The sequence below is a fragment of the Notolepis coatsorum genome (genome assembly GCF_963971535.1).
Source record: "Notolepis coatsorum genome assembly, chromosome: 5".
NCBI classification, from domain to species: Eukaryota; Metazoa; Chordata; class Actinopteri; order Aulopiformes; family Paralepididae; genus Notolepis; species Notolepis coatsorum.
Window position 1 is genome coordinate 42,057,886 of NC_140169.1, and position 288,358 is coordinate 42,346,243.

Here is a 288,358-nt window from a genome sequence, read left to right on the forward strand (position 1 = left end):
GACCAGCTAGCCTAGCTGTTGGCTAAAAAGAGGCAGAAGAGGCATTCATACACATTATGATGAGTATTACCATGGAAAAGAAACCCAACAGTAACCAGGAGGAGGTGATGGAACAGCCCAGTATCTGGCCCAGTATGGCCGTGATATCCCAGTGGTAATATTTGGCCATTGAAAGCGGAATGTGCCGCTTTACATGCCAGAGACTTCTAGATGGAATACTCAAATAACATGGGTGGAAAACAAGGTAGTATTCCCCGACATAAACAAAAACACACATTCTGTCTGATGAGAGCCTCGAGAAAATGTCTACAGCTCTATGTCGGACCAAGTGAACCACCATCACAAGACACGACACATATTTCCAGAGGCGGCAAGACAATTGGGCCGTAGAGGGTGGACATTATTAATATATACAGACCCACCAGATAATGCCCAAATTCCAATCAAGCTCAAGCAAAAAAAAAAAAAAGCCCCAATAGTGTATTACAGACATTAGCATTTTTTGTCACAGTAAAATGTAGTTAAAGCATGAGCGCAAACACTTGCTGGTAGAATTTTCTCCCTCCATATATGGACAATCTGTTAATAATTCAATTATTCAAAAGAAAATGCATTCCCCATGCCATGGACATGCGGTGAAAAGGTAACTCAAGGACAGTGTGAGCGATCCCTGTGACACTGGTGAACATTCTCCACCCACAGGAAATTGGCAAATTCTCATCAACCGTCCAACCGTCCAGCCGTCCGACTGTTGAGAATTGGTGAATGTATAAGTTTACCGGGACATGTGTTTTACGTTCAATCGGCTTCTCACATTTAACACAATGTTACCGTAATGTTTACACCATGGCAGCAGTGCGGCACGTCTGTCAAGGGGCTAAGGAGTTTGACTGGATTGGAGCACAAAGTTTAATCACAGAAAAATAAAGATTATAATAAAAAATATATACTTTTCAGTGCAAATGAACCACAACAGCAGCAAAGTAACACAAAAAAATGTGCATAGAAGAGTGTTCCTGCATGTGAATATTATCCAACTGTTGACATGTATTCCAATCACATGGCTGAGTCAATAGTGGCCTCAATGCAACACAAATAGAAATAATAGAATAAAGACAAATGTCAAGGATATTAAAACGGCACTAGGAAACTTCGGAGAAATTAGCAGGAGTGAGTTTACCTGCTCTGCAGAAAGAGCCAGCTCTGAATCACGTTTCGCATAACAAGGGTTTTCCACCGTCTCCCAGAGGCCCAGCTGGCCCAAAACAACAGCTCCCTGAATCAATAACCAATCAGATGTTTTCGGCCTGCTAAGTGGTGTTCCTGTGGACACATTGGAATACTAAGACCACCATTGTGTTCCTCATCAAAAAGTACACAATGTGCAACCGATCACAGGCTGGGATTTTTTTTTTTAAATAATGAGTCTGGAAAACCTTTGTTCCACGTGCTGCTGGGCAGGTAAACTCACTTCTCTCTGAAGTTGCCTACTGCAGCATTAAGGCAGGTATGCAGAAGAGACACGTATGCTCAATTATATTTATACATAATTACTTCCAGAAGGAGCTTTGCAGAATGAGGAACGTCATCATACTGGAAATAATGTTTCATTTGGTTATAACACAGATATTAGTTTAAACGTGTTAAACTCTAAACGCTGAGACAGACATCTCCTCCGTGTGTGTGTTCAACTTAGAGACTGTACGAGACAGACGGGGCCTGTGGGAGAGATAAGAAGCTGGAGAGTCGAGATCACTCATAGCTATGAGGAACGTAAACATCTATTAGGAGATAGGGCGGTGGGGGCGGCTAAGTGGTGCAGTGGGCAAGGCGCTCGCCACTAGTGCAGGAGATGCTGGGTTCGAGCCCAGCTCTCTGCATTGCTACCAGCTTGGCTGGTCCTTCATACTAACACAATTGGCAGCGTTAGGGGTGGGAAAGCTGGTGGGGTGGGTCCTGGTCGTTGTAAACAGCGACTCCTACAGTTCGGTCGGGGCGCCTGCTCAGCGAGGAAAGGATCTAAGGGGGGTAGTGTGATCCTTCCACACGTTACACCCTCTCAGTGAGAGTCCACGCTGCCAGGTGAAAAGAAGCGGTTGATTGGCTAGACGTGTGTCGGAGGAAGCACGTGATAGCCTCCACTCTCCCAGACCGACTGTGGGGGGTAAGTGCGCAGCGACCAGGAAGGGGATTGGGAATTGGCATAACGACTAACATTGGGATGGGAGAAAAAAACGGAGGAAAAAGGAGGGAGGAAAAAATAAAATAAAATAATAATAAAGGGAAATAATTGCTAGGGAAAGACTTTCTTTTTGATTTTTTTGTATCCACTTTTTATCCCCATTTTCTATTTTTCTCCCATCCCAATTTCGTGTTTCCAATTCTCCCCTCCCCTGTCTTGCACGTTGCTAGACTATGCCTCCCACTGGTCGGCTGTAGTCACAAGGTACACAAGGAGGCAGCCTGTCGCATCTTTTCACCGCAGCAGCTTGAACTCTGTGGCGAGGAGTAACGCGTGGGAGGCTCACGCTGCCAATTGTGTTAGTATGACATCGCGATAGATAAGACTTTAAGCTGGTATTCTTCCAGTAACAGAAACAGAAGTGTGTTGGAGAGCAAGCGAGACAGGAGAGAGCTCCAGCCTCCTGCGGGCCTGGAGGGGAAGCAGCCATGAGGCGAGACAGGAGAGAGCTCCAGCCTCCTTCGGGCCTGGAGGGGAAGCAGCCATGAGGCGAGACAGGAGAGAGCTCCAGCCTCCTTCAGGCCTGGAGGGGAAGCAGCCATGAGACAGGAGACAGGAGAGAGCTGCAGCCTCCTTCGGGCCTGGAGGGGAAGCAGCCATGAGGCGAGACAGGAGAGAGCTCCAGCCTCCTTCGGGCCTGGAGGGGAAGCAGCCATGAGGCGAGACAGGAGAGAGCTGCAGCCTCCTTCAGGCCTGGAGGGGAAGCAGCCATGAGGCGAGACAGGAGAGAGCTCCAGCCTCCTTCGGGCCTGGAGGGGAAGCAGCCATGAGGCGAGACAGGAGAGAGCTGCAGCCTCCTTCGGGCCTGGAGGGGAAGCAGCCATGAGGCGAGACAGGAGAGAGCTCCAGCCTCCTTCGGGGCCTGGAGGGGAAGCAGCCATGAGGCGAGACAGGAGAGAGCTCCAGCCTCCTTCAGGCCTGGAGGGGAAGCAGCCATGAGGCGAGACAGGAGAGAGCTGCAGCCTCCTTCAGGCCTGGAGGGGAAGCAGCCATGAGACAGGAGAGAGCTGCAGCCTCCTTCGGGCCTGGAGGGGAAGCAGCCATGAGGCGAGACAGGAGAGAGCTGCAGCCTCCTTCGGGCCTGGAGGGGAAGCAGCCATGAGGCGAGACAGGAGAGAGCTGCAGCCTCCTTCGGGCCTGGAGGGGAAGCAGCCATGAGGCGAGACAGGAGAGAGCTGCAGCCTCCTTCAGGCCTGGAGGGGAAGCAGCCATGAGGCGAGACAGGAGAGAGCTCCAGCCTCCTTCGGGCCTGGAGGGGAAGCAGCCATGAGGCGAGACAGGAGAGAGCTGCAGCCTCCTTCAGGCCTGGAGGGGAAGCAGCCATGAGGCGAGACAGGAGAGAGCTGCAGCCTCCTTCGGGCCTGGAGGGGAAGCAGCCATGAGACAGGAGAGAGCTGCAGCCTCCTTCAGGCCTGGAGGGGAAGCAGCCATGAGGCGAGACAGGAGAGAGCTGCAGCCTCCTTCGGGCCTGGAGGGGAAGCAGCCATGAGGCGAGACAGGAGAGAGCTGCAGCCTCCTTCAGGCCTGGAGGGGAAGCAGCCATGAGGCCAGACAGGAGAGAGCTGCAGCCTCCTTCGGGCCTGGAGGGGAAGCAGCCATGAGGCGAGACAGGAGAGAGCTGCAGCCTCCTTCGGGCCTGGAGGGGAAGCAGCCATGAGGCGAGACAGGAGAGAGCTGCAGCCTCCTTCAGGCCTGGAGGGGAAGCAGCCATGAGACAGGAGAGAGCTGCAGCCTCCTTCAGGCCTGGAGGGGAAGCAGCCATGAGGCGAGACAGGAGAGAGCTGCAGCCTCCTTCGGGCCTGGAGGGGAAGCAGCCATGAGGCGATGGCTAGAGATAGAATTTATTAATCTAGTTTCTTAACCTTTTAAAGACTTTCAATTTTCAAACCATCATCAACAACTAAAGACAAAACACAGGGGTTTCACGGACGGTGATAACAATCAACGAGGAAGCTGTCAACGCTGTAATCTTTCACAGTATGGTACAATTGTACAAAAAAATAATTACATTAAACAGTACCCAAAAAAAGATATATCTTATTTACAGCAAAATAAACACTGAAATTACTGCAAGAAAACATTACATTCCACCTTTTCAAGAAAAGTGCCTCATGAAAGCAGACAAAAAACAACAAGAACAAAACACATACGAGGTTACACTCTGACAAGCACAAAAAGACAGCCAATAAGAAAACGGTAAACATTTGCGCTGTGATTGGCTGCTGGCGTGGTTGCTCATTGAGGTCAGAGGTCACAGGTGAAGCAGTCCCTGGCTGCGTCTGGTGTGCTTAGGGACCTAAGACGGGAGGGTCAGGTTAAGGCAGGGGTCAGCAACCTTTACTATCAAAAGAGCCATTTTCTCCCCCTCCCACAAAATACCTCTGGAGCCGCAAAACCAATTTACCCTTAAAATTAAGATAACAGTGTATAACATTTTATATATAGTTATCCCCAAGCATACCCTACATTTAGCATAAAACGCCTGACAATTGCATACCCAAAGTAATTTGGGATTTATTATACTTTATACTTATAGCACAGTTTGTTGCATTAACACTTTGAATGCCCAAAACGACATAACACGTGTTATCAGCCCGCCACCTGAATGCCCACCACGACAATTAGCGTGTTATTTTTTTATTAGCGATCTGAATTCATATTTCATCAACGGAGTCTCCCGTTGGTAAACCAGCCCCATCAGGAGCTCAGATGTGAAAAAACCGCCCCCTATCGTCTCCCAGATGGTAATGCACCCTTTTGGAATGGACTCAATGAAAATGGATGAGAAAAGAAATATCCGGAATCCACATTTTACTTCTCAGGCATGTAACCCGAGCCGATCGGATTCATTGATTGTGGACCATCAGAACAGTGTGGAATATGAGTTTACAGTATGTAGCGTTGGATCAATAAAAGCGATCGATTTTTGGAATGGCGATGAGGAATTGGAATGATCTTTTTGGAGAACATCTGATCTGAGGTAAGGAATCTATTTTACAAGTCTTGGGATAATCAGAGTTGTATTCGCTGAGCTCTCAGCGTTCACCCTGTGTGTGTGGGCGATGGCTTTGAGGAAATCAGATAATCGATTTTTCAGATCGCCTATATAGCGTGCATACGTACACATATACTATCGATAATCTAGCGTTTATTTGAAAACGATTCATAAATAGGCCGAAAAATTACAACGTTTGTGTATTCTAGAATATTCCAGAAAAGGGCTTTTATTATGGAATCTTTTTATTTTCCTTGAAAACGAGGGCTTTTCAAAATGCTATAAAACGAAAATGAACCGATAAAAAAACAATCCGCTTCGACAATGTTGACTGGAAAACGAGTCATTGATAAGCGACGGCCAGATTAGACACATAGCCATAATTTAAAACATAGATTAGGCGTGATTAGCGCTAACATTGAAGTGGATGGTGGGCATTCAAGCACTAAATCGTGCGCCGGCGCTGAAAGCACTGAATTATAAAGCAACAAAAAGAAAATAAAAGAAATAAAACACAGAAGATGAGAAAAAACACTGGCATCTGTAGACCGACTTTGAAATAAAACCCTGAACTATGCAGCTCTATTTGAGTCCTTCCCTTATTTGTGGAATATAAATAAATAATGATGGTAAGGAGTAGACACTCCCATATGAGCACCAGGGGGTAATCGACCCATCTCTTTTCTTGAGGGCACGGTTTGAGATGGGTCAATTCACAAAAGCAGGATTATCACATTAGAAAAACTTTGGATTTGGATCTGTAAACTAAACTTGAATATTAGCTTTAGAAATGTGATTCAGTCATACACTTTGATAATTGTTAATTATATATAGCTTAAGTATTTGTAAAGATGCATACCTTTGCATGAAATCATGAAGGTATATCTTAAATTACCTAAAATATTATAATAATAGTAGTGCCGTCAATAGATAATAATAAAAAATTAACTAATTAATCTCACAATTTTCTGTAATTAATCTAGATTAAAAATCGCATTTTTCTAGTTTAGACCAAAGCTTGTAACAGATATTTACTTGAGAAATTATGGAATGAATGTAGAATCAACACAAAGAAAGTATATTTAGATTCAAAGACTATTTTAATAGCTTTCTTTGATCTTTGAATACAGTTTCTCTCCTGTGAAATACAAATGTTCAACAAAACCATCAACATTGACTCAGCTTTAACACTTTCAGTGCCACGAGGTGGCGCCAGAGTTAGCGCTTCAATGCCACCATCGGCACCAATGTTACGCTTAATATCGCCTAATCTATGTTTTAAATTATGGCTATGTGTCTAATCTGCCCGTCACTTATCAAAGAATCCTTTTCCAGTCAGTGCTGTCAAGGCAGATTGGTTTTTTATCGCTTCATTTCCGTTTGAGAGCATTTTGAAAAGCACCCGTTTTGAGGTAAAAAACAGTCCATTCTGGACCATTCTATGATAATCGTCTTTTACTGGAATATTCCAGAACATTGATATTTGTCGGCCTATTTATGAATCGTTTTCAAATAAACGCTAGATGATCAATATTATACGTGCACGCACGCACATTCGAGCCACGCACGGATAATCGCGTGTTCATTTCCTCTTGGACTTTTACAGTGAAACCGAAAGAGCCCATTACACAAAACAGCTTATATCTTCATCAAAATGAGTCTGATTATCCTAACACTGATAACATAGATTCCTTACCTGACATCAGATGGTATCCAACTGGTATATTCCAATTCCTGATCACCATTCGAAAAAATCGATACGTGTATGGATCCAACGTGTGTACAGTGCAGTACATGATTCCGCGGGTCTCAGAGGCTCCAGAATGAACTGTGATAACCCCGGCTGCATCAGTGGACTGGAAAATGTGGAGTACAGGATTTTTTCCCCCATCCATTTTCATTGAGTCCATTCCAAAATCCCTTATGTCATCTGGGAGACGATAGGGGGCGCTTTTTTCCACATCTGATCGCCGGCGGCGCTCGGGTATACTAGGGTAGGCTCGCGTGATGCAATATGATTTCAGATCGCTAAAAAAAATAAAATCTGAGAAATCTCATGAGTGGCTTTCAACGAGATATTAATAATTCTGAGAAATCTCGTGAGTGGTATAGAAAGTGTTAAAGACCTCTTTCTTATATCCGCGGCAGTAGAAATAAAAACAACCCAGGCTTATGTTAACCATTCACGGCCAGGGGTCGCCGTTTACCTTCTGGGTAGAACGCCAGCGCTTTGTTCAATGGGCGCGCGCCTTGTTCACTTGCGAGTGCTTAAAATATATGAAATATTATAGCTATGGATCTAATACACCAGTCGATTGTCAGTGAGTTGCTTCCAGTCAACATGCACATAGTTTTTTCATCCGTACATTTCCGTTTTATACCGTTTTGAATAAGAGTATAGTTTCGGTGCTTCTGAGTAATCCCAGGAAATGACGCGATAATAGCGTTTTAGTGAAATCCACTTATCACGTTGTAATTTTTCGCCTGATTTCTAATCATCCTTAAATCAACGCTAGATTATAGTTATCCTTCCTCATGCAAGAATGAAATGTGGTTTAGATGTAATGTACAAAAAAATATATATATATTATATAAATTATTTAAAAATTATTTTCTTTTTTACAGCTACCGTTTTATATATATACTGTTTTTTAGTAATAACTAGAAAGTAATGGTATTTATTCAACAACAGGTGATTGTATATATATATATATATATATTTTTTTTTAACTGAATCAAACCTCACTTTTTTACTCCATCTATTCTATTTTTATTACTGAAACACTGATTTACCTTACCTTGCTAGTTGCTACCTCTATCTTTTTTATGCTCGCTTATGCCTGTATCTTTTACTGCTGTGAAGCACTTTGAACTGCAATTTCTGTATGAAAAGTGCTATACAAATAAAGTGTATTATTATTATATATACCGTATATAATATATATATATACTATATATAAAAACTGACCTGAGGTGATTCTGGGCTGCCGAACGGTGAGAGTTCAGCAGAATTCTCTTTGTCACTGGAGACGTCGTGGTGCCGGTGGGCAAACTTCCTCCTCAGCGCCTCTGCGATCAGAGCTGCCGGGTCGTTGAGCGACGGTGGGCCTCTGCTGCGTCTCTTCCTGACCGGCGTCCCTCCTGGGGATCTGAAGTGAGGAGAGGAAGTGTTCCGTTAGTTGTTGTTTTTGGAAACCATCATCGTTAACACATTGTGTGCCATAAACGTGTTTTTACGTTACTGGGCGGCAATCGTTGAGTGCCATAAACGTATAAATTAGGGATGCCCCGATCAAGTTTTTTGCCACCGATAACCGATCATCTATGAGTCATATCGGCCGATACACTGCCAATACCGATCGTTTTTGGTTTTCTTATAGCAGCTGGCAGTATTATACTGTAGGTCTAACATAGGCATTCTCAAAGTCCGGTCTAAATTATCTAATCTAAATCTTAGAAATTAAGTAAAGTGAATAGTACTGGGTGTTAAGCATAACAGTATCCAAGTTAATTTACTTCTGACTAGGGCTGCAACTAACGATTATTTTGGTAATCGACTAATCTGTAGATTATTTTTTTCGATTAGTCGACTAATCTAACGATTATTTTTGTCACACCCTCAATCTCTGCTTCCTGTGGGCATGGCTCCTTCTCCAATGCATGTTTTACCTCACATGCTCAAGTCTGCACACCTGTGAATGTCACCCTGTTGTCCAGTCCCTCTGCCTTAACAGTTACTTAACATAACATGATGATCCCATAGCAAATTAAAATAATGACTCATGAAACATTTGAATTTGGATCTTAAGCAACTTTCAATCAAAATGTATTTGAACAATACAACAATCACTCATAACAAGATAAATAAATTAAATAATACAAATTAAACCGGAAGTGTTTAAATAACTAAAAAAAATATATAGCAGACTTCTTAGCTTAAAGGATAACTCCACTTTTTTTTTAAATTAGCTTATTTAACATCTTCCCTGGAGTTAGACAAGAAGATGCATACCTTTTTTGTCTCTGTGCGTGCATTTTAGCTTTGGGAATAGACGCTCCGTTAGCATAGCTTAGCTTCATCACTGGAAGTGGGGGAGGACAGTAGCCTTACAGTGCCTTACAGTGTATTGCAAGGTCTGACATTGACCAAACTTGATATGCATGACCTTGGTGGGCTCTAGGTCAACTCCTGAAAAGGGGGTCAATGTCAGACTTTGCGATCAAAAGTTAGGGGGCTAATAACCCTTGCCATAATTTCAGTGCGCCCCTAACTTTTGATTGCAAGGTCTGACATTGACCCCCTTTTCAGGAGTTGACCTAGAGCCCACCAAGGTCATGCATATCAAGTTTGGTCAATGTCAGACCTTGCAATACACTGTAAGGCACTGTAAGGCTACTGTCCTCCCCCACTTCCAGTGATGAAGCTAAGCTATGCTAACGGAGCGTCTATTCCCAAAGCTAAAATGCACGCACAGAGACAAAAAAGGTATGCATCTTCTTGTCTAACTCCAGGGAAGATGTTAAATAAGCTAATTTAAAAAAAAAGTGGAGTTATCCTTTAACATCCCAGGGAACTAATGGGATAACTGGGGATGTTGTTTGCTCCTGACAAGAGTCTCAAAGTCTGGGGTGATGGTAGACAAAGCATCTCTGAGGTCATGCTCAATGTCCAATCAGTTCCTCTGCTTTGTCTTCAGCTGGACCAGAGCTGAGAAGCCACTTTCACAAAGATAGGTAGTGCAAAAAAAGGAATTATATATAAATTAAAAAAAACGACTAATCGACGCAAACATTCTGCGTCGACAAGTTTTTATGATCGACGTCGTCGATTATGTCGACTAATCGTTGCAGCCCTACTTCTGACCATTATAGTCAAAGTATTTTCCTATGAACTGAAACTTATAAGATCACATAAGGCTAGCATCATTGGCGTTCAGTTACAGTTATGAAGCACAGCTGCAAAAACGAATGTCAATGATGTTATAAGACATTGATATCAGGAGCTATCTGTAGCTACTGCTAGCCAGCTAGATAACGTTAGACAACGCCTCATGTATTAAACTAAAGTGAATAGTTTACTGGGTCATTTTGTTTAAACAGTAACATTAGCCAATGGAACGATAGCTAGTTAGCCAATGCTAGCCAACAGCTGCGAAAACGAATGGCAATGATGATATCAGACATTGATATCAGGAGCTATCAGTAGCTAGCCAGCTAGATAACGTTAGACAACGCCTCATGTATTAACTCATTCTGCGCCATCGCTTAAAGCGTTAGAGGGCGCTATTACGCCAGCGCTGTAAGTCAATGGGGCGCTTTGTTCACATGCGAGTGCTTAAAATATATCTTATATTAAAGCTATGGGTCTAATACACCCGTCGATTGTCAGTGAGTTGCTTCCAGTCAACATCCACGAAACAGTTGTTTTTTCATCCGTACATTTCCGTTTTATACCGTTTTGAATATGAATATAGTTTGGGTGCTTCAGAGTAATTCCAGGAAAAGACGCGATAATAGCCCTTTAGTGGAATACACTAAACACGGTCATTTTTCGCCTGATTATCGAATCTTCCTGAAATCAACGCTAGATCATCATTATTATCCTTCCTCATGCAAGAATGAAAAGAGCCCTGGACCGCGGGGCTCCCCCGCCACCTCCTCCCACTCAACGGCACACAGCCACACACACACACAGAGACAGCTTCGATCGGGGTAGAAAGAAATATTAGATCAACGCAAGATTTTATATATAGTGTTCTTACCTGGTATCTGATAAATAAGAAATAATCCAATTATCTGATCACCATTCCAAATACTGCTTGTGGAGGTCTGTCCCAGCGTTACACAGGAACGGGCGGGTGGGGTTACTGTTCCATGCCATCGTTGTAAAGCCCTGCCTCGTCTGAGTATTTAAACCCCGCCCGCACGGCTCAGATCGGCCCTGAAAAGAAACTACACCATTTCTAATAGAGTGCAATACCTGCTGGAAGGCGTAGACAGCGGTATTGCCCTTTTGCGAGCTCAGACCCATTCCCAATGATAACATCAGGCTGGATGGATGAAAATGAATGAATATAGCTAATAAAAGAAATAACGATTAGAACCCGACTATACTCGTGATTGGCGGTGAACGGTTGGCTAGTTAACCCGACTATACTCGTGACTGGCGTTGAATGAGTTAAACTAAAGTGAATAGTTTACTGGGCCATTTTGTTTAAACAGTAACGTTAGCTAGGTAGCTAACGTTAGCCCACGGAACAACGATAGCTAGTTAGCCAACGCTAGCCAACAACTGCAAAACCGAATGCCAAAATTATGATATCAGACGTTGATATCAGGAGCTATCAGTAGTAGGGATGCCCCGATCACGTTTTTTGCCACCGATCCAGATCACCGATCGTCTTGAGCCATATCGGCCGATACCGATATCGATCGTTTTTTTATTACAAAAAAAATATATATATATATATTATATTATTTTTTTATACAAAATAGATATATTATATAATCATACTTGTAGTTGTATTATCTGCGAGACATCGACACCACGCAACAAGTCAAAATGCTCGCTATCTGCAAACAGCTCCACTGTCTGTGTGTACTCGAGTAGCCTCCAGCTACGGCCAGGATTCTCCGGAGCTGCAGCTGGACCCTATTGATCACATTCAACATGCCCTCAGCTCGAATACGCATCGAATCAGTGTTATAAGACATTGATATCAGGAGCTATCTGTAGCTACTGCTAGCCAGCTAGATAACGTTAAGACCTCAGTGAACTACGGTATTTAGTTTAATGGGACGTTTCGTTTTGAACAGTGAGCTAACGTGAGCTAACGTGAGCTATCATGCACTACTAGACTTGCTGGAGCATTTGTTGATATCAGGAGCTATCAGTAGCTAGCCGGCTAGATACCGTTAACAATGCCTCATGTATTAAACTAAAAGTGAATAGTTGACTGGGTCATTCTGTTTAAACAGTAACGGTAGCTAACGTTAGCTCACGGAGGTCGCATGCACTAGGTTAGAGCAGACTATTGCCCGAGCTTTGTTTACACGGGCACGGCAGGAGGAGACGGAGACGGAGCGGCAGTTTGCAGCTCCGTGTGTCGAGACAGAACTCAGCGAGTGAGATCTCCGCTAAGAATTGGATCATGTTTTTTGATCGGTTTTGACGATCTGCGAAAATAAAGCATAATCACCGATCACCGATCGCATACTTACAGGGAACAAAATAAGTACCAGCCAACCGCCAATGGCTGGTAAAAAATCTGCCTGGCTGGTAGTTTTTTTAAATCGACCAGCCAAATGGCTGGTAAGTCAAAAAGTTAAGTTTGTTCCCTGAGAGCAGAGCTACACAGCAGTGAGCCTATTTTGCGAGCCGAAATAAGTCTGTGGTTTTTTCTTCTTCTCACAACGGGTCAAATGCATCTAACATGCATTGCATCGTCGCCATTCCTTTATGCCCACATCGCCCGAAATGAACGTTATGTTAGCGTAAGCTAACAAGCTAATCCTGATCAGCGGCAGAGCCATAGAGAACAGCAGACAGTGTGGACTGGGGAAAGGGAAATGGGGGGGGGGGGGGGGGGCACTCTCCCTTTCTCTGTGTGTGTGCGTTTGGAAAGACGATGAAGTCACTAGTCAGGACTCAGGAGAGGAGTATATTGTAGTAAACTGAGGATTACTGAGGATGCACAGATAATGTTGATATTCAAATTAGGGCTGTCAGTTTATCGCGTTAATTAGATTAATTAATTACACAGCAAATTATCGCGTTATGAAAATTAACTCAAAATTAATTACAAAAAAAAAGTTTTTTTTTCTTTTCTTTTTTTTTATAATATTTTTTTTGTATCTCATTCATTCCATAAGAATGTAGAATACACATTTACAGACTTTTTTATTTTTTAATATGGTCCATTTGCATGTTCTTGGTATCTGATTCTAGGGACATCTATGAATCTCAGGGAATGTATTCCCAGTGTCAGAAATACTGTGGGCTAGATCCACAAAGAATGGATTGCACAGTGCAAGTTGCACCCTGGTCTGCATCCCCTTAACAATTGTGTGCCGTACTGTATTGTACCCATTCTGCAATCTGTTAATAACATTTTCATTCAATCAATCAATCTGAGCGGTGATTGATTGAATGAAACATTTATTTTGAGTAAATTGTAATGAACCAAATGAGAATATCAATAAATTTTTTTGTATCTTTGACTGAATAACACCATGCTCAAATTGACCAGACCTGAAAAATCTAAGCAAATTAATAGATGGAAGATGATTAAACAGAAGGTTTTGTAGATACAGTACTGAATTCTGCCATCCGGACACATGCAATTTGAAATATGATTATATAATATAGAATATCAGGCATAAAATTGTTATGTGATTAAAATGCGATTAATTAGATTAATTCATTACAAATCCTGTAATTAATTAGATACATTTTTTTAATCGCCTGACAGCACTAATTCAAATATAAAAAGGTTTCGAGAGGAGTGGAAGTTTGAAGACAGACTAGACTACAATATGATGCGGGGGTGGTGAGTTGAAACAGTGTGTGTGTCCCCGACCCCACTTCTATGTTTCAATAAATTATTTGCATTTAAAACTATTAACGCTGACTCATTCCTTCAGTCCACTCAAAATTATGCTAATATTCCTTATGTTGTTTATGATATTAATTGAAAATAGCATATGAGAGTATTATATAGTAATAATAACACATGGCGATATACTAAAAAGCTATTTTAAATTTTTGGCTGGTAAAAAATCTGCCTGGCTGGTAGTTTTTAAAATCTACCAGCCAAATGGCTGGTAAGTCAAAAAGTGAATTTTGTTCCCTGCATACTTATACTGATTATCGGCCGACAACGATCGGTGGCCGATCGATCGGGGCATCCCTAATCAGTAGCTAGCCAGCTAGATAACATTAGACAACGCCTAATGTATTAAACTAAAGTGAATAGTTTACTGGGCCATTTTGTAATGCTTTAGTTATGTTGAAAGAGGAGCTCATGCAGTCGACTGTTTGCCGGAGTGTTTGTTGACATGACGGGGCTGTGAGGGGAGGGGGAGGGGCAAGGCGTGCACTGCAGCAGCTGGGTGCAAGAGAAGACAGCGAGTGAGAACTCCGCTGAGAATTGGATCATGTTTTTCACGTGTGTCATCGATCGGTTTTCGCGATCGGCGAAAATAAAGCATTATCGGAATTCACCAATCTCATATTTATACTGAATATCGGCCGATACTGATCGCTGGCCGATCGATCGGGGCATCCCTAGTATAAATACGTTTTTGGATAGTTTTATCTTTTTACTTTGATCCCCGCTCTACACAGTTGCCCAGAGCGATCTGCATCATTTAGGCACGTCCCGACAATTTGGAACTGCATTCTGATCGACCATCACCAGGTGGCAGTATCATCCCGTGTCTGAACTGCATGGGGCTCTGGGCTGATCCTCGCGAGTGGCCACTCCTTCTCCCAGGACAGAAATTCACAGTCCTCGCCTCGGGATTCCGTTGCATGAGCGTATTTGACCATCGAAACGTGTATAGACATATATACACTGGTAATCGCGATGGCGATGCGATCACTTGGAATTATTCTTTTGGAATACCTTCTGGCTAAGATAAGGTACATTCTATGTCTAAACAAGGTGACTCAGTCCTATATTTTAACTAGAGATGTTCCGATACCATTTTTTCCTTTCCGATCCGATTCCGATACCTAAGCTTTGGGTATCGGCCGATACCGATACTTATCCGATACCAGTGCATACATAAAAAAAAAAAAACGATTATATAATTTTTTTATAAATATAATATATATATATTTTTTTTAACAAATACTGTTTTATATATACTGTTTTTTAGTCATAACTAGAAAGTAATGGTATTTATTCAACAACAGGTGATTGTATAGATTTGTATTAGTATCATTAATCAATGAGTATGGGGCTTCAGCACTGCAGATATACCCTACTCCAATGATCCACACGGACATTATACGTTGCTGCACTCGCTACCCACTGGCTCTGCAGATATACCCTACTCAGTCTGTCTACAAGGCTCCGTTCAGTAGCAGTCGGATCTGTTGTGATTTTTGCACAATAAATATTCAACATTCTCTTTTGAGACTCCGCCTCAGACTCTTATCATTTGGCACTAAAAGCTAAACATTGTCGCCGATATGGCTGTCCGCAACATGTCATTAATTGTGTACGCGACGTGCAATTGTGCAATGACGACGTTACCGTTAGCTAGCATGAGCTACCGGTATGGGAAGACCATAGAAGACTAACGTTACTGGTGACATTGTGATTTAACTTGGAATACTCCTTTGCCAACTTGCTGTACTTTGCTTGCAGGTCTGCAGCCATTATTGCTGGATTATATGAATAGCCCCAACTTTAGCCAAGGTAATGTTAAAGCTAGCTTTCGGTTAGCTGTTCAATGCTAATAACACCAGCCACCAAGCGAACCCATGAGCTCCCCGTCAACACCGCTCTGTCGGGACGATGACATTTAAGAAAGTATCTGCTGTTAAAATGACAAATGGCATTGACACTTTAATCGATTAAGCACACGTTTGTTTTATAATGCTTACTCAACAGACCACAGTGTTGTTGATAAATTACGTCATATGGTATCGGAGCGCAGCATTAGAGGGTACTCGCCGATACCGATACCAGCATTTTAGCCAGTATCGGCGGCTTTTCCGATACTGGTATCGGTATCGGAACAACTCTAATTTTAACGTGTGACTATGCGACCACAGGGCCCGACTAATCCCCGGCGCTGAATGAGTTAAGCATTACCCCCAAAAAGGGGCCATTTTTGTTTTTGTTTTTGAGGACTGCATACTTTTTTTTACCAAAGCGTAGCTTTATACTTGTAGCACATGCATGAGCCTGGTCTCTTTTGAAAGGTAACATTCTGCAGTTGCTAACGCAAAAAGGAAAAATCACTTTGAGTACTAATAGAGTAACATAGGCTTGAAGTTCTTGAACACGCTGAAGTAAAAGTTGTGTGTACTCGCATTTCTGTTTAGTGGTTGCCAGATTCCCGTTTTTAAAGTTCCAGCAGGGGTAGTAGCTGGAAAACACTGCGGTTTCATAGCCTGAAGTCCAGTGTTAATTTTGGCAGCTATTTTCATTTTAGTTTTAGTCTTAGTCATGTGTCAAGTGCTCCTTTTTCGTTTATCATATTTATTTTTCGTTTAGTCAGTTTTAGTCAACTAAATGTCTGAGCATTTTAGTCTTAGTCAGTTTTTGTCTCAATTGTCTTTTTGTTTTAGTCTAGATTTTGTCGACGAAAAACGGACGAAATTTTTTGTTAACACTTTGATTGCCTAAGGTTAAATTCATGATATACCATCCCTTGCCAGCTCTATTTGTCTATGGAGAAGTTCCCCTTCTTTGCAGGGCTATAACTTTTTAAAATCTATTGCTAGATTGCCATTATTAGGGCCCATTCAAGATCCTATATGTATTGTTCATGGTGTAGCAACGTTAAACTTTTTCATTCACATATTCATACTAAAATATGGTCTAAAGTATAAGTATGTTTTCATCTCTTTCTGCAGCTTTCTCCAGAACGTGATTTATAGCCCCAAATGCATTATATTGATGATGAAATACAGTTTGATAGCAATCAGCGCGATATAAAAAATTCCAACTGGAAGTACTTCTGGAAGTTACTACACGTCATCTGATGTTGACCGGATGGGCGAGGGGGCGTTTATAATTCCGTGGGCAGCGTTATACCATTCATCTAATGTGGGTCATATGTTCATCAGATCAGTTAGTATCGAACACGGAAATATTACACGCTAAAACTCACCCCAGTCTCCGCGGGCCGTTGGGCGATCAGCGTGGGGTAGACAGTTTTCCATTATGGGATGTAAAAATACCGGTTCATTTCCAGGTTGTATAATGGTATATACGTCCAAATCATGTTGTTTATCGAGTTATTGGCAACGGATCGCTATGTATTGTGTCAAGATGGAGTCGCGGGAGCTATAGAGAGTGGCCGGAAGTAATATGGGTGATCAGCACTTCATCCACATCACTTCCTGTTTGGCGCTTCTGCCGATCGGCCACCAGATGGCGCTCTTGAACCGCTAGAGGATTGAGATGAGCTCAGAACTGTGTGTGAAGGCTGCGGATGGAAAATATGATTCCGATCAGATTTTTGAAATATTGATATCAAAGACGAGTTACGGCGTCCTCGGCAACTTGAGCATGGCTAGGAAAGACGCCTAAACACGTTTTCGGCACTTAAAGTGTTAATGTACAAAAAAATATATATATATTATATAAATTATTTAAAAATTATTTTCTTTTTTACAGCTACCGTTTTATATATATATATACTGTTTTTTAGTAATAACTAGAAAGTAATGGTATTTATTCAACAACAGGTGATTGTATAGATTAGTATTAGGATCATTAAATGACAACTATGCTCAACTATGCTTCACCCACGGAAAGGTTGTTGGCACATTGGTTCCACACGGACATTATACGTTGTTGCACTTGCTTCCAGAAGGCTCCATTTAGGTCAGCTAGTAGCAGAGGCTCTGTTGTGATTTTTGCACAATAAATATTCAACATTCTCTTTTGAGACTCCGCCTCAGACTCTTATCATTTGGCACTAAAAGCTAAACATTGTCACCGGTATGGCTGTCATTAATTGTGTGCGAGAGGTCGATCAGCTAGCCACATTAGCGTGAGCTAGGTTAGCCACAACAATGTAACGTTACTGGTGAAAAAGTGATTTACCTTGGAATACTCCTTTGCCAACTTGCTGTACTTTGCTTGCAGGTCTGCAGCTGGATTATGAATAGTCCCAACTTTAGCCAAGGTAACGTTAAGCTAAAACTAGCTTTTCAAATAGCTTAAGATTTAAGATTTGTTTATTAACCCATTCTTCGCCAATCACGTGTTAAGGCGGGTTTCTCCGCCATGCGTTGTCTGCCAATCACGCCGTAAGGCGTGTTTGAGATAAATATTTCATATTTTCGTCATGGTATTCATATTTCACCCACGGAGTCTTGGCTGATGCTGTCTGAGCCATCACAACTCTGCAACGCTTCAATACCGCCACCTGGTGGCCGATCAGCGAGTTGCCAAACCGGAAGTGCCCGTTGGAGCCCTAATTTCGTCCGGCCACTCGTCGTCCCGGGGCTCAATACAGACACTGTGAATATGGATCTTTGCCATAACTCAATAATCAACATGATTTGGACGTGTATTAGTAATATACAAACCGGAAATGGATTGCATTGATCAACATCACATAATTGGGATCTGTTTGCTCCACTCTCATCGCCCAACGCTACGAGGAGACTGACGTGAGTTTCAGCGTTTTTCTTTATCATTTTCGATACAAACTGCTCTGATCAATATATCACCCATACTACATAAATCATTTAACGTCGGTCATTGAATTATAAATGACCCCCCCCCCCCCCTCCGTTCACCCGCAGATGATCAGTCATGACGTTTAGGACCATGTACAGTTGACATTTTTAATATAGCATGGATCGGTATCAAACTGCATTTGATAATCTAATATATGCATTTACGCCTATATCTCACGTTCTATGAAATACTGCAGAAAACGATAAAAACATATTTATACTCTAGACCAGTGGTTCTCAAACTGTGGTACGCGTACCACTAGTGGTACTTGGTGGTACTGCTGGTGATACTTGAAAACATTTCGAAAAAAGCAAAAAACAATTTTTTTTTTTTTTTTTTTGCAGTCAGGCCACTGAATTTAGAAGCAGGCCAGGCCAGTGTTTCTGGTTGCGGCAGCGCAATAGTTAGATAATCTAAGTGGGGAACAACCAGGAGATCACTGTGACAGAGAGTAATGCAATCTAAACAGTCATAAATCTTTAATTCAACGTCAGCCCTGATCATAACCATTTATTTTTAGATTTCTTGTAATGTCAGATAAAAAATTAAATACTCCCATTTTTCTGAAAAGAGTTGGTTGAATCATTGACACATGCCTAGCCTGTAATAATCCCCCCCAGAAAAATGTACTTTGCATTTGATATATTGTAAATATTTTACTTTGTGTGTTTCTTTTAACAATAATTTGTGATGCCATCACACAAACTGGCATTTAAAGGGTAAACATTCAAAAATTCCTGCACCAGAATGCAGGAAATTAAGTTTTTGTAACAAAATAATTGTGTGTGTGTGTGTGTGAGTGTGAGAGAGAATGACGGACAATTGCTTGCTGTGTGAGAGAAAGAGAGAGAGAGAGTGAGAGAGAGAAAGATAGAGAGAATTAAGTACATTTGCTGAAATACAGTTGTTCTTAATTTTCTCACTTGCTATGTGAGAATGTTAGTTATTATGTTCTCAATGCCCCTTTCATTGTATGAGTTGTGTGGAAGCGTTTGCTAGTTCTAGTGCTATCCCTTTGTACATTGTGGCTGTGTCTGACAAAAGTTAACAATAAATAATGGTATTAGGAATACATTGCATGCATAGCTAATAGACTATTTTAACGCCGGTCATATGGTGGTACTTGGGAGAGCCAGCTACGTTCTCAGGTGGTACTTGGTGTAAAAAGTTTGAGAACCACTGCTCTAGACGGTATTTTAGTATGAATGTGTGAATGAAAAAGTAAAACGTTCCTACATCCTGAACGATAGATAATTGATGTTGAATGGGCCATAGTAATGTCAATTTAGCAATACAATTTAAAAAGTTATAGCCCTGCAAAGAAGGTGAACATCTCCATAGACAAATAGCGCTGGCAGAGGATGGTTTAGGATGATCAAAGTGGTGGCAGAGAATGGGTTAAGGACAATGCAAATTAATGAACATAATTTACATGAGTGTATGCATAACATCACAGCATGATAAGGACGTAAATATGCCGGGAATAGCACAGGGCTAATTTCCACCCGTAGTCCTAACATAAAACAAACAAAAAGGTGGACAGGGTGGTACATTCCCTTAAGGGGACCGGAAAGCTGTTCCATGTTCCACTTCCCTTTATCGATAGAAATTTTTTGCTGAAGGCAGTCTTTCTAAAATGGACCTCACAATCTCCTCTGGTGTTTGACCTAGTGGCTAATCCAGTGTTCCTTTTCTTGTGGATAAACTCCTTGAGAGGGGAAGGGGCTAATCTGAGCAGGCATTTATATACAAAACAGGAACTTTTATAACGTCTGAGGTTTTCAAAATAAAATTTTTTATGCTCATCCAGGATTTTACAGTGGTGGTATGAGTACCGTTTCCTGTCATATTACACCTTCAATGCTCTGTTGTAAAGTTGTTCTATGGGTTTCATGGCTGTGGCCCCAGTAAATGACCAGTTTAGGAGGCAATATTCAATGTGGGAGAAGACCATACAGTGTAGGTATGTCTTTGCGGCTTCAAGTGTTAGGGAGGGCCGTATTTGTTTGAAGTTGGAAATGTTGAAGTTGATGGTGTTCCTCACTTTCTTTATGTGTTTCTTAAAGGTCAGGTTTGAGTCCAAGATGACCCCAAGGAATTTGAAGTGGGAAACAAGTTCTAGTTCTTCCTTCCTTCCTCAGGAACACATTGGACCGCTTGATGGTTTCTGGACGCTTGCTAAAGAACATGCAGTCTTTTTCGCATTAAGTAGGAGTAGGAGGTGCTGTTTAGCCAGCATTGTACCTTGTCTAGTGCGCATGTGAGCCTAGATGTAATCAACTCTATGTCCTTGCCCTGTGTGTAGATGACTGCGTCATCGGCATACATCTGTACATTGAGTTCGGGACACACATTTGGCAGGTCATTGATATACAGGGAGAATAGTAGGGGCCCAAGGATTGATCCCTGAGGGACACCTACAGGGTTGTCTAGATATGGAGACTTGGCGCCATTGACCATGACACATTGTTTTCGGTTTGATAAGTAGGATCTAAACCACTCTATTGTAGCAGTTGAGAAATTGAAGTGAGTTAGTTTGGTTAGGAGGTAGGCTTGGGCGGTATCATTTTTTTCACACGTCATATTTTGATGACATAATACCCCGGTATACGGTATATGCAGGGCCGGACTGGGGAAATAATTCATACCGGGAGATATAGCGCGAAATATAGCCCCAGTCAGGCCACTTTTTAAGCGGGGGGTCTGGGGGTCCCCCACCAGGAAATTTTTTGTTACAAAGACTTAATTTCCTGCATTCTGGTGAATTTTAGTGCATGTGAATCACAAACTAATGAGCCAACAATTGCTTAGTACAATGTACTGTTATGGACCTCAAATAAAACTGTTGTGGCACTAGCAATGCTACTCTCTCCACCTTCAAAAAGAAAAAAGCAAGAGCACAACATATTTTTCTATTTACTATTATAATACAGTTAACCACTCTCTCCTGTAAGGGCCTTTCTTTTTCTTTGTTTTATCCCTCTCTCCTCCACCCTTTCTCTTTCTTCCACTGTCCATCTTGACATCAACGTTAATTGACTTTCGCTCTACTGTATCTCTCCCGAGTCCCTCACTACCTGGCTCATTGCCTGGCTGTTATTCTGCATCCGAGTGCCGTCTGCCATTCCATTCGCCGCCTCCGCTGTCAATCAGTTGCATCGCCTGGTCCCGCCTCCACCAATCACAAGCGGCAGCACGGCTCCATTGTGTGTGTGTGATCCGCCGGCCCGTGAGAGAGAGTCAGATAGTTCTCCAACTCTGTGGCAGACAGTGAAATCCTGGTTGTTCCCCACCCATCTAGGTTATCTAACTATCGCGCCGCGCCGCCGCCACAACTAGAAACAATCGCCTGGCAAAAAAAATAAAAAAATAATAATAATAATTTTTTTTCTTTTTTTTTATATAATTTTTTAAATCTGTGCAGGCCAGGCCACCGGGAAAACTCCCGGTGCTCCCGATGGCCAGTCCGGGCCTGGGTATATGACGGTATGACTTTCATTTTCATCAGCGCGGGGGGGGGGGGGGGGGCAACCCGTGTTACCAAGTAAACAAATCATCGTTAGCTCTCAGTCTCAGAATGGTAGTCAGAAGCCTGCACCGTTAGCGTTAGCATGTAGCCTAGCCATGGCAGACTATTTGATTCCTTAAGGGCTGGGTTTTGGTCATATGCTCCCGAAATGCTCGCGCTGTTTGGCTACTTTTATGTGCAGTGAAAACTACTCGAATGCTTTATAACCTAGTCATTGATTTAGTTCAGGGTAATCTAAGATTAGCCGCAGAGCTAACGCTAGTTAACGTGAGCTAACGCTAGTTAATCAAACTCACAGAGAGAGATAAACAGCTGACAGCGGATAGTACAGGACGGTACAAATACAATAAAAAAGCAGGTGGGGGCTGTTGTGTAAACCTTGTACTCTTTAGTTCACATATAATAAGAGACAGATTATTTGCTTGCTCGTGCACCACAACAACACACACCAACTCTCGTCACAACGCTTTACGGTATTTTCACAGCACTGTCGCAACATTACTAGAGTTGTTCCGATACGAAATGCCGCCGATACTGCCTAAAATGCTGGTATCGGTATCGGCGAGTACCCTCTAATGTTACGCTCCGATACCATGACGTAATTTATCAACAACACTGCGGACGTTGGGCTCTGTAGATACTTTATATACTCATACTTCGCTGGGTGAGCATTATAAAACAAACGTGTGCTTAATCGACCGTGAATTAAAGTGTCAATTGCCATTAACAGCAGAGCAGATACTTTCTTAAAATGCCATTGTCCCGACAGCGCTGTTGACGGGGAGCTCTGATGAGTTCGCTTGGTGGCTGGTGTTATTAGCATTGAACAGCTAACGTTAACCGAAAGCTAGCTTTGACGTTACCTTGGCTAAAGTTGGGGCTATTCACATAATCCAGCAATAATGGCTGCAGATCTGCAAGCAAAGTACAGCAAGTTGGCAAAGGAGTATTCCAAGTTAAATCACAATGTCACCGGCAGTAACGTTACAGTCTTTCCATATAGCGGTAGCTCATGCTAGCTAACATAGCTCACGGTAACGTTGTCATTGCACAATTGCACGTCGCGTACACAATTAATGACATGTTGCGGACAGCCATATCGGCGACAATGTTTAGCTTTTAGTGCCAAATGATAAGAGTCTGAGGCGGAGTCTCAAAAGAGAATGTTGAATATTTATTGTGCAAAAATCACAACAACAGAGCCTCTACTACTAACTGAACCGGAGCCTTCTGGTAGCAAGTGCAGCAACTAATAATGTCTGTGTGGAACTAATGTGCCAACAACCTTTCCGTGGGTGAACTCATTGAGATAGTTTTCAATTACTAATACTAATCTATACAATCACCTGTTGTTGAATAAATACCATTACTTTATAGTTATTACTAAAAAACAGTATATATAAAACAGTAGCTGTATAAAAAAAAAAAAAACGTTTTATAATTTATATAATATTTTTTTATTTTTTTAATGTATGCACTGGTATCGGATAAGTATCGGTATCGGCCGATACCCAAAGCTTAGGTATCGGAATCGGATCGGAAAGGAAAAAATGGTATCGGAACATCTCTAAACATTACCGTAAAACGTGAACACCGTTGTGACCCACTCGCTCCACTGTCGCGTGTGTGCACTACACTCAAAACTCAGTTTCACTGTAATAGAAACTGAAGCGCATCTGTGATTTTGACGGTGACGGACGGTATTGATTTTCAATACCGTCGGGATTTCTAAATACCCTGGTATACCGTAATACCGCCAAAGCCTATTAGGAGGATATTATGGTTGACACAGTCGAAAGCCTTGCTAAGGTCTAAGGTCGCTTTCACAGTTTTGGTGGACTCGGTGCGGTTCTGGGGGTGAAGTTGCAACATTGTTGCATTCTTCATTTGGTTCGCCTGCGTTGATCCCGTGTGTGCGCGCGCGCGCGTGCGTGTCTGTGTGTGGACTGCGGAGCCCTCCAGATCAGCGGAGCCGAGTTTTGACATGGCATTGATCCATTGTTCTATTGAAGCACATTACCACCATCCTCTCGCTAAACAACTTGTAGACCACTGTGTTTTTATGAGTGCCCACAAGTAGCTGTTTTATTAATAATATAATAAGCCGCGCGCCTCGGTAATAATAATAAACCGCGTTTTTTCTTCCTTCTTCCCAAGATGCACAGATAGATAGATAGATAGATAGATGGATAGATGGATAGATGGATAGATGGATAGATGGATAGATAGATTAGATGCAGTGTGCTTGTTTTGCAGTGAGTGCTGCGAGCAGTGGTAATAATAATCACTTCCTATATTTGGTTCGCGTTTGGTTCGATGAAGCCGAACCGAGACCTACGTTTTCAGGCGGACTAGAGTTCGCCTGCTTGGTCCGCGGACCGAGTTCGACGCGCATTCACACAGACCCGAAAATCCGGACTATCGAATTCTGGTCCGAAAGTCCGGACCAAACAGCCCCTGTGTGAAAGCGACCTAAGAAGACAGCACCAACATACTTGTTGCTATCTAGTGCACTCTTGACCTTTTCAACAAACAGACAGTTGGCTGACTCTGTTGAGTGAAGGGCACGGAATCCAAACGGCATTGGGTTAGCTCTTCAGCTAATGCTAATAACAGATCTCCCCCGTCACACTGCTCCGTCGGGACGATGGCATTAAGAAAAGTTATAATTATTTTGTCTCGTCTTGTTTTAGTCAACAATATCAACATACATGAAGAGAAATTTCGTCCTGGTTTTTGTAAATTACATTTTTGTGTCCTCAGTTGTGGTCAACGATATTTAATAAACTATTTAGTCTCGTTAGCGTCACATGGTCTTCAATAACGTGACGTCGCGTCTCGTTGTCGTCATGAAAAAAAACCTTTGTTGACGAACATCTTTCATCATCATTTTAGTTGACCAAATTAACACTGCTGAAGTCTTATGTAGTACAGGTCCAATAAATATTGAATAAATAAAATTATAAATATCCATTCAAAAATGAGTGCTTGAGAACGTTTTTTGTGTGTACCGGTAAAAATACAGTGTGATTATCCAAAATGGCCGTCGACTTCCATTCATTCTGACGCTTGAGTCACAACAATGGACTTCTTCGTCAATAAAATTTTACATTCAAACCAATTTGGCATGTGCAAAGAAATCAGTAAACACTGTCCATGGGAACATTGGATAAAACAAAGCATAAAATATCCAGACCCCAAATGAGCTATTTGGGTCTGGCATTGCAAGACTAGGGCCAGGCTAGTAGCACACTAGAATGATCGGAGGAGATTGGGACGTTCTCATAGAAGACAACACTACTTCTTACAACACACTTTGTCTCCCAGTGGTAACGGGGGAAGCCATTTTGGAATGTTTCTATGACAACGGTGACTCACCCTTAGTTAACAATAGTGCCTACCTCTCCACTGAGCGCAGCTTGACTTTATTTAGGTCCCTCAGAACATCGAGCATGGAAGGGAACCCTTTGACCTCTGAACCCTGTATCTGCCCAGAGTCCTGGGGCTCTAGTCGACCGCCCTGCCCTAGCGTCTGGCTCTTCCCCTGGGCGTGGGGTTTCCTGGCCTTCTTGCGAATCAGGTCCAACGCAGACGAAGTCTTGGCAGAGGAGTCGGGGCACGGGGGAGGCAGAGGAGGTGGTGGCGGTGGAGGAGGAGGAGCACAGCGAGGGGTGGAGCTGAGAACTGGACGTGGGGGAGGTGACATGAGAGGAGCACCTGGAGCATTGTGGGGATGATCGGCCGAACCTGCAAGAAACAGAAACAAAGGAATGATTGAACTGGGAAGTAAGACTGTCAACGAATATTCTATCTCTTTAATATGCAGCATGAAGGACAGGAGTAGGGATGGGTACCGAATCCGGTACTTTTAAGGGTATCGACCGAACTACCGAGTACCGATTCACATTTCGGTAATGCAAAGAAAATATAAAATAAAAATAAATAACTTTATTATATATCTTTTTTGAAGTCCGATGACGTCAACGTTTCGTTTACCGCTAAATGAAACCTATGAAGTTTGTTCAGCATCTTCAGGCATATTTATTTAAATATATAGATGTGTACCTTTTAGTTCCGGAGAATAGTTCATTGCTACTAGAGTGGTTTGTTTAATCGTTTTATATAGTGATGCACGATATATCAGCCGCCGATATAATATCGGCCGATATGGCCGTTTTTTTACGTATCGGTCCGATATCAACCGCTGCGGGTCGTGATAGCAGAGAGTTCAGAACCCAACTCTGTCACAAAGAGAGTGATTTGCACTCCGAGCTCAATCTAAGGCCATGTTTAGACGGAGAGAGTCTGAACAGAAACCGCAAAAGTCGTCTTGCTTTTAACTTTTAATGTTGCGTTTAGATTAGCGTTTTGGGATGGAATTCTGCGTGCAGACGAGGCTGTGTCGACTCGAGACGACAGAGCCCCACTGTCACACGATTGGTGCAGATGTCACATGACCAGAAACGTCAGTGGCCAATCAGATCGCGCAAACCGAACGCGGAAGTGCAACTCCGTTAGGGATAATATTCACGCAACCCATACGCTACACTGCCTCAGGTCGTTGAGACAACCAGGCATGCTGTGAAGACCCGCCCTACTCTGCCTCTGATTCGCAGACTGTGGGTGGGGGAATGTGATTGGACCAAAGGCATCCAAAGCAGATTCACACAGACAGTGGCTCCAGTCACTAATAGTTGCGATAGCCACTGGACTGATTCTTGTGTATTTAAAAGTACTGCCAATGTAGCCTTCAGGTGATCTCCGTGGATAGAATCAGACATGCTTGTTCGCTTTGTTTACGCTTCTAGGCTACTGGCGCATGCCTGTGATGTAAACAGTACGCGACGAGAGCCTTGACAACCCTTTCGTCATAGTTTTATGCGGTTTGACTGTTCAGATGATAGCGCGAAGGTGTATCGTTTCTAGGATTTCCACCCAGGAAGGTGGTCTCACTTTTTTGCGGATTCTCCCCGCAAAAACGCTGTTGCCGTATAATCAAAAGGCACATCCGAAAAAATATTTGGCCCCGTTTGGAAATACTACAACGATCAACTTGTGGAACCTCAAGACAAAGTTGATCGCAAGCTACAACTGGCATACCTTCTTTTTTTATGCCAACACTATTCTGAGAGTTCTCTTCAAGAATGAAAAGTCGTGGGCGGCTGGGTGGCACAGCGGACTAAGCGCTCGTCACCAACACGAGAGACACTGGTATCGAATCCGGCTGTCAGCGTTGCCTCCGACTTGGCCGGCCGTCATACTGGCTCAATTGACAGAGTCAGCGGGAGGGAAGCCGGTGGGGTGGTATTCTGGTCGTTGTAAACAGCGACTCCTACAGGTCGGTCAGGGCGCCTGCACAGCGAGAGAGGGAGATGGTGAGGGTAGTGTGAGCCTCCCACACGTTACACCTCACCAATGAGAGTCTGCGCTGGCAGGTGAAAAGATGCTGCTGGCTGTCTCCTATGTCTCAGAGGAGGCATCTGATAGACTTCAGGGCTCCCTAGACAGACCAGTGGGGGGCACATGCGAGCAACGACCAGGAAGGGGGGGGGGGGGGGGGGGGATTGACATAACGACTAAATTGGGATGGGAGAAAAACACAGAAAAAGTGGATAAAAAAATATGAAAAGTCGCCTACGTTTCATTTTTTTTTTTTAGAACTTCATTGTAAATCATCCCTCAGGGTAGAAGTTCTAGATATTGAATAATGATGAGACAGAAGTGTCATGTAGTTCCCCAATGGATTGATTACCATTTCCCATCTAAAAGGGGAAAACTAATTAAATAAAAGGCTGAAATAATACATTAAAGTATGGTCAAGATTATTAGGGCATGGCTTTTATGCAGAGTGAAATCGCTGATCTTCTGTTTGTGCCAGAGATATGCATATCATTTTTGTAGAGAAAATACTAATATAAAAAAGGATAAAAAGGAAAGGATAAAAGATAAATAAATAAAGGTTGTAAGAGACCCTAATGACAACTAGGGCCCAGCTACATGGATCCATTGTGGGCGGCACGGTGGCACAGTGGTCAGCACTGCTGCCTCACAGCAAGAGGTCCTGGGTTCGAACCCCAGCAGGGGGCCTTTCTGTGTGGAGTTTGCATGTTCTCCCTGTGTTTGCGTGGGTTTCCTCTGGGTACTCCGGTTTCCTCCCACACCATAAAGACATGCAGGCAGGGACTACAGATGGAAACTAGCTAATTAGCTAACTCTGGCACATTTACATTGATGTGGAAACTGAAGATGTTGATTAATGTGCTCCGTCCCTGGTGTCTGTCCATCTACTGTACGTCTCTGTCCATCTACTGTACGTCTCTGTCCATCTACTGTATGTCTCTGTCCATCTACTGTATGTCTCTGTCCATCTACTGTACGTATCTGTCCATCTACTGTACGTCTCTGTCCATCTACTGTACGTCTCTGTCCATCTACTGTACGTCTCTGTCCATCTACTGTACGTCTCTGTCCATCTACTGTACGTCTCTGTCCATCTACTGTATGTCTCTGTCCATCTACTGTACGTCTCTGTCCATCTACTGTATGTCTCTGTCCATCTACTGTACGTCTCTGTCCATCTACTGTACGTCTGTTGAAATAACCTTTTTCAATGAGCAGTGTCTGTTTGTTGAAAAGGACTTTTCAAATTCACAGATATTACCATCCGTTAGCAGAGCTGTCGTTTTTGCAAATGCACAATTACATTAGGTTCTAATTTGAACCCTTTCACTACCACACAACAGAAGGTTAACCCTTTCACTACCACACTACAGACAGTTAACCGTACTGTAGTGTGGTAGTGAAAGGGTTAACCTTTTGTCGTGTGCCAGTGGAAGGGTTAACCTTCTGTATTGTCGCAGTGAAAGGGTTAACCATTTGGTAGTGTGGTAGTGAAAGGGTTAACCTTTTGTCGTGTGGCAGTGGAAGGGTTAACCTTCTGTATTGTCACAGTGAAAGGGTTAACCATTTGGTAGTGGAAGGGTTAACCTTCTGTATTGTCACAGTGAAAGGGTTAACCATTTGGTAGTGTGGTAGTGGAAGGGTTAACCTTCTGTATTGTCGCAGTGAAAGGGTTAACCATTTGGTAGTGTGGTAGTGGAAGGGTTAACCTTCTGTATTGTCGCAGTGAAAGGGTTAACCATTTGGTAGTGTGGTAGTGGAAGGGTTAACCTTCTGTATTGTCACAGTGAAAGGGTTAACCATTTGGTAGTGTGGTAGTGGAAGGGTTAACCTTCTGTATTGTCGCAGTGAAAGGGTTAACCATTTGGTAGTGTGGTAGTGGAAGGGTTAACCTTCTGTATTGTCGCAGTGAAAGGGTTAACCATTTGGTAGTGTGGTAGTGGAAGGGTTAACCTTCTGTATTGTCACAGTGAAAGGGTTAACCATTTGGTAGTGTGGTAGTGGAAGGGTTAACCTTCTGTATTGTCACAGTGAACGGGTTAACCTTTTTGTAGTGTGGTAGTGAACGGGTTAACCTTTTGGTAGTGTGGTAGTGAACGGGTTAACCTTTTGGTAGTGTGGTAGTGAACGGGTTAACCATTTGGTAGTGTGGTAGTGGAAGGGTTAACCTTCTGTATTGTCACAGTGAAAGGGTTAACCATTTGGTAGTGTGGTAGTGGAAGGGTTAACCTTCTGTATTGTCGCAGTAAAAGGGTTAACCATTTGGTAGTGTGGTAGTGGAAGGGTTAACCTTCTGTATTGTCGCAGTGAACGGGTTAACCTTTTGGTAGTGTGGTAGTGAACGGGTTAACCTTTTGGTAGTGTGGTAGTGAACGGTTTAACCTTTTGGTAGTGTGGTAGTGAACGGGATAACCTTTTGGTAGTGTGGAAGTGAACGGGTTAACCATTTGGTAGTGTGGTAGTGAACGGGTTAACCTTTTGGTAGTGTGGTAGTGAACGGGTTAACCTTTTGGTAGTGTGGTAGTGAACGGGTTAACCATTTGGTAGTGTGGTAGTGAACGGGTTAACCTTTTGGTAGTGTGGTAGTGAACGGGTTAACCTTTTGGTAGTGTGGTAGTGAACGGGTTAACCTTTTGGTAGTGTGGTAGTGAACGGGTTAACCATTTGGTAGTGTGGTAGTGAACAGGGGTTAACCTTTTGGTAGTGTGGTAGTGAACGGGTTAACCATTTGGTAGTGTGGTAGTGAACGGGTTAACCATTTGGTAGTGTGGTAGTGAACGGGTTAACCTTTTGGTAGTGTGGTAGTGAACGGGTTAACCATTTGGTAGTGTGGTAGTGAACGGGTTAACCATTTGGTAGTGTGGTAGGGTTAAAACAAACCAACGGACAGTAGTACCCTCCATGTAGCCAGGCCCCCACGCCGGGGCCACGCTGGACGCTGAAGCACTGTGAGCAGGAGCCTGGCTGTTCACACCAGGAGCCATTTCTCTGCGTCGGTCAACGAGAGATTCTGTTCCTCCACTCCAATCGCACGTAGAGCCGCCCGCGAGCCGAAGATCGTGAGCCGCGGCCCGATATGAACGGTCCAACTGGTTAACATGGTCGCCGAAAAGAAACCTGCTGAGCTTCCCGGTGCTTCACCGTCCAGTGTCCCCCCCCCCCCCCCTTGTTACCATTGATGGAAGCGAGGGCAGCTCTAGTACAGATGGTTTGTGTTTGTTAGTATGTTTGTGTGGGCGTCTCCGACAAAAACCCGCAGCTGGTGCAGCTGTAACTATCAGATGGTCTGCGTTTGTTATTAGGGATGTCCGATATTATTGGCCTACCGATATTATCGACCGATATTGGCGTTAAAATGTAATAGAGATTATCGGTATTCAAATAAAAAAAGTTTACATTTATTTAACCTTTATTTGCCCAATGCAAGCAAGTAAGAACAAATTCTTATTTAATTTATTGTCAAAAGTATGCATAATGTTGTGTTAATTCCATGACAAGAGATATGTAATGTTAATTACCTGAAATGATTCCATTTTTTTAGGGGGAAACCCTGCATATATCGGTATCGGTTGATATCGGTATCGGAAAGAGTTGGACAATATCGGTATATCGGATATCGGTAAAAAAGCCAATATGGAACACCCCTAGTTTGTCAGTATGTTTGTGCGGGCGTCTCCCACTGACCTGCAGCAGCTGTAACTATCATGGCTATCTGGGCTCGCAGTTTGAGCAGCTCGTCCTCCAGGACTGCGATCTTCCTCATGGCCTCCGGCTCCGTCCTCTGGCCCAGCGACGCGCCTCCTCTGTGGTGGAATCGACCGAGTGGCGGCCCTGGGCGTCTCGCCGCATCCCGACTCTCTGTGACTCGCTTCACTGGAGGCAACCGGTTCCTAAAACAAATCAAAAACAGCAGACGGGGCTCAATACATTTGGGATTTGTGTTCCTGTGGCAGACATTCACAACCGTTTTCATTCATATACCAGTAATAAGAAATCAGATGGTCCCTTTTACCTTATTAACTGAGCTGCTAATAATGAGGAATTTGATGTTGACAAATAAGAGACTTAGGGTGCTTTCACACTAGGGACCCGGGGCCGTTTCCGAACACGATTTTACCCGAAAAGTCGTGTAGTGTGTGAACGCTGCGTTCCGTCCGTGGGAACGGATAACCGTTCCGTGGCCGGGACCACTTGAAAAGGTGGTCTGGGGAACGATTCAGGTGTCCCCGGGCACGGAACGGTTCATGTGTGAGCACAACTGCACCAAAACACGGAAGAGGCTTGCTGTAACAATGCGACGACGACACAACGTCATAACTATTCGACTGTCCATTGTGGAATTCAAAAGAGAATAGGTCTGTTTCTCACCTTAACGCGAGTAGCATCTTAGCATAACAAAGACATTTTTTCTTTTTTTTAAACTTACATTTTTATTAACATTTATAGACAAACACTTACACAAAAATGAAACTAACAACACAATAAGAAAGAATGCAGTGCACAGTAATGGTTACATGGTTAGCATGGTTAGTTATCTGGTTCCACTTCAGTTGTTTTTCCAGGTACTTAATACAAAGACTGATTGTGTACCGCCCTTAAACAGGTATACAAATATATTACCTACTCAAAAAAATTAAATACTGACTAAGGCATACATGTGTGATATGGGTCCAGAGACCCTCCTTGAACTTCTTTCTTCCCTTATCCTTCGCCTTTTTTTTTCTATTAAATTTCTCTTTGCCTTTTGATTCACCCATATACAAACCACATCATCCCTGAATATTAATACAACACTGTTAAACAGACATAAATAATAAAGTACAAAAAACATAAAACAATTGTAAAACCCAAAAAAAATTAAATTAGAAAATACTAACTAAAGCAAAAGTGTGTGACATGGGTTCAGAGACCCTCCTTGAACTTCTTTCCTCCTTTACCCTTCGCCCTCTTGTGTTGCATTTGGTTCTTCCTCTGTGATGTCGTTTTCGTTCCCTTTATAATCCTCCCACTTTCCCCATCTTTCCCCAAATTTCTCTTCCTGTAGCCTCAGCATGTGCGTTATCCTCTCCATATCCTGTATCTCCTCTACTATTCCTACCCATTGTGCTATTGTCGGTGGGTCTTCCTTGTACCACAGTCTCGTTATTGCTTTTCTGGCCGATATCAACATTATCTTTATTAAATACTTGTCCCCCCCTTGTATTCCCTCTTGTGTCAGGTCCCCTAAGTAAAGTACCAGTCCCGTTTGTGGTAACCCGTATCCTAATATTCTGATCATTGCTTCCCCTATCTCCTCCCAATACCCCTTCAGCTTCTGACATCCCCAGAATATGTGCGTGTGATTTGCCCCCTCCTTCCCACACATCCTCCAGCATGCTCTTTGTGTTGGTGCATATTTTCCCTTCAACTCTGGGGTTATAAAGAATCTGATTATGTTTTTCCATCCAAACTCTTTCCATATCCTCGATCCTGTTGTTGAATGTTGCACCTCGCATATGTTACCCCATTCCTTCCCTGTTATTTCTATGTCTAGTTCTCTCTCCCATTTCTCCCTTATGTAGTCTGTCGTGTGTCCCTTGCTGGTCATTATAGCCCGGTACAGTGCTGATATTACCCTTCCTTTCCCTCCTTCGTATGCCCTTACTATCATCCTAATTATTCCATTCTGTTCTTCGTCCTTGTCCACTCTTATTTCTTTATTATAGTAATCTCTAATCTGTAGATATCTGAAGTGGTCCCTGTTTTCTAGTCCAAATTTCTCCTTTAATTTTTGTAATGTTTGCATTTCCCCCTTCTCTATCATTTTGCATATCGCTGTTGCCCCCCCCCCCCCCCCCCCCCCTCTCCCACCTCCTGAATCCGTGGTCCAACCTCCCTGGCTTGAATCTCTTGTCATGTGCTACCCATCTCAGAACCCCTGTCTGTTTCTCCAATTTGTGTGTTTTTACTACTCTGTTCCATATGGTCAAGGTGCATTTGGTGATTGGATCTAACAGTCCCTCCTTTTCTTTGAATAGTTCCCTATCTCCCACCAGAGCTTGTATCTTGTATCCCTCCCCTTCTTTTTCAATGTCTTTCCATCTTGCCTCATATCTGTCGTTACACCAGCACGTCACTGCTCTCAGTTGTGCTGCATAATAATAATCTTGTAGGCTGGTTACTGCCATCCCTCCCTCTTCCTTTGGTAGTTGTAGTGTTTTATATCCGACCAGTGATCTTCTCCCCGCCCATATGAACCTCGATATCAGTCTGTCCCACTCCCTGAATTGATTCTGTGGTATTTGTATCGGTAGCGACTGGAACAGGTACAGTAATCTTGATAGTATGTTCATTTTAATGACCTCTATTCTTGAATTGAAGTCCAAGGGCATTACTGTCCATCTCTCTAAGTCTCTCTTGATGTTCTGATTTATCTGTGTATAGTTCGCCTCAAACAGTTTCCCCACCCCTCTCGTGATGTTCACCCCTAAGTATTTAATCTTGTCCATGTCCCATCTTATCCCGTACTGTTCCCTAATTTCCGTCGTTGGGGTATAGTTCCATGCTAAGGTCTGTGTCTTTGTCACGTTTAGTTTGTATCCTGAGTAGTGGCCATATTCCTTCAGTAGATCCATCAGTGCCGGGAAGCTCTTGTCTGGTTGTCTCATGTATACTATCACGTCGTCCGCAAATAGGCCTAGTTTATATTCCGTTCCCTTTATCCTTACTCCCTTGATGTCCTTGTTCTGTCTGATCAGTTGTGCCAGTGGTTCTATGAAAACTGCGAAGAGCGTTGGTGATAGACAACATCCCTGTCTGGTAGCCCTCTCTAATCTGATTCTATCCGTCAGGCTGCCATTCACCTTAACCCTCGCTGTCGGTTCTTGATATAGCGCCTTGATCATCTTCATTGCCCTCCCGTTCAGTCCGAATCTCATCAATGTTTTATATAAAAATGTCCAACTCACACTGTCGAATGCTTTTTCTGCATCTAGGCTAATCAATACCGCACTACCTCCTTGTTTTTGTATCTCCTCCACTATGTGTAATGTCTTTCTCACGTTGTCCTGTGTCTGTCTCCCTTTAATAAATCCAGTTTGATCTTCATCTATAATGTCTGGCATAAACGTCTCGAATCTTTTTGATATTATTGATGTATACATCTTGTAATCCACGTTGAGTATGGACACAGGTCTGAAACTACTACATAATTCTCTATCCTTCCCTTCCTTCGGTATCGTGGTGATTATGGCTTCCTTCCACGAGGGGGGGCATTTTGCCCTCTTCCATCGTGTGTCTGAATGCCGCCCCTAACATGGGTGCTAATTCTGTTCTAAATGTCTTGTAGAATTCCGATGGGAATCCGTCGCTCCCCGGGAGATTTGTTGTTTTTAGCTCTACTAATTGCCTCTTCCATTTCTCGTTCCGTAATTATTTTATTTAATTCTTCATTCTGTTCTTTCCCTATCGATGGTAACTCTAGCTTCTATTTCCTCTTCTCCCGCTGCCTTTGGCTGTGAGTATAGCTTCTCATAGTATTCTCTAAATGTCCTCTCTATTTCAGCTGGGTCCCTCAATACTTCATTAGTCTTTGTATCCCTTATTGTGTGTATCGTGTTTAGCTTCTGTTGCGTCCTAATTCTCCTAGCCAACAGTCTGGTCGCTTTTGGTCCCCCTTCATAGTACGTTTGTTTCATGAACCTCGCTTTCTTTTCTATTTCCGTCAATAATTCCCTATTTATCCTGGCCTTTACTTCATTGATTTCTCCGAGCGTTTCTTGTTCTTTTGATATCTGGTGTCTCCTCTCTAGATCCTTCAGCTTCCCTATCAGATTGTGATATGTCTCCGTTCTGGCCTTCTTCAGCATTGCTGTCTTCTCCATCAATTTCCCCCTTATCACCACCTTCAGTGTGTCCCATAGAATGTTCGGGTCTACCTCCCCGTTGTCATTTTCCTCCTTATACCTGGCTATCTCCTCCTTGATCTGACTCACCACCCCCTTGTTATTTAGTATTCCTACATTTAGCCTCCAGATCGTGTTCCTCCGTCTCCCTTCTAGATCTACTGTCAGATATACGGCACTGTGATCCGATATGTCCGCTACTCCTATTCTACTCTCCCGTACCCTATAACTGTCCCCCGTCGTCATCAAAAAATAGTCTATTCTCGCATATGTCACGTGTGGGTGTGAGTAATGTGTGTATTCCCTGTCCATGGCGTGCATCCCCCTCCAAACGTCCGTAATTCCCATTTCCGTCATTTGAATATTCATATATCTGCTGATTTGTGTCCGTCTCTTCTTAGTACTCGTGGTGTCTATGTCGTGATTCAGTACCACATTAAAATCTCCCGCGCATATCAATATCCCTTCTAGTTCCATCACTATCATATCAAAAATGTTCTCATATAGCTCCCTCTCACTCTCCGGTGGTGCATACACATTCACTAACGTTACCATTTGACCCTCCATTTTCCCCTTCACCAGAACAAATCTTCCCTCCTTGTCTCTTACTTCCTTGATCAATTCAAATTTGACTGTGTTTTTGATTAACGTAATTACTCCTCTCCTCAGGGTCCGTTTAAAGGAACTATAGTATGCATTTTCATATCCAAATCTTTTCAGTTTCTCATGATCCTGTGCTATCAAATGTGTCTCCTGCAAAAAAATCACTTCCATCCAACTTTTTTTACACTTCAACATCACTTTGCCCCTCTTTATCGTATTATTCATTCCATTAACGTTTAACAACATCATTTTTATCCCTTTAACCTTTGTCATCTTTCTTCTTCTTTCGTCTGTTAGTCCCCCCCATGTCACAGTTATTCCCCCCTCTGGTTGTAGCCTCCGCTCTCTTCACCGAATACATATAATGATTAACATAAATAAAAAACATAAACTTTACATAAAGTGCTCCCAAGGCGTTCGGGGGGTCCCTTTGTCCCCCCCTGTCCCCTGCTGGTGGGTGAGGAGTAACTGCTCTCCTAGTGAGAGGCCTCCTCCTGACAGCTTGGGGGTCTGAAACCCTTGCCCCCATCCGCTCGTCATATTTGTCCAGCCTTCTTACTGTTTTTAGTGCTGTCGAGCTCCTGGTCAAAAGCGCTCCGTCTTTCATTCTGTTCAAAGATCCCCATTTCCTAGGTCCCTCTCAATGTGGCTCATATGTTCCAATGTCTCTCCTTCCTCCTAAACACGTGTGTGGTGTCCTCTGTGTACCCCTCTTACTTTCTTTTCCTCCCCTCTATTTTCTATGTGATGTTTATTTATCCCCTTAATTCCTTCCAACTGTGTCACTCGCAGCGTGTGTCTATGTATTTGTTTCAATATGTTCTGCGTTCCGTCTATTATACCTAATTATATTTCCATTTATTTCCTTCATCAGTATGTGTATTATGTGTCCATGTTTATGTTATGTTTGTTCCTATATCCTGCCTCTACCTGGGAGTGTGTGTTCATGTATATGTTATTTCAGTTTCTATATTTTGTCTCTATTTGGATAGTTTTTTCAATCTCTTGTGCGTGTACTCATCCGTTCATCTCCTACCGCCTCCTCTCCCCTCCTTCTCAGTCTCTGGCCTCCTCGTCTGTCTCCGCCTTCGGTCTGTCACGTCTCACCTCGGCCTTCTCCTCTCTCCTCCCTCCTCTCCCGGGTTTCGGTCTCCTACTCTGGACCACCTGCATGCTTTCTCCAATCTCTGCTGCAGGCTCAGCATCTGGTCCTCATGTCTCCTTCCTTCTCCGTCCTCCGCCATCTGCATCCCCGTCGCCTCATCTCCCCCGCCGCCTCCCGCGCCGTCGCGTATGTCACCGTCCCTTCCTTCCAGTGAATCCTTAGCGAGGTCATGGGTGATTGGAATTTCATTCCATTTTCTTTCAGAATTCTCTTCAGTCCCGCGTAAGACCTGCGTGTTATTGCCACCGCTGTTGAGTAATCGTGATCAAACGACAGTCTTTTCCCCTCGATTTCTATCTTCTTGGTCCACGCGGTTCTGAGTACCAATTCCTTAACCTCGAATCTCAGAAAGTTAATAATCACCGCCCTCGGTGGTCTGTCCGGTTGTGGTCTCGGAGCCAGCGCCCTGTGGGCCCTCTGTATCTCCATTTTTTCCAGTCCCGTCTCCTTCAGTTGTTCTTTGATAAGCTTTTCCACATATTGGGTCACCGATTCCCCTTCGACTCTCTTTCAATCCCCATATTCTGATGTTATTTCTCCGTGACCTCCCCTCCATGTCCGACATCTTTGTCTCCATCTTTTCTTGTTGTTGAATCGCACTTGTTAATACCTCGTGTATCTCCGTGTTCCATTCTTCTGCTTGCGCCATTCTTGTTTGTAACTCGGTTACGTTTCTGTCCTGCTCCGCCATCTTCCCCTCCACCTTTTTGAGTTCTGTATTTATTTCACCTCTGAAGTCCTCCTGTTCCGCCTTAGGTCTGCAGATGCCAACCTCCTAACACCTCCCACGACCAAGCTCCGGACCTGGGGCGACAGGGCCTTTGCTGCTGCTGCCCCCTCCCTCTGGAATGCCCTCCCCAGCCATATCCGTGATGCAAACACCCTGACATCTTTTAAATCAGCCCTCAAAACCCACCCTTTCAATCTTGCTTTTGACCTCTAATTCTGTCGGTTTTATTTTATTTTGTCATGTATTATTTTTGTTCGGTTTTGTTCTGTTTTTTTGTTTTGCCATAGTTTGTCTCTCCTGCCCATGTGAAGCGTCTTTGAGCACCTGGAAAAGCGCTATATAAAATAGATGTATTATTATTATTATTATTCCTTCCTCAATTCCTCCCGTAACTTCCCAATATCGTTCCTTATCGTGTCCGTGTTCAGTTTTATGGTCGCTGTTATGGTCGCCAATATCCCGGCCTGCATGACCACGGCCCATCCTGGCATTCCCGTGTTTGTCCCAGCCGACCCTCCTCCTTCCTCCACCTGACCCTTCTCGGTCTCGCTTCGGGGGCTCTGCTCCATCAAACTCTCCTCTTCCCGTGAGTCTTCCATTTCTCTCTCCTTCACAATTGTTTTTTCCTCCTTCCTTCTCGTTTGCATCTTCATTTTTATTCACTTTTCGGGTCCTTTTTTATCCGTTTTTCACTCTTTTGACCAGGAGCTCCACCGCATGCGTGTTACCCGTCTGCTCTCATACCAGAAGTCGACAAAGGCATTTCTTGATGTGAAGGACGACTCCATTGTACAGGCTTTGACTAGTTCTCGAATGACTTGTCGCATACTAGATGACGCAAGTGTACTCTTGTGTTCATTGGCGGATCGCAAACCAACTAGGTGCATACCGCCCCCTGCTGTATCGGGGTGTTGCTCCCTCAAGTGTGCTCGGGAACTAAACGAGATTGGTTGTGTGAAAGCTAGCCGGAGGGGGAGGGGGGGACTATCGTTCTCGGGAACGGAGGCAACCATTCCTAATGTGAAATGTATTTCGCCATTGAGAGGTCCCGTCTCCCGGGTTGAGAACCACTGGAATAGAGGAAGTATGAAACTTGTATAATATGTAGTTAGTTTACATTGTTACTCGTGTGTATTCTTACCTGATCTTAGCAAAGCTGTCCCCCTCATCTTCCTCCACCCACAACACATCGGCCAATGAGGGGATGGCTGGTGTATCCATGGTAACATCTAAATAGCCATGAGGCCTGTATGTGTGTAGAGGGACCTGCAGACAAATCATGGCCCCCAGGGGAAACAACATTAGGAACAGCAAAGTGATCTTATTATATTTCTTATAATATTAATATATTATATGTTTTATGTATATAGGATCGATGTGTGTGGAGTAGGTCTGCACGATTTTGGGAAATAATCGAATTGCGATTTTTCTGACAGATATTGCGATTGCGATTACATTTGCGATTATAATAAATTTTTTAAGCAGCCCCACAGAGGACGGTTTATTGTAAAATGCGGCTTGCATCTGGCCTACGCGGTGGGTCTGTTCGGGACACCGAGCCTGAAAATGTTTCTTAATCGATACCGGTACCCAACGGTACCTTTTTTTCTGTACTTTACTCTCCCTCTCTGAAGTCTAAACTTCACAACACACAATCTAAAACCCCTTACCTCCCTCTCCCAAACTGTTCCTACAACAATTTTCTTTATGTTGCATGATCATGTATATTTATTTTGTATAATATTTTTTGTGTTTAATTATCAACATTATCTGGCAATCCTTTTGATCACTTGGCCCACCTGTGTTATATTATGTTGTTGCCATACATTATTTTTAAGGAGTTTACCTCCTGCAGAGAGCAAAGGGTTTTTCCATAATGGACATGATGGTAAGGAATATCCACTAAAGGTCAGGCGTTTATGTAAGATTTTCACTATCTCACATGAAAATTCTAAAAGCGGATTGTCCAGTCTGGGAGTGATTTTTGGGTTATACCACAACATTGAAAGAGATAGATCTTTGTTATGTTCTTCTATAATTTGTTCTTCAAGCCATTCCCAGCTGCCAATCTGTCTCACACTATTGTAAGCCCACTGCAAGGGGTATCTTGAGTTATATGCTATATAATATTGGTGGATATCTGGTAGTCCTATTCCTCCACTATTTCTTGGTTTTATAAGTTTTTTATGGCTGATTCTAGGTTTTCTGTTGTTCCATAGGAAGCCAGAGAATAATTTGTTTATTTCTTTGAACCAACTAGGAGGGAACTTTAAAAGGTATAGAGGACATCAAAAAAGCTAGCCTTGGTAACAAATTCATTTTTATAATATCAGATCTGCCCCAAAGGGATAAAGGCAAGACTGTCCATCTTTTGATGTCCTCCTTTATATTCTTTAAAAGGTCAGATGTATTTAACTCAACCATTTTTTCAATGGGAGATCGGATTTTAATTCCCAGGTATTTAATTCCTTTTGGCTTCCAATTGAAAGGAGCAGAACCCAGATGTGATTGAAAAGTTAGGTTGTTAAGTGGAATAGCTTCACTTTTACTATAATTCACTTTATAGCCCGAACATTTACCAAATGTATCTATAAGCTTTAGCACTTGAGAGATGGAATGGCTAGGATTTGTTAGTGTTAATAATATGTCATCAGCAAACAGGCTGGCCTTATATTCACAACTACCAATACGAATACCACTGATTTCTTTATGAGCACGTATAGCACAGGCAAGTGGTTCGAGGGAAAGAATAAAAATGTGCGGTGAAACCGGACATCCTTGGCGGGTAGATCGATAGAGATGGAATGGATCAGACCTTATACCATTTGTTCTGACTGATGTAACCGGTTCATGGTAAAGTGCCTTTATCCAGTTCATGAGAACCGGACCAAATCCGTATTTAGGTAGTACATAAAACAGATATTTCCACTCCACTCGATCAAAGGCTTTCTCAGCATCCAGCGATATTGCCATCGCTGGATGATGGGAGGCCCCCGCCCTTGACATGACATGCATTAGCCTCCTCATGTTATTTGAAGCTAGACGACCCTGTACAAAGCCAGCCTGATCAATATGAATCAATGAGGCTATAACATTTTCCAATCGCCCTGCAAGGACCTTCGCAAACAACTTATAATCATTATTTAAAATACTCAAAGGTCTGAAATTACACATTTGCAAGTGATCCTTGCCAGGTTTTGGAATCAATGAAATAGTAGCTTGCCGCATGGTTAGCGGCATGGATTGATTGGCCACTATATCATTAAACAGCAATATTAGAAGTGGTGTAAGAGTGACTTGGAAACACTTAAGAAATTCACTTGTATAACCATCATCACCCGGTGTTTTACCGGTTGAGAGGGATTTGATAGCTGATTTAATTTCATTTTCCGTGATAGGTGTATCTAGTGATTCCCTTTCTTCTTCAGAGAGGGTTGGGAGATTTATATCTCTGAAAATGTTTTCCATTTCCTCTTCACTCGTACAACATTCTGATTTATACAGTGTGCTATAAAATTTAGTGAATGCTTTATTGATTTGAAGTTGTTCACAAATCAGAGAGCCATCTTCATCATATATGCTAGAGATTGATTGACGATTTTCTTGCTGCTTCAGTCTGAGAGCAAGCATTTTACCAGCCTTATCGCCAGATTCATAATATTTTCGACGCAACTGAAAGAGGGCAAATGCATTTTCCTCATGTAGAATTGCTTGTAATTCTGTTTTTATAACCAACACTGCTTTTTTCAGTTCTAAATTGTCAGGGTCCAACATATGACTAGTTTCCAAGGACTTAAGTTCAGTAATCAGACCATGTTTCCTTGCCATTTTTTTCTTTTTCTTAGCTGTTGAGTAGCTTATAATCCAGCCCCTACAGGTTGCCTTATAAGCCTCCCATACAGTCTGCACTGACTGGACTGATGTAAGATTAATACTAATGTACTCCTGTGTTTTCTCCTCAATCATAGACACAAAAACTTGATCTTTCAATAAGGAGTTATTAAATCTCCATTGTTTGGTTTTATTGTTAATTACAGCAGGAGTAAAAAGGACTGACAGGGGCGCATGGTCTGATAAAAGTATGTTATGAATTTTGCAATCAATTACATTACCCACCAAGGATTGTGAGAAGAGAAAATAGTCAATCCTGGAATATGAATTATGAGCGTGGGAGTAAAAGGTATATTCACGTGTGTCAGGGTTGACAACACGCCAAATATCGGTTAATGCAAGTGAGTTTTGCATTTCCTTAAGTGCACTTGACAATGCTCCGTCTAGTGGGAGGGGACGCCCAGACCTATCAATCGAGGCATTGCTAACCAAATTTAGGTCCCCACCCATCAGAATGGGATAATCTGCAAATTCTGCCAGCACCAGATTCAGCTTTGACAAAAAAGTATTCTGTCCCGTATTAGGAGCATATACATTTACCAAGGTACATTTTTCATTTAGTAAAATACCTGACAAAATTATATATCTACCATCTTTATCAACTATTTGTTTTGAAAGTTTAAATGATATTTTCTTTGAAATCAGGATGCTTACCCCTCTAGAGGCTCCACTGCCTGGGGCTGAGAACACTTGACCTACCCATCTTTGTTTCAATTTAACTGATTCTATTTCATTAAGATGAGTCTCCTGGAGCATTGCCAAATCACATGATAGGGATTTCAAATATGTAATAATTTTATATCTTTTCGTTTTGTTTGAAATACCTTTCACATTCCAGCTAATCAGATTTACATGATTAGGTCCCATTATTTTTATCAAGCAACTTTACAGCTTCCTCCTTGTAAACTATGCAACAACATGTATGGATAGACAAAAAAATAAAAAGTACAAGACATACACATACATAAAGTAAGCCATTAGGCAAAGGAAAAACAGTAAACAAAACAGAGATAGACTTAATGTCCATCCCTTGTCCGCGAGCAGAGCAGGCGCGGCCGTGCTGCATCCTACACAGCTCCGTTCTCTCAAAGTTCAATCAACTTGCGCAAATAAAAAATAAAAATACGCGATGCGGGCACCAGCGTTATGTTTATGAGGGAGAGAGTGTGATTAGTTCATTTTCCACTTGTTCATTGTGTAACATAAATAATATCTCAATAATTCCATCAGTCCCACTCCCAGCCGTAAAGCATAATGAATGAAGGTATAGAAGAAAAAAAATAATAATAAAGCAGGGGGGCTTACAGTGACGCTGGTGCAGTTATGCCTCTGGTCATCTCACTCTCATGTCAACCAAAGATCTTGGGTAATCGTTTCTTCAAATCTTCAACAGCCTCCGATGCGTTGTTGTAGATATATTTCACCTCATCAATGGTGATGATGAGCCTCGCTGGGTAAAGTATTCCATAGCGCAGGGACGTTTCTTTGCGGAGTTTCGCTCTGATGTCATCATATTCTGCGCGCTTTTTTTTAATCTCCGTTGGTAGATCCTGGAAGACTCTCAGTGGTTGTCCTTGCCAGGATAGTTGCCTTTTCATCGCCACGGCCTGGAGGATCCTCTGTCTGTCGCTCCATCTCCGTATGCGCACCAGATACGGCCGCGGTGGCTCACCTGGAGCCGGGCGGGGACGTGGGCTACGGTGCTGACTTTCAATTTCTGGTGTTGGCTCGTCGTCTTTACCATCCAGAATATATTTTAATATGTCGGCCATCATCTTGTCTGGGTTGCCTGTCTCCAGTCCTTCTGCCAGGCCAACAAAGATCAGATTATTTCTCCGATTTTGTGCTTCCAAGTTACTAAACTTTGTTTGTAGCGTGTTCAGTTCTTTGGCTTGGACCTGCAGGGTTTTTCTATTGGCCGCACACTGGTCTTCTAGATCTCCGATTCTTCCTTCTGCATTAGAGACTCTGTTCAGAATAGCCCGTGTCTCTTTTTTTAGGTCTTTCATTGAATTGCCAAGTTCATCCAGTCTTCTTTCAACCGATAATTTAAGGTCGCTCACCTCCGTTAGGAGTAGCTGCGCCCAGGCAGGTGTGTCCTCGCTTGACATGATTTGTTTGATTGCTGCACGCCGTTCACCTTTCTTTTTCTGGGTTCGGGTTTCTCGGCAAGAGCCAGAAATAGACATGCAGACAGGCAACTATGTTTGAACAAAATAATCCAGTTCTTCAGTTTAAATAGATGATCATTTAGAAGCAAAATACTATATTCTAAGGACAGAGCTGTGCAGAGCACTCAGCACGCCATTCCTCTCAGTCACGTGACGTCATCACACACCTAGGGACACAATTCTAATTGCAAGACCAACATGACTTTTAATGAACTTAAAACACAGTTTGGGCTGAAAGACACCGAATTTTTATCTTATTTACAAATACAATCGGTTATTAAATCATTGTTGTCTAAAGGCATAGCTATAGGAACAAACGGAGTCATGGAAGAGACATTAAGGGGAATTACAGGCAGGAAAGGCATTGTTTCTGCAATGTATAAACTATCATGTTCAACCACCCCTGATACCAATACCCAAACTAAAGTCCAATGGGAGCGAGACATGGGTATATCCATATCTGAAACACAATGGGAAGCAGCACTTAGGAATAGTACAAAAATATCAAAATGTGTTAGATATAAAATTATACAATTAAAGATACTACACAGGGCCTATATAACACCCTGTACATTGAATAAAATGAATCACACCCTACCCAAATTGTGCTGGCATGGGTGTGGAGTAGAGGGTACGCTCATGCACTTGCTGTGGCACTGCCCACTTGTTAGGAAATTTTGGTTGGACATTGCTGAGGACCTGTCAGTTACTCTCCAAATTGACATTAATCCTTGCCCTATAATGTGTATATTGGGTGTAAAAATGGACACTGCTCAAGCAAAGATTGTAAATAATACTGTAGCACTGGCTTTTCTAGCATGCAAACGGATTATTTTAATGAACTGGAAAGAACGCAAACCGAACTGCTTCAGTATGGAGAACTGGCGCAAGGACTTCATGGACTTGCTATCGATGGAACAGGCTGCTCTGTCTCTTCAAGAGAGTGATCGGCCCGATGGCCTTCAAGGTCCCCTGAACTTTATTAGATCACTATCTGGAATAAGTTTGTCTACTGAACCTTTGTAACGCTCTGCAACCCCCCCCCCCCCCCCCTCGCCCCTTGTTGTTATTGTTATTATTATCATTTCTTGTCTTGTTTTGTCGTGTATGTATTGTCTTGTTTGAGAAAAATAAAAAAAAACTTTAAATATTATAAAAAAAAAAAAAAAAAAAAAAAAAACATTATCTGGCAATCCTCAGTAAATACTATCAAACTCCTCTGATGTCAGACCAGATATGAGACACGTGCACACACACACACACACACACACAGAAAAGGAGAATGGCTTAAATGATTTTAGAATACTTCAGCTAATGAAGTTAAATGTTTATTATCATCAACTATCCAGTTCGTTTTTATTAGGGATGCACCGAATGGGAAATTCTTGGCCGAAACAGATACCGAAAATAGGAAACAGTTGGCCAAAAACCGAATGCCGAAAATGATTAATATAAATATAATGTATTTCTTTTTTTTTCAGCTACCTGATTATGGCAAAACTTTACTTAAATAATATTAATAATCACTATTATGGGCCCATAAAACATTTATTCAGCACTTTTGAATGCATACATTAATTCCAGACTGACTGCTGAAAGATTGTACAATTTAAACATTTTCTCTTTGCATACAACAAAATGTGCATTAAAGTCAAGTGCATTTTCTTTTCTCTGTAGGATAACTACAACAAAGTGCATTCAGAACAAAGCCAAGGTGCTTTAAAACTGCATAACGATCTGCATAAAGACACACACACAGGACTGTTGTATTTACTACATCACCCATGACTCTTAGCGGGGGATGACGTGGCTTACGAGAGACTGGTCAAAGAGGAATGGAAGCGTTAGCTAGCTTAACTCTAACGTTAGTTCAAAATGTTTTAACTGCCACGGGCATATAGTAATGGCGAGGATATTGATTGATTGAATACTTTATTTTGACACAATCGTAGGACAAAACATTTAAAAGACAAAACAATAACAGTGTCAACACGCTGGTCAAAAATTGATAAAACACAATAAAGCCAAGGCTTGTTTCCATTGTGGTCCATACATGGTACAAAGTTATGATAAAAGAGATAAAAAACATATTAAGACCAATTTGAGTTGCTGCTGAGCCATGTTTTTAGGGCGGATTTAAATCCGAGAGGAGAGTTCAGGAGTTTTATGAATGTTGGCAGGGCATTCCACATTACCGTAGCAGAGTAAAAAAAAATGCATCTTTCCCCATGCATGTCCTGACTCTCGGCAGGCATGTTAAAGCATGTTAAAGACGCATTTATTGGATGCGTTGCTCGCGGAGTTTACATAGAAACAGCGTGACTCCCAAGAGGAGTTAGTTATCACAGGCTGCAGAACACAGGAAGAGCTGCCAAGCTGCTCACGTTACACGTTGCGCGTTTTGATTACGTCATCACAACAACACTTTCGGTTACGATCGTTACGTATCCCTGTTCTTTGACATTCTGTGATATATTTTCGGTGCTTAAACCCTTTTTAACCATTTTCGGGCGATAATTTTCGGTGGCCGAATATTCTGTGCATCCCTAGTTTTTATAGTGCAAAGTTTTTCTACTTTTCTACATTAATTGAACCAGTAGAGAGAGAGAGATAAATCCCCCCCCCCACCTTTGATGGTGAATAACACCATGCTAACATTGACCAGATGTGAAGAATTGCCACTGAGCTCCTTCAGCACAGCAGATGATTTACAGGGGTTTTATATAGAACTGAATTTTGCCACCCGGACACATGCAATTTGAAATATGAATATAGAATATCAGGCCTATAAATTACCTTATTATGGCCAAGTCAGTTAAAGAGTTAAATCTGGATTTAGTACCACCAGGCGCCCATTACAGGGCAGCAAAGACCATGAAGTTACTTTTGTATAATGTCCATAGCTCCGCCATTTTTCACCAGATTGCGATGGCGAGTCAAATCAGAATGGCTTGGTTCAGTGGGGGAGGATTTTGTCTCATCTGAACTGGAGGAATGCACCAAAAATAGAATTTGAGACCTAGACAGTGTTGGTACAACCCCACATTGGTATAAAACAATGCAAACCGCTGGAAAAGGCCATTTATAAGATAGTTCCCCTTTAAAAAATAATTTCACCAAGTTTGACACGGGCTGGCGTGAGCTGGGTAGTGTAGTTTTATGAAATTAGAAAGCCCATCGAAAGCCCTGGGTCTCCTCTTTCATAGGACTAGACACATATGACAGCTTCCTTTATTTTCGTCTAATTCATCCGGTTTCCGCCAGGATTTTACTCATCCATTTATTTATTGCCAATAAGCCGTCGGTAATGGAGTTAATGGCTGTATCATTTGGTTCAGCAGATAATGTACAATTGTGTATCATCTGCATAGCTGTGGAAACCTACATTATGTTCTCTGATGATATCACCCATCAGATGGTAACATGTAAAGGGAAAAGAGTAAGGGACCTAGGCAACTCCCTTGTGCAACCCCATAGTTGTTGTCATATATCTCAGATATATAAGATAAGATATTCCTTTGTTGATCCCCTTGGGAAAATTCAGGAATGGCCTCCTAGTTTAACATAAAACGTCCTCTCTCTGATGCATGTTTTGAACTAGTTTAGCACAGTCTGATGAAAAACTGACAAGGTTTTCAAGAAAATTGATTAGAATATCATGATCAATTGTATCGAATGCTGCACCGAGATCTAGCAGGATAAGGATGGAGACCTTATTCTCGTCAAGAGTTTAGTCTGAGGTCATTGATTATTTTGGTGAGGGCAGTTTCAGTGCTATATTTTCTGAAACCCGACTGAAATTCTTCTAAGATGTTGTTTTCTTCAAGAAAGGAATTTATTTGAACTGAAACTATCTTTTCAACTGTACTCTATTAGTGAAGTATTGAATTATGATATAATTAGCTGTGAATGACAAGCCTAGGGTCTATAATATAGGGGAGACAGTGGCTCGGGAGGTAGAGCAGTCGTCTGGCAATCCGGAGGTTCCCGGTTCGATTCGCCCTCCTCCCGGGCAGCGTGTCGATGTGTCCTTGAGCAAGACACTTAACCCCTAATTGCTCCCGATGAGCAGGTTGGCACCTTGCATGGTCGCCTCCGCCGTCGGTGTGTGAATGGGTAAAATGTGAGGAACAAATTGTAAAGCGCTTTGGATAAAAGCGCTATATAAAAATGCAGCCATAATATGAATAATTGTTTTTACCTGAAAGTGGACACGTGGCAGAGGTGTCAGTGGGAGGTTGGTTCCGATCATTCTCACAATGCTCCGATACTGTCCACACAGCTGACTGTCCCAAACTGGAACCAGCTAGAAACAACACGCGCACAAAATATATATATTTTTTTTATCTACTTTTTCTCCCATTTTCTATTTTTCTCCCATCCCAATTTCGTATCGTCCAATTCTACCCTCCCCTGTCTCGAACGCTGTTTGGCCATGCCTCCCACAAGCCGGCTGTAATGTGGACGAAGCCTTACATAGCATGAGTCCCCTCCGGTACTCGAGGTAGCAGCCGTTGCATCTTTTCACCTGCACAGCACGATCTTGGGAGGAATATACATATGGTGGGGAGAGAAATATACATATGGTGGGGAGAGAATATATACATACGGTGGGGAGGAGACTGTACATTAGGAGGGGGTGGGAGAGAAATATACATATAATAGACAGTCTCCTCCCCACCGTATGTATATATTCTTTCCCCAGTCCCCACCATATGTATATTTCTCTCCCACCCACCCACCCCCTCCTAATGTACAGTCTCCTCCCCACCGTATGTATATATTCTCTCCCCACCATATGTATATTTCTCTCCCACCCCCTCCTAATGTACAGTCTCCTCCCCACCGTATGTATATATTCTCTCCCCACCATATGTATATTTCTCTCCCACCCCCTCCTAATGTACAGTCTCCTCCCCACCGTATGTATATATTCTCTCCCCACCATATGTATATTTCTCTCCCACCCCCTCCTAATGTACAGTCTCCTCCCCCCACCGTATGTATATATACTGCCATCTTTCTTCCGGGTTGGTGTGATCACATGACTGACAAAGCCGTGCAGTGATAGGCCAGAAGTTAGTTCGATTACATCCAGGCTCGATTGCTTATCCTGTCTGGGTAGCCCGGATGATGGTTTTTTACATCGAATTCTATACACCGCAATTATGCATTCGAATTTTTTACATTGAATTTTAAACACTGAATTTTTATGTCACATAGGTAAATTCGGATCAAAAAAATTCAGATACATGATTTTCAAAGTAATTATTTTCAATGCTATAAATTCGGTGTCTGAAAAAATTCAGATACATGTTTTCAAAGTAATTATTTTCAATGCTATAAATTCGGTGTCTGATAAAATTCAAATACTTCTGTCACTCATTTGCTTCCATAAGGGGGGGGGGGGTAACATCAACACAAGAGACACTAACAAACTTGACAAGCTGATGAGGAAAGCTAGCTCCGGGGTGGGTGGGTTACAGGGCATTGATTGAGAGGGAAGGTCTATGTTTTTTTACCCATTACCCATTCTACCTGTACCCCCCACCCATGCGATGCTGCTATGAGACACTTGAATTCCCCCAAGGGGATTAATAAAGGAACACTTGATTTGACTTGATAACGCAGGCACGGCATGATTTGTAGTACAACATATTTTATGATCAGAGAAGATGACTAACAAAGCATGGCAGTAAAACGTACCATGTCTGGAGGCACTCCAAAGTAGTCCAGGACGGAGCGCAGCAGGTCCAGAGCGTCCTCCAGGAGAGACATCGTCGGGCCGCTCCGTGTCTTACTGTGTGATGAATTGAAAATGGGGGACCCTGATGATTGTAAACAAGACGAAAGTCTTTCTCTGGTCTGCAACCCCTTGACAATTGTGTGTATTGAGCCGTACTGTATTGTACCCATTCTGCAATCTGTTACATAAAATGTTCAATCAATCAATCAATCACTGCTGGCGGTAGCAATGAGGTCCTCTTTCTGCTGACTGTGGGGAGGAGGACTGGAGCCCAGCTGCACTGACTCTGCACCAAGATAGGATGCACCACCTAACCTAGTTACCTCGTTTTTTTTGCACCTGCAAACCAGTAAACATGTCATTCATTCATTCATTTCAAATTATAGTATCGAATAACGTGGGGGTATCAAAAATGAAATATCGGTAGACTATTCTAGATTAAGTCAGAAAAGCAGCCCCCAGGCAGGACTGAATTATGATGAGTTGAAAATGGGGGACCCTGATGTAAACAAGACGAAAGTCTTTCTCTGGTCTGCATCCCCTTAACAATTGTGTGTATTGAGCCGTACTGTATTGTACCCATTTTGCAATCTGTTAATACAATTTTCATTCAATCAATCAATCAAGACTCCTAAAGCAGTTGGCAGCAGCAGCGGTGCAGTATTTCTACTGATGGTATAACAGGACGCATATTTAAGTCCTGTGCCAACTAGGGATGGGTACCGAATTCGGTACTTTTTTTTTTTTTTTTTTTTTCATGTCAACGTTCACAGGCACAATATATGCTTACCTAGGATTTGACTTGATTCAACAACAAAGCAGTCGGAGCAATGGCAAGCCGAAAACTGTCGAAAAATTGTAGTTATTTGAAGTTTGGATTTTTTTTTTACAACTGCTGTAAATTACATTTCTTGAGATTAAAGTACCGAAAAAAGGTACCGTTGGGTACCGGTATCGATTCACAGGTACCGGTATCGGTTCAAATGTGAAAAGTACCCATCCCTAGTGCCAACCAGCTAGCCCCTGTGTTCACCGCCATATTTAATCAATCCCTGGCGGAGTCAGTGGTCCCTGCCGCCTGTACGTTAATGCCAAGCAAGCAGTGCAAAAATGCTTCCGCATTCGTCACCGCACGCTAGTGCGGTAAAGCGCCCTTCTTTTCAGACAAATGCTACCGTGCGTGCACCGGCGGCGGCGTGCTCGCTCAGGTGCGTGCGTGCGCCGGCGTGCTCGCGCGAGGTGCCCGCGCATGCGCATGAGATCCCGCCTTGGTTGGAGCTCAATATATATAAGTCACCGCCTCTTATTCACTATCTGGCACTAGCTCAATTGGCAAGGACACATGGCTGTGGATCCTATGGCTTGTTTGCTGGCGAGTTCGAATCCCATCGAAAATATTTTTTAACGTGATTTTTTTTTAACGTGTATTCTTTCGCCGGTTAAGGTTAGGCATTGTTTCGGAGTTGGTTAAGGTTAGAACGGTTAAGTTTAGGCGCTGTTAAGGAGCTGGTTAAGGTTAGAGTTTGTCAAAGAGAATGGCAATATAATTTCTATGGTTAAGGTTAGGCATTGTTTCGGAGTTGGTTAAGGTTAGAACGGTTAAGTTTAGGCGTTGTTAAGGAGCTGGTTAAGGTTAGAGTTTGTCAAAGAGAATGGCAATAGACAGCCTATTTCCGCGCGACCTGGGCGCTGGGCGGCGGAAAATGAAAGGCGCATTACTGCATGCCACTACGGTAAGTTTTTGCACTGCTTGCTTGGCATAAAGCTACACGCGTCCCTGCCTGCTTCAAGATGTCTACCATCATCCCTGTACCGAAGAAACCCTCCCCAACATGTCTCAATGATATGGACCCTATGCAATTTGCATACAGGACAAACAGGTCCACTGACGACGCTCTCTCACCTTGACCGCCAGAAGGGGGGCTATGTGAGACTGTTGTTCATTGACTACAGCTCAGCGTTCAACACCATAGTCCCCACCAGACTGGTGGACAAGCTGATCGAGCTGGGTCTGAGCTCCGCCCCGAGCGCCTGGGTACTGGACTTTGAGTGAAAGACCCCAGGCGGTCAGGGTGGGGGGTCAGACCTCCAACACCATCACCCTGAGCATCGGGTCCCCCCAGGGCTGTGTTCTGAGCCCCCTGCTGTACTCACTCTACACACACGATTGTGTGGCCAAGTTCAGCTCCAACTCCATAGTGAAGTTTGCAGACGACACAGAGGTGGTGGGGCTGATCTCGGACAACGACGAGAAGGCCTACCGGGAGGAGGTTGAGGTACTGGAACGCTGGTGCCAGGACAACAGCCTGCTCCTGAACATTGGTAAAACCAAGGAGCTGATCGTGGATTATAGGAGAGGACAGCAGGAGACACACACACCACTGATGATAAACGGGGCTACCGTGGACAGGGTGAGCAGCTTTAAGTACCTGGGGGTCCACATCTCAGAGGATCTGACATGGTCAACACAGACACAGTCGTAAAAAAGGCGAAGCAGCGCCTCTACCACCTGAGACAGTTAAGGAAGTTCAGAGTCCTTCTACTCCGGAGCTGTAGAGAGCATCTTGACTGGAAACATCACTGCCTGGTATGGAAACAGCACGGCACAGGACAAGAAGGCCCTACAGAGAGTGGTGCGCTCAGCCGAGCATACCACGGGTATTGCACTACCTCCCCTGCAGGTTCTATACAACAAGAGGTGCAAATCCAGAGCCTGCAGAATAATGAAAGACCCTCACCACCCCAATAACAGCCTGTTCCAGCTGCTGAGGTCAGGCAGCCTGCGAACCCCAGCTACTAGGACAGAGAGGCTTCGGCTCAGCTTCTTCCCCCAGGCCATCAGAGCCTTGAACACTGAGTGCCACAGAACACTGAACTCTCCACACACAAGCACACATGAGCACACACACGACACGCACGCTGTGCACGCTCACACACTAGCAGCCACTTTAACATGAGCAGGCACACACTCATGCTGCACACGCCCACACTTATGGCCACAAAGGAAAGGTCACTTTAAAAATAGTATAGCAACAGTAACAGTGTATTGCACTACCAAAGGACCTAGCATGTCCTACATGCTCTGTAAATAAATCTCGAAGACACTCTGATGTCACGAGACCGCCGCCATCTTGGTATAGGGGGACCATACGGATTTCTACCATCAAATCCATGCATTGAGCTCCGTTTTTATTACATGTTTTATGACATTCTTGTTCATTTCATAACATTTTCATACGATTTGTTTTGAAAATATTGAGGCCAACATGGCATTTCACTATTTCGAAAGCCTTTCTGGTGATTCTAAGGCGAGATATGAGTCAAAGAAACTCCCCCTGATTACCACGACCACAACATCAGAGCGAGTTAGCCGAACGTTAGCCACCAGCCACTTTTTCCTCTGTGATGGTATAAAACTTCCGATTTGGATTTCTGTTTTTGTCATTAGTATAACGCGTAACACAGCAGCTCTTTGGCATTGTGAAGGACTGAAGAAAAGTCTGCTTGATTGTCTTTAATTTGCCGCGTTAACTATCCGTTTCTCCACTAAATAGTGTACACAATGTACCAGGCGGGGCAGTTTCCCCCCACGCTGCAGTTGCGTAGCAATAACAGACAGGAAGTTGACTTCGAGAAAGTACAGATACCGAGATGTTCCACTATGTTACCTGTTTATTGCACAATGTTGTTTTATTGGATTCTATTATATGTTGTACTACTGTATTGCACATCGTTGCGGGCAAGACCACCCGCATTTCATTGTATACTTGTATGCCGTGACAATTAAAACTCTTGACTTGACTTGGGTTATTATTATCAAAACAGTAGAACGAAGAGCTCGCCTGGAAACTTGCAGAGAAGGAACAAACATGCAATGAAACTTACTGTGGTGTGTCACTCTGTTTGCGAAAACATATTTCTTCGTGAAAATATACGCGATAAAAACAGTGAGTGATTATTAACGATAAAAGGAGCACTGTCCGCGTAAACTACAAGCTGCCCTGCTTCCCGTTCCTCTCTCAGAGGAGTCAGAGCCAGGTGCAGTCAAATAAAGCTGAACGAGCAACGCGTGTCCTGATTGGACGCAACAACAGCAACAGCGTTTTAAGCCAATAGCAGCGAGCGCCGTTGCGATGTGATTCTAGAAGTCAACTTCCTGTCTGTTTAACTTTCTGTGATCAGCGCAATAAGGTCCAGCTGCAGCCTCGGAGAATCCTCTCACTGGGCAAGCCGGTGGCAGCCACGAAGTCGCCCTCTTTCGAAGTCGGTTATTATGCTTGAATGAATGAATGAATGAAAACCTTTTATTTTTTTGCAGAATGGGTACAATACAGTACGGCTCAATACACACAATTGTTAATGCAGACCAGAGAAAGACGTTTGTCTTGTTTACATCAGGGTCCCCCATTTTCAATTCATAGTGACATTTATGACATACACAACATACATGACATTTATGCAGTGGTGGTCCCACGGGGTACCACGCCGTCCTAGCAGTTTTCTGAGCAGAAGTACCCCGTCTTATAACAATAGCGCAGGTCGTCAGGTGTCTTCAACTACACTAATCTATCACCTAGACTTTGCATAATAATAGGATACCAAATACCAATACATAACAAAGAACGAGAAGAGCCAAACCAAAATACAAGCCCTGTGGTGGTTTGCTTGATCTGTGGAGCTCCCACTATGTGACAAATGGTCCCGACTGGAAGGCATTAAGTTGTGCTTCAGAAGGAAACTGTCCTTCTATAAACTGTAAGTTACATTGTTAATTTAGTTTGTATTTACTTTTCTAGTTTAAGTTAATTCAATTAAAGAAATTGTAACTACAATATTGTATCTACAATTCCATTTAAAACATTGTTTGTTTTTCAACCATATCTGTTGACAATATAATTTCTTTATATATTGAAGGCTACATCCTGCTACCTTTTTCAGCTTCTCTATTTCAAGGCAATATTTACAAAAACTAAACTAAAACTAGTAATTTCCTATACAAACATGTTTCCTACTATTTATGCATAATAATCATCTGAACATTGAGTGCCACAGAACACTGAACTATCCACACACAAGCACACATGAACACACACGACACGCACGCTGTGCACGCTCACACACTAACAGCCACTTAACACTTTAACATGAGCGGGCACACACTCATGCCGCACACTTATGGCCAAAAGGAAAGGCCACTTTAAATTAGAATAACAGGAACAGTGTATTGCACTACCAAAGCTACCTAGCATGTCCTATATGCTCTGTAAATAACTATGTACAGATACCGAGATGTCACACCAGTCTGTTACCTGTTTATTGCACAATGTTTTTTTTTTATTGGATTCTATTATATGTTGTACCACTGTATTGCACATCGTTGCGGGCAAGACCACCCGCATTTCATTGTATACTTGTATGCCGTGACAATTAAAACTCTTGACTTGACTTGACTTGACTCTTGTTCTGTGCGACCGCAAGGGAACATGTGTGCGCATGCGCACACGCCGCGTCCAGGCAGTTCTGATCATTACGACCATAGATATATATATCTATTGTGGGCGGCTACGTGGCGTAGTGGGCAAGGCACTCGCCACGAATGCGGAGCCCTGTTCGAGCCCAGCGCTCCACATTGCTTTCAGTTTAGCTGGTCGTTCATACTAATACACATTGGCCGTATTAGGGGGTGGGAAACTGATGGGTGGGGATCGGGCGTTGTGGACAGCGACTCCTACAGGTCGGTTGGTGCGCCTGCGCAGTAGAATCAGGAAGTGTCGGGGGCAGCGTGAGCCTCCCACGCGTTACTCCTCGCCACTGAGAGATCGAGCTGCGCAGGTGAAAAGATGCGACTGCTGTTACCTCAAGTACCGGAGGGGACTTGTGCTATGTATGACTTCGTCCACATTGCAGCTGGCTTGTGGGAGGCAAGAAACAGCGTTCGTGACAGGGGAGGGTTGAATTGGATGATACGAAATTGGGATGGGAGAAAATATAGAAAATGGGAGAAAAAGTGGATAAAAAAAAATATATATATATCTATGATTACGACTGCATCCCTGCATTTATGCCTGGCTTAGAGTTTGGAATCAGGGCTGGTGGTCTATCGCCCTGCTCTAAAAATAAACTCTAAGCATAACCGACTTCGAAAGAGGGCCTAATTAACCAGTTCGAAACAAGGCGGACATTAATAAAATGTTCAATCAATCAATCAATCAATCCAATAACCAACGCTCACTTAAAACAGGCTTGCCCATTGAGAGGATTCTCCGGCGCTGCAGCTGGACCATACTCTCCTGTTGACCAATAGGAGAATAGTGCACCCAGTTTGTATTCCTGCTCCGCGGCGCGAGGCACCACATTGGTGATTGGTCACGTTAGGTTTTTACAAAACAGTTTTATAACAGAGCGTAAGTTAGTCTAACCGTATCGACCGTTACTTTGCTTTGAAGTAATAGGTTATCGTATATAAAACAATAAGTGTATGTTCATTGGATATATTTGAACTCTGTTTTGAGGTGGGAGACATTCGATTTTTTGTGTGTGCTAACGTGTTAGCTAACGGGCTTACTGATGAATGAATGAATGAAAACTTTATTTAACAGATTGCAGAATGGGTACAATACAATACAGTACAGCTCAATACACACAATTGTTAAGGGGATGCAGACCAGAGAAAGACTTTCGACTTGTTTACATCAGGGTCCCCCATTTTCAATTCAACATGACATTTATGGCATAGGGATTGATTGATTGAAAACTTTATTAACAGATTGCAGAATGGGTACAATACAGTACAGCTCAATACACACAATTGTTAAGGGGATGCAGACCAGAGAAAGACTTTCGTCTTGTTTACACCAGGGTCCCCCATTTTCAATTCATCAGGACATATATGACATACATGACATACAGATAGTCAGTACTGCTACATCTATACATTTATGACATACCAGATTTGCAAATACAGTACTGTTTGTGATACAGAAGGAGTCAAGAAAAGGGAGTATATACATTTGACGTAGAAACTGTACATTGGAGGAGGTTGGGTGGGGGGGGTTGGGTACACTGGGATATTGACAACCATACTGGGTAATTTACATTGGAGGTGGTTGGGGGGGGGGGCACACTGTATAAACAAGCAAAACTGTACATTGAGGGGGGCGGGGAGACTCTGTACAAACAAACAAAATTGTACATTGGACTATTGACAAAACCATACTAGGTAAATGACTGTACATTGGAGGGGGTTGGGTTAGGATATTTACAGGGGCCAGTGTTGAATTGCAGTCTCCCGTAGGTGTCTCTTGAGAGAGGTTTTGAAAGTGGGTAGTGATCCACATTCCTTTACAGCTTTGGGTAGGGCGTTCCACATTGATGTGGCATAATTGCGAAACGTGTTTAGTCCCTTATTTGAGCCGAATCTGGGTTTAACATGATTTGTGGAGCTCCCTCTGGTGTTGTGATCGTGGTATTCACTGACCTTTGGGAAGTATTTTGCCATGTACATGGGTACCTTGGTCGTGTAGTGTATCTTGTAGACCAGGCCCATTGCAAGTTGCTGTACTCTGTCATCTACTCTAAGCCATCCTAGGTTGTCAAAGTGGGCAGGGGTGAGGTGGGTTCTAGGAGTAAGGTCAAGCAGTAGTCTGACCAGTTTGTTTTGAGATGTTTGTAATTTTGTTTTTAGCGCCTTTGAGGTGCTTTGGTACCATGAGGTGCAAGCATAGTCGTAGTACCCCTGAATGAGTGCTCCTGCCAGAGTCTTCAGGGTATTCTTGTTTACCAGAGAGGAGATCCGGTACAAGAATCGAGTTCGTTGGTTGACTTTTTTTATTACATTGGATGCCATTTTGTCACAGGAGAGATTAGCCTCTAGGATGGAACCCAGGTAGGTAATTTCATCTTTCCTTGTGACAATATTGTCACCCACTGTAACTGAGAAGCCGTCGGTCTTGCTGAGTTTGTTATTTGAACCGAAGAGAATGGACTCTGTTTTGCCCATGTGTAATGATAGTTTGTTATCAGCGAGCCATATGCAGATTCTGCCTAGTTCCGAGCTGAGGGTTTTTTCAACCTGTAACTTGTTCTTGTCAGAGACCAGCAGGGCTGAGTCGTCCGCAAACAGGAACAAGTTGCAGTCACAAGCTGACGACATGTCATTTGCATAAATTAGGAACAGTAGCGGTCCTAGTATGCTTCCTTGTGGAACACCACAGCTCACTGTGAGAGGGGGGGATAGGGTACCGTTTACCTCCACCATCTGTTCCCTCCCCTCAAGGTAGGATTGCATCCAGCTCACTGATAGACTATCAAAACCAATTGCTTTTAGCTTGTCAATCAGAATGGAGTGATTGACCGTGTCAAAGGCCTTTTGTAGGTCCAGCATGACCATGCCGCAGTATTTGCCTGCGTCCACCTCTTGTTTGATGTGGTCATTCAAATAGAGAAGGCATGTGTCAGTGGAGTGGGATGTTCTGAAGCCAGATTGGAATTCGTAGATTAGATTTTTTTCCGCTAGGTACTTTTCGACCTGTTCGTAGACTATTTTTTCCATGACTTTCGAGATGGAGGTGAGAATAGAAACAGGGCGGTAGTTGCCTGGGTCTAATTTGCTGCCCTTTTTGTGTAGAGGGGTCACTCTCGCAATTTTGAAGTCCTTGGGGACGTGCCCCTGTCTTATAGAGAGGTTTATTATGTGTGTGATGACTGGGGTGATGGCGGCTGCTGCGTCTCTGAGGAATTTGGAGGGGATGTTGTCATGGCCAGTGGCCTTGTTAGGTTGGAGGGCGCTCAATTTTTTGAGTACCTCATCGGTTGTTACCATTTCCAGCTTGAAGTCGTCCTTGCGGACCCCTAGGTTTTTGTAGTAAGCTACTATGTGTTCTACCCCATAAAGCCCTGAGTGGGAGGGTAGTTTGTTTACCAGTGTTGTGGCTATGTTTGTGAAGAAAATGTTTAAGTAATTGGCTACATCCAGCTTGTCTGTGATGAGCGTGTTGTCCGTTTTTATGTTTATGTTTGAGAATCTGGTTTTAAGTTTTTTACTGCATCCTAGTTGATTATTGAGTAATTTCCAAAGTTCACGTGGTTTGTTTTTGTTTTCCTCAGTTTTGTCATTGATGAAATTCTTTTTTGCAGTTTTGATCATGGAGTTTACGTCGTTTCTTAGTCTGTTTCTTTCTAGTTTGAGTTCCGTCACGTGGGCTTGGAGTTCACTGCTCGTGCTTTTAGTAAGCTTTGACTGACTTTTACGAAACTCAGAGCATTTTTTGTCTCTGGTTTTCATAGCGGCCAGTATTTCGGAGTGCATCCACGGCTCAGCGCGATTTTTTACCCTGGTGGTTCTTAGGGGGGCCATGTCGTTTAGTATTGTTGAGAATTTGGTTTTGAAACCAAGCCATGTTTCTTCAACCAGTGTACCATTGAGTTCATCTGACCAGTCCAGGCTCTCCAGTTCAAGGTTAAAGGCCTCGCTAGAGTAGGTTTTGAGGTCTCTAGATGTGACTGTTTTGTGGCAGCCAGCCTTTTGTTTTAGTTTTTTGCGGGTACAGAATATCATATAATGATCACTTAACCCGCATGCTATAACCCCTTTCTTGGAGATCTTGGACTTGTCGGAGGTCAGAATGAGGTCAATGGTAGTCTGAGTTGATTCACATACACGTGTGGGTTGGGTGATTAGCTGGCTGAGGCCGTGCAGATCACAAAACCTACTGAATGACTGAATGACATATAGTACTGTTACATTTGTGACATATACGATATGCAAATATACAGTACTGTTACCCAGAGATCCTAACAGATTATATACATATGATGGGGAGGAGACTGTACATTAGGAGGAGGGGTGGTGGTGGTGGTGGGTGGGATGGACATGCATACACACACGCATGCGTACTATACCTACCTACCTACTATTGTAATGGTAATGTTTTTTTCCTTAGTTTACTGTTCAGGCAGTTGGTAAAATGATGGATGCGCTGTCAGTGGTGACCCAGCTGCGGGACCTGGCATCTGAGCCACAGAACCGGGGGGCCATAGTCCAGGACCAGGGCTGTCTGCCCGGACTGGTTCTCTTCCTGGACCACCAGAACCCACAAGTACTGATGACCACTCTGCAGGTGGGTGATGATGGTTTAGGTTTGGAGCCTGGAAACGTAAACAAAAAGGAGATGGCTCCACTCCCTCTGAAATATGTATAATATTGGAGGAATTGTTTATTCTGACATTAATTGACTGAGCTCTTGTCGCAAGGACTGATGGTATTTGATTGGCAGCCAAATCTGAAATTATACAGCACTTCATAGCTGTGAAATCTTTATTTACATGTGAAATTATTGTAAACAAATAAACAAACCTGTCTGGGGGGGGGATTCCACCGACTAGTCAAACTCTTCCGATACGGTCCTTGATTAAAGAAATTATTGCTTGACTAATAGTCAGGTAGAATTGTGTTACCCATTGTTAGAATGAGCTATATTCATTTAGTGCTCATGACGTGCTTATCATTTTTCAGGTATTATCTCATTCAGCGGGCGGGGGGGAAGCATAAAATACGACTAACCAAGTAACAAAATCTTAGTTGACTAAGACCTAGGTAACCAACTGATTAATTGCTAAGAGGGGCAGCTAGGGATGGGAATCGAAAACCGGTTCCCGCTGACTATCGATTCCTCTTATCGCTGCCAGGTTTTTCCGACAGTTGCGCATTTCAAAACAATACGTTAGCGTTAGCATGCAGCCGAAACGCTCCCGCTGTTTGACTGTTTCTAAGTGCAGTGATTGAAAACTACTCGAATGCTTTAGAACCGAGTCATTCATTTAATTCAGGGCAACCTAACAGCCGCGAAGCTAACGCTAGCTAACCAAGCTCAATGCAGACACACAGAGAGAGATAACAGCTGACAGCAGGTAGTACAGGTACAAAAAAAAAAAAAAAAAAGTGGATGGGGGCTGTTGTGTAAACCTTGTACTCTTTAGTTTACATATAATAAGAGACGGAGAGCGTGTGATCACGTTGACTGTTGTTTACTAGTAGGTAAGTCAGGAAGTACCGTACAACATACAAACATGTCCGTGTAGCAACACGAGCCAATACCTTACAGGACAGGGGCGAGCGGGGACCAGGGAGGGATGTGTGTGTGTGTGTGTGTGTGTAAGACCAAGGACGGAGAAGTCAGAGGAATAACGACCTGTTGAATGCAACTACGGTTCAATAGATTCAATTAGTTTAATTAAGATATTGAACTGTAGTTACATTCAACAGGTCGTTATTCAATAGATTCAATTAGTTTAAGAATAAAAAAAATTCTAATTTTTTTTGAAGAGAATCTCAAATACATTATTTTTATTTAAGTGTATGCTATAGTGATTTTTTTTTACAGTTTTTGTATATTTCTGACATGGGGCTCAACAATAAATGACAATCAGAAATGTCAAGTTGTATGTTGTTATTCTAACCAGCTTAGTTCTGTTGCATTTCCAATTTATTTATGTAAATTATAAATCGATCAGGGATCGATAAAGAATCGGATCGATAAGCAGAATCGATAATGGAATCGTATCGATAAAATCTTATCAATTCCCATCCCTAGGGGCAGCCCTTGTACAGATACCAACAAGTTCAAGTTTCTTTATTAGTTATAAAAAAGTTGAGATCCAAGGCAGCTCTACAAGTTTTAAAATGCCTTTATTTTATGGCTCACATTATTTAGAGAATTTAAAATAAACCGACATGTTTCGGCCTACACAGGGCCTTCATCAGGGTGTTGGGTGTTTCTTTATTAGTTGTCATACATAAATACAGAATACTTTTGCATGAAATGCTTCTTTCTGTTTTGCTCCTGAGAGTGTGCTAGATAAAAATAACAAGATAGTGTAAAATAGTATAATATAAGTATAAAATAGAAAGTCAAGTACGTAAACAAGTGTAAACAAAACAAAAGATTTCAATATACATATATACAGTATATGTACAGTCTATACTTCTGTACAGTCTATACAGTCAGCTACTATACAGTACAGTGTAGAATGGTGAGGTATACCAATACCAACAATTAAAGATGCTGTAAAATAAAATAAAAAAACCTCTGGATTAGCTTTAATGACATTGACAGTTGTCAGATTAACTCATTCCGGGCCAACAGCGCCCTCTGCTGATGGCCCTTTCCGTGCCAGCGCTTTAGTCAATGGGAGCACGGGGATATTTGCGAACGCTTAAACTATATCTTAAATTATGGCTATGGGTCTAATACACCAGTCGCTTATCAATGACTTGCTTGCAGTCAACATGTACGAAACGGATTGTTTTTTCATCTGTACATTTCCGTTTTATACCGTTTTGAATAAGAGTATAGTTTGACATTTCTAATAATTCCAGAGAAATCCGCGATAATAGCTCTTTAGTGGAATACACAAAACACGTAATTTTTCGGCTGATTTATGAATAGTTTTCAAATAAACGCTAGATTATCGATAGTATATGTGTCGTCATGTATGAAGAGAAGCGGGGTCTGAAAAATAGCTTCTAAGTACTTTGGTCGGCACTAACGGCACACACACACACGCTCCGATGGCGGTGATAGGAACATCTGATTACCCCAAGATTCGTAACATAAAGGCTAGAGCCATATGAAATCCGCGTTCACGGAATCGCGGACGGAATCGCGGAATTAACCAATAAAAATGGAATCGACTGCAAAACGTGGAATATTGCAGAATTTGGCCTAATCTGGACTGAAATTTCGTTTTTGGGTGGAACGTTTGGTGCACACGCGACCGGGGAGGCGGGGACTCTACAGCGTGTTACACACAACACAGCCGCGGTGCTCAAGCGTCTGGCTGCTTCAGTGTTAACATCGTCAAGAAGCTAAACAATTCCACAATAAGCCTTCAATTCAGAGCAGAACAGTATCCTAATGACTTTTATGCCTCCGGTGATAAGGTGTTTTGCTAATTCTGTCAATGTTCCGTGGACTGGACCCGCAAAAACACTTGCGACACTATTGTGATTAAATAGCTATAACGTTAGGACGTTTAGCTTCTAGCAGTGCACCCATCCATTTGTTTAATGCAAACGATTGTCATTATACACTGCCCTTTATAAACTAAATACACTTAAATAGCTATGTAACGTTATAGGACTATCTATGGAAATGATAGCTTCTAGAAGTTCTAGCTAAATCTGGTGCACCCATCCATTTGTTTAATGCAAACGATTGTCATTATACACTGCCCTTTATAATCTAAATAAACTTAAATAGCTATGAAACGTTACAGTACATAGGACTATAGATGGAAATGATAGCTTCTTGCTAAATCTAGTGCACCCATCCATTTGTTTAATGCAAACGATTGCCATTATACACTGTCCTTTATAAACGAAATAAACTAAACTAAAGGTGCCTAAATTATGCATTACTATATTTCATCACAATATAATAGATATAGCTAGGTTACTGACATTGTCATTGTGATAATGTCAGTACTGTAGTAGCTAGCTGTATCTATTGTTTACACTTGAAATATGTATTTTTATTTTGTCACAATATTAATTGAAAAATATTGTGTAAAATTGAACTGTATTTCTGAGTTGCAGCACTTAAAAACATTAAATGGACTGTTATATCTTATTAAATTGTGGACATTTATTCATTCCCACTTATTAGACACTATTTCTGATGGTAAAATGAGCATAAAAGGCAAAATACAGAATTCTGAAATATTAAAACGGAAAAAATGGAATTTGGGAAAAGATAAAATGGAATTTGGAAAATAATAAAACGGATTTCATATGGCTCTAATAAAGGCCTTACCTCACATCTGATGTCATGCAAAAAGATTAATCCAATTCCTGATCGCCATTCCAAATATCGATCGCATCCATTGATTCAACGTTATAGTCCAAAACACAATGATCCACGATGCTCCCAGTGGGGGGACTCAATGCAATGGTATCCAGCTGCATGCCTGAGAAGTAAAACCTGGACGGACTTATTTTTTAGATGCACAGTCCCAGCCAATCCAATCCAATGATGTGCAATACCATACGGGAGACGATAGGCGGCGGTATTTGCCCTTTGCGAGCTCAGACCCATTCCCAATGATAACGTCAGGCTGGATAGATGAAAAATGAATGGATATCGCTAATAAAAGAAATAACGATTAAAACCCGACTATACTCGTGATTGGCACGGAACGCATGGCGAGTTAACCCGACTATACTCGTGGTTGGCACGGAATTAGTTAATGGCATGATGATGGTAAATTGGGTGACAAGAACATTAGTACAGAGTGGACGATGATTTTGCATATTCACCCCCCCTCTCTCTTTCATTCTCTCTTCTGACCTCAGACCCTACGCTACTTAGCTGAGTTGTCGCCCAACCTTTCCATCATGACGAATGAACTGGGCATGATGGTGAGCCTGGAGAACCTGATGGAGAGGTAATAATAATATTATTAATAATGAATCTTGTGTGTTTTGGCTTAACTTTTAGTTTTGTCCTGTGATAAAAAATCAGAAACTCTTTATTTGCCAAATAGTAAATACAGTGAATTAATAGGAATTTGTTGTTGTGTGACAAAGGTGAAAATGTATATAATCATCTTCTAATGCCCCCCCTCCCCCCACCTAGGTCAGAGTTGTCTATTGACGTCGTGGCACTGGCCAAGGAGGTGTACAGTGTTTTGAGCCAACCCCCCAACTCTGCTCCCCGCACCCCGGAGAGGAGGAAGAAGCCCCAATTCTTCCTCAACTCCTCTAACAAGAAGGCCAAGTGTGTCACGCTCCACATCCACGGGCTGAACAGCATTGTGAGTAAGGTGGCGAGGACACACACACACTGTCTCTCACTCTCCCGCCACACACACGCAAGCTTGATGCAGTATCTTGAGGACACACACCGTCTCTCTCTCTCCCGCCACACACACAAGCTTGACGCAGTATCTTGAGGACACACACCGTCTCTCTCTCCCGCCACACACACACAGCTTGACGCAGTATCAGAATATTCATGACCGACGTATCTTATCGTTACTTATGTGCCGTCTTTGCCGTGGAAGTGGCAGACGTTCAAAGTCATAACATGCGCAACATGTCATCTAACTAGTGCGCATGAATCACGTTTGAAATATAAATAACACCACTGTCCGTGATTCTGCCTAAAGCCAGGACTATGTGCATTTCACCCACATTTGATGAGTTTAGTTTTTGACCTCAACTCCAGCTGCAACAGTGAGTGACTAAGCCCCATAGCGCACTCTCTCTTCTCTCTATAGGCTACTCTTTTTGACATGGATTAGGCTAATTCTTCAAAAGACAGATATTGATTTACATATGTATATATATCATTTTTTTTTATAATCTTATCTCAGAGTGGAAGAATAATACATAATACAGTCATATAATAACACATGGGGATATACTAACAAGCTATTTATCATTTTTGGCCGGTAAAAGATCTCACTGGCTGGTAGTCTTTTAAATCTAAAGCCAAAAAGTACATTTTGTTCTGTTTTTCAGAATTTGATAAATTGTATGTAATGATAAACAATGTCATAGTAACTGGTGGTGGGTGTTATATTATTTCAAGATAATAAAGTAGCTATGAGTCAATAAATAAAAAGCAGTAATGGCATGTATGTTGCTCACCCTACTCATGTACATTAGGCAGGCATCCACACTACACAGCATTTACAGACATAAATCAACTTCATGGCTCATCTCCTACTCTGGGTATTCAGTAGATTATCGTACATCTAGCAGTGGTGCATGAGCCTCTACCATGGATCAAACTGCCAGACTAGACATTTCAGATAAAATATAACTCAAGATCCAGCAATAGCATATCAAACTTACCATAGCAAATGTTGTCAGAAACATATTTTAGGTTCAACTTTAGGTAGAAAAGAGAAGATTTACAAGGAAACCACCATTTTGTACACACACATGTTCCCGAGATCTCTTCACGTTGTTAGATTTGGATCAATCAGCCAGTATCACCTCTTTATCGGTTAGCTCGGGTAGTTTCTGCGTTGTGTTTTATTTCTCCGACGTCTTCTCATCGTGGTCATTCCCCTTTATGCAATCCGTAAACATAAGAATTCGACACTGGACGGCGTAGTACCTTTCTTGGAATCGTTGTTTATTACATAAACAAAAACCTCAGATGTTACCCATTTCGTGTTGTCCTTGAAAAGTCTTTGATGGAACACTAAATTCATTATTCTAATGATCTCCTGTTACCCCGCTTGGTGGTCGTTGCGGCCTTGTCGTAGCCAACAACCATATCTGCTAGCCGAAGCTAGTGATGAGGTGTCACTCCCCTCCCCCATCCAGCGAGGGTGGAGAGGGATGAAACAGGGCTCGAGAATAACAATGTCCCGTCGTCCCGGGGACGATCAAATATTGATTTGGGACGAACAGAAATCTTTTTTGGGACGCAAACGGGGACGGAGAGGATTTAATTTTTTTCACAGGAAATGTCAATTAGCCGACTGTCAGTGCGCGCATATATATATATGAATTATTCTACGTTAATAAAACATACCTGGTGATCAACTACAGTTTGCTGTAAACATTATGATATGTGTGTAGTGTTCTGATAAAGACGGCTGCAGCGGGAGCTGGCTCATGCTGGATTTGCGAATAGCATGCAGCTGCAGAGCCGCAGAGCCAGGGGCTCTTTCAGGTCCGGTCACAGGCCCGCTCAACAGCGCCCCCCACCCAACGGCTGAATTGCCAATGGCTGAATTGGAGTATTGCACAGTGCAATACTTCAACTTCTGAATGGCTAGTTTCAAGAGGGAGGGTTCTGAACTGCATAAAAGGCACAATGCACATATTTCACATTTTCCCAGTGTTGGGACAACCCCTCATTCTGTAAAAACAATGCAAAACACAGGAAATGGCCATTTTCACAATAGCATTGTGAAGAAAGAAATCTTAAAGAAAATCCACTCCCTGAATTGAAAGTGAATTGATCCCAAGTCCAACCCTGATAGGTACCTAAATTAACCAATGCTGATGATACCGTGTGTGTGTGTGTGTGTGTGTGGCACAGGACCAGCGTGGTATGTGTGAGGAGGCTCTTCTGAGGGTCAAAGGAGTGATCAGCTTCACCTTCCAGATGGCTTCCAAGAGATGCACTGTCCGCGTCCGCTCTGACCTGCCCACAGAGGTAACTAGCCCCCAGACACACAGACAGCCCTATACTAGAGGGACATTCTAGTATGTCACCACTAGGTGACATTCACGCTGGCAAGGACTACTGTTGAAGTGAGGCTTCTATCTGCTCTCAGGGACTAGAGCTTCCTCCTGGAGTGAGGTTTCTATCTCGTCTCAGGGACTAGAGCTTCCTCTTGGAGTGAGGTTTCTATCTCGTCTCAGGGACTAGAGCTTCCTCTTGGAGTGAGGTTTCTATCTCGTCTCAGGGACTAGAGCTTCCTCTTGGAGTGAGGTTTCTATCTCGTCTCAGGGACTAGAGCTTCCTCTTGGAGTGAGGTTTCTATCTCGTCTCAGGGACTAGAGCTTCCTCTTGGAGTGAGGTTTCTATCTCGTCTCAGGGACTAGAGCTTCCTCTTGGAGTGAGGTTTCTATCTCGTCTCAGGGACTAGAGCTTCCTCTTGGAGTGAGGTTTCTATCTCGTCTCAGGGACTAGAGCTTCCTCTTGGAGTGAGGTTTCTATCTCGTCTCAGGGACTAGAGCTTCCTCCTGGAGTGAGGCTTCTATCTCGTCTCAAACTGCAGGTCCTCTGCTTGCCAGCATGGAAGGCACTTTTGTGATAAATTATTTATGTATTTATTGTTTGTATAAGAAAGGGGGAACACCATTAGTCACACAATTGGGTAAATTATAATGCAACAGTTTATTTTGCACCCCTCCCCTAGAGTAGTTGTTATTGTACAAGTTAACCCATTCTCAATAACTTACCTATATAAATAAAGGTACAACATTTAGGTTTAGCCTCAAAATGGAGTGAATGTGAGAATTGAGTTTTGGGTGCCTTCGAACAGGATTTATTTAGCAAGTTCCAAGTCTGTGATGCAGATGAATGGGCTTTGACACTTTTGTCATTACCGGTAGACTTGACTCTGGAATCTTGTGTCCTTGAGCGCGACACTTAACCAACTGCCCCCGATGAGCCCAATGGCGCCCTCCATGGTTGCCTTCACCGCTTTGAGTGGTCAGAAGATTAGAAAACGCAATAATATAAATCCAGTCCAATTAGCATTAACCCAAGTGGGCCTGATCTCTGCAAACGACGAGAGGGCCTACCTGGAGGAGGTCAAGGTTCTAGCGGGATGGTGTCAAGAGAACAGCCTCTCCCTGAACATCAGCAAAACAAAGGAGATGATTGTGGACTTTAGGAGGTCGGGGGTCAGGGACTACAGCCCCCTCAGCATCGACGGGGCACCGGTTGAGAGAGTGAACAGTTTTAAGTACCTCGGAGTCCACATATCCGAGGACTTGACATGGACCACACACATTGACAGTGTTGTGAAGAAGGCACGGCAACGCCTCTACTTCCTCAGGCGCCTAAGGAAGTTCCAAGTCAGTCAGAAGATCCTTAAGAACTTCTACTCATGCACAATAGAGAGCATCCTGACTGGCAATATCACATCCTGGTTTGGGAATAGCACCGCACAAGACCGTAGCAGACTACAGAGAGTGGCCCGTTCAGCCGAACGCACAATTGGAGGGGGGCTTCCCACTCTCCAGGACATTTACAACAAGCGGTGCAGGGGTAAGGCTAAGAGAATGATCAAAGACTCGAGCCACCCAAACAACTGCCTCTTTGAACTGCTGCGGTCAGGCAAGCGATACCGGAGTCTCATGGCAAGCACAGAGAGACTCAGAAGAAGCTTCTATCCCCAGGCCATCAGGATGCTCAACGAACAATAACACTATGTAACAACCATCAAATGCACTCACATCCACACGCACGCACACTCACTTTAAACATACAACTCACTGCAGCACCCACTTTAACCACTTTAGAACACCTAAGCACACTTTATATTTATTGGTAAAGAATTTGCACTACAACCCATACCTCATTACACCTTACTGTAAATTGTACCTCATCCCACCTCTGCTTTGCACTGTATAGTATATTGTATGGTAACTCAGCTACTTCTACTCTACATTGAGCATTGTATATTATGTAAATACTGAACATTTTTGTCTACGTACTTGACTTCTATTTTATACTTGCTATACTTATTTTATACTTATCTATTTTTGCCTAGCACAGTCTCTGGAGCGAAACAGAAAGAAGCATTTTGTATAAAAGTATTCTGTACTTCTGTATGACAACTAATAAAGAAACTTGAAACTTGAACTTGAACTAATCTCTCCTTCCCTCTAGAGTCTGGCATCGGCCATCGCCTCCACCAAGGTGTTATCAGCCCAGCAGGTGGTGAAGAATGAGGCAGGAGAGGAGGTGAGTTCCGGGGCTAGAATGGAAACACACTGGGCCCCATTCATCAAGCAAAATACACTTAAGATTTGCACACTCTTTTTAATTATACACTTAATGAGCCATTGGAAAAGCATGTTGTGCATTTGAGTAAATTGTGGCTCAGTAATTTATGAACTTTCAACCATTTACACATGTGGAAATATTGGCCCACTGTCTCCCCCTCTCAAAGGCAGACCTGTACAACATGGGGCTGGGCCATTAATTAATTAGTAGAAAGCTATCTGGCTGCAAGCTAGCCTAGCACAGCACAAATTAATGGAAGCCGATACGGACCACTAGCCTAGTTTAAAACTTCGGGAGAAGTGTTTTTGGCCAACAGCTAGGCTAGTGGTCCGTATCCGCTTCCATTAATTTGTGCTAAGCTAGGCTAGATTGCAGCCAGATAGCTTTCTACTGAACATAACAGAGAAAACAAGTATATATATTTCTTGTGACTCTGGAGAAGACTGTAAATTGCATGTCCCATAATGTTGGCATGATGTTCCTAATGAAGATCCTCTGAATAAAGGGGTCTCCATGCCAACGAGGGCTGGGCGATTAATCGATATTTAGATTAATTCGAATTAATGATTTAGGACGATTTTGAAAAATTTAAATAGATTTTTACGAGTCACCTTTTATTTGACAAAAAGTGATGTTTGGTGAAAGTTAGTTGATCAAGAGTAACCTTTTATATTATATACCGGTATATATTATTATAAAAAAAAAATTAAGTGAAGATTGGTGAAAGTTAGGTTTGCACTTCAATCCCAATAGGGGCATTAATCTTAGTTTGATAATTTTTTTGTTTTTGCTCAAGAGAAAAAAAAATCAATTAAAATCGTATATCGGATTTAAAAAAAAAGAAAAATCTGGGATTTTATTTTTAGGCCATATGCCAACCCTATGCCAACCACACCCTTAATAACCGCAAGCCTAATGATCTCCTCAGGTTCTCCTACCTCTGACCTGGTCTGCGGTGGTGGAGGTCCAGCAGAACACGGCGGTGCCAGACTACCTCTCGGAAGACGACGAGGACAGCCCAGAGAAGGACGACGGCCGCGCCATCTCCCGCGCCACGGCCAAGGGCGACCCCAGCGGCAGCTGGCTCAACGCTGCCGCTGGTTTCCTCAGCAAGACCTTCTATTGGTGAACGCTGGAGCCAACATGGCGTAACCAAGACCTTCTATTGGTGAAGTGCTGGAGCCAACATGGCGTAACCAGTCCCTGCGATCCAATACAGTAAAGATGTGTGAGGACTCCATCAGGGTTGCGTATGATGTTACCGGGGTGGGCATGAGTAGATGTAGTTCACACTTCATATAGTGATGCATTCAGGCTTTGTGGAAGCCATCATTTCCTGTGGATTTCTGTTGATTCTGTGCAGGTATTGCACAATGCTCTTATGTTCAGTGTCATTTTCCAGATGTGTACATATTGTTCGGTCACAAATCTTCTCTATGTATATATTTCCCCATGCTTACAATTCTTTCTTTGTGTACATTCTCTGTTTGTATGTATATTTATACAACGGCATGCAAATTTCTCGATTCTGATTGGCTGAAACAGTCATTTTACACGTCTTTATTGGCAACAATCCACGCTGCTGGCCCAGGACCCACCCACAACCGACCCACATCACATCACTCCGCCGGATCACAAGAAGGTGGCCAATAATATTTACAAATGGATATGTTAATGGCGACTAAACGACTAAATATGAAGCGATTCTGTCAAGGGGAATGTGTTAGCCCTTTAAACAATGTTGGATGATGTAATTGATGGGTCTTGAGGCAATCTAGAACAAAAGAAAAATCGCGGTTTGATTGATAGATTAATTGATTGATTTAAATTTCTACTTCCTTCTTGCTACTGACTGCAGCGTTCTCTCTCACTGTCCGACGCTGGCGTACCCACAAACACACACACACACACACACACACACACACACACACGCACACACACACTGTGACACACACACACACACACACACACGCACACACACTCCTGTCTGCAACAGCGGGGGAGTCAGACTGAGAGAGAAGCAGCGCTGTTTTAAGTGAGCATGGTCTATTGAATTGATTGATTGGTTGATTGCTAATTTTATTACTGTACCCCTGGTTTCCAACTGGTTAAGTTTAGGCTAAAAGAAATAAATAAAAAAATAGGGCGAAGAAAACGTTTTTTTCCTATGCATTCCCTTAACAATTGTGTGTATTGAGCCGTACTGTATTGTACCCATTCTGCATCTGGTAATAAAATTTTCAATCAATCATTCCAATAATACACAGTTGGATGTGTTAGTTGGTTGGATGCACTTCAAGCTGCTTCCACATGAGGCAACTTCTCTCAATCATTCCAATAATACACAGTTGGATGTGTTAGTTTGGTTGGATGCACTTCAAGCTGCTTCCACATGGAGTTGTGGGAACTACTTTTTCTGGCGGATGGTTTTTTCAATAAATCTTCGATTAATGTGTGTTTATTGTATAGAAATAAGGTTGGATGAATCTGGCAGTTGTATAAAAGCTTTACACCACGTGCAGTCGTGATTTGTGACCAATAAACCATGCCTAGGGGGGTCTAACGACCCTCGGCTGCGCCTCGGGCCTAACAACCACCCCTAGGCATGGTTTATTGGTCACAAACCACTCCTGCGTGTGATGTAATGCTTAAATATCCACTTTTCTCACTAGATGCAACTGTTTGTGTACATGTCTTACTCTGTAGTATCTTCTTTATTCTGAAACACATTTACAAAACATTGGTGTACCTTTTGATGTATGTTGTACATTTGGGTAATTTCTCTGGAGTAAAAGAAAGCTCACTGGGGCTAGATCCACAAATAATGGATTGCATGGTGCTAATTGCACTCTTACTTATAATTCATTATGAATTGAAAATGGGGGACCCTGATGTAAACAAGATGAAAGTATTTCTCTGGTCTGCATCCCCTTGAATGAATGAAAACTTTATTTAACAGATTGCAGAATGGGTACAATACAGTACGGCTCAATACACACAATTGTTAAGGGGATGCAGACCAGAGAAAGACGTTCGTCTTGTTTACATCAGGGTCCCCCATTTTCAACCGTTTCTGCGCTCGTTATTTCGTTTATTCGCTATTTCTATTCATAATTCATAGCTGCAGCCTCTGGTATACCCCTCGAAGCCTGTCTGAGCTGGCAGACGTTCAACACTGCCCTCTACTGCCAGGCGGAGCTATTGCATCTCATTGAAAATGGGCAGATCTGAGCCGGGCGGGCGGGGTTTAAATACTCAGGCGAGCCAGTTCTATACAACGATGGCATCGAACAGTGACTCCGCCCGCCCGTCATTGTGAAACGGTTGGTAGTGTGGTACAGACCTCCACGAGCATTATTTGGAATTGCAATCAGATATTTGGATTATCTCTTTTGCATTACATCAGATAACAAGGTAAGAACATATATAAATTTGATCGTTGATCTGACATTTATTTCTACCCTGATCACAGCTATCTGTGGACCGTGTATGGCTGTTTACCGTTGGGGGGGGGGGGGGGGGGGGGTGAGTGAATATATATTCACGGTAAAAAAAAAATATATATATATTTACAAATATTTCTTTATTAACGTTTAAAAAAAAATTACAAAAATAATGAACACAGCTGGCGTGCCTCAACAAGATAGACAGCAACACTAGCGAACCGAACAGATAAAAAAAAAGAAAAAAACGGTTTGATATATATATTATAGTCATCACTGTCCTGCACAGTACAGGACACAAAATGATTTAACTGCCTCTCAGCACATGGTCTCATTTCACAATAAAGTATGACGCTTGAATACAAAAAAAATAAAAATAATTAATTAACACACACAGCTCCACAGGCGACTCCAATTCTTTCCCTGGCTGGTCCCGAAAAACAACCGATCAGTCAGTCTGTGGCGGATACGGGCTGTCGAGAGGACGGCTGGATCAGCGGCTCTCTGATCTCAAACACTTCAATTATTTCCTACAAGAAACAACAGTGCAATGTATTAGTGTAAAACAAAGAATAGTAGTAGGCAGGAGTGTATTAGTGTAAAACAGAGTAGTAGTAGGCAGGAGTGTATTAATGTAAAACAAAGAATAGTAGTAGGCATGAGTGTATTAGTGTAAAACAGAATAGTAGTAGGCAGGAGTGTATTAGTGTAAAACAAAGAATAGTAGTAGGCAGGAGTGTATTAGTGTGAAACAAAGAATAGTAGTAGGCAGGAGTATTAGTGTTGTAGAAGCCAAAACTGACATTATTAGAGGTTGTATTGCCATATGTTATATTTTATGTATTTGTTTGGATTCATGTTGAGTTCTGCCTGTATAAATTGAGCCTGCCAGCCTGCCAAATTGAGTTTGTGGCATCAGTTCCCGTTGCTCACCAGTAGGCGACATACTTAGCTACTTAATGGGTAACGGGACTGATGACTGATGACAGCAGGTGTGTTTGGTTACCGGCAGAGTCACGTCGACACGGCACGTTATCATTGTTTGGTGAATCGTTTTGTTTGTAGTATAGGAATGTTATGTTGTGCAAGGTAGTACCGTTGGCGTTACTTCATATCACATGCAAATTGTGCATCGATTATTGTTTAGTGTAAATAAACCCAGTTGGGGGCATTATTGCAACGGACCTTGTGGACATTTTATTTTTGGATCAGACGAGTAGCCTTCACGAGCCACAGATGCGTCAACGTATGTTCTAGCCGGTTTCAGCCTCCTCAGGGCTTTATAGATTTATTGTTTTGTTTAATAAAGTTAGGCCCTTATAAGTGTACAACAAAGAATAGTAGTAGGCAGGAGTATTAGTGTAAAACAGAATAGTAGTAGGCAGGAGTATTTTTTTATTTTTTATTATGTTTTTGGTAGATTTGTATTTGTTTGTACTACCGGGCAGTCCGGTAGAGAGAGAGAGAGAGAGAGAGAGAGGAAGTACGGGAGACAGAGCAGGGGGGGGGGGGGGAAGACATTCGGCCAAGGACGCCAGGTCCGGGAATCTAACCCGGGTCGGCCGCTTCGCGACGCAGCGCGTTACATGGGTCGCCACTTGGGTGCCCGGTAGGCAGGAATATTAGTGTAAAACAATGAATAGTAGTAGGCAGGCGTAGGGATGGGTATCGTTAGGATTTTATCGATACTACTACTCTTATCGATACTGCTTAACGTTTCGGTACTTTATCGATACTCTTATCGGTTCTTTTTGATTATTTTTTTATGATTTTTATATTTGCAGTTGAGAGCATTGGTCATCTGTCTCCCTACAGTAAAGATTAGAAATGATTGAATTATTGTAAATGTGTGGAGTGGTGGGATTAGCTTCTTCAATAATAACTTATAACAACAACAGACAAGTTAGACAACTATGTATGCAAAAAAAAACGATACACACTGAATGATTAGTTGTTACCTAAAGTCCTTGGACTCCACTGTAGAGAACGGGTGCAGGCCTTTGACAACAAACTTTGTCACAGCCCTGTGACACTCGTTCACCCTATCCTGTCATCCTTCCTCTAGCTGCTAGGGAGAAAGGACTTTGGGTGGTGGAGGTAGAGGGAGGATGTGTGGTGGCCCTGGGCTCACTGGCCTGGGACACATTGGTGGCTGACGCCTCAGCTTGACGATCTATAAAAAGTTTTTAGATTGTAGTATTTGTAGCTAAACAATTATTTTGTTTATTAGCCTATTTGTAATAATTCGTTATTAGCCTAGGAAACTCTGTATCTTGGCTTACCGGCTGCAGTGGACGTGGATGCAGATGGAACACTGCGCGCAAGGCAGTCGAATACGGCGCATTTCTGCACACTAATATCGTGTTTTGCCAACAAATGTTTTGATAGATTGCTCGTATTGCCACCCTTACTGGCAAATGTTTTGTTGCACTTGTGGCAACGTGCGTTGTCGGCATTGACCCTTGTAAAGTATATCCATACTTTAGAACGCTTCGCTCTATCCGCCATCACGACTCAGTGCATGCAGACTCAGAGCTGTCTGTGTCTGTGTGCAGCGCGCTTCAGCACGGAGACAGCGCTTTCATTAAGGAGTACCCGTATGTATAAGAAGTACCCGTATGTATAAGAAGTACCCGTATGTGTAGCGCGACTCGCGAGGAGTGTGTAATAATGACTCGCTGCGGCTCGCTTCTCGTGCAGAGACAGAGAGAGGAGAGATCGTTCGCAACTTTTAAATAATAATAATAATTTCTCTAGAGTATCGATAGCAGTACCGAGGACGTCGGAGCTTATAAATACTCCGGTATTTTCTAATATAGTACCGGTTCCCGTTTAAAACCGGGGTCCGGGGGGCATCCCTAGGCAGGCGTGTATTAGTGTAAAACAAAGAATAGTAGTAGGCAGGAGTGTATTAGTGTAAAACAAAGAATAGTAGTAGGCAGGAGTGTATTAGTTTAAAACAAAGAATAGTAGTAGGCAGGAGTGTATTAGTGTGAAACAAAGAATAGTAGTAGGCATGAGTCTATTAGTGTGAAACAAAGAATAGTAGTAGGCAGGAGTATTAGTGTAAAACAAAGAATAGTATGAGCGAAAATAGAGCCCAGTGTCATAAATGCAAAGTGCATTTCCTGTGAGCCGCCACTAGGGGAAGATCAGCTAACCATGAGTGAGTGAGTGGGTTACTGCATGAGTGAGTTAGTGACATTGCTGGTTATATAGATGTGCTTTGCATTTAAAAAACCTAAAATAATAAAAACTTTGGGAAATACAATTAAAAAAGTCTAAATCAATTATACTCCAAACATTCAAAATTTAAACAAGTTCACAGAAGAATCCCAAACTTTTAAGCTTTTTGGTGCCTCTTGATACGCCGTAAATGTCTTACCCTTAAAAAGCTATAATTTTGTATACGCTGTCTTAGTAGGTGTTAAAAGCTGTCTTAGTAAGTGTTAATAGCTGTCTTAGTAGGTGTTAGGAGCTGTCTTAACCCTTTAATCGCCAAGGACGACTTTCGACGTCATTCCTCGCCATGCGTAATCTGCCAATGACGTCGTACAGCGTCTTTGAGATCAATATTTCAAAAATCTGTCATGGCAATCATATTTCACCCACGGAGACTTGAGATCTCCTGTAGATCTCCTCTCAACTCTCCAACGGTTCAAGACCGCCATCTGGTGGCCGATCGGCGAATCGCCAAAACCGGAAGTGAGCGGCAGAAAGTGGTGCTGACCCATATTTCGTCCGGCCACTCGCTATCGCTAGCGGGACTCCAGCTTGATACACTGGATAGCGATCCGTTGCCAATAACTCGATAAACAACATGATTTGGACGTATATAGTATTATACAACCTGGAACTGGACCAACTAGATCGACATCCCATAATAGCGAACTTTCTGCTCCACGCTGATCGCCCAACTCTACGAGGAAGCCGCGGTGAGTTTCAGCGTGTTTGATTATTATTATACATGCAAACTGCTATGATCAACATATCACCCATACTACATGAATCATTTAACGTCGGCCACGGACTTATGAACCCCCTCCAGTCACCAGCAGATGATGAGGCATGACGATTAGGACCTTGTACAATTGAATTTTTTTATCTGACGTCAATCGGTATCAAACTACATTTGATGATCGAATATATGTATTTGTGGCTATAACTCACGTTCTATGGAATGCTGCAGAAAACGATAAAAACATATTTATACTTTAGACCATATTTTAGTATGAATGTGTGAATGAAAAAGTAGAACGTTGCTACATCCTAAACGAGATACTTGATGTTGAATGGGCCATAGTAATGCCAATTTAGCAATACAATTTAAAAAGTTATAGCCCTGCAAAGAAGGGGAACATCTCCATAGACAAATAGAGCTGGCAGAGGACGGTATAAGGATGGATATAAGCGTGGCAGAGAAAGGGTTAACTCATTGGGCGCCAGCCATTAGCCTTATCCTTGTAAGGTTTCCATAGCCTATTTTCACTGTGCGTCACTATGTTTGGAGAGCTATATCTATATTCTATATTATAGCTATGGAGACAATACTATAGTCATTTGACAATGACTTTCTTCCGTCGAACATGCAAAAAAGAGATAATTTCTTCATGCATACGTTCGCGAGCTATCTCTTGGTGAATATAAGTATAGTTTAGGAGTGATCCGGGATAATTCCTGAAAAGCTGGTTTATAGGGCGCTACGTGTATTCTACTATAAGCGTTGGCGTTTCTTGCCTGGACACGCTACTATTTACAAATCAAATGTATATAATAGGCATTATGTTTCATCATGAATGCATGAAAGGGGGGGGGGGGGTCGTTTTTTTTATGCTTTGATGGCCAGTAACGGCATTCGTGTTGAACACTACAGAAGCTGATCAGCTGGATCGATATCAAAACATTGTTGGATCAAGCTGAAATTGATGTCAGATAGTCCTTACCTTTGGTCGGGGGTATTCCAAAAATAATATTCCAATTGTCTGATCGCGATTTCCAGTATTGGTGTCCATCTGGTCCCGGACATGTCACTTATGGATCGAGTGTGCCAGATGCGCTTCGAAGTGGTCGGATGAAGCGATTTACTCGGCTCAGTCTACTCTAAATATAGCGCCCGGAGACATTTGAGTGTAACACAGGGTTAGACGGCAGGTGTTAGGAGCCGTCTTAGCGGGTGTTAAGAACTGCTCACCTTCCAGCTCTTGGGACTGATGGAGATGATACACTGCTGACGCTCGCCTCCTGCTTTTTTTGCTTGATCAACCTCTCCCTCCTCCACAGGAGCTACACACACACAAACACACATACACACACACATTAACAATGTGAAAGAATTCTTTCTACGTGATTACTAATGTGTTCAATATCAATACATCTATCAGTCACTAATGTGTTCAATATCAATACATCTCTATCAGTCACCAATGTGTTCAATATCAATACATCTCCATCAATCACTAATGTGATCAATACATATCTATCAGTCACTAATGTGATCAATATCAATACATCTATCAGTCACTAATGTGTTCAATATCAATACATCTCTATCAGTCACCAATGTGTTCAATATCAATACATCTCCATCAGTCACTAATGTGATCAATACATATCTATCAGTCACTAATGTGTTCAATACATCTCTATCAGTCACTAATGTGTTCAATATCAATACATCTCCATCAGTCACTAATGTGTTCAATACATCTCTATCAGTCACCAATGTGATCAATATCAATACATCTCTATCAGTCACTAATGTGTTCAATATCAATACATCTCTTATCAGTCACCAATGTGTTCAATATCAATACATCTCTATAAGTCACTAATGTGTTCAATACATCTCTATCAGTCACTAATGTGTTCAATACATCTCTACCAGTCACTAATGTGTTCAATACATCTCTATCAGTCACTAATGTGATCAATACATCTCTATCAGTCACTAATGTGTTCAATACCAATACACCTCTACCACCATGTATACAGAACATAGTTTGTCTATGTTTCTCCAATCAGAACTATCTTTGTTGGTTTTAATAATCAAGCTAATAATCAAGCTTGCTAAAGATATTCCACCTATTGATAATATTACATTACAGCCTATTTACCTACCCTATGTAGTTTTGAACCACCCACATCTATTGAAGTGCTTGAAATCATTAATAAATTAAATAATTCAGCAGCCGGACATGATGAAATCAAGGTCAAGCTTCTCAAGGAAGTAGCTACCACAATCATCATGCCATTAACACATGTACTTGATGTCTCTTTGAAAACAGGTGTAGTCCCCAATGACTTGAAAGTAGCTAAGGTAGTACCACTCTTCAAAGGTGACCCTTGTCTCTTCAATAATTACCGTCCTATATCGATCTTACCCTGCTTCTCCAAGGTTTTGGAGAAGTTGGTCTATGCAAGAGTGTTAAAACACCTCAATGACAACAACATCCTGTATAAGCATCAATATGGATTTAGAAAAAAATCACTCAACCTATATGGCTCTCCTCCAAGGAGACATTTTGCAAAAAAGTTATGAAATCATATGGCATTATTAGAAGGATTTCTTCTCTTGTGAATCGCTCCTGTCTTTTGACACTTTATTAGTTTGATATACCCATATTTATCGTATTGTAATATTATTTGGGCCAGTACTTTTCCTACTTCTCTTCTAAAACTTTTTATATTTCAAAAGAAATTCATAAGGCTTGCCACTACTTCTAATCACCTTGAACCATCTGCTCCTCTTTTTTTTAATTGGTCTTTTTCCCCCTCCATTTTCCTCCGATTTTTCTCCCATCCCAATGTTAGTCGTATGCCAATTCCCAGTCCCTTCCTGGTCGCTGCGCTTTACCCCCCACAGTCAGATCATTTGGGAGAGTGGAGGCTACCACGTGCTTCCTCCGACACACGTCCAGCCAATCACCGCTTCTTTTCACCTGGCAGCGCGGATTCTCATTGAGAGGGCGTAGCGTGTGGGAGGACCACACTATCCCCCTCACGTCCAATCCGCGCTTAGCAGGCGCCCCGACCGAACTGTAGGAGTCGCTGTTTTACAACGACCCGGACCCACCCCGCCAGCTTCTCCCACCCTCTGATACAGCCAATTGTATCAGTGCAGACGGCCAGCCAAGCTGGTGACAACCCCGGAGCTGTGAGCTGGATTCGAACAGGCGAACCAAGCTCACAGCTCCGGGGCTGGTGACGAACGCAATCTCCGCTCGACCACCTAACCGCTCATCTGCTCCTCTTTTTAAACAACTTGAAATACTATCAATCTTTAATATTAATGTATACCAGATATGTATTTTTATGTTTAACTGCACTTTTAATTTAGATTTATTTCCTATTGTTTTCCATATCAAACTCCAGTATTCATTCATATCAAACAATATTCATCGTAATTTCTTCCGCACAACATTAGGTCAGTTCAGTATAAGATTTAGAGGTCCTACTATTTGGAATTCAAAACCCTCCATAATAAAAATTTTTAAATCCATTTCCTCACTCAAATCCAAGCTTATATACATTGTTAAATGAATAGCTTCAATCTCGTAAAACCATTAATGTCACTTTGTTTTACAGTTTCATGTTAATTTGTTTAGACTAATTATTAATGTTGTTTTTGTTATTATTATTACTTTTATTATTATTGTTATTATTATCTTATTATTATCTTAATATTATGAAAATTGTTTTATGAACTTATTTCACTTTACTTTTGTTTGTGTTTTTTTAATCCAATGATTTAATGAGTTGAGGCCCCATATCGGCCCATCTGGGTCTCTTGCCTCTACTCAGCACCTTTATACACTTTCTGTCATGATCAATGTTTTTACTGTTTTGCTGAAATGGTGCGAAATAAAGAAATACAAAATAAAAATTAAATAAGCCAGTTACAAGCGTCTAGCCAAGGAAAATTACACCAAAATTCACAAGATCAAAATATGTCTTTAATGTGAGGCCTTCTCACCAATACATGGCAACTTCTCTTCATCCAAATACATCCTGGCCAACCCATCCTGAGAGAGAGAGAGAGAGAGAGAGAGCGAGAGCGAGAGAACACAGCCTTAAGCATCCAACTGACCTATTTCAAACCATGCCTTCTTTTCTCGATCCTCCAATCACAACTGTTCAAAATAAATATATATATCCCTTGTCTAACCTCGTTCCCAGTTTTATCTCCTCCGTGAGATAAAGACTGGTAAAGCACTACGGCCGAAAGTGTGTATGGGGTAGAATTTCCGGTGTATGTACTTCCCCTGGAAGCTGCCTCCGAACGGACCAAACCTTTCCCGAATCCTGTCGCAAACAAGCTAGAACGTCCCGGTCGCGTGAATACTTTACCCAACGCAGTTGTGTTTCCGCGTCTCTGATTGGCCCACGCATTTCTGGTCATGTGCACCAATCTTGGGACCGCAAGTTTCTACACTGGTTAAGCTTAGGGGCTCTTTCGAAGTTGGTTAAGGTTAGAGTTTGTCTTAGAGCAGGGCGATAGAACGCCAGGTAGTTTGCAGGCTGTTAGACCCAGAAATAGGCGCAGAACTTGCTGTCCCACGATTGGCGCACATGTCACATGACCTGGCCAATCAGAGTGCAAAACGGGAACGCGGAAACACAACCGTGTTGGGCAAAGCATACACGCGTCCCGGTCATGTAGTAAATTCTTCAGGCAAAGCCGTTGCAGTGGCTTAAACGAGGAAATATTGTGCACTTCACACGTTTCTATAATTGTTTTGTCGAAACCGGAAAGCCTGTAGCCGGTACTTCCGTTTTCACACTTTAGGAGGCATATCTTTACCAGCCTATCCATTGTCTGAGAGAAGCAACAGTTGTGATTGGACGCTCAAGGAAAGAGGGCAGGCCTTGAGCTAGGTCAATTGTACAATGTTCTTTTATGATCTACTGTAGGTTGTAGGCATCTACTTTAAACACCATCAAATATCTCAATATTTCTATGTGAGCAGAATATTGAATGGAGAACATGCCATATCCAAAGCACCTTCCAATACCACGAATGCATGTGTTTTTAGCATGGGTGGTCACAATGGGAATCAAACCCCTAACCACAGCGTTGTATTGTGCTCTACACAGAACCATAGGACATTTGAACAAAAATACTAGTCTATCAAAGTATTTCTACTTTAATGAGGATAATATACAAATACAAGTACCCTCACTACTCACCCGGATTAGAAACGACACATGAAACATATTCTCTACAGTTCGTGAGAATGAGCCGGGGTCAATGACAAACTCGTAGTAGGAGAGGGGTGATGTTGCTGCAACAGAAAAAGGAAGCAATTAGTGACTGATAATTGTTGTATTGTAAGATGTATTGTGTTAGTATTGAAGACATTAGTGGATGATAATTAGATATATTCCCGGCTATAACAGGATACCAGACTATAACAGGATACTGTAATGATACCAGACTATAACAGGATACTGTAATGATACTAGACTATAACAGGATACTGTAATGATACCAGACTATAACAGGATACTGTAATGATACCAGACTATAACAGGATACTGTAATGATACCAGACTATAACAGGATACTGTAATGATACCAGACTATAACAGGATACTGTAATGATACCAGACTATAACAGGATACTGTAATGATACCAGACTATAACAGGATACTGTAATGATACCAGACTATAACAGGATACTGTAATGATACCAGACTATAACAGGATACTGTAATGATACCAGACTATAACAGGATACTGTAATGATACCAGACTATAACAGGATACTGTAATGACACCAGACTATAACAGGATACTGTAATGATACCAGACTATAACAGGATACTGTAATGATACCAGACTATAACAGGATACTGTAATGATACCAGACTATAACAGGATACTGTAATGATACCAGACTATAACAGGATACTGTAATGATACCAGACTATAACAGGATACTGTAATGATACCAGACTATAACAGGATACTGTAATGATACCAGACTATAACAGGATACTGTAATGATACCAGACTATAACAGGATACTGTAATGATACCAGACTATAACAGGATACTGTAATGATACCAGACTATAACAGGATACTGTAATGATACCAGACTATAACAGGATACTGTAATGATACCAGACTATAACAGGATACTGTAATGATACCAGACTATAACAGGATACTGTAATGATACCAGACTATAACAGGATACTGTAATGATACTAGACTATAACAGGATACTGTAATGATACTAGACTATAACAGGATACTGTAATGATACCAGACTATAACAGGATACTGTAATGATACCAGACTATAACAGGATACTGTAATGATACTAGACTATAACAGGATACTGTAATGATACCAGACTATAACAGGATACTGTAATGATACCAGACTATAACAGGATACTGTAATGATACCAGACTATAACAGGATACTGTAATGATACCAGACTATAACAGGATACTGTAATGATACCAGACTATAACAGGATACTGTAATGATACCAGACTATAACAGGATACTGTAATGATACCAGACTATAACAGGATACTGTAATGATACTAGACTATAACAGGATACTGTAATGATACTAGACTATAACAGGATACTGTAATGATACTAGACTATAACAGGATACTGTAATGATACCAGACTATAACAGGATACTGTAATGATACCAGACTATAACAGGATACTGTAATGATACCAGACTATAACAGGATACTGTAATGATACTAGACTATAACAGGATACTGTAATGATACTAGACTATAACAGGATACTGTAATGATACCAGACTATAACAGGATACTGTAATGATACCAGACTATAACAGGATACTGTAATGATACCAGACTATAACAGGATACTGTAATGATACTAGACTATAACAGGATACTGTAATGATACCAGACTATAACAGGATACTGTAATGATACCAGACTATAACAGGATACTGTAATGATACCAGACTATAACAGGATACTGTAATGATACCAGACTATAACAGGATACTGTAATGATACTAGACTATAACAGGATACTGTAATGATACCAGACTATAACAGGATACTGTAATGATACCAGACTATAACAGGATACTGTAATGATACCAGACTATAACAGGATACTGTAATGATACTAGACTATAACAGGATACTGTAATGATACCAGACTATAACAGGATACTGTAATGATACCAGACTATAACAGGATACTACTTTAATGATACCAGACTATAACAGGATACTGTAATGATACCAGACTATAACAGGATACTGTAATGATACCAGACTATAACAGGACTACTACAGTTGTCTAGCATGCTACATGAAAAGCGCATATACCTGCTAGGGTAAAAGCTTTATAGTTTGCACGCCAGCCACAGACGATAAAGTTGTTTGTGTAAAAAACTGGCTTTTATACAAGGCTTAGGCTCATGTGCGAAAAAACTTGCCACCCGCATTTTTACACCTTTACCAAGTAAAGAAAAAACAACAGACGTTAAAGAGAGGGTCCAAAGACCTCGGTACAATAGCTACATATGTGACCACTTCTGTAGGCTAACACTCAACCTAGTTGTGGACTCGATGCCATGTTTCCTAAACGTAACATGAATACACACAACCCCCTCAGATAATAAAAAAGGTAAAGTTCCCTCTTACTACTGCAAGAACACCGTCTTTTATGATGAGAAGACAAAGTCTTTCGACCGAGTGCTAGCCACAGGCCTTGCTAAGGCCTAAGCACACATATAATAGCGACCAAAAAACTATTTTCAGAGAAAACTGCCCCACTCCCTAAGCAAGAACACAACCCCAACAGTAGTTGAGGGTTTTACATCGTATCCCCAATATATAATGAATAAACACTTTTGTAACAAAAAATAGTCCCTCACCAGGAGGGACCTTTTATTTAATAACAAAATTATATGTTGGGGGGGGGGGGGGGACACAGGGGCAAACAGGGGAGTCACTAGCGCCGCCTGCCGCGTGCAGAGTGTCGTTTGCCCCCACGGGGAGCCGGCCCAGAGGGACGGTGCTGGGCAGTCTCCTGGTCACGTCGATCCCTACCGTTCCCTCCGGGCGTGGGGCGACTGGCTGCAGCGGTCGCGGCACTCCCTCCACTCCTGGCCTTCTTGGCGGAAGGCCCAGCAGCGGCGGCGGTGATGGTGGCAACGGCCGCAGGCCTTTGCCGGCGTTGCTTCCTCCGGACATCACCGGTGGCATCGGGTCGGGGGAAATGGGGCTGGAGCACGGAACGCTCCTCCTCCATCTCCCTGCAGGCTGCTGTCATCTGCTGCATGGCCGACCCGAAGAGTCCAGCATCGAAGAGGGGGGCCGTGAGCAGCGGAATCCTCCTCTGGTCCGGCACCCGCACCTGCTCCAGCCAAAGGTGGCGCTGGATGAGAGTGGCCAGGGCGTGCTCCTTCCCGGCGGCTATCGCCTGCAGCTGGGTTAGGTGCAGGATGGCTCCAGCCGCCTGGGCGTGAAGGTACCATTGATGGTCATCTAGTACCGTCCCGCCCGCCATCAGCCCCGACATGTAGCGCGCCAGCTGCGCGATGTTGGAGGTCGCAGCCAGGCTCTGTGTCGAGGCGATGTACACCACGACGCCAACTCCCTAGCCGACTTCCCCTGGGGAACCGGCTTTCTTAACGGCTCCCACACCATTTCGGGGCAAAGTATGGCTGCCATCGGGCTATCAAGCAGAGGCACCCCGTCCTTTAGCCCCTGGACCAAACCCACCACCCGCGTGACTGGCACGTAGGCGGGGGTAAGGCCAACGATGCGGGATATTACCTGTCCCTGTGCCACGTAAGCCTCCATTGCTGGGAAGAATGGGCAGACAACGCCCGTCTCTCTCACAGGACGACGTTGCCAGAGATTACCTATCATGTCATTGGGAACAGGTGCCGGCAGTGGCTGCGGCGGCCGCCATGAGCTCGGGGAACAAGACAAGCAACTCCCCTTGCATACCTTCTTCCACGTCACTTGCGTCCCTCGCATACGGGAGGCTGCACCGGGCGCCATCGTCCGACGCGGCAGATAGCTGGGCATCTCGTCTCGGGGGTGGAGGTTTTAACCCAGTCCCAGAGTACAAGGAACCCCAGGGAGACGTAGCACTCCCTGCCACTCCCCGAGGGGGAGAGTGACACGTCTCCGCTGGGCCTTCGAACAAGAGAGCTCCCGCCCCCTCCGCAAATCCTCGGCCACCAGAGGAACTGTCGGCCTTTCGGCTGACTGTTCCCTGGCGGGGGAACCAGGGCCGGAATCCGGCTACCTCACAGGAGATGGGGGCTCAACGGCCCCTCGGCGAAGCACACTCTTCCACGACCGTGGAACCAGAGACGCCCACGCACAGAGGACGCCGCGATAGTGAAGCGCTGGTGGAGGGTAGCGTTGTAACCATCTGACCCTCCGACGGTGAAGACATTCTCTTTGCTTTTTCGGAAATTTGCGAGAGAGAAAAAAGAAAGATACAATGTCAACGTAGCTCCTTTCCAACAACTATCTTGGCACTAAACTTTCTAAAGTGTTACACACTTTCGGTGGTGATGATGGTGCGGCCACGACCCCGCTTATGTAGAGGAGCGGATGTGGGTGTGTGCATGTGGAGAAAATGATTGATTATTAGCAGTGATGCCGGTAACGCGTTACTAAGTAACGCGTTATTGTAATCTGATTACTTTTCCCCGAAAATAGTAATCTAACGCGTTAATCTTTAAAAGCCAGTAATCTGATTGCAGTTACTTGTCCAAGTGGCTGTGCGTTACTATTTCGTTACTATCTCATCATAAATTCATAATGCAGGCGGAATGCAGTATTTTATTTCGTTTGACAGTCAAAAATACATTTTTGAGCCGTTTTTCTTATTTGGGAGTGACGTGGTGTGGCAGTGAAAGGGTTACACAAGAATGTGTCCCGCGGCGTGACTGGACTCTCTGTCTGTGAGTGACTCTGCTTTGGCCCAATCACATTCCCCATCCACAGTCTGCGAATCAGAGGCAGAGTAGGGGCGGGTCTTCACAGCACGTCATGTGACATATGCGCCAATCGTGTGACAGCAGGGCTCCGTTGCATTCGTCTGAGAATTCCACCCCAAAACGCTTACAGGAAGAAAAAACGCGGCTTATTATTATTACCGAGGCGCGCGGCTTATTATATTATTAAAACAGCTACTTGTGGGCACTCATAAAAACACCGTGGTTTACAAGTTGTTTAGCGAGAGGATGGTGGTAATGTGCTTCAATAGAACAATGGATCAATGCCATGTCAAAACTCGGCTCCGCTGATCTGAAGGGCTCCGCAGTACACACACAGACGCGCGCGCACACACGGGATCGCAGCAGCCACACACACATTTCCACTGTCCAATAGACAAGCGTCCTTTTCGACCGCGTGACATTGTTCAGAAGGTCTCGGTCCGCCTCTGTGTGAAAGCAGGCGAACCAAATGAAGAATGCAACAATGTTGCAACTTCACCCCCAGAACCGCACCGAGTCCACCAAAACTATATGTGAAAGCGACCTAAACGTAAATACTGTCTACCGCTAAAAACAGCACATCCAATTGCATTGAAAGCATCTGGAATCACAACACTACGACGCTTCGACTAGGTACAGGAGGACTCGGAGGCCAGCCAAACAGCAAAAGAGAGAGATTGTTTCTTTCCCTATTGATTAATGTATATTTGATGGTGGCAGAGCAAAAGCTCTTATTTGCCAGATTTACAGTTAATTTACATGTTAAAGAGAGACTGATTGTATGTTTATAGAGAGACATTTATAAAAACAATTTAATAGTTACAGTTGATATAATTGAATAGTTCAGCCTGCATTTGTTAGATGTGAATGGATACACTGGTTTTGTAAAACCACTGGCTGGCTGCTCTAATGCTGTGAGCATCATAGACTGTTGCTTTACCATACTTGATGGTACAGAAGCTGAAGCACTAGTTTAACAATTTACGTTATGTGCAGAGAAACAAGTTAAAAACAATTTATGCACTTTCAATAAAGCGTTTTAAAAAAAACTGTTGGGGGAACGACGACGACTTCGTAACCTAGTTACTTTCAAAGTAACTAAGTTACTCTGATAATCAAGTAATCAGTAAAGTAACTTTGATTACTTTTTAAAGGAGTAATCAGTAATCGGATTACTTTTACAAGTAATCTGTGGCATCACTGATTATTAGATTGGATAAAGGGATAGTTCCACTAAGAGCAGAGCGTAAGCTATACAATCTATAACTGGGGATGTTGTTTGCTCCTGACAAGAGTCTCAAAGTCTGGGGTGATGGTAGACAAAGCAACTCCGAGGTCATGCTCAATGTCCAATCTGTTCCTCTGCTTTGTCTTCAGCTGGACCAGAGCTGAGAAGCCACTTTCACAAAGATAGGTAGTGCAAAGAAAAAGTATAATTCTTTTTTCTTACATTTTTCCCCACACATCCGCGACCCACTCAAAATGGCCCTGCGACCCACCAGTTGAGAAACACTTCTCTAAAGGATTGATTAATGAGTTATTTCTAGGGATGACGGCCGATATTGGCATTAAAATGTAATATCGGAAATTATCTGTGTCCGTTTTCAAAAAAAGAAAAAGAAAACTTGTTCTTTTTTTTTTACATTTATTTACCCAGGCAAGCAAGTAAGAACACATTTTTATTTTATTTCTTGTCAAAAGTATGCATAATGTTGTGTTAATTCCACGACAAGAGATATGTAATGTTAATTACCTGAAAAAAAGCCAACATCGAACATCCCTAGTTATTTACGCTAAATAGTATTTATCTTTATTTTTATCAGGAAGTCCCATAGAGATATGGGAGAGAGACCTGGCCAAGATAACAGCAATAAAATGTGTGATACATCACACAAGAACACAATAAAAGTGCATGTATACAATATACAATACATCACATAAAACAGAATAGCCTACATGATAGTAAAAGTGTATGACTGAGGGTAATACAGTCATTTTGCAGTGGGGACCCGAGTAGAGTAGCATGATATAGTTCTGTGCATTAGGAGCACCAACACCCAACTCTGATCCACACTTTAGACTCTGATCCACTGTAGACTTTAGACTCTGATCCACACTTTAGACTCTGATCCGCTCTGTAGACTAAAGTCTACAGTAGAGTTGTTCCGATACCGATACTGGTATCGGAAAAGCCGCCGATATTGGCTAAAATGCTGGTATCGGTATCGGCGAGTACCCTCTAATGCTGCGCTCCGATACCATATGACGTAATTTATCAACAACACTGTGGTCTGTTGAGTAAGCATTATAAAACAAACGTGTGCTTAATCGATTAAAGTGTCAATGCCATTTGTCATTTTAACAGCAGATACTTTCTTAAATGTCATCGTCCCGACAGAGCGGTGTTGACGGCGAGCTCATGGGTTCGCTTGGTGGCTGGTGTTATTAGCATTGAACGGCTAACCGAAAGCTAGCTTTAACATTACCTTGGCTAAAGTTGGGGCTATTCATATAATCCAGCAATAATGGCTGCAGACCTGCAAGCAAAGTACAGCAAGTTGGCAAAGGAGTATTCCAAGTTAAATCACAATGTCACCAGTAACGTTACAGTCTTCTATGGTCTTCCCATATACCGGTAGCTCATGCTAGCTAACGGTAACGTTGTCATTGCACAATTGCACGTCGCGTACACAATTAATGACATGTTGCGGACAGCCATATCGGCGACAATGTTTAGCTTTTAGTGCCAAATGATAAGAGTCTGAGGCGGAGTCTCAAAAGAGAATGTTGAATATTTATTGTGCAAAAATCAAAACAGATCCGACTGCTACTGAACGGAGCCTTGTAGACAGACTGAGTAGGGTATATCTGCAGAGCCAGTGGGTAGCGAGTGCAGCAACGTATAATGTCCGTGTGGATCATTGGAGTAGGGTATATCTGCAGTGCTGAAGCCCCATACTCATTGATTAATGATACTAATACAAATCTATACAATCACCTGTTGTTGAATAAATACCATTACTTTCTAGTTATGACTAAAAAACAGTATATATAAAACAGTATTTGTTAAAAAAAAAAAAATTATATTTATAAAAAATTTATATAATATCGTTTTTTTTTTTTTATGTATGCACTGGTATCGGATAAGTATCGGTATCGGCCGATACCCAAAGCTTAGGTATCGGAATCGGATCGGAAATGAAAAAATGGTATCGGAACATCTCTAGTCTACAGTAGACTCTGAGCCACTCTGTAGACTTTAGACTCTGATCCACACTTTAGACTTTAGACTCTGATCCACACTTTAGACTTTAGACTCTGATCCACACTTTAGACTCTGATCCACACTTTAGATTTTAGACTCTGATCCACACTTTAGACCATAGGTGTCAAACTCACGGCCTGCGGGCCAAATCCGGCCCGCCACGTCATTTGATGTGGCCCCCCAAGAGCTCAGGTATAAAAAAAATAAAAAATAAAAATAATAATTTTACATTAATATTGGGTTAAAAAATAGCAGTGTTAAAATAATTGTGGGTTAATGCGTTAATAAAGCTTTAACTTTGACAGCCTTAGTTATTACACATTCTTACACATACATGTATGTTGAACATCTGAGGTAACAAAGGAAAAAAGCCAAAAGCACTTACTCCTCAGACATTCTTTGACAATTTTACAGCCCAAAATACAAAAAATATCCAGGCGGAATAGGTAACAAAGGGTTGAAGAAATATTGCCTGAACTGTCGGATGCAAACTGGCTGTGTGACATAACCGAGCATCTCGCTCAATTGAATAAGAAGCTGTAGGGACGCAAACAAGTCCCACCCAAAACTTGACCAATATAGTTGTGAACTGAGACAACCCTTATTTTGTTATTTTTGAGTACAGTTACAGTTGTGTGTTCATGCAGACACATAATAGCAATTTCATTACGAATTGAAAATGGGGGACACTCTGTAGACTTTAGACTCTGATCCACCCTGTAGACTTTAGACTCTGATCCACTCTGTAGACTTTAGACTCTGATCCACTCTGTAGACTTTAGACTCTGATCCACTCTGTAGACTTTAGACTCTGATCCACTCTGTATACTTTAGACTCTGATCCACACTGTAGACCAGGGGTCTCAAACTCACGGCCCGCGGGCCAATTGCGGCCCACTGGATGATATTTTGCGGCCCCCCAGATGATTTCCACAAAAAAAATTTAAAATCAGTAATGTCATCACAAACACTGGCATTTAAAGGGTACAAATAAAACAATTCCTGCACCATAATGCAGGAAATGAAGTCTTTGTAACACAATCTCCTGGTGGGGGACCCCCCGCTTAAAAAGTGGCCTGACTGGGGCTATATTTCTAACTATATTTCCTGGCCTGAATGATTTCCCCAGTCTGGCCCTGGTTAAAAGCCTCCAATGTTTATTAGTGTGTGTGCGTTTGAACGTTTGCATGTTTCAACCATACATTTCCCAAAAAAAAAATGTAAATACTTGAAACCCCTCTTTCGTGTGGAATATTTGATGCGGCCCAGCCTCACCCAGACTCTACCTCCGGCGGCCCCCAGGTAAATTGAGTTTGAGACCCCTGCTGTAGACTTTAGACTCTGATCCACACTGTAGAGTTTAGACTCTGATCCACACTTTAAACTCTGATCCACACTTTAGACTTTAGACTTTGATCCACTCTGTAGACTTTAGACTCTGATTTACACTGTAGAGTTTAGACTCTCCAGTGGGTCTTGGACTTCCTGACGGGCAGACCCCAGGTGGTGAGAGCAGGCAACTGCACCTCCTCATCCATCACCCTCAACATAGGAGCCCCCCAGGGCTGTGTTCTGAGTCCCCTCCTCTACTCCATGTACACACATGACTGTGTGGCTCAGCGGAATAACAACACAATCATCAAATTTGCTGACAACACAGTAGTGGTGGGCCTGATCTCTGAAAACGACGAGAGGGCCTACCTGGAAGAGGTCAAGGTCCTGGCGGGATGGTGCCAGGAGAACAGCCTCTCCCTGAACGTCAGCAAAACAAAGGAGATGATTGTGGACTTTAGGAGGTCGGGGGTCAGGGACTACAGCCCCCTCAGCATCGACGGGGCACCGGTTGAGAGAGTGAACAGTTTTAAGTACCTCGGAGCCCACATATCCAAGGACTTGACATGGACCACACACATTGACAGTGTTGTGAAGAAGGCACGACAACACCTCTACTTCCTCAGGCGCCTAAGGAAGTTCCAAGTCAGTCAGAAGATCCTTAAGAACTTCTACTCATGTACAATAGAGAGCATCCTGACTGGCAATATCACCTCCTGGTTTTGGAATAGCACCGCACAAGACCGAAGCAGACTACAAAGAGTGACACGTTCAGCCGAACGCACAATTGGAGGGGGGCTTCCCACCCTCCAGAACATTTACAACAAGCGGTGCAGGGGTAAGGCTAAGAGAATCATCAAGGACTCCAGCCACCCGAACAACTGCCTCTTTGAACTGCTGCGGTCAGGCAAGCGATACCGGAGTCTCATGGCAAGCACAGAAAGACTCAGAAGAAGCTTCTATCCCCAGGCCATCAGGCTGCTCAATGAATAAACACTATGCAACAACCATCAAATGCACACACACATCCACACGCACACACTCACTTTAAACAAACAACACACTGCAGCACCCACTCTCCACACTTTAGAACACCTAAACACACTTTATATTTATTGGTAAAGGATTTGCACTACAACCCGTACACCTTACTGTAAATTGTACCTAAATTGTACCTCATCCCATTTCTGCTTTGCACTATATAGTATTGTATATTAGTACATTGCATAGTATATTGTATATTGTATGGTAACTCAGTTACTTCTATTCTGCATCGAACATTGTACATATGTATATACTGAACACTGACTTCTATTTTTACTTCTATTTTTACATGCTATACTATTTTATTTCATACTTATCTTGTCTAGCACAGTCTCTGGAGCGTAACAGTAAGAAGCATTTTGTATAAAAGTATTCTGTACTTCTGTATGACAACTATTAAAGAAACTTGAGAAACTTGATCCACTGTAGAGTTTAGACTCTGATCCACACTTTAGACTTTAGACTCTGATCCACTCTGTAGACTTTAAACTCTGAGCCACACTTTAGACTTTAGACTCTGATCCACTCTGTAGACTTTAGACTCTGATCCACTCTGTAGACTTTAAACTCTGAGCCACTCTGTAGACTTTAGACTCTGATCCACACTTTAGACTCTGATCCACTCTGTAGACTTTAGACTCTGATCCACTCTGTAGACTTTAGACTCTGATCCACTCTTTAGACTTTAGACTCTGATCCACTCTGTAGACTTTAGACTCCGATCCACTCTGTAGACTTTAGACTCTGATCCACTCTGTAGACTCTGATCCACTCTGTAGACTTTAGACTCTGATCCACTCTGTAGACTTTAGACTCTGATCCACTCTGTAGACTTTAGACTCTGATCCACTCTGTAGACTTTAGACTCTGATCCACTCTGTAGACTTTAGACTCTGATCCACTCTGTAGACTTTAGACTGATCCACACTTTAGACGTTAGACTCTGATCCACACTTTAGACTCTGATCCACACTGTAGACTTTAGACTCTGATCCACTCTGTAGACTTTAGACTCTGATCCACTCTGTAGACTTTAGACTCTGATCCACTCTGTAGACTTTAGACTCTGATCCACTCTGTAGACTTTAGACTCCGATCCACTCTGTAGACTTTAAACTCTGATCCACACTGTAGACTTTAGACTCTGATCCACTCTGTAGACTTTAGACTCTGATCCACACTGTAGACTTTAGACTCTGAGCCACTCTGTAGACTTTAGACTCTGATCCACTCTGTAGACTTTAGACTCTGATCCACTCTGTAGACTTTAGACTCTGATCCACTCTGTAGACTTTAGACTCTGATCCACTCTGTAGACTTTAGACTCTGATCCTCTCTGTAGACTGTAGACTTTAGACTCTGATCCACTCTGTAGACTTTAGACTCTGATCCACTCTGTAGACTTTAGACTCTGATCCACTCTGTAGACTTTAGACTCTGAGCCACTCTGTAGACTTTAGATTCTGATCCACTCTGTAGACTTGACTCTGATCCACTCTGTAGACGTTAGACTCTGATCCACTCTGTAGACTTTAGACTCTGATCCACACTTTAGACTTTAGACTCTAATCCACTCTGTAGACTTTAGACTCTGATCCACTCTGTAGACTTTAGACTCTGATCCACTCTGTAGACTTTAGACTCTAATCCACTCTGTAGAGGTCAGACTCACGATCCTCTGCATGGTACCCCCTCAGGTATGCCAGGATCCGCTCCACCTCCTTCTCCGTGGCCTCCTGGTGGGACTCCTCCATCTTCTTCAACTGAAAACACAAAACATTCAGAAGACTGCAGCACTCTGTGTACTACGGCTGCAGCACGATTCTTGCTAAAAATGTGAATCACGATTTCTCTCTAAGAATTGAGATCACGATTCTCATTTTTCGTCATCATTTAAAAAAGGATTTTTTTTTATAAAGTAAAAAAAAATCTATTAAAAAATCGTCATCATTTAGAAATTAGATCGCATAGGTCTATGAATCGAGATCGTGATTTTTTTTCTAATTAATTAATTAGAAATCCACAGTATAATAAGTTAGTTTATACAACAGGTTAGGGCTGACTACTATTAGTCGAATGCAAAAAAAAAAGAAATTAAAAAAAATATATACTTTTTTTTATCATTCTTTCCAAAAGCAAAGAGGCCTAGAAGCGTGGCTAACGCTAATGGCACGCATACCAGAGGCTAACTTCCTAAGAAAACAGGCACAGAGGCACTGAAAGAGGATTTCACCCGTCTAATGAACACACTAGACTAGACAAATATCAACATGTATCCATCAGTGGACCAATTGCATGCTTCCACAGAGGACAAGAAGCCTTCAGTAGACTCCTTCAGACAAAAAAATATATATAACTTTTTTTATTTTTTATTTAATTTTTTTATAGTCGACTATTGGCTAATTTTGGCGACTACAAATCGACTATACAAATCCTTAGTCTGGGACACCCCTACAACAGGTAGGTCCGATCACGCATTGTGATTGGTCGAGAGTGTTCTAAACCGTGAGTATATTCATGATACACTCACGGTTAAATCACCATGAATATACCACTGCGCTGGCTTTAGAATGTTGTAGAAAAAGGAAACTGTCGACCTGACGGTCCTACTGCGAGGACAACGTTACATTTGATTTAACGTACCTGTAGGAGCTATTTGAATCTCAAACAAGCTTCTTGTTAAATGAGACGGTCTGGTCCCAGGAGGAGACCCGCGTCACGGCATGCATTATGCCCATATATGGACCAAGAGCGGTTAAACATGTCTGTTAGTCATCTGAATCAGACGGATAAAAGCGATGGTTTTGTCCAGATTATTTGATTATTGACACTTCCACTAAATATATTAATCTAGCTACTAACTGGGGAGACTGATCAATTACGGATAAAGGAATATAGCGGGACGATCGATTACGATAGTTAACTTTAGTAATTAATTCTTGATGAGTTGAAAATGGAGGACACTTATGTAAACAAACCTCACATTATTAAACTGGGCATGCGCCAACCAAAGTCCTGTCGCAGCCGCCCAATCTCCGAAAACGTTGGGAGCAAATTTCCAAACAAGCGTTATTTGAACGAACTGACTAGATATTTGGAATCTAAATGGGTACATTCTGGGCGGCTAAGTGGCGCAGTGGGCAAGGCGCTCGCCACTAATGCAGGAGATGCTGAGTTCGAGCCCAGCTCTCGGCATTGCTACCAGCTTGGCTGGTCGTTCATACTAACGCAATTGGCAAGTGTTAGGGGTGGGAAGCTGGTGGGTGGGGATCGGACGTTGTGGACAGCGACTCCTACAGGTCGGTTGGTGCGCCTGCGCAGCAGAATCAGGAAGCAGCGGGGGCGGCGTGTCCCTCCCACGCAGGAGAGAGATTGCGCTGTTCAGGTGAAAAGAACACGTGATGCAAGGGGACACGTGATGCAAGGCTTCGTCCACATTGCAGCCGGCTTGTGGGAGGCATGGCCTAACAGCGTTCGAGACAGGGGAGGGTAGAATTGGACGATACGAAATTGGGATGGGAGAAAAAATTGAAAATGGGAGAAAAAGTAGACGAAAAAAATAAATGGATACATTCTCGCTTGATTTGTATAATAATAATAAAAATAATGGTCCTAGGTCATACATTAAAACAGGTCATACATGTTCCACCTTGGTAAATAGGTGGTCGGACCTACCTGTTGTATAAATTAGAATAATACGTCATTCGTTTGCGTTGCCAAGCTGGTCGATAGCCTACTCCATTTGAAATTCCATAGGAACGATACATCTTTAGGAACTATTTTTCTACGCCAAGTTCACTGAAATCAATATAAAAGACCCTACGAAACTTGAACAGGTCTGTTCTAACTACTTTCCTCTGGGAGATGTGACTGGGACTACTAGACTCCTACCTGGGTGGGCATGACCCGCTTGGCCTCCTTGGTCGGTGCCCTTCTTTCCTTTCGCTCCGCACGCTGCTTTGGAGGGGGGGGCTCGGCCAGGAAGGAGCCCATCCTGATCAACAACAAAACCAACCAGATACAGGATTACATTACATTTAGCCGACGGCCGACGCCGTTTACCAAAGCCACTTACAGATTACATTGAAGGAATTACAAAGGAAATGCAAAGCTTTTCCAACTTTGAGCCCAGCCGTCTCTAAGAAGAAGCAATCAAAGCATTCGCAGTGGACCACGGGGAAGTGGTTATTTAATGAACAGGGAGCGCTTCCTAGCGAGGAAATACAGACCCGTATTTGACAGGGGTTCAGCGCACACCGGTTCCTTCCGTCAAGCCAATCCTCTGGTGCAGCGTCTTGCTCAGATGGGTCTCACACCTCTGGGCTGCGGAGATGGACTTGTGTGGGGCGTTCACTCGCATGGCCGCCAGGCTCCAACACATCGCCCGCTGAATGTGTACTTTTATTTGAGTGCATTCAACAACTATACTGAAGTCATTTGAATTAAAGCCATGTGGTATTTATTTGACCATCTAATTATAGGTATATTCACATAGTATGTTCGAATCTTGATTAGTTTGACTTATAGTTTGTAAAATACGCTCTTCAGAACCTTCATAGGCCACGCTGGCTCAGAATACAGGTCACTCCAGTGCTTACCAACAGTGCAAATGTAAACAGACATTGTTGCGTCATGTCAGACCTTGTATCAAAGACAATACATTTCACAGTGAATACATTCCTAATGCAACACAACCAGCAGGGAGCCGTGCTAGAATCACGGATCCCTATTTTAAAATCCCTTTTTCTTTCCAGGGCAGTGTTCCACTAAGTGCTTCTACCTTTCCTTAAAGGAGGAGTCTGTGTTCTCCCTCCTCCTCTCCTCTCCCTCCTCCTCTCCTCTCCCTCCTCCTCCTCCTCCTCTCCTCTCCCTCCTCCTCCTCCTCCTCCTCCTCTCCTCTCCTCTCCCTCCTCCTCTGAGCAGTTGTCAGTGTGGGTCTTTTCCAAAGAAGCGTCTGCAACTCCCATCAACACAAGCAGCTATCTTTTCCCTGCTGCAGGAGTTTATTCACCAGCAAGAGTTTTCACACCTCTGGTTGACTGGAGCAGGAACGAACAAACGAACGCGTTGCAAAAATATATTATAATATATGTATATATTCATGTAACTGAGGGGTACAATTCCCTGACTGTATTACTAGATATGATACTTACTACCACTACCTTTGTACTTAATATTCGGCCACCCAGTACACGGCATAAATATATTATGATGAACACTGTCACGTAGATGAAACGGATCCAACACAAATGTACGAATTAGAAATAGGTCTTTATTTCTACACAGCGATGGTGTGTAGAGCAAGCACTTAATCAAATCAATCACATTTATGAATGGAAATTAGTATGCACTTTTATGGCAAGAGTATTCGTCGGTATATCAATAGAGAATGTCCAATCTCTGAAGGCGCAGGTGGTACATATACGACCTGGAATAGTTTAAGGAATAACAGCAATGATACTTTAATGATTATATACTGGATACACTAGGGGGGGTTAATCCGGTCGCTTGTAAGCCGACAGGAGTAGGAGGGGGGGGGGGGTAGAATCCGGCTGCCTCATCCGGCCAAGGGTATCCCAGGTGAACCCACTGTAGTGCCGTTCAATGCGCCGGCGATCCTTGGACCACAGATGAAAGCAGGTGGACTCTTTGTGGGCCGGCGTCATCCGGTCCACGGAGGAGAGACGTGAAGCGACCTCGTCTTGCAGAGCGTCTCCTCACCTTGCGTCCTCTCCAGGGGGGGGGTTCCAACACACGGCAGTGTCGGGGGTCTTTATCCATGGAATAATCAATGTATACAAAGCATAATCCGTGCCTGGGAAGGCGGGCTGTCGTCGGTAGAATAATCCGGTATACAGGTCCACTCGCTCGTCGGCTCTGGGGCTCCTCGGGTGCAGCTTCACGTGGGGTCAACCACCCTGGATAAGCAGCCAGTTCTCTGCCCGAAACGATGGGGTACTGACTACGGTAGTATTCTCACCGCACGAAGCACTATATATTAACAGACTATTATTAGCTTAATAGACTACGTCCAACTCGACGATATAGTGCCAAATATGACTATTCAAATATTAATATACACGATGTCTCAATACCGATGGTAGGCGAACTTGGCCTTACTCCCACACGTGGCGTCGCGGGGAGGCTTTACGTCTGTGACTCTATTGGAGGGTAAGAAACTGGACTGAAAAGGAAGTCCTACTTTAGTAGCGCAGTATATATACGCACTATGAACAAATAGTCCCATTAGTGGTGCGGTAGTCAGATTCCTACGCGGAACTAGGACTTGTTCGTACATGTGGAGCGGTACGTTTGAACTGGGTCTGAGGGGTATGGCAGCCTGGCACCAAGGTCTCGACCAATAGTAGAATGGAGACTATTATGGGATGTTCAGTAGGCTAGAATGGATATTCAATGCATATTGTACAAGGAATATACAAGGGATATCAGGGAATATTAGAGAATATACAAATACAATTAAATATATATATATAAATAAATATATATATTCGGTTTAATCTGGCCCTTCACAACAGCCACCCCCTGATTGGTCCCAGACCTAATCAGTTAAACAGAGACAGATTAATCGCGTTGTCTATTTACACATAAGGGTTTGCTGTAGGGGTCAGTCAACTTCACAAAGTCATAGGGTTATAGGGTCATGGTCATCATCGATTGTGTCTGGGAGTCGAGGCAGTTCTATGAGCCTCGCCACGGGACGGGTGTAAGTGCGACCCTGGACGAGCACTTCAGCTGCTCGGACCTTGCCGTCGGCACCGGTGATCACTTTGCTTACGCGGCCGGCCGGCCACATAGCTCTGGGCAGTGATTGATCAATAATCATGACGACTGTTCCTTCTGTCAAATTGTCTCTCTCCTTTACCCACTTCTGGCGGGTCTGTAGAGACGGTAGGTAGTGCAGTAGGAAACTGCTCCAAAACTTGTCGGCTAATACTTGGCTGTACCTCCACATTCGTCGGCCGTTCGCTTCTTCAGGCCGGTACATTGTCTGGGGTAATGCAGGATCTAGCCGCCCCATCAGGAGTGTGTTGGGGGTAACTGGGTCGATATCCGCCACATCACTGGAGATATATCCGAGGGGCTTCGAGTTAAGTACTCCCTCAATCTCCGTGAGGACTCTTTCTGCTCCTGCGTGATGTACATCCTCATCGTATTTCTTTATAATCAGCTCTGTGACCTTGTGTCGGCTGTTCAATACGATCGGGTATTTAATGTCATCCGGTAGATTGGGGGCTCTGCGTAGGCGACCACCCACTCTGATGAGGGTATGAGCGTCGCTCTCGGGGGCCAGATGAATTAATCTGCTGTCGGATGGGACGGGCTTTCCTCCCTGTAGACAGGCCAATTCATCGGGGAACGAGTCTCTCTGGGCTCGCTGCAGTAGAAGCAATTCTGCTTCCTCGTAGTTAGCTGCTGACATATCAGCGGGGGACTTGCACTCCGGGTGGTACCGCAGGAATGTTCTTTGTTGTGCACTCTCTATGGACGTGCAATCGTCTATGTTAGGGTCGGTGGAGGCTACGGTGCTCAATCCACAGAACACAGACTTCTTATTTTCCACCTCCTCTGGACTTGCTTCCCTCGGGATAGGCATGGGCCACTGTCCTTCCGGGAGTCTTAGGAATGCGGGGCCGTCACTGTAGACATTGCGACGGGTGAGGTCATCCAGGGGCATCCCCCGGGTGATGACGTCAGCTGGGTTCTGTTTTGTATCAACGTAGCGCCACTCTGTTTCTCCGGTTAACTCTTCGGTTAAGTCTTGAATCTCGGTGACTCTGACTCCCACGAAGACTTTGTACTTGCATGAGTCCGATTTGATCCAGGCGAGTACCGTCGTGGAATCTGACCACAGGATTGTTCTAGACACCGGTATGGTGAGCTCACGTTGGATGAGCGTGGCTAGGTGCGCTCCGGCTAGGGCTGTGCAGAGCTCTAGACGTGGGATAGATTGTTGCTTGCGTGGGGCTATTCTCGAGCGGGCGAGGACAAATGCTGTGTAGATCTCTCCCCCCTTCTCTTGGGCCCGCAAGTAGGCTACTGATCCGTATGCGACCTCTGAGGCGTCACTGAAGACGTGTAAGTCCATTTTACATGTCCCTGGCCTCACCGTGGGTGGGAAGTAGCTTCGGCGCATATTAACGCCTGGGAGTGAGTGGAGCTCCATCTCCCACTCTCTCCAGGTGGATGCAAGGTGTGCGGGAATGGGGTCGTCCCAGCCCTGGTCCTTGTCCCACAATGCTCGTACAATCATTTTTGCCCTGGTGGTGTACGGTAGAATACATCCTAGCGGGTCATATTGTCGGGCGAGTGTTGTGTACACACTCCGTCTGGTGGTCGGCGCCGCCGCCGGCCTTCCCTGCTCCGTAGTCAGGGGCTTGTGTCTGTAGTGAAGCGAATCTGTTTTGAATCGCCACACCAATCCCAGGGTCATCTCCTGGGCTTCTCCCGGGATTGTAGCCATCCAGGTCTCGCTGCTGGCTGCCTTGTCCTCTGAGGAGAGGCTGCGCAGTACTTGCGGATCGCTGCTGGCCCACTGCCTGAGATCAAAGCCGCCTTTGATCAATGAGGCGCGGAGTTTAATCAGGAGAGCCTCGGCTTCTTCCTGGGTTGAAAGGCTTTGTAGACAGTTGTCTACGTAGAAGCTGTTCTTTACGCTGTGTCGGACCTCTTCGTCCGCTGCTGGGTCCTCTGCTACATGTTTCTGTAGTGCAAATGTAGCACAGCAGGGGCTGCACGTCGTTCCGAAGGGGAGGACTTCCCATTGGTAGATGGCTGGGTGCTCATCTCCTGGCTTCTCTCTCCATAGGAACCGTAACAGGGGCTTGTCCGCCTCTACTAATCTCACCTGCAGGAACATTCCTTTAACCCTTAGAAGTCAACGGGGCCTATTGCTCCCGTGGGCGGAGAACAAAAGAATTAGAATCTCTCACAAATGCTCAGGAAGTCCCGTTTTTCAAAAATCTGTAAAAATAGCACAAAGACAATTTCGAGTGCATAATAGTGTAATCTATATGTATCCTTACTTGCTAAACATAATACGACTTGTAAATATGTTTAATTCTTGCTCAATTGTATAGTTCTAAATATCCCTGTATTCCCCCGAAACTACAACGCGTCACGTACATGCACGCGCGCACACACACACAGCGCATAGGTGTTAATCACTGAGTGATCTAATATGCATATTCTTCAGCGCGAGAGGGGGGGGGGTTGTGTTTCTCACTGTCTGTCGTTGATAATATAATCTGAAGAGGTCCTGCATTATTATTATTATCATTCTCGAGAATACACGCGGACCCGACGGAACGTTAACTTATGAATAAAAAGTAGTCTAACATGCTTTTCATCCTCGCCCGTGTATATACCCACGTCGCGCTAAAACATCAACTACTGTATGAGTAGAGACAGAGTGCTTGTGTGTACGAGTTATGATGAGTTATCTCGCAGTTTTCTAGAGTAGAAAGGTGCGCCCAGTAGAGCACACACACACACACACACAGAAGGAATTTCTTGTACAGCGAGTTGGGCGTTTTATTTATTTTATCACTTGTAGGCTACCATAGCGAAGGCTCATGGCAGCAACGTTAGTGGTTGAAACGTGATTCGAGAGTGATACCAAGTGGAAGGGAATATATCCTGTCATCAGTGCGTATAGCAGGTATCCTCGAAATTCTCCGCTATCTCCTCTGCAGTGCAAGCTCCTGTCTGTCCGCCTGCACTGCTCCAACTGCCTGTGTCTGTCTACTGCTTTGGTCCAATCATATTCAGAGTCCCGTCAGAATCCCGCCCCCCCACCCACAGTCTGCGAATCAGAGGCAGAGTAGGGCGGGTCTTCACGAAATGCGCGTTGTCTCTTTCAACGGGTTGGAGTCAGAGCGAGAGTTGACAGCGCATATACAGGTAGTCTAATCTGCAGGTACTGTAGCGAGTAGCATAGTTTTGCCAGCAGGCAGTTAGTAGAAAAATATGGCATGTTCAAAGATGGCCAGTAAAATAAAAGTCAACAGTGAAAATCGCTGCAATAATAATTCTTTCTTTCTTTCTTTCTTTCTTTCTTTCTTTCTTTCTTTCTTTCTTTCTTTCTTTCTTTCTTTCTTTCTTTCTTTCTTTCTTTCTTTCTTTCTTTCTTTCTTTCTTTCTTTCTTTCTTTCTTTCTTTCTTTCTTTCTTTCTTTCTCTCTCTCTCTCTCTCTCTCATTCTAGAGAAATACAACCACAAATTGTTATTGGTTTGCTTCTTTTTCTTACAGTACTATATATACTGTACTTTACTGTATATACTGTACCATCCACTGTACTGAAACATCTCAATATAAGTAATCATGGTATGCTGCAAAAGGTGATATGGTATGTGATATGGTACAGTACTGTAAATACCATTGATTGATTGATTGATTGATTGAAAAGTTTATTAACAGATTGCAGAATGGGTACAGTACAGTACAGCTCAATACATACAATTGTTAAGGGGATGCAGACCAGAGAAAGACTTTCGACTTGTTTACATCAGGGTCCCCCATTTTCAATTCATCATAACATATATGACATACATGACATACAGATAGACAGTACTGCTACATCTATACATTTATGACATATCAGATTTGCAAATACAGTACTGTTTGTGATACAAAAGTGTCCAGAAAAGGAGTGTATATACATTTGGCATAGAAACTGTACATTGGAGGAGGTTGGTTGGGTGGGGTGGGGTTGGGTGGGTTGGGTGAGGGCTGTACATTGGAGGTGGGGGGGGGGGGGGGGTTGGGAAGGGGACACACACACATTTTACACTGTACATTTGAATATTGACAAAGCCTTACTTGGTCATTTACTGTACAACTAGGTTAGGACATTTGTAGGGGCCAGTTTCGAATTGCAGTCTCACGTAGGTGTTTTTTGAGAGTGTTTTTGAAGGTGGGTAGTGATTCACATTCCTTTACAGCTTTAGGCAGGGCGTTCCACATTGATGTGGCATAATTGCGAAACGTGTTTAGTCCCTTGTTTGATCCGAATCTGGGTTTTACATGATACATCTCTCTCTCTCTATCTCTCTCTCTCTCTCTCTCTCTCTCTCTCTGGCTTTATTGAGGAAGGGCACACCTCTATCAGCTGAGTAACAATGTTCATCAAAGTGTTGAGTGCTACAGTGTAGGTTAGTATATTAGGACAAGTGCATACCTACATGTATGACCTATATCTATCTACTACTTTTGGATATGAGCATTTTTTCAATACCCAACTATGTAGTGGCCGCTTGTCGCTAGGCTAGGCCTCCTGCTGGGTCCATTCACTGGAATAACAAAGGAATGACTGGGCCTTTGCTCCAGGTGTGAAATGGTTCTAGTGACAATGATCACATTGAATTCTGGGAGTGTAGTTCTCTCATCAGATAGCTGAATGAACTTGGATCTAGTTCAAAGTCCTATACTGAAAAGGTGTTAGGATTTTACCAGAATGTTTGATAGGACATTGATTGAAAACTATCGTCTCAAATTTGACAATTGATGGCTTATTTTGAAGGTATGAATCTGTAATTTTATATTATGTAACAAAAAAAAAGGGGGAAATTCTCAGGAGGAGGAGCTATTTAGGTTAGACTTCTAAGGGTTAATGTCCCCGCTGATGGCCACCTTTTCCTGGCGGAAGCGGAGTAGAACGCCGAGTAGGGAGGGGCCGAGTGTGGGATCGGGCAGTAACTCTTTATTCAGATTTTGGGATCCGATCTGGTAGCTGCAGTTAAATACTATGCGGTCTTTACCGTTGTGATGGACCTTGTGGTGAGGCACGTACCACGATTCAGTGGTCTGGTCAGCCTCTTTAATGTCCATCTTTGTGACGTGTCCCGCTGTGATGAGCTTCTCAATCTCAGCGCGGTATACACTCTCTTGGGCGGGGTTCTTGGCTAAGCGCCGCTCCGTGTTCAGCAGGTACCGTTCTGTGGCGTCTGTCTTGGCGTGGAAAGTAGGCATTCCTTCTCGCCGCAGGAGTGGCGTGGCGTATCTCAACACGCCGTTGACCGGGACTCTCTTGGTCCCTGTCTCGAGGAGGTGAATGGCGTAAATGTCATCTTTAGAGCGAATGTCTTTCTTTCCGTTCTTAAAGGGCATTTGTTCCAAGGTCCATAGCCGCTCTACGTGTTGCAGGAGTGCGGTTTCTCCCTCTGTGACTCGGGAGTGGGGACATCTAGTGGCTGTACTTCGGTTGAGAGATTTGGCGAGCGGGCCTTGGAGAGTCCATCCCAAACGGGTCTCGACTGCTGCAGGACAGCCTCGGGGTCCGGTATGAACCCGGTCTATCGGGACAATGAGGTCTGCATGGTCGGAGCCTATCAACAGGGTCGGCATAGCATTGTCTATGAGCGGGATCGGTAACTTGCGCAGATGTGCATATTTCTCCATCAGCTTGGCGACGGGGTATGTGTACCGCGACAGCCCTATTTCTTGGCTGGTGAAAGCGTCTGTAATCTGGTACCGTCGCTCAGGCTGGCCGCTTGCTGCGATAGAGAATGAGACATTCTCGCCCTTTATCGTCTTCAAATCTCGTCTTATTGTCCGAATTGTCATTTGGGTTTCGCTTCCCCGCAGCCCTAGCTGGGCCGCAGCGGAGGCGAGCAGAAGGGTCTTCTCTGACCCGTCATCGAGGACGCCGTAAGTGTCCAGGACTTTATTCTGGTAGCTTAGTGTCACACGCACTACTTTTAGGAGTACTCGGGCTCCACTGCTGCTGGCGGGATCGATGTACATGACGCTTGCTTTGCTGCTGGATGGTGCGGGTGAAGGGCGCCGTCTGTTACTGTCGTGAAGTATGTCCAGATGGGCTCCATCGCACTTGGTGCACCTTTTCTTTAAGCGGCATTCGGCTGCCATGTGTGAGCGCGCACAGCGAAAACAGCGCTTGTTGGACTTTATCCATTGACTTGCTTCCTCCGCGTTCAGCTTGGGGAAGGAGTCACATTGCGCTAGCCAGTGTTCTTTCTCACAGTAGGGGCACACTATCTTCCACTTCTCCGTTCTGGAGGGGGTACTGTGGCTCCTGCTGCTCGGTACTGACTCCGATTGGTGCATCACAGTCACCGATCTTCTTCCATCATTTAGTCGTCTGGTTCCTTCTCTGGAGCCAGGGGTGCTCCATCCGAATGTATCTAGCCGTAGGCTGCTGACTTCTCTCGCTAGGAAGTCTGCTAGATCGAGGAGGTTCGGTTCGGGGCCATTCGGGTCTCGGTGGTCCCTCTGTCGCCTAAAACGCTCCTGTCGAGCGGGCGGCAGCTTCTCCAAGATCCTTTCCACATTTGAGTTGGCGTAAAGTTCATGCCTCCCCTTCTCTCTCTGCGCTCCCAACATCCCTACCAGGGACTGCACTCTGATGGACAGGTCGTCCAGTGCTCGATTGTCTATTGCTGGGGGTAAGCGGTCGATGTGTCGGATCTCCTGGATCACGTAATCCCATATGCGCCCATACCTCTGGTCCAATGCTACCAGCGCTGCTGTGTATGGGGTGGTGGAAGTCGCGTAGGCGAGCGCTATATTATGTGCGCGGGGTACCTTTAAGTGCTTCAGTAGGATGGCGTATTTGTGGCGTTCATCCAATACATCCACCAACATGGTCTCCAGACACATGCGGAGTTCTGTATACTGGGCCCGGTTCTCTTGGGTGAAGTCGGGTACCATAGGCGTGCCAATGTATGACGCTGACTGTGGATACATCGGCGAGCGTTGGGGGAGAGGCCTCCTAGGCGAGTCTCCTCCCGCTCCTTGGTATGGGCTGGTACCGGCAGTGTACCATGGCCCGCTTGTCCAGGTGCTGTTCCTCGGTGCGGGTCGTGCGTCGTGCTCACCCGTGTATAGAGTCGGGGGTCTGTAGCGCAGCTCCGCGGGAGTATAGCCTGGGCTGTACCGGACCTCCTGGTCCGGTAGAGTACTGTGCTGTCGTCGGGCGTGGTTCTCCTCCTCTTCCTCTTCGTCTTCAGTTAGGTCATCCAGTGCTTGTAGTCTCTGGTTTAGCCTCTCCACAGGATATGCTGCTCCTTCCCGGTTGCTAGGTCTCGCTTGGACCGGTGGGGGGAGGTGGTCTGTGGGGGGTATAGACCTCGTCTGTTGGTCAAGTTCAGGGTTGTTTACTCGGCTAGGGGATGCCGCCCTGGAGGTGTGTCTAGACGAGTTCCTGGAGCCTCTGGCGGAGGGAGAGGGTGTTGTCCGTCTGATCAGCTGTTCTATTAGTTGCGCTTGCTGTCTGTCGCGCTCTGCATCCCGTAGAGCACCAGCAGCTGCTCGCTGGCTGTCTGCTCGGTCTCGGGCCACATTCTCTTCTCTCTGAATGCGTCTTAGTTCTAGACGTATATGCTCTTCTTCGCTCCGCTGCTGGATCTGCAGTCGGTCGCGTTCAGCAGCGGCGTTCAGGCTGATGAGGAAGGCCTGCTGTAGGGTCCTCTCTGCCTCGCTGGGAGAAGGCGGTTGTATAGGGGAGCCTTCCCTCGGGGTACTCCTTGCAGAGCCTTGGAGCTCTATCTCCACGGTGCTCTCCCCGTCTTCTTCCGTGCCGAGTTCTCTCTCGGTAGCGTTGTATTCCTCCCGGGACTCATCGGGGACTACTTCTTCAGTACTGGCGGGGTGTGAAGTCATGTCTGGTTCCCACTGGTCCCCACCGTGAACTTGGTCAGTTACATTAGAGCCCGTAGGGGCCTCTATGGTCGGGGTAGTCTGGGCGTTGGGGTTAGACATACTTTTACTTTCTAGTTTTACCGCGTTTACTGTTAGTAGAAGACTAGGTTGTTGACTGACAGCGTAAGCCTCTAAGTATTGAGGGAGCCGTCGTTCGCGCTGCGGGCGTTGGTTAGGAGGATCGTTTCGTGGAGTGTTCATCATAGGCCATTTCAATATTAATAACACTATATTAATATTACACTAATTACCCTCCGGCTCGAAGGACCAATTGTAACTGAGGGGTACAATTCCCTGACTGTATTACTAGATATGATACTTACTACCACTACCTTTGTACTTAATATTCGGCCACCCAGTACACGGCATAAATATATTATGATGAACACTGTCACGTAGATGAAACGGATCCAACACAAATGTACGAATTAGAAATAGGTCTTTATTTCTACACAGCGATGGTGTGTAGAGCAAGCACTTAATCAAATCAATCACATTTATGAATGGAAATTAGTATGCACTTTTATGGCAAGAGTATTCGTCGGTATATCAATAGAGAATGTCCAATCTCTGAAGGCGCAGGTGGTACATATACGACCTGGAATAGTTTAAGGAATAACAGCAATGATACTTTAATGATTATATACTGGATACACTAGGGGGGGTTAATCCGGTCGCTTGTAAGCCGACAGGAGTAGGAGGGGGGGGGGGGGTAGAATCCGGCTGCCTCATCCGGCCAAGGGTATCCCAGGTGAACCCACTGTAGTGCCGTTCAATGCGCCGGCGATCCTTGGACCACAGATGAAAGCAGGTGGACTCTTTGTGGGCCGGCGTCATCCGGTCCACGGAGGAGAGACGTGAAGCGACCTCGTCTTGCAGAGCGTCTCCTCACCTTGCGTCCTCTCCAGGGGGGGGGTTCCAACACACGGCAGTGTCGGGGGTCTTTATCCATGGAATAATCAATGTATACAAAGCATAATCCGTGCCTGGGAAGGCGGGCTGTCGTCGGTAGAATAATCCGGTATACAGGTCCACTCGCTCGTCGGCTCTGGGGCTCCTCGGGTGCAGCTTCACGTGGGGTCAACCACCCTGGATAAGCAGCCAGTTCTCTGCCCGAAACGATGGGGTACTGACTACGGTAGTATTCTCACCGCACGAAGCACTATATATTAACAGACTATTATTAGCTTAATAGACTACGTCCAACTCGACGATATAGTGCCAAATATGACTATTCAAATATTAATATACACGATGTCTCAATACCGATGGTAGGCGAACTTGGCCTTACTCCCACACGTGGCGTCGCGGGGAGGCTTTACGTCTGTGACTCTATTGGAGGGTAAGAAACTGGACTGAAAAGGAAGTCCTACTTTAGTAGCGCAGTATATATACGCACTATGAACAAATAGTCCCATTAGTGGTGCGGTAGTCAGATTCCTACGCGGAACTAGGACTTGTTCGTACATGTGGAGCGGTACGTTTGAACTGGGTCTGAGGGGTATGGCAGCCTGGCACCAAGGTCTCGACCAATAGTAGAATGGAGACTATTATGGGATGTTCAGTAGGCTAGAATGGATATTCAATGCATATTGTACAAGGAATATACAAGGGATATCAGGGAATATTAGAGAATATACAAATACAATTAAATATATATATATAAATAAATATATATATTCGGTTTAATCTGGCCCTTCACAACAATTCATATATATAAATGTAAGGTTTGTTTAAGATTATTTTCTTTATATATACAAACTATATATTTTTTTTATTTTATTTTTTTTTACTTACGTTTATATAGTGACCTCTGTCTTTGCACTTACCTATTATCTATTTATTCATTTGTTTATTTGTCAGACAGGGACAATGCGAAAGAAAACATTGTAGCAGGTTACAATAACAAGATACAGATGCATTGCATGTAGGATTTCCAAATGAGTATTTCCCCCCAAACACCCACCTTTTGTTTAGCAAGGGCCTGCATGAAGTTACCCCATGTATGAATCACTAATCATTCATTAATTAACACCAACACACCAGCCCTCGGTCTATATTATTTACTCATCAGAGTCTTTGGAATACACAAACAGGCGATTAACATGGGAAGTAATTAATCCCACACCCAGTCATATTTACCCAGAAGCCGGGGGGCGTTAGTGGGGGGAGTGTGGATTAGCTTGGAGGAGACGACTCATTAGCAATTTCTCATTAGCCCATGATATATAGATTATCCTGACGACACCTTCAATCCACGTCATCAGCACAACAGAACAAGGACTGAAGCTGGAGGACAATCCAAGGTGTCTTCATAGGCGTCAGCTGATGTAAGGCGCCTTTAATAAACACTGCATCTCAGGAAAAGCCGCAGACCTATTTTTGTCCTTGAGAAGCAGGATTTCTCACTTTCAGAAATACTTGAGTGAAGAAATTAGCAACTCCTCTGCAAGCTTTAAGAGCAAGCGATATCTCAAACGAGGCTTGAGACTTAGCCGCAGCACGCAATACGCTACCACACTCCAAATAGCAAAGTCATTAGACCACATTAGCATTCATGCTTTGCATCGGATATTATGCAACCCCTCTGGAATTCAAATGACACCATTCTTTTTCATGTGCCAGTGTTGCATAATGCATTGAGTAGCAAGTCAAGTGGTCCTGAGGACTGAAGTCCTCTTTTACCTCAGTGTTTTACATAATATGGCTTAACCATTACCTTAGCTTTTGTCCTTAAATGTCCCCCGAGTTTGCTCTGAACAGGGTAAATCCACATTTTGCTATGATGCTCCCCTCTAGCTCATGGAATGAACTCCAACGGTCCTTAAAGCTTGAGATTATCTCCTCTGTTGCAGAGTATAAAACCTTGATTCAACCTTTGTCAATCAAGTTGTACGTGTTTTAATTGATTTGTTATCCTTACTTTTGTCTCACCTTGTTGTCTTATTGTTTTTTTGTAAACATTTTGATTTTATACACTGTGCGATTTTATATGCCTTTTTTATCTCTGTATGTACACTCGACCTGCATGTAAACGAGGGAAACCTCAGTTGGCTTTCTAGTTTAAATAAAGGTTTGAAATTAAATGAAATGAAATTACAGGGCAAAAGAAGATGTATTTAGAAAAGCACAACATTGTATTTATCATGTTATGATTTATCATGTTATACTACATGACAGTCTCTTAGGTTAGTAAGTAAAAACAAGGGGTCAATCACCTCACCATATACTTAGCTTTTTTCATTTACAACCTTTAGCAAATATGCTTTCACAATAATTCCCGACAGCATGGCCCCTATTCTCCTCCCTCCTGAAAAGTCCTCAGATTTTTTTTAGATTTTTATTTTTAAGTTCATTGAACCTGTGGACAGATGTTATTGCATGAGGGAAAAGTCAGTCCAGCACTCCACTCTGCAGGCTTCACCTGGTCTTCGATGCTCCACGTGGTGCTTCAGACACTCCACCTCGTCTTCGATGCTCCACGTGGTGCTTCAGACACTCCACTCTGCAGGCTTCACCTGGTCTTCGATGCTCTACGTGGTGCTTCAGACACTCCACCTCGTCTTCGATGCTCCACGTGGTGCTTCAGACACTCCACTCTGCAGGCTTCACCTAGTCTTCGATGCTCCACGTGGTGCTTCAGGCACTCCACTCTACAGGCTTCACCTGGTCTTCGATGCTCCACGTGGTGCTTCAGACACTCCACTCTGCAGGCTTCACCTGGTCTTCGATGCTCCACGTGGTGCTTCAGACACTCCACTCTACAGGCTTCACCTGGTCTTCGATGCTCCACGTGGTGCTTCAGACACTCCACCTCGTCTTCGATGCTCCACGTGGTGCTTCAGACACTCCACCTCGTCTTCGATGCTCCACGTGGTGCTTCAGACACTCCACCTCGTCTTCGATGCTCCACGTGGTGCTTCAGACACTCCACTCTACAGGCTTCACCTGGTCTTCGATGCTCCACGTGGTGCTTCAGACACTCCACTCTACAGGCTTCACCTGGTCTTCGATGCTCCACGTGGTGCTTCAGACACTCCACTCTCCAGGCTTCACCTGGTCTTCGATGCTCCACGTGGTGCTTCAGACACTCCACTCTCCAGGCTTCACCTCGTCTTCGATGCTCCACGTGGTACTTCAGACACTCCACTCTACAGGCTTCACCTGGTCTTCGATGCTCCACGTGGTGCTTCAGACACTCCACTCTACAGGCTTCACCTGGTCTTCGATGCTCCACGTGGTGCTTCAGACACTCCACTCTACAGGCTTCACCTGGTCTTCGATGCTCCACGTGGTGCTTCAGACACTCCACTCTGCAGGCTTCACCTGGTCTTCGATGCTCCACGTGGTGCTTCAGACACTCCACCTCGTCTTCGATGCTCCACGTGGTGCTTCAGACACTCCACTCTGCAGGCTTCACCTAGTCTTCGATGCTCCACGTGGTGCTTCAGACACTCCACTCTACAGGCTTCACCTGGTCTTCGATGCTCCACGTGGGGCTTCAGACACTCCACTCTACAGGCTTCACCTGGTCTCCGATGCTCCACGTGGTGCTTCAGACACTCCACTCTGCAGGCTTCACCTCGTCTTCGATGCTCCACGTGGTGCTTCAGACACTCCTCTCCAGGCTTCACCTCGTGCTCCACGTGGTGCTTCAGACACTCCACTCTACAGGCTTCACCTCGTCTTCGATGCTCCACGTGGTGCTTCAGACACACGGCTCTACAGGCTTCACCTGGTCTTCGATGCTCCACGTGGTGCTTCAGACACTCCACTCTGCAGGCTTCACCTGGTCTTCGATGCTCCACGTGGTGCTTCAGACACTCCACTCTACAGGCTTCACCTCGTCTTCGATGCTCCACGTGGTGCTTCAGACACTCTACTCTACAGGCTTCACCTGGTCTTCGATGCTCCACGTGGTGCTTCAGACACTCCACTCTACAGGCTTCACCTGGTCTTCGATGCTCCACGTGGTGCTTCAGACACTCCACTCTACAGGCTTCACCTGGTCTTCGATGCTCCACGTGGTGCTTCAGACACTCCACTCTGCAGGCTTCACCTGGTCTTCGATGCTCCACGTGGTGCTTCAGACACTCCACTCTACAGGCTTCACCTGGTCTTCGATGCTCCACGTGGTGCTTCAGACACTCCACTCTACAGGCTTCACCTGGTCTTCGATGCTCCACGTGGTGCTTCAGACACTCCACTCTGCAGACTTCACCTCGTCTTCGATGCTCCACGTGGTGCTTCAGACACTCCACTCTGCAGGCTTCACCTCGTCTTCGATGCTCCACGTGGGGCTTCAGACACTCCACCTCGTCTTCGATGCTCCACATGGTGCTTCAGACACTCCACCTCGTCTTCGATGCTCCACGTGGGGCTTCAGACACTCCACCTCGTCTTCGATGCTCCACGTGGTGCTTCAGACACTCCACTCTACAGGCTTCACCTGGTCTTCGATGCTCCACGTGGTGCTTCAGACACTCCACTCTGCAGACTTCACCTCGTCTTCGATGCTCCACGTGGTGCTTCAGACACTCCACTCTACAGGCTTCACCTGGTCTTCGATGCTCCACGTGGGGCTTCAGACACTCCACCTCGTCTTCGATGCTCCACGTGGTGCTTCAGACACTCCACTCTGCAGGCTTCACCTGGTCTGCGATGCTCCACGTGGTGCTTCAGACACTCCACTCTACAGGCTTCACCTGGTCTTCGATGCTCCACGTGGTGCTTCAGACACTCCACTCTGCAGGCTTCACCTGGTCTTCGATGCTCCACGTGGTGCTTCAGACACTCCACTCTACAGGCTTCACCTGGTCTTCGATGCTCCACGTGGTGCTTCAGACACACGGCTCTACAGGCTTCACCTGGTCTGCGATGCTCCACGTGGTGCTTCAGACACACGGCTCTACAGGCTTCACCTCGTCTTCGACACTCCACTCTACAGGCTTCACCTGGTCTTCGATGCTCCACGTGGTGCTTCAGACACACGGCTCTACAGGCTTCACCTCGTCTTCGACACTCCACTCTGCAGGCTTCACCTGGTCTTCGATGCTCCACGTGGTGCTTCAGACACACGGCTCTACAGGCTTCACCTGGTCTTCGATGCTCCACGTGGTGCTTCAGACACTCCACTCTACAGGCTTCACCTGGTCTGCGATGCTCCACGTGGTGCTTCAGACACTCCACTCTACAGGCTTCACCTGGTCTTCGATGCTCCACGTGGTGCTTCAGACACTCCACTCTCCAGGCTTCACCTGGTCTGCGATGCTCCACGTGGTGCTTCAGACACACGGCTCTACAGGCTTCACCTGGTCTGCGATGCTCCACGTGGTGCTTCAGACACTCCACTCTACAGGCTTCACCTTGTCTTCGATGCTCCACGTGGTGCTTCAGACACTCCACTCTACAGGCTTCACCTGGTCTCCGATGCTCCACGTGGTGCTTCAGACACTCCACTCTGCAGGCTTCACCTCGTCTTCGATGCTCCACGTGGTGCTTCAGACACACGGCTCCGTGTTCAAACCATGAGCGGGAGTATCGTGATCCTGGAGTTCTTCCTCCTGCACATGATGTACATGTGTGCTTATCTGTGCTCAGAATAGGGCTGAGCCCAAACATACGAACGATCATTTGTTACGTTGGCATTCGATAAATGTAAATTCTAAATCAACATTCGAAAAAAAAAAATTTATACAAAAAAATACATATTTCTTTTCTTTTCTATTCATTCTGTTTAAACCAATGGGGTTTTTCTTCACAGTTGCAGATAAAGATTAGGCTACACTAATATTATAGTATTAAAATAAACTGATGAGTTATATTCATTAGAAAGTTGATTTAGTTGGGCTGGGGCTTCTCCCTGGGCTGGGGCTTCTCCCTGGGCTGGGTCTGGGGCTAGAAAGTTGATTTAGTTGGGCTGGGGCTTCTCCCTGGGCTGGGTCTGGGGCTAGAAAGTTGATTTAGTTGGGCTGGGGCTTCTCCCTGGGCTGGGTCTGGGGCTAGAAAGTTGATTTAGTTGGGCTGGGGCTTCTCCCTGGGCTGGGTCTGGGGCTAGAAAGTTGATTTAGTTGGGCTGGGGCTTCTCCCTGGGCTGGGTCTGGGGCTAGAAAGTTGATTTAGTTGGGCTGGGGCTTCTCCCTGGGCTGGGTCTGGGGCTAGAAAGTTGATTTAGTTGGGCTGGGGCTTCTCCCTGGGCTGGGGCTTCTCCCTGGGCTGGGTCTGGGGCTAGAAAGTTGATTTAGTTGGGCTCCCTGGGCTGGTCTGGGGCTAGAAAGTTGATTTAACACTTTGAATGCAGACGACGAGAATTGTCGTCTTAGTGCCGACGACGCGATTTGTGGTTTGATTTTTTTATTAGCGATCTGAATTCATATTTCATCAACCGAGTCTGCCGTTGGTACAGCAGACCCTCTAGGAGCTCAGATGGGAAAAAAACCGCCCCCTATCGTCTATCCCTGTGTAACTGCAGGTCAGTCGATTATACTGGGAGATCCCTGTGGGATCTGTAGAGGTGGAGCCAACTGGCTCCATTATGCTGGCGATGGATCTGATGATGAGGGATCTGATCGTGAGACGGAAAGCAGCCTGGAATATATATTTACAGCAGCCAATAATCAATCAATAAACACGATCGATATTTGGAATGGCGATCAGGAATTGGAATAATCTTTTTGGAGAACATCTGATCTAAGGTAAGGAGTCTATGTTACCAGTCTTGGGGTAATCAGAGCTGTATTCACTGAGATATCAGCAGGTGCCGTGTGTGTGTGTGTGTGTGTGTGTGTGTGTGTGTGTGTGTGTGTGTGTGTGTGTGTGTGATCTTGAGGAAACGAGAGAATAGATTTCTCAGCCCGCCTATAGCGTGCATAAACATATACTGTCGATAATCGAGCGTTTATTTGAAAACGATTCATAAATAGGCAGACAAAGACAACGTGTCTAGTGTATTCGAGAATATTCCAATAAATGCCGTTTATGGGGGAATATTGAAATTTTCAGAAAAATTTCTAGAGAACGATGGCTTTTCGAAATGCTATAAAAAGGATATGAACTGATTAAAAAACAATCCGTTTCGACAATGTTGACTGCAAACAAGTCATTGATAAGCGACGGGCAGATTAGACACATAGCCATAATTTAAAACATATATTATGCGTTTTTAACGCTAACATTGAAGTGGATGATGGCATTCAACGGGGTAAAAAGGTAAACAAGGTCGGCACTGATAGTGTTAATACATTTTAAAGACTAATTTAATCAGATTAATCACTGTATTCAAATTGAGGATTTAGTTTGATATTTATATATTAAAAAAATAATTATTAATCTTTTATTTTTTTTTCTTATTTAAATAAAAAATGAAGGTTCGAACGTTCGTTCGAAAAACCCTGACGAAGTTCAAATCCCAAAAACAGGCTTCGGGGGAAACAGCCTCAGCTCAGAAGGGTGTGTGTGTGGAGCAGGTGCTGCTTGGCTAACTGCGTGACAGAGGAAGCCATCGACTGGACTTCTGATCAACTTCTTTTATCATGTATCATTATGTAGTTTTGGATGATGGTACCAGCCAGGCAATATGCACCATTTTGGTCTCTAGTGCAGTCAACACTAATGCATTTTAATCTTCCATTAAACCACAATGAACTCCATTGTGTCTGCAGGCTTCACACAGAGATAAGCATTTAAAACTAATATTTAATATAGGGCTGGGAGAGGTATACGCAATATGAAGGTATACAAAAATATATATATATATTAGGGCTAGGCAATTAATCAAGTTTCAATTACAATTACGGTGTGTAAATGTACTTGTGTTGTAAATGGTGTGTAAATGTACTTGTGTTGTAAATGGTGTGTAAATGTACTTGTGTTGTAAATGGTGTGTAAATGTACTTGTGTTGTAAATGGTGTGTAAATGTACTTGTGTTGTAAATGGTGTGTAAATGTACTTGTGTTGTAAATGGTGTGTAAATGTACTCGTGTTGTAAATGGTGTGTGTAGTGGAAGCAGGGGGCGGCTCTACTCATAGATATATATAACTGGATGGTGCGAGGCGGAGTCTCCAGCGTGGTTCACCGGCGGCCATCTTGTCACAGGCAACACGCCCACTCATAACATGAATGTCTATGGTGCATGTACCATTGAAATAACCATAGCTTGCTCAATCGTCAACCGATTTACAAACGGTTTGGTTTATTACAAACGTTATTAACGTGGCTAATATGATTCAGGATGCTTGGATATGTTGAAATTATTCTCATATAAAAAGTCAATTATAAGTATGCAGTATGATAACTACATCTGACGTTTATAACAAACCAAACCGTTTGAAAATCGGTTGAAAATGTAGCAAGCTATGGTTATAGTACTACATGCACCACCATAGACATTCATGTTATGTGGGGGCATGCTGCCTGTGGCAAGATGGCCACCGTGTGGCCACATCGGTCTCGATTGGCCAGCAGCGCAGGCGAGTCCTCAGAGTCTAGCCTTTATATTATGTCTATGGCTCTACTCACATGTAGTGGAAGGTGGGGGCGGTTCTGAAACACATGGCAGCTCTCTCGCCTAATCGCTGCCAGCCCTCCAGGACCCGGTTGTCACCAAACTCCTCCTCGCTCTCCAGGTCGTTGAGCCCCATGAACGTCAGCTGTCAACCATCAAACACCAGAGAATTATATGCTATTGTTTTTATTTTATTTTTATTTGTACTTTATTTAACCAGGTTAGTCTCATTGAAGTTAGAAACCTCTTTTACAAGAGAGACCAAGACGTAATTACCGGTAAGACAATTACAAATCACAATTTCATAAAATTCACAGTGTAACATTTAAAGAAAAAAATAAAGAAAAAGGGGGACCACCACATCGGAGTTGTACATTGAAGGCAGGCAAGATTAATTTAGTGTGACCGGTTACATAACATAGCATTTAGGGGTGGCCAACGCACGGCTCTTTGCCCACCAATGTGCGTCTCCTCCCTCCATTAAAAAAAATTAAATAAAAAGGAAGTAGAATATTTCTTTGTCATTCATTGCATAAGACATAGAATAAACATTTACAGGTTCATTTAAATGGTTCATTGCATTTAGCATGTTCTTGGTATCTGATTCTAGGGACATCTATGGATCTCAGGGAACGTATTCCCAATGTCAGAAATATTGTGTCTGTTACTAGGCTTGAGTAAATTGTAATGAACCAAAGGAGAATATCAATTCAATTATATATATATATTTTTTTTATCTTTGACTGTGAATAACACCATGCTAAAATTGACCAGACCTGAAAAATCTAAGCAAATTAAGGAAGATGATTAAACAGAAGGTTTTGTAGATACAGTGCTGAATTCTGCCATCCGGACACATGCAATTTGAAATATGATTATAGAATATCAGGCCTATAAATTACCTTATTATGACCAAGTCGCACATCTATGGATCGGGCCAAATCTCCCCTTTCCAATGGAAGAATTCAATCTGGAATTAGTATCACCAGGCATGATTCACAAGTACAGTTACTTTTTTATAATGTAAATTTCTCGAAAATGTTTCATAAGATTGCAACGCCGTTTTTTGCTAGACGTTCACAGAAAGGTAGAGAAACAAACTGTGTTTTGTATTATGGCAATAACGTTCAGGTTTGTGGGAGATAATCCCGAAAAATAAAAAAGCGTATCCAGAAGTCAGATGATTGACAGGGGCTGGGGTGAGCTGGGTAGGGTAGTTTTTAGAAATTCGAAAGTCCATCAAAAGCCCTGGGTCTCTTTCTTCAAAAGACTACACTCACTTTTGGCTGCGCCACTTCCTCCCGTCAATATGCGCCGGTTTCCGACTCAATGACCTGAGATTTCTATAATCATATATTTCACTAATAACAGTTACAATCATTGGTAAACAAACGTAATGCTGAAAATATACACTTTGACTGCTGTTTTGACAGGGTTAGGATCTTTACTCTTGGCTACATTTGAAAAGAAAATGCAACATTAATTCATACATTCTGTAGAGATGGATTTATGGCCCAATGTCATTTGCGGTCCAGTACCGGACCTCTCTGCCTTAACACTTTGAGTGCCAGGGACGCGATTTGTCGTTAGTTCATGCCGCCAGTTGAGTGCCGCCAACGACATATAGCGTTTGTTTGTCGTATCTTTTTTAATTAGCGATTTTAATTCATATTTCATCAATCGAGCCTCACGCTAGTGTTGCAGACTCTCTCTGAGCTTAATTGGGAAAATACAGCCAACTGAAGAGACCCAAGTTGATCGCCGGCCCGGAAAACGTGTGGAATATATATTTACAGTACCCAACGCTGAATCAATAAACACGATCGATATTTGGAATGGCGATCAGGAATTGGAATAATCTTTTTGGATAACATCTGATCTGAGGTAAGGAATCTATTTTACCAGTCTTAGGGTAATCAGAGCTTTTTTCACAGATATATCAACGTGTGCCCTATGTGTGTGTGTGTGTCATCACCCGCCTCGACTACTGCAACGCACTGCTCGCTGGCCTCCCGGCCACTGCCACTAAGCCTCTTCAACTCATTCAGAATGCAGTGGCCCGCCTGATCTCAAATCTACCGAAGTCGGCCCATGTCACCCCACTTCTTAGGGACCTGCACTGGCTCCCCATTGCTGCACGAATCCGCTTCAAGGCCCTCGACCTAGCATACCGTGCGGCAAAGGGAACCGCTCCCGCGTACCTCCGGTCAATGGTCTCCAACTACACACCCTCAAGACCCCTACGCTCTGCATCTTCTGGCCGCCTCAGACCTACTCCTATCCAAGCTCCGGGAGGGTCATCAAAGAGAAGTCGCCTATTCTCAGTCCTTGCCCCACAATGGTGGAATGAACTACCCACCCCAGTTAGGACAGCCGAAACACGTCCAATCTTTTGCCGTCGACTAAAGACGCACTTCTTCAACCATTATCTGAATTAAAAAAATAAAATAAAAATCTAACCCTAACTAACCGTACTGTCATGCACTTGTCCTAATAAACTAACCTACACTGTAGCACTCAACACTTTGATGAACATTGTTGCTCAGCTGATAGAGTTGTGCCCTTCCTGATGGCTTGTCGTACAGAACAGTCGCTTTGGATAAAAGCGTCAGCTAAATGACTAAATGTAAATGTAATGTGTGTGTGTGCTCGCTGATCAGGAAATAAGATAATCGATTTTTCAGCCCGCTTCCCTAGCGTGCATAAGTACACATATACTATCGATAATCTAGCGTTTATTTGAAAACGATTCATAAATAGGCCGAAAAATGACAGTTTTTGTGTATGCCAGAATATTTCAGTAAAGGGTGATTATCACAGAATCTATATATTTTCCTGAAAAACGAGGGCTTTTCAAAATGCTATAAAACAGAAATGAACCGATTAAAAAAACAATCCGTCTCGACAATGTTGACTGCAAACAAGTCATTGATAAACGACGGGCAGATTATTATGACACATTATGCATTCACAACGCTATCATTGAAGTGGGTGGACGGCATTCAACCATGTTTTGACCATCTTATGGCCGGTAATCAAAGTGTTAAGAGGTTAACCCTGTGAGGCCCAAATAAAAAAGACATTAGCAACATCAGAGGCCAGAGGGTGGGACCTATAAACGCATGAAGGGTGCAGTGACTGAAAAAAAGGTTGAGAAACGCTGGTATATATGGTGTGGCTCTTTGTGGTACCACAGTAATTTTTGTGGCTCTTAGTCTCTGACTAAGTTGGCCACCCCTGGACTAGTGCATCTTCCTCCATGAGTTTTATCCTAGCTTTAAAACATGGTAGTGATAAGCTCCTCCAGATCCATGTTTTTTTTAAAGGGGAACTCCAACATTTTGGGAAATTAGCTTATTTAACATCTTCCCTGGAGTTAGACAAGAAGATACATACCTTTTTTGTCTCTGTGCGTGCATTTTAGCTTTGGGAATAGACGCTCCGTTAGCATAGCTTAGCTTCATCACTGGAAGTGAGGCAGGACAGTAGCCTTACAGTGCCTTACAGTGTATTGCAAGGTCTGACATTGACCAAACTTGATATGCAGCATGACCTTGGTGGGCTCTAGGTCAACTCCTGAAAAGGGGGTCAATGTCAGACTTTGCAATCAAAAGTTAGGGGGCTGGGGAGCTCCAGTAGCTCACCACGTACCGCGAGTGCTATTTCAGCGCCGTGGACAACCGTGCTCGTCGCGGATCTGGGGCGGAGCGAGTTCGAATCCCGGACTGCAGCCGTGCCTTTCCCAGAGTGTCTTCCCCCCCATCTGAACCCTTTCAGCCTGCTTCTGTCGGTCGAACTTGACCAAGTATAAATGCGATAAACGTATAAAAGAGCCAGGGAAATGGCCAAAATTAAAAAAAAAAAAAAAAAAGTTAGGGGGCTAATAACCCTTGCCATAATTTCAGTGCGCCCCCTAACTTTTGATTGCAAGGTCTGACATTGACCCCCTTTTCAGGAGTTGACCTAGAGCCCACCAAGGTCATGCATATCAAATTTGGTCAATGTCAGACCTTGCAATACACTGTAAGGTACTGTAAGGCTACTGTCCTGCCTCACTTCCAGTGATGAAGCTAAGCTATGCTAACGGAGCGTCTATTCCCAAAGCTAAAATGCACGCACAGAGACAAAAAAGGTATGTATCTTCTTGTCTAACTCCAGGGAAGATGTTAAATAAGCTAATTTCCCAAAATTTTGGAGTTCCCCTTTAAGCTCATTCCAGGCCTTAGGAGCAGAAAACTGGAGAATTTCTTCTCCGTGCAGAATCGTGATTCACTGGTTGATTGATTTCACTGAAGTGTAATGTAGTGAAGGTGTCCGGCCCACATAAGCTTATGAGACATTACACATTTGCATTTGAGTGCAACACAAAACATATTTATATATAATATATTAACTCTTTGGTGGCCATACCCGAGATAAGTCGGCTTATCTCGCTATGTGTCGAGCGCCATACCTGAGATTTATCGGGTTTTGATCCTTTGATCTTTTTCCTTTGATCCCCGTTCTGTACGGTCAGCCGGAGCCCTCTAGGTGTCCCTGGCTCATCTGCCTACGTTGGAATTGCAATGACGATCGAATCTCACCAGGTGGCAGTATCGCCTACCTTTTGAACTCTGATAGTCTATTCCCTTTCTGTCCTGACCCACTCTGAGGGGGAGGAGCTCTTGCAGAGCAATCGCTAGGAGATCTTCTCGTCTCAAAACCTATAGTTTCCTGTATACGCGAGTAATTACATATAAACGAGTAATCGCGATCGCCGATGGGATCATTGGAATTATTCTTTTTAGAGTACCTTCTGGCTAAGGTAAGGTATATTCTATGTCTATTCTACCTAACCTGAAACATGTTTCTGTAACGATCACAGAGTCGTATTTTACCGGACCTAAACCAAGCTTTTTGTAACGATCGCATTTTCGGGGTAAGACTACCCCCCCCCTTGATGATTTTGTGAAGGCACATATGTGCCTTCACAACAACGACAAGCTCTGTCCCCTCGTTGAGAAACCTGCCCGCCGTTCCCCACCCAGTCCATGGCTGACGGATGCAGTGAGAGAACAAAGACAGGTCCTGAGAGCGGCTGAGAGGAAGTATAGAAAGTCACGCCTCACTGCTGACATCGACACATATCACAACCTCTTGTTAACATTCTCCAAAACCATTACTAATGCCAAAGCTTCTTTCTTTCACCATAGGATCGAGGCCTCTGCCAAGAATCTTCGCAAACTGCATGCTACCATGTCCTCCCTCCTCACTCCCCCCCCACCTCCTCCTCCCTCATCTTTTTCTGCCGAAGACTTTGCGATCTTCTTTGAGGAAAAAGTGGAGAACATCCGCAGCTCCTTCTCCCAACCCCCACCCATTCCAAACGCTGAATCGAGAACCTCATCCTTCACTCTGTCATCTTTCTCTCCCATTACAGAAGCCGAGACCCTGACACTGGTAACGTCGAACCGTCCGACTACATGCCAGCTGGACCAGCTACCCTCCCCACTCCTCCAGACCATAGCACCGGACATCCTCCCATTCCTAACTGCAACCATCAACTCCTCACTCAACTCGGGGGTGGTCCCCACCTCCCTAAAACAAGCCAGAGTCACGCCCCTCATAAAAAAACCAACCCTGAACCCCACCGTCATAGCCAACTATCGCCCTGTCTCTCTTCTCTCCTTCCTTTCTAAAACACTTGAACGTGCTGTATCCAACCAACTTACTGCTTATCTCTTACAGAATGACCTCCTAGACCCCAATCAGTCTGGCTTCCGGACTGGCCACTCCACAGAAACGGCCCTCATTGCGGTCACAGAGGCACTTCACTTAGCAAAAGCGAAAGGCCTCTCCTCTGTCCTGATTCTCCTAGATCTATCTGCAGCCTTCGACACAGTCAACCATCAGATCCTCCTCGCGGCCCTCGCAGGAATGGGAGTGGCTGGATCTGCGCTGACATGGCTGACATCATACCTCAATGACCGCTCCTACCAAGTGTCATGGAGAGGGACTCTGTCGGCCACCCGCCCCCTCCGGACGGGTGTCCCCCAGGGCTCGGTCCTAGGACCCCTTCTCTTCTCCCTCTACACTAAATCACTGGGTAACATTATCACATCTCATGGCTTCTCATATCATTGTTATGCCGATGATACTCAACTCTTCCTCTCCTTCCCTCCCTCAGATATCCACGTCTCTGAGCGGATCTCGGCCTGTCTGTCCGACATCTCCGCCTGGATGACGACCAACCACCTCAAACTGAACCTAAGCAAAACAGAATTGCTCCACCTGCCGGCCAAATCCTCCCCCCTGACCGACCTCTCCATCACAGTCGAGAATGCAGCTGTGACCGCGTCGCCGACCGCCAAGAACCTTGGTGTTGTCCTCGACGACCAGTTGAACTTCTCTGCTCACATCGCAGCGACAACCAGAACCTGCAGATTCCTCCTGAGCAACGTCAGAAGGATACGCCCCTTCCTGACAAAAGAAGCCACCCAACTCCTCGTCCAATCAACAGTCATATCCCGCCTCGACTACTGCAACGCACTGCTAGCTGGCCTCCCGGCCACTGCCACCAAGCCTCTTCAACTCATTCAAAATGCAGCGGCCCGCCTGATCTCAAACCTACCGAAGTCAGCCCATGTCACCCCACTTCTTAGGGACCTGCACTGGCTCCCCATTGCTGCACGTATCCGCTTCAAGGCCCTCGACCTAGCATACCGTGCGGCAAAGGGAACCGCTCCCGCCTACCTCCGGTCAATGGTCTCTAACTACACACCCTCAAGACCCCTACGCTCTGCGTCTTCTGGCCGCCTCAGATCTACTCCTATCCAAGCTCCCGGAGGGTCATCAAAGAGAAGCCGCCTATTCTCAGTCCTTGCCCCACAATGGTGGAATGAACTACCCATCCCAGTTAGGACAGCCGAATCCCGTCCAATCTTTCGCCGTCGACTAAAGACTCACTTCTTCAACCATTATCTGAAATGATAAAAAAAAAAAAAAAAAAAATCTAACCCCGACTAACCTTAATGTCATGCACTTGTCCTAATAAACTAACCTACACTGTAACACGCAACACTTTGATGAACATTGTTACTCAGCTGATAGAGTTATACCCTTCTTGCTGTCTTGTCGCACAGAACTTGTAAGTCGCTTTGGATAAAAGCGTCAGCTAAATGACTAAATGTAAATGTAAATGTACATGGTATATACCTTTGATTTGGGAGTATTTCAGGCGATTAACCAGAACGATTTGGGCTTATTGCATATAACGCGTCATATCTCGCGATCTATGGAAAAAGACTGGATTATTTTGGAAATGGGCGATGTTTAGCATGTAATAAACTACAAACTACACTGTGTAGAAATGAACTGATTAGTCAGTAATGGACTATGAATAATGCCTGTCAAATGAGCCATACTATTGTCTCCATAGCTATAATACAGAACACACGATGGCTCTGCAAACATCGCTAAAATGGTCAATAACGCTGGCGCCAGGCGGTACAGAGGGAAAATTTACTAACGCTATATCTAAAATTATGGCTATGGGTCTAAAACACCCCTCGCTTATCAATGACTTGCTTGCAGTCAACATGTACGAAACAGATTGTTTTTTCATTGGTACATTTCCGTTTTATACCGCTTTGAATAAGAGTATAGTTTTGGAGATGTCTAGTAATTCCAGAGAAATTCCGCGATAATCGCCCTTTACTGGAATACACAAAACACTAGGGCTGCAACAATTAGTCGACATAATCGACGACGTCAATCATAAAAATTCGTAGACGCAGAATTTTTGTGTCGATGCCTCATATAAAAAGTAAACAGAGAGCCGGATAACGTTCATTCAAAACTGCGCAAATGCACCACAGGAAGTGCTGGGGCAGTATAATTTCCCTTGTCTGCCATGAGTGCATTCTGTGTACTAACGACAAAGAAGAAAGCAGCAGCGAGCATTCTGGAACTGTGATGACAGCTACTCGGATCATGGGTAAGTTTTAGCTTACATGTTGGAAAACAGAATGTCTCATGGATAATGCTTGCTAAGCGAACGCTATTTCAGTTAATATGTTGAGGCTGCGTGTCCACCAACTACCATGTAACGTTAGCTAACATTAAACGGCGCCAAGCTTACAGGCTACTAGTTTCAAGTTTCTTTAATAGTTGTCATACAGAAGTACAGAATACTTTTATACAAAATGCTTCTTACTGTTACGCTCCAGAGACTGTGCTAGACAAGATAAGTATGAAATAAAATAGTATAGCATGTAAAATAGAAGTAAAAATAGAGGTCACAGTGTTCAGTATAGACATATGTACAATGTTCGATGCAGAATAGAAGTAACTGAGTTACCATACAATATACAATATACAATGCAATGTACTAATATACAATACTATATAGTGCAAAGCAGAAATGGGATGAGGTACAATTTAGGTACAATTTACAGTAAGGTGTACGAGTTGTAGTGCAAATCCTTTACCAATAAATATAAAGTGTGTTTAGGTGATCTAAAGTGTGGAGAGTGGGTGCTGCAGTGTGTTGTTTGTTTAAAGTGAGTGTGTGCGTGTGGATGTGTGTGCTGTGTGCATTTGATGGTTGTTGAGAGCTTGGCTAGGCTACCGGTGTTTACAGCTCCGTGAATTAGCACCAAGTGTCGTATTTTTGCAGACTGGAGTATTAATTAGGTAAGTTAAGATAGCTAGTGCCAACGTCCATTGTCTATATAGCGCCATGGTCTAGACTAGGCTGCTTTTTTTTCTCAGTTGAAAAAAGTTGAACTTTTTGGGCTAAGACTGCAGAGACAGGGAACGTTAGTGCTAGCCATCTTATATCTGATGATTTATAAGTTTGCTATAGCAATGCAATCACAGGTTCCTTTATGGACGCTGTCATTTGTAAATGGCGTGTTCCTCTGCAGGAGATCAGAGTAAGACACACACACACACACAACACACACACAGCTCCTCTCACTCACACAGCAAACAAAATACCTAGAAGTCCATCTGATCTGACTCATCCACCTCCTCTCCTCTCACATAGTAGCTTACTACAAAAACCTAGGGGTCCGCAAGGACGACTTCAAGCTGGAAATGGTAACAACAGATGAGGTACTCAATAAACTGAGCGCCCTCCAACCTAACAAGGCCACTGGCCATGACAACATCCCCTCCAAATTCCTCAGAGACTCAGCAGCCGCCATCACCCCAATCATCACACACATAATAAACCTCTCCATAAAACAGGGACACGTCCCCAAGGACTTCAAAATTGCGAGGGTGACCCCTCTGCACAAAAAGGGCAGCAAATTAGACCCAGGCAACTACCGCCCTGTTTCTATTCTCACCTCCATCTCGAAAGTCATGGAAAAAATAGTCTACGAACAGGTCGAAAAGTACCTAGCGGAAAAAAATCTAATCTACGAATTCCAATCTGGCTTCAGAACATCCCACTCCACTGACACATGCCTTCTCTATTTGAATGACCACATCAAACAAGAGGTGGACGCAGGCAAATACTGCGGCATGGTCATGCTGGACCTACAAAAGGCCTTTGACACGGTCAATCACTCCATTCTGATTGACAAGCTAAAAGCAATTGGTTTTGATAGTCTATCAGTGAGCTGGATGCAATCCTACCTTGAGGGGAGGGAACAGATGGTGGAGGTAAACGGTACCCTATCCCCCCCCCTCACAGTGAGCTGTGGTGTTCCACAAGGAAGCATACTAGGACCGCTACTGTTCCTAATTTATGCAAATGACATGTCGTCAGCTTGTGACTGCAACTTGTTCCTGTTTGCGGACGACTCAGCCCTGCTGGTCTCTGACAAGAACAAGTTACAGGTTGAAAAAACCCTCAGCTCGGAACTAGGCAGAATCTGCATATGGCTCGCTGATAACAAACTATCATTACACATGGGCAAAACAGAGTCCATTCTCTTCGGTTCAAATAACAAACTCAGCAAGACCGACGGCTTCTCAGTTACAGTGGGTGACAATATTGTCACAAGGAAAGATGAAATTACCTACCTGGGTTCCATCCTAGAGGCTAATCTCTCCTGTGACAAAATGGCATCCAATGTAATAAAAAAAGTCAACCAACGAACTCGATTCTTGTACCGGATCTCCTCTCTGGTAAACAAGAATACCCTGAAGACTCTGGCAGGAGCACTGATTCAGGGGTACTACGACTATGCTTGCACCTCATGGTACCAAAGCACCTCAAAGGCGCTAAAAACAAAATTACAAACATCTCAAAACAAACTGGTCAGACTACTGCTTGACCTTGCTCCTAGAACCCACCTCACCCCTGCCCACTTTGACAACCTAGGATGGCTTAGAGTAGAGGACAGAGTACAGCAACTAGCAATGGGCCTGGTCTACAAGATACACTACACGACCAAGGTACCCATGTACATGTCAAAATACTTCCCAAAGGTCAGTGAATACCACGATCACAACACCAGAGGGAGCTCCACAAATCATGTTAAACCCAGATTCGGCTCAAATAAGGGACTAAACACGTTTCGCAATTATGCCACATCAATGTGGAACGCCCTACCCAAAGCTGTAAAGGAATGTGGATCACTACCCACTTTCAAAACCTCTCTCAAGGGACACCTACGGGAGACTGCAATTCAACACTGGCCCCTGTAAATATCCTAACCCAACCCCCTCCAATGTACAGTCATTTACCTAGTATGGTTGTCAATAGTCCAATGTACAATTTTGTTTGTTTGTACAGTGTCCCCCCCCCCCCCCCTCAATGTACAGTTTTACTTGTTTATACAGTGTGCCCCCCCCCCCCCCCCAATGTAAATTACCCAGTATGGTTGTCAATATCCCAATGTACCCAACCCCCCCCCACCCAACCTCCTCCAATGTACAGTTTCTACGTCAAATGTATATACTCCCTTTTCTTGACTCCTTCTGTATCACAAACAGTACTGTATCTGCAAATCTGGTATGTCATAAATGTATAGATGTAGCAGTACTGTCTATCTGTATGTTGTGTATGTCATAAATGTCCTGATGAATTGAAAATGGGGGACCCTGATGTAAACAAGACGAAAGTCTTTCTCTGGTCTGCATCCCCTTAACAATTGTGTGTATTGCGCTGTACTGTATTGTACCCATTCTACAATCTGTTAATAAAGTTTTCAATCAATCAATCAATCTCCCCTACAGCTGTTGGAGATGGTGGAGCCTAGTGAGTGGATCCACGTCACCCTCCTGGACCAGGTTTACAGCTCCATCAGAACCAGTGCTGGGGCAGAGGCTGCTACTTTTAAAACATTATCTTTACATTTAAACTTGCACTTTAATTTGTATTATTTAATTTGTTTATTATGATTAATTATTGTATTTGTTATTAAAATACATTTGATTAAGCAAGTAGCTTAATTAAGATCCAAATTCAAATGTTTCATGAGTCCTTATTTAAATTTGCTATGGGATCATGTTAAGGCAGAGGGAGGGTGACATTCACAGGTGTGCAAACTTGAGCATGTGAGGTAAAACATGCACTGGAGCCCAGAAAAGGAGCCGCGCCCACAGGAAGCAGAGATGGAGGGTGTGACAGAAATAATCGTTAGATTAGTCGATTTATCGAAAAAGAAAAAATCGACAGATTAGTCGACTACCAAAATAATCGTTAGTTGCAGCCCTACAAAACACGTTGTCATTCTTTGGCTGATTTATGAATAGTTTTCAAATAAAGCTAGATTATCGATAGTATATGTGTACTTATGCACACTAGAGAAGCGGGCTGAAAAATCGATTATCCATACCGTGGTCAGCGCTAACGTTACGCTAGGCCTGCCACGATAACACATTTTGCTGGCCGATTAATTGCCCCCGAAAATATCGCGATAAGCGATATTATTGCGACCGGTTAGAGATTTTCTTTTTTGAGAAATGTATTTCCCAAAAGTTTTCAATTAACCTTTTTATTTTTTTTACCAATATAATAATAGCATAATAATGCAAGGAAACCGTTTCAAAGTGCAATAAACCTTTATTTAACATTGGAAGACATTTTAAATATCCTAAATAAAAAAAATGCTCAGTTTGATTGTTTATTATAAAACAAACTGAAACTGGAAACAAGCCCTCTGTCTGGCTTTTTGTGTCATTCTTTTAACATGTACATGTATTATTAATGTACCATGTACAAAATGTTAATAAAGTGTGAGGAAAAAACTGGAAACGTAATAAATAAAAAGGCAGTGAAACAATAATCAAATAAACACCAAAATATATACCATCTCTATTGGAATGGAGACTTCAGCACAGGATAAACTAGGGATGGGCAAAAATAATCCAGATCGATTGATCACATGATGTACTCGAGTACTCGTGGAGGAAAACGCTGTACAAAATAAACGTCTTTTCCGGTGTTTTAGACTTTTATTTTGAAACCCACCCACCGGTCCGGCCGGAAGTATTGTTGTTATTATCCTAGCTGCCTAGCAGAACGTATTGAGCGGACAACTTGTCTCGTCCGGTTCTGTGTTTTTGAGCTAATGATAAAACAAATGTTGAGATTGTTGGTGAACAACTAACTTTAGGTTCGTTTTAACGTTAGCTACTAACGTTAGATGCAGCTACTACAGGCAATCAACGATGAGGAGGAAGCGTAAAAGCCGTATATAATAGAATAGCTGTGGTGCGTAGGCACTGCAGCACGACTCGAAACTACCTGTTATAATAAATTAATTCATGTTTAACTTGTCCCCGTGTCCAGTCCTTTGACCAGCCCCACCCGTTCATTGTAAACAATGATGCATGTAATTGTATTAACGTTATTCTGTGTTGTAGCTATGCTATACGTTGTATTTCGTTTGTTAGCTATTTAGCTAATGTTGTTAGCATTGGATAGCGGCAACGCTAGATCTTTAATCTTTATTTAGCAGTCCAGTTTCTCCGGGCAGTAGCGAGTAACTACTTGGGTCTAAAAATAGCTAACGTTACACTACAAAGAACGCTACTTGGTTAAAAGGAGCAACACTATTGAGAAATGTAGTTAAGCTATGTGGCGTTGCCCCACGGAGCTCCCGTGCTGTACTCTAGTAACGTCAGCGGCCCGCCTCCCAACACGGACAGTGACTGACAAGGGGCACTGGTTCCGCCTCATTAAAACAAACACGCAAATAGCAATTAATCGCGCCCGTCAAAATCATTGCATTCATTTTAATTATCGCGCCGATTAATCGATTTATTGCTTATCGCGGCAGGCCTACGTTACGCACACACACACACACAACACAGTGCGATAGCGGAGAAAAAAACATCTGATTAACCCAATACTGGTAAAATAAGAGTCCTTACCTCACATCAGATGTTCTGCAAAAAGATTAATCCAATTCCTGATCGCCATTCCAAATATTGATCGTGTTTATTGATCCAACGTTATAGCACCAAAACACATAATCGACGCTGCTCCCAGCCTCCCCAGTGAATGTGGTAACACGATACTGCTTGCCCGAGAAGGGAAACCCCGGGACCGGAATCTTTTTCTGATGCGCAGTCCCACCCAATCCAATCCAATGATGTGCAATACCATCATCCGGGAGACGATAGGCGGCGGTATTTGCCCTTTTCGAGCTCAGACCTATTCCCAATGAAAACGTCAGGCTGGATTGATGAAAAATTAATGGATATTGCTAATAAAAGAAATAACGATTAAAACCCAAGTTTTCTCGGGTCTTGGCACTCGCATGGCGAGTTAACCCGACTAATCTCGTGGTTGGCACTGAATGGGTTAAAGAGTTAATAACACCGGGGCGGCTACGTGGCGTAGTGGGCAAGGCGCTCGCCACAAATGCGGAGACGCTGGGATCGCCTGTTCGAGCCCAGCGCTCCACATTGCTTTCAGTTTAGCTGGTCGTCCGTACTAATACACATTGGCCGTATTAGGGGGTGGGAAACTGATGGGTCGGGATCGGGCGTTGTGGACAGCGACTCCTACAGGTCGGTTGGTGCGCCTGCGCAGTAGAATCAGGAAGTGTCGGGGGCAGCGTGAGCCTCCCATGCGTTACTCCTCGCCACTGAGAGATCGAGCTGCGCAGGTGAAAAGATGCGACTGCTGTTACCTCGAGTACCGGAGGGGACTTGTGCTATGTATGACTTAGTCCACATTGCAGCCGGCTTGTGGGAGGCAAGAAACAGCGTTCGTGACAGGGGAGGGTTGAATTGGATGATACGAAATTGGGATGGGAGAAAATATAGAAAATGGGAGAAAAAGTGGATAAAAAAAAAATAGTTAACACTAAAAGTCTTACTATAACCTAGGGCTGACCCCTATTAGTCGAATAGTCGACTAATCGGTCGAAAGGAGCCGTAGTCGACTGCCAACCTCTTAGAAGAGATTATATATATATATTTTTTTATCATTCTTTCCAAAAGAAAATAGGCCTAGAAGCGTGGCTAGCGCTAATGGCACGCATACCAGAGGCTAACGGCCTAAGAAAACAGGCACAGAGGCACTGAAAGAGGATTTCACCCATCTAATGAACACACTAGACTAGACAAATATCAAGATGCATCCATCAGTGGACCAATTGCATGCTTTTGCAGAGGACAAGAAGCCTTCCGTTGACTCCTTCAGACATTAACACATTGTGCGCCATAAACGGCGTAAGTCGTTATTGCCCACCATGCGTTGAACGCCAACAACCGCGTAAACCATTTTTGGGATAAATATAAAAAAATTTCGCCATGGCATTCATAATTCATCCAGCCTCCCTCCAGACTGCAGCGGCACCCTGTCTGAGATTGCAACGCCTCAATACCGCCGCCTGGTGGATGGTCGGGCGAGTTTCACTCACGCCAAAACCGGAAGTGGCGATCGGTGCGTCGAGGAAATCCCTCCGGCAGTCATATCTTGTTACGTGGATCCAGACAAACACTCTAGTGCATTTGGATCGCTTTCGAAACGCAATAATCGATATGATTTCGGCGTTTATTGCGCCATACAAACCGGAAATGGATGTAGGAGATCGACGTCAAATTATTGGGATCTTTTTCCTCCAGTCTCATCGGCGAACGGTAAGAGGAATATAACGTTATTTTCAGACCGATTGTTTATTCATTTCACTGCAAACCATCTGCTCAACATATAAACCCATACTAAATAAAGCCGTTACTGACGATCAAGGAATTATAAACGCCCCCCCCCCCCCCTTTCCTTCACGCATGATGAAGCATAATGTATACCGATCATATACATTTGAATTTTTAATATAGCGTGTATAGGAAAGAAATGCCAATCGATAATCTATCATATGCGTCAGGGCCTATAACTAGCATTTTTGGAATTACAGCAGAAAAGCTTAAAAACATACTTATATTCTAGACGGTATTAACACAACAATGTATTATGAAAAAATATAACGTTCCCACATCCGGAACGATAGATAATCGATGTTGAATGGGCCATAGTAATGCAAATATAGCTATAATATTTAAAAAGTTATAGCCCTGCAAAGAAGGTAAACATCTCCATAGGGTTACAGTGCTGGCAGACTGGGTATAATGATGGGCACAATGCCCGGCGCCCAATGTGTTAACACATTGACGGCCACGGGTATTAGACGGCCCCACTCTATAACTCCTTATCATAACAAGTATTCATTGTGCATGAGGCTGTTTGTAGAGCTAAATCTATACTTTATATTATTGTTATCTGTCCATTCTCATTGTCAATTGACACCATAAACCGTGCCTTCAAAATGGCTTAAATAAATAATTTTCTCATCAATACGTTCCCATTTTATAGCATCTTGAATATATAAGCATTATATGGGATTGGTCTGGTATATTTCCTGGAACGCTAGTTATAAGGCTAATAACGTTAAATCGAATGGCGTTTCGGCCCTACAGAAGCTAGAGCTAAAAATCTAAATGCATATTGTCGGTATTCATGGTCCACCATGAATGCATGAAAGGCGGGGGGGGGGGGGGGGGGGGCGGGGGACGTCGTTTCTGATTATTGATTACCAATAACGGCGTTAGCCTCAGTAGCCACATTCGCTGATGGCCTGGTTGAGTATGAGAGCAAGGCCCGATTGGCCTGTAATTTACGTGAAAAAGCTCTTACCATGGGCCGGTTGGACTGCAAAAAGGATTTCCCAGTTATCGATCGCCATCTGGTAGATCGATATGTCCATTGGCTGATGATATAGTCCTTTACTGCATAGCGAATTCCGCGTCCCAAAACATATTACATGCTACAGGCATAGATTTAGGCTAACAGGAAACTCCAAAGATTAAAGAAAAAAGACAACGTTCTGCCACAAGGAACACTGCATTATCGAGACAGCGCCCCTACGAGGATCTGGCCGGTAATGCACTTTTCCGAATTCCAAGAGTAGGGTAATTCTGCAGTGCCGCTCGGTGACATTGAGTAGGTTATTAAAATGGAATAAAAGCCCAAACAACCTAGCCACAGATATGTCCGTGGTTGGCCCTTTAAGCATGGCGCCGAAACACGGACATGTCCATGGTTGGCCCCGAAACGGTTAAGCACCCCCCACAGCCCAAATGGGATAAAAAAATATATATATTATACTTTTTTTTTTGTCGACTAATAGTAGACTATCTGCAAATTTCGGCCAATCATAGTCGACTATCCAAATCCTTAGTTGGGGACAGCCCTACTATAACCTAACCTGGGTCATGATAATGAAATGTAAAAAAATATATATACTTTTTTTTTAAATGTTTGCTTGACAATCCCATTTTACTGCAATACAAATTACTGGAATGAGGTGAATGGACTGTCTTAAAGGAACACGCCAACTTTTTGGGAAATTAGCTTATTTGCCATCTACCCTGGAGTTAGACAAGCAGATACATACCCTTTTCTTCTCTGTGCATGCATTAGGCTTAGGGAACAGCCGCACCGTTAGCCTAGCTTAGCGTCATTCACTGGAAGTAGGTGTGCCAGTGTAGCCTAGTTCCCAACAGTCACGAAATACACTCAAACTTTCCTGTAAACATGTTGTGACCTGTGTATTTACCACGTGGAGAAATAAAAAATAAAATAATTTGACATTTTCATTTTCTAAGCAGATATATACTCCGAAATTGTTTTGCCGAACCACTGCTGGCCCGTTTTTCAAAAAGCAACAGGCACGTCGGCTTTTGACGTGATGAAATCACAAATAAGCTCATTTCCCAAAAAGTTGCTGTGTTCCTTGACAGATGATTACCCCATTCCCTGCCACCACTTTGATCATCTTATACCATTCTCTGCCAGTACTGTAAGTATATGGAGATGTTCACCTTCTTTGCAGGGCTATAACTTTTTAAATTGTATTGCTAAATTGACATTACTATGGCCCATTCAACATCGATTATATATCGTTCAGGATGTAGGAACGTTTTACTTTTTCATTCACACATTCATACGAAAATACGTCTAGAGTATAAATATGTTTTTATCGTTTTCTGCAGTATTTCCTAGAACGTGAGATATAGACATAAATGCATACCGATCAACGTTATATTAAAAATTTCAACTGTACATGGTCCTAAGGGTTATGACTGATCATCCGCGGGTGAACGGAGGGGGGAGGGGTCGTTTATAATTCCGTGACCGACGTTAAATGATTTATGTAGTATGGGTGATATATAGATCAAAGCAGTTTGTATCGAAAATGATAAAGAAAAACGCTGAAACTCACGGCAGCTTCCTCGTAGCATTGGGCGATGAGAGTGGAGCAAACAGATCCCAGTTATGTGATGTGGATCGATGCGATCCAGTTCCGGTTTGTATAATACTAATATACGCCCAAATCATGTGGATTATTGAGTTATGGCAAAGATCCATATCCACGGTGTGTGTCTTGAGTCCAGGGACAATAAACGAGTGGCCGGACGGAATAGGGAGACTCACCGGTATCACAAGAGATCCACTTCCGGTTGCAACTCGCCGATCAGCCACCAGGTGGCAGTATTGAAGCGTTGCAGAGTTGTGCTGAGTCCCGCAGCATATGACAAGGCTCCGTGAGTGAAATATTAACACCATGGCGAAAATATGAAATTATGATCAGAATCACGTCGTACGCCGTTATTGGCAGAATTCGCATGAACTTGAAACGCGTCGTACGACGTTATTGGCGGGAAAAGGGTTAAAGATGATATTTTTTCTTTATAGCAGATGGTAACGTTTTCGGTTGGGGACATAATTAATAGTTAATAATAATAATAAAGTAGCGGTCAAATTGTGAGACACTGTGCAATTTGTTGAACATTGTTTCATGTACAATTGGCCAGTTTGTGATGCACACTAAAGATAAGCTGATAAGCTTTCATGAGAAGCCTGTGAATAAATACATAATTCCTGCTTTTTGCATTTTTATGGGTATTATTTCTTCTTCAGTTACAGATATCGTGATTAGTGCCGTCAGGCGATACAAAAAATGTATCTAATTAATTACAGGATTTGTAATTAATTAATCTAATTAATCGCATTTTAATCACGTAACCATTTTAGGCCTGATATTCTATATTCTATAATCATAGTTCAAATGGCAGAATTCAGTACTGTATCTACAAAACCTTCTGTTTAATAATCTTCCATTTATTCATTTGCTTAGATTTTTCAGGTCTGGTCAATTTTAGCATGGTGTTATTCAAAGATAAAAATAAATGTGTGGATATTCTCATTTGGTTCATTACAATTTACTCAAGCCTAGTAACAGACACAGTATTTCTGACACTGGGAATACATTCCCTGAGATCCATAGATGTCCCTAGAATCAGATACCAAGAACATGCAAATGGCCATATTAAAAAAAAGTCTGTAAAAGTGTATTCTACGTTCTTATGGAATGAATGAGATTTAAAAAATAATAATAAAAATTAACACGATAAACTGACAGCCCTAATCGTGATGTATCGTAGATACAAAAAATCTTGCAATATATTGATGATTCCAGATATTGTGTATCGTTATCGAGGGCCAAATCTGTTAACAGTATGGAATCATGAGTTACTGCACTGTTGCATAATTTTACTATCTACTCTATTCTACTATTTTACTGCACTGTACTCTGTCTATTACTTTTTATTACAGGTTCAAAACTGTTAGGTATTAAACTGTGTGCGTATCAAACAAGAAAGACTGTCTGGCTTTAAAACTGTGTAGGACCTAGGGGTGGGACGATACATCGATCCAGATAGATATATCAATCTATTATCAATGATCCAATATGATCGATGCAACGTAAAAATATCGGTTCATATTGCGATACTTACAGTATTTTGAAAATCCCCTGGCGAGCATATCCACCCATCAACAACAGTAGCTCTGCGTGTGTAGACGACACGTTACAGCATAGCTCCAGAGTCCGCCTGCTGTTTTTTTCCACAACGGGTCAAATGCATCTAACATGCTTTGCATCCTCACCATTCCTTTATGCCCACGTCGCGTTAAAGACCGAAATTAACGTTACGTTAGCGTAAGCTAACTAAGCTAAGCTAAGCCTGATCAGAACCATAGAGAGAACAGCAGAGGTCCATTAGTGGGGACTGGGGAAGGGGCATTCTCCCTTTCTGTGTGTGTGTGCGTTTGGAAAGACCAGATGAAGTCAGGAGTATATTATATTTATAGTACATTTACTGAGGATGGACAGATAATGTTGATATTTAAACATAAAAAATACAATACATAATGAATGTATTCATGATCATCACGCTACATAAAACAATTGTAGGAACGGTTTAGGAGAGGAAGGGGTTTTAGGTTGCGTGTTCCAAAAGTTTAAAGCTCAATATATCAAAACGTGGCACTTTACAGTGAACAGGAGGTCCATTTGTATTAAGAACAATAGATTGCACCTGAATCTAATCGTATCGTGGCAGACTTTGTGATATCAACAAATATCGTATCGTTGTCCAAAGAATCTATATCGTATAGTATCATAATAATAATAATAATGATGGATTGGATTTATATAGCGCTCTTCTCTGACTCAGAGCGCTTCACAGAGTCCATTATTCGTTCATACACAGTCATACCGGTGGTGGTAAGCTACAATTGCAGCCAGAGCTGCCCTGAGGCAGACTCACGGAAGCGTGGCGAATAATCATCGCCTACGGCCCCTCCGACCACCACCAACATTCATTCACATGCATACACATTCATACGAGGCAAGTAGGTTAAGTGTCTTGCCCAAGGACACAACGGCAATGGGATGTACATGGGCTTGAGCGGGATTCGAACCACCAACCCTTCGATCATTGGACGCCCCGCTCTACCCCTGAGCCATAGCCGCCCCACAATCATGATGAAACTGGTGATTCCCACCCCTAGTAGGACCCAGGCCTAGAACTGCGCCCTGAGAGGGAGGTTTGCCCTGAGTGGGAGGTTCGAAGGGTCAAAGTGGGTATCAAACAGGAGGGAAGACTGTCAGGTTTTGATACCAAACAGAGACGGTAAAGACGACTTTAAACTGTTAAAACAGTAATCCAGAACTATTTTATTGCACTGTAAAAAACAGTAATCCAGAACTATTTTATTGCACTGTAAAAAAAAAACTGATTTTATATGTCTGCACTTTATGTGCACTATTTTACTCTGTCTATTCCATCTTACTCTTTTTATTATTGTCTATTTAAAACTGAATCAAACCATAAACAAGGTGGCCTGTTGGGATGTTAGATCCTAATGTGAAAAACTGTGATTTTAATGTCTGCACTTTATGTGCTCATATTATGCCCATCTTTTTTTCTGTTGTGAAGCACTTTGAGCTGCAGTTTCTGTATGAAAGGTGCTATACAAATAAAGTTTATTATTATTATTATGAGTTACTTGTATGGTCTCACCGCCGCTACAGTAGACTTACCAGATGCTCTGCAAAGGCAGTGGTGTCGAAGGCAGAGCCCTCAGCGTGCATCTGGTTGGCCTTCTCCTTCCCCAGGTCTGTGGCCAACACCAGCAGCTGAGAGTCGAGAGCTTGCTCCCGTGCCTGACGGACTGCAGAGGGAACACTGACAGTTTACATGCACATTCACTACACATCTAGGTCCGAATTTACAACCCCAATACATACATTTTTTTCCCCCTCATAAACTTTTGGAAAGTGTTGCTCTGGCTGTAGGTGCCTAGTTTGATAAATAAGAATAATTTCAGTTCATGAGAAAGTATTTTGGACATTTAGTTCATGGTGTTTAACTCATTCAGCGCCAACCACGATGATAGTCAGGTTAACTCGCCATCGCTTGAGCACCAATCACGAGTATAGTCGGGTTTTGGTCGTTATTTCTTTTATTAGCGATATCCATTCATTTTCATCCATCCAACCTGCTGTTATCGTTGGGAATGGGTCTGAGCTTGCAAAAGGGCAAATACCGCCGCCTATCGTCTCCCGGATGGTATTGCACATCATTGGATTGGATTGGCTGGGGATGTGCATAGAAAAAAACTCCGGTCCAGGTTTTGCTTCTCGGGCATGCAGTATCGTTACAACAGATGGACTGGGGACACTCAGAGCAGCGTGGATTATGTGGATTATGTGTTTTGGAGATATAACGTTGGATCAATAAACGCGATCAATATTTGGAATGGCGATCAGGAATTGGATTAATCTTTTTGCAGAACATCAGATGTGAGGTAAGGAATCTATGTTACCAGTCTTGGGTTAATCAGATGTTTTTTTCACAGCGATCACAACGTGTGTGTGTGTGTGTGCATGCCGTTGGCGCCGAGCAAGGCACGGATAAGCGATTTTTCAGCCCGCTTCTGTATCGTGCATAAGGACACATATACCATCGATAATCTAGCATTTATTTGAAAACATGTTGACTGCAAGCAAGTCATTGATAAGCGACGGGTGTATTAGACCCATAGCCATAATTTAAGATATATATATATATATATATATATATATATATATATATATATTTATATATATATATAAGCACTCGCAAATATCCCCGTCCTCCCATTGATTAAAGCGCTGGCGTACTAGGCCCAATTTCCCGGAAGGGGCTCGGCGGTCAATGAGTCAATTAAGGAATTAATAAATAGATACAGTATTTACAGTACAATGTACATGTTTATTGATAAGTGATTTCTTTGTACAGTTTGTTTTTTACATGATATTTGGCTGATATGATATAGGGACTTTTATTTTGACATAACTTTATTTACCATCAGATGTTGTATTTTGTGGTCAGAATTGTGTAGAAGGAAGATACGCCAGATGCGTACCGGCAGTCAGGCCACGTGATGAGAGTGGAGCCAGGCAGTTTTTAGACCCCTCTCCCTGGACTCACTTTATTCATCTATAAGACTAAGACACTTTAAAGTGTATATGAACACCCAAATTGGAATTAAACAGTGAATCTTACGTCGTGGTCAGTGGCTTTCTTGTACGTGGATATGGAACGGGAGAATCAAAGTTTGAGAGTGTCCGAAGCTTATGGTATCAACGTGTTTGTGAAACTACACCGGCAACTCATAAATGTCTATTTTGCCCCACTCTACCACCAATTGATATAACACAATAGTGATTCTACCTATACCCAGTTCATGATTGTTTCTTTCTTGGGTACACAGGAAGTGATACATTTTACGTCACCACCAGCAGCAACACTGTTTTATTTGGAATGCATATAAGATGGAAAGCAAGTCGATGCATTGCGTATTACCAATTTAACATCTTCTTTTAATTGACAAGTAATTAGCTTGTTAGTATAAACCAATCAAATTAAAGCTATTCGGGGACCTGTTTTCCAGTGCTCACCACTAGCACCACTAATGGTTAAAAGTTGTATAATATAACATGACTTTTACTATAACAACTTTTTTAATATATTAATACAGTATTATATCAAATGACACATACCATCTTTAAAAAGAATGTTCGCCTCATCCAGAACCTTAGTGAGCTTGTTGTTGGAGGGGCTCATCAAGTCCTCTCTGTTCTCTGAGAAAGACACACAAATATATAAACACTAACACAAATACACATACAGCACAGATTTATCTAAGATTAAAAAAAATATTTTAAACGATCACGATAGTATATCAAATGTATTAATATAATATTATATAAAATGTATTTTATAAACATTTATAAAACAATTATTCAAAACAAAACCTACAAACTACTGTATGTGACTCATAAGAGTTTTTAGCCCAGGCTTCACCACTGTGATCATAGATATACACACACACACACACACACACACACACACACACACAATGTTATTTTCCTCAGCCATTAACACTTTGGATGCCACGCCAGAGATTTCTCGGGTTTACCCCCCGACCGTTGAATGCCCATCACGAGATTTTTTTTTCTTTTATTTTTTTTTCTTATTATTAGCGATCTGAAATCATATTGCATCAAGCGAGCCTACCGTTGGATATCCAGGCACCGCCGGGGCTCAGATGTGAAAAAAGCGCCCCCTATCGTCTCCCAGATGGTAAATCACCCTTTTGGATTGGACTCAATGAAAGTGAATGGGAGAACGGATTTCTGACTCCACATTTTACTTCTCACTGATGTAACCGGGGTCTACCAGAGTTCATTCTGGAACCTTGGTGCCATGGCGAATATGTGTTCTACTGTACACACGATGGATCAATACAATTATCGATTTTTTCGAATGGCGATCGGAAATTGGAATAAACCATTTGGATACCATCTGACCTCAGGTAAGGAATCTATGTTATCAGTCTTAGGATAATCAGACTCGTTTTCACGGAGATATAAGCGTTTCCACTATATGTGATATAGCTGTTTTGACTGTAAAAGCTATCAGGAAATAAGAGCAGCGATTATCAGCACGCGGCACGAGCGTGCGTGCGCACACATATACTATCGATCATCTAGCGTTTATTTGAAAACGATTCATAAATAGGCCGACAAATGACAACGTTCTGGAATATTCCAGTAAAAGACGATTATCATCATAGGGTTGTTTTTTCCGCGAAAACAAGTGATTTTCAAAATGCTATCAAACAGAAATTAAGCGATAAAAAAACAATCTGCCTTGACAATGTTGACTGGAAAATTAGTCTTTGATAAGCGACGGGCAGATTAGACACATAGCCATAATTTAAAACATAGATTAGGCGATATTAAGTTAACATTGGAGTGGGTTTGGGCATCAAGGGGGTAAAAAGGAAAACACGGCGTGGCATCCAAAGTGTTAACACATTGTATGCCATGCATTGTACCCATCCTTATGCCCAGTCTGCCAGTGCTGTAACCTATGGAGATGTTTACCTTCTTTGCAGGGCTATAACTTTTTAAATATTATAGCTATATCGACATTACTATGGCCCATTCAACATCGGGTATCTATCGTTCCGGATGTGGGAACATTATTAGTTAGTACCGTCGAGAACATAAGTATGTTTTTAAGGTTTTCTGCAGTAATTCCTAAAACGCGAGTTATAGGCCCTGACGCATATGATAGATTATCGATTGGCGTTTCTTCCTATACACGCTATACTAAAAAATTCAAATGTATATGATCGGTATACATTATGCTTCATCATGCGTGAAGGAAAGGGGCAGGGGGGGGGGGGGGGGGGCGTTTATAATTCCTTGATCGTCAGTAACGGCTTTATTTAGTATGGGTTGATCAGATGGATTGCCGTGAAATGAATAAACAATCGGGCTGAAAATAACGTTATATTACTCTTACCATTCGCCGATGAGACTGGAGGAAAAATATTCCAATTATTTGACATCGATCTGCTAGATCCATTTCCCGTTTGTATGACGCAATAAACGGCGAAATCATATTGATTATTGCGTTTAGAAAGCGATCCCATGCACTCGAGTGTGTATCTAGATCCACGTTACAAGATATTACTGCCGGAGGAATTTCCTCGATGCACCGAGCGCCACTTCCGGTTTGGCTTGGAGTGTAACTCGCCCGACATCCACCAGGCGGCGGTATTGAGGCGTTGCAATATCAGACAGGGTCCAGCTGCAGTCCCAGAGGGAGGCTGCATGAATTATGAATGCCATGGCGAAAAAATGAAATATTGATCCCAAAAACGTGTTTATTCGTTGTTGGCGCACAACGCATGGCGGGCAATAACTAATTATCACGTTTTTGGCGCACAATGTGTTAACACATTCGGGGCCATTCGATTTCCCCATCTAGCTATAGCACGGCCAGGTTTTCATTACATAGTTTCACTGTGCGTCACGTTGTTTGTAGAGCTAAATCTATATTTTATATTATAGCTATGGATACAATACCATGGTCATTTGACAGTAACTATCTTCCGTTCAAGATGCAAAAAAGAATACATTTGTTCATGAATACGTTCACACGTTATTTCGTGGTGAATATGAGTATAATTTCGGAATGATCCGGACTAATTCCTGGGAGGCTGGCTAAAAGACCAGTATGGCGTCAACCTCTCTCCTCTACTCACGTTGCACCGAGTTGATGAGGGTCCTGTACTTGCTCCGGATCTCCCTGCGGATGATGGGATCGTTGCCCTTCTCCTCCTCCAGGTCAACGGGCATCACACTGGACCCTGCTGCCTCGTCCTGTGCGCTTGTGGAGGAATCCCTGCCTTCAAAAGGTTGACAAGTAAAGGCAACTTTTAACAGGGGTACCGTACGGTAATATCATTACAAAAAAAGGCAATGGTAATACTGCAGGGTTTCCCATTAATTACATAGGCCCGCCAGTCTAATTAGTCCCGCCACAGTTGTATAATGAACTAAAAAAATGTTTTTATTAAAAAACAAATAAATCTTTTTTTTTTTTCACTTTTTTTTTTTTTAAATATAAAGTTTGCCAATAGGGATGTATCAGTAGTATTGGCAGTGGTAGTAGTCGTAATAGTAATCCACTATATTTTTTTTATTTTCGAAAAAATATACCAGTTCAACACAGGTAACCACTTTTGCTTAATTTCTTTGATGGCTCAAATGTATGCTCTAGTCCAGTGGTTCCCAAACCTCTCCTCGAGACACCCCAGCCGTTCCATGTATTTGTTTAAATTCCACCACCAGCACACCTTGATTCAACTAATAAAGGGCTTGTTAAGTTGAATCAGGTGTGCTGGTGGTGGAATTTAACAAATACATTGAACGGCTGGGGTGCTTCGAGGAGAGGATTGGGAAGCACTGCAATCTAGTCGATTTTGTGTTTTGAGCACAAAGTTCATCATAGATCTAGCCTCTTTATTTTGCTCTCAAAGTGTACCAGATTGATGCATTTAACTTTAAAATGTACACACACAAAATAATTACGGGGGGCATGCCCCGGACCCCCCTACAGGGTTGGAGGTTCACCCCCCATAGTCTCTGAAAATCCTGTGGGAAACACTGTACTGTATTTAACATTATAGACCTGCCGCCCACTACTAGCTTTGAATAATTATAACTTTACAATCTCAGGAACTGTGTCTCAGTGTGAACTGGTCATGAACTGACCTACATGCATAAAAGAACAATCATGTAGGGCGGTCAGGTGGCGTAACGGAGATTGCGTTCGTCACCAACCCCGGAGTCACAGCTCCGGGGTTGTCACCAGCTTGGCTGGCCATTCACACTAATACAATTGGCAGTATTAAGAGGGTGGGAGAAGCTGGCGGGGTGGGTCCGGGTTAGTGCACTGCAACCTTGCCCAGGCCCGACGGGGCCCGGCGGGTTCGGGCTGGGTAGGGCTTTTTTTTTAATAAATAATTCGGGCGCCGTTTTTATTTTTTTTATTGCGTTTCTTTTTTTTTATATAACTAGGGTTATATGATAACCTTCGTTTTAAGATTAGCTTTCTCTTTTGCGCCAGAGAAACATTTGGATGTAATTACTGCAGCGCGCGCAGGGAGAACTCATCAGGGGACAAGTTCACCTCGATTGGTTGTGTTGGAATATAGCCAGTTGGCGAACGTTTTAATTTGTTCTTGGGATGTATGTAGCCGGTTTTGTTAACGGTGTTCAACGCGTTGCTGACGTCTGGTGAGTGATGTTTACTATTTGCTGGGTCGCAACTCGCTACTTGTTTTGTTGTGATTTTCATTACGTTGCTCTGCTCGAAATCTGTTTTCTGTTTGTTTGACTGAGTAGGCTATTGTGTGTCGTGTGTGTGTGTGTGTGTCAAAGAAGATTCTATAGCCTTCAATACGTTTTACGAGGCTGATGTGTGAGTCAGTCTATATAAGCGAGCACTGGGAGAAATTGCGAAACAGGCTATGTAAATGCTTCTTAGTTTTGTTTATTTATTACGTTCATATAAAACCGTGTTTCGAATATTTAAAACAAATTAAAAAAAAATATTTTAATAATAATAATAATAATAATAATAATAATAATAATAATAATAATAATAATAATAAGAATTTTTTTCTGGTATTCACGCGGGCTAGGGCTTAAAATATTATTTACAGTCGGGCTTATTTTCGGGCAGGGCCTGAAGTTCACGGGCTCGGGCAGGGCTCGGGCTTTATTTCAAGGCCCTTGCAGACCACTAGTCTGGGTCGTTGTAAACAGCGACTCCTACAGTTCGGTCGGGGCGCCTGCTAAGCGCGGATAGGATCTAAGTGGGATAGTGTGATCCTTCCACACGCTATGCCCTCTCAGTGAGAATCCGCGCTGCCAGGTGAAAAGAAGCGGTTGATTGGCTGGACGTGTGTCGGAGGAAGCACGTGGTAGCCTCCACTCTCCCAGACCGACTGTGGGGGGTAAGTGTGCAGCGACCAGGAAGGGGATTGGGAATTGGCATAACGACTAACATTGAGATGGGAGAAAATCGGAGGAAAAAGGAGGGGGGAAAAGATCAATATTATAAAAAAAAAAAATAAATAAAAAAAGTATTGCAAACAGCATGTCGGGCTAACAAATTATGTTGTTGAAAATCCAATTGCACATACTGTAGTTTGAATTAATTCCTTTTCGGATGGCTTTTAGCTTCATTGGCTAATCTTCCAAGAATCCATTTAAATATACAATAATTTCTATAATCGGACATTCATATTCATTAGGTTTATTTTTTTTACTTAAATTTTTTTTGTTTGCCGACATCAATGTTTTGTTTACGGCAAAACAAAACCTATGAAGTGTGCCGCACGTTCACGTCAACGTTGACGCTGACAATACATGCTTACCTACTGTAGGATTTTACTTGATTCAACAACCAATGTTCAAGGTACCCAAGTGTTGGGTAGCTAGTGAAGTTAGTTTAGTGAAGTTAGCTCGTGAAGTTAGCTAGTGAAGTTAGCAGCCTCCCATAGTCAAGTTCACTATATACTTTTGTTAGATTTTCTTGGGGATTTGCAATACTATACATTTTTGGAAAGGATATTGTATAAGGATTCAGAAAATCCATGTTTCCATTTGCCCAGGTGAATTTACAAAATGGCCACTGTAAAATGTAGGTTTTGTAATATCTCGGCTTCTAAATGAGCTAGAACATTGATTTGAACTTCTAAACATACATGTTCAGAGTCAAGGAATCCAATGGTGCCAACAAAAATGATAGAACCCACTAAAGTTAATATAACTTAATAATAAGCTGCTTCCTCCCATGTTCCCAGCAGGATGAGGCATTTTACAAATAAAGTTGAAAGTTGTCCTGTTGGTTCAAGTTATTATTATTATACTGATTTGACTGAAAATGTGCTTTCAGCCCCGTTAGAAGGAAAGATGAGACGTTAACATCATATTTTTATCATACAATTTTATTTGCATGTTACGGACTCTGTCCTTATTTCATTATGTATGTATGTAATATTATATTGTATGGGTTATTATGTATATATATATAATATGTGTTATGTATGTAGGCAGGTTGTAGTGTTGTTTTCTTGTCTCCCTCCTATATAATCTATCTACCTCTCAGGGTCAATCACCATTCCACTCCAACCAACAGAAGAAGCAGCAGCAGCAACCACAGCTGAGGCTCATCAGCCTAATTGGCCTCCACATCCCTTCATATAATCCCTGTGTATGCATTGTTAGCCAGAGCCCGGTCGGTGTATGGTAACTATCTGGTGGTGTTGTAAAAGGGGCTCTCATTTGTTTTGTGTGTAGACTCATAATTTGGTTCATAGGCCAGGTAAAGCTCTGTTGGGCTTGTGGTATTGAGAGAGCTAGTTAAAGCTCTGTGGGGCTCATGTCTGTTACATGAGCCACTTACAGCTCTGTTGAGCTACAGATGGTGTGAGAGCTGGGAAGGGCTCTGGTGGCTTAGCCATTTGTATTGTATAGTTGTATCTTGTGTGATCCTGCCTGTTATATATTTAGTCTGTAACCCATAACCTGTATTTGTGTATTGGTGTATCAAATCATCACCCGGTTTGTGATGATTGTTTCTTTTCCCATTTCTAACCTTTTGTTTCACACACAGGGACATTGAGGGCAGGAAGATACCCTGGGGTCTACATCTGCATCACGTAGGAGAACTACTGTTAAAGACACCAGCTTAGAGTGAGCACCACCTCCTGTACTTTGGGGCGTCCGCGCCTGTAAGGGGGGGGTGGGCTTTTGTTTCCTTTTGATATTATTTGGTGCTGATCCTCATTAGTGTAAAATAAATATTGTTATTTTACAATCTGTCTCTGGTGTTTTGTGTCACTGCACCCTCACCTATCCTGTCTGTGGCCTAGTGTTGAGTCTCCCCACGGGGGCACGTAACATGCAATATAAATAATAATATTAATGGTTTGTCCACATCATGCAGCCCTAGAGTGCGTGTGTGTGTGTGTGTGTGTGTGTGTGTGTGTGTGTGTGCGTGTGTGGTACCTCCTCTAGACTTCCTCATCTTGTAGCTTGGTGCCTTGCTGACAAACTCCCCTCCAGCTGAAAATAAAGACAGTCAGTGGAAAAAAGACTTATCTACACAGAAACAACTCACTACCTTATTATTCTCTGGACATAAGATAAGGGAGGACTCAATAGGTGTGTGGTCCAGATTTACGATACAAATATGGAGAGTGGTCCAGAAAGAGTTCAGGTTGCCTTTAACATCGGGTCTGACCTCAATTGGTTTCATTGGGGACTTTACACCATCAACTTTGGATGCAGGATTCAGTGGATAGAGGACAAAGGGTCTGACATTTGTTCACCAACTTATTCACTCCGGCCAGCTTAAATATTTCGAACAACTCAGAGTGGAGTTTAGCCTTCCTAGTACTGACTTTTTCAGATGTCTCCAATTAAGAGATTTTTTAGAAAACCAGGAAGATTGGGACAAAATTCGAAACCCTTCTGCTATAGAACGCGTTATAGCTAATATCCAAATTGATAATTATTTCTAAATTATATCAAAACCTAATATCAATGAACCCCAACGACTCGCTATACATTAAGTTGAAGTGGGAGGCTGAGCTCCAACAGGAGATCTCACAAGAGGAGTGGTTCGATGTTTGTACTGAAGCACATAAGCATAAGGTGACTAATTCTAATTCCTGGAGAGAATATAAATGGAAGGTCATTAGTAGGTTTTTCAAGACCCCCTTGACTGCTAAAGCAGGTACAACTCCCACAAGCGAATGCTGGAGGGGATGTGGTGAACAAATAGGTAACCATACACACATTTTCTGGACATGCAGCCCAAAACTATGTCACTTCTGGGATGATGTATTCAGGGATGTAAAAAAAGTATTCGACATGGACATCCCACAAGATTTCAAAACTGCCATCCTCGGAGTCATACCAGAGGGCATTGAGGGAAGGAAAAGTGTGTATCTTCTTCAAATACTGTTAACTGCTGCCAAGAAAATGATCACAATTAATTGGTTAAAAAACCCAGTCCCCCAACACATAACCAATGGCTAAACAAAGTTAAAGAAATTCAGGACATGGAGAGGATGACTTATCTGATCAGGTTGCAAGGTGAACAGTTCAATAGAAAGTGGGCTTGTATAGAGCGAATAGGGCTATAAAGGCAACGTATTATCAGGACATGGCGGGAAACTCAAAGGAAATTTCCTAACAATCAAGTATGGCATAATCACACTCCCATATTCAATAACAATGCTCTCTTAATGGGAAAACGACCTATAAGATTCCCTGTATGGGAAGAAAGAGGCATACACTCATTAGGGGATATTTTTAATAACAAGGGCCTCTGCAGTTATGTCGAAATATGCATAAAGTTTAACCTCACCGAGTCCACATGGCTTTTTTACATACAGTTAAAACTTTGTATGAGATCCCACGGTGTTCCATTACACATACCAATTGAACACCACAGATACCACAAATTTTTCTATGACAGAAATACATTGGGAGGTTTTGTATCAGGTTTTTATTCACAATTACTAACGTCCTCGTACGAAACCCTTCAACTAGACAATGTCTGGAGGAGGGATATACCAGACCTGGAAAATGACTTTGATTGGCAAGGAGCCTGGGCAAATGTCCGACTTACATCAAGGAACCCGGATCATCAACAAATCAATCTGAACTATATTCACAGGACATACTTGACTCCTATAAGGCTGTGCAAAATGGGGCTTATACAAAACTCCAAATGCTCCCAATGTACAAATGGGGACGAAGGAACATTTATGCACATGTATTGGGACTGCCCACCAGTTAAGACATTCTGGGAAGATGTGTCCCAACAATTATCAATACTCGTATTTTGGAATATACCTGTACACCCCGCGGTATTGCTATTGAATGATGTTTTTGAGTTTGCAGTGAACCCACAACTAAAAAGATTGGTTTTATCGGGTATCACAGTAGCTAAAAAACTGATTGCATCACGTTGGTTTCAACCGGAAAAAATGTGCCGGAAAGTGTGGTTTCTTACATATCTTGATGTGATATATCAAGAAATATCAACAGCAAGAATTCTAGGGCTCAATGAATCCAAAATGTTAATGTGGTTAGAAGTGGTGGAGAGAATAAAAGCTAGCCTATAATGGTGATGTCTGGTTAGGAGTGAGGGATAATGGAGGTACTATCCAAGAGGGGGTCCGGGAGGGGGGGATTTGAGCTGGAGCATATGTGTGTAGGGTTTTAGAAAATAGGTATTCGGGGTATATTATATACTAACATTTATATAATTGTAACTTCGCTGGATATACACGGTATACGGTTAAAATGTTATTATTGACTATTTTTGTTTTATCCTGTTTCTGTACTTGCATATATTTTAACCACCTTTACTGAAAGTTTCATTATACATTGTGTGTTGAGTACTGACTTTTAATAAGTTTTGTTTTGCAATAATAAAAAAAATTAAAAAAAAAAAAGGCAACGTATTACTTATTTTCATCTTATTATTTTCTATCTTATTCCCCATTTTATTGTCATTTTCTTTTTAAATGGTTTGATCCACACATGTAGTATATTCTGGTTTACCTGTTTTTTTTATATTTTTTTATTTATTATTTTATTTTATTTATGTATTTATTTTTTACGCCCCTTCCCCAAGCATAGCTGTGTCTTAATGACACGGTACAGACAGAATGTTAATTGAGAACTAGTTGTAAAATATATCTGCATATCTGTACCGTCTTGATTTTGTGCTGAATAAAAAAATATATGAACCAGAGAGTCACGGTGAACATGCAGTAGACTACTGTTGGCTAAGGAAGTAGTGTCACTCTACTATCCGACACACTCAATGCACTACTACAGCACCCGTATACAGGGCTGTACAGTGATCTCGTCGCAAATTGCCCCTTAATTTGGCCGTTGCGAGTTGGAAATATTATTTGGGAGCAACGTTGCGAGTTGTGATTTCAACCCTTCATTCGCATTTCACTCCTAAATTAATCCATACAAATTGGATACATTTTTTTAAAAACATTAGCCTACAACCAAGGCTATACAGTGCGACACAATGTCGTGGTGCTATGAAAGAATCTGTCGGCAATGAATGAACTTACTGCGATCACCGATAGCCTGAGTGAAAAAAAAGATTTGCGTGTGGAGTGAATCTGGGTCACGCTATATACCTGGTACTTGTAGTCTATCGTGCGATTAAAGACCATGTCCCTATCTGCGTAGTCTATACATCCAACACCAAATCCCATAATTCCTAGCAAAACGAAACTCTTCCTTTCAATATGGGCTATTGCATCGCCAAAGAAGCACCTCATTTCAATACATTTAACCCTTAGGGGTCACGCTGGAGCTTTGAACCCGTCGGCGGACAACAAAAGAAATTAGAATCCCTCTTAAATGCTCAAAAAGGACATCTTTTCAGAAATCGATAAAAATAGAAAAATGGCCATTTCTAGTGCTTTGACATGTAAGGTATACGTCCCCCAACTTGCTAAACCTAATACGACTTGTAAATACGTTTAATTCTTGCTAGATGGCATGATTGTAATAATCTCCATTTGCGATAAGAACTACATTGCGTCACGAAACGCACATACATGGACGCGCGCACACACACAATAGCGGCGTGTGCGCTGTGAATAGGTGTTACACCCCCGCAGAGGCGTGAGACTGGTATCAGAGCCTACCCCCCCATCCAAATTCTAAACATAATAATGTATGAATTATCTGTTGCAATAATATCCACGGGACTCGACTTTTTGCAGTCGTTTCTCCTCTCCTGCGTGAGGAGTCTGAGGACATTCGCGGACATTCTCTCAGATAAAAAAAAAAAAAAAAAGCTTACATACACACACACTCTCGCTCTCTCTCAATTCAAATGGGCTTTATTTAACATTAACTACTGTATGGCAGAGTGCGTCTGTGTATACAAGGTATGAATGGTCACTGGCTGCTGTGTGACGAGTTTGCTCACCCGCGCTGTCGCGCTATATAAATCCAAGTCATTATTATTATTATTATTAAACACGGACCGCTTTAGTTGACAAGCTTACATACATTTCGGGTCATTTCATAATAGCAGTGTGGACCAGCTCTGTAACCAGCTCTGTAACAACGCATCTCGCTAGTTGACAGCTTACGCATGATGTAAAAATTGCAACGTTTCAACTAGAAAGGTAGGCTCAGTAGAGCCCAAATCTCTACCAGACGGGAGCTTTCTCTCTCTCTCTCTCTCTCTGTCTGAGAACCCAGGTTGCTTTCTAACCTATACTAAAGACATGCCTGTGAAGTGTCATCAATCACTATGGCAAGCGCACATCCGTGGACATGTACACACACACTTTCTTTCTTTCTTTCTTTCTCTCTCTCTCTCTCTCTCTCTCATTTCTCTCTCTCTCATTCTAGAGAAATACAACCACAAATGGCAAGAATATCCTCTTTTGTGGTGTATGTGTTCAGATAGAAATGAACCTCTTGATCTCTGCTGTACTGGACCACAGAGACGCGGTCTTTGTTTTCTCCCACATTGAGTTTCTCCACCACTCTCTCAACAAAATTACGCATAGCTGGGAATCCATTCCTTGTGCCGTCAGAACCATCTAGAAGGAATACTACATCCTTTCTGGCAGTGTCATGATCAACTATAACGGTGGTTGGTACAGTAAATACCATCTGAGTAGAGTCTCTCTCTCTCTCTCTCTCTCTCTCTAAGTCTTAAAACGTCTTATCCGGGGTTGCACACAAGGAAACTGTCACAAAGGGTTTCTTTAGTTCTGAGAGTTTATTCTGATCAGAATGGTGGAATCGCTTCCCATTGCATATCAAAAGTACAGCATGGGAACCGACACACAATGAAAGATACATACTGGGGGATCTTTTATAGGAAAAGGGAGTCATCCTGTCATGTGTAAACAATCGACTGGAATCGGATGATCCCCACTAACTATTTGCGAACATAGTTCATCATGACCTTCAGTTTGGATCTGAACACACTAAAAGTCACGTCCCCATAATCCCACAAACAAACATCCCACAGTCAGACATTATAGTCTATCTGAAATATATCTTGGTAATCACATATGTAATGATAGATGAATGATACATATGAAACACACTGATAATCACATATGAAATGATGAATAATACCCTATTGTAGAATACCACATGGAACCTTTAAACTTTCCCATCACAAGACATATTAGTATGCTGAGATATACAGTAATTGTGTGAAATTGAAGCAATATATATATACATTATTATAAAAATGCATATGGCATGCAACGTAATCTATATAAAAAATATCCCTATATGCATTGCATTTCATGAATGATAAAACACCAAGTGGTGTAGTGTACAATGTGTGGCATTATGCACTTGGAATAATTTATGTGCAATCATGATCCCCCCCCCCCCCCCCCATTTATAGAATGTGAAGCGCGTATGCAGTTTTGCTAAATTACTGCGTTTTCTATACATATTTTTGATTTACCTTGAAAATGTCTATATGTAATATTAGTATGCCGAGAGATGTATACAGTAATTGTGTGAAATTGAAGAGATATATATATATACATTAGTATAAAAATACATATGGCATGCACCGTACTCTATATAAAAATATCCCTATATGCATTGCATGAATGCTAAAACACCAAGTAGTTTAGTGTACAATGTGTGACATTATGCACTTGGAATGGTATCGGAACAACTCTAGTCAAGACCGCAGCCTCTTGCATTGGTGACGAGCGCAATCTCCGTTACGCCACCTGACCGCTATAGAATGTTCTATTATGACATCATACTGTGACATCACAAATGTTCTAGAATGTTTGTTTATGACATCATACTGTGTGACATCACAACGGAACATGTTTGAGAGACATTTGAATAATATAAATAATGTTTGGTAAGGCTGTCCCCGTAGCCTGTTTTTGGGATTCGGAATGACGTTCGAACCTTCGTTTTTAATTAAAAAAAAATTCAATTTTTTTTTAATAAATTCTTTTTTATTTAAAACATTTTATATCCTCAAACTAAATCCTCAATTTGAATAAAGTGATTAATCTGATTACATAGTATTTTTTCTTTTATTAAATCAACTTTCCAGACCCCTGTCAACTGTCAAATGATGTCAACTGTCAACCTGAATTAACATTCAGTATTCAATATGGTCTGATATCAACATTCAGTATTCAATATTGTCTGATTCAATATTAACATTCAGTATTCAAGTAGAACAGCTAGCTAGCCGTTGTTGACACTCACGTTTCCTCAGCAACATGGTAGGCAACCCTTGGTGCATTTTGAGAAATGCAGGCTTCAATCTATGTTGTTTAGTCTATCTGTTCAGTACTGTTTCAAGATGCACAATGAGATCTTCTTCTTCTTCTTCTTCTTATTTGAATTTCCGGCAGTGTAGACGCATCGTGGCGTATTACTGCCCTCCACAATTCTTGCTTCGCCCACACTTGAGAAAGTTTACACTCCTCTTCTTCTTCTCATCTTCAAAACACATTTCTATCATCTCTGTCTCCTTCTTCTCTGCTCCTCTTGTCATACAATCACAATACAAACATCGTCTCCTCTCTTGGAGGGCCCCCCCAAGAGGGGGAACCCTCCATCTCATCGCCACCTCCCTCCACCCCCCACCCCCTCCAATGAGATCTTCTTCTTCTTCTTCTTATTTGAATTTCCGGCAGAGTAGACGCATCGAGGCGTATTACTGCCCTCCGCAATTCTTTTTATGGGCTCTTCTTCTTCTCCTTCTTCTCCTTCTTTTTCTTCTTCTACTGGACCCCGTCATCACCTACATTGTCCATTGGAGTGCAGCTACTGCTGCTACTTCCTGTCTGAGCCCCCCTCCGCGGGATTTCTTATACTACACTAGTGGTGTTCCATCTTTAGGCCTCTTCAACTCACACTTTCTCCTTCTTCTCTGCTCCTCTTGCCTGTCCAATACTAATACATACACTAACGCTATATCCTCTGGTACAACTCTGAAGCATGCAGAAATGTCAGCACTGCCTCTGTGATCAACTGGTGGTTCTCATTATCCATGCCAAAGAATGATTTAAGAGAGAAGGAAGATACTCCCAGCTCTACCAGACTTTTATAAAAGATTTCCCTCTCTTTCCTATACCTTTCACATTTTAGGAAGACATGCTCGACAGTTTCAGTCTCTCCACATTCACACACCCCATCTGGATGTTTGCCCACAATGAACAAGCTACTGTTCAACCCACAGTGCCCCAGCCTCAGTCTACACATCTTCACCCTATCACTCCTTGACCCATATCCCTCCACCTTGATCTTGACCCGAGGCTGCAGAGAGAAATAGTGCCTTCCCTTGGTCCCCCTTTCCCACTCATCCTGCCACTCAGCCTCAACTCCTTTCTTTATCTTATCTCTGAGTTCTACTCTTCCCATTGAAATACCTATCTCTTCCTCCCTTCCCAGGCTCTGTTTGGCAAGGGAGTCAGCCATCTCATTCCCCGCAATCCCAGCGTGTCCCGGGACCCAACAAACCTCCACTGACCAGCCTGCCTTCGCAATCCTATATAAAACCAACATTATTTCCTGAATGAGATCAGGGCGAGCTTTAGACCCACCTGCACTCAGAGCCATCAGTGCAGCAGCCGAGTCAGAGCATATAATCACCTGGCTTGGTCCCACTTCCTCCACCCACCACAATGCCCAGAGGATGGCAAGCAACTCTGTCACAAATACTGAGCTGCCATCGGATATTCTTTGTCCCTTACCGATCCCTAACCAAGGCACCCACCACCCAAATCCTGCCCTCCCACTTTCAGGATCCACAGAGCCATCAGTGTACACCTCCAGAGCCCCTGATTCCAGAAGGAACCTCTCTATTTCCTCCACAATCTCGCCCTTATCCTCCTCCTTCAAGAACCTAAGTTCAATGACTCGATCAGGCAATAGCCAAAATGGCACTGATAGCCACCGAGTGTGCTCCGCCACTCCCCCCTGATGCAGTCTCAACTTCCTGGCCCACTGATCAATACTGGCCAAAAAAGGTTTATACTTATCCCCATCTCCTGAAAGTAAACACCTAGCTGGGAAGGACAGACTTGTCCCACTCAATTTTGCCCAGTACTGTAGCCCTAACTTTACTCTCCTCAGGTTTAGGGGCAACTCCCCCATTTCCACCAATAGTGCTGAAGCAGGGGTGGTCTTAAAAGCTCCACAGCAGATTCTCAAAGCCTTGCACTGAAGCACATCCAGCTTTCGCAAATTAAACTTGGCCGCAGAGCCGTACACATAACAACCATAATCAATTGTTGACCTGATCATCGCCTGGTATATCATGCACGTGGTCTCTCTATCCGCTCCCCACCCACTCCCAGCCAAACTTCTCAGCACATTCACTATTCTTTCACACTTTGCCAGGATTTTCTCTATATGAACAGCCCAATTCAATCTTTCGTCAAACCAAACTCCCAAAAATTTAAACACCTTTACTCTCTCTAAGGGAGATCCATACATAACCAGCCTTCTTCTTCTTCTTCTTCTTCTTATTTGAATTTCCGGCAGAGTAGACGCATCGAGGCGTATTACTGCCCTCCGCAATTCTTTTTATGGGCTCTTCTTCTTCTCCTTCTTCTCCTTCTTCACCTTCTTTTTCTTCTTCTACTGGACCCCGTCATCAACTACATTGTCCATTGGAGTGCATCTACTGCTGCTACTTCCTGTCTGAGCCCCCCTCCGCGGGACCCTCCTTGCCCCCTGCTATCTTATCCTGGGCTGCTTTGTCCCTCGCAGCCTTGTCCCTCGCAGCCCCCTCAGCCAATTCTTTACACACCTCCTTCCAGTCCAGACCTTCCAATCCCAGATGTTGAACCGCTATCCTAACAATCATCTTCACCATCTCTGTTCTACCCGTAACCTCTGCCATACCAGTAACTACCCCTGCCACGAAGGCCACAATACCTAATTTCTCCTCCCTTCCCCTGTCTCTTTCCACCTGCTCTACCCTCACTGCCAAATGCCCTCCTTCAACCCCCTGCACCCTTTCTTGGCTCCCCTGTCCTGCCCTGCTAACCGCCCCAGCATACGTCAACTTACCCTCCCTTCTCTCTCTCCGATCCGCGACCTGCTTCATCATCACCTCGCACCCCCGAAACGCTACACTGTGCTCCCCACCACAACTACAGCACCTCGGCTTCACTCCCTCTCCACATTTCCCATATTCATGTTCCCCGCCACACCTAGCGCACCTCATCCCCTTCATACACGTGGTAGCTATATGGCCAAACCCCTGGCACCTATAGCACCTAAGAGGATTATGAACAAATTCCCTAACCCTATACATCCTACGCCCTACTAATACCTCCCTAGGAACAACCCCACCCTCAAACGTAATCACTACCGTCCCCGTCACTGCCCTCTCCGCTCCCCTCTTCATCCTTGCTGCACTCTTAACTATGCCATTACGCCTGTCCTCCTTTAGCTCTTCCACCAGCTGCTCTACTGTAACCTCGACCGGTACCCCAACTATCACCCCCTTACATCCCCCCCCCCTCTTCTCCCCTACTCTCGCCACCTTACTTATACCCACCCCCCCAATGCTCTGCATCTTCCTAGCCACCTCCACCTGCCCCTCACTACCACACCCTACGGCCAGAGAATTGTTGAATATATATTATACAAATGTTCTAGAATGTTTGATTATGACATCATACTGTGACATCACAAATGTTCTAGAATAATAATTTAGGACCTGCTCCGAGGTCACCATTTGGCATACAATGCGTATCTGCGATTAACCCATCCCGTCGTCCTTCCCCCCCAAGGGCAGCCGGGAGCAGACAGGCGCCACGTGAGCCGCGCCAGGGGACCAATCCAAGTGCTCCTGTCCGTCTTCGTCAAGGACGCCACAGCGTTAGCGATCTTGTTGTTGTGCATGTTTTTCCATTGGGTTTATCTTATCGGGGGGGGAAACCCTTGCGAGCACGGGGAGAACATGCAAACTCCACACAGAAAGGCCTGGGAGATACCCCACCTGGGTAACTGGCATCATGGAAACCTGGTCCCCAAGCGGGATTCGAACCCTGGACCTTCTTGCTGTGAGGCGACAGTGTTAACCACTACACCACCGTGCCTACTATTATGACATCATACTGTGACATCACAAATGCTCTAGATTGTTTGATTATGACATCATACTGTGACATCACAAATGTTCTAGAATGTGCTATTATGACATCATACTGTGACATCACAAATGTTCTAGAATGTACTATTATGACATCATACTGTGACATCACAAATGTTCTAGAATGTTTGTTTATGTCATCATACTGTGACATCACAACGGAACATGTTTGAGTTATTTGAATAATATAAATAATGTTTGGTAAAGGCCTCTACATGCTACAGCAAATTCAAAGCAACTTCAACACAACATCGGCGCGATTTCAGCGCGCTTGTTGCAGACAGTCTTGTAGACTGTGTTGCTTGGGCGTTGCGTACCTGTGTCCAAAATCTAATCTAAAGACCCGTTGCGTTGGTATTGCGTAGCAGTGATTGGTTGGTAGTGAATGGGGGCGGGGCTGTCATAGAATAATATGGTCAGCGAGGAATACCATCCGCCATTGTTGTAGGCAGCAAGCTATGCTATCAATATTAGCTAAATAATTAGCGTCATAACTGGCCTTTTTCTGAAAACCCAAGCACATATTGTTCCATAGCATACGCCTTCAGTTGATCATGACAAATCCTCTCTTACCTTGATGATTAAAAAGCCTCCATAATTTAGTAAATAAAGCTGTAGCCAGCCAGCTAACATTGGTGATATTCAAAATGCTATCCACATTAGCTACATAGCTAACCAACTAAATACAATGGTATCCTGAGGTAATGTTAAATACAACGTTTGCTAGTCGTAATGACTGGACACACACAGGGACAAGTTAAACATCAATCAATTAATTTATTCCAACGGGTAGTTTGAGCTGCATGTGAGCCGGTCTTTCTCTCCTCTCCATTGGAAACTAATGAAGTTACGTTGAAGCACAGAACCGGCTGACAAAAGTTAAGCTGCTAGCAACAGACACTATAATACTTCCGGTCGGGGGATTTCAAAATAAAAGAGCGACGACTAAAAGCACCGGAAATACGTTTATTTTGTACATTATCTAACGTTAACACGAACCTAAACTAACTTTAGATTAGTTTAGGTTCGTGTAACATTAGATATTGTAAAAAATAAACGTATTTACGGTGCTTTTAGACTCGCTCTTTTATTTTGAAACCCCCGCCCGGAAGTAAAAATGATGCTTATTCTTCTGCCTGTTATCAATGGGTTGGTTGTGAAGGGAAGCGTCATCTATCTAGGGAACCTAGCTACGTACGGGGTACAATGTTACATAGGCTGCGCGTTGATTTTGCAGAAGCATAAAGGTAGAGTGTCTGCAACACCGTTGCTTTGTCGATGTTGTGGTGCAGTTGCTTTGAAGTTTCTGTAGCATGCAGAGGCCTTAAGGCTGTCCCCGAAGCCTGTTTTTGGGATTCAAACTTCGTCAGGGTTCTTCGCACGGACGTTCGAACCTTCGTTTTTAATTAAATAAGTAAAATAAGAAAGAAATAAAAGTATACTTTTTTTAATATATATATATATCCTCAAACTAAATCCTCAATTTGAATAGTGATTCAAACTTCGTCAGGGTTTTTCGAACAGACGTTCGAACCTTCGTTTTTAATGAACAAATTTAAATAAACAAATAAAACATTCATAATTTGTAAATTTTTTTATTTTTTTTACTAAATCCTCAATTTGAATAAAGTGATTCAAACTTCGTCAGGGTTTTTCAAACGGACGTTCGAACTAGGGCTGGGCGATATAGCCAAAAATGATATCGCGATAACGATAGATAACAATATCATATCACTTTTTTTCTCCCATTTTCAATTTTTTCTCCCATCCCAATTTCGTATCATCCAATTCAACCCTCCCCTGTCTCGAACGCTGTTTCTTGCCTCCCACAAGCCGGCTACAATGTGGACTAAGTCTCGAGGTAACAGCAGTCGCATCTTTTCACCTGCGCGGCGCGATCTTTCAGCGTCAGGGGTCTGCGCTTTGGAGGGGCGCCGCCCCCCATCGCTTCCTGATTCTACTGCGCAGGCGCACCAACCGACCTGTAGGAGTCGCTGTCCACAACGCCCGATCCCCACCCATCAGTTTCCCACTCCCTAATACGGCCAATGTGTATTAGTACGGACGACCAGCTAAACTGAAAGCAATGTGGAGCGCTGGACTCGAACAGGCGAACCCAGCGTCTCCAGTATCCGTGGTGAGCGCCTTGCCCACTGCACCACGTAGCCGCCCAATTTTTTTTTTTTTAACAACTGATTTATGTTTATTTTGCAGCAATTCTTTGTCGTTGCCGCCATCTTTAGTGTTACAGCCCCTCACACTCACACAGTTCTCAGGCTGCAGCTGGTTTGAAAGCGAAAGTAAACCGGCTTCTCTGCTGGCTGTGGCTCCAGGGGAGTTGAACAGTTCTGGCTCTGCTAGTTTCTTTTCTATCTTTTGGTGCTTTTTTGGTGGACAACTTGGTGCACCGTGACTCATGACTGGAGACTAGCTCTGCTAGCACACATAGCCTACTGTGTACTAGGGGTGTAACGGTACGCGGATACGTACTGTACCGCCTCAATGTGGTCCTCCGGTACAGTATGCGCTGTGCACCGAACGATTGCAACGGTATGGAACCTTTTTTTGCTGAACTTAAATCCCCCCGGCCCTAATATAACGTGCACAACTAACCGGATGTTGTTTGTTCATCCCACGCAGCGCGCAGCTACACTGAACGAGAGCTGTAATTCAGCATAGCATATTAGCCTTAGTATGGCGAGTCAATACTAACTGACCAGCCAGAGCTAGAAGATGCTCCCACAACATTCAAGTCTCCCGTTTGGGATCATTTCGGATTCCCAGTTAACCACAGTAATGGACAAAGACAGGTGGATCGCACTAAAGCTACGTGCCGGCTAGCCCCTTTCGTGACTGTGATGCACACTTGTGATGCAAGCCTTGCATCACAGTCACGAAAGGGGCTACGTTGCCGGCATTGTTCAACTTTATCACGCATTTGAAACGGCATCACCCTAATGTGAATATCACTGGTACACCGAAGAAGCAAACCCAGCTCCCTGTGGCATTCAAGCAGCATCTCGCTATTAATTCAGACCGGGCCAAAGCAATAACAAACGCCATATGTGTTTTTATAGCAGCAGATCTGCGACCATACTCTGTTGTCGAGAACACAGGGTTTAAGCACATGTTAAAAGTAATAGAGCCCCGCTACCTAGTTCCCTCTCGGCCATATTTCAGCCAGCAAGTCATACCAGCTCTGTATAAACTAGCCCCTTTCGTGATTGTAGCAAGCCCTGCCCCTGTATTCAAGCAGGGCTTGCTCATGAAAGGGGCTCTGTATAAACAAGCACACGCTACAGTTGTCCCAAGGCATCTGCTATATAATAATCTTCAGATTTACATTAAGTGGTATTAGTAGGTTACAGCAGTAAGCATTAGTTTGCTCAGTAAATTATGGCCAATTCGTTTTATATTGTTTAATACAGTTAAATAAATGAAGCAATTTTTTTTTACTGTACCGAAAATAATACCGAACCGTGACTTCAAAACCGAGGTACGTACCGAACCGTGGATTTTGTGTACCGTTACACCCCTACTGTGTACAGACTAGGGGTGCACCGATATATCGGTCGGGTATCGGTATCGGCCGATAAGTGCCTTGTTGACTGCCATCGGCCTATCAGCTCAAATGTGCCAATGGCAGTAGCCCATAAATATCCATCAATTTGTGTCGCGTCAATCTGGTCCACACGTTCAAACTTTGAAAAAAGTTTCAGTCAAGCGACCTGCACAACGCCGCCCCCACACACACACGCTACTGCATCAAAGTTACTACTTATGATTAACAAAGGCATTAGTTTTGTGGCATTAACGTTATATAGTTACACGTTCAATAACATCAGCGTATTTACCGGACCATAGCAAGGCAGGCATTACACATTCATATCTCAGTTCCTTCCTTTGCTCAGAGCGTGCTGAGTTGTGCCCATTCTGCGGTCTGTTAATAAAGTTTTCAATCAGACAAGTGTATAGAACGAAGGGCTTTTATTATAACATTCGTTGCAGTAAAATCATTATGCCTCGTTTAGTACTCCTGTGGAGCGCTGGTAGTCCACTCGTGGCCGGCGGGGAGCTAACGTTAAAAGAGCGACATCTATAGCAGCGGAAAACGTTTATTTTGTACATTATCTAACGTTAACACGAACCTAAACTAACGTTACAACTAACCTAAAGTTAGTTTAGGTTCGTGTTAACTAGGGATGTCCCGATCACGTTTTTTTGCTCCCGATCCGATCCCGATCATGTGATTTTGAGTATCTACCGATACCGATCTTTCCCGATCCGATCAAAAAAAAGTAAATTATTTTTTATTTATTTTTTTTTATTCAACAAACATGACCAATTTTCACATCGGTGCATCACTATTAACGTTAGATAATGTACAAAATAAACGTTTTCCGCTGCTATAGACGTCGCTCTTTTATTTTGAAACCCCCCAGAAAGGAAGTCATTATATTTCCTTTAGTGACCGTCCGGTTCTGTGTTAGCTCCGGTTAGCTCCGTGCAGTAGTTAGTATTATATTATCAATACCAGCCATTGGATAACTGTTTTCTAAATTGGGGAGGCTTTTAATCGTCAATGTAAGAGGATTTTAAGTCATGGTATCCATAAACTTCAATCGGTTCGGATCCTTTGAATGAATGAGAATGCAAACAAACACGGATTCCACATATAAATCACTGAGTGAGCGCAGAGAGGAGTCGTTCGGCAAAAAATTGTTCCGAGTATATCTGCTTAGAAAACGTAATTGTCGAATTCAATTATTTTTTATTTCTCCACGTGGTAAATACACAGGTCACAACATGTTTACATGAACGTTTTGGAGTTGTATTTGGAGTGTATTCGGTGACTGTAGGGAACGTCAGGCTATTGCACCCCTCCACTTCCAGTGATGAAGCTAAGCTACGCTAACGGAGCTACTGTTCCCAAAGCTAAACGCACGCACAAAGACAAAAAAGGTATGCATCTTCTTGTCTAACTCCAGGGAAGATGTTAAATAAGCTAATTTCCCAAAATGTTGGAGTTTTCCTTTAAAAGAAAACTGGATGAATTATTATAATAATATGTGGTTGGCACTTCTTCAGGGTTCCCACGCTTGCCTTGAATTTTTTTTCCATACTACCTCCTGATTTTCCAGGTACCATATTAAGTGATGCAGCGGTTCCCAAACTTTTTTGGCCGTGCACCCCCTGTCACCTCCCGACCTAGCTGACGCACCCCCCAATGGATTTCCGACGCACCGAAGGGAAATTCTTGGCCAAAACTGATACCGAAAATAGGAAACAGTTGGCCGAAAACCGAATGCCGAAAGGCCGAAAAATAAATGATTAATATTAGGGATGCACCGATATGAAAATTGGCCGCCGATACCGATAGTTCAACTAACACTATCGGCCGATACCGATATTTGTATATTTGTATATAAGTATTTGTAAAAATTTTTTTTTTTTTTAAATATATATATATTTTTTTAATGAAACTACTGTATATTTGTATGTGTATGTTTGTATTTGTAGGCCTCTTTACTTACTTAAAAAAAGGAAACATCAAGAAATATGTTTATGGTATCACTATCTCTCTCCCAGTATCGTCTTGCGGCCTGCAGAGGGATACTATTTTCTCAACCAGAGCTTTCAACCAATGCAATGGAACCATTCTTGCGGCCTGCAGCGGGATACTATTCTCTCAACCAGAGCTTTCAACCAATGCAATGGAACCATTTTGATTGACAGTCGATTCGGCCAATTACGCCACACCGCTAGCACCCACCTCCTGCTGTCCTTACCACCAATCGGCAAGCGTTTATAAATTTTTCTACTTCCGGGCATGCCGCCATTGTTCTGTTTGCGAATGAGAGAGCAGAACACACTTAACGTAGCTACGTTAGCTGCCCGGCCCGCCGACCGGCGCTCCACGCATGACCAAATGAGACATAATGATTTTACTGCAACAAATGTTATAATAAAACAAAGCCTTTCTATACATTTGTCTGGTTGAAAACTTTATTAACAGATTGCAGAATGTGTAGTTGGGTACGGAATGAGCAACGGAATGGAACCGAGCTATGAACGGACTAACGGAGTAATGCCTTGTTTACAGCTATCTTCGGGTAAATAATATGCTCGTTATTGAACGTGTAACACTTATTTTAACAGCAGATACTTTCTTAAATGCCATCTTCCCGAGAGAGGGTGTTGACGGGGAGTTGTGTTATTAATAGCATTGAACAGCTAACCGAAAGCTAGCGTTAACTATTGTTAAAGGTTTAGCCATAACGTTACCTTGGCTAAAGTTGGGGCTATTCTTAATGCAGCAATAATGACTGCAGACCTGCAAGCAAAGTACAGCAAGTTGACAAAGGAGTATTCCAACGCAAATCACATTTTCACCAGTAACGTTAGTCTTGCATCTAATAGCTAATAACGTAGCTACGTTAGCTGCCCGGCCCGCCGACCGGCGCTCCATGCATGACCAAATGAGACAATGATTTTACTGCAACAAATGTTATAATAAAACAAAGCCTTTCTATACATTTGTCTGGTTGAAAACTTTATTAACAGATTGCAGAATGTGTAGTTGGGTACGGAATGAGCAACGGAATGGAACCGAGCTAATGAACGGACTCGGAGTAATGCCTTGCTGCTATGGGTAATAATAATATGCTGATGTTATTGTCCGTGTAACACTAACTATATAACGCTAATGCCACAAAACGAATGCCTTGTTTTTTTTTTGTTTTTTTTTTGTCTTTTTCCCCCTCCATTTTCCTCCGATTTTTCTCCCATCCCAATGTTAGTCGTATGCCAATTCCCAGTCCCTTCCTGGTCGCTGCGCTTTACCCCCCACAGTCAGATCATTTGGGAGAGTGGAGGCTACCACGTGCTTCCTCCGACACACGTCCAGCCAATCACCGCTTCTTTTCACCTGGCAGCGCGTATTCTCATTGAGAGGGCGTAGCGTGTGGGAGGACCACACTATCCCCCTCACGTCCAATCCGCGCTTAGCAGGCGCCCCGACCGAACTGTAGGAGTCGCTGTTTACAACGACCCGGACCCACCCCGCCAGCTTCTCCCACCCTCTGATACAGCCAATTGTATCAGTGCAGACGGCCAGCCAAGCTGGTGACAACCCCGGAGCTGTGAGCTGGATTCGAACAGGCGAACCAAGCTCACAGCTCCGGGGCTGGTGACGAACGCAATCTCCGCTCGACCACCTAAAAAAAACGAATGCCTTGTTAATCATAAGTAGTTACTTTGATGCAGTAGATTGTGTGTGTGTGTGTGTGTGTGGGGGACGGCAGGCGTTGTGCAGGTAGGTCGCGAGTGAACTTTTTTTTTTTTGCCTTTTGACGCTACACAAATTGATGGGTATTTATCGGCGACTGCTATCGGAACATTTGAGCTTATCGGCCGATAGGCCGATAGCAGTCAACAAGGCACTTATCGGCCGATACCGATACCCGACCGATATATCGGTGCACCCCTAATTAATATAAATATATATATAATGTATTTTTTTCCCCCAGCTACCAGATTATGGCAAAAGACATGATTATGGCAAAACTTAACTTAAAGGGGAACTATGTTTACTATTTGGGCACTTTTACACAATTCCTGTGAGTTTATGGAACACCTCTGTAATTTTACTTTTTTGTATTCATTGTTTTGTATTTCTAATCAAGTACTCAAAAACAGCATTTTTCTACCTCAAGATCTTAAGCCGTTTTGAGCCTGGGCTCCAACCACAATGGTAACTGTGCTGTGTGTGAGTCTCAACATGCAGCTGAGTCTCTCTGACATCACAGATCAGCACATTTTCAGATGACTCAGTTCAGTGAGGGTGAATATTGTGAGAGGAGAATTGGAAGAATGCGCCAATATGAGAATTAGAGACATAGATCATATTAATATAAGTCCACATAGCTAGGAAACAATGCTAAACACTGAAAAAGGCCATTTATAAGATAGTTCCCCTTTAAATAATATTAATAATCACTATTATGGGCCCATAAAACATTTATTCAGCACTTTTGAATGCATACATTAATTCCAGACTGACTGCTGAAAGATTGCACTGCTTACTAACTAACGTTGATAAACCCAGGTTTACCACACAGTTAAAACACAGCTACTTACATTTGAGGATAAACTTGCATAAGTTTCACTCAAGTTTCACTGTAGATGCCAAGGCTCCCTTGGCTCACCAAGTTGCCTGCATCAAATTCCAACATCCAATATACCATATAGGATGCCAAGAGCATGCTCTACAACATGGGATCATCCATCTATCTACAGTAAAAGCTGTTCACATGTAAAGGGTTTTTATAGACTTCCGGTATGAGAGCAGACGGGTAACACACGCGCGATAGAGCTCCTGGTCAAATGAGTGAAAAAACGGATAAAAAAAGACCCGAAAAGTAATTAAAAAGGAAAATGCTCACGAGAAGTAAGGAAGAGACAACGATTGTGAAGGAAATAGAAATGGAGAACATACGAGAAGGAGAGAATTTGAAGAAACAGAATCCCCGAAGCGAAGCCGAGAAAAGCCAGGCGAAAGAAGGGGGAGGTACCGCTGAGGCAGTCACGGGAATGCCAGGATGGGCCGTGATCATGCAGGCCGGGATACTGGAGAACATAACAGCGGCGATAAAACTGAACACGGACACGATAAGGAATGATATTGGGAAGCTACGAGAGGAATTGAAGAAGGAACAGGAGGACTTTAGAGGTGAAATGAATACAGAAATCAAAAGGGTGGAGGAGAAGATGACGGAACAGGACAGAAACGTGACCGAGTTACAGACTAGGACGTCACACGCGGAGGAATGGAACACGGAGATACACGAGGTATTAACATGTGTGATTCAGAAACAAGAACAGATGGAGACAAAGATGTCGGACATGGAGGGGAGGTCACGGAGAAATAACATCAGAATATGGGGACTGAAAGAAGGAGTCGAAGGGGAATCGGTGACCCTATATGTGGAAAAGCTTATCAAAGAACAAATGAAGGAAACAGGACTGGAAAAAATGGACCTCCGAGGGCGGTGATTATTAACTTTCTGAGATTCGAGGTTAAGGAATTGGTACTCAGAACCGCGTGGACCAAGAAGATTGAAATCGAAGGGAAAAGACTATCATTTGATCACGACTACTCGACAGCGGTAGCGATAACACGCAGGTCCTACGCGGGACTGAAGAAAACCCTGAAAGAAAACGGAATGAGATTCCAGTCACCCATGACCTCGCTAAGGATTCACTGGGAGGAAGGGGCGGCGATGTACGCGACGGCACGAGAAGCGGAGCGAGAGATGAGACGGCGAGGGATGAGGATGTCGGAGGACGGAGAAGGAAGGAGGCGGGAGGAACAGACGCGGAGCCTGCAGCAGAGATTGGAAGGAGCCCGCAGGTGGATCAGAGTGGGAGACCGAGACAGGAGGGAGGAGAGAGGAGGAGGCGGAGGTGAAACGTGACGGAGCGAGGACGGAGACGGATGAGGAGGCCAGACGGAGAGGAGGCGGGAGGAGGCGAACGGATGAGTACACGCACAAGAGATTGAAAAAACTATTCAAATAGAGACAAAGTATAGAAACTGAAATAACATATGCATAAGCACACATTCCCAGGTAGAGGCAGGATATAGAAATGAACGTAACGTATACATGGACACATAATACACAAGCTGATGGAGGAAATAAATGGAAATATAACTAGGTTTGAAAGGCGAGACACAGAACATACTGAAACAGATACATAGACACATGCTGTGAGTAACACAGTTGGGAGGGATTAAGGGGATAAATGGACATCACATAGAAAATAGAGAGGAAAAGAAAATAATAAGGGGTACACGGGAGACACCGCACACGGATATGGGAGGAAGGAGGGACAATGAAACATATGAGTCACATTGAGAGGGACCAAGAAAAGAGGGTCTTTGATCAAAAGGAAGGACGGAGCGCTTTTGACCAGGAGCTCGAAAGCAAAAAAAAAAACAGTAAGAAAGCTGGACAAATATGACAAGCGATTGGGGGCAAGGGTTTCAAACCCCCAAGCCGTCAGGAGGGGGCCCCTCGTTAGGAGGGCAATTACCCCTCACCCACCAGCAGGGGACAGGGGGGGACAAAGGGACCCCCCGAACGCCTTGGGAGCACTTTATGTAAAGTTTATGTTTTTTATTTATGTTAAAGGATAACTCCACTATTTTGGGAAATTAGCTTATTTAACATCTTCCCTGGAGTTAGACAAGAAGATGCATACCTTTTTTGTCTCTGTGCGTGCATTTTAGCTTTGGGAATAGATGCTCCGTTAGCATAGCTTAGCTTCATCACTGGAAGTGAGGCAGGACAGTAGCCTTACAGTGCCTTACAGTGTATTGCAAGGTCTGACATTGACCAAACTTGATATGCATGACCTTGGTGGGCTCTAGGTAAACTCCTGAAAAGGGGGTCAATGTCAGACCTTGCAATCAAAAGTTAGGGGCGCACTGAAATTATGGCAAGGGTTATTAGCCCCCTAACTTTTGATTGCAAAGTCTGACATTGACCCCCTTTTCAGGAGTTGACCTAGAGCCCACCAAGGTCATGCATATCAAGTTTGGTCAATGTCAGACCTTGCAATACACTGTAAGGCACTGTAAGGCTACTGTCCTGCCTCACTTCCAGTGATGAAGCTAAGCTATGCTAACGGAGCATCTATTCCCAAAGCTAAAATGCACGCACAGAGACAAAAAAGGTATGCATCTTCTTGTCTAACTCCAGGGAAGATGTTAAATAAGCTAATTTCCCAAAATAGTGGAGTTATCCTTTAAGCACTATATGTATTCGGTGAAGAGAGCGGAGGCTTCAACCGGAGGGGGGAATGAGTGTGACATGGGGGGGACTGACAGACGAAAGAAGAAGAAAGATGACAAGGGTTAAAGGTATAAAAATGATGTCGTTAAACGTTAATGGAATGAATAATGCGATAAAAAGGGGCAAAGTGATGTTGAAATGTAAAAAAAGTGAGATGGAAGTGATTTTTCTGCAGGAGACACATTTGGTAGCACATGGTCATGAGAAACTGAAGAGATTTGGATATGAAAATGCATACTATAGTTCCTTTGAACAAAACCAGAGGAGAGGAGTAATCACGTTAATCAAAAACACAGTCAAATTTGAATTGATCAAGGAAGTAAGAGACAAGGAGGGAAGGTTTGTTCTGGTGAAGGGGAAAATGGAGGGCCAAATGGTTACGTTAGTAAATGTTTATGCACCCCCAGAGAGTGAGAGGGATTTATATGAGACCATTTTTGACATGATAGTGTTGGAACTAGAAGGGATATTGATATGTACGGGAGATTTTAACGTAGTACTGAATCACGACCTAGACACCACGAGTACTAGAAAAGGACGGGCGCCCATCAGTAGATATATGAATATTCAGATGACGGAAATGGGAATTACAGACGTTTGGAGGGAGATGCACGCCATGGACAGGGAATACACACATTACTCGTCACACCCACACGTGACATATGCGAGAATAGACTACTTTTTGATGACGACGGGGGACAGTTACAGGGCACGGGAGAGCAGTATAGGAGTAGCGGACATATCGGATCACAGTGCCATATATCTGACAGTAGATCTAGAAGGGAGACGGAGGAACACGATTTGGAGACTAAATGTAGGAATATTAAATAACAAAGGGGTGGTGAGTCAGATCAAGGAGGAGATAGCCAGATATAAGGAAGAAAATGACAACGGGGCGGTAGACCCGAACATTCTATGGGACACACTGAAGGTAGTGATAAGGGGGAAATTGATGGAAAAAACAGCAATGCTGAAGAAGGCCAGAACGGAGACATATCACAATCTGATAGGGAAGCTGAAGAAGCTAGAGGGGAGACACCAAAAGAACAGGAAACGCTCGGAGAAATCAAAGAAGTAAAGGCCAGGATAAATAGGGAATTATTGACGGAGATAGAAAAGAAAGCGAGGTTCATGAAACAAACGTACTATGAAGGGGGACCAAAAGCGACCAGACTGTTGGCTAGGAGAATTAGAACGCAACAGAAGTTGAACACGATACACACAATAAGGGATACAAAGACTAATGAAATATTGAGGGACCCAGCTGAAATAGAGAGGACATTTAGAGAATACTATGAGAAATTATACACATAGCCAAAAGCAGCGGGAGAAGAGGAAATAGAAACATATCTGGAGAAGCTAGAGTTACCATCGATAGGGAAAGAACAGAATGAAGAATTAAATAAAATAATTACGGAACAAGAACTGGAAGATGCAATTAGTAGAGCTAAAAACAACAAGTCTCCGGGGAGCGACGGATTCCCATCGGAATTCTACAAGACATTTAGAACTGAATTAGCACCCATGTTAGGGGCGGCGTTCAGACACACGATGGAAGAGGGGAAAATGCCCCCCTCGTGGAAGGAAGCCATAATCACCACGATACCGAAGGAAGGGAAGGATAGGGAATTATGTAGTAGTTTCAGACCTGTGTCCATACTCAACGTAGATTACAAGATGTATACATCGATAATATCAAAAAGATTTGAGACGTTTATGCCAGACATTATAGATGAAGATCAAACTGGATTTATTAAAGGGAGACAGACACAGGACAACGTGAGAAAGACATTACACATAGTAGAGGAGATACAAAAACAAGGGGGTAGCGCGGTACTGATTAGCCTAGATGCAGAAAAAGCGTTCGACAGTGTGAGCTGGACATTTTTATATAAAACATTGATGAGGTTCGGACTGAACGAGAGGGCGATGAAGATGATCAAGGCACTATATCAAGAACCGACAGCGAGGGTTAAGGTGAATGGCAGCTTGACGGATAGAATCAGATTAGAGAGGGCTACCAGACAGGGATGTTGTCTCTCACCGACGCTCTTCGCCGTTTTCATAGAACCACTGGCACAACTGATCAGACAGACCGAGGACATCAAGGGAGTAAGGATAAAGGGAACGGAATATAAACTAGGCCTATTTGCAGACGACGTGATAGTATACATGAGGCAACCAGAAAAGAGCTTCCCGGCACTGATGGATCTACTGAAGGAATATGGCCACTACTCAGGATACAAACTAAACGTGACAAAGACACAGACCTTAGCATGGAACTATTCTCCAACGCCGGAAATTAGAGAACAGTACGGGATAAGATGGGACATGGACAAGATTAAATACTTAGGGGTGAACATCACGAGAGGGGTGGAGAAACTGTTTGAGGCGAATTATACACAGATAAATCAGAACATCAAGAGAGACTTAGAGAGATGGACAGTAATGCCCTTGGACTTCAATTCAAGAATAGAGGTCATTAAAATGAACATACTATCAAGGTTACTGTACCTATTCCAGTCACTACCGATACAAATACCACAGAATCAATTCAGGGAGTGGGACAGACTGATATCGAGGTTCATATGGGCGGGGAGAAGACCACAGGTCAGATATAAAACACTACAACTACCAAAGGAAGAGGGAGGGATGGCAGTACCCAGCCTACAAGATTATTACTATGCAGCACAACTGAGAGCAGTGACGTGCTGGTGTAACGACAGATATGAGGCAAGATGGAAAGACATTGAAAAAGAAGGGGAGGGATACAAGGTACAAGCTCTGGTGGGGGATAGGGAACTATTTAAAGAAAAAGAGGGACTATTAGATCCAATCACCAAATGCACCTTGACCATATGGAACAGAGTAGTAAAAACACACAAATTGGAGAAGCAGTCAGGGGTCCTGAGATGGGTAGCACATGACAAGAGATTCAAACCAGGGAGGTTAGACCATGGATTCAGAAGGTGGGAGAGGGGGGGGGCAACAGCAATATGCAAAATGATAGAGAAGGGAGAAATGCAGACACTACAAAAATTAAAGGAGAAATTTGGACTAGAAAACAGGGACCACTTCAGATATCTACAGGTTAGAGACTACTACAACAAAGAAATAAGGGGGGCCAAAGACGAGGAACAGAATGGAATAATAAAGATGATAGTATGGGCATACGAAGGGGGGCAAGGAAGAGTAATATCAGCAATATACCGGGCTATAATGACCAGCAAGGGACACACGACCGATTATATAAGGGAGAAATGGGAGAGAGAACTAGAGATAGGAATAACAGGGAAGGAATGGGGGAACATATGTGAGGTACAACATTCAACAACAGGATCGAGAATATGGAAAGAATTTGGATGGAAAAACATAATCAGATTCTTTATAACCCCAGAGCTGAAGGGAAAATATGCACCAACACAAAAAGCATGCTGGAGGATGTGTGGGAAGGAGGGGGCAAATCACACGCACATATTCTGGGGATGTCAGAAGCTGAAGGGCTATTGGGAGGAGATAGGGGAAGCAATGATCAGAATATTAGGATACGGGCTACCACAAACAGGACTGGTGCTTTACTTAGGAGACCTGACACACGAGGGAATACAAGGGGGGGACAAATATTTAATAAAGATAATGTTGATAGCGGCCAGAAAAGCAATAACGAGACTGTGGTACAAGGAAGACCCACGACAATAGCAAAATGGGTAGGAATAGTGGAAGAAATACAGGATATGGAAAGGATAACACACATGCTGAGGTTACAGGAAGAGAAATTTGGGGAAAGATGGGGAAAGTGGGAGGATTATAAAAGGAACGAGAACGACATCACAGAGGAAGAACCAAATGCAACACAAGAGAGCGAAGGGTAAAGGAGGAAAGATGTTCAAGCAGGGTCTATGAACCCATGTCACACACCTGTACTTTAGTTAATATTTTCCATTTTGTTTTTGGGATATTACAAGTGCTGAATGCTTTTATACCTTATTATTTATGTCTGTTTAACGGTGTGATATTAAATATTCAGGGATGAGGTGGTTTGTGTATGGGTGAACCAAAAGGCAAAGTGAAAGTTAATAAACAAGAGAAAAAAAAAGAAAGGACGAAGGAGAAGGGAAGAAAGAAGCTCAAGGAGGGTCTCTGGACCCAGATCACACATACAAACCTTAGTCAGCATTTATCGTCCTTGAGTAGGAATTATCTGTTTATGCCTGTTTAAGGGAGATACACAATCAACCTTTATATCAAATACCTAGAAAACAACAGTAGGGGAACCAGACAACTAACCATGTGATACCCATGTAAATATTTATGTGCACTGTTTTTTCTTTTTGTTTTTATTGTGATGCTAGTTTCTTCATTTTTTATTATTTATTTTTTGTAAGTGCTGTCTGTCTAAATAACTGTTAATAAAAAATTTAAGTTAAAAAAAAAAAAAAAAAAAGGGGTTTTATAAACTCATGTTAATTCTGTGCTCACTGCTCAATAGTTAAATTTTATTACACATCATCCAATAACATTTTCCAGGACAACTGTTTCTATTTCCATGTAATTGGTAACTTTTGCTCAGTTTCCATGCCTTTCCATACCTGGAAAATGAAAAAATTAATCCCATGTTTTCCAGGTACCGTGGGAACCCTGTTCTTTATCGTTGCTATTGTAGATAACTGTGGCAATTCTAGAGTTAATACATGTAAAAAACAATATTCATCGATAACCCAAAAAAAACAGTATCTACTTGAGGAGAGAATGTGTATATCTGTGTTTTAACTTTGTGTACACACTTACCACCTATAATGAGAGTAGGTATGCGTCAGGGTTAGAAATTAAAAAAAAATTTCTAGGGCTTTTTTTGCCCCCCTTAATTGATTTTCGGGGGCTTTTTTTTTTATTTCGGGGGCACTGCATTTTTATGATAAACGGTAGGTGTGGGACGGTTCACAAAATGGACGGTTCGGTTCGTATCACGGTTTTGGGGGTCACGGTTTTCGGTTCGGTTCGATATACGTTAATTTTTATTAAAAAAAAATAACACTCAAATCTAAACATGCTTCTCATTTATATATATATATTAGGGATGGCCGATATTAGTAAAATGTGATATCGGAAAATATCGGTATCGGTAAAAAAAAAAAACAATAACAATATTGCATACAGTGAAATTATTAGTTACCTGAAATTATTCTGTTTTTTTGGGGGGGAAACCCTGCATATATCGGTATCGGTTGATATCGGTATCGGAAATTAAGAGTTGGACAATATCGGAATATCGGTATCGGTAAAAAAGCCAATATCGAGCATCCCTAATATATATATATAAAAGGTTTACAGTGTTACAGTGTTTCATAATGTTTGGCACACAAAGACCGAACTGACTGAAAAATATAGGCTACATTTGTCAAAGTATTAACTTAGTGCAAACAAACAATATGCTCAGCCAGCACTAGACTTTCCTTTCTATAATATAAACACAAAAAAACAATGTCAACCATGTTTAAATTCCCTGATTGTCAGTTCTTAATGGAAAGATTCGTTTTCTGCTTGAAATTATTATGTATCTCTACATTTATTTAGACTAACATTATTTAAATATTGAGTGCAACTGTGGTGGATTACGTAATTCGTTGAGTTGGAACTATCTATGGGTTGGCGCCGGGTCCCCACGGACATTTTAGCGTGTGGCACCTTCAGCTCCGGTAACGTTAGGAGGAGATCATAACATCAACAAGCAGCACGAAAGCGGCAATAGTCCCGGTTGGAGTTAGTAAACACAGTTGTATGTTAGCCTTCTTGGATGTTGAATAAACGCCTATCATTGTCTTTAAACACCCCGCCTCTCAGACTCTCATTCCCTCCTCTGCTAGCTTGTAGCTACGATAACATTTCATTGACTGTATTAGCTGGGGCTAGTGCTACCATAGTTAAAACGTGCGTTGTATTGTACAAACTGCTAACGCTATGGCAAGATGTGTGTATGCCTATGTAATGTTAATGGCTATGTTTTTAAAGTCGTAATGAAGATTGATTTAGATTGTGCTTGCCATTTGTACACAAACTGACTAGCACCTGGCTCCGCCAAATAATTTTTTTTATTTGCGCGTCATCTGAACCGTACGATACACAGACGCTCCATTACCGGATAAATATATATATATAATTAGTAAACTGTCTGGGGCATTTTGTGCCCCCCTTAACTGATTTTCGAGGGCATTTTGTCCATTTTCAAGGGCATTATGCCCCAAGCCCCCGTTAATTTCGAACCCTGGTATGAGTTACTCATAAATTGTTTCTGCTTGGGGAGAAGTCTTGGTTTTGGGGAGAGTAATACTTAGGGTTTCCAACCTGCTCTACTTCTAGAAACAAAACAGTGAACAAAATGTGTATTTTAGCAGCTTTAGGGGCTACAGGCGTGTAGTTCACCAGTTTGATAAGAATCTATTATTTGGGAAACAGAAAATACTCTGTTACACTACCACTTGTAGGGCTGGGCGTGGGCGATATGGCCAAAAAAGATATTGCGATAACGATATCGATAACAATATCATATCACACAATATCCATAATTATCGATATTGTTATAAGTATTAAAAAATATATATATATATTTTTTTAACAACAGATGTATGTTTATTTTGCAGCAATTCTTTGTCGTTGCCGCCATATTTAGTGTTACATCCCCTCACACTCCAGTTCTCAGGCTGCAGCTGGTTTGAAAGCGAAAGTAAACAGGCTTCTTTGCTGGCTGTGGCTCCAGAGGAGTTGAACAGTTCTGGCTCTGCTAGTTTATTTTCTATCTTTTGGAGCTTTTTTGGTGGACAAACCACCGCACATGTGCACCGTGACTCGTGACTAGCTCTGCTAGCACACATAGCCTACTGTGTACAGACGGTTTCAACCTGTATTTTAAATTAGAAAGCAAACCAAATAAATGGATAAGAGAAAAATAAATCTCAATTTGGTCAGTATTGTCATTTGGACAAGCAAAGCCATTACTTTAAGTTGCAGGCAAGAAAGACAAGTCTCATGAGTGTTTTACAAAGGTGTGAGAGAGAGAGAGAGAGAGAGAGAGAGAGAGAGAGAGAGAGAGAGAGAGAGAGACAAACAGACGATATAGACAAACAAATGATCTATATCCTTTGCTATTTTAAGCTTGTTCTGGAAGAAATTACTGCGAGTGTCAACCTTTAGTAAAGTACTGTCTTTAGTTATCCTAAATAAATCTTATACAATTGATATCTTAATTATAACTTATTAACCTTAGTTGTATAGTGCATAATGAAACGTTTGTCAATCTGTATTGTTCTAGAGAAAGAATGGGCATTCATTCAAGTCAAAGTTAATTTATCATGGATGATTCCATCATTCCAAGCTGCCCCCGACAGTTTACTGGTGCGGGAGCTTGGTGCTGGATTAGCGATTTTAAAATCAACCGTTTTCAAGTATTAACATCACTAACATGTCACAAAAGCATGTAGAATGTATATTATCATCAATACGTTAGTTTAGCAATAGGTTAAAAGTGTCATTATATCGCGTTCGTCACCAACCCCGGAGCGGCTGGATTCGCCTGTTCGAATCCAGCTCACAGCTCCGGGGTTGTCACCAGTTTGGCTGGCCGTTCACACTAATACAATTGGCAGTATTAGAGGGTGGGAGAAGCTGGCGGGGTGGGTCCGGGTCGTTGTAAACAGCAACTCCTACAGTTCGGTCGGGGCGCCTGCTAAGCGCGGATAGGATCTAAGTGGGATAGTGTGATCCTTCCACACGCTACGCCCTCTCAGTGAGAATCCGCGCTGCCAGGTGAAAAGAAGCGGTTGATTGGCTGGACGTGTGTCGGAGGAAGCACGTGGTAGCCTCCACTCTCCCAGACCGACTGTGGGGGGTAAGTGCGCAGCGACCAGGAAGGGGATTGGGAATTGGCATAACGACTAACATTGGGATGGGAGAAAATCTGAGGAAAAAGGAGGGGGAAAAAGATAAAAAAAAAAAAAAAAGTGTCATTATATCGTTTTACCTTCTTGATTTGCTGAAGTCTATCGGGAGGACGGCGACCATTTTAAAAATTTTAACCATGGGAATTGTCGTTTTTTTGCTGCCATTTTGTGGAGGGGATGCATAGCTGCCGATCAGCGTTGGAATTTTTCCGAACTACATTTCCCTTCAAGTTCTATGGGGGTTCAAAGTTCAGAGTTGAATTATGAATGTCAATAACTGGTATTATTCGCGATAAGCCACAAAAGGTAACGTTTTTGACAAATATTGAAACGCAGTTAGTTTCTCCTCCCTATTGTTAGCATGTAGGAACAATTAGATCTGAAATTAGTTTCAAAACAGTTGCACTGTGGGGGAAATAAAAAAAAGTACAGTCGATTACAGTAGATATCATTATCTGTTATTATGCACGCCTGGTGATACTAAATCCAAATTGAACTCGGGCACTTGAAAGATACTATATGTATATATATATATAAATGTGCGAATTGGCTATAATAAAGTAATGTATAAGCATCTATTCTATATTCTATAATAATATTTCAAATTGCATTGGTCCGGATGAGAGAATTCAGTACTGCATCTACAGAACCTTCGGTTTTATCATCTTCCCTTTATTAATTTCCTTAGATTTTTTGTACACATGATCTCAATAGGGTACTGAACGAGGTCAGTTTTTTAAGTTTGGTCATTATTATCATGGTGTTATTCACTGTCAAAGATGCAAAGAAAAATCATAATTCATATTCTCCTTTGTTTCATCACAATTTAAGCAAGCCTAGTAATAGACACAATATTTCTGACACTGTGAATACATTCCCTGAGGTCCATCGATGTACCTAGATACCAAGAATATGCAAATAGCCCTTGTGGAGCAATATTCCATTTACCTAGGTATACATTTTATGCGGATTTTCACCTGGGGTGGAACAGGTTAAATCTGTTTTGATCAGACGCCGATGTCAACCTCACTCTCCCCACCCTCTCACATTAGCAGGTGAGCAGCTCACCAGCATTTGATGGCATTTTGAAGACCGACAAGATGGAGCGTTTTTTATCAAACTATAAAAACACAAAGGAAAAAGAGTCTGAGAAGCAGATTCCCCAGGTCCTCAAATTATTTTTTTTAAAGCAGAGTACGATGGAGTCGTGGGGATTAGACTGGGTAGGGGTTGAGGAGGATGCTACCGGTCAACATATAATTTATTGCAAAGCTTGTCGTGAGACTCCGGCTGCAAACACGGCTAGTGTTCGAGGAGCTTGTGTGGATCTTTTTGTCCGCGGGACGAAGACCTTAGGGCTGGGCGATATGGAAAAAAATCATATCGCGATAACGATATGATAATGTTATCATATTTCTCGATATCGATAATTATCGAATTGTTATAAGTATAAAAAAAAAAAAAAACATTGCCGCCATCTTTAGTGTTACATCCCCTCACACTCCAGTTCTCAGGCTGCAGCTGGTTTGAAAGCGAAAGTAAACCGGCTTCTCTGCTGGCTGTGGCTCCAGGGGAGTTGAACAGTTCTGGCTCTGCTAGTTTATTTTCGATCTTTTGGCGCTTTTTTGGTGGACAAACCACTGCACATGTGCACCGTGACTCGTGACTGGAGTCTAGTTCTGCTAGCACACATAGCCTACTGTGTACAGACGGTTTCAAACTGTATTTTAAATTAGAAAGCAAACTAAATAAATAATCTCAATTTGGTCAGTATTGTCATTTGGACAAGCAAAGCCATTACTTTAAGTTGCAGGCAAGAAAGACAAGTCTGTCCACTGTCTCTGGTTTTAAAACTGCCCTGTTGCAGGTCAAAAAAAAAAAAAAAAAAACGATATTCGATATCGATTATTAAAATATATCGCAATATTTATCTTTATATCGCCCAGCCCTACGAAGACTGTAAAATGTGGATGTTTAATAACCATTTATCATAATAAAAATTCAGTGCCCCCGAAATAAAAAAAAAAGCCCCCGAAAATCAATTAAGGGTGCAAAAAAAGCCATTGAAAAATAATGTTAATTTCTAACCCTGCCTGGATCCAAAGTCCATTGTGGTGTACAGAGCCAATATTGTGAAAATTGTGTCCACTATGTATGAACATGATTGTGTTGAGCATATTGTATTGGTGGACAAAGTCATGTGTCTGCTCCTGTATGACATCAAAGTGTGCATGCGTACAACAGACAAGGTGTTTGATATAAAAGAGCATGCGCACTAATAGCTTAAGTCTTAAGGCCTCTACATGCTACAGCAACTTCAAAGCAACTGCACCACAACATCGACAAAGCAACAGTGTTTTAGACACTCTACCTTTATGCTTCTGCAAAATCAACGCGCAGCCTATGTAACATTGTACCCCGTACATAGCTAGGTTCCCTAGATAGATGACGCTTCCCTTCTCAACCAACCCATTGATAACAAGCAGAAAATTAAGCATCATTTTTACTTCCGGGCGGGGGGTTTCAAAATAAAAGAGCGAGTCTAAAAGCACCGTAAATACGTTTATTTTTTACAATATCTAACGTTACAAACCTAAACTAATCTAAAGTTAGTTTAGGTTCGTGTTAACGTTAGATAATGTACAAAATAAACGTATTTCCGGTGCTTTTAGTCGTCGCTCTTTTATTTTGAAATCCCGACCGGAAGTATTATAGTGTCTGTTGCTAGCAGCTTAACTTTTGTCAGCCGGTTCTGTGCTTTTTAACGAAACTTCATTAGTTTCCAATGGAGAGGAGAGAAAGACCGGCTCACATGCAGCTCAAACTACCTGTTGGAATAAATTAATTGATTGATGTTTAACTTGTCCCTGTGTGTGTCCAGTCATTTCGACTAGCAAACGTTGTATTTAACATTACCTCAGGATACCATTGTATTTAGTTGGTTAGCTATGTAGCTAATGTGGATAGCATTTTGTATAGCACCAATGCTAGCTGGCTGGCTACAGCTTTATTTACTAAATTATGGAGGCTTTTTAATCGTCAAGGTAAGAGAGGATTTGTCATGATCAACTGAAGGCGTATGCTATGGAACAATATGTGCTTGGGTTTTCAGAAAAAGGCCAGTTATGACGCTAATTATTTAGCTAATATTGATAGCATAGCTTGCTGGCTACAACAATGGCGGATGGTATTCCTCGCTGCGGGAGTCGGACCAATATTATTCTATGACAGCCCCGCCCCCATTCACTACCAACCAATCACTGCTACGCAATACCAACGCAACGGGTGTTTAGATTAGATTTTGAGACAGGTACGCAACATCCTCACAACACAGTCTACAAGACTCTCTGCAACAAGCGCGTTGAAATCGCGCCGATGTTGTGTTGAAGTTGCTTTGAAGTTGCTGTAGCATGTAGAGGCCTTTAGCCCAGAGCAGACTCAGTCATGTCTTTTTCTTTATATGTCGAATGCTAACTACTTTGGTTGACTGCACACGTGGAGACTTGCTGACAAAATGTCTCACGTAACAGGTTATGGGCCCAGTCAAAGTGGCCAAAGGTGGTTTAAATCGTTATTCGACGGCGACGAGAAAAACGTCAAGTTATGGGAGACGAGGTTTTTGGCGCACATGGAACTGCGTGGGCTCAGTGGAATTATCCTGGAAGAGCCGGAGATTCACCAAGACGACGAAGAAACACTTGAAGAATGACGCAGCAAAGAATGCAGAAGCATATGCTGAATTAGTGCAGTGTCTAGATAATAAAAGTTGTTTATCTCTAGTAATGAGACGCGACACGGGATGGAAGAAGAGCGTTGGCGATACTCCGTGAGCACTACGCAGGCAGGGACAGACCACGTGTCGTGAGTCTGTACTGTGAACTCTCCTCCCTCCACAAAGCAAGCAACGAGACGGTCACGGACTACGTTATTCGAGCAGACTATATTCACGTCTTTGAGAAGGGCCGAAGAAAATATCAGTGACGGGGTTGCAGATTGCCATGGTGTTTAAGGGGTTACCGGCAGGGCTCTACAGTGCGACCATATTGCTCGCATATGCCCCTAGAAATATGTGTGCGCGAACCGGAAAAATCAATTACTCGCACAGCCTCAGTCGTCCTTTTTTTCCTCCGCTGATAAATCGTTAAAAAACTACAAGTCCCACATTGCACTCAAGCCAACGGTCTAATCACAGTAGAGTGACGTGACTGGTTTCATGGGAAAGAAAGCAAATGACCAATCGGAAGCTCTCATTTTGCTTGTTTACTTCCTGAACGTCCGACATTGCAATATGCAAGAGTTTCCCGAGACATGCAACTTATTCTAGTCTTACCAATAGCAATAGATTTTAGAACACCTAGATTTAGCGATAGCAATAGTAATTAGGGATGCACAGATATAAAAATTGGCCACAGATACCGATACCGATTGTTCAACTAACACAATCGGCCGATACCGATATTTGTGGCAAAAAATAAGTATTTGTAAATTTTTTATATATATATTTTTTTTTGTAAATTTTTTTTTAATGAAACTACTGTATATTTGTATGTGTATGTTTGTATTTGTAGGCCTCTTTACTTACTTAAAAAAAGGAAACATCAACAAATATGTTTATGGTATTAATTCCACCATGCCATGCATCACTATCCCTCTCCCAGTATCGTCTGGCGGCCTGCAGATGGATACTATTCTCTCAACCAGCGCTCTCAACCAATGCAATAGAACCATTTTGATTGACAGTCGATTCGGTCAATTACGTCACACCGCTAGCACCCACCTCCTGCTGTTCTTACCACCAATCGGCAAGCGTTTATTCATTTTCTACTTCCGGGCATGCCGCCATTGATCTGCTTGCGAGAACCACAACAAGCTAATACGTTAGCTGCCCGCCGACCAGCGCTCCACAAGATGACCAAACGAGACACAATGATTTTACTGGAACAAATGTTATAATAAAACAAAGCCTTTCTATTAGGGCTGGGCGATATGGCCTAAATATGATATCACGATATTTTCTGACCATTCGGCGATACACGATACACATCACGATGTTTTTCTTTTTTTCCCCAAACAATTCATTATGAGGCTTACCAAGACAGTATTTGAGTTTGCAAGCCAACATTAAAGACAAAATAAAATACCCATGCATTTAGCATTTTTATATTATATATTAGATTTAGATTATTAGATTATATATTGCATATATTTAGCAATGAGATATTATATGATTTAGATATGAAATATGATGAATTGAAAATGGGGGAACCTGATGTAAACAAGACTAAAGTCTTTCTCTGGTCTGCATCCCCTTAACAATTGTATGTATTGAGCTGTACTGTACCCATTCTGCAATATGTTAATAAAGTTTTAAATCAATCAATCAATAGCATTTTAGCATTTTTATGAAACTACTGTATATATGTATGTCTCTAAATGTTTTGATGAATTGAAAATGGAGGACCCTTATGTAAAAAAGCCGAAAGTCTTTCTGGTCTTCATCCTCCTGTACTGTATTGTACCCATTCTGCAACCTTTTAATAAAGTTTTCATTCATTCATTCTGACGGAAACACAATCATTTTGATTGACAGTCGAGTCTGCCAATTACGTCACACCGCTTGCCCCCGCCCTGCTGTTCTTAGCACCAATCGGCAAGCGCTATTAGTTTGACTTCCTGAATGTCCTGTGTGCTGAACAACAACAAAGCTACTAACGTTAGCTCCCCGCGGCCGTCGAGTAGGAGACCAGTGCTCCACAGGATGACTAAATGAGGCATAATGATTTTACTACAACAAATGTTATAATAAAAGCCTTTCCATACATCTGTCTGATTGAAAACTTTATTTTTATTTTTTTTAACTTTCTTTATTGGAAGAGTTTTCAAAATTATGCAGACAGTTATACATATTATACATCTTCCATTTTTTCCCCCATTTCCCTTTCCTATCCCTTAACCCCACCCCACCCCCACGAAGAGCGACAACAAACATACATATAATACATGAAAATATACTAATATAACTGAGATAAAAAGACAAAACAGTTTGAGAAATAAAATAAAAATAGGGGAAAAAACATTAGGGGGGGGGGGGGGGGGGGGGTGTACTCAGTCGTCACAACCAGGCAGGGATGTCAAGGATTCTATGTGCTTTAAAAGGGGTCTCCAAGTCTTCTCAAAGGTATTCAGGGAGCCAGTAGGGCCTTTGAGGGAGAATCTGAGCTTTTCAAGATTAATAGATAATAGTAGTTCCTTAACCCACCTATTGTGGGATGGAGGTTGAGTATGTTTCCACTTAAAAAGAATAAGTCGCCTGGCCAATAAAGTGGAGAAGGCAAGAACAGAATGTGACAGTTTGGAGGGTAGAGGCTGCAGAGGAACACCGAACAAGGCCACAAGAGGATCAGGGGTGATAGTAAGGTTGTAGGCTGTGCCGATAGTTTCAAAAATTTCAGACCAGAATGTGGCAAGGCTGGGGCAGGACCAGAACATGTGGGTGTGATCGGCAGGGGATTGTTTGCATCTATTACATGTGTCAGAGATGTTGGGATACATTCGAGAGAGTCTCGAGTTTGTGTAGTGGACTTTGTGTATAACCTTGCACTGTGTGAGGCCGTGTCTCGCACAGATGGAAGATGAGTGGACAGAGTCCAATGCCCAACTCCAATACTCATCAGACAGTTCAATTCCCAGCTCCCGCTCCCACGAGTTCTTAGGGCCGGTTCCTGGGGTATCCGTAGCGGAGCTAATGAGGTTGTAGATGTTGGAGATTAGCCGTTTTTTTTCCGGGTTAAGAACCATTAGTGAATCTATAAGGGTTTCAGGGGGCCGACTAGGGAATTTGGGGTTCTGGTTCTGTGTGAAGTGCCTAATTTGGAAGAAACGAAACAGGTGGGATTTGGGAAGGTCGAATTTCTTTACGAGGTCTGGAAAAGACATGAAAGTCCCTTGGTCATAGAGATCATTAAAAGTGGTTATCCCTTTGTCAAACCAGACTTGAAAGGAAGAATCAGTGCAAGAGGGCAGGAATAAATGATTATTAAAAGTGGGGGAGAGGTCAGAGGCCCTATGGAGGCCGAAGCTTTTCCTGATTTTAATCCAAATTTTTGTGGAGTCAACCACCATTGGGTTTGCAGAGAGTCCAGTAACCGACATAGGGAGTTGGGAGCACAGCAGAGAGCGAAGAGAGTGTCTAGAGGAAGAGAGTTTTATGTCGACCCACACCGGGCCTAAGTTGTGTGTCGTGCCCCTCATCCAATATAAAAGTTTGTGTATGTTACACGCCCAGTAGTAGTGCTGGAAGTTAGGCAGTGCCAGTCCTAGGGCTGGGCGATATGGAAAAAAATCATATCGCGATAACGATATGATAATTTTATTTTATTTCTCGATATCGATAATTATCGAATTGTTATAAGTATAAAAAAAATTAATTTTTTTTTTTTTAACAACAGATAATGTTTATTTTGCAGCAATTCTTTGTCATTGCCGCCATCTTTAGTGTTACATCCCCTCACACTCCAGTTCTCAGGCTGCAGCTGGTTTAAAAGCTAAAGTAAACCGGCTTCTCTGCTGGCTGTGGCTCCAGAGGAGTTGAACAGTTCTGGCTCTGCTTGTTTATTTTCGATCTTTTGGCGCTTTTTTGGTGGACAAACCACCGCACATGTGCACTGTGACTCGTGACTGGAGTCTAGTTCTGCTAGCACACATAGCCTACTGTGTACAGACAGTTTCAAAATGTATTTTAAATTAGAAAGCAAACAAAATAAATGGACAAGAGAAAAAGAAATCTGAATTTGGTCAGTATTGTCATTTGGACAAGCAAAGCCATTACTTTAAGTTGCAGGCAAGAAAGACAAGTCTGTCCACTGTCTCTGGTTTTAAAACTGCCCTGTTGCAGGTAAAAAAAAAAAAAAAATTATAAAAAAAAAAAAAACGATTTTTCGATTTTTTTTTTATTTAGATATTCGATATCGATTATTAAAATATATCGCGATATTTATCGTTATCGTTATATCGCCCAGCCCTAGCCAGTCCCCCTAGCTCTTTGGGGAGTTGTAGTATTGATCTCCTCATCCGTGGGATCTTATTGCCCCAGAGGAAGGAGCTTATTAATCGGTCAAGTGTTTTAAAGAATGACTTCTTAATGAGGACTGGGATATGGGTGAAGAGATATAAAAACTTTGGTAGCACTACCATTTTAATTAAATTGACTCTACCCACTAGAGATAGTGGAAGACATGTCCACCTGTTAAAGTCTAGTTTGCACTTTTCAAGAAGAGGTGAGAAGTTTTTCGAGAACATTGTTTGGATTGAGTTGGTGATGTTAACCCCTAGATATCTGAATCCATCTGTTGTATACTTAAAGGGGAAGAAAGTCCGGGGTATTTTTTTGGCTGAGGAGTTGATTGGAAAGAGTTCGCTTTTATGAAGGTTTAGCTTATAGCCCGAGTAAAACCCGAACTTGTCCAGTATATTAAGAATTATAGGGAGAGAGGCGGTCGGGTTAGATATATACAGCAGGAGGTCGTCTGCATATAGGGACAGTTTATGAACTTTTCCGACCCGTGTGATGCCTTCAAACCTCTCTTTCTGTCTTAACCAGATGGCCAGTGGTTCGATGGCTAGGGCGAACAGAAGGGGGGTAAGGGGGCAGCCCTGTCTGGTGCCTCGATGAAGGGGAAATGGGGCTGACTGAAGTCCGTTTGTATGGACTGAGGCGACTGGGTGGGTGTAGAGTAACTTAATCCAGGCAATAAAGTCAGGGCTAAAACCGAATTTCAGCAGTATAAAGAAAAGGTAGCCCCACTCCACTCTGTCAAAGGCCTTCTCTGCATCCAGGGAGACAATTACTTCTGGTGACATAGAGTTAGGGGAATTGAGTATATTAAGAAGCCTTCTAGTGTTATGAAAGGAGTGTCTACCCAGCATGAATCCTGTTTGGTCAATTGAGATTAAACTTGGTAATACCTGTTGTAAACGTTTGGCTAGGATTTTAGATAGAATTTTTAAGTCTACATTTAAAAGTGAAATGGGTCTATAGCTGCCACATAGAAGAGGGTCCTTGTCTTTCTTGAGCAGGAGAGAGATCGAGGCCTCAGACATAGTTGGGGGCATGCGACCCTTCGAAAAGGACTCGTTATACATTTCCTGGAGAATTGGAGCGATGGATGTAGAGAATGACTTAAAAAATTCCACAGTGAACCCATCTGGGCCCGGTGTTTTACCATTCTGTAGAGACGTAATTGCTTCCAGTACTTCTGTAATCTTAATCGGACCGCCCAGTGCCTTAGCTAGGTCTTGATCAATATTGGGGAAGGCAATCTCCTCTAGAGGGTTGTCCCCTTCCCATATGTCTGAAGAACACTGTGAGGTATACAGTTCTGAATAAAAGGCAAGGAATGTTTTATTAATCTCTACAGGGTCTAAAATAACATCACCAGTCGTGGATCGGATCTTGGGGATCAGTCTGGATAGGGATGTGGCACGTGCTTGGTGAGCAAGCAGTCTCCCCGCCTTGTCACCAAATTCAAAGAACCGCTGTTTGGTCAAGAATAGCTGCTTCTGCGTTTTATTTGTAGTCAGTAAATTGAATTTAGATTGGAGTTGAAGACGTTCTTTATAAAGGGCCGGGGTAGGGGCTGAGGCGTAAAGGCTATCGACCCTAGCTATATGTTCTGCGGTTGCAGTCAGATCAGCTCTTTCTGTTTTATTTAAGATGGAGATAAAAGAAATTGCCTGACCTCGCATATATGCCTTAAAGGTTTCCCATAAGGTGCACCTAGAGATTTCGGGAAAGTCATTGGTGTCTATAAATAAGGAAATCTGTACCTCAAGAAATTCTTTGAAAGGAGTTTGGGCCAACATTGATGAGTTGAGCCTCCATTGTCGGAAAGGGAGAACATATCTAGAAAAGGTAATATCGACTGAGGTGGGGGCGTGGTCTGAGATCACAATACTGTGGTACTCACAGGAGTGTACGTCTGACAGGTAGCGGTTGTCCAAAAGGAAGAAGTCAATACGCGAATAAGAGTGGTGTACATGTGAGAAAAAAGAAAAAGCTTTATTTGAATGTGGTTTTGCTCTCCAGGGGTCGAATAAACCTAAACTATTTTTATATGTGTTGAGAATTTTAGCTGATTTGGATATGAAGTGGGGGTTGGACGACGACCTATCTAAGGTGGGGTCCTGTACCAGATTAAAGTCACCACCGATAATTAAATAGTGGTCATCTACCTTGGGAAAGGAGGAGAAGAAATTGGATATGAATTTGTCATCATCCCAGTTAGGTGCATAGACACATGCCATAATCACAGGTGTACAGGGGAGGAAACTAACTTTTTGGCTTACCAGCCAACTGGCGAGTATCTGATTTTTTTTACCAGCCAAACTGATTTTTTACCAGACAAAAAAAATCGCTAATTGTGATAATTACTTCTTTGTATGTCAAGCCGCGTCAATGTTGTGTATGCATCTGGGTAGGCACACTGTGCCTTTAAGACAGCACGGTGGTCTTACGACAGTGCTGTGATGAAGTACCGTCAAGTGTTGTGGTAACGTCAGTTGGGTTGGTGTGCTGTTGACGTTGTGTGCACAGTGCACTGGTTGAGCTAGCCCCTTTCGTGACTGCGATGTGCAAGCCAGGGGCTTTTGAGCATGAAATAAAATGTCTAACCTTACGTCGTAGTCCGGTGCTTTTTTGGAAACATTGTAGTCATAACAGATATACATCTAGCTGGCTGCTTTGAGCACACGGGGCTAACGTTAGCTAGCAAGCACCTATATCTAAAACGCTAACTAGAAGCTAACCAATACAGTTCCAGTAGACAACATTACACCTCTGATTTAAATGTGTCCTTAGTAACTTATACTCGATGGTTGTACTAGGGTTGGATGCAGTTCCCCGTTGGTCAGTCTGTCCGTTTTCCATATTCTGCTGTGTTTAACGTTATCTGTTTGCGAGTGCTCCTGATGGCTAGCCTAGTAGTACCGCGGGACTTTTATTATTATTATATGTCCGCGGGTTGGCCAGTACTGCGCAAACGTTTATTAAACATTATATGTCCGCGGGTGGTCTTGTGCAGTGCTCTCGTGGCACTGTCAACTAAAGCGAAGTGCGAACACTCAGAAGACGCGCACCGTTTGCCAGTGCAGTGATTGCAGAATGTTTTATTTTTTTGTATACTCGCCAGACTGGCGAGTGGTCTTCATGAATCACTCGCCAAACGTAAAAAATACTCGCATTTGGCGAGTAAAGTGGCCTAATTTCCTCCCCTGCAGGTGTACCACATAGCCTACCTGAAATAATCACAAATCGTCCATTAGGGTCTTCAATAGAATTTGATAACTCGAAGGGGATATTTTTATTTATAAGGATGGCAGCACCTCTTGCTCTAGCTGAGAATTTAGAATGAAATATATTCCCTATCCAGGGGCGCTTGATTCGATGAACCTCTGTCGACCGAAGATGAGTTTCCTGCAAAAAGAAAATGTCACCCCTGAGTTGCTTTAGATGATTCATTACTTTATTAATTTTTACAGGCTGGTTGGCACCCTTCAGATTCCAAGAGATAAAGCGAAGCTTCTTACCCTGACCAATCATAGAGATTTTATGTAGGGAGACACGACATTCCAAGACCTGATGAGATTTCTGAGCCAAAGGAAGAGGGAAGGGGGGGGGGGGGAACAAACAATAACAATATATGACAAAAGAAAAATATGTGACAGAAAAAAAACAAAAACAAAAAAAAAACATACCTACATCCGCCCTTGTCCATATCCCACCCCTCCAAATCCACCCGTACGAACCCACCCATGCGTCTATCTCCCCCCCCTACATGCCCACCCACCTCCCCTCTATACTCCCAGCAGGATAGCTTTCCCACTTTTATAACTTCTCCTATCCGGAGATTACGCTGCATCCCACCTAGTGTGGGATGTGCATAAAGTCCCCCCTGTGTCTCCCGAGTTTCGTGGTCTCTGTCCAGCAGAGAGATTTTTACAACTTTTTTAACTAAACCTATAAACTGAAGCTATGACATCAGACATGGCCACAAGTAAATGTCTCACATTTAGCAGATGGACTTTATATGAACTAATAACTGCAATAAAGTGCATACATATTGCACGTGTGCCTGCGTTAATGCTGCACTTACACACCTGAAATGGGCTTCGAGTGAAAATAATAATAAGTGTGTGCGTGCACCTGCTGCCCATGCATAAAGAAAAAAAGAAAAAAATTAAAAAAAAACATGTGTACTCACACACATTCATATAGCCATGTGCATGCAAGCAAGCCTACCAGTACCACACTAATTGTCAAAAATTCATGTTCTTGGAGAGCTAATACCACAATGACCACATGTAGCCTAAAAAGTATAATGTCCACAGTAATCAAATAGGCTTTAGATTAAATAATAGGAAGTAGATATACATGTATGTACACACACCCTCAGACACAAATAGGCTTTATATGTGCAGTAATAAGCATGAATGCCCACAAACACATACCCCTATACACACATCCACAAATAAAAAAAAAAATAAATAAAAACCGACAAGGTTAAATGGCAAAAGGTTTAGATTCTCTCTCTCCCCTCAGCCTAACTCTACTTGAATGATAGACAATCTGCTGTCTGGTAGAGAGTGGCGAGAGAGAAAATAAAAGAGAAAAATGAATAATGTGTTAACCTTGTTGTATTCGGCAGATTATAGTATTAATCCCAATATAAATGAGTTGAGGTCTGTGCGGCAAGGTCGTGAGCAACAGTCTGGGTTCATATGACAACGTTTTTAAATTAAATACCTAAGCCATGGATCTTTGCCAAATTAATAGCATGAGTAGGTGGTGTGCGTGGCCCATCCATGATCGAACGTCAGACCTCAGATGGTAGAGCCGTGAAACTAAGAAGATTAGTGTGACAAACTGTTTTTACCATAATTCGTTTTGATAGAATATTGCGTGACTCACTTGATCACACAGTTTGCCTACTTTAATTAAGTGTCTCGAAGAAGGAAAAAAAGCGAACAACAAGCTGCAATAATAATAATAAAAAAAAGAGAACAGTAGTGAAAATGGTCGTGATAATAATAATGACAATAATAATAACACTAAGCAAAACACGTTACATTAAAGTATGTTGCGTGACACACTTGAGAGTTTGCATACTTTGATTAAGTGTCTCGAAAAAAGCGAATAACAAGCTGCAATAATAATAATAATAAAAAAATAAATAAAAAAAAGACAGTAGTGAAGATGATCATGATAATGATAATAATAATAATGACAATAATAACACTAAACAAAACCCGCTATATTAAAGTATGGCAAGAGGCTTGACGAGCAAAACTAAACCAATACAGCTGCACTGTATTAATCAACAAGCTACTGCACAGCATAACCAAATTGACTGCTCTAATTCAACACAGTAGATCATTAATTAAATATATTAATATAAATATTCAGTAGGCTCCTATGCAGTTCTTTAGTGATCGATTATCCTCCAATAATAGTAGGCATAGCATTGGTGAAGTAATAATGAAGTAAATAGAAAAAAACGTTCAAATGTTCAGAGATACATAACCAATTGACTGCTCTAATTCAACACCGTAGATCATTAATTAAATATAAATATGGCTATGGGCAAATGCCTATGGGTGGAAAAAAAATTAAGTAAAGAGATAGAAGTTCAAATGTTCATAGAACAGTCACTTATCTTGATCCGTTGGTTGTCATCTTAGTGTTCAACAGTTGCTGGGCCGCTTTTATTAGTTTTCTGATGAAGATTGTTCTGCTTGAGAAACAAATCAGCGTCCTCTTTTGAATGACACATCACCTGCTTCCCTTTGAAGTCGATCTGTAATGATGTGGGCCAGCGCATTCTATAGACAATGCCATTGTCTTGTAGGGCGATTTTGGCCTCGAGAAACATCTCCTTTCTCATCTTTTGAATGGCCGGTGGGATGTCCTGAAAGATTTGGACTTTGGCACCTTCAAACGTGAGGGACCGCTTTTCCCTAGCCAGTTGTTGAATTTTATTCTTCTCTTGGAGACGGAGAAAGCGAACCCAAACATTACGAGGCGGGGGCCTGCAGGTGGACGTGTGTTCGGGGCCCGGTGCGCTGTTTGTAGCTCGATGCGCCTCGGGAGCGGGGCGTCAGGGCCGAACAGGTTCGAGAAGAACGTCTCGAAAAATGCGGTTGGGTCGGGACCTTCTCTCCCCTCGGGAAGGCCGTGGATTTTAAGGTTAAACCTTCTGCTGCGATTTTCCAGGTCGATATTCCTCTCCGTCAGGTAAGATATTTCTTTTTCTAATTTGTGGAGTCGGCTGTCAGCTTGTTGGGTGTGGTCCTCCACGTCACTGACCCGCTGTTCCATAGTGTCGACTCTTGTTGTCAAACCTGTCAGCTTTCCATCCATGGCTGTCAATGCAGATTGGATTTGATCCACCTGTCTGGCGATTTTCTTAGAGACATCAGTCCCGTCTTTAATAGCCTTCATTAGGTCACCTAGATTTAATTCCGCTGAGTCTGTCATGACTGTTGGCGGCGTGTGACGTATCCTTCGTCTTGGCTGTATATCTGGTAGAGTGTCGGGAGGGCCTTGGCTCCGTAATCCTTTACTCATTTAATAAATGACATTTAAATTAAATCCGACAATAAACGAAATGTCTAAGCAGACAGGGCGGTTTCAGTGTAAAAGTGGCATTCGTCAATTCTTTAGGCAAGCATTAAGTTGCTATAATAAGATTGGCATCGGGAGCACAGGGAGCGTGCGACTACTCTAGCACTGCATCTCTCTCTATCTAAAACTTTATTAACAGACCGCGGAATGGGCATATCTCAGCACGGGCTGAGATATGAACGAGTAACGTGTGGACAGATTGACGCGACACAATCCTCTTGGGCAAAACATCACGATATCCACGATACGTTGAAAAAGTGTATCGTTAATGAACTGTACCCGATATTTATATAATATCGTCGTATCGCCCAGCCCTACTTTCTATACATTTGTCTGGTTGAAAACTTTATTAACAGATTGCAGAATGGATAGTTGGGTACGGAATGAGCAACGGAATGGAACCGAGCTATGAACGGAGTAATGCCTTGCTTACTTGCTATCTTCGGGTAAATAATATGCTGATGTTATTGAACGTGTAACACTAACTATATAACGTCAATGCCACAAAACGAATGTTTGTGTCATTTTAACATAGGGCTGGGCGATATGACCAAAAACGTTATCGCGATAAAATTATAAAATTATTTTCATATAATTCGATATCGATAATTATCGTCGATATAATGTATGTCAAGTTTAATTAACTTATTATGCTGCTGCGAATGTCTCGAGTCGAGTTGATGTCGTCATCAGTCCGCGCACGTTAGAAGTTAGCCGACAAGCGGAATATCTCATGGCAATGTAATAAATATGACACTAAAATACTCTCTTCCGCCACAATATATTGAAACGACGTCCACTGTATACCCCACACTACTATGAACGTGGCCTCAGAATTCACAGCGCACACATACTCTGCACGTAAATATATAAAACGTCGCCGTGCAAGCTAGTTAGCCTAGCCAGCCTGTTGTCTTATTATGCTGCTGCGAATGTCTCGAGTCGAGTTGATGTCGTCATCAGTCCGCGCACGTTAGAAGTTAGCCGACAAGCGGAATATCTCATGGCAATGTAATAAATATTAGGGGTGCACCGATATGAAAATTGGCCACCGATACCGATACCGATTGTTCAACTAACACAATCGGCCGATACCGATACCGATAATTGTGGCAAAAAATAAGTATTTTTAATTTTTTTTAATATTTTTTTTTATTTTTTTTTTATTTTTTTTTTATTTTTTTAATGAAACTACTGTACTACTGTATGTGTGTATGTGTGTTTGTATTTGTAGGCCTCTTTACTTACTTAAAAAAGGAAACATCAAGAAATATGTTTATGGTATCACTGATCCCTCTCCCAGTATCGTCTGGCGGCCTGCAGAGGGATACTATTTTCTCAACCAGAGCTTTCAACCAATGCAATGGAACCATTCTGGCGGCCTGCAGCGGGATACTATTCTCTCAACCAGAGCTTTCAACCAATGCAATGGAACCATTTTGATTGACAGTCGATTCGGCCAATTACGCCACACCGCTAGCACCCACCTCCTGCTTACCACCAAGCGAATATTCATTTTTCTACTTCGGGGCATGCCGCCATTGATCTGCTTGTGAGAATGCGAGTCAAACTCAGAACCACAACAAGCTAATAAGTTAGCTGCCCGGCAGTGCCCGCCGACCAGCGCGCTCCACAGGATGGCCAAACGAGACACAATGATTTTACTGCAACAAATGTTATAATAAAACAAAGCCTTTCTATACATTTGTCTGGTTGAAAACTTTATTAACAGATTGCAGAATGTGTAGTTGGGTACGGAATGAGCAACGGAATGTAACCGAGCTATGCACGGCTTGCTTGCTATCTTCGGGTAAATACTATGCTGATGTAATTGAACGTGTAACTAACTATAATAACGTTAATGCCACAAAACGAATGTTTGTGTCATTTTAACAGCAGATACTTTCTTAAATGCCATCCTCCCGACAGAGCGGTGTTGATGGGGAGCTCTGATGGATTCGCTTGGTTGTGTTATTACATTAGCATTGAACAGCTAACCGAAAGCTAGGGTTAACTAATGTTAAAGGTTTAGCCATAACGTTACGTTGGCTAAAGTTGGGGCTATTCTTAATCTAGTAATAATGGCTGCAGACCTGCAAGCAAAGTACAGCAAGTTGGCAAAGGAGTATTCCAACGTAAATCACATTTTCACCAGTAACGTTAGTCGTCTGCCTCCCGGCTATGAACGGACTCGGAGTAATGCCTTGCTGCTATGGGTAATAATAATATGCTGATGTTATTGTCCGTGTAACACTAACTATATAACGTTAATGCCACAAAACGAATGCCTTGTTAATCATAAATAGTAACTTTGATGCAGTAGCTTGTGTGTGTGTGGGGCGGACGGCGGGCGTTGTGCAGGTAGGTCGCGAGTGAATTTTTTTCTTTTTTTCTTGACGCTACACAAATGGATGGTTAGTTATCGGCGACTGCTATCGGCACATTTGAGCTTATCGGCCGATAGGCCGATAGCAGTCAACAAGGCACTTATCGGCCGATACCGATACCCGACCGATATATCGGTGCACCCCTAATAAATATGACACTAAAATACTCTTCCGCCACAATATATTGAAACGACGTCCACTGTATACCCCACACTACTATGAACGTGGCCTCAGAATTCACAGCGCACACATACTCTGCACGTAAATATATAAAACGTCGCCGTGCAAGCTAGTTAGCCTAGCAAGCCTTGTTGTTGAGTGAGTCCTACCTCTCTACCCAGAGGTGCAGCGCTGGGTCTCCTTCCTGGTCTCCTTCGCTCTCGGCCATCTCCTTCACCGATTGGTTGTTAGTGCGTGCTCATATCCAAGCTTGGAAAATCGATATATCGAAACTTTGCGACCACGTTTCATGTTTATTTCGAGGAAATAATTTATCGCGATAGTCATCGTTATCGTTTTATCGCCCAGCCCTATTTTAACAGCAGATACTTTCTTAAATGCCATCTTCCCGAGAGAGGGGTGTTGACGGGGAGCTGTGATGGGTTCGCTTGGTTGTGTTATTAATAGCATTGAACAGCTAACCGAAAGCTAGCGTTAACTAACGTTAAAGGTTTAGCCATAACGTTACCTTGGCTAAAGTTGGGGCTATTCATAATCCAGCAATAATGGCTGCAGACCTGCAAGCAAAGTACAGCAAGTTGGCAAAGGAGTATTCCAACATAAATCACATTTTCACCAGTAACGTTAGTCTTCCATCTCCCGGTAGCTCATGCTAGCTAACCTAGCTCATGTTAACGTAGTCACTGAGCGACCACCTCGCGTACACAATTAGTGACATGTTGCGGACAGCCATATCGGTGACAATGTTTAGCTTTTAGTGCCAAATGATAAGAGTCTGAAGCGGAGTCTCAAAAGAGAATGTTGAATATTTAGTAGTAACTTTGATGCAGTAGCTTGTGTGTGTGTGTGTGGGGGACTGGGGGCGGCGCCGTTGTGCAGGACACGACTGAATTTATCGGCTACTGCCATCGGCACATTCGAGCTTATCGGCCGATTGCAGTCAACAAGGCACTTAACGGCCGATACCCGACCGATACATCGGTGCACCCCTAATAGTAATATAACGTTAATGCAACAAAACGAATGCCTTGCTTTGTTAATCATAATGTTGATGCAGTAGCGTATGTCGTTGTGCCACACACAACTCGCAGAGGTGGGCAATGGGGTCCAGCTGCAGCGCCGGACGGCCGGAGTGCAAGCGGTGTGACGTAATTGGCAGAATCGACTGTCAATCAATGGTCTACCTGACACGCAAACTCATAAACAATGTTTCTGTACTGGAGGTGTACAGTATTTCAATAGGCAACCCTGAAAGGATTATTTTTCTAGAAGAGCAACACTAGCCAAAACATAGGCATTGTATGCATAAAGGGGCAAAAACTAAAGTTAAGTGACTGTTACTTTTGTAGCAGTAGTTTGATTTGATAGTTTATTTGATAGGGACAGCACATGTTAATGAACATCAAGTACAAAATACAAAATGTAAACATGCAGGGTTGTAACAAGAGCTAATTTACACCAGGAGACAGCAAACCTCTTTCAATAAATAAATAAATAGCCTGCTTAGGGTAAAAGCATTGTGACAATCAATGATAAAAACAAGAAACAAGTTACATAAACTAAATCAGATTAAAAATGATCACAGTTCTGGTTTGCCTTAAGATGCAGTTTAAGATGAGTCAGGGGAGGAAACTAACTTTTTGGCTTACCAGCCAACTGGCAAGTATCTGATATTTTTTACCAGCCAAAATAAAAAACCTAATTGTGATAATTACTTCTTTGTATGTCTTCGTCTAAATTGATTTTCAATCATAGTAATAATCACACTGTGTCTCTACTCTTTAAAATATTTATTAGCATAAAACATTAATAACAGTGTCTCTACTCTTCACAATATTAGCATAAAACATATTAACATGAAAGAGGGATCTATTCTGGACTGGGTTGGGCTGAACTGGGCAGTGAAAGATGCTGGGTTGGGCAGTGAAAGAAAAAAACCGAAGTTGTGAAGTGTATAGATGTGAAATGTATAGATGTAGCAGTACTGTCTAGATCTGTATGTCGTGTATGTCATATGTTATGATGAATTGAAAATGGGGGACCCTGATGTAAACAAGAGGAAAGTCTTTCTCTGGTCTGCATCCCCTTAACAATTGTGTGTATTGAGCCGTACTGTATTGTACCCATTCTGCAATCTGTTAATAAAGTTTTCAATCAAGTTAACTTTGAACCTCGGTTGTCAAGCCGCGTCAATGTTGTGTGCATCTGGGTAGGCATCACAACGGTGTTCACTGTGCCTTTAAGACAGCACTGTGGTCTTTACGACAGTGCTGTGAAGTACCGTCAAGTGTTGTGGTAGCGTCAGTTCGGTTGGTGTGCTGTTGTGCACTGGTTGAGCTAGCCCCTTTCGTGACTGCAATGTGCAAGCCAGGGGCTTTTGAGCATGAAATAAAATGTCTAACCTTACGTCGTAGTCCGGTGCTTTTTTGGAAACATTATAGTCAATATAACAGATACACCTAGCTAACATGGGGCTGGCTGCTTTGAGCACACGCGCACACGGGGGTAACGTTAGCTAGCAAGCAGCTCTATAGCTAAAACACTAACTAGAAGCTAACCACTGTATACAGTTCCAATAGACTAACATACACCTCTGTGATTTAAATGTGTCCTTAGTAACTTATACTCTGGGGTTGGATGCAGTTTCCCGTTGGTCAGTCTGTCTGTTTTCCATCTTCTGCTGTGTTTAACGTTATCCGTTTGCGAGTGCTCCCTTGACTGATGGGTGATGGCTAGTACCGCAGGACTATTATTCAACATTATATATGTCCGCGGGTTGGCCAGTACTGCGCGAACTTTTATTAAACATTATATATGTCCGCGGGTTGGCCAATACTGCGGGAACTTTTATTAAACATTATATGTCCGCGGGTCTTGTGCAGTGCTCTCGTGGCACTGTCAACTAAAGCGAGCACTCAGAAGACGCGCACCGTTTGCCAGTGACTACTCGCCAGACTGGCGAGTGGTCTTCATAAATCACTCACCAAACGTAAAAAATTAGGGCTGTCTTAAATACTTCGAAGCTTCGTTCGATGGCACAAGCTTCGAACATTAAAAAAAAAATCGAAGTAAAAAAAAAAAAATTTAACTTTTTTTTAATGTTCGAAGCTTGTGCCATCGAAATAACGTTTATCCATTCAACTAGCTGCTGTATTGCTATGGTAGCTAGCCTAGCCGCAATGCTATGGTCGGTCCAATTCACGTTAGCATGTAAGCTAACAACAAGAGCGTTAGGTTTAGTCTCTCGCTTTTTGAGAGACATAAACTCTCCACTCTTGGTGGTACATTGTGTTGATGACTCTGCACCCCCCCCTTAACAACTGTTTGTATTGAGCCGTATTGTATTGTACCCATTCTGGAATGTTAAATAACGTTTATCCATTCAACTAGCTGCTGTACTGCTATGGTAGCTAGCCTAGCCGCAATGCTATGGTCGATCCCATTCACGTTAGCATGTAAGCTAACAACAACAAGAGCGTTAGGTTTAGTCTCTCGCTTTTCGATTTTCATTTTTATTTTTTACTTCGATTTTTGTGTGTGTGTGTGCATGGGGCCATTGGGTGGGGCCGGGGGACAAATACTCTGGCCTCTTATTTAAGTGTATTCTTCAACATAATACCCTATCTACTTGAAATTTACTGATTTTTTTATTATATATATATATGTGGCACAAAAATGCGTTTTCTTTTGGCTGGTAAGAAATATGCTTGGCGGGTAGATTTTTCCCATCTACCCGCCACTGGCCGGTGAGTCAAAAAGTTAATTTCGTGCCCTGCATGATCACCTTACAGAGAATGGGTTTGTGCAAAATGATGCCGACCACCCACTGTGTCTATAACAGAGAGTCTGAAAACGAAAGGGTCATTCTGTTGATTTGGGTAGATGACCTACTTATAGAAGTTATGGATTCAACAGGATACAGAGAGATAGTAGGTAGCTTGATATACATTATGACATGTACTGAGTAGGCCTGATCTGAGCTGGGTGGTGAGTAAACTGTCACAACACTTAGCAGAACCAAAACGGCAGCATTGGGCTGCAGCAAAACACCTGTTGAGGTATCTCAAGGGTACTATAGATCCAGAGCTACATTACAGGAAAAGTGAGGAAAGATAGGAGAAGCTAGGGGTGGACGGTATAAACGGTATAAACGGTATGAATTTGCTCTACGGTATGGATTTTGACTATACCGAGTAACCGGTAGGGCAGCTCTAAAATAGCAATGACGTCATGTAACCACAGCGCGACTATTTCAATCGCATTTGCCCCTAAAAATAGATCGAATTAGTCATAGATAATAGATATGTGCAAACTGGAAAAAGTTATTTAGGAGGCTTCGCGCAGTGGGCGCACTGGGCGTGTCAACACGCAATTGTCATTTCATAATAAACACATATCACCGCGGCGCACAGCAAGTTTCAATTTCAGTTCCTGGCATTTTTAACCAGTGGAGAAAGGTAAGAGATCTTACCTATCGTTTTTCTTATATGAATTATTCTACGTTAATAAAACATACCTGGTGATCAACTACAGTTTGCTGTAAACATTATGATATGTGTGTAGTGTTATGATAACGACGGGAGGACGGCTGCTGCAGCAGTGGATTTGCGAAATAGCATGCAGCTGCAGAGCCGCAGAGCCAGTGGCTCTTTCAGGTCTGGTCACAGGCCCGCTCGCGTGTTGCTTAATGACAGCGGAAGAGTGCAAGGGCGCTTCCGCATTCTTCGCCGCGCATGAGGTCCTCGCTTAGTTCAGACGCCCCATTCAACACGGTGAATCCCAAACTCGAAACTCCGTTAAGCTCCAGAGAGAGAGGCTGAAAACCGCCAGTTCTTGCCCGACGGATGGGAGCCGAATCGGGATCCGAGTTTTCTGATGAATAGCCCCAAAACATGGAGGTCGCGATTCGCGAACGGCGCCGGCTTCGCTGACCAGAGCTCTCTCAGATTCAAAATTGCAGCCTGGAACATACATGTTTCGGAACCAATGTGTAACTAGACAGTTACAATATAACATTTATATTAATTAACCCAGTTAATGCCTTAAGAGAAAGAGTCTGGTGGTCAATTACTACGGAAATGTTGTGTCTTACTAATAATAACTAATTCCGCGGTCAATATAAGTCTCTGTGATACTTTCTGAATATGATTTGGGAATGGGCAGGGTTATATTAGAAGAAAGACAGTGTAAACAATATAATTAACTCTGAATATAATAATGACGAAAAATAAACAGGGTAGTGCTCCTTGTTGTGTATCCTGTTTATTTTTCGTCATTATTATATTCAGAGTTCCCACACAGTGTATAGTTTGATTGATTGATTGAAAAGTTTATTAACAGATTGCAGAATACACTCCAAATACAACTCCAAAACGTTCATGTAAACATGTTGTGACCTGTGTATTCACCACGTGGAGAAATAAAAAATAATTGAATTAGACAATTACGTTTTATAAGCAAATATACTTGCCCAACCACTACTGTATGAGCGCAGCCAGTGATTTCAACGTGACGGCGTGTTTGTTTACATTCTCATTCATTCAAAAGATCCGAACCGATTGAAGTTTATGGATACCATGACTTGAAATCCTCTTACCTTGACGAATAAAAGCCTCCCCAATTTAGAAAACAGTAATCCAATGGCTGGTATTGATAATATTACTACTAACGCTCGGAGCTAACCAGCAACCGGACACTCAAGCAGAATACGAGAGCAATGACTTCCTTTCTGGGGGGGTTTCAAAATAAAAGAGCGACGTCTATAGCAGCGGAAAACGTTTATTTTGTACATTATCTAACGTTAACACGAACCTAAACTAACTTTAGGTTAGTTGTAACGTTAGTTTAGGTTCGTGTTAACGTTAGATAATGTACAAAATAAACGTTTTCCGCTGCTATAGACGTCGCTCTTTTATTTTGAAACCCCCCAGAAAGGAAGTCATTGCTCTCGTATTCTGCTTGAGTGTCCGGTTGCTGGTTAGCTCCGAGCGTTAGTAGTAATATTATCAATGCCATTGGATTACTGTTTTCTAAATTGGGGAGGCTTTTATTCGTCAAGGTAAGAGGATTTCAAGTCATGGTATCCATAAACTTCAATCGGTTCGGATCTTTTGAATGAATGAGAATGTAAACAAACACGCCGTCACGTTGAAATCACTGGCTGCGCTCATACAGTAGTGGTTGGGCAAGTATATTTGCTTATAAAACGTAATTGTCTAATTCAATTATTTTTTATTTCTCCACGTGGTGAATACACAGGTCACAACATGTTTACATGAACGTTTTGGAGTTGTATTTGGAGTGTATTCTGCAATCTGTTAATAAACTTTTCAATCAATCAATCAAACTATACACTGTGTGGGAACTCTGAATATAATAATGACGAAAAATAAACAGGATACACAACACAACAAGGAGCACTATCCTGTTTATTTTTCGTCATTATTATATTCAGAGTTAATTATATTGTTTACACTGTCTTTCTTCTAATATAACCCTGCCCATTCCCAAATCATATTCAGAAAGTATCACAGAGACTTATATTGACCGCGGAATTAGTTATTATTAGTAAGACACAACATTTCCGTAGTAATTGACCACCAGACTCTCTCTTAAGGCATTAACTGGGTTAATTAATATAAATGTTATATTGTAACTGTCTAGTTACACATTGGTTCCGAAACATGTATGTTCCAGGCTGCAATTTTGAATCTGAGAGAGCTCTGGTCAGCGAAGCCGGCGCCGTTCGCGAATCGCAACCTCCATGTTTTGGGGCTATTCATCAGAAAACTCGGATCCCGATTCGGCTCCCATCCGTCGGACAAGAACTGGCGGTTTTCAGCCTCTCTCTCTGGAGCTTAACGGAGTTTCGAGTTTGGGATTCACCGTGTTGAATGGGGCGTCTGAACTAAGCGAGGACCTCATGCGCATGCGCGGCGAAGAATGCGGAAGCGCCCTTGCACTCTTCCGCTGTCATTAAGCAACACGCGGCCCGCTCAACAGCGCCCCCCCACCAAACGGCTGAACGACCTGAAAGAGCCACTGGCTCTGCGGCTCTGCAGCTACATATGCTTCTAGAAAAATCCAGCCCCGCTGTTTGCAATGGAAGCAGCACGGAGTCTCGACTCGGGACTTATTTTATTTGGAATATAATGACTTTATACGCAAAAGTAGCCTAGTTTTAAGTTAAAATATTATAAATCTACATGCCTTGAGGATGTCACTTTATATGGCCTGCCTATTAGGCAAAAAAAAATTATTCTAACGGAAACACTGATACCGTGATATATACCGTTACCGTCTATGCTTAAAATTATACCGTGATATAAATTTTAGACCATACCGTCCACCCCTAGGAGAAGCACAACTGGATAGTGTTTCAGCTTAACTGAAACTGGTCCAGTTATATCCTGGAAAAGCAGGAAGCAGCCAACAGTGGCGCTTTCAACCTGCGAAGCGGAGTACATGGCATTAGCGGCTACTACTCAAGAGAGCATGTACCTTGTACAGTTATTAAAAGGGGTAGACCGTAATAGCCCACATGTACCAGTAAAGATATACGAGGACAACCAAGGAGCAATAGCTCTATCCAAAAACCCTGTGTGCAGACAGAGAAGCAAGCATGTGGACATCAAGTATCACTTTATACCAGGGCTATTCAACTAAATTGTTCAGGGGGCCACATTGTCAGAAACCCAAAGGGCCAGGGGCTGGACTGCCACGGCGCCTCCCCATGCTATGAATATATGTACACTTGACACAACACGCAACCACATTTTCACAACTTTTATTTAACTACATTGCAAAAGTAGTATACTTTTCAAAAAAAGTGCTTCATTTATGACTATGCAACAACTGCAACATCTCCTCTTCAACATTTCAATATAAAAATAAAATAAAAAACAAACAAGTGCATGATGTGCATCTGAACATTCTAACATCAACACTTGAACAAAAAAACACATTATAGTGCAGCTGAGCTTATGAAAAAGTGCTTCATGTCTGTGCAACAACAGCAAATCACAGCATCTTATTATCACTTATTGTCCACTCTTAACTCTCAAACATCAGGGGGTGGGGGGCAGACAGGCCTAGCCTATATACACACATCTAATGAGAGCGATTGCACTTCTTTGACTGGGCAATGGCAGAGAAAGAGGGTTCATAGGAAGTGAGGGCTACCCGCAAACAGTGATGCAAATGCTCATTTGTCAAGGAGGCACGGTTGCTTATTTTAATGGCATTCATGTGAGAGAAACTGGATTCACAGGTGTATGTTGAGCCAAACATTGTTAGCACAGATATTGCCAGCGTTTTTATTTTGGGGAATGTCTTGACATGAATACACTTTATCCAAAATGTTGTGGTGGATTCATTCTCAAGTGCCTCCTTCAGAGCAGATGATGCTTGCATGTCAATTATTTCAAGTTGCAGGAGACCTTCATCAATGTGAAGTGATGCAAGGAACTCTTGTCCTTTTGTGGAAATAGCAGCTACATTGGCAAATGGGTTGCTCACAAAATGCATCAATTCTCTGGACATGTCAAATTCATCAAATCGACTTGCAAAGTTTTCCCTCAATTTATCAATGAAATCTGTCATTAATTGAGTGACTTTTGGCTCAATTGTGATCTGGCCCGCGGGCCGGCAGTTGAATAGCCCTGGTCTACGCTGTTGTGACGTCAGTCAGCAGCGCCAAATGGCATTGTAGTTTCCCAGCTAACGAAAACATTGTTATTTTGCTACCTTTACGATTAATTGCGAATATTTTCATGTTGAGCTATAGATTGTGGATGAATACGGACAGAAAGGTACACCATGCCAATGTCCATGCTTTATTTGTTTTAAACGAACCGTTTTAGAAATGGTGAATGGGGAAATACATTAAGTGGAACAGAGGGTGGAACAGGAAAAAACGAAAATTACGTAACCACTACACCTCCCTATTCTTGTGGAAGGGAGGGGCATGTTCTCATTCTCGAGGAAGGGACATATATATGGCACAATGCCACACATTATATATTCACAATTAATAAATAGGCCTACATGATTATGGACTAAACAAAGTTGTTCTTTATATATTGTGCCAAGCATCTTGATTGAAATCTGTGTGATTATGTGTATTTATACCCAGAAATTGCTATTTAAATTTGCAAAATAAATTCAGCTGTGAAGCGTCTGCTGATCTGACGTGACAGTGTTTGTGTAGATTCCCAGTAAGGTTCAATAATGGCATGTGATGTGATCCATCTAACATTGGCACCACAGGGAGTGTAGTCTACATGCCACATTACAGCGAGTGTAGTCTACATGCCACATTACAGTGAGTGTAGTCTACATGCCACATTACAGTGAGTGTAGTCTACATGCCACATTACAGCGAGTGTAGTCTACATGCCACATTACAGCGAGTGTAGTCTACATGCCACATTACAGCGAGTGTAGTCTACATGCCACATTACAGTGAGTGTAGTCTACATGCCACATTACAGCGAGTAGTCTACATGCCACATTACAGCGAGTGTAGTCTACATGCCACATTACAGTGAGTGTAGTCTACATGCCACATTACAGTGAGTGTAGTCTACATGCCACATTACAGTGAGTGTAGTCTACATGCCACATTACAGTGAGTGTAGTCTACATTAGGGGTGCACCGATATGAAAATTGGCCACCGATACCGATACCGATTGTTCAACTAACACAATCGGCCGATACCGATACCGATACCGATAATTGTGGCAAAAAATAAGTATTTTTAATTTTTTTTAATATTTTTTTTAATATTTTTTTTTAATTTTTTTTTAATTTTTTTAACGAAACTACTGTATATTTGTATGTGTGTTTGTATTTGTAGGCCTCTTTACTTACTTAAAAAAGGAAACATCAAGAAATATGTTTATGGTATCACTGATCCCTCTCCCAGTATCGTCTGACGGCCTGCAGAGGGATACTATTTTCTCAACCAGAGCTTTCAACCAATGCAATGGAACCATTCTGGCGGCCTGCAGCGGGATACTATTCTCTCAACCAGAGCTTTCAACCAATGCAATGGAACCATTTTGATTGACAGTCGATTCGGCCAATTACGCCACACCGCTAGCACCCACCTCCTGCTTACCACCAAGCGTTTATTCATTTTTCTACTTCGGGGCATGCCGCCATTGATCTGCTTGTGAGAATGCGAGTCAAACTCAGAACCACAACAAGCTAATAAGTTAGCTGCCCGGCAGTGCCCGCCGACCAGCGCGCTCCACAGGATGGCCAAACGAGACACAATGATTTTACTGCAACAAATGTTATAATAAAACAAAGCCTTTCTATACATTTGTCTGGTTGAAAACTTTATTAACAGATTGCAGAATGTGTAGTTGGGTACGGAATGAGCAACGGAATGTAACCGAGCTATGCACGGCTTGCTTGCTATCTTCGGGTAAATACTATGCTGATGTAATTGAACGTGTAACTAACTATAATAACGTTAATGCCACAAAACGAATGTTTGTGTCATTTTAACAGCAGATACTTTCTTAAATGCCATCCTCCCGACAGAGCGGTGTTGATGGGGAGCTCTGATGGATTCGCTTGGTTGTGTTATTACATTAGCATTGAACAGCTAACCGAAAGCTAGGGTTAACTAATGTTAAAGGTTTAGCCATAACGTTACGTTGGCTAAAGTTGGGGCTATTCTTAATCCAGTAATAATGGCTGCAGACCTGCAAGCAAAGTACAGCAAGTTGGCAAAGGAGTATTCCAACGTAAATCACATTTTCACCAGTAACGTTAGTCGTCTGCCTCCCGGCTATGAACGGACTCGGAGTAATGCCTTGCTGCTATGAGTAATAATAATATGCTGATGTTATTGTCCGTGTAACACTAACTATATAACGTTAATGCCACAAAACGAATGCCTTGTTAATCATAAATAGTAACTTTGATGCAGTAGCTTGTGTGTGTGTGGGGCGGACGGCGGGCGTTGTGCAGGTAGGTCGCGAGTGAATTTTTTTTTTTTGCCTTTTGACGCTACACAAATGGATGGTTAGTTATCGGCGACTGCTATCGGCACATTTGAGCTTATCGGCCGATAGGCCGATAGCAGTCAACAAGGCACTTATCGGCCGATACCGATACCCGACCGATATATCGGTGCACCCCTAGTCTACATGCCACATTACAGACAGGGAGTGTAGTCTACATGCCACATTACAGACAGGGAGTGTAGTCTACATGCCACATTACAGTGAGTGTAGTCTACATGCCACATTACAGTGAGTGTAGTCTACATGCCACATTACAGTGAGTGTAGTCTACATGCCACATTACAGTGAGTGTAGTCTACATGCCACATTACAGTGAGTGTAGTCTACATGCCACATTACAGTGAGTGTAGTCTACATGCCACATTACAGTGAGTGTAGTCTACATGCCACATTACAGTGAGTGTAGTCTACATGCCACATTACAGCGAGTAGTCTACATGCCACATTACAGCGAGTGTAGTCTACATGCCACATTACAGCGAGTGTAGTCTACATGCCACATTACAGCGAGTGTAGTCTACATGCCACATTACAGCGAGTGTAGTCTACAGCCACATTACAGTGAGTGTAGTCTACATGCCACATTACAGTGAGTGTAGTCTACATGCCACATTACAGTGAGTGTAGTCTACATGCCACATTACAGTGAGTGTAGTCTACATGCCACATTACAGTGAGTAGTCTACATGCCACATTACAGCGAGTGTAGTCTACATGCCACATTACAGCGAGTGTAGTCTACATGCCACATTACAGCGAGTGTAGTCTACATGCCACATTACAGCGAGTGTAGTCTACATGCCACATTACAGCGAGTGTAGTCTACATGCCACATTACAGTGAGTGTAGTCTACATGCCACATTACAGTGAGTGTAGTCTACATGCCACATTACAGCGAGTGTAGTCTACATGCCACATTACAGCGAGTGTAGTCTACATGCCACATTACAGCGAGTGTAGTCTACATGCCACATTACAGCGAGTGTAGTCTACATGCCACATTACAGCGAGTGTAGTCTACATGCCACATTACAGCGAGTGTAGTCTACATGCCACATTACAGTGAGTGTAGTCTACATGCCACATTACAGCGAGTGTAGTCTACATGCCACATTACAGCGAGTGTAGTCTACATGCCACATTACAGCGAGTGTAGTCTACATGCCACATTACAGCGAGTGTAGTCTACATGCCACATTACAGTGAGTGTAGTCTACAGCCACATTACAGTGAGTGTAGTCTACATGCCACATTACAGTGAGTGTAGTCTACATGCCACATTACAGTGAGTGTAGTCTACATGCCACATTACAGTGAGTGTAGTCTACATGCCACATTACAGACAGTGAGTGTAGTCTACATGCCACATTACAGTGAGTGTAGTCTACATGCCACATTACAGTGAGTGTAGTCTACATGCCACATTACAGCGAGTAGTCTACATGCCACATTACAGCGAGTAGTCTACATGCCACATTACAGCGAGTGTAGTCTACATGCCACATTACAGCGAGTGTAGTCTACATGCCACATTACAGCGAGTGTAGTCTACATGCCACATTACAGTGAGTGTAGTCTACAGCCACATTACAGTGAGTGTAGTCTACATGCCACATTACAGTGAGTGTAGTCTACATGCCACATTACAGCGAGTGTAGTCTACATGCCACATTACAGTGAGTGTAGTCTACATGCCACATTACAGTGAGTGTAGTCTACATGCCACATTACAGTGAGTAGTCTACATGCCACATTACAGCGAGTGTAGTCTACATGCCACATTACAGCGAGTGTAGTCTACATGCCACATTACAGTGAGTGTAGTCTACATCAGGGGTTCTCAACCTTTCTGCTGCCAAGGCACCCCTGTGTCCAATAAAATATTCCAGGGCACCCCTACATACGATAAAGACTTTTCCGGTCCTGTCTTTTTTGCTACAATGATGACAACGTTTATTTAACCCATTGAAACAGGGAAACACATTTGTGTGTATATGCAGGCTATATAATGCATTATTAGCAGGCGTTTCAGGTCTAAATGTATAAATAAATATAGCAATAGTGTAACTGAGGGGTACAATTCCCTGACTGTATTACTAGATATGATACTTACTACCACTACCTTTGTACTTAATATTCGGCCACCCAGTACACGGCATAAATATATTATCATAAACACTCTCACGTAGATGAAACGGATCCAACACAAATGTACGAAGTCGAAACAGGTCTTTATTTCTACACAGCGATGGTGTGTAGAACAAGCACTTAATCACTTAATTACATTTATGAATTGAAATAGTATGCACTTTTATGGCAAAGAGTATTCATCGGTATATCAATAGAGAAGGTCCAATCTCTGAAGGCGCAGGTGGTAAATATACGACCTGGAATAGTTAAGGAATAACAGCAATGATACTTTAATGATTATATACTAGATACACTAGAGGGGGTTAATCCGGTCGCTTGTAAGCCGACAGGAGTAGGAGGGGGGGGGGGGGGGGGGTAGAATCCGGATGCCTCGTCCGGCCAAGGGTATCCCAGGTGAACCCACTGTAGTGCCGTTCAATGCGCCGGCGATCCTTGGACCACAGATGAAAGCAGGTGGACTCTTTGTGGGCCGGCTCTCTCCGGTCCACGGGGGAGAGACGTGAAGCGACCTCGTCTTCTCACCTTGCGTCCTCTCCAGGGGGGGGGGTTCCAACACACGGCAGTGTCGGGGGTCTTTATCCATGGAATAATCAAAGTATACAAAGCATAATCCGTGCCTGGGAAGGCGGGCTGTCGTCGGTAGAATAATCCGGTATACAGGTCCACTCGCTCGTCGGCTCTGGGGCTCCTCGGGTGCAGCTTCACATGGGGTCAACCACCCTGGGTAAGCAGCCAGTTCTCTGCCCGAAACGATGGGGTACTGACTACGGTAGTATTCTCACCGCACGAAGCACTATATATTAACAGACTATTATTAGCTTAATAGACTACGTCCAACTCGACGATATAGTGCCAAATATGACTATTCAAATATTAATATACACGATGTCTCAATACCGATGGTAGGCGAACTTGGCCTTACTCCCACACGTGGCGTCGCGGGGAGGCTTTACGTCTGTGACTCTATTGGAGGGTAAGAAACTGGACTGAAAAGAAAGTCCTACTTTAGTAGCGCAGTATATATACGCACTATGAACAAATAGTCCCATTAGTGGTGCGGTAGCCAGATTCCTACGCGGAACTAGGACTTGTTCGTACATGTGGAGCGGTACGTTTGAACTGGGTCTGAGGGGTATGGCAGCCTGGCACCAAGGTCTCGACCAATAGTAGAATGGAGACTATTATGGGATGTTCAGTAGGCTAGAATGGATATTCAATGCATATTGTACAAGGAATATACAAGGGATATCAGGGAATATTAGAGAATATACAAATACAATTAAATATATAAATAAATATATATATTCGGTTTAATCTGGCCCTTCACAACAAATAGTGTGACCATTTCTCAAACAGAAAATCATGTATTTTTTTTTTAAATACAGAAAAAGATCACACAACATGATACCAGTCTGGTTTAGCATGAGAACACAACATTGCGCTGCACTGTTTGACTGGGGCAATCTCAGCAGTCGAATTGGTACTGGAAGGTACTGAATTAGTATTGGTAACTGTAACCTGTTTCGATGGACGAGTTCAAAACTTGTCCATTTTGTGTGAAAATTCAGCTTTGCGGTTCACGTTGGAAATATTATTCTAGTGAGGTGACGATTGATTATGACATCACATCCCTGCAGAGAGCCTTTTACTGTTTATCTGTTAAATACAGTTTTTCATTCATTCATTTACATTTTGTATCATAATAATCATAACACAGCGGCTGATACACTCACTTGTTCTGCGAGTAGACCATCGCCGTCGGAAGCGTGTAATTAGCACTTTTCAGAAGCTGTGTGGTCCGGTCTTGAACTTTCCATAACGTGTCTCGATAAATCCATTTGATTAGATCCAGCACTGAATGCATTTAGTGATTATTATCACAACGACGATTGCGATAGCCGCTTTGCATTTCCTTGATAACGGACATAGGACTGCTCTGGAAATGCGTTGGAAAATCTGTAATGACGCCTGCCGCGGACGTTAAGTTGGTGAAGTTTCTATAATAACTTTACAAAACGTGTGATCGATTTCTTTTTTAGTTCATGTTATTAGATTAGGCAATTATTGTATACACATAAAGCACTAGATAGACTATTTGTTTAGTTAAATAGTTGCAGGGCTGTACGTTAACTTTTTTTGCACATAGCACTGGTGCTACAGAGGTTGATAGTTTTGTAGCACAGGCCAAAATCTTGTAGCACAAGTATAAAACGTGTTATATTTGTAACAGTCACAAATGTGCCTATTGTATTTGTGTTATTTAGTTGCAGTGCCATGTTTGGCTGTCATTTTCATGCTGACAAGTTGACGTCACACAGCCAGACACGTTACGTGTAAGGAATTACATTACAAACATAATTTTTTTTTTTTAGCTCTTCCAGACATTTAAATGAAAAACGATTTATTGTTTTTAATACAAATAGACCTCCTGTTCACTATAAAGTGCCACGTTTTGATATATTTAGCTTTAAACTTTAAGTAAATTTTTTGGAACACGCAACCCCTTCCTCTCCCAAACCGTTCCTGCAATTGTTTTATGTTGCATGATGATCATGCATACATTTATTATGTATTGTATTTTTTATGTTTAAATATCAACATCATCCGTCTGTCCACCCTCAGTACATTTACTATCAATATAATATACTCGTCTGACTTCATCATATCTTTTCAAACGCACACACAGAGGGAGAATGCCCCCCCCCCCCCCTCCTTCCAAGTCCTCCTTCCAAGTCCCCACTCTGCTGTTCTCTGTCGCTCTGAACAGGGCTTTAGCTCTTGTTGTTAGCTTATGCTAACGGGGCGTTAATTCCGGTCTTAAACACGACATGGTCATAAAGGAATGGCAAGGATTGCAAAGCATGTTATATGCATTTGACTAGGGATGGGTATCGTTAGGATTTTATCGATACTACTACTCTTATCGATACTGCTTAACGGTTCGGTACTTTATCGATACTCTTATCGGTTCTTTTTGGTTCTTTTTTTGCAAGAAAAAAAGACAATTAATTAAGAACAGAATCAACATTGCTTTATTATTTATAAATACAACTTTATAAATAAGTATTATAAATAAATATAATTTCTTCAGCAACAGCAGCAGCAATGTTCTTTTATATAACTTTATAAATAAATATAATAAATTAATATAATTTCTTCAGCAACAGCAGCAACAATGTTTTAAATGTGTCTGACTCTGAATTATAGACTTTTTATAATAAACAACAAATGCAAAAGGCTAACAGAACTGTGACACTGGTTCACCCTATCCTCTGTCATCCTTCCTCTAGCTGCTAGGGATAAAGGACTTTGGGTGGTGGAGGGAGGTAGAGGGAGGATGTGGTGGCCCTGGGCTCACTGGCCTGGGACATAGTGGCTGACGCCTCAGCTTGACGATCTATACAAAGTTTAGATTGTAGTATTTGTAGCTAAACAATTGTTTTGTTTATTAGCCTATTTGTAATAATTCGTTATTAGCCTAGGCAACTCCGTATCTTGGCTTACGGTTACGGCTGCAGTGGATGCAGATGGAACACTGCGCGCAAGGCAGTCGAATACGCGCATTTCTGCACACTAATATCATGTTTTGCCAACAGATGTTTTGATAAATTGATTTGCTCGTATTGCCACCCTTACTGGCAAATGTTTTGTTGCACTTGTGGCAACGTGCATTGTCGGCATTGACCCTTGTAAAGTATATCCATACTTTAGAACGCTTCGCTCTATCCGCCATGATCACGACTCAGTGCATGCAGAGCTGCTGTCTGTGTGCAGAGCGCTATAGCACGGGGCGTCGGGGACTTTCATTAAGGAGTACCCGTATGTAGTACCCGGATGTCTATGTGTAGCACTAGCGAGCGACTCGCGAGGAGTGTGTGTAATAATTGACTCGCTGGCTGCGGCTCGCTTCTCGTGCAGAGACAGAGAGGATCGTTCGCAACTTTTAAATAATAATAATAATAATAATAATTTCGAGTATCGATAGCAGTACCGAGGACGTCAGAGCTTATAAATACTCCGGTATTTTCTAATATAGTACCGGTTCCCGTTTAAAACCGGGGTCCGGGGGGCATCCCTACATTTGACCCGTTGCGGAAATAAAACAGCAGGGATTTGTTTTGGGTCGCGAAAACACTATCCTTGCTCTGTTGCAATGTGCGTGTTCACTGTTCCAGACGCTACTGCTGCTGAGAGTCTGAGACGCTACTAGTACTGCTGTGTGGAGATGCATCCTATTGGCTGTGTGCTGTAGAGCTGATATGAGTCACGACACCACGGATTTTCAAAATAAGAGTATCATAATGACCTGAACGTTGCTAGCTGTCGGAGCCTAGTTATTATAGCTGGAGCTGCGCTTGGGCAGAAATGAGACCAGCTACAGGATTTTCAAAATAAGACTGTTGTCATTCTATATTTTTAAAGAACATTCCCAGGCATCTCGCGGCACCCCTGGCAGCTCTCCGCGGCACCCCTGTGTGCCGCGGAACCCCCGTTGAGAACCGCTGGTCTACATGCCACATTACAGTGAGTGTAGTCTACAGCCACATTACAGTGAGTGTAGTCTACATGCCACATTACAGTGAGTGTAGTCTACATGCCACATTACAGTGAGTGTAGTCTACATGCCACATTACAGTGAGTGTAGTCTACATGCCACATTACAGCGAGTGTAGTCTACATGCCACATTACAGTGAGTTTGATTGATTGATTGAAAAGTTTATTAACAGATTGCAGAATGGGTACAGTACAGTACAGCTCAATACATACAATTGTTAAGGGGATGCAGACCAGAGAAAGACTTTCGTCTTGTTTACATCAAGGTCCCCCATTTTCAATTCATCATAACATATATGACATACATGACATACAGATAGACAGTACTGCTACATCTATACATTTATGACATATCAGATTTGCAAATACAGTACTGTTTGTGATACAAAAGTGTCCAGCAAAGGAGTGTATATACATTTGGCATAGAAACTGTACATTGGAGGAGGTTGGTTGGGTGGGGTTGGGTGGGTTGGGTGAGGGCTGTACATTGGAGGTGGGGGGGGGGGGGGTTGGGAAGGGGACACACACACATTTTACACTGTACATTGGAATATTGACAAAGCCTTACTTGGTCATTTACTGTACAACTAGGTTAGGACATTTGTAGGGGCCAGTTTCTAATTGCAGTCTCACGTAGGTGTTTTTTTAGAGTGTTTTTGAAGGTGGGTAGTGATTCACATTCCTTTACAGCTTTAGGCAGGGCGTTCCACATTGATGTGGCATAATTGCGAAACGTGTTTAGTCCCTTGTTTGAGCCGAATCTGGGTTTTACATGATTTGTGGAGCTCCCTCTGGTGTTGTGATCGTGGTATTCACTGACCTTTGGGAAGTATTTTGACATGTACATGGGTACCTTGGTCGCGTAGTGTATCTTGTAGACCAGGCCCATTGCAAGTTGCTGTACTCTGTCGTCTACTCTAAGCCATCCTAGGTTGTCAAAGTGGGCAGGGGTGAGGTGGGTTCTAGGAGTCAGGTCAAGTAGTAGTCTGACTAGCTTGTTTTGAGATGTTTGTAATTTGTTTTTTAGTGCCTTTGAGGTGCTTTGGTACCATGAGGTGCAAGCATAGTCGTAGTACCCTTGAATGAGTGCTCCTGCTAGAGTCTTCAGGGTATTCTTGTTTACCAGAGAGGAGATCCGGTACAAGAATCGCGTTCGTTGGTTGACTTTTTTTATTACATTGGATGCCATTTTGTCACAGGAAAGATTAGCCTCTAGGATGGAACCCAGGTAGGTAATTTCATCTTTCCTTGTGATAATATTGTCACCCACTGTAACCGAGAAGCCGTCGGTCTTGCTGAGTTTGTTATTTGAACCGAAGAGAATGGACTCTGTTTTGCCCATGTGTAATGATAGTTTGTTGTCGGCGAGCCATATGCAGATTTTGCCTAGTTCCGAGCTGAGGGCTTTTTCAACCTGTAACTTGTTCTTGTCAGAGACCAGCAGGGCTGAGTCGTCCGCAAACAGGAACAAGTTGCAGTCACAAGCTGACGACATGTCATTTGCATAAATTAGGAATAGTAGCGGTCCTAGTATGCTTCCTTGTGGAACACCACAGCTCACTGTGAGGGGGGGGGATAGTGTACCGTTTACTTCCACCATCTGTTCCCTCCCCTCCAGGTAGGATTGTATCCAGCTCACTGATAAACTATCAAAACCAATTGCTTTTAGCTTGTCAATCAGAATGGTGTGATTGACAGTGTCGAAGGCCTTTTGTAGGTCCAGCATGACCATGCCGCAGTATTTGCCCGCGTCCACCTCTTGTTTGATGTGGTCGTTCAAGTAGAGAAGGCATGTGTCAGTGGAGTGGGATGTTCTGAAGCCAGATTGGAATTCGTAGATTAGATTTTTTTCCGCGAGGTACTTTTCGATCTGTTCGTAACTTCGTATACTATTTTTTCCATGACTTTCGAGATGGATGTAAGGATAGAAACAGGGCGGTAGTTACCCGGGTCTAATTTGCTGCCCTTTTTGTGCAGGGGTGTTACTCTCGCAATTTTGAAGTCCTTGGGGACGTGTCCCTGTTTTATGGAAAGGTTTATTATGTGTGTGATGACTGGGGTGATGGCTGCTGCTGAGTCTCTGAGGAATTTGGAGGGGATGTTGTCATGGCCAGTGGCCTTGTTTGGTTGGAGGGCGCTCAGTTTTTTGAGTACCTCATCTGTAGTTACTATTTCCAGTTTGAAGTCGTCTTTGTGGTCTACATGCCACATTACAGTGAGTGTAGTCTACATGCCACATTACAGGGAGTGTAGTCTACATGCAACATTACAGTGAGTGTAGTCTACATGCCACATTACAGTGAGTGTAGTCTACATGCCACATTACAGTGAGTGTAGTCTACAGCCACATTACAGTGAGTGTAGTCTACATGCCACATTACAGCGAGTGTAGTCTACATGCCACATTACAGTGAGTGTAGTCTACAGCCACATTACAAAAATACAAACCCATAGCTTCCTTTTCTGATTGCTGTCTATTGAATGATGTCAGAGCGAGATGGATTTACCTTTATTCAACTGTCATGATATTAATTATGCCTTTATCCCCTTAGTTGAAGATGGAGCCACTTGATCCAGCCAGGCTTGAGTGAGTTACAATATGTTGTTTATTTACAGGGCTGCACTATTAACAATACTGGTATCTGATATCAGGCTGACATGGGATCTTCCTATTATGATCATTTCCCCCAACACTGAAAACCCACACCAAGAACCATGTATAACAGAAATCAAAGCAAAATAACCAGATTTTCTGCATTTATGCCACATAGAAAGATGTTGGATCTCTCTAATGGTGAAAATCTATTTCGTCACAATAATCATTTTGTCCACATTGTCTTCATTATTGTTGATTAGAAGTAATAAACTGTATCAAACGATACTTGGTAGAATCGGCATCAGAAATGAAAAAAGTACTATCTGTCCATCCCTATAGTCATTTAATTTACCAAAGATGAAACTTAACATGTAACAGCTCAGTGTTTGTTTACTCTATACGGTCTGCACATGCGGAGGGGAAGATATCTATAGAATATTGTCCTACTGAGGACATGGTAGCTGATGTCCTAACCAAGCCTCTGACAAAGGCTAAACTTGACAAGTTCAAAGGATATCTGTTCGGGGGAGAAATGTGAATTGCAGGTGTAAATTGAACAACGCCAGAGTTATTGTATTGTTGTTGTTGATGGTGTTGTTGTGTATTTTGATCTTGTGTAACACTGTAGAGAGAGACATGTCTTTGAGTGAGAGTGTTGAGCATATTGTATTGGTGGACAAAGTCATGTGTCTGCTCCTGTATGACATCACAGTGTGCATGCGTACACAGACAAGGTGTTTGATATAAAAGAGCATGCGCACTAATAAACGGTCCCTTAGCCCAGACTAAACTCAGTCCATGTGGTCATGTCATTTTCTTTATATGTCGAATGCTAACTACTTTGGTTTGACTGTAGCCCCTTTCGTGACTTTCGGTTTGCAAGCCTGGGGCAAACCGAAAGTCACGAAAGGGGCTAGTTTGACTGCACACGTGGAGACTTCTGCTGACAAAAATGTCTCACGCAACAGATTGTACTGTATATATACACTTCTGATACAATGGCAAGTAGAAGCATTATTAACTATGTTACACCGGGATTATAAACATAGCCTTTTACAAATGATCCGAGTGTCTGTCAAACATCAACAACAAACTAAAGATCACACATGTTTGTATTTAGTTTGCCGCTAACAGACGTCCAGACAACTTCCGCCTATAGTAGCTCACTACTAATGTCGTTTACAGTTTAGCTCAATTCGATTAACTCCGATACAATAATGGCATTATTGTAAGTTATTAACAGCTTAATGTCAACCTTACCTCACCTTGTCCCTGGTTTTTGTTTTTGAGTTTTCCTTCTTCAGTTCTTGACTGGCGCGAAGGAAGGAGGAAGAGGTCTTCTTCTTCTTCTTCTTCTTCTTGTAAGTTTCCGGCGGACTACGCGTCTAGGCGTGTTGCCGCCCTCCACAGGACAGAGGGAGCACTATAGATTTCCAGCCCTCCCTATATTCTGTTATACAGCCCCGCGGCAAGCAGGAACTGCACACCAGCACTAGCTCTCTCTTGGTGGTTCTCACCAGTGGAGGCTGCTGACCAGATTATTATTATATTATATTATATTATATATTAAATTATATTTTTTAAACATCCCCAACGCTGCAACACGCCCCCATTCCTCCCAGGTGTCAGGCGCCTCATTCGCTTCCATTCATTTTGGGGACCGCGTTCAAATATACTTCCAGGCATGCGTTGTTCATGGCACGGGGTACCACTCAGTGGTACCTCACTGAGTATTAAATATTTGAGCAGAAGCGCGTGCACGCACATGCACGCGCTCGCGAGAACGCGCTCGGCTCGGATCGTTGTGTTTACCTGCGGCGCTACCTCGCATTATCATAACAATAGCCGCTATAGGCTGGTGTCTTCAACCAGTCTGGGACTCTTTGTTCAACCCCCCACCCACCACCACTCACCCCCGGACAACAACACACTCTGCAAACAGCAGCAACCCGGGACATTCCATATCTACATCACAAACTTCGGGACTGAGTAGATAATTAATTAATCTTCTCTTTATTTTTATTATTTATATTAAAACTGAATCAAACCATAAACAAGGTTGCCTGTTGGGATGTTAGATCCTAATGTGAAAAACTGATTTTATATGTCTGCACTTTATGTGCTCATTTTATGCCTGTCTTAATTCTGTTGTGAAGCACTTTGAGCTGCAGTTTCTGTATGAAAGGCTATACAAACAAAGTGTATTATTGTGCGCGAGGGAACATATGCGCATGCGCGCGGGGCCGCGCGTGCGTGTGCGCGCGCGCGTGCGCGCGGCGTCATTATCCTGCGTGGCGGCTCAGCCCATAATAACAACGCAACGCTGTATACTTCTGAAGTATAAACAAACTATACTGCTGTGACGATTTTGAATATCTTAACATGTATTTACACCCATACAATTTTTTAGATGAATGATTGTGGATATAATATAGAAAACACATCATTATGATATTGTCAGATGGCGTTGTCAGATGTGTAGAATTCACCTACTTACAATTATTTTCATATAAAATACAATGGTGAGTGAGAAATGTATCTCCAGTGATAAAACCCAGTGCTCTATGATACACAGCGTGGATGGGCTTTCAGGTGGAGGGAGAGGCATGCATGTACATAATTTCACCATAATCAAATACAGACATAATTGTGGATTATTGTACAATGGTCTTCTTACTGGCAGCAGAAAAGCATGATTTGTTTCTATACATATTTTTACTTTCAACTTTTTAGAAAGGTGTTCCACATGGCCCATGGGTGTAAAAAGATAGCTTATTATTAATCAGTCAGCAGCCTCCACTGGTTCTCACCCAGGCCTAGAAATGAAGGCAAAGAGAAAGAATTAACTCCCTGAGAAGAAAGAACTCTAAAGAAGGAATATCGTTGTTCTCTGTACTTAATACAATCCTCAGGACATGCTGCACTGACTCCACCCCCCCCACATTCACATAACCCAGAACAAGGATGTTTCCCTACTGTACCCAACGTCTGATTAAGCCCACAGTGCCCCAACCGTAATCTTCAGATTACAACAGAGTCTCTTCTAGCCCCCCCAAAAGGGGCCCCCATCCTCCTGACAGAGGGCTGGATAGAATAAAAGTGCCTCCCCTTGGTCTCCGAGTCCCACCTACACTGCCACTCCCTCTTCTTCTTCTTCTTCTTCTTCTTCTTCTTCTTCTTCTTCTTCTTCTTCTTCTTCTTCTTCTTCTTCTTCTTCTTCTTCTTCTTTTGGTTTTAACGGCAGCTTGCATCCTTAACGTCGCACTACTGCCATCTGCTGGTATCGTTTATCCAATCCAATCCACTTTATTTATAAAGCACATTTAAAAACAACAAAGTTGACCTAAGTGCTGTACAAGTCCCACAACATAAGATAAAAACATAAAAAACAATAAAAGCACACAATAAAAACATATACAATATGTCACATAAAAAAGACAGGTCTCTCAAAAACTGTTTAAAAACCAAAAGCCAGAGCAAATGTGTTTTGAGGCATGATTTGAACACCTGCAGAGTGGGGGCCTGCCTAACATGCAGTGGCAGCTCATTCCAGAGCTTTGGGGCTGCCACAGCGAAAGCACGGTCCCCCCTAAGCTTCAGCCTGGACTTGGGAACAGCCAAGAGGAGCTGGTCAGAGGACCTGAGGAACCTTGGAGGAACATAAGGTTCCAGCAGGTCTGAGAGGTAACCCGGTGCCAAGCCGTTCAAACATTTAAAAGCAAACAGAAAACCTTAAAATCAATCCTAAAACGCACAGGAAGCCAGTGGAGGGAAGCCAGCACAGGGGAAATGTGCTCCCGCTTACGTGTTCCCGTTAGCAGACGGGCAGCGGCGTTCTGAACGAGAGAGGGAGGCCTGACTGACGCCAACATATAAGGCATTACAATAGTCAAGGCGAGAGGTCATAAAAGCATGGATGACAGTTTAAAAAACACTACAGGATAAAAAAAGGTTTGACCTTGGACACTGGACAGCCTCCTCCTACAATGTCCGTTTTGCGTTCACCATCATGGAGTGCAGCTAGTGCTGCTTCCTCCTGACTAAGCACCCCTCTGTGAGACGTGCTTTGCCTCCTGGGCTGACTGAGGACTGTGGAGCAGCACACACACAGCACTTCCGTCTGGGCATGGCTGGACACTGTTGTTAACTTGTCGCATCCTGGACATTTCACATCCATGAAATAAGAGTTAGGACTCTGGACTTAAGCATTACATCACGCGCAGGAGTGTGTTATAGGAATTAGATCATGCCTAGGGGTGGTTGTTGATCTAATTCCTATAACACAGGACTACAAGTGGTGTAATGTCTTTTATATAATGGCCAAATTCACCCAACCTTATTGCTATAGAATAAACACACAGTAATTGAAGCATAATAGAGATTTATTCACAAAACCATCCACAGAGAAAGTAGATCCAATAGTAGATCCACTACTAGAGGAGCTCCACAAACCATGTTAAACCCAGATAGACAGAACTGCTACATGTACTACCCTCACAAACTTTTCAGCTACTCCTGACTTTCTCATACAGTACCACACCTCCTCTCTTGGTACCCTGTCATACGCCTTCTCTAGGTCTACAAAGACGCAATGCAGCTCCTTCTGGCCTTCTCTATACTTCTCCATTAACATTCTAAGGGCGAACAATGCGTCTGTTGTGCTTTTCCCTGGCATGAACCCATACTGCTGCTCACTAATCCTCACCTCTCCTCTTAACCTAGCCTCCACTATCCTTTCCCATAGCTTCATGCTGTGGCTGATCAGCTTTATTCCCCTGTAGTTGCTGCAACTCTGTGCGTCTCCCTTATTCTTAAAAATCGGCACTAGCACACTTTGCCTCCACTCCTCTGGCATTTTCTCGTTTTCCAAGATGTTGTTGAACAATCTTGTTGGGAAAAACCACTGCCATCTCGCCTAGGCATCTCCAGGCCTCCGCTGGTATGTCACACTACAGAAGGTTAACCTGTCACTACCACACTACAGAAGGTTAACCTTTCACTACCACACCACAGACTTAACTGTGTAGTGTGGTAGTGAAAGGGTTAACCTTCTGTAGTGTGGTAGTGCAAGGGTTAACCTTATGTAGTGTGGTTGTGAAGGGTTAAGCTTCTGTAGTGTGTTAGTGAAAGGGTTAACCTTCTGTAGTGTGGTAGTGAAAGGGTTAACCCTTTGTCGTGTGGCAGTGAAAGGGTTAACCTTCTGGGTTAGTTCTGGGTTAGGTAGTGTGGTTAAGGACTATGTATATTTGGTTGGTTCGTTCTGTTTTTAATTATTGATGTACTGTATTGCTCATGGATATGTTGTGGGACGGTCAAGACCTCTCCCATATGTGCACTGCAGGTTGAGACAGAAGGGAAATACCATTAGAGATGAGAAGGAAACAACTCATGGTAAATTATCAGACTTATTTGAGGGGGCATGACAATACCCACCCTAGTACGAAGGGAAAGGGCCCAGAATACTAATTACTAAAAAAAACTTTTTTATTTCAAGGGATAGACCAGGGGTCTCAAACTCATTCCGTTGTGGGCCAAGTTTTTATTTTAATTAACTACACATTGCACCAGGTGAGTTACTTGAAGAGGTGAGCCAATTAGTGAAATCATCAGCTGGTGTTTAGGCAAGGCTGGAATGAAACCAAGCATACACTCACACAAGGACCATGGGTATGGGTGAGTTCATTTTCCGCCTCAGGGGGTGTGCGAGCAGTGCGGTCGCCTCGCGGGCAGGGGGGCCTCGCACAATTTTTTTCTTTTTTCTTTTTTTATTATTTTCTTTTATTTATTTTTTATATATTTTTTGTGAGGCCCCCCTTCCCGCGAGGCCCTTTTTCATCACAGACCTAAAATCTAGTTTTGCTTATATGCTTATATATTTCACATTAGACACGTTTGTAGAATGTGTCTGACTTGTTCCTGGCTCTGCGGCTCTGCAGCAGACATACTCACTATTGGAGCTCTGGGGCTCTGCAGCAGACATACTATTGGTTTCAACGAAGGGAGGGGTTACATGTGTACAGTCGGCCAGCGTGCGTCAGCTGCGTTTGACTATTTTGCGCGTGCAGCATTGGAGGTTATGCTTATGCCAGCCAAGACGAAGAGGACGGTCGTTCGGCAGATGGACTGAAGATGAAAGTTGTTGCATGTTAGACAGTTCAGTTAGGCTAGCCATGTCGGCTTAGCTAAAGGCAGGGACAGCTAGTTAGCTTTAGCTACGTTATAATATCGAGTGCTAACGTGTGGTTCAGTCGGGATAGCCATGTCGGCTAGTAGCTAGCTTAGCTAAAGGCTAACTAGCGTTAGCTAACCTAGAGAGAGCGCGTGCAGCATTGTTATGCCAAGATGAAGAGGACGGTCGTTCGGCAGATGAACTTCGTCAACTCCACGCGGTTGTCTCCATCCTCTTGGACGTTTGGTGAGTTTTTAATGCACTCCATGCTATTCCCGCCGTGGATATCTCTCTCTCTCTCTCTCTCTCTCTCTCTCTCTCTCTCTCTCTCTCGGGCCGGCTAGCTATCATGGCTAAGGCTAACGTTATGTTGGCTAACGTTATGTTGAGCCAAGCGGGCCGGCTAGCTAACGTAGCTAACGTTATATTGAGCCAAACGGGCCGGCTAGCTGTTGTAGCTAATGTTATATTGAGCCAAAGCGGGCCGGCTAGCTAACATAGCTAACGTTATATTGAGCCAAACGGGCCGGCTAGCTGTTATAGCTAATGTTATATTGAGCCAAGCGGGCCGGCTAGCTAACGTAGCTAACGTTATATTGAGCCAAACGGGCCGGCTAGCTGTTGTAGCTAATGTTATATTGAGCCAAGCGGGCCGGCTAGCTAACGTAGCTAACGTTATATTGAGCCAAACGGGCCGGCTAGCTGTTGTAGCTAATGTTATATTGAGCCAAAGCGGGCCGGCTAGCTAACGTAGCTAACGTTATATTGAGCCAAATGGGCCGGCTAGCTGTTGTAGCTAACGGTGTGTACCTGGTGTCAGTACCTGGCTACTCTATTTGCAGTTAGCCTATTTAGCTGATGTCGGCCGTTGGCTCCTTGCTACTTTGTTTTCTCTGGTATAGACCCTCTTCTCTTTGGATTTAAGTGTTGATCTTTGTCCTTTTGGATCTATGTATATTCATGTTGCCTTTGTGAAGTTATCTTTTCCTTCTGTTTTGTTCTTCCATTAAAAGTTGAATATCCTTTAGGGGCTCATCTTAGCTGTCTTGCTTATCTCTCTCATACATGCTCTCTCTCTAACACACACACACACACACAGACATGCTCTCTCTCTCTAACACACAAACACACATGCTCTCTCTCTCTCTCTCTTTCTAACACACACAGACATGCTCTATATCTACATTTACATTTACATTTAGTCATTTAGCTGACGCTTTTATCCAAAGCGACTTACAAGTTCTGTACGACAAGCCATCAGGAAGGGCACAACTCTATCAGCTGAGCAACAATGTTCATCAAAGTGTTAAGTGCTACAGTGTAGGTTAGTTTATTAGGACAAGTGCATGACAGTACGGTTAGTTAGGGTTAGATTTTTTTTTTTTTTTTTTTTATTCAGATAATGGTTGAAGAAGTGCGTCTTTAGTCGACGGCGAAAGATTGGACGTGATTCGGCTGTCCTAACTGGGGTGGGTAGTTCATTCCACCATTGTGGGGCAAGGACTGAGAATAGGCGACTTCTCTTTGATGACCCTCCCGGAGCTTGGATAGGAGTAGGTCTGAGGCGGCCAGAAGATGCAGAGCGTAGGGGTCTTGAGGGTGTGTAGTTAGAGACCATTGACCGGAGGTAGGCGGGAGCGGTTCCCTTTGCCGCACGGTATGCTAGGTCGAGGGCCTTGAAGCGGATTCGTGCAGCAATGGGGAGCCAGTGCAGGTCCCTAAGAAGTGGGGTGACATGGGCCGACTTCGGTAGGTTTGAGATCAGGCGGGCCGCTGCGTTCTGAATGAGTTGAAGAGGCTTAGTGGCAGTGGCCGGGAGGCCAGCGAGCAGTGCATTGCAGTAGTCGAGGCGGGAGATGACTGTTGATTGGACGAGGAGTTGGGTGGCTTCTTTTGTCAGGAAGGGGCGGATCCTTCTGACGTTGCTCAGGAGGAATCGGCAGGTTCGGGTCGTCGCTGCGATGTGAGCAGAGAAGTTCAACTGGTCGTCGAGGACAACACCAAGGTTCTTGGCGGTCGGGGACGCAGTCACAGCTGCATTCTCGACTGTGATTGAAAGGTCGGTTAGGGGGGAGGATTTGGCCGGCAGGTGGAGCAATTCTGTTTTGCTTAGGTTCAGTTTGAGTTCAAGTTCTTTAATAGTTGTCATACAGAAGTACAGAATACTTTCATACAAAATGCTTCTTACTGTTACGCTCCAGAGACTGTGCTAGACAAGATAGTATCAAATAACATAATAACATAATATAGCATGAATTTAGAAGAAGAAAATGAGGTCACAGTGTTCGGTATAGAGGTGGTTGGACGTCATCCAGGCGGAGATGTCGGACAGACAGGCCGAGATCCGCTCAGAGACGTGGATATCTGAGGGAGGGAAGGAGAGGAAGAGTTGAGTATCGTCGGCATAACAATGGTAGGAGAAGCCATGAGACGTGATAATGTTACCCAGTGATTTAGTGTAGAGGGAGAAGAGAAGGGGTCCTAAAACCGAGCCCTGGGGGACACCCGTCCGCAGGGGGCGGGTGGCCGACAGGGTCCCTCTCCATGACACTTGGTAGGAGCGGTCATTGAGGTATGATGACAGCCATGTCAGCGCAGAGCTGACACACAAAATGACATGCTCTCTCTCTATATATTTCTCTCTCTTTCTAACACACATATACATTCTCTCTCTCTAACACACACACACACACAAACAGACATGCTCTCTCTCTATCTCTCTCTTTCTAACACACACAGACATGCTCTATCTATCTATCTCTTCAATTCAAATGGGCTTTATTTCACATTCTTGTATTTCTCCCAATAGGTATGGGAGTTTTGAGTTATTGTCCATGTTTTCAAAGTCTCTTTGGGTGTTTGCAATTTGTGGGAAGTATATGTCTTGGTATAGTGGGCAGGTTGTTAAGAAGTGGAGCTCGGTTTCCACCTCATCTTGTGTGCAGTGGGTCTGTCTTCGCTTGGGAGCCAGGTCTGCCTATGGCGGCCTTTCTCGATGGCTAGGCTGTGCTCGCTGAGTCTGTACCTAGTCAAGGATCTTCTTAGTATTGGGTCAGTCACAGTGCTCAGGTATTCTGCCACTGTGTACTCTCTGTTTAGGGCCAAATTGCATTTCAATTTGCTCTGGTTTTGGGTTGTTTCTTTCCAATGTGTCTCTCTCTCTCTCTCTCTCTCTCTCTCTCTCTCTCTCTCTCTCTCTCTCTCTCTCTCTCTCTCTCTCTCTCTCTCTCTCTCTCTCTCTCTCTCTCTCTCTCTCTCTCTCTCTCTGGCCTTGCTCTGGTGGAGGGTCAGGGGCATTGCCGGGTCTGTGCAGCGATAACACTGTATATTGACTGTAGAACGGGAGCTCTCTCTCGCTCTCTCTCTTGCTATATGTTGACTGTATCATGCCCAGCCTCGGGCAGCGCTATTATTTAAGAATATGTTGACTGTATGAAAAAAAAACAAAAAAACAAAAAAAAACGTTTAGGGGGGGGGGGGGGGCCTCACGTTTAAATCTCGCACAGGGCGAATTTCTCCCAGGCGGCCCTGAGTACAGGACATGTATGAGGGCAGTGCGACTGTAGTGAGGTGTGCAGTGGGAGCAGGGCCTCCGCTAGGGGCGTGCGAGCAGTGCGGTCACACAGGGCCTCGCGAGAAGGGGGGCCTTGCGAGAAGAGAAAAAAAAGTGTTTTATTTTTATTTTTTATAAAAATTTAAATAAATAGAATGTTAACAATCACTTTCCATCACAGACCTAAATTCTAGTTTTGCTTACATGCTTATATATTTCACATTAGACACGTTTGTAGAATAGTGTTCCGGGCTCTGCGGCTCTGCAGATATACTATTGGTTTCATTTAATGACCCGTTTACTTTTTTGCAAAGCATCGTGGGAGGACTAACACTAGGGTGGGGGAAGCTGGTTGGCGTCGGTCTGGTAGTCGGTAGAGAGATGTGAAGAAGATCGGTATTATCCACGAGGGGAGGGGGTACAGGTACGGGGTCTATTCGGTGCTATCCACGGGAGCGAGTGGATATCTTGGCCAAGAGCATCCTACTTTTGAAAACCAAATGTGCAGCATCGGAGCAGAAGAAATAACGCTGCGTGCCGTAAGCTTATCAATACCAAGTATAGTGATTAGGTTATGCCAAGACGAAGAGGACATTCGGCAGATGGACTGAAGATGAAAGTTGTTGCATGTTAGAACGTTCAGTCAGGCTAGCCATGTCGGCTAGTAGCTTAGCTAAAGGCAGGGACAGCTAACTAGCGTTAGCTAACGTAGCTAGCTAGTTAGCTTTAGCTACGTAACGTTATCGAGTGCTAACGTGTGTGTAGTGGCTATTTGTCAACAACAACTAATAAAAACTAAAAAGCCACTGAAGCACCAGGGCAGCGAATCTCACGCAGATCAGGAAGTCCATTGTCCAGACAGCATTTGACAGTTTTGTGGCGTTTATTGTCTGTTAATCAAAGAATACAGAAAAATTATGTTTGATTCTATATGATCTCCTGACGCTGGTAAAAACCATATACCTTCCCTGATGCCCCCTGTGCTATTGCCTCTAATTACCTAAATACACCCAGCTGTGTTTCCCAATTGCCCAGAACCCCTTCAAAGTAAAAGCATTTAGCTGCGACTCATAATAACTTAAATAATATGGCCGTAAACAAATTGATACTACAAAATCACATAACAAATAAATGTAAAAATAGTTAATAGCTCCCACAAACCGGCCCCTAATTGTGAGTCACAATTACCCTTATATATATATATAACATGTAAGGGAGCTATTCTTTCTATTCAAGCGTCTTCTGTGTCTCCTTCTCTGCTGCCACTGAAAGAAAACAGATGGTAAGAAGACAGGATAGAAAGAGAGAATAGATAGAACAGGTATTATTATTATTCTGTGGCCTCCACCAGCAGGCAGATCTTTGTTACAGGTCTCTCCAAAACGCTGGTTTTAGTTTGGATGCACACAGACCGGACCAATCCTTTGTAGTCGGACTTGGTACTCAAAACTCGACCCATCTTCCAGGATCCTCTTGGAGCTGTAGCATCGGCAATAATGACAATATCTCCTGGGGAGAAGTTTCTTTTTGGAGCTGCCCATCTCTGTCTTTCCTGCATCACAAGTAAGTATTCGGATGTCCATCTCTTCCAAAACAGCTCTGCGATATACTGTACTTGCTTCCATTTTCTTCTGATGTACAGGTCACTCTTTTCAAAGAGTCCTGGGGGAAATATGGGTTTTCCTTTCAGCAGGAGAATATGGTTTGGGGTGAGGGCCTCAAGGTCATTAGGGTCATCAGACACTTTTGTGAGGGGTCTATCGTTTAGTATCGCCTCTACTTCACAAAACAGTGTCTGCAGGCCTTCATCATCCAAAACCTGCTGTCCAAGAACAGAGGTCAGTATACTCCTTACTGATCGAATGAGACGCTCCCAAACGCCACCTTGGTGTGAGGCTGTTGGCGTATTAAAGCTCCACTTAATTCCATCCTGAATTAAGGCATCCTGGATCCTTGCATTATTCAAAGCAGCAAGACTTTGCTTCAATTCTTTGTTTGCTCCAACAAAATTTGTGCCGTTATCAGATCTTAAATTTGACACAGGGCCTCTTCTGCATATGAATCTCCGCAAGGCGTTAATGCAAGAGTCTGTGTCAAGTGAATGTGCCACCTCCAGGTGTATTGCACGGCTGGTCAGACAAGTGAAAATCACTCCATACCTTTTTAGAAGGCTCCTTCCTCTTTTCACTTCTATGGGCCCAAAATAATCAACTCCCACTTTAGTAAAAGGAGCCTTGTCTGGCACAACTCGCTCTTGAGGCAGGTCTGCCATCTTCTGTTCCCCAAGTTTTCCTCTGTGCCGTCTACACACCATGCACTCTGTAATAGTCTTCCTTGCAGCTGAATTGGCATTGATTATCCAATACCTCTGTCGAAGTCTGTACAACATGTGGTTCCTCCCAGCGTGTCCTAGTTGTTGATGGATATGACGTAAAATGAGCTGGGAGACATGCAGGTCTTTGGAAAGAATGACAGGGTGCTTGGTTTCTGATGGTAATGCAGACCTGTTCAAACGACCACCAACTCTGAGGATGTTGTCCTCCAGTATGGGGTCTAGTTTGTACAGTGGGCTGTCCTTGGAGACGATATTTAAGCCATGTTTGAGGGAGGCAATTTCACTCTTGAACCTGTGTTTCTGAACAAAACGAATTATTGCCTTTTCTGCTTCATCACAATCGTCTGGAGTCAAATGTTTTCCACAGAGTGTGGCTTTGAAGATCTTGAGTTTCTGTTCAACTGTACTTTTCACTCCAGCATCTTTGTCATCTTCGGTAGCTTTAAGTTCCTTTCTTTTTTTACTCAGAAGCAACAGAAGTCCTTTAAGTTCAAGGAACCAGGCAACAGATGTTTTAAGCTTCTTCCAAGATGAGAAGTAGCTGATGAGATGGTCTGTTGGATTTTCTGAATCCTTAACAATGGCATTCACTGCCGCTTCTCTTTTGACCTCCGGGTCATCAATGGGAATCACTGAATCCATTTCCAGTGTAGGCCACTCATTTTCAGGCAAATACAGGAAATCTGGGCCTTTAATCCATTTTCCGTGTGTGAGAAATTCTTCAGCTCTCAATCCACGTGATGCTTCATCAGCAGGATTGACCTTGGAGCCCACATACTTCCACTGGTCAACATCTGTAGCTTCTCTGATTACAGTGACCCTGTTGGCAACAAACGTATGAAAACGTCTGGTTTCATTGGAGATGTATTTGATGACAGTCGTGCTATCGGTCCAAAACACTGACTTCTCCAGTGGCCACTGTAGTTCCCTTTGAAGCATGCCATCCATTCGGACAGCAAGGACTGCTGCTGTGAGTTCCAAACGAGGAATGGTGATGTGCTTCAGAGGTGCAACTCTGGCCTTTCCGGCAAGAAATGAAACATGCACCTTATCGTCTCTATCTTTATCCTTCAGGCTCAGGTACGATACTGTACCATAACCAGCTTCACTGGCATCAGCAAAATTATGAATTTGTGCTGTCACAGATGTTTCAAAGTTCAGGGTTTTGATACAGCGTTCCACCTTGAATACACTCATCCTTTGGAGGTCGCTCAGCCAATCAGACCACTGTTTGGAGAAGGAGGGGGAAATGTGTTCATCTTTCAACTCTGTTGTTCTTCTCATTATCTTCATGAATTGAATGTCCTCCCTTGACATTTCCAATGACCCCTCTGATGTTTTTTCATTAAAATCATGGTTGTATTGCTTCATGAGCATTTCTTCCAGATGTTCCACACATATTCGATTTGTTGTGACAACAGAGCAGCCAGTCTTAACTCTGCTGTTACTTCCACTCCTAAGTGGTCCATTTATGACCCAGCCGACTCTTGTTCTGACTGCATATGGTCCTTCACCTTGGCTGTTGATCAGCTCCCATGGTTCCATTACTTTTGCTGCATCAGTTCCGATGAGCAAATCCACATCTGCATTCAAGTCGTGCAGCTTTATGTTACTCAAGTAAGGCCATTTTTCCACATCATCCTGTCGTGGAATGTTCACACGTGACACTGGCATAGCTCTTTGGGTTAAGACATTGGGCAATTCAATAAAATCCTCCTTATCTATGCCAGACACTTCCAAGTGAGACAATACATTGGTGCTCACAATTTTCTCTTGCCCCATTGTTCGTAATAGAATATTGGCTGGCTTGCCACTTAGCCCCAGTCTCTTTGCCAGGTTATGAGTGCAAAAAGTACTGGAACTTCCGGGATCCAAGAATGCATATGTCTGCACAACTCTGTCAGTCACTTGGCCTTTCACTTGAACTGCAACAATCGAAAACACAGCATTGTCCTCATCTCCGGCCCCTATACGGCCACATGTTTGAGACTGAACAGATGTTACACTCAGATGGCTCACAGGCTCTTCTGCCTTATTAAAAGGTGTACTTATACCCTTCTGCTCAATGTGTAGGACTGATGGATGCTTTTGCTGACACACACTGCAATCCAATCGACTCCTGCAGTCTTTGCTTATGTGTCCCACTTTCAAGCAACCAAAACAAATTCCATGCTCCTTTATGAAATGGATTTTGTCCTTTTGTATCTTTAACTTAAACTGTGAGCATTTTTCAAGTGAGTGGCTTGTTCGTTGGCAGAATAAACAGCATTTGATGTGACTTTGGGCAGAGAAGGACTTGATCTTATTATCCATGTACCTTTTGTTGTTTCCTTCTTTCATTGCAGTGACACTGGTGGCAAAGGTGCTCTGTTTCCTTTGCCTTGGTTGACTGTCAATGGGGGGTTTGTTGCGGCTGGTACATTTTGAATCCTGAATATTTCCAAACAGTGGATCAGAGACAATTCTAACTTGTTTTTCAACAAAGTTCACAAGGTCAATAAATAGTGCTCTGCAACCACGTTGCTCCTGCAAATCACATGCGACGTTCCTCCATTTCTCCCTCAGCTTATAAGGAAGCTTCATCACAATGTTCCTGAGGTTTGATGGCATGTCCAACTCATTCATTTGCATGATTCTCTGTGTTAAATTAGAGCATTCTCGCAAGAACAGAGAAAATGATTGTAATGACTTTACATCTTCATCTTTAACCAGAGGCCAGCTATCAATTTTGTCCATATAAGCAGAAGCAATTTTGTATTCATTTCCAAAATGTTCAGCAAGCAGGGATTTAGCGCGTTGATATCCCTGAACAGAGGGTAGGTGCTGACAGCTTTTCACCAGGTCTCTTGGTTGTCCCCTGGTGTACTGCTCTAAAAAGTGTAAACAATCACTTGCATTGTCGGTTTTAACCTCAACACAATTTTCAAAGGATCTGATGAAGGAATGATACTGAAGAGGATCACCATCAAATATGGGTATATTTCTCACTGGTAGAGAAGATGCCAAATTTTGCTGTACCAACATTGTAGTGATGTCAGTTTGGCGTTGCATGATATTCACAATGTCATTTTGGGTGTCATTATTGCATGCCATATTCAGGGAGGATGCTCGTCCTGTCTGTTGAGCATCATGAACCACTTGTGTTGGTGCCTGAGTGTATAGTGGTCTGAGGTCCGTCTGTAATACTGCCATTTGTTTAGGCCTGACAGTCTGTGATGCATCTTTAAACCCGATGGTCTGTGATGGTCCTTTGGGCCTTACAGTGACAGCCTGGGCCTCGGGATGAAATTCATTTTGCATGTTATTTCCCTGCGGGACAAATTGACCAGCTTGAGGATTGAGTTGGCCTGTCATTCTTTGAGCTATATTCCTGTCCAGATACGAGTTCATTCCATCCGACCTTTTAGAGTTACATTTTGAATTGGTTTCCAGCACATTGATTTTCGCATTGGCTGCAGCTAGGTCAGTTTCCAGAGCAAACTGTTCCTTTTCCTTCCTTAGTTCCTCCTGCTTTGCCCTTAGTTCCTCCTGCTTTGCTTCCAACTCATGTTTCCTTTTTAAGGCTTTCATCCGCTCTAGTAGTGATGCTTTGTCAGCCTCCGCCTTTAGCCTGGTAGACGCGGTGGATGATGTCTTTGATACACTGGAGTGTGGCTTTTGTTGCTTTTCATTTGTACATGAAATGTTAGAGGCACTGTCCTCAGGATTGATATCATCAATAGCAACACTTTGTTTAGATTGAGCCTCATCATCATCTTCATTTGTTTCAACAACATCATTAGTTTCATTGTCAATATTTGCATTTGATTCCACCTGAGGGTGCCCAGCAGCAGACAACCAAACCCTTACATCCTCTGTGAAATTACAAAATTTCATTATTGTTGCATTGAAACATGTATTTTGCCTTTTAACCTCTTCCTCAGGCAAATCCATATTTATGAAAGACTCATGCATGTCCTTAGCGTCCTCATAACAATTGATGAAGTTACTCAAATGAGCTTGCACATAGTTCACATTGTCAGTAGATTTCAGCAAGGTACGTATTGGTTCAATGTATTTCTTGGCCTGTTTGATTTTTGCAGACCTCTTTTCTTGGCACGTTTGCATGTAAAATGCCAACCCTTTTGCGGTAAACTTGATGCCCCGTTTTACAGAGGGCTTGGGCGGAGCAACATTCTCCACACTTGCAACGTTTGAACCAACCACAGGCGTTGTCTCATATGTCCCAACCAGCTGCTCCATACTGTCTGATTGGTTCATACAGCCAACTTCACGTCGGAGATTTATGAATGAATGTCTTTACAATGAAGTTCAACAACTCCCAATATTCATCAACATCATTTGGCGTCGCGAGACAATAATTCAGTCACTCCAATAAGTTTGCCTTTTTCCAATAAAGCTGACGGATTATTCTTCACATACCAATGATGTTGTTTTGTTCGAGTGCGACGTCCATTAGACCGTGGTCCTCCGTTCTCCGATCGTGTCTTTAACAGGTTGATCCAAGGCAATTCAGGCTTCACAAAAGTCACTGATCATAGTCTTCGATCTCCAGACCAGACGCTGGAGCGCCAGCATCCATGTCCTCTGATCTGAATGATCATCCGTTTGAGCGTGGTGTTTCCATGTCCAAAACGTCCAACGGCAAAAATCCAAAACAACGATAAAAAGTGTCTGCTTCAATAAGGAACGGTTTTTACTTTATGTAGTGGCTATTTGTCAACAACAACTAATAAAAACTAAAAAGCCACTGAAGCACCAGGGCAGCGAATCTCACGCAGATCAGGAAGTCCATTGTCCAGACAGCATTTGACAGTTTTGTGGCGTTTATTGTCTGTTAATCAAAGAATACAGAAAAATTATGTTTGATTCTATATGATCTCCTGACGCTGGTAAAAACCATATACCTTCCCTGATGCCCCCTGTGCTATTGCCTCTAATTACCTAAATACACCCAGCTGTGTTTCCCAATTGCCCAGAACCCCTTCAAAGTAAAAGCATTTAGCTGCGACTCATAATAACTTAAATAATATGGCCGTAAACAAATTGATACTACAAAATCACATAACAAATAAATGTAAAAATAGTTAATAGCTCCCACAGTGTGGTTCAGTCGGGCTAGCCATGTCGGCTAGTAGCTTAGCTAAAGGCAGGGACAGCTAACTAGCGCTATCGAGTGCTAACGTGTGGTTCAGTCGGGCTAGCCATGTTGGCTAGTAGCTTAGCTAAAGGCAGGGACAGCTAACTAGCGTTATCGGGTGCTAATGTGTGGCAGATAAACTAGGAACAGACTCCCAAGTTCATTTCCAACAGGGGGGACAATATCATGGGACTGGTGAACTTTGTCATCTCCACGATCGTATCCTTCCTCTTGGACCTGATTCTGCGTTAGGGTGAGTTTTTAATGCAATCTATTCTGTTCCCGCCGTGGATCTCTCTCTCTTTCTCTCTCTCTCTCTTGCTCTCTCTCTCTCTCTCTTGCTCTCTCTTGCGGTCTCTCGGTCTCTCTCTGTCTCTCTCTCTCTCTCACTCAGTGTGTTGCATCATGCAAGGGTCTGCTCACACTGTGCTCGTGCAGTGTACTAAACTTAGAGTTCGATTCAAATAAGGCAAAACTACAAATCTGCATGTCGTGCTTGAAAAATTTACCTGGCTTTAAGCTTGTTTATCAGGTTCCAGGGGTGTTTTATGAATTTTCCCGGTTACTGCCAGGTGTACGATTGTACAGGTGCATTGCCACTAAGCCTCGGGCAGCGCTATTATTTAAGAATACGTTGACTCATATGCCCAGCCTCGGGCAGCGCTATTATTTAAGAATACGTTGACTGTATGCCCAGCCTCTGGCAGTGCTATTATTTAAGAATACGTTGACTATGCAAAAAATAAATAAAAAATTATTATATTAATTATTATTATTATTTTTTTCCTTTAGGGGGCGGCCTCGCGTTTAAATCTCGCACAGGGCCTCGCATTTCTCCCAGATGGCACTGAGTGGGAGTGACGGAAGGGTTCAAGGTCAGGGTAGGATTGCACCAAGGGTCGGCCCTCAGTCCTTTCTTATGTGCAGTAGTGATGGACAGGCTGACAGACGAGGTCAGGCAGGAGTCCCCGTGGACCATGATGTTTGCAGATGACATCGTGATCTGTAGTGAGAGCAGGGAGCAGGTGGAAGAGAACCTGGAGAAGTGGAGGCATGCACTGGAGAGAAGGGGGATGAGGGTGAGCAGAAGCAAGACCGAGTACATGTGTGTGAACGGGAAGGAAGACGGAGGGGTGGTGATGATGCAAGGAGTAGAGGTACCAAAAGTGGACGAGTTTAAGTACTTGGGGTCAACAGTCCAAAGTAATGGGGACTGTGGTAGGGATGTGAAGAAGAGAGTGCAGGCCGGGTGGTGCGGGTGGAGAAGGATGACAGGGGTGATCTGCGATAGAAGGGTACCAGCGAGAGTTAAGGGAAAGGTCTACAGCACGGTAGTGAGACCAGCTACTGTATGCTGTATGGTCTAGAAACTGCGGCACTGACCAACAAGCAGGTGGCGGAGCTGGAGGTGGCAGAGATGAAGATGTTAAGGTTCTCTCTGGGAGTAACAAGGTTGGACAAAAATCGAAAATGTCTACATCAGAAGAACGGCCCATGTTGAGCAGTTCAGGCAGAAAGTGAGAGAAGCAAGACTGAGATGGTTTGGACATGTGCGGAGGAGGGAGGTGGGGTACATCGGGAGGAGGGAGGTGGAGATGGAGCTGCCAGGAGAGAGGAGGGGGGGAAGGCCCAAGAGGAGGTCTATGGACACAGTGAAGGAGGACATGCGGGCAGCGGGCGTGACGGAGGACGACGCAGATGACAGGAACAGATGGAAACGGATGATCCGCTGTGGCGCCCCCTGACGGGAAAAGCCGAAAGAAAAAGAAGAAGAGTGTGGTAGTGACAGGTTAACCTTCTTTTTTTTTTTTTATATATTTTTTTTTATTATTGCAGAACAAAAATTATTAAAAGTCAGTACTCAACACACAATGCATAATAAAACTTTCAGTAAAGGTGGTTAAAATACATGCAAGTACAGAAACAAGATAAAATAAAAATAGTCTATAATAACATTTTAACCGTATACAGTGTATATCCAGCGAAATTACAATTATATAAATGTTAGTATATAATATACCCCTAATACCTATTTTCTAAAACCCTACACACATATGCTCCAGCTCGAACTCCCCCCTCTCGGACCCCCTCTTGGATAGTACCTCCATTATCCCTCACTCCTAACCAGACACTACCGTTATAAGCTAGCTTTTATTCTCTCCACCACTTCCACCCACATTGACATTTTGGATTCATTGAGACCCAGAATTCTTGCTGTAGATATTTCTTGATATATCACATCGAGATATGTAAGAAACCACACTTTCCGGCACATTTTTTCCGGTTGAAACCAGCGTGATGCGATCAGTTTAACCTTCTACAGGTTAACCTTCTGTAGTGTGGTAGTGAAAGGGTTAATGCGGGTGTTGTCAGCTCCCCATCTCATACCATTTATTACTTCTCCACACCTTATCGATATATTCTGACCATGTTAGAATCTGTAATGCCATAAAACAGTGACTTCTAGGCAAAGAGGCCCACTTGGTATTGCAATGTGTTTGCATTGTCCATTTTGATCTGTTGTATGGGTTGGAGACTCGGAGTTTAGGGTAACTTGTGTATTTCTCCAGATCTCTCTTGGTAGAACCGGATGTGTGACCAGCAGTAGAAACCCCTCCCCTATCCCCACTCAACTCCAACCCACACATGAGACCAAAACAAACATATATATTACATATGTGTGGTTTCTCCCTGTAGAGACTATTCCTGGAGCTGCTCCATACATCAGACTGCCATCATGTCATCAGCACTGCACTGTGATCACCACAATGATATTGGTGTGCCAATGCCTCACAGCTAATATTACACCAATCGGCCACATAGTGGCGCTATAATCAACATCCGGTCCCTCTGTCAATGGGCGAATCCCCTTCTACTTTACTGGTTGGCCCTCACTACTCCCAATTCTTTATGAGCCCATACCCTAATAGAAGAACAACAATAATTTAACTACAGTTCTTGAGAACAAAATATTAACTTCTGATAAAACATATTTCTGTTGATAAAAGATTGACTTTGCCAAGCTCACTTAAACGTTACATTCTAGTCATTGGTGCCGGCGTGCAGCATACTATTCTTAAATACATTTTCTCAATAAACAGGCATAGAAAATATGTAGCAAACTAAATGTTGCATACATAATATCACGTAATTGGAACTAAGAACAAAACACACAATAATATTTTCTATGGACACTTTAATTCCATTTGGCATCACAGATATAAACATGACAGGTGAAAACAAACAACAGCGTTGTGTATATCACCCTGAATTAATATTGATGAAAAATGTATGCTTTGAGGACAAATCAATCATAAGCGCCTTTCATAGAACCCAAGGTCGCTTTACAATCAGGACAAAAAATAGGGCAAGGAAAGTAGGGGGGGGGGGGGAAGAGGGGATGAGGGAAAGTAGGGGATAATGGACCTAATTTAATCTAAAACTAACTGATGGGGAAAGCCTTGGTGAAGAGGTGTGTTTTTAGAGCGGATTTGAAGGTGTCCAGGGTTGGGGCGTTGCGGATTTCGGGGGGGAGAGAGTTCCAGAGGGTAGGGGTTCAGAGCCACGCTGAAGGCTCTGTCCATGGAGACGGGCCATCTCCAACCCCAGGTTGGACACCAACAACAGCAGCTGAGTGTCAAGAGCTAGCTCCCGTGGCAAACAGACTGCAGAGGGAACACAGTGACAGTTTATTACATGCACATTCATACTCGAAAAACCACTACATATCTAGGTCCGAATTTACAACCCCAATACATTCTTTTTTCCCCCTCATTAACTTTTGGAAAGTGTTTTTTCCCCCATCTTCTTTGCTCTGGCATTGTTTAATTTCACTTTGGTTTTACTTATAAATGTATATTTTGCCCCACTCTACCACCAATTGATATAACACAATAGTGATTCTACCTATACCCAGTTTATGATTTTCATTTTTTTTTTCATTTGCCATTCTTGGGTACACAGGACGTGATACATTTTACGTCACCACCAGCAGGCGTGATTTTTTTTCCGTAGCCGTAGTTTGCGAAGACGCTCTCTGATTGGTTTAGCTCCGAAGGACTCTGGGATAGAAATGTCCGACGCACATTACATTATATATTCTCTGCTTCGCGAAGTGGTTATGCTTTGGCCCTCTTTCGAAGTGGGTTATGCTTAGAGTTTGGAATCAGGGCTGGTGGTGCATCGCCCTGCTCTAAAGACCATGTCTAATAATGTGCGAACAATCTTGTGTGTACAAGGCGGACATTTCTATCCCAGAGCCCGTCGGAGCTAAACCGCATGATTACCAAACCAAGCCGCATTTCTCGGAGACGCTCTCTGATTGGCACTGACTGACGCTCTCTGATTGGCCACTAACGTGTTTGCCCAATCCGTGACAAGCTGTGTCTTTGTCCATTTCCACATCAAACAGCCTGCAAACTACCTGGCGTTCTATCGCCATGCTCTAAGACAAACTCTAACCTTAACACTTTCTCTGCCACGCTTATATCCATCAATGTTTGATCTCTGCCACCACTTTAAGTCTATGGAGATGTTCACCTTCTTTGCAGCGCTATAACTTTTTTAATTGTATTGCTAAATTGACATTACTATGGCTCATTCAACATCGATTATCTATCGTTCAGGATGTAGGAACGTTTAACTTTTTCATTCACACATTCATACGTGTGGTAACCATAATTCAGCTTGTCCCATGAAGTATAGTATTACCTTAACAGTACAGTACTCTGCGGTTGTTCTGTATCTAAGTTGCTGGTTGTGTTACCCATAAGAGAATAGTACGGTGATGGAAGAATCATCAGGCAGAATCCAGAGCTCTCATCTAAAGTTGTTGCATTTATTGCATATAACACACAATGTATTTCTATATTAAAAGGTTGAAATGTCCCACAAAGTTGAGTCTTTGTTGAAAAGAGTCTATATCCAAATAAATGTTGTTCAAAACAGCGTTGAATCTATCTAGCTGAATCCAGTTCTCTGTTCTCTGGAAACCAGGAAATTTCCCGCTTCAATGTCTTTTGTTGTTGTTTTTCCGTTGCTATGGTGATGAGTTTTCTCCGTCTGTTCTCGCTTGCCGTCCTCTGCCGTTGGGGGTGGTGTCTGTTCTGTATCTCGTGTGTTCCCAGCACTCCCATTTTATCAATGAGAGACACCTCTGTGTGACGTCATCATAGGCCGTCCCCTAGATGTTTTTCCACCAATCACTGACTTTCAGTTGTAAAGTAAAAATGGGTTGTCTTAAACAGACCATCTGACCTCTGTTTTGTTTTCCCAATCAGAGAAATATATTACTGTCTAAATATGCTTAAAGGGGAACTATCTTATAAATGGCCTTTTTGAGTGTTTAGCATTGTTTCCTAGCTATGTGAACTTATATTAATATGATCTATGTCTCAAAATTCTCATATTGGCGCATTCTTCCAATTCTCCTCTCACAATATTCACCCTCACTGAACTGAGTCGTTTGAAAATGTGCCTATATGTGATGTCATATAGTCACTGCTGCATGTTAATGTTCAGGCGAACACGACGATGCACAGTGGTTTAGGAGCCCAGGCTCAAAACAGCTCGAGATCTTGAGGTAGAAAAATGCTGTTTTTGAGGACTTGATTAGAAATACAAAACAATGAATAAAAAAAATATATATATTACAGAGGTGTTCCATAGACTCACAGGAATTGTGTAAAAGTGCCCAAATAGTGAAAGAAATAGTAAAATAGTTCCCCTTTAATACAGTTGGCATTAAACTCCAGGATGTATTTAGTTGAACGGGGAGGCATTTTCTAAACATAACCATATTATTCCTGACTTAAAAGCATTATGTTTCAGATGAGAATCACTGTTTGTATCATCAAGCCCAGTTTTATAGCATTTTAATCATTCCTTTTAGCTTAAGTTAATATCTATTAACAGTTATACTTAGTATCCTCTTAATTATTACAAATTAGATTCCGAAATGGCTTGATTTGTACAACTCAACGATCCTCTTCATAAATACAACATGTTTCATCTTATTCCGTTCAGCAGCCTTTGTACAATATACCAGAAATATCTACAGCTTGTTTTGGAGCTTAAATTAAGGATCTAAACATACATTTAGTTACTGCAATAGTGAAACTTAAACTCCTCCTCAGACTTCTGTCTCTAAGTGTGTGTCACATGAGACTTCAGCGATATAACAGTTACGTGATGTGCCCAGCTCTATTGTTCTAACTGTGGCCAACACTTGTATGTAAATTTACTCAGTGGTCACATTCCAAACCCCCTAACCCACACACTCTATTCTGAGAACAGAGTCTTTAATCACATCATGTTTCTAGTATTCTTACTGTGTCAATTATTAATCATTAACTTTTATAGACTAAAAGTGTATTGCATTCATTTTGCACAGTTGTATTTCCTTAACAAACTGACTATGAGTAATTACACAGTTCCTCTTATCTGCATCAAATATCTGTTTTCCTGTAACAGTAGCTGCCTCTAGCTTGGCACTTTGACCCCTTTGGTTGACTGAATAGGACAGCTGTTTTCTGACCAAATCCTATTTAAAACCTTCTTTAGGGACATTTTCCAGTACATTTTATGAGCTATAATTAGCATAATATACGACATACGAAAATACTGTCTAGAGTATAAATATCGTTTTCTGCAGTAATTCCTAGAACGTGAGATATAGGCACAAATGCATATATTAGATTATCAAATGCCGTTTGATACCGATCGACGCTATATAAAAAATGTCAACTGTACATGGTCCTAAACGTTATGACTGATCATGCGCGGGTGAACGGAGGGGGGGGGGGGGGGGGTCGTTTATAATTACGTGATCATCGTTAAATGATTTATGTAGTATGGGTGATATATAGATCAGAGCAGTTTGTATGGTTAATAATAAAGAAAAACGCTGAAACTCACGGCAGCTTCCTCGTAGCGTTGGGCGATGAGAGTGGACCAAACAGATCCCAGTTATGTGATGTGGATCGAGGCGATCCAGTTCCGGTTTGTATAATACTAATATACGCCCAAATCATGTGGATTATTGAGTTATGGCAACGATCCATATCCATGGTGTGTGTCTTGAGTCCCGCGACGATAAACGAGTGGCCGGACAGAATTAGGGGACGGACCGAGCAACAAAGGGGATATCCGGTTTGGCAACTCGCCGATCAGCCACCAGGTGGTAGTATTGAAGCGTTGCAGAGTTGTGCTGAGTCCCGCAGCATCAGACAATCCTCTGTGATTGAAATATGAATACCATGGCGAAAATATGAAATATGATCAGAATAACGTCGTACGCCGTGATCTGGCAGAATTCGCATGAACTTGAAACCCGTCTTAAGCCGTTTCCGGCGGGGAATGTGTTAACCAACTTCGAAAGAGTGCCTAAGCTTAACCGTCGAAAGAACTTGCCGTCACGCTCTAAGACAAACTCTAACCTTAACCAACTTCGAAGAGTGCCTAAGCTTAACCAGTGTAGAAACAGGCGTCGGCCAATCAGAGAGCGTCTCCGAGAAATGCGGCTTGGTTTGGTAATCACGCAGCTAAACCATCAGAGAGGGTCTTCGCTGTACGCGGGCTAGCCAATCAGAGAGCGTCTTCGCAAACTACGGCTACGTCTTCGCAAACTACGGCAACGGAAAAAAATCATGCCACCAGCAGCAACACTGTTTTATTTGGAATGCATATAAGATGGAAAGCAAGTTGATACATTGCATATTACCAATTTAACATCTTCTTTTAATTGACAAGTAATTAGCTTGTTAGTATAAACCAGGGGTGGCCAACCTTTTTTGAACCAAGATCTACTTTTTTATTTACCACCTAGCCCGAGAGCTACCAGCCAAAATTGTATATTGTAAGCCGTCATTTGAGGCTTTATAAAAGCAGCATAATGAACACAAATCTGTCAGTGCCGAGTCCGACCTCATCTTAAATAACAAACAGCATTGCTTGTTGTAGTTAACAAGGAGAGGAAGAGTTGATTTAGCAAAACAATTTTTTTTTTTTTTTTTTTTTTTTAATAATCAAATTTTATTAATCAAGATCTACTTGAAATAAGCCCGCGATCTACCTGTCGATCGCGATCGACTGGTTGGGCACCACTGGTATAAACCAATCAAATTAAAGCTATTAGGGGACCTGTTTTCCAGTGCTCACCACTAGCACCACTTTTTAACTAATGGTTAAATGTTGTATAATATAACATGACTTTTACTATAATAACTTTAAAAAAATATATTAATACAGTATTATATCAAATGACACATACCACTCATTTCTTTGAAAAGATTGTTAGCCTCATCCAGAATCTCAGTGAGTTTGCCGGGGCAAGTCCAAGTCAAGTCCTCTCTGTTCTCTGAGAAAGACACACAAATATATAAACACATACAGTACAGATTTATAAATTTAAATTAAAGAAATTAAACGATCACGATAGTATATAAAATGTATTAATGTAATATTATATACAATTTATTTTATAAACATTTATAAAACAATTATTCAAAACAAAACATGTAAACTCGTATGTGACTCGTTTTTACCACAGGCTTTACTACTGTGATCCAGCTACAACAATAATGTTGTAACATTTCTATCAAGCCACAAACCAGAATAAAAATCTTATTATTAAACTATGCTTACCACTGAAAATGAAAAACCCAAAGCACCATTCTTTCAACCTGGATAGAAGAATAAAAAGGCATTTGGAACTACGGCTGCCCCCTGATAGTCGACCCAACGTCAGTCGATGAGAAGAGTCTAGTCGGTTAAGTCTTCATTGGCGAGTTGGTCGGGAAAAAACTCCATTCGGAGTTGTAGTGTATGAAACACTACAGGAAGTGGCGACACTTAAGTCACTCAGTCAGTCAGTGACAAACCTGTCTGCAGTAATTATTAGATAGTTATTAGATAGTAGTTACTATGTCGGGCAGGAAATCCAAAGTAATGTAGCACAGTGTTGTTGTTGTTGTTGTTGTTGTTGTTGTTGTTGATTTTACTACTGACCAATTTCACAGATACACACACACACATGCATGCAGAGGGTTCCCACAGACATTGCCAAATGAAATTCAAGGACTTTTAACTACTTTTCCAATCACTATTTTTCATTTTCAAGGATGTCACTCGAAGGATACAATTCACTTTTAAATGCTGTTTTTTTAAGCATCTTCTTGGCCTGCTTGCCAGCTAGAGCATCACACACGAAGACATGAGGAAAAGCAGTTGGAGCGCGCGAGACAGCGACTCGACAGATTTTATAAAAAAAAAACAGAAAAAAAAAAACGATTTCTTGATTCAGAACAATTTTATCATGGATGAACAAAACATTCAATGCGAATAGTTGATTTGAATTTCAAGCACCTTGTTAAAAAAATTGTCTGTTTAAGAAATTCCAGGCCTCGACTTGTAAAAAATCAACCACTTTAAGCACATCGAGGACCTTGTGCGAACCCTGCATGCACCAGCACATGCACACAAGTGCTTTTCCTCAGCAATTAAGAGCGGCAGTGGGCTGAGACCATGACCACCTCTGTCCTCTACAGAGCAGCAGTGTGGTGACCACCTCTCTTGTGGTGACCACCTCTCTCCTCTACAGAGCAGCAGTGTGGTGACCACCTCTCTCCTCTACTCACGTTGCACCGAGTTGATGAGGGTCCTGTACTTGCTCCGGATCTCCCTGCGGCGGATGTGATCGTTGCCCTTCTCCTCCTCCAGGTCAACGGGCATCACACTGGACCCTGCTGCCTCGTCCTGTGCGCTTGTGGAGGAATCCCTGCCTTCAAAAGGTTGACAAGTAAAGGCAACTTTTAACAGGGGTACAGTAATGTCATTACAAAAAAAGGCAATGGTAATACTGTATTTAACATTATAGACCTGCCACTACTAGCTTTGAATAATTATAACTTATACAATCTCAGGAACTGTGTCTCAGTGTGAACTGGTCATGAACTGACCTACATGCATAAAAGAACAATCATGCCAGTATTGCAAACAGCATGTCGGGCTAACAAATTATGTTGTTGAAAATCAAATAGGACATACTGTAGTTTGAATACATTTATTTGGATCTGGATGGCTTTTAGCTCATTGGCTAATCTTCCAAGAATCCATTTAAAAAACATTTAAATATACGATAATTCATACATCGTACATTCATATTGATACATCATTTTGACACACAAACATCCAACCTGGCAACATAAAACATAAAATAAAGGTTATTGTAATGAGTTCCATAATTTAACAGTTCTGAAAATTAAGTTTCTTCTTCCCTGTAAAACATATAGATTTTTGTCTCTTATAGGGAGGTGTAGTGGTTACGTCATTTAATTTTTTCCTGTTCCACTTAACACGTGGAACCAGTGCCAGCCATAACGTTGATTAATGTCCTTGGATGCCAGCATCCACTTCAATGATAGCGTTAAAAACGCATAATATATGTTTTAAATTATGGCTATGTGTCTAATCTGCCCGTCGCTTATCAATGACTTGTTTGCAGTCAACATTGTCGAAACGGATTGTTTTTTAATCGGTTCATATCCTTTTTATAGCATTTCGAAAAGCTATCGTTCTCTCGAAAACTTCAGAATGAGCCAATGACAACGACACAAGTTGAAAGAGGGAGTGTTTATCTGTGCTTGCTATATGACGCGACGGACCTATGTATAAAACAGACAGTTTCACTCTCGTCGAGCAGATTTAGATTTTTCCATTCTTAGACTTCAGACAATACAAAGAGAGTTTTTGCTATTCTAAGAGAGAGATGTTTTTGTTTTATACTTCTTATAACTGAGTTGGACATTTCCAATGAAGTCTCTTTTGTAACTTGCTTTTTCTAAATAAAACAACTTTTTGATAGAAAGAAAGATTCCATCATAAACGGCATTTATTGGAATATTCTCGAATACACTAGACACGTTGTCATTTGTCTGCCTATTTATGAATCGTTTTCAAATAAACGCTAGATTATCGATAGTATATGTGTACTTATGCACGCTATAGAAGTGGGCTGAGAAATCGATTCTCTTATTTCCTCAACAGCACACACACACACACACACACACATGTACACATACGGGACATGCTGTTTTCTCAGTGAATACAGCTCTGATTATCCTAAAACTGGTAACATAGACTCCTTACCTTAGATCAGATGTTCTCCAAAAAGATGATTCCAATTCCTGATCGCCATTCCAAATATCGATCGCGTTTATTGATTGATTATTGGCTGCTGTAAATATATATTCCAGGCTGCTTTCCATCTCGCGATCACTTCCCTCTTGATCAGACGGCTCGCCAGCATAGTGGAGCCAGTAGGCTCCCCCCACACAGATCCACCAGTGTAATCGAATGGCCTGCAGTTACACAGGGATAGACGATAGGGGGCGGTATTTTCCCATCGGAGCTCCTAGAGGGGCTGCTGTACCAACGGGAGACTCGGTTGATGAAATAAATTATGAATTCAGATCGCTAATAAAAAAAAAACTACAATTCGCGTCGTCGGCACTCAACGGGGGGCATGAAATAACGAGATAACACGTCGCTGGCACTCAAAGTGTTAATGTATTTCCCCCTTGCCCATTTCTAAAACGGTTCGTTTAAAACAAATAAAGCATTAACGTTGGCATGGTGTACCTTTCTGTGTGTATTCATCCACAATCTATAGCTCAACATGAAAATATTCGCAATTAATCATAAAGGTAGCAAAATAACAACGTTTATGTTTTCGTTCGCTGGGAAACCACTGCTATTTGGCGCTACTGACTGACGTCACCACAGCGTAGACGCCTGGCTTTAGTCGCAGACCTAGGATCAGATTTCCCTTACATTCGATAAGCTTAACAATTCGTACAATGGGAAAATAACTGACCCTGAATCTGTTGCTAGTAGGCCTATCTGTTTCACCCAACACCAGTTTATAGCCAACCACCATTTCTTTTTTAAATATTTGTATTTATAATTTAAATCGTATAACGTTATTTCGCTGCATATTAAATCACTGTAAATACTAATGTAAATCATTGTTTCGTTGTACATTATTGTGTATAGTTTATAACGTTATTGTTTAGTAGCTAGCTAGCTTGCTAGCCATTCCCGAAACTCGTCCACAGGCCCAGATTTAAAATGGTTCTCTCCTCTTTGTTAGGGGTGGGAATCACCAGAGGCCTCACGATACGATACTATCACGATACTTGAGTCACGATACGCTAGTATTGCGATACTAAATATATTGCGATATGCTGAGTATTGCGATATTAATATTGCAATATATTGTGATTTATTACCTTTTTTCAACTGCAAAGTAAAACTTTGTCAACATGTTTTAGCTAATAAAATAAAGTTCTGTCTGTTCATCTCACTTCAATAATTTTTATTGCAAAACATGGTATTTTCTCAAGCAGACAGATGTCAACACTGTAATCTGTGTTGCATGTAGGCTACCTGACAAACTGAACTGTTTGTATTACAGTCATATTCCAACTTTGAATGCACATGTGTGCGTGTGTGGACTACTGTACTATTACAGGTATTGAAATGAACAATGCAACTTCCTTATACAAAAAAATATATATACATTTTTTTTTATAAATAATTAAATATAATTACTTGGCGTCCCTGTATCGATACAGTATCGCCACGCAAAGTATCGCGATACTATTATGTATCGATTTTTTTCCCCCACCCGTACTCTACCTTTGTCCTCACAAACAAAGTATTCTGCCAGGGAATTTATGGACACGACAGTAGTAACGTTAGTTATAAGGTTTTTGAGCTTGTAACGTTAGCGTTAGTTAGCTATCGTGGTATCAACATGCCGTGACGTGTAGCTAGCTAGCTTGCTAGCCGGCATGATGCAGGTGCAGTGCTTTGCCCCACAGGTCTGAGAAGAGGACCTGCACATTTTACTCGTTCCCGAAACTCCTCTACATGCCCCAATTTAAAATAGTTCACGACAGTAGACATAATGCTAACGTCTAGTACGTTTAGCGGGGTAACGTTAATGTTAGCTAGCTAGCTAGGTATCAGCTTACCGTGACGTGAGGTACTGAACAACAGGCTGCCTACTGGTAAATGTAGTTATTTTTTTTTTAATCTTTTTCTCCCATTTTCTATTTTTCTCCCATTCCAATTTCGTATCGTCCAATTCTACCCTCCCCTGTCTCGAACGCTGTTAGGCCATGCCTCCCACAAGCCGTCTGTAATGTGGACGAAGCCATACATTGCACGAGTCCCCTCCGGTACTCGAGGTAGCAGCCGTCGCATCTTTTCACCTGCACAGCGCAATCTTTCAGCGTCGGGGGTCTGCGTTTGGAGGGCACGCCGCCCCCGTCGCTTCCTGATTCTACTGCGCAGGCGCACCAACCGACCTGTAGGAGTCGCTGTCCACACTGTCCGATCCCCATCCATCAGCTTCCCACCCCCTAATACTGCCAAATGTATTAGTATGAACGACCAGCCAAGCTGAACCAATGCGGAGAGCTGGGGTCGAACCCAGCGTCTCCTGCATTGGTGGTGAGCGCCTTGCCCACTGCACCACCTAGCCGCCCTGTAGTTCTTTTTTTTACGACTAATTAAAAACCTTATAACTACCTTTATTTCAACCAAAAATGCTTAAACAGTAATGTTAGTGGTAGAAGGGAACTCATTTTGTCCAAAAATGGAAAGCTTGCCAATTTCCATGCGGAACAATAGCCGATAATGCATTTTCCAAATGATGAATCCTTATATGGGTGGAACAACCAGTGACGTCAGACTACACCTCCCTATAGACTATAGAGGACATAGTTAGCCAACTCCAATGTTCAAGGTTACCCAAGTGTTGGGTAGCTAGTGAAGTTAGTTAGTGAAGTTAGCTTGTGAAGTTAGCTCGTGAAGTTAGCTCGTGAAGTTAGCTCGTGAATTTAGCTCGTGAAATTAGCTTGTGAAGTTAGTTAGTGAAGTTAATTAGTGAAGTTAGCTAGTGAAGTTAGCTAGTGAAGTTAGCTAGTGAAGTTAGCTTAGTGAAGTTAGCTAGTGAAGTTAGCTAGTGAAGTTAGCTTAGTGAAGTTAGCTTAGTGAAGTTAGCTAGTGAAGTTAGCTTAGTGAAGTTAGCTAGTGAAGTTAGCTAGTGAAGTTAGCTAGTGAAGTTAGCTAGTGAAGTTAGCTTAGTGAAGTTAGCTAGTGAAGTTAGCTAGTGAAGTTAGCTTAGTGAAGTTAGCTTAGTGAAGTTAGCTAGTGAAGTTAGCTTAGTGAAGTTAGCTAGTGAAGTTAGCTTAGTGAAGTTAGCTAGTGAAGTTAGCTAGTGAAGTTAGCTAGTGAAGTTAGCTTAGTGAAGTTAGCTAGTGAAGTTAGCTAGTGAAGTTAGCTTAGTGAAGTTAGCTTAGTGAAGTTAGCTTAGTGAAGTTAGCTAGTGAAGTTAGCTTAGTGAAGTTAGCTAGTGAAGTTAGCTTAGTGAAGTTAGCTTAGTGAAGTTAGCTTAGTGAAGTTAGCTAGTGAAGTTAGCTAGTGAAGTTAGCTAGTGAAGTTAGCTTAGTGAAGTTAGTTTAGTGAAGTTAGCTTAGTGAAGTTAGCTAGTGAAGTTAGCTTTAGTGAAGTTAGCTTAGTGAAGTTAGCTTAGTGAAGTTAGCTAGTTAGTGTGTGTGTGTGTGTGTGGTACCTCCTCTAGACTTCCTCATCTTGTCGCTGAAAATAAAGACAAAATGGAGAGTCACGGTGAACATGCAGGAGTAGAAGTAGTGTCACTCTACTATCCGATACACTCAATGCATTGATTACAGCAATATAACTGACCCATCTCTCCAGCCCCGCTCACCTTTCTTGCACTGTTGTGATTGGAGGATCAATAAATGTGGGCGGGGCTTGTGTGATAAGCCCAATTCTCAAGGGTAATTGTCTTCAGTGCATCACAATGCCAAAGAGCTGCTGTGTTACGTTTTGTACTACAGTAATAACAATCAAAAATCCAAATCGAAAGTCATATGATTGATTGATTTATTGAAAACTTTATTAACAGATTACAGAATGGGTTAAATACAGTACAGCTCAATACACACAATTGTTAAGGGGATGCAGACCAGAGAAAGACTTTCGTCTTGTTTACATCAGGGTCCCCCATTTTCAATTCATCATAACATGACATACACAACATACAGATAGACAGTACTGCTACATTTGAAATTTATTAGAAGGATGATGAGAGCCGATGGGATGTCTCTATCTATCTCAGAATCACTTACTTGAGATATAACCCTTTGGCCGCCCGATATCCCCCAGCGAGGTGCTAAACTCACTAAGTTCTCGGGTCAATTACTATTTCTATCAAGCTTACTTCATAGTCACTAGTTAGTTATATCCAGTTGATATGAAATGTAAGCATAGAAGAGTTGTTAACCTCTTCTTTGTTTGTAATAAACCGAATGTATGTCTGGGAGAACTCTTATTGCCTATAATAACAATAATATTATTATCATCATTATTATCATCATTTTACAAAAGGCCTGTAATGCTACTCATGTGAAAGCCTGGTGATATTACTTCACCGTCTAATAAGTTTTACTACTGCCAATAGTGTAATATTAGCGTACTAACAATCATTTGCAAGCCCCATAACCCCTTATCAGTTTGACAGGCCCATCAATCCGTGGTACCGATCGTCCGGCCCTGCAGTGGCTTAGACTCTCAGTTTCCCACAAATCTGATGGAACCCGTCCAACACAGTGGCTACCGGGCACTCGCAAACAACTAACAGTGAAACCAAGCATTACTACCGTCAATAGTATATATATATATAATATATAACTTTAGCTGAAAAGCATTAACCAGCAATTGATTCAATCTGTATTTCAGGCTACCAGGACATAGTCACCTCAGATGAAATCAGGGCGCGGCCAGCGTCGTGGCCCATTGCGGTAGAAAGCAGTCCACGAACTCAATAGATATTATAAAAAAGTTGTTTTATTTAGAAAAAGCAAGTTACAAAAGAGACTTCATTGGAAATGTCCAACTCAGTTATAAGAAGTATAAAACAAAAACATCTCTCTCTTAGAATAGCAAAAACTCTCTTTGTATTGTCTGAAGTCTAAGAATGGAAAAATCTAAATCTGCTTGACGAGAGTGAAACTGTCTGTTTTATACATAGGTCCGTCGCGTCATATAGCAAGCACAGATAAACACTCCCTCTTTCAACTTGTGTCGTTGTCATTGGCTCATCGCTACTCCACTAGTTAGTAACTAAAAAAAGTAGCAGATTACTGTGCTGTGGGAAACCCCCTAAGAGTTTCTAGCAGGCAAGCAGAGGCCCCCAAGGTCGTAGACACATTCCTAAGGCCGTCCAGCAGTATTGAATCAAGCAATTGCCCTGTGTAATATACAATACATGGTCCTTCTATCATGAATAGCCTATACGCTTATATATATATATACATAATCATTTACATCATAATCATAATAGTACATCATACATGTGGTTTCTGACTGTGCATACCAGCCCAGACCTAGATACTCGTGCAAAGCGTATATGCATATATATACATATACACATATATATATATGAATTGAATACATATCACATATAGACACATACAGTAACATATGCTTAGATTTAAACCAGATATATACAATAAACATATGCTTAAACCTTTATATCCTACAATTGACAGAGAGAACAGGATGTCATAAATAACAAGAGTCACTAGTTGGCTGTGACTCTCAACACCCCCTCTGTCACCTTGGTTCCCTGGTACCCTGGTAGCCGGCGGGAAGACTTGCATCTGTTGTTCCCGGCCAATGCACCCAGTTGTTGTCGTCTGAAGAACACAATGTCATGGTTCTTATGGTCACCCCCTCTGATCTCTTGGATCTCTCCCGTAGTTTGAGGTAGGTCGAATTGTCACTTCTCGGGCGACCCCACGGGTCCCCGAGAATTGTAGCAGCAGTCCTCTATTGAAGTGTGGTTGGCCTGGTCGTGTGACCCTGTCCGTAGGCCACGCAGGACATCACAGATATAGTCCACAGAGGACTCATTTCTTTTCTCTCTTTCAGGTCCATTCAGGGCTCTCGTCGCCCTGTAACTTGGGTCCAGGCCGATGTCTCTCTGTCTCCATGTCACAGGATATGCGGGCATAATATCCCCTATTTCATCGCCTGCCCATTCGCCTTCACCTTCGTCGGAGACGTCCTCCAATCCTGAGCTCCAGGAGAGCTTTCAGAGAAGGCCCCTTGCTGATAGGTCTCAGTTTGGCCGGTTTAGCTCTCTTGTTCCGAGGTCTAGGAGGTTCGTCCCTTGGGTACCGAACTCTCTCCCTAGATCTTGACCTAGATGAGGACCTTGAGGATGCTCTGGAGCTTGACCTATCCCGGTCTTCCTCCATTTCTGAGTTCTCATCTGGATCAGTATATTCCTGTTTGCTACTTGCTGCGTCGTCCACCGACTCCGGGGGACAGCCCCCCCGTCTAAGAATGCTCCTGGCCTGAGATAGGGCAGGTTCTGATCCTTCAGGTCCGAACTGTACTGTCGGTCTCCTTGGTGTGGATGATCTCCCTCTCTCCGTTGTTCGGGAGGAGTTCTGGGAATTGGACCTTTCCTTCCTGGGGACGGTTCCCGACCCCTTAGGGTTCGGAGTGAGAGGTACTGATGCAGGCTCATCGTCCTCGTCTTCCTCACCCTCCCCTGCTTTATCCAAGGCCGGGGTTATTGCCTCATGGTCCTTAGGTTCCAAAATGTTTACTTCAATCACAAAAATAGAGCTTTCTACTGAAGTGTGATATTCCCGAGTAGAGCTTTCTACTCGAGTATGACTTTAAGCCTTTTATTTTAGGTTTCTAGTCGCGTGTAGAGCTTTCTACTTAGGTTTTTGACTTTAAGTAAACATTATGTTACTTCTGAGGCACCTGACAGCAGTCAATTCAGTTCATATTTTTTCGGCTGTTAATACCTATTCAAATAGTATAAAGCCCAACTCTCGGATGTTCTAAGCCCCAGAACCTCCGATCCGTTTTGACAGACCTATAAACCAGTGACTTGGCCGCCTAAGCACCACAGCGTCCTGTATGCTGAAGCTTCCAAGTCCCCACAAATATGATAGGCCCGTCGGATATAGAGACCCTGATGCTCGCTCTGTGCTAAGCTTGATGAGAGTTTGCAGAGTCTAAATTTTTATCCATAGGCGCTGGTGAGTGTACATCTCATGCAGCTGATATGGTTGGTACGGGTGCTAACCTACCAGATGGTTGCTGTCAGGAAATCCCCTTTGCCTTGAATGAAATAGATTACAAATCTTTCGACCTCTTTACTCTGGTTTAGAGAAAAGACAGACATCTTTACATAGTATACTTAAAATGTATACAAAATGAATGTATATGTTCATTTACATAGTATACTTAAAATGTATACAAAATGTATGTCTATGTCATGTTTCTTCCTAAATGACAATAACACTATATATTATTCCTCTTGACAGATGAGCTGAATGTCAAGTGCAGTTTGCACTTGCTCGAGTGTCATGTGTCAGGGCCCCAGAAGGTAAGGATACTATTGATGTTTTTCCTTCCGGGCTTTGAATTCCTCCCTTTTTGCCCTCATCTCTGCTTGCTGCTCTGGGGTTAGTGCCCCCCAATCGTCTGCAGAGAGGTATTTGATGTCGGAAGACTCCGTTTTCCTTGTTCTAGCCTTAGCTGGTGGCTGTTGCTGGGCTTTGGGAGGCCGAAGTTGAGCCTTCTCAGCTCGCGGGTTCTCCCCTTTCCCTTCCCCCTTGTTGTGTTTGTTGTTAGATAGCATCTTGACTTGGTCATACAGTATACATTCGATACGTAACTGGTCTTGTGACCATGCTGCGCATCGGGCTGCCAGTAGGTTACCCCCTGGGACACCTATGAATAGTTTTTCAAGCAGTAAGCCTGATCCTTGCATAGGTGCTCCACGTATGACTGATTCTGCTGCAGCAGTGAGAGACAGGCTCCCGTCTCGCACCTGTGGGATTCGTTTCTCCACCATGTTTTCCCCTGGAATTTGACAGGGGGTTCTTACTTCTATTTCCATCATTTGGGCCATTGAGGCCCTTTCGGGGATCTCCAGTCCTTTGAGATGTCTCAACATGCGAGCTAGCATCTCTTGTGCTTGCTTCTCCTGAGCGAGCATCTGCTGCGCCAGCTTCTCATGAGCTAGCATCTGCTGCGCCAGCTTCTTCTGAGCTACCTGTACCAGCTTCTCCTGAGCTAGCATCTGCTGCACCAGCTTCTTCTGAGCTACCTGTGCCAGCTTCTCCTGAGCTAGCATCTGCTGCGCCAGCCTCTCCTGTGCTAGCGTCTTCCGTCCTAGCATCTCCTGTGCTAGCTTCTCTTGTGCTAGCTTCTCTTGAGCTAGCGTCGGTTGCGCCAGCTTCTCCTGAGCTAGCGTCTCTTGTGCTAGCTTCTCTTGTGCTAGCTTCTCCTGAGCTAGCGTTGGTTGCGCCAGCTTGTCCTGAGCTAGCGTCTCTTGTGCTAGCTTCTCTTGTGCTAGCTTCTCCTGAGCTAGCGTTGGTTGCGCCAGCTCCTCCTGAGCTAGCATCTCTTGTGCTAGCTTCTCTTGTGCTAGCTTCTCTTGTGCTAGCTTCTCCTGAGCTAGCGTTGGTTGCGCCAGCTCCTCCTGAGCTAGCATCTCTTGTGCTAGCTTCTCTTGTGCTAGCTTCTCCTGAGCTAGCATTGATTGCGCCAGCTTCTCCTGAGCTAGCGTCTCTTGTGCTAGCTTCTCTTGTGCTAGCTTCTCCTGAGCTAGCGTTGGTTGTGCCAGCTCCTCCTGAGCTAGCATCTCTTGTGCTAGCTTCTCTTGTGCTAGCTTCTCTTGTGCTAGCTTCTCCTGAGCTAGTGTTGGTTGCGCCAGCTCCTCCTGAGCTAGCATCTCTTGTGCTAGCTTCTCTTGTGCTAGCTTCTCCTGAGCTAGCGTTGGTTGCGCCAGCTTCTCCTGAGCTAGCGTCGGTTGCGCCAGCTCCTCCTGAGCTAGCATCTCTTGTGCTAGCTTCTCTTGTGCTAGCTTCTCCTGAGCTAGCGTTGGTTGCACCAGCTCCTCCTGAGCTAGCATCTCCTGTGCTAGCTTCTCTTGTGCTAGCTTCTCTTGAGCTAGCGTCGGTTGCGCCAGCTTCTCCTGAGCTAGCGTCTCTTGTGCTAGCTTCTCTTGTGCTAGCTTCTCCTGAGCTAGCGTTGGTTGCGCCAGATTCTCCTGAGCTAGCGTCTGTTGCACTAGCATCTGCTGTGCTAGCATGTCTGGTGCTAGCTTCTGCTGCGCCAGCTCCTCCTGAGCTAGCATCTGTTGTTAGCTCCGGCTATTTTAGCCTGCTGTTAGCTCGGGCTAGTTAGCTGTCAATTAGCTCCTGGCTTGTTAGCCTGTTGTGAGCTAGTTAGCTCTTGGCTAGTTAGCCATCAATTAGCTCCTGGCTTGTTAGCCTGTTGTGAGCTAGTTAGCTCTTGGCTAGTTAGCCATCAATTAGCTCCTAGCTTGTTAGACTGTTGTGAGCTAGTTAGCTCTTGGCTAGTTAGCCATCAATTAGCTCCTGGCTTGTTAGCCTGTTGTGAGCTAGTTAGCTCTGGCTTGTTAGCCTGTTGTGAGCTAGTTAGCTATTGGCTAGTTAGCCATCAATTAGCTCCTGGCTTGTTAGCCTGTTGTGAGCTAGTTAGCTCTTGGCTAGCTAGGGCCAGTTCACTTCCCTTTTTTTTTTTTTCATTTTTTTTTTATTATTAATTACATGAAACAAGACAACACATTAACCACAATCACAATACACAGAACTTCACAGGAAAATAACAAAAACAATAATAATACAGAAATAACAATTTATAAATTATAAAGACAAAAAGAAAAGAAAATAGAGTTCAACCTTTTTAAATTTTTAAATTTCAAGGGGTGCTATCTAATAAATGACCAAATAGTGAAGAAATAGCTAAATAGCTGCCCCCCAATAAAATCCCCAGTTAAATTCAAGACATAACAAAAGACAAGACAGACAATACATTTCCTCCTCCCCCTCCCATGAGACCGCCGGACTCCCCCGAACAAGCACCCCAACCCCGCTCAGCCGCACACGGCGGTCCTGACCTTCTCAGCTGCTGCGAACCACAGGTCAATCCCAGCCTGCCTCACCCCAATCACCCGCGCCGTGGATATCTCAAGATAAATCACATCCAACAGTGTTAGGGACCAGTTAATCACTGTGAGCTTCTCAGGCTCCTTCCACCTCAATGCTATTAGCTTCTTCGCTGCTGTGACGCCCGCTAGGACAACCCTTTTCAGTTGTACGGACGCGAGTAGTGTTGTTATATCGTTCAGGAGTAGCGTAACAGCTGTGAATGGGATAGTTAAGCCACACAGATCTGAAAGTTTGTCCGTTATTGACCTCCAGAAGCGGGCCACTGGTGGGCAATCCCAATACATATGCATATAAGTGCCAGTGGCCTTTTGAGAGCACAAAGTGCACCGAGAGTCGGTTATCAGTCCCATAGCAAATAGCTTCCTAGGTGTAAGATAGGTCCTATGAATATAATTAAAATTTATTTGCTGGTGATTGGGGTTGCGGGAAGACAATGCCACATTTTCCCAAACATCATCCCAGTCAAACTCGGGGTCCAACTCCGGGATATCCACACGCCAGATTGTATCCAATGATACATTTTTATACGTGGATTAAATTAAGAGCGTATAAAAGTCTGAGACAAACCCTCTGGAGGTCGACCTGTCCACTATGAGCCTGAGGAAGGGGTGTGGGTGCAAAGCTTGAGCCCACGGCACGCCATGCGCCCTCAGCGCTGACCTTAGTTGAAGGTAAAGAAAGAAGGACTCGCCGGGAAGATCATAAAATTCTCTTAAGTCCTGAAACGCACAGAGGCCGTTCTTATCATAAATATCCTCCAGAGTATGAACTCCCCTCCTCTGCCATTGAGGAATATTAACCGGCTTGTGCCCAACAAGTAATTGCTGGTTATTAAAAATTGGAGAGTCCAGGTGCCATGGGCATTTAACCCCACACGACTTCTGTACATTACGCCACGTTTGGATCACGTGAGTTATGATCGGTCCATACCTCAGCCGGCATTTCGAAATAGAGACAGTGGAGTACACCACATCCTGCAATCTTAGCGGTGAGACCGCCGCCGCTTCTAAGGAGCGCCAAGATACAGCATCTACAGGGTCTAGCCAGCACATCAGAGGTCTCAGTGAAAAGGACCAGAAATAAAGCTTAAAATCAGGGATTGCGAGGCCCCCATCTTGTTTCCTACATTGAGTAGTAGCTCTTTTGATTCTCGGGCGTTTGTTATTCCAGATAAACTTAGATACCATCGATTGTACCTTGCGCCAGTGGTCTATTGGAGGGGGCAGGGGAGCATTGAGCTAACAAAATGTATCCTAGGCAAGACGTTCATTTTGATTATGGAAGCCCGGGCTTGTAAGGAGTTAGGAAGGGACGACCATCTGTCTAGATCCTGGCGTATTTTATCATAAGTACCCGTGAAGTTGTACTTAGTAGTTTGACTCAGCGTGGGGAATATCTCTATGACTAAGTATTTAAAATGTTCCACTATGGGGATATCAGCTGGTAGTCGCACCGCCTTGGCCAGTTCATTAAGAGGTAGGCAGGCTGATTTGTTCCAGTTAATCTTAAAGCCTGACAATTTACCAAAGTCTTCGATTATTCCCAATAATTTTGTGGCCGACCGGGAAGGGTCGTCCATAAAAATCAGTAGGTCATCCGCATAGAGAGAAATTGTGTGTGGTGTATTATTGATCATTATGGGGACGATGTCCTCCGATTGCCTAATAAATTGGGCCAATGGTTCGAGGGAAAGCGCGAATAGTCCTGGGCTCAGAGGACAACCCTGTCTAGAAGATCTGGAGACTGGGAAAAGTGTGGAACAGTTTTTGCCTGTCAGTATCATTGCCGACGGCGAGGCATACAGGACTTTAATCATATGAATAAAATTCTTTCCAAGACCCATGACCTCAAGTACCTTCCACAGGTATGACCATTCTAGTCTGTCAAACGCCTTCATGGCATCCAAAGACAGAACTGTGGACGGAGCTGTATTGTCTTTACTGTTATCGACTACATGCAACAGCCTCCTAAGATTATCTGCAGCCAGGCGCCCCGGGATAAAACCAGTTTGATCACAGTGTACCAATACCGTCATAAATCTCTGCAGGCGGCGGGCCAGCACCTTGGCAAACACTTTTAAATCGGCCCGAGAAGACTCAAGGGCCTATAGCTACCACAATCATTGGGATCTTTGTCCTTCTTGAGAAGTAAAGAAATCAACGCCATGTTGACATCTCTTGAGAACTCCCCTTGTTCGATAGCGTAATTGATCATATCGAGCATCAATGGACCCAGTTGGTCCCAGAAAGCTAAATACACCTCGGGTGGAATACCATCCCAGCCTGGTGCCTTACCCCTCTGCATTTCAGCAATCGTCTCCCTTAGTTCCATAAGAGTGATCGGTTTCCCCAGTTCCTTAGCCTCTTCCTCAGAAATGTGGGGTATCTCAAGCCCGCCAATGAACGATTCAAATTTAGAGTCGTCGAGATTAACCTCTGAGCTATATAACTGTGAGTAAAACTCGAGCGTATTTTCATTGCCAATAGATGGCTAGGCCTGGAGCCGTGAAAGTAGTAATTTTGCCTTGTCCTATGTATCAAGAACTCAGACTGTTGTTTAAGTATGGAGTTTATTTCTTTCTTGACTATCTTACGTTGTGTGTTTAGTCGTTCACTATAGTTAGTTTGCAAAGATGCGTATAGGTCTGCATATAATGTTTCCAGTCCTTCTAGTTTTTTTGACCGGGATTTACACAAATTGGAGACGAAATGACCCCTGATAAATCCTTTCAATGCGTTCCATAGGACCCTGGGGTCATCGACCGTGCCAACATTGCTCTGCAAGAATTCAGCTAGTTTACTCCTGAACTAAGAACAGAAATCATCGTTCTTTAATAAGGTTGAGTTAAAACGCCACCTGGGAGCTCTCGTGGAGAGCCTGCCAAATGTTGCCACAAGGAAAATCCCCTTGTGGTCCGAGAGAGCCAGGGGAACCAATGAGACGTCGAAACTATCAAACATATTAGGGGACGCGAATGCATAGTCTATTCGAGAGAAGGTTTTGTGTCTGGCTGACAGGTGAGAGTAATCCTTGAGGGTGGGATTGGATAAGCGCCATAGGTCTGTTAGCCCCGTGTCCTGGGCCCACATCCTGAGGGCCTTAGAGGACCGTTTTTGGTCGCTTGTTTCATAGGACCCGGACCTATCCATCTCCGCATCCCAGCACGCATTAAAATCGCCACCCACAATGAGAGCGTATCCAGTAAGTTCCAACATATTCTTCGTGATTGTATTATAGAACGCTGAATCAAATGTGTTAGGGGCATACAATGCTATTATTGCCATCTTCCTATGAGAGAACTCAACTTTTGCTATAGTAATCCTTCCCTCTGTGTCCGACCACACATCCAGGACTTTGATATCAAGGTTACGTCTTGTAACTATGACGACTCCTTTCGTCTTATCATCGGCTGAGGATGAGGAGATAACGTGATATTGTCGATTTGCTAGCCTTGACACATCACCCACCAATAAATGCATCTCACTAAGGAGAGCAATGTCAATATTTCTTCTCTTCAATAACCAAAGGACACTGGCACGCTTGTGTGGGGCGTTAAGACCCCCTGCGTTCCAAATTAAAATATTCAATTTAGCCATGGTCGAGTTTGTCTAAATGCGTAGAGAACATACCAGTGCAGCCAGGCTGAGTACAGAGGCGCTGATCCAGGCGGGCCCAGACGGTCAATCCCAGGAGTTCAGAGGAGGAACAATTACACACATATAAGACAACAGTACATAAAACACAGAAAAATACCACCCCAGTTACAACCCCCCCTCCTTCTACTCTAAACCCTAACCCACCCGACCTATTATAAACCCTCCTATACCCACTCTCCAATCCCCTCCCTATGCCCCATCCACTAAGGATGGTCATCTTCCTATCATTTCCCACTGGAGTCATGGATCCAATAAGACGCTCTCCACTCCGACCCCCCTCTAGATAAACCCCTGATTAAACCCCCACTAGTCTAATAAACACAAATAAAAATAAAAATTAAATAAAGATATCGGTCGAAAACCACCGTGAGCCTTGGCCCTAACATGAGACAACTATAATGGAAAAAATAGCCATTATTATATAATAACTCAACATCAACCCTGTAACAATCTATTTCCGAGTCTGCGTATTAATGTCGCAATGTTATAGCATAAATGGATAAAGGAAAATTCAAAACAAAATTAAATTAAAGCATACCAGCAGATAGTCTAAGGCAGGATCGGATCACAGGTAAATTGCGCAAACAGATGTCATTTAAACATCGACAATAAGAAGAAAGGGAAAAAAGGGGGTTATGGTCAAAGTGCACGCATGTAACAGCCCCTCTGATCAGGCACAACCAGTGGTGCAGTCGTAATATGGGAACTGGTAACACGCCACGCACGCGCGTGCACGCCGGTACGTGCATGCGCACAGAACAGATTTTTTTTTTTTTTTTTTAAATAGCGAAGCTGAAAAAGGTAGCAGGAACATTAGAACAGAGAACATTAGAACATATACAATTAGTCAACTGAATGCTTTGTATCTTGTTTGCTAATTCAGGTTAAAGACAGCCGATTTAACCAGCATATTAAGAGAGCAAGACTGTCTATCTGGTGTATGTTATGATGAATTGAAAATGGGGGACCCTGATGTAAACAAGACGAAAGTCTTGGTCTGCATCCCCTTAACAATTGTATGCATGTATTGAGCTGTACTGTACTGTACCCGGGCGTTGGAGGTCGTGCAGGTATAGCGAAACTAAGTTTGCTTTGGATAAGCTGATTCTGAAGCTGCAACTTTCTTCTCTTGGGGAGCGGCGGTGGCATCGTTGGTTCAGGTTGCGTTGCAGGTAGGAACATGATACTGTTGTCAAATGATCTGTTTATATCGGTTTGTATTTGCGGGCGGGGGCGTGGTTGAAGACGCGCTTTTGTTATGGGTGGCCGGGTGTACTCAAATGATCTGTTTATATCTGTTTGTATTTGCAGGCGGGGGCGTGGTTGAAGACGCGCTTTTGTTATGGGTGGTGTAGTAGATTTCAGTCAAACCAACTATTGTACTGTACACCTTGGGTCTCAGAATGGCACAACACCGACAGGTAAAATGCATTCACAAATTCTCCTGGCTTCTCTGCCGCTATCCATTTTCATTCAACAAAACAAACAAGACGTATCTGTGGTTTGAAACAGCTGCGTGGACCCAAGGCTCTTAACCAGAGTGATTGAGACAGGCAGCTGTTGATCAAATGAAGAGATAGTCTCGTTTGGACTTCCTGGGAGTAATAAACTGGGTGATTTTACACCCTAAGTGTTCTAGGCAAATGGTCCAATACAAAGGAACTGCCTTGAGAGACGCCAGACAGTCTTTTCTTTACAAAGGAGCAGTTGATCAAAGGATTTGGACTTAGAATCCACATCGTGACGTAATTCGGTGTAAAACGTCACGATAAGGAGTTAGCCAATGAGAGCTGAGAGTAAGTGTCCTCCAATAGGAACACTCGAGGAGAGTTTGGAAAACGCCCGCTTGCCGTAAAACTAGAGGCGGAGCCTAAATTGGATATTAGCAAAGACTCCGTGCCAGGAGAGTCAGAACACACCCGAACAGAACCAGGAAGGAACAAGAAACACACACCCTTTTTCTCCACAACAGACCCAGCAAGGAGGAGAAATCGACGCAGCAGAATCGAAGACGAGACGAGACGTGTTTTTAGACAGAGCTTGTTATTGAGAATTTAGACTGAATTCTACTGACCTTCGGCATAGCGAATGCTTCCGGTAGAATTCATTGCACCATTCTTTCAAATATTTCTTTTGTAACATCTAATTGAAATCCTTTTTTTCATTAAAAACGGGTTCTTTTTCAAACTGCTCAGATCTCGCTTCATTTCAACGGCCGCGCCGTATTTTCTCTCTGGGTAAGAAGCAGTAACCAAGTTAAAACACTGGTTATCTGCATTTAGCACAGAGTGGATCCCAAGAGCTTGTAAAAAGGTTTAAATCACAATGCAGAAAGAAGTAGTAAATAGGGAATTTAAGCTGGGAATCCACTTCATTTGTGGTGCCGTGACAAGAATCGACGCGCTCGTTTTTTTTTTTCATCACAACAAAGAAAAGTTATGATTTATTTTTTTTTCTCCTCTCTTCGCTTTCTTCACGAACGGTCAAACGGGAAATCAACTGATCAATCGATCCGTCTTCAAGTGACTGGAGTCGCTAAGAGGTGAGTGTGATGATGAAAATGGGGGCTCTATTCGAACCAACGGGGGGTTGCTAAAAGTATGACTGTAATTAGATATTAAATGGAATGTTCTGACCAAAGGGTGGCGACTCGAGGCTGTGTGTGAGTTATAGGTCCTGTAAGCAGAATTTTTAACCACACTGTGCTGTCGTATACCTTACAGTAATGGTGTTAAGCACAAACTTGCGTTGTACGTTCTATAGTAGAATTTTAGCACAATAAACGGGACGCCGCCCGAGGTCGGAACATTAAAAAAAGGTATGGAAGTATTTAGAGACAATGTCTAGGTTTGTGCTCAGGGTTAAGCAAGGGGAACATGTGCGTTGTACGCCTTACAGTATTGGCTTTAGCACATTTGCGTTGTATTTTCTACAGTAGAGATGGAGCATAAATAGAGTCTAGTTTAACCTTGGGCACCGCCGGACGTGTTAAATTTAAACGGCGATAGGCTGTAACATAGGACTCGTATGTTGCAACGATAGGCTGTAACATTAGAATAGTACTTAAAGTAGACTCGTATGTTGCAAGCTATGGTTAAACAATTGTTAGTGTATGATGTTTGTGTATGAGTGAAAGGACTTATGGTTAGGCCTGTAACATGTGTGATGTATACGGATTAAATCTGTAAATTGGCACTTACAATATGACCGAGAACGGTTTTTAATATTGAATCGGGTACACACGCGACGTCCAAAGCGCACACACGCAACGGCAAATGCGCCACCCAACTATTCGTGGAGGGGGGCGCGTGCATGCTTGTGCTGGACAGAGCGCGTTCTCGTTGGAACTCGTGCGTGTCGTAGCGCGCAACATGCTACAAACGATAGCTCGTTGTGGCTCGCCTGGGACGGTTTAATACTGTATGTTGTGAATGGGGCGATAGGGGTTTAATACTGTATGTTGTGATTGAGGCGATATTGCAGTGTAACTGAATGGTCGTTTGTGATGAATGAGCTGGGTGAGTTGCAGTGTGGGCTACTGTTTGCAGAGTATTGGCTGAAAGTTTGAACGTATGCAGGATGCATGGTGAATGAGTGGGCCGCTTCAGAGTGCGCGCATGCGCGCTTGTGAGAAGGGACATTGTGTGTGTGAGGCGGGTGAGACTGAAATTAATTATGATGTGGGTAAGAGACCACTAGATGGCGTCAGAGTCAACCTGGGAGAGGCGGCCGTGTTAAAATGGAGTGTACGGTGATGTGCACTGGGGGGCGGTAGAGGCATTGGAACTCCCGTCCTAACCAGCGTATCATGTGTGGCTATAAAGCGATCAGATGTGTGTAGTGTCTCTCTCTCTCTCTCTCTCTCGCTCTCTCTCTTTCTCTTTTTCTTTCTTTCTCTCTCTTTCTCTCTCTCTCTCTCTCTCTCTCTCTCTCTCTCTCACTCTCTCTCTTTTTCTCTCTCTCTCTCTTTCTATCTCTCTCTCTCTTTCTCCCACACGTGCCATTTTCTTTCTTCCCCCCCCCCCTCCCTTTCCCCCTCCTCTTCCTCTTCCTCCCTCTTTTTTCTTGCCCCTCCTCTTCCTGTGCCCCTCCTATTCCTCTTGCCCCTCCTCTTCCTTTGCCCCTCCTCTTCCTCTTGCCCCTCCTCTTCCTTTGCCCCTCCTCTTCCTCTTGCCCCTCCTCTTCCTTTGCCCCTCCTCTTCCTTTCGTCTTCCTCTCTCTCTCCCTCTTTTCTCTTTTTCTAGCTATCTTGCTGTTCTCTCTCTCTCCCTTCTTCTCCATAGGAGACATGGGGGCAGTGCAGGGTATGATAAATGTGTTTTATGGTTTGGAACAGGTCTGTTCGGGACTGCGAAACCCCCCCCCCCCCCCCCCCTCCCCCACTTCCCTGCTGTTCCTTTGAACCCCCCCCTTCTCTTGAAACCCCCCCCCCCCCCACTTCCCTGGTGTTCCTTTGAACCCCCCCCCCCCCCCACTTCCCTGCTGTTCCTTTGAACCCCCCCCCCCACTTCCCTGCTGTTCCTTTGAACCACCCCCCCCCCCCCACTTCCCTGCTGTTCCTTTGAACCCCCCCCCCCCCCCCCCCCCCACTTTCCTGGTGATCCTTCAAACCCCCCCTCCTTTTCTCTTGCTCTCTCTCCCCCCCCCCCCCCCCCCCCCGCTCCATCCTGTGCCCCACTTGCTGTGCCTCTCTCCACCCTCCCCCCTCTTCCGTCTGTAGACCGACATGGAGTTACATGTCTTCCCTCTGGCCTGGTTCTCTCTTGGCCGGTGGGCGACTACGTTGCGGCCTTTTCTACATGTCCTGGTGTTGTGTTTAGGTTGGGGTATTCATGTCAGTAGACTGAGGGTATGTTCGGTTATAAAGTTGTGTTGTTGTTTGTGGGGATTGCAGGACATATTAGGATACGCGCCGGTGACGGAGGGAGGAAGAGGAGGACGGAACAGACAAACATGGTTCCTGGTTTGAGAGACAGTAGTAGACGGGTGCTTCGGGGGTGTGCCGTGGCAATGATTTGGTTATGTGTGTTGATCGGTACTATAATGTATGATCCATATCTGCGACCTGAACAGCCAGAGGTGGTGGTAGTGGGTAGGAGGTCGCAGCCAGACCATCACGGTAATCTGTTTTTGGGGATGGCGAGGACTGTGGCTAAGGTAGCCAATAGGTCGGATTGTTATGTGTGTGGCTTAGCCCCGCTAGCAGGCGACGCAGGTCTTCCCTTGATTGCACACCCCTTAACGAAGTGTCATGCCAATGTGTTGAGGGACGAGCCTCTGCTCGGCCTATGCGACGGGGTGGGTCATGATAGGATGTTGAGGTATTTGGGCCGGGAACAGGGGTCGAATAAGGCAGTGGGTTATGGGGGTCTTAAGGACACTAGCCCCATTCCAGTGGCGTTTAGGGCGGCTGGGTTTGAGATGTGCGTAGAGGGGAAGTCAGGTGGTAGGGACGTGGGATATTTGGACGGCTGCAAGGGTGAGAGTGGAATATGGGGTAAGAATTCGGAGGCGCCGGCCCCTAGGGGGGCGTTTTGGATTTGTGGTGAGTATGCTTACGCAGCGTTGCCTATTAAGTGGAGGGGTAGGTGTGCGTTGGGGTATTTGGTGCCAGCTATGAGGGTGTCAGATGTTTTGCCGACGATTCCCAAGTCAAGGAGGAGGAGGTTTATAGATGCGGACCACTTTTTCAGGGTGGCGTTTCCCTGGTGGGGGACGTATGCAAACATGGGTGAACTAGACCATCTAGCTCGCGTGTTTGAGGATATGACGGCTACGACCGCCAGAGGTATGGCCCTGGAGGCTCAAGAGTTACGGTCCTTAAGACTGATGGAGCTGCAGTCAAGGACGGGTTTGGACTTCCTGTTGGCGAGTTCAGGGGGCACGTGTGCATTGATTGGTCAGGAATGCTGCACATTTATCCCCGAAAATGACATAGGCGGCATACAGGAAGTTATAGAGCATTTGAAGAATATTACTAGGGAGATGCAGCCCACGCAGGAGGACTCGTGGGAGGGCTGGGGCCAAAGTTGGTTAGGTTACATAGGATGGACAATTGCTAAGTATTTGCTGTGTGCTGTGGTGATGTTTGCGGTTATAGTAGTTTGTGTGAATGTTATCAGGGTGTGTGTGACGTACGTGTTCAAGACTCTCGGCGCGGCTGGTTCTGCGTCTGGGGACCCACACCGCTCGGTTGCGCCTGCGTATGCAATGATGGTGATGAAGGTTGGCGCGGAGGGTGGCAGGGTAGGTGTGGGCGTTCCGATAAAGCCGTGGTGCCCGGCGTCCGCGCTGGCGACTATTCTCTGATCTGGGTGGTGGACATTCAGGGTTGGGGAGTGGGAGGGCCGGGGCGTGCGTGTGGGTGTGAGGCGGGGGACGTTCCTGGACGACCGTGCGTTGCAATTGACGGGATAGGATTGTGTGTACAATTGTGTTTTTTTCCCCATAGTAGGTACGTTTGGAGGGCTGTGTGATGTGGGGCGGTGTGCCCGGGGTTCGGTGTTGGGTCTGGTCGGCTGTGTGTGGCCGTCCGGCAGGGCACTGGACTCTGGGGATACTGGCCTGGAGCACGGGAGAGGTTGCCGGGATGCTGTCTGCTGTGTACCTGTGGTGAGGTGGGTTTGGGCCGCTGTGGAGGGGCTGTCAAGGTCTCTTCAGTAAAACAGGGTCGACACCTCACGGCGTGCGTGGCGCGGCGTCTGTGGCATTCTTTAGATTACCTCTGGGGGACACGTGTCTGGGTGACAGGTGTCCCCTGGGGGGTGTGGTACTGAATAATGAAAAAGAATGTGAAAAAATGAATTCAACTATATTAATCATGATGTTTTTGTTTTCCGAGGGGTATCAGAATTGGAGCAGAACCATGCGCATAAAGGAGAGGTAAGGAGAAAAATCAGAGAATATGGCTTTTGGGCGCCAGATTTGGGCAGTCAAATTGATCATGTATTACAGAGGTGTGTAATATGTTTGAAAAACAATATACGTAAGGGGATTAGTGTGTCACCAGGACATATCCCCACGCCCAATGGCCCAATGCGAGACCTTGTAATTGATTACATTGACATGATTAAGCCCATTAATCAGAAGAGATATATTCTTGTCGTTGTCTGTCGTTTTTCAAGGTGGGTGGAGGCGTGCGCCACCCGGCACAAGGATGCAGCATCTGTGGCTAAGTTCCTGTGCCAAGAGGTAATTCCCCGTTTTGGTTTACCAGACAGAATCTCGTCGGACAATGGAAAAGAGTTCGTTGACAAAACTGTACATTTAATACTCCAACACTTAGGCATAAAACAGCGATTGGGGGCCGTTTATCATCCGCAGAGCCAGGGGTTGGTGGAACGCATGAACGGGACACTAAAAAACAAATTGGTAAAGATCTGTCAACACACAGGCTTGAATTGGCTAAACGCTCTTCCTTTAGCTTTGATGGCTTGTCGTTCGTGCGAAATTCGCGGTCTGCGTTTGACACCGCACGAAATGATGCTAGGTCGCTGCATGGTAGTACCAGGTTTGCGCGCGACAGGCAAAGGTCCGAGTTTGGACATCCTGGACAACGACATGCGTGAGTACGTAAAATACATGTCAAAGATACACAAAAGTATTCTGGTTCATGTCTCCAGTAGACAGGAGCATGAAACCGGGGAGGAGGTGAATAGGCAGACTACACCTCAAATCATACCAGGCGACTACGTTTATGTCAAAGTATTTAGACGCAAGTGGTTTGGCGCGAGACGGGAAGGGCCATACAAAGTCGTTCGAGCCACCGAGAGGGCTTTACAAGTTGAAGGATCGCCTATGTGGTTTCACGTTACTCATTGTGTAAAAGCAACCAATACGGACCAAGAATGGGAACCTGAACCACAAGACCTTGACGGTAAAACCGGGGCGTCGCAACCGTTACACGAAGGCGAAGTGAAGGCGGCGCTAACCCCAAACGATGGGGAAGACCCGGATGATTATGGCGAGCCAGACCGAGGGGGCCACGATTGGCCACCAGTAGAAGATGAAGGTTTTTTACAGGAACCAGACAGAGGAGAGGATTATGAATTGGAACATAATAACTTCTCCTCTGTGGACATGGAGAAGGTACCAGAAGAGCCAGAGGAACCAGTGCTTAGCACAAGCCCGGAACAAGATACTCGACCACAACGAGTCATCAAGAAGCCTAAACGATATACATAGGCAAAGGAAGGGATAGTGTAACTGATAGGCCTTGGAGAGGGCGTGTACATATTAATTTTTCATTTTTCATTAGCTAAGCTCTCTCCTTTTTTAGAAATGTTTAGATAGTAAATGCAATGTAAGGTCTTTTCTTTCAGAGTGAATTGCACAAAACAGACACATTTGGATAAAAAACACATAAAGTATAGTCTAAACCTGGTAATTGGTACGATCATCTTTTTGTATAAAGGGACGGACCTAGACTGAAGTGAAATTGATATAACTGATAACATTGTATATAACCTGCAAAATGAGTGGAAATTGTTAAACGGTGTGAGTGAATAGAGAACTGTGTAAATAAAAGATGGGTCCATAGTCGGTCAGTGGGGGAGGGAGTAATGTGGGTGTTGAAAGCAAATGATACTAACAAATATGGAAAATGAGTCAGAAGGATTCTGGAAAGGTTGGCTCTGAGGTAATTAGGTTAAACAGTAAGGTTAAGGTAATTGTAAACAGTTTGTTTGAGAAAATACTAACATGTATCTTGGGGATAATTAATCCCCAAACCGGGGAAACTGTAGTAGATTTCAGTCAAACCAACTATTGTACTGTACACCTTGGGTCTCAGAATGGCACAACACCGACAGGTAAAATGCATTCACAAATTCTCCTGGCTTCTCTGCCGCTATCCATTTTCATTCAACAAAACAAACAAGACGTATCTGTGGTTTGAAACAGCTGCGTGGACCCAAGGCTCTTAACCAGAGTGATTGAGACAGGCAGCTGTTGATCAAATGAAGAGATAGTCTCGTTTGGACTTCCTGGGAGTAATAAACTGGGTGATTTTACACCCTAAGTGTTCTAGGCAAATGGTCCAATACAAAGGAACTGCCTTGAGAGACGCCAGACAGTCTTTTCTTTACAAAGGAGCAGTTGATCAAAGGATTTGGACTTAGAATCCACATCGTGACGTAATTCGGTGTAAAACGTCACGATAAGGAGTTAGCCAATGAGAGCTGAGAGTAAGTGTCCTCCAATAGGAACACTCGAGGAGAGTTTGGAAAACGCCCGCTTGCCGTAAAACTAGAGGCGGAGCCTAAATTGGATATTAGCAAAGACTCCGTGCCAGGAGAGTCAGAACACACCCGAACAGAACCAGGAAGGAACAAGAAACACACACCCTTTTTCTCCACAACAGACCCAGCAAGGAGGAGAAATCGACGCAGCAGAATCGAAGACGAGACGAGACGTGTTTTTAGACAGAGCTTGTTATTGAGAATTTAGACTGAATTCTACTGACCTTCGGCATAGCGAATGCTTCCGGTAGAATTCATTGCACCATTCTTTCAAATATTTCTTTTGTAACATCTAATTGAAATCCTTTTTTCATTAAAAACGGGTTCTTTTTCAAACTGCTCAGATCTCGCTTCATTTCAACGGCCGCGCCGTATTTACTCTCTGGGTAAGCAGTAACAGTTAAAACACTGGTTATCTGCATTTAGCACAGAGTGGATCCCAAGAGCTTGTAAAAAGGTTTAAATCACAACGCAGAAAGAAGTAGTAAATAGGGAATTTAAGCTGGGAATCCACTTCAGTGGCCACTGGCCGGGTACTTAGCGCACAACGAATGGATAGAGCGCATCTTTGTGCGCGCGTACTTCTGCCTCAGTGATTATCTAGTAACACGGCGTGTGACCACGACTGCACCACTGGGCACAACGGCTGGAATGACATAACCTATGTAAGAATAGAATTAAACACCTTCATTAACCCGGGGATAGTAATAAGCTATACCTGACACAACCTGTTATCATATATTGTATATATATATATTCAACCGACCTTCTACTACTGGAGCCCAAATCTCAAAACAGCCTGGATATAAAAATAAAAGCATACAAGAAGTTAGTTAAGGACCCGATCACCGTTGAATTGTGCAAACCGATGTCACTTAAACAGCAACAACAACCAAAATACGTAAACACTAACGGGTCTCGAGTGTCTCGGCGTGGGCGATAGACACAGCCTGCTAGCTAGCCCGAGGCTAGCGCGTAAGCTAGTGATGAATCCGGCTAGCACGCTAGAATCTGTTTTGTACATTGTTCAGCTAGCTCGCTAGCTTTCATAGAGGCGACACCCACGTACGACCATGCGGTCAGCATTAGCAAGTAACAGAAGTCATTGGGATGCCCCGCTAGTTTGGATGGGCAGTGGACAGTTAGCATGTCTGGCATGACAACAAGCATCTGTGAGTAGTCCGCCCCATCAATGTATTCAGGCCCACACCGCCAAGTCACTCACCCGACATAGATATCAAGCTACAGTCTCGGCTATCCCCCCGAGATATTCCTTCGCTTTAGCCAAAGACCAAAATGAACGCCGTTCATCGTCCTTACCCAGCACAGATAATTTCGCGGGAGCGAATAGCGTAGGCCTCAGGCCTAGTTTCCATAGCCTGGACATGACCACTTTGTATTCGCCTCTCTGTGCTTGAACCTCCGGCGTAAAGTCTTCGAAAATGGCCACTTTGTGATCGCCAAGACTTAGTTTACCCCTTCTGGCACGGGCCGACCGCATGATGAGCTCCCTCTGCTGAAGCCTGTTCAGCTTGACAATAATGGGCCTCGGCTCTTTGTTCACTCCAGGACTGGTCCTGCCCGCTCTGTAGGCCGATTCACATACGGGAGGGCTAGGGAGGACATCTTTCCCCAGTATTTCCTGCAGCAATTCCGGCATGGTCTCCGAGAGACGGCCTCCCTCGTTGCCCTCCGGTACACCAACAATCCTGATGTTGTAGCGTCTCTCCCGGGACTGCATTTCCACAATTACCGACTGTAGTTTGGCAACTTCAGCCTGCCTAGCCAGCAGGGAGGTCTCAAGACCCGCCATCCTCTCGCCTTGTAGTGAGACCTCTGTCGTTAGCGTGGCTAGTTCGTTAGCATTAGCCGAGGAGACAACGTGCAGCGACTCCATCTTGTCTTTCAACGGGTCGACCGCCAACCTAATTTCCTCTGACATCTCTCGATGAAGGTTATCAAAAAATTCCGCCTGCACTTTTCTTTGTGTTTCAGCGAAGCGTGTCTCAAAGTCTGCATGGAGTTTGGTCATGACCGAGAGTACAGCTTCGCTTATCTCATTGATACCGGGCGACGGCGCGGTCAGGCCCGGTGGCAGTTTGCTGGCTGGGGTGCTCATGGATCTGGTCTCCACCACCGACATCGCAGAAAGTTGAAAAAAGTCGACGACAGTAGTTGAAACTCGACGACTCAACAAGCAGACAAATAACAAATAAAAATAAATAAAGACTAATGGGGAGAAAAGTATATTTCGCACGATAGAAGGGAGCTCACGTGAAACACGTCTACTCCATGATCGCCTTGGGCCAGTTCACTTCCTGTTAGCACTGGCTCGTTAGCCTGTTGTGAGCTAGTTAGCTCTTGTCTGGCTAGGGCCAGTTCACTTCCTGTTAGCACTGGCTCGTTAGCCTGTTGTGAGCTAGTTAGCTCTTGTCTGGCTAGGGCCAGTTCACTTCCTGTTAGCACTGGCTCGTTAGCCTGTTGTGAGCTAGTTAGCTCTGGCTTGTTAGCCTGTTGTGAGCTAGTTAGCTCTTGTCTGGCTAGGGCCAGTTCACTTCCTGTTAGCACTGGCTCGTTAGCCTGTTGTGAGCTAGTTAGCTCTGGCTTGTTAGCCTGTTGTGAGCTAGTTAGCTCTTGTCTGGCTAGGGCCAGTTTACTTACTGTTAGCACTGGCTCGTTAGCCTGTTGTGAGCTAGTTAGCTCTTGTCTGGCTAGGGCCAGTTCACTTCCTGTTAGCACTGGCTCGTTAGCCTGTTGTGAGCTAGTTAGCTCTGGCTTGTTAGCCTGTTGTGAGCTAGTTAGCTCTTGTCTGGCTAGGGCCAGTTCACTTCCTGTTAGCACTGGCTCGTTAGCCTGTTGTGAGCTAGTTAGCTCTTGGCTAGTTAGCTCTTGGCTAGTTAGCCATCAATTCACTCTTGGCTAGTTAGCCTGTTGTTAGCACTGGCTCGTTAGCCGGCGCTCCTGTAGACTCGGGCTATGTAGCCTCCTGTAGTCTCGGGCTAGGTAGCCTCCTGTTAGCACTGGCTCGTTAGCCGGCGCTCCTGTAGACTCGGGCTATGTAGCCTCCTGTTAGCACTGGCTCGTTAGCCGGTGCTCCTGTAGACTCGGGCTATGTAGCCTCCTGTAGTCTCGGGCTAGGTAGCCTCCTGTTAGCACTGGCTCATTAGCCGGCGCTCCTGTAGACTCGGGCTAGGTAGCCTCCTGTTAGCACTGGCTCGATAGCCGGCGCTCCTTTAGACTCAGGCTAGGTAGCCTCCTGTTAGCACTGGCTCGATAGCCGGCGCTCCTTTAGACTCGGGCTAGGTAGCCTCCAGTTAGCACTGGCTCGTTAGCCGGCGCTCCTGTAGTCTCGGGCTAGGTAGTCTCCAATTAGCTCCTGGCTTGTTAGCCTGTTGTGAGCTAGTTAGCTCTTGGCTAGTTAGCCATCAATTAGCTCCTGGCTTGTTAGCCTGTTGTGAGCTAGTTAGCTCTTGTCTGGCTAGGGCCAGTTCACTTCCTGTTAGCACTGGCTCGTTAGCCTGTTGTGAGCTAGTTAGCTCTTGGCTAGTTAGCTCTTGGCTAGTTAGCCATCAATTCACTCTTGGCTAGTTAGCCTGTTGTTAGCACTGGCTTGTTAGCTGGCGCTCCTGTAGACTCGGGCTATGTAGCCTCCTGTAGTCTCGGGCTAGGTAGCCTCCTGTTAGCCGGCGCTCCTGTAGACTCGGGCTAGGTAGCCTCCAGTTAGCACTGGCTCGTTAGCCGGCGCTCCTGTAGTCTCGGGCTAGGTAGCCTCCAATTAGCTCCTGGCTTGTTAGCCTGTTGTGAGCTAGTTAGCTCTTGGCTAGTTAGCCATCAATTAGCTCCTGGCTTGTTAGCCTGTTGTGAGCTAGTTAGCTCTTGTCTGGCTAGGGCCAGTTCACTTCCTGTTAGCACTGGCTCGTTAGCCTGTTGTGAGCTAGTTAGCTCTTGGCTAGTTAGCTCTTGGCTAGTTAGCCATCAATTCACTCTTGGCTAGTTAGCCTGTTGTTAGCACTGGCTTGTTAGCCGGCGCTCCTGTAGACTCGGGCTATGTAGCCTCCTGTAGTCTCGGGCTAGGTAGCCTCCTGTTAGCCGGCGCTCCTGTAGACTCGGGCTATGTAGCCTCCTGTTAGCACTGGCTCGTTAGCCGGCGCTCCTGTAGACTCGGGCTATGTAGCCTCCTGTAGTCTCGGGCTAGGTAGCCTCCTGTTAGCACTGGCTCGTTAGCCGGCGCTCCTGTAGACTCGGGCTAGGTAGCCTCCTGTTAGCACTGGCTCGATAGCCGGCGCTCCTTTAGACTCTGGCTAGGTAGCCTCCAGTTAGCACTGGCTCGTTAGCCGGCGCTCCTGTAGACTCGGGCTAGGTAGCCTCCTGTTAGCACTGGCTCGATAGCCGGCGCTCCTTTAGACTCGGGCTAGGTAGCCTCCAGTTAGCACTGGCTCGTTAGCCGGCGCTCCTGTAGACTCGGGCTAGGTAGCCTCCTGTTAGCACTGGCTCGATAGCCGGCGCTCCTTTAGACTCGGGCTAGGTAGCCTCCAGTTAGCACTGGCTCGTTAGCCGGCGCTCCTGTAGTCTCGGGCTAGGTAGCCTCCTGTTAGCACTGGCTCGTTAGCCGGCGATGCCAGCCTGTATGGCTGCGCTGATGTCTCTCTAAACTGCCAGACATTTTAGAGAGGGGGTTTTCTTTACTTTCTTTTTCTTTAATCCAATTTTGCGGCCTTAACCGCTCCACCAGCAATGCCCACACTACGCAGATGCCTTTAATTTTGCCACTGCTTTCCACTGAGGGCCATACAGATCAATATCCTTTGTCTGGTGTATTCTAAAGTGGAAGGTTTTAGCTCCCTAGGTGCTGGTAAGAGCACATTCAAGTAAGGTTTAAACTCACTTTTGTAATTTGTTCATTTTAGGTTTCTCCGTTATTAATATTTCTAGTTTATTTTATTTTGGCTGTTATCTCATACCGATCTCAGCCCTAACTCAGGGACGCCATGATGAGAACCGATGGGATGTCTCTATCTATCTCAGAATCACTTACTTGAGATATAACCCTTTGGCCGCCCGATATCCCCCAGCGAGGTGCTAAACTCACTAAGTTCTCGGGTCAATTACTATTTCTATCAAGCTTACTTCATAGTCACTAGTTAGTTATATCCAGTTGATATGAAATGTAAGCATAGAAGAGTTGTTAACCTCTTCTTTGTTTGTAATAAACCGAATGTATGTCTGGGAGAACTCTTATTGCCTATAATAACAATAATATTATTATCATCATTATTATCATCATTTTACAAAAGGCCTGTAATGCTACTCATGTGAAAGCCTGGTGATATTACTTCACCGTCTAATAAGTTTTACTACTGCCAATAGTGTAATATTAGCGTACTAACAATCATTTGCAAGCCCCATAACCCCTTATCAGTTTGACAGGCCCATCAGTGGTACCGATCGTCCGGCCCTGCAGTGGCTTAGACTCTCAGTTTCCCACAAATCTGATGGAACCCGTCCAACACAGTGGCTACCGGCGCTCGCAAACAACTAACAGTGAAACCAAGCATTACTACCGTCAATAGTATATATATATATAATATATAACTTTAGCTGAAAAGCATTAACCAGCAATTGATTCAATCTGTATTTCAGGCTACCGGGACATAGTCACCTCAGATGAAATCAGGGCGCGGCCAGCGTCGTGGCCCATTGCGGTAGAAAGCAGTCCACGAACTCAATAGATATTATAAAAAAGTTGTTTTATTTAGAAAAAGCAAGTTACAAAAGAGACTTCATTGGAAATGTCCAACTCAGTTAAAAGAAGTATAAAACAAAAACACCTCTCTCTTAGAATAGCAAAAACTCTCTTTGTATTGTCTGAAGTCTAAGAATGGAAAAATCTAAATCTGCTCGACGAGAGTGAAACTGTGTTTTATACATAGTCCGTTGCGTCATATAGCAAGCACAGATAAACACTCCCTCTTTCAACTTGTGTCGTTGTCATTGGCTCATCGCTACTCCACTAGTTAGTAACTAAAAAAAGTAACAGATTACTGTGCTGTGGGAAACCCCCTAAGAGTTTCTAGCAGGCAAGCAGAGGCCCCCAAGGTCGTAGACACATTCCTAAGGCCGTCCAGCAGTATTGAATCAAGCAATTGCCCTGTGTAATATACAATACATGGTCCTTCTATCATGAATGGCCTATACGCTTATATATATATATACAGATATATATACATAATCATTTACATCATAATCATAATAGTACATCATACATGTGGTTTTTAAAGTGTATGATGGCTCTCTCTTCTGACAAGGTCAACGCTCTGTGACTGCATTCTGCATTCCGTTCCGCGTTTCTGCTGTGTTTCTGACCTACTGACAATATTCTCTTCTCAACTCCTTTCTGACTGTGCATACCAGCCCAGACCTAGATATTTGTGCAAAGAGTATATGCATATATATACATATACACATATATATATATGAATACATATCACATATAGACACATACAGTAACATATGCTTAGATTTAAACCAGATATATACAATAAACATATGCTTAAACCTTTATATCCTACAATTGACAGAGAGAACAGGATGTCATAAATAACAAGAGTCACTAGTTGGCTGTGACTCTCAACAAAGGATAAACCCCTTGAGATATGCTATCTCGTTTTCGAGGGGGTCCTTAACATAGTTTACAAAACATACAATACAATACAATACATAACAAAACAAAAAACAGGACAACAAATGCACTTATACACTGACAGACGCTCTCCCAAGTTCACCCCCACAATCCACACTGATTCCTCCCAAGAGGATCACCAATATATATATATGTTCCCTTATAAAACACATACAAAATTATAATTTGATCTGAAAACTACATGTAAGCCCTAACACAGTAAATCAATAACAGGTGCAAGTAGTCTGTAGATGAGTGAACAAAGATATCTTGACATATACATGACATACCAGATTTACAAATACAGTACTGTTTGTGATACAAAAAGAGTCTAAAAAAGAGAGTATATACATTTGACGTAGAAACTGTACATTGGAGGAGGTTGGGTAGGTGGGGTGGGGGGGGACTGTACATTGGAGGTGGGTGGGGGGTTGGGGGGCGGGGGGGAAACTGTACAACTGTACAAGCAAAACTGTACATTGGAATATCGACAAAACCTTACTTGGTCCCAAGAAGAGGGTCTCGTGTATTATTGGGTTAGGACATTTACATTGGGTTAGGACATTTAAAGGGGCCAGTTTCGAATTGCAGCCTCCCGTAAGTGTTCTTTGAGAGTGGTTTTGAAAGTGGGTAGTGATTCACATTCCTTTACAGCTTTGGGTAGGGCGTTCCACATTGATGTGGCATAATTGCGAAACGTGTTTAATCCCTTGTTTGAGCCGAATCTGGGTTTAACATGATTTGTGGAGCTCCCTCTGGTGTTGTGGTTGTGGTATTCACTGACCTTTGGGAAGTATTTTGACATGTACATGGGTACCTTAGTGGTGTAGTGTATCTTGTAGACCAGGCCCATTGCAAGTTGCTGTACTCTGTCGTCTACTCTAAGCCATCCTAGGTTGTCAAAGTGGGCAGGGGTGAGGTGGGTTCTAGGAGTCAGGTCAAGTCGTAGTCTGAACAGTTTGTTTTGTGATGTTTGTAATCTTGTTTTTAGTGCCTTTGAGGTGCCTTGGTACCATGAGGTGCAAGCATAGTCGTAGTACCCTTGAATGAGTGCTCCTTCCAGAGTAGTCAGGGTATTCTTGTTTACCAGAGAGGAGATCCGGTACAAGAATCTAGTTCGTTGGTTGACTTTTTTGATTACATTGGATGCCATTTTGTCACAGGAAAGATTTGCCTCTAGGATGGAACCTAGGTAGGTAATTTCATCTTTCCTTGTGACAATATTGTCACACACTGTAACTGAGAAGCCGTCGGTCTTGCTGAGTTTGTTATTTGATCCGAAGAGAATCTGTTTTACCCATGTGTAATGATAGTTTGTCATCAGCGAGCCAGGTGCAGATTCTGCCGATATAAGGTTATGAAATTAACAAGAATGTGATAAAAGATGTAATAAAAACGGAGCTCAACGCATACATTTGATCTAGATACTGTAAAGATTGTAGTCTACTGGGCGGCTACGTTGCGTAGTGGGCAAGGCGCTCGCCATGAAATCTGGAGACGCTGCATGGGCTCGCCTGTTCGAGCCCAGCGCTCCACATTTGCTTTCAGTTTAGCTGGTCGTCCGTACTAATACACATTGGCCGTATTAGGGGGTGGGAAACTGATGGGTGGGGATCGGGCGTTGTGGACAGCGACTCCTACAGGTCGGTTGGTGCGCCTGCGCAGTAGAATCAGGAAGTGTCGGGGGCAGCGTGAGCCTCCCACGCGTTACTCCTCGTCACTGAGAGATCGAGCTGCGCAGGTGAAAAGATGCGACTGCTGTTACCTCAAGTACCGGAGGGGACTTGTGCTATGTATGACTTAAGGCCTCTGCATGCTACAGAAACTTCAAAGCAACTGCAACACAACATCGACAAAGCAACGGTGTTTTAGACACTCTGCCTTTATGCTTCTGCAACATCGACGCGCAAAGTTAGTTTAACTAAAGTTAGTTTAGGTTCGTGTTAACGTTAGATAATGTACAAAATAAACGTATTTCCGGTGATTTTAGACATCGCTCTTTTATTTTGAAATCCCCCGACCGGAAGTGTTATAGTGTCTGTTGCTAGCAGCTTAACTTTCTGTGCTTTTCGAGCTAACGTTACCGTAACGTCATTAGTTTCCAATGGAGAGGACCTCGGCTGACATGCAGCTCAAACTACCTATTGGAATAAATTAATTGATTGATGTTTAACTTGTCCCTGTGTGTGTCCAGTCATTTCGACTAGCAAACGTTGTATTTAACGTTAAAGTTACCTCAGGATACCATTGTATTTAGTTGGTTAGCTATGTAGCTAATGTGGATAGCATTTTGTATAGCACCAATGCTAGCTGGCTGGCTACAGCTTTATTTACTAAATTATGGAGGCTTTTTAATCGTCAAGGTAAGAGAGGATTTGTCATGATCAACTGAAGGCGTATGCTATGGAACAATATGTGCTTGGGTTTTCAGAAAAAGGCCAGCTATGTGACGCTAATTATTTAGCATCAACGCTGGCTGGCTACAACAATGGCGGATGGTATTCTCTGCGAGACCAATATTATTCTATGACAGCCCCGCCCCCATTCGCTAACCAACCAATCACTGCTACGCAATATCAACGCAACGGTTGTTTAGGTTAGATTTTGGAGACATGTACGCAGCATCCTCGCAACACAGTCTACAAGACCCTAAACAACAACCGCGCTGAAATCGCGCTGATGTTGTGTTGAAGTTGCTTTGAAGTTGCTGTAGCATGTAGAGGCCTTTAGTCCACATTGCAGCCGGCTTGTGGGAGGCAAGAAACAGCGTTCGTGACAGGGGAGGGTTGAATTGGATGATACGAAATTGGGATGGGAGAAAATATAGAAAATGGGAGAAAAAGTGAATAAAAAAAAAGATTGTAGTCGACGGTTAGATCTTTATGCTCGCTTCAGCCAGCTGTTTATTGTCTGAAGGTTGTACACAGGTGCCCTAATTATATAGCCCTACCAGTAACCATAGTAACATCTCACATGATGTTATACTGCCACTTAGTGGTAGCAGCTATGATAGCACTTATCATTACATCCTCTTTCCAACCTCTTTCCAAACAGGTGATCAGTCAAATAAATCACCTTAAAACACTTTGTGTCAACCATACAATAATACATAACCTTCTCCATCACCATTATCAATAATTCAACACTATCAATCAACACTTCTCTTTCCAAACAGGTGAGCATAACATTACTAAAAATAAACACCAACCACTTTGTGTCAACCATACAAACCTTCTCCTTCAACACTATCAACACTTCAACAATGTTCTATGAGTCTCTCCGTCAGTGGCCTATCAGAGCGCAAAACGCAAACGCGGAAGCATACATGCATTAGGATAAGAATAGATGTGGCCCGGACTGGCCATCGGGACGTTCGGGACGAATCCCGATGGGCTGGAAGTAAAGTGGGCTGGTCCAAAAAAAAGTATAATTTTTTATTTATTTTTTTATAATTTTTTTTTGATGGGGGGGTTCGACTGGCCCATTTAGTCCACTCCGATAGATGTAAAAATGAAAATTGACACAGAAAGATGCTTAAAAATAGCCTACTAGCTCTTGCAGTGATTTCAGTCATCTCCCAGGCTACATGGTCTGTACGGCGGGCCGGTGTGGGCCAGTGTGAGTCGGTGTGTGGGCCACTAATGTGGGCCAGTGTGTAGGCCAGTTCAGGGGCGTATCTAGACCCAGCACTTCAGTAGGGCACAGAAGGGCACCAAAAAAATTTGGCCGGTTTTGGCCGGTTTGTGGGCGAAAATGGGTGGATTTTGTAACTATTTTTTTTTAACTTTATTTCAGTTTTAGGGTTATGTTCTGAAGGATCAGATTAAACCGAATATATATATTTATTTATATATATATATTTAATTGTATTTGTATATCCCCTGATATCCCTTGTATATTCCTTGTACAATATGCATTGAATATCCCTTCTAGTCTACTAAACATCCCATAATAGTCTCCATTCTACCATTGGACGAGACCTTGGTGCCAGGTCGCCATACCCCTCAGACCAGGTTCAATCGTACCGCTCAACATGTATGGACAAGTCCTAGTTCCGCGTAGGAATATGTCTACCGCACCACTAATGGTACTATTTGTTCATAGTGCGTATATATACTTAAGACCCACCTCGCTCCAGCCCAGATTGACTTCCAATTCAACCCCCCAAACGCACCCCACTTCGGTGGAACTTGGGAACGAGAAGTACGTTCTATAAAGAGAGCCCTGTACGCAGTACTTGGGGCCCAGACTGTGGCGGAAGAAGTCCTAATGACAGTCCTCACGGAGATTGAGGGAGTATTGAACTCAAAGCCCCTCGGTTACGTCTCCAGTGATGTAGCAGATGTCGACCCAGTCACCCCCAACACCCTCCTGATGGGGCGGCTAGATCCCGCGTTACCCCAGACAATGTACCGGCCTGAAGAAGCGAACGGCCGACGAATGTGGAGGTACAGCCAAGTATTAGCCGACAAGTTTTGGAGCAGTTTCCTACTGCACTACCTACCGTCTCTACAGACCCGCCAGAAGTGGGTAAAAGAGAGAGACAATTTGACGGAAGGAACAGTCGTCATGATTATTGACCAGTCACTACCCAGAGCTATGTGGCCGGCTGGCCGCGTAAGCAAAGTGATCACCGGTGCCGATGGCAAGGTCCGAGCAGCTGAAGTACTCGTCCAGGGGCGCATTTACACCCGTCCTGTGGCGAGGCTCATAGAACTGCCCCGACTCCCAGACACAATCGATGATGACCATGACCCTATGACTTTGTGAGTTGACTGACCCTTACAGCGAACCCTTGAGTGGTAGACAGTGCGGTTAATCTGTCTCTGCTTAACTAATTGGGTTGGGACCAATTAGGGGGCGGCTGTTCTGAAGGATCAGATTAAACCGAATATATATATTTATTTATATATATATATTTAATTGTATTTGTATATCCCCTGATATCCCTTGTATATTCCTTGTACAATATGCATTGAATATCCCTTCTAGTCTACTGAACATCCCATAATAGTCTCCATTCTACCATTGGACGAGACCTTGGTGCCAGGTCGCCATACCCCTCAGACCAGGTTCAATCGTACCGCTCAACATGTATGGACAAGTCCTAGTTCCGCGTAGGAATATGTCTACCGCACCACTAATGGTACTATTTGTTCATAGTGCGTATATATACTGCGCTATTAAAGTAGAGCTTTCTTTTAGTCCAGTTCATTACCCTCCAACAGAGTGACAGACGCAAAAGCCTCCCCGCGAACCACGTGTGGGCAGTAAGGCCAATTCGGCCCAGTATCGGCATTGAGACATCGTGTATATTAATATTTGAATAGTCATATTTGGTACTATATCGTCGAGTTGGACGTATTCTATTAAGCTAATAATAGTCTATTCATATGTAGTGCCTCGTGCGGTAAGAGTTCTATAGTAATCAGCACCCCCATCGTTTCGGGCATCAGCTGGACGCTTATCCAGGGTGGTTGACCCCACGTGAAGCTGCACCCGAGGAGCTCCAGGCCAAAGAGCGAGTGGACCTGTATATTGGATTATTCTACCGACGACGGCTAGCCTTCCCCGGCTTGGATTATGCTTTGAGTACTTTGATTATTCTATGGATAAAGGCCAACACTGCGGTGTGTTGGAAATACCCCCCCCCGGAGAGGACGACAGGTGAGAAGACGCTCTACACGACGAGGTCGCCTCACGTCTCTCCATCGTGGACCGGAGGACGCCGGCCACAGAGAGTCCAACTGCTTTCATCTGTGGATCGAGGATCGCTGGGCACCGGGTCGCACGACTGTGGGCTCTCCCAGGATACCCTCGGCCAGACGGGATACAGCCAGACTCTACCCCCCCCCCCCCCCTCCAGCTGTCCTACAAGCAGTCGGAACCTTCCCCTAGTGTATCCAGCTATATAATCATTCAAGTATCATTGCTATTGTCCCTAAATATTCCAGGTTGTATATTTGCTTCCTGCGCAATCAGAGATTGGACATTCGATATTGATCTACCTACGAATACTCATTTGCCATAAAAGTGCATACTATTTCAAATCATAAATGTAATTAAGTGATCGTTGTACATACCTTTTGCTATGTATTATTATTAAACGCAGACTTTCGACTTGGTACATTTGTGTTGGATCCGTTTCATCAGGTGGGAGTGTTTATCATAATTATTTATACCTAGTACTGGGTGGCCAGAGTCTAAAGTACAAGAGGTAGTGGTAGTAAGTATCATATCTAACCATACAGTCAGGGAATTGTACCCCTCAGTTACAGGTTAGGTTAGGGTTATGTTATTTAATTATTTTGGGGAGCCAGCCCCCCAAACTCCTGAAATGCATAGAAATCTATGAAATAAATAAAACAATCTGACATTTATATTAAAAAGAGCTAGCCACCCAAACCCCTAAAATACATAGAAATCTATGCATTTTGGAACAGTTACTATATATATAGTCAAGAAAGCATTTAGTCATACTTAAAGTTTAAAGTGCTTTACTTGCATTGAACATTGCATTGAACATTGAACATTGAGGAGACATCATTAGAAAGTGTAGCACTTGTGTTAATAACAGTAACAGCTGTTTGCCACGGGCACAGTTCTAGGTTCGAATGCGACGAGTAATATGCACAATTAAAAGAATAGTAGACCAGAGGCAGAGGTATAACAATAACCGGTGTTTTAATTAAAAGCGCGCTAGATAAACAGTAATAATACATACATAATCTGGTTGAGACTTGCGGCTTTAGTCGGTTGGTTAGTCCGGTCCGTCTGGGCGATGTTGCTGGTTCGGAGGTCGAGGCGGAAAGAGGACTGGCTGCTTGAGAGCTAGCTGTTTTTATAGGAAACCAAGATGTTCCGGAACGTTCTATATGACATCATAGGATGACATCACAAAAGTTCCAGAACCTTCTATCATGACATCATACGCTGGTTCTAGACTGTTTTACGGTCTATATACAGGAAGTGGGACCTCATGGTAAAACAGGAAGTGGTAGCTCACAGATAAACAGGAACTATTTATGTTCCTATGCTAGTTATGAATCTGAACCCTGGGTTACAAAAGCACAATGTATGTTTCCATAGTTACGCAGATGACACACAATTGTACATCTCCGCTGAACCAAATGATCACACAGCTATAAACTCCATTTCCGCCTGTCTCTTAGCAATAAACAAATGGATGACGAACAACTTCCCTAAAATTAAATGAGGGCAAAACTGAAATCCTACTAGTCGGTCCTATAACAAAAAGAGAAATGTTACAGAGCAATATGGGGCAACTTACTCCTTGGATCAAACCCGAAGTTACAAGTAAGTAACCTACACTGGCTTCTGGTAACATTTAGAATTGATTTCAAGGTCCTCCACCTCCTCCTTATATACAAAGTATAAACATTGTGATCATCTACTACTGGTCTATTGAAGGTTCCAAGCCACAATCTAAAGAAAATCGGGGATGCAGCCTTTGCTAACTATGCACCAAAGTTATGGAACACACTACCTATGGACATTAGGGAAGCTAGATCTCTTAATATTTTCAGAAATAAGCTAAAAACGTACCTCTTCACCATAGCCTTCTAATACACCCCGCTGTTGATTGTACTGTAGCACTATTTTACTCTGGCCATTCTATTGCATAATTTTACTATCTATTCTACTATTCTATTATTGCACTGTATTATTGGTGTGCAAACCAGTCAACTTACAAAAAAGAGCCTGTTGGAGGATTTCAACAAGATAAATGCAGTGCAAAATATTTCACTATAATATTTCAAAGCGAAGTAAAAAATATTATAATAATTATTTGATCATGTTAAATGATCATTTGATCATGTTAAAAAAGGGAAAATAAAAAACATTTGTTAAAAAAAAAAAAAAAAAAAAAAAAAAATCACTGGGGCACAGATGATCATCAGTAGGGCACGTGCCCTAGTGATAGTGGTCTAAATACGCCGATGGGCCAGTGTGTGGGCCAGTGTGTGGGCCAGTGTGTGAGTCGGTGTGTGGGCCACTAATGTGGGCCGGTGTGTGGGCCAGTGTGTGGGCCAGTGTGTGAGTCGGTGTGTGGGCCACTAATGTGGGCCGGTGTGTGGGCCAGTGTGTGGGCCAGTGTGTGAGTCGGTGTGTGGGCCACTAATGTAGGCCAGTGTGTGGGCCAGTGTGTGAGTCGGTGTGTGGGCCACTAATGTGGGCCGGTATGTGGGCTGGTGTGTGAGTCGGTGTGTGGGCCACTAATGTGGGCCGGTATGTGGGCCAGTGTGTGAGTCGGTGTGTCGGCAGTGGCGCCGGCAGGATTAAATTCCATAGTACGCATGCTTGCTTGCACAGAAACAGTCCGTCCAGATGATGTAGCCTACACAGCGCTCTACTACAGATACACTACCCAGAGCGCAACGACACACAGGTGACAATAGTGTGTGTGCGTGTGTGCGCGTGGGCCGGTGAGACTCTGAACGTCTCAGGCTGAATTTGTGAAACAGAAAAAAGGCATTTATAATGCATGTCCCCTTTAGATCAACTTTCCAGCCCCCTTTCAACTGTCAAATGATGTCAACTGTCAACCTGAATTAACATTCAGTATTCAATATGGTCTGATATTAACATTCAGTATTCAATATGGTCTGATATTAACATTCAGTATTCAATATTGTCTGATTCAATATTAACATTCAGTATTCAAGTAGAACAGCTAGCTAGCCGTTGTGGACACTCACCTTTCCACAGCAAAACGGTAGGCAAGGCACCTTGGTTGAGAAATGCAGGCTTCAATCTATGTTGTTTAGTCTATCTGTTCAGTACTGTTCAGTCCTGTTTCAAGATGCACAATGAGATCTTCTGAGATAATTGTTGAATATACAGTATATAGAACACAAATGTTCTAGAATGTTTGATTATGACATCATACTGTGGCATCACAAATGGTCTAGAATGTTTGATTATGACATCATATGTGACATCACAAATGTTCTAGAATGTTCTATTATGACATCATACTGTGACATCACAAATGTTCTACGATGTCTATTATGACATCATACTGTGACATCACAAATGTTCTAGAATGTTTGTTTATGACATCATACTGTGACATCACAACATGTTTTAGAGACATTTGAATAATATAAATAATGTTTGGTAAGGCTGTCCCCGAAGCCTGTTTTTGGGATTCAAACTTCGTCAGGGTTCTTCGAACGGACGTTCGAACCTTCGTTTTTAATTAACAAAGTCAAATAAAATAAAAATAAAAGTATAATATATATATTTTTTATATATCCTCAAACTAAATCCTCAATTTGAAAAAGTGATTAAAACTTCGTCAGGGTTTTTCGAACAGACGTTCGAACCTTCGTTTTTAATGAAAAAAATAAAAAATATATATATATTTTTTTAACTAAATCCTCAATTTGAATAAACTTCATCAGGGTTTTTCGATATAAAATAAATAAAAAAATTCTCATTTCTTTTTATAAATTCTTTATTATTATTATTATTTTTTATATCCTCAAACTAAATCCTCAATTTGAATAAAGTGATTAATCTGATTAAATTAGTATTTTTTCTTTTATTATTTTGTTAGTGATGTAATAAAAAAATAACACTTGGAACAAAAAAAATAAATGATAATATACGATTGGTAAACACTCTGATTAACCAAAACACTTAAAGAAAACTGGATGAATTATTATAATAATATGTGGTTGGCACTTCTTTATCGTTGCTATTGTAGATAACTGGCAATTCTAGAGTTAATACATGTAAACTATTTTATTCATTGATAACCCAACAAAACAGTATCTACTGTGTGTATATCTGTGTTTTAACTTTGTGTACACACTTACCGCCCATAATGGGAGTAGGTATGCGTTACGCATAAATTGTTTCTGCTTGGGGAGAAGTCTTGGTTTTGGGGAGAGTAATACTTAGGGTTTCCAACCTGCTCTACTTCTAGAAACAAAACAGTGAACAAAATGTGTATTTTAGCAGCTTTAGGAACTACAGGCGTGTAGTTCACCAGTTTGATAAGAATCTATTATTTGGGAAACAGAAAATACTCTGTTACACTATAACCACTTGTAGGGCTGGGCGTGGGCGATATGGCCAAAAATGATATCGCGATAACGATATCGATATCATATCACGCAATATCAATAATTATCGATATTGTTATAAGTATTAAACAAATAAATATATATATATATTTTTTTAAAACAACAGATGTATGTTTATTTTGCAGCAATTCTTTGTTGTTGCCGCCATCTTTAGTGTTACAGCCCCTCACACTCCAGTTCTCAGGCTGCAGCTGGTTTGAAAGCTAAAGTAAACCGGCTTCTCTGCTGGCTGTGGCTCCAGGGGAGTTGAACAGTTCTGGCTCTCCTAGTTTCTTTTCTATCTTTTGGCGCTTTTTTGGTGGACAAACCACCGCACATGTGCACCGTGACTCGTGACTGGAGACTAGCTCTGCTAGCACACATAGCCTACTGTATACAGACGGTTTCAAACTGTATTTTACATTATAAAGCAAACAAGAGAAAAATAAATCTCAATTTGATCAGTATTGTCATTTGGACAAGCAAAGCCATTACTTTAAGTTGCAGGCAAGAAAGACAAGTCTCTCCAATCTCTCTGGGTTTGTATAATATATATATACCATCTTATATATCTTTACATATTGTTTTCAAAGGCATTTTTTTTTGTCTCATGAGTGTTTTACAAAAGTGTGAGAGAGAGAGAGAGAGAGAGAGAGAGAGAGAGAGAGAGAGAGAGAGAGAGAGAGAGAGAGACAAACAGACACGATATAGACAGACAAATGATCTATATCCTTTGCTATTTTAAGCTTGTTCTGGAAGAAATTACTGTGAGTGTCAACCTTTAGTAAAGTCCTGTCTTTAGTTATCCTAAATAAATCTTATACAATTGATATCTTAATTATAACTTATTAACCGTAGTTGTATAGTGCATAATGAAACGTTTGTCAATGTGTTTCGATGTTGATTAAACGGCAAGCAACTAATGTCATGAGTGCAAAATTAAAGGACAATAAATCTAATCTAACTGAAATTGTGTAGCACAGACCTTTCTATGGATCAATACTTCATGTATCCTTAAACCCTAGACTAATGAGGCACTAAGATGTTAGTAAAAAAAAAAGAATGTATGCCAATGACAGGAAGTAATGGTGTGTGTGTGTGTGTGTGTGTGTGTGTGTGTGTGTGTGTGTGTGTGTGTGTGTGTGTGTGTTTGTGTGTGTGTGTGTGTGTGTGCGTGCACTGTGCATGAGTGCACATCTAGGGGCGGGGTGTAGATTTGGTCTCCCTGATGTTGACTCCTTAGCCACAGCCTTGGGTTGTTTAATACTGGACGAGTGTTTCATAACGGCCGTTGTGTGGGCCGGTTTCGGGCCTGTGTGTGGGCCGGTGCGTGGGTCGGTGTGTGGGCCGGTGTGTGGGCCGGTGTGTGGGCCGGTGTGTGGGCCGGTGCGTGGGTCGGTGTGTGGGCCGGTGTGTGGGCCGGTGTGTGGGCCGGTGTGTGGGCCGGTGCGTGGGCCTGTGTGTGGGCCGGTGTGTGGGATGGTGCGTGGGCCGATGCGTGGGCCGGTGTGTGGGCCTGTGTGTGGGCCGGTGTGTGGGCCTGTGTGTGGGCCGGTGCGTGGGCCGGTGTGTGGGCCGGTGTGTGGGCCGGTGCGTGGGCCGGTGTGTGGGCCGGTGTGTGGGCTGGTGCGTCTGAATGTCCCGGGCTGAATTTGTGTCCCAGTCCGCCCCTGCTAGAAGACCTTCTCAATGTCTCAGCCATTGGGGAAGGTGAAGGAGGCTCTGTGTGTTGCATGTCTGCTGGTGAAGGAGGCTCAGTGTGTTGCATGTCTGCTGGTGAAGGAGGCTCAGTGTGTTGCATGTCTGCTGGTGAAGGAGGCTCAGTGTGTTGCATGGCTGCTGGTGAAGGAGGCTCAGTGTGTTGCATGTCTGCTGGTGAAGGGGGCTCCGTGTGTTGCATGTCTGCTGGTGAAGGAGGCTCAGTGTGTTGCATGTCTGCTGGTGAAGGAGGCTCAGTGTGTTGCACGTCTGCTGGTGAAGGAGGCTCAGTGTGTTGCATGTCTGCTGGTGAAGGAGGCTCAGTGTGTTGCATGTCTGCCGGTGAAGGAGGCTCAGTGTGTTGCACGTCTGCTGGTGAAGGAGGCTCAGTGTGTTGCATGTCTGCTGGTGAAGGAGGCTCAGTGTGTTGCATGTCTGCTGGTGAAGGAGGCTCAGTGTGTTGCATGTCTGCTGGTGAAGGAGGCTCAGTGTGTTGCATGGCTGCTGGTGAAGGGGGCTCCATGTGTTGCACGTCTGCTGCATCACCAGTCCACCGTGTTGTGATTGTTCAGATCCAGTGTCCTCACTTGGTTTCTCTGTGTCCTCCTGAGTCTTCAACAGACTCCTCCTATTTCTCCTAAACACTTGTCCATTCTCAGTCTCTATGGCGAATGACCTGGGACCTACTTCCCTGAAGACTGTTGCTTTCCTGGTCCAGAAATCAGGACCCTCGATCCTCACAACATCGTTTTTCTGCAGGGGCTCCAGTCCATAGCTGTCAACCCTACCGGTTTTTTTCCGGTATTCTCCTGTTTTTTCAACCCTCTTCACGCGCTGTTCACGGCTCACGGATTGGTACGTATTTTGTACTTATTATTTTTTACAAAATGGCTGCAATTCTCCTCCGTGACGACAGGTGGCAGCAGTGTAGACTAGACCGTTATCACAGGAAGTCAGACCGGGAGACGGTTGCGAGCCGAAGAAGAATAAGAACAGAACAGCGAGCGGATTTGCTCAGAGCTCAGGGGAGAGACTGATGCGGCACAGAGGGTGTCAAATCAACTTAGCCAGTGTCTCTTGATTGCCTACTCTGTGGGTTTTGTCTCTGGAACAAAGGGTTTGCAAATCTTCTGTGGATAAAACAATACAAAGTTACTGTGTATGTGATGCAGGGATGTGTAAATGTGTTGGTGAACAGCCGTTTGCTCTGCGCCTCCCCTGTAAGGTTCACGCGTCCCCCTCCTTCACTCTGACGCCCAATTTCCTGAATGCGATTTATAAATAATAATTGATCCGTTTTAAAAGTTGTCGTGAATTGTCATGGTATGACAAATACAGTTACTGGTAACTCGCAGGCATTGCAGAGATATTGAGGAAAAACACAAAATCGCATTGGCTTTTTTTCGATCACATTTCTCTGTAGACACACTGTTCCAAAATGATATTCCCACTGCTAAATTAACTCTTTCAGTGCCACTCACGAGATTTCTCTGGTTTTTTTATAGGTGGTTGCGTGCCACTCACGAGATTTCTCGGAATTATTATTATTATTATTTTTTTGCTATCTGAAAAATTATTGCATCACCCGAGCCTACCCGAGTATAGCCGAGCTGCGCCGGTGATCACTGTGGAAAAAAGCGCCCCCTGTCGTCTCCCAGATGACATAAGTGATTTTGGAATGGACTCAATGAAAATGAATGGGGAAAAAAATCCGGTACTCCACATTTTCCAGTTCACTGATCCAGCCGGGGTTACCACAGTTCATTCTGGAGCCTCAGATCCCTGCGGATCATGGAGATCTACAGTGTCGCGTTGGATCCATACACGTATCGATTTTTTCGAATGGTGATCAGGAATTGGAATATACCAGTTGGATACTGTAACTGAGGGGTACAATTCCCTGACTGTATTGATAAGTATGGTATCATTAAACCACTACCGCTTTATGTACTTTAATTACTGGCCATACAGTACATGATATATAAATATGATGAACACTTCCCACAATGAATCGGTTCCACACAAAGTGGTAATTAAGTATTTATTGCAGCAAAAGGTACATAATATACTTCTCTATTTTACTTTGGATGCGCTTATAAGGCAAAGGAATGTGCGTAGGCAAATCAATAATGAATGTCCATTCTCTGGTTACGCAGGAGGTAATTATACAACCTGAATCTTAGGGAATTATATCTATGGTACACTAGTAATATATAGCGGGAGATACTGGAAGGGTCCCCCCGGTTGTAAGCCAGCAGGGGTAGAGGATCTGTCGGTAGTAGAGAGTCTGGTCAACGATGACTAAGGAGACTCCAAGTACAGGAGACGGTGCAATAGTCTCTTGATCCACAGACGAATACAGCTGTTCTCCGTAGACTGTAGCTCCACAGTGAAGAAAGCTAGCCGGCCTCAGGCTCTCTGAGGCGCAGACTCGACGTGGCTCCTCACAGGGTAAATCCCACACGTGTAGGCGTCGGCGATTCTCCGCTCCATAAATCACAGGACCAAAACAAATATAATCCAGCCGCAAAGGGCTATGTAGTCGTCGGGTAGATTAATCCAGTGTACATATCCACACGGTTCTCGTCTAGGTCTCCTCGGGTGAAAGCGCCATGAAAGCAGCCCAGCCTGGATAAGCACTCTAGCTGGTACGAGGAAGCGTTGGTGATGCTGGTCACTGTAGAACTTTAGCCGCACGATACACTATACACAAATAGACTATTACTGACTTAATAGAAATATGTCGCACTCGACGGTATAGCGCCAAACTCTGACAATTCAGTTATTAATTCGCACGCGGTCTCAATGCTCTATTTGGGGCCAAACAGGCCATACTTCACCGCACGGAGTATCGTGGGTGAGGCTTCAACTTATTGGGTAACTCTACTTCTGTATTCACCTGCGCCATATTTATATGCACAGCGAACAATCTAGTGCCAACCTCATTTCTGTCTCGTATTCCTGGGCAAGGCCGGGCATGTACAGACATGTCTTGACGGTGGCTTTGAACCTGACTCCGGAGGCATGGCCCTGGCGCCTGTGGACCGCTGTCCAATAGGAGAATGAAATATTATGGTCTGTACTAGGCTAAAGGGATATTCCGTGTATATGTACAAGGAATATACAAGGGATATCAAACGATATACAAATACTATGCAATATATATCAATCAATAAATATATATATTCGGTTTAATCTGATCCTTTGTAACAGCCGCCTCCTAATTAGTCCCACCTAATTAGCTAAGCAGAGACAGATTAACTGCACTGTCCACTACTCAATGTCTGTTGTGAGGGGTCGGGCAGTTCACAAAGTCATGGGGTCATGGTCGTCATCGATAGTATCGGGGAGCCTTGGCAGTTCTATTAGCCTCGCCACGGGTCGGGTGTAGATCCGTCCTTGGACGAGCACTTCGGCTGCTCGGACCTTTCCGTCGGCACCGGTGATCACTTTGCTTACGCGGCCAGCCGGCCACATAGCTCGGGGTAGTGACTGGTCAATAATCATGACGACTGTTCCTTCTGTCAAATTGTCTCTCTCTTTCACCCATTTCTGGCGGGTCTGTAGAGACGGTAGATAGTGGAGTAGGAAGCTGTTCCAAAACTTGTCAGCCAATACTTGACTGTACCTCCACATTCTTCGGCCGTTCGCTTCTTCAGGCCTGTACATTGTCTGTGGTAGCGCGGGGTCCAGCCGCCCCATCAAGAGTGTGTTGGGGGTGACTGGGTCGACATCTGCTACATCACTTGAGACATAACTGAGGGGCTTTGAGTTCAATACTCCCTCGATCTCCGTGAGGACTGTCATTAGGACTTCTTCCGCCACGGTCTGGGCCCCAAGCACGGCGTACAGGGCTGTCTTTATTGAACGTACTTCTCGTTCCCAAGTTCCACCGAAGTGAGGTGCGTTCGGGGGATTAAACTGGAAGTCAATCTGGGATGGAGCGAGGTGGGTCTTAAGTTCTGGGCCCATAGCTTGGAAGCTCTCTCTCAGCTCTCTTTCTCCGCCTTTGAAGTTTGTCCCGTGATCAGACAATAATATAGACGGTTTGCCTTTCCGCGATGTGAATCTTCGGAAGGCCATAAGGAATGAGTCTGTGCTCATGGTTGGAAGGAGTTCTATATGCATCGCTCGGGTGGTCATGCATTTGAATACAATACCCCACCGCTTCTCGGTTCCTCTTCCTTTCTTTATATACAGCGGGCCGAAACAGTCCATACCGGTGGAGTGAAAAGGCTTGTCGCCGAGTCGGAGGCGACAGGGAGATAGGTCAGCCATCCGGGGTATACTGGGCTGCGCTCGCCACTTACGACAGTCTAGACAGGTTCGCTGGAAGCGCCGCACTGCTTCTCTCCCTTGCAGTATCCAATAACGACGTCTGATCTCCGCGAAGACTCTCTCTGCCCCGGCGTGATGCACATCCTCGTCGTATTTCTTTATGATCAGCTCTGTGACCTTGTGTCGGCTGTTTAAGACTATCGGGTACTTGACGTCATCCGGTAAGTCTGGAGCTCTCCGCAGACGACCACCCACTCTGATGAGACCATGGGCGTCGCTCTCGGGGGCTAGGTGGAGCAGTCTGCTGTCTGATGGGACGGGCTTTGCTCCCTGTAGACAGTCTAGCTCATCGGGGAACGAGTCTCTCTGGGCTCGTTGTAGTAGAAGAAGTTCTGCTTCTTCGTAGTCAGCTGCTGTAATGTCAGTAGTGAGCTGAACCTCTGGGTGGTGCCACAGGAATGTCTTTAGCTGCGCACTCTCTAGGGTGAGGCAATCGTCTATGTCGGGGTCTGTGGAGACGAGTGTGTTCAATCCACAGAACATAGATTTCTTGTTTTCGGCCTCCTCTTTACTCGCTTCCCGTGGGGTGGGTGTAGGCCACTCTTCTTCCGGGAGCTTGAGGAACTCTGGCCCGTCACTGTATAGGTTGTGACGGGTGAGGTCATCCAGGGACATTCCCCGGGTGATGACGTCAGCTGGGTTGTGTTTTGTGTCCACATACCTCCAGCTTGCTACTTCTGTTAAATCTTGAATCTCTGTGACTCTGACTCCCACGAAGACTTTGTATCTGCACGAATCAGACCGGATCCATGTGAGTACTGTCGTGGAGTCTGACCACAAGATTGTTCTTTGCACCGGAATGGTGAGTTCACGTTGGATTAACGTGGCGAGTTGCGCTCCTGCTAGGGCTGCGCAGAGCTCTAGACGCGGGATAGATTTTTGCTTTCGTGGGGCTATTCTTGAGCGAGCCAGGATGAAAGCAGTATGTATTTCTCCTCCCTCCTCTCGGGCACGCAAGTAGGCCACCGAACCGTAGGCTACTTCGGAGGCGTCGCTGAAGACGTGCAGGTCCATCTGGCACGTCTCCGGCCTCACTGTGGGTGGGAAGTAGCTGCGGCATATGTTGACACCTGGGAGTGAGCTGAGTTCCGTCTCCCACTCTCTCCATGTGGATGCAAGGTGTTCGGGTATGGGGTCGTCCCAGCCCTGGTCCTTGTCCCATAACGCTCTTACAATCATCTTTGCCCTGGTGGTGTAAGGTAGAATACATCCCAACGGGTCATATTGTCTGGCGAGTGTTCTGTATACACTCCGTCTGGTGGTCGGTAGTGCAGTCGACCTTCCCTGCTCCTTGGTCAGGGGTGTGTGTTTATAATGGAGCGAGTCTGTTTTGAAGCGCCAGACTAGTCCTAATGTCATTTCTTGGGCTTCTCCTGGGATGGTCGCCATCCAGGTCTCGCTGCTTGCTGCCTTGTCCTCGGGGGAGAGGCTGCGCAATACTTGCGGGTCGCTGCTGGCCCACTGCCTGAGATCAAAGCCGCCTTTGATCAGGGAGGCGCGGAGCTTGAGTAGAAGGGCCTCGGCTTCTTCTGGCGTCGAGACGCTTTGCAGACAGTTGTCCACGTAGAAACT

The 288,358-nt window shown here is 43.4% G+C and overlaps 3 protein-coding genes across 4 annotated transcripts; 1 reads left to right on the forward strand and 2 right to left on the reverse strand.

Moving 5' to 3' along the window:
• Positions 1-3,938: 3,938 nt before the first annotated feature.
• Positions 3,939-53,788, reverse strand: mtfr2 (mitochondrial fission regulator 2). The gene is made up of 8 exons (XM_084315277.1): positions 53,674-53,788; positions 49,749-49,870; positions 48,244-48,348; positions 39,122-39,246; positions 31,284-31,489; positions 25,601-25,946; positions 8,206-8,386; positions 3,939-4,538 (listed from the first exon to the last, which is right to left on the reverse strand). Exons 2-8 carry the CDS (start codon positions 49,818-49,820, stop codon positions 4,494-4,496), a joined length of 1,080 nt encoding a protein of 359 aa, XP_084171403.1. The 5' UTR covers positions 49,821-49,870; positions 53,674-53,788; the 3' UTR covers positions 3,939-4,493.
• Positions 53,789-56,120: 2,332 nt separating this feature from the next.
• On the forward strand, positions 56,121-71,379 carry armc1l (armadillo repeat containing 1, like). 2 transcript variants are annotated; one of them, XM_084313793.1, is made up of 7 exons: positions 56,121-56,192; positions 59,730-59,906; positions 64,139-64,230; positions 64,422-64,599; positions 66,849-66,965; positions 69,156-69,230; positions 70,201-71,379. In XM_084313793.1, exons 2-7 carry the CDS (start codon positions 59,754-59,756, stop codon positions 70,399-70,401), a joined length of 816 nt encoding a protein of 271 aa, XP_084169919.1. In that variant the 5' UTR covers positions 56,121-56,192; positions 59,730-59,753; the 3' UTR covers positions 70,402-71,379. The 2 variants fall into 2 exon arrangements, with proteins under 2 accessions (XP_084169919.1, XP_084169918.1); XM_084313792.1 differs by having other exon boundaries at positions 56,138-56,300.
• A 1,442-nt stretch (positions 71,380-72,821) lies between these two features.
• Positions 72,822-214,139, reverse strand: LOC311228754 (non-structural maintenance of chromosomes element 4 homolog A-like). The gene is made up of 12 exons (XM_084314696.1): positions 214,053-214,139; positions 146,240-146,296; positions 141,922-142,065; positions 139,364-139,444; positions 137,360-137,490; positions 116,537-116,667; positions 96,233-96,335; positions 94,014-94,104; positions 81,902-81,996; positions 80,688-80,736; positions 77,907-77,998; positions 72,822-73,245 (listed from the first exon to the last, which is right to left on the reverse strand). The coding sequence occupies exons 2-12, from the start codon at positions 146,256-146,258 to the stop codon at positions 73,168-73,170; spliced, it is 1,014 nt and encodes a 337-aa protein (XP_084170822.1). The 5' UTR covers positions 146,259-146,296; positions 214,053-214,139; the 3' UTR covers positions 72,822-73,167.
• Between the last annotated feature and the right edge of the window lie 74,219 nt (positions 214,140-288,358).

Excerpts from the sequence above, each read along its gene's own strand:
- LOC311228754 (XM_084314696.1), bottom strand. Across the intron at positions 96,336-116,536 it reads GCCCCCACCTTCCACTACAT|GATGGGCTCCTTCCTGGCCG; the intron begins GTGAGTAGAGCC and ends GTTGTTGATCAG. Across the intron at positions 81,997-94,013 it reads GGGGTACCATGCAGAGGATC|CAACATCACCCCTCTCCTAC; the intron begins GTGAGTCTGACC and ends TTTCTGTTGCAG.
- mtfr2 (XM_084315277.1), bottom strand. The coding sequence starts at position 49,820 with ATGTCTCTCCTGGAGGACGCTCTGGACCTGCTGCGCTCCGTCCTGGAC. Across the intron at positions 31,490-39,121 it reads GACAGCTTTGCTAAGATCAG|GAACCGGTTGCCTCCAGTGA; the intron begins GTAAGAATACAC and ends GATTTGTTTTAG. Across the intron at positions 4,539-8,205 it reads GCAGCCCAGAATCACCTCAG|GTCCCTAAGCACACCAGACG; the intron begins GTCAGTTTTTAT and ends CTCCCGTCTTAG.
- armc1l (XM_084313793.1), top strand. The coding sequence starts at position 59,754 with ATGATGGATGCGCTGTCAGTGGTGACCCAGCTGCGGGACCTGGCATCT. Across the intron at positions 66,966-69,155 it reads GCTCTGACCTGCCCACAGAG|AGTCTGGCATCGGCCATCGC; the intron begins GTAACTAGCCCC and ends CCTTCCCTCTAG. Across the intron at positions 69,231-70,200 it reads AGAATGAGGCAGGAGAGGAG|GTTCTCCTACCTCTGACCTG; the intron begins GTGAGTTCCGGG and ends TGATCTCCTCAG.